At 39.6% G+C, this 229,480-nt stretch overlaps 1 protein-coding gene and 2 long non-coding RNA genes across 9 annotated transcripts in view; 1 reads left to right on the top strand and 2 right to left on the bottom strand.

The window, feature by feature from the left end:
• The window catches only part of FAT1 (FAT atypical cadherin 1), a 135,849-nt gene extending 128,396 nt beyond the window's left edge, over nt 1-7,453 (bottom strand). The window contains exon 1 of one of the 3 annotated variants that reach the window (XM_042983010.1): nt 7,110-7,453. The gene's annotated coding sequence lies outside the window, so the exon portion shown is untranslated. Of the gene's footprint in view, nt 1-4,376; nt 4,494-7,109 lie in introns of those variants that run through there. The other 2 variants (XM_042983008.1, XM_042983011.1) reach the window with 2 other exon arrangements.
• Nucleotides 7,454-22,271: 14,818 nt separating this feature from the next.
• LOC122237846 lies at nt 22,272-144,533 on the bottom strand. Of its 4 annotated transcripts, XR_006216520.1 has the most exons (9): nt 144,336-144,533; nt 136,334-136,453; nt 134,401-134,527; nt 110,565-110,665; nt 28,854-28,992; nt 28,660-28,720; nt 25,572-25,616; nt 24,664-24,878; nt 22,272-22,298 (listed from the first exon to the last, which is right to left on the bottom strand). It is a non-coding gene; the product is annotated as an uncharacterized LOC122237846 (long non-coding RNA). The 4 variants fall into 4 exon arrangements; XR_006216517.1 differs by lacking the exons at nt 22,272-22,298; nt 24,664-24,878; nt 25,572-25,616; nt 28,660-28,720; nt 28,854-28,992 and adding exons at nt 66,462-66,734; nt 107,506-107,553 and having other exon boundaries at nt 144,336-144,516; XR_006216519.1 differs by lacking the exons at nt 22,272-22,298; nt 24,664-24,878; nt 25,572-25,616; nt 28,660-28,720; nt 28,854-28,992 and adding an exon at nt 66,462-66,734 and having other exon boundaries at nt 144,336-144,513.
• Nucleotides 69,196-108,407, top strand: LOC122237847. Of its 2 annotated transcripts, XR_006216522.1 has the most exons (7): nt 69,196-69,280; nt 72,037-72,215; nt 77,758-77,905; nt 79,843-80,014; nt 107,228-107,280; nt 107,485-107,546; nt 107,932-108,407. It is a non-coding gene; the product is annotated as an uncharacterized LOC122237847 (long non-coding RNA). The 2 variants fall into 2 exon arrangements; XR_006216521.1 differs by lacking the exon at nt 72,037-72,215 and having other exon boundaries at nt 69,199-69,280.
• Nucleotides 144,534-229,480: the final 84,947 nt, after the last annotated feature.

Here is a 229,480-nt window from a genome sequence, read left to right on the forward strand (position 1 = left end):
GGCTACTTCTACCCTCAACTGCTCTACAGGACCTCACATCCATCCTGGCACCAGACACAGCTTCTCCTGGCATCACAAGTCAGTGTCAAATCAGAGGGCTTTTTCTCAGTACTCCCTGAATTAATGTCACATGTGACACCACTCACTACACCCTTGCGTCCTTTACAGGTCACAGACTGCCTAAAGCATGGTCAATCCACAACACATAAAGGATAAATGACACTGTTTTCCTGATTTTCCTCAACACTCTTTTACACTCTACACTCTCTCGCCTTAAAGTTCGCCATCACAAACTTCTGTCTTCTGACTCTTCTTACATATGCACGTAGTATCGTGCTTCGAGGTCTCATCCACTCATCCACTCAGTCGTACTCAATCGGCCAGGGGCACTTTGGAATCCCACATTCCAGCCTTAACTTCCCCCAGGTGTGGGAACACGCCTCCTGAGATGCCATCACACCTGCCACACAGCCTTTCACCAGCTCCCAACCACAACATGCAGCCATTCCACTCTACTATCCTACTGCACCTCTCCAGCAACGGAACAGTTTCACCGCTTCCCAAATCACTCAGGCTTGCAACCTAACAAATCGATTAAGAAAGAAGGGGCTGGCAGGCATAAAACCTGTGATCTAGCCTTGGCTTTGTCCCTAAATCAATTGTGTGAATTCATGGATGTTACCTAATGCTTGGATTCCATCTCTTTATTTGAAAAACTGTACTAAAATCTTGATAGCCTCCTGCCCTCCAGAGAGACACTTCTCTCCTTCCCCCACCACTTTCCTCTCTCTCTCACACTTGTACAGACACCGATCTTTTATTTCTAACTACCAAACCTCCATATCTGAAGTTATTGAGACTGTGGACAATTTTTTCCTCTCAATTTCTGAAAACTGTTCCCTTTCCATTTCTGTCACCTAGTTCCTATCTGTATTTACTCAGGCACAGGATCTCATAGCTTTCAAAGCAGTATTCCTGTGTTCTTACCGCCCCCCCCCCCCATTTAGCCCATCTACCACAGTCAAATTAATCTCATTAAAACTTCTTTGCAATATTAGTCTAGTTTGAAAATATTCCGTGTTTCCCCTTAGCCTGCTGATTAAGTATATTCTTCTTATAACATGGTATGCTTTCAGCATACCGCAAATCATGTCATAACTAAGGTTTCTACAATTTGCTTTATATGTGTCATTTCCTCTCCTTAAATTATTCCCTCCTGATTCACTCTTCCCTCAGAACTCACCCTATCCTACCTAATATCCACCTACCTGCCATGCCCAGCTCAATGAAGTGCTAGGATGAACTCCCCTGCTCTTATCACACTGGATATAACAATTTTTTGTCCTCCTCCCGCTCTGTGCTGTAAGCTCCCTGAGGGAAGGAAATGTGATTTGCTCACCGTGTATCCTGTGTCTAGCCCAATGTCTGGCAAAGAGGAGACCCACAGTCGCTGAGTTCATGAATGGACAGATGGCTGAGGGTGGAGAATGGAAGGCAGGACTCTAGGAGAGGAGGGGTAACAGGGGAAAATACACATCCATTCTTCTGAAATTAACAGAAAATCCAGGTGCAACCACCAGGCCAGTAACAACAGTGCAGATGGCTCTGATTTCTAGCAGCTGAGCAACAGGGTCACCACCCACCTCAAAATGCTTCCAAATTGGCTGGAAGAGATGCCAGATCAGTTTCTGTGATGCAGAGCTTATTTTGAAGCTCTGTGCTTGGATATTCTACGAAGGATTAAATACCACTTGGTTTTCCTAGTTTGTAAAAAGACTACAGGTTCATCTCCACACATATAATAAACCTTTGGAATTAAGAATTTTGGCAATAGATTTAAATCTGGGACCTAAAGGTTAAGTTTCTAAAAACTTTAAAACATGAAATATACAGATTCATCATCTGACTGAATACGTTTTAAAGTCAGCAAAGAAAATGACAACTCTCTGATCTTAAATGAATTACCTGAATCACTGATTTCAAAAACTTCTTTCCAGTGCCTAAGGATAAACTAACACTTGCAAATTGACCAATTAAGTGAGAAAAAAAAAAAATAGTTTGGCGTCATCGTCTATATAATTTGGTCAAAAGAAAGCTTACCTACTGCAATTTCCCACTCATAAAAGATTAAACAGACACCTAGCCTTATGGCTTCCTGCTATTAAATCAGGTCCTTTAGGCCACAAATTAGGCCACTGAGACAACATTTTATGCAACAATAATGCACTAATTTGATTCAGTTTACTGAGTCTATGTAAAATCAGCCAAACTTGGGTGGAAAGCAGGTGGTGGTAGACTTGATAAGGGAGGTTAAATAATCTGTAAGATCCCTTTCACCTCTAACATTCAAAGAAATAACTGCTTCCAAGGTGGCTCATGAACTAAGTCTAAAGATACACATGAGAGGGGCAGGGTTGCTGGTAAACCAAAACAGTTGTTAGTCTGCACATAATTTTCAGATTCCCATCTTGGCACTTGTCCACAAAGTGGATTAAATGATCTATTAACATGATGAGAACTCACTGGGGGTAACTTCTAGTGACTAATCAAAAGATACAAGTAAAATACAGGTGGCCTAAATGCTTTTATTAAGTCCTCTAACAATCTTACCTTCCTTTCAGAGTGACAAAGAATTTGGCTCATTTAAGACATTCTTTTTCAAGAAATGGGTACACAAATGCACACTTTATTCAAATCAAACCTTACACTGAACCTGTTAAATGCCATGTTTGGCTTAGAGTTAGATCAATTGTTTTTTAAAAATTATGTAGTGTTTTAAGTATTTTTAAATCCATCTTGAAGTTTAATGATGACAGACAATTCCAACTGTGGAACCAAAGCTGTCCTTTTAAAACTCAAAAGATAAAGCCACAACTGACCTATATAACTTGCAGAAAAAACACATTTTCATGAATAACTATCAACTGGATATGTTGGGTTAACCACTCCATCTCCAAGAATGGCACGGGAAAACATCACTAAAACCTAGTTTTAACACGTGCAGAGATCAACTACTGAACCCTATACGTCGCAACCCACAAAGCCTCAAGAGGCTGCCTTTCTAAAAGACAAATAAATGAAGATCATCTGCCTTTTAAATGGTTCCCAATTTTAAGAGTCAGTGTAAATATCCAGGAAAGAAAGAAAGAAAGAAAGAAAGAAAGAAAGAAAGAAAGAAAGAAAGAAAGAAAGAAAGAAAAAGAAAAGAAAGAAAATTTACTCTACCAAGCACAGAGTTAACAAAAGCCACTTAATGAAACTGTAGTTCAAACACATGCCCCCCCCCAAAAAAACTTACATGCATAAAAAATATTTGAGTTTACTCTTCTAAAGCATACAATTGTGTCCCTGTTTTCAAAGCTCTGCAATTCACATCAATGGGAACAAAAAAATCTCAAAGAGACAACAGAAAGTTAGCTTCCTGGAAGAAAGCACTCTAAGTAAGAAAAAGCACTGAAGAATGAGGATCCCTCATTTAAAAAAAAAAAAAAAAAAAAAAAAAGACCTTACAAGTTTCTCCTCCAGGGGAAAAAAAAAAACTAATAAACAGCACATTTTGCAAATGTTTAGCCCCGCAATTTATCAATCGCACCTCGTCTACCTACATTCAACCAGTTAGTACTTAACCCTCAGAGCAGTGCTCCCTCGGGGCACAAAACATCTAAGAGAAACTGCGACTCCATTTCAAAGATCCCATCTCCTTGGCTACTGGCCTCGCCTTTCATCTCCCCAACGCTGGGACTCTCATAAATTGGAAGAATTAACCTAGGGCGAGATCGGTTAAGTCATTAGCGGGCTCGAGAATTACCGGGGAAGAGGAGCGGAGCGCGGCGGCGAAGTTTCCGAGCTCCGGGGCGCAGCGGAAGTCCTCGCCTCGCCCTCCGGCCGCCCGGTAGCCCCGCGCCGCGGCCGCCGCTCTGATTTCCAGCAATGGCTCCAGGACCAGACCCGTGCAGCCCCGGCCGCCGCCGCAGCCTGCAGCCCGCGCGCGGCGGCACTCGGCTCGGCAATTACCATTCGGTTCACGTTGCAAACTGTCCCCCTCCCACCTCTCCACCCCCGCATCCTCCGCCGGCCGCCCTAATCCTGAGCGGGTCCTGAACTTTCCAAGTGGGCAGGCGCCACGGCACTACCAACCTTCCAGCCGGGCTTGCTTTCATCCCTTGTCCCAGAGCACCGGCAGGAGCGCGCTCCTGGGCCGGACGGTGCGGGGAAAGCACCCAAAGAGCCGAAAAGTCCGCCACCCAGAAGCAGCAAGTTGCATGCCTACCGAGCGCAGACGGCTCCGGCCCGGCCGCGCACGGGCAAACGCGGCGCGGCGCTGCGCCCCTTGCCCACCCGCCCTGCAGCCCCAGCTTCGTTTCTAGCAAACTTACAGCAAAGTTGGCCCCAAGTGGCAGCGGCGCTCTCGGGGACGCGCGCCTCGCCGCCTCAGCGCGCGCCCGAGCGGGGGCCAGGTCCTCCGGGGGCCTCACTGGGCCCACGGGTCCGCATGATGTCGGCGGCCCTGCCTCCCTCTCCGTGCGCCCCGCTCGGAGGCCACTGCTCGCCGCCCGCGCGCCCCACTCCGCGGCCGCCGGGCTAAGCACCGGCGCCTCACGCGCTGGACGCGGAATATATCCCTCCGCCCGCAGCCACGCCTGCGAGCGCCGGCGCTCGTTTCTCCCGCGCGGAAACTCGATCTGACTTTCCCTGGCGGCCAGACTCTGAGCTTGCGGGTCTCGGGCAACAACGCCCCGCCACGGGTCAGGGATCCCTTGCCGCCAGAGCCGCCAGCTCCTTCCGAGGAGACGAGCGAGTGCCCAGGGTGATCTTGCGACACTCCGAGGAACAGTGTGCGGCTTGCTCTAGTGCGGATGTTGGTTACGGCTAGCACACAGATCTGTGCAGGGAATTAATATGGAATGTTTCCTGCTAGGAAAGGGGAAACAGTTTAGCCTAAAAAAAAAAAAAAAAAAAAAAGTGAGCTTCCCCCGTCTCCCTTTAGATTGCCTAGCACCTTCAGGGAATTCTTAAATCTGCATTTGAAAGCCTCGGTTCTGGGTCTGCAATTGCTCGGTGGAATAGAATCTTCCAAAAGGTCTCAAAAGGAATGCAGTTAGATCGGATCTACTTCCTTCTGCAGTGTGCACGAAGATCCAGGGAAAATGAAAGCGCTTCCTCTGCCACCTCTTTATGCAGAGCTGGTTAAATCCCATAACCTCCCCGACCCTGGTTACGAACCCCAACGCCGGCCTCTTCCGGCGGACACCCCCGACTCCCACGTCTGCGGGACAAAAGGCTGCTCTGCCGCCTCGTGCGCTTTCCCAGCCGGCAAGTCAGCGGCACAAAGTGTGAACCCAGTCTAATGTTAAACTACAAGTTCCCTAGGGACAAGGGGAAGCCCCCGAGCGTCTAGCTGCCCCACTCGGGGAAGCCCGCCCCCCGCCCCACGCCCGAGCGCGCAGTCCCGGTCCTGGGGCTGTGAGACCATCCTCGGCCCGGGCAAATCAGACGCGGGCTCCGCACAGCTGAGACTCAGCCGAAGCCCGGAGTGGTCCCGGGCATTGGAAAACAGCCCACAAAAGAGGGCGGACATGATCTCGGAAAGTTTGTGGGACTCGAACATTTAACACTGTGAGGACAAAGAGATCCGATTTCCCCGGAACCGGTGGAGGGGACTTCAGGGAGAACTGCGAAGCACATGCGAGCGAGGGTGTCTAGGCTTAAAGAGAGACATTCCTTGGTTCAAAGTTAATGCAGTCTCTTCCTAAACCATATAAAAGAAGGCGTTTGACAAAATGAAGGTGTCTAGCAGGTTATGGCTGGGAAGGAAAAATAACGCCTGCAGAATGAATGTACTGATTCGCAGCACTAAGAGTATCTGGTGTACTCCCTGCGCAGTATTTAGACTACACACATATTCATTCACACACCCAGCAAACACCATCATCCAAACGCTTGGCCATCGTCATAAATGCGCAAAGTGCTCCTGGAGTTACAGGTCAATTTTATACTTGGAACACCTCGAAAATAGACGACCTGATCTCCAAGCTCTACCGGTATGCGCCCCTTGCCGAATTCTAACTCTCACGAAATCACAGTCACGCAAGAACGCCAACAGTGTGCTGGGGGAGTGAGGTAGAGTTGGAGGACAAGGAAGAACACTGAAAAGTAAAAAGACACCATCCCGTAACATAAAATCACAAGATGCTATAAACGCCACGAAAGAATTCCTGAACAAAATTACCATTCATTAATAAATAAAAACGCCTATCGGAGCTAAAACATCTGTTTGGGAATCCCGATTTTCCAGGCTCACTGCGAAACCTAATTGCCTGAAGAAGTTGCACTTTTTCGCCACAGGAACAGCCGAGAGCCAGAGATGGAGATTCCAGACTCGCGACGACACGTTTTTCTGATCCTTTAGCCTAAACGAAACGAAATAGAGATGGCTCTTTGCTACCATCGAATTACCCTCACAAGAAAGAGTAATGTAGTTGAAGCTCTACGTTCGTCCTTTCAATAGTCGGCCCTCCCTAACCTTGTCCCCAAAGGCTTTTGGAAATAAGGGGAATAGGGGACGGTTCCTGAAAACAAAAACGCTTTCCTCCAGCCCTGCCTTTCTATCCAGTCCACCCAAGCCAGTATTTGGAAATTAGAGAATGGGCCGTAATGGGTGGTAAGTGAAGGCTGGGAGCTCACGCCCACGTCCCAGGAGCGCCCAGCAGGTCCAAGTTCTCGGTCCGCGCGGAACCCAGCAGGGATCGCGCGCCTTGCCGGGTGTCCGGACTAGAGGGCGCTGCGCCACTGCAGATCACGCGGCCCCCGTTGCGCCCTCCCTGGGCACCATTTCTATAATAAGTTACATTCAAAATAATGCACAAACAGCATAGCTTTTCAAGTTCTTTTGAACACTGCTATGTACGTATTTTATGAATTCCAAAACCTGTGCAGACTGATCTTTCATTCCCGAGGCATGTACAACCAGAGGGGTGTGCAGCTCGCCAAGAAGAGAGCCTGTAGGATGCACACGCTTCCCTGCACTAGCTCAGAGCCAAACAGCCCCACGTAATTTCATTTACGTTTAAACTTAAATACAAAAGGCTTGCGCTAAACAAAGAACTTACCAGTTCAGCCGAGTCCTTGGATGCAGGCTTTAAAGTCCTCGGTAGCTCCGTAATCCCCACGCAATTTGGATATTTATTAAAAAGCCGTATCTGAAGTACCAACTTTGACTCCCTCGGATCTTCAGCATGTCCCCAACGAGAGCGCGATCCGCCGCCGGCGCTGCCCGGACCCAGGTGGCCACATCTCCGGAGGCTCCCGTCCTGGGTGGAAAGTTGAACACCAAAAGGAGGCGAAATGAGAGTGCGCGAGGGCTACGGAGAGGGCCGAGGAGAAGCCAAGTTTGTCAGGACATGTCCAGGCAGCGAGCCGCTGAGTTTGGGAGTTGCGGCCGGGAACTGCGGCGGATCGCTGCCTCTTTCCCCACTCCCTCCCTCTTGGAGGAGGTGGGGGAGGGGAGGTGACGTCAGCGCCCCGCCTCGCCCCCCGCCCCGCCGCGAGGATGGGATTCTCCTGCGGGGTCCGCCTCCCCGACAGTAGCACCGAGCGAGCTGGGGGCCGGAGCGGTCTCCGCTGCCGCAGCGCTCTTTTCCCGGAGGCTTGTGTCCCTCTCCACCGTGCGACGTCTCCCCGGCTCTACCGCGCGCCGGCGTTCCTCGCACTCAGCACCGGAACGGCCCCGGAGCCCCGCGGCGCGCACCCCTCTGCTTTTCCTTTTGGGCAAGCCCCCTCCCGCAGCGTTTCCCACGCGTCGAACTGCAGGTGATGCTCTCCCTCTTCTGCAGCCGAAATTCGTCGCGACGTGTCGCTTGCCGGGTTTTTGCAGGGCGGAAGCGAGGACAGTCTCTGCAGACTGGCCTGGACGACTTGTACTTTGTAGCCCTCCAACTTCTGGATGTGATGTATTTTAAATAGCTCTTGTCCTCTAGCGCTGTTTGTGGTCTTTGTATTGAAAATCACAGAGCCATATTTTAATTTTCAAATCCTTTGCAACATCGCCTACGTTTTGACACGGTACTCCGAAGCGTATAAGGTTCCGAGGGGTGTGGGGGAAGTGATGGAGGAGAAGCCAATTTTTAACGTTTCTTACAAATCGTCCTTAGGGATAGGGGCCAATACACAGATCAGTCGTCTACTCGTAATGTAGAGCCAGATAAACGCAAACACTATTGAAATTTAATTTATAAATGAATGTGTCGTTTTTATGTAAGCGTCCAGACTCCTGGAAAATATCTACTGTGGAACGTGTGTTGGTTGTGGTTGGGTGTTTTGTTGTTGTTGTTTTTGTTGTTTTTTGTTTTGTTTTTTTTTTTTCCCTAATGCCGCTGATGTACCAAAATAAAATCTATCCTGAACAGCGTGAAATTCCCAGGGTGCCATTTCTGGGAGTTGACACTGTCCACGGAAGGTTGTCATTAAAATAAAGAGGACCCTGAAAAGGGCGGGGACGCTGGGAGCAGGATCTATCAGTACATTTGCAGCCATTGATGTAAATCTGCCTGTCTGTTTAGCTGGTCTTTCTCTTTGAAAGGTAAAGAGCAAAAACCCTGAGGACCCTGGAAACAAGGCAAGGAGTTGAACAGAAGGAAGATTAAATGTTGGAGCATTGTATATGCTTAGCCTTGAGGGAAATCCTGTAACTTCTCTAAATTTCAGTTTTCTCATCTGTGGTAAGGGGATAATATCTGTTTCACTCTGAAAAATGTATTCGTGTATTTATTCATTCAAAAAATATATATTGAATGCCATTTCTTTGCCAGAGAGATAACATTCATTCACGTGGGCCACACTTCCACTGAGCATCATATAAAGTGACGAGAAAGCACACAGTAGTAAATCAATAGCAGTTTTCTTACCCTCTCTATTTTCGCAGCGTGTCAGCTTTCACATCCCTAAAATTAGGAAGAGATAAAGGGAGGTTATCACAAATGATTCGAGATACATTTTGATTTAGAAGGGAGGAGAGGGCAGGGAGAAGCTAGGAGACAGAGAATTTGGGGAAAGGACCTTAGAGGCCTCAGCAGACCAGAGGGCAGTGGAAGGTGCCAGATTCCTGAGGAGGGAGGAGACAATCAAAAGAAAGACTGGCTTGGGAGGCCAGCCTGTCCCTGCAGAGGACAGACTTCTCATGCTTCACTATTTCAAATACACAGGCCCACTCCTTTTATGTCAACAGCTGAAATTAGAAATTGACCACATATTACAAGTTCTCATAAATGAGGCACATCAATTTTTCCCAGATGCTGCTGTGCAAGTCAATTCAGTGTGCTCTACAAGTCTTTAGAGTTATCCTGTAAATCAAAGTTTCCCCATGTAAAAAAAAAAAAAAATCATAAACAAAAGAAACTTATCTATAATTGATGGTATTAATCAAAATAGCTGTTTTTAAAAACACAGCGCGAGACTGGGGCACCTGGCTGGCTCAGTCCATAGAGCATGTGACTCTTGATCTCAGGGTTGTGAGTTTGAGCCCTATGTTGGGTATAGAGATTACTAAAAAAAAAAAAAAAAAAAGAAAAAGAGAGAGAGAGAAAAGAAAGAAAAGAAAAAGAAAGAAAGAAAGAAAGAAAAACTGAAAAAAAATTAACAAAGTAAGAGGAGAGAAAACTTTTAACAGCCTCCAGACCTGCATGGTCCAATACCATAAGTAGACACTAGCCACAAGTGGCTGTTTAAATTTATGTACAATTCAGTTATTTTGGTCTCACTGGCTACAATTCAAGTACACAATATCAGCTTGCGACTAGTGGCTACCTGTTGTTCGGGGTCAATTAAAGAATATTTTCGTCATGACAGAATTCTATTGGACAGCATTGTTATGGACTTTGCTATTGTTTTTGGAGAGCTACACCAGGTATTATAGTTTTTCATGCACCCAATATTGAGTCACTTGCAAAGTAAAACAAAAACACAACCAGAATCACAGCAGATTCACTCATTCCACAAATATTGATCAAGTACCAGCGATATGCTATGTGACATTATAAAGGACTCGAATTTTAAGGAGTTATATCTGTTTGGTGATTAAGAAAGATTAACATGGCCTAACATAGGCTTTTAATTGTTTTCTTTCATTGCTGAATACTAAAACCAGGGGGAAATCACTACATTTAAAGCAGAAAAGAATTCTAAGACATGTTTAGGCCTTGCCCTAAGATTAAATAATTCTAAGTAGTCTGGCCTCTGGTATCCCACCCTCTGTGATCCTTCTCACTGCTTTCTCCTCCGCCTGCACTCCCTTTCTGCCTACACTTCCTGGAGGTAACACCCTCTTCTGCCCTCTCCACTTCCCCAGCTTTGGAATTATTTTACTCTTTGCATTCAAATACAGCTCTCCTGCGGGATCTGCTTGTACTCTCCAAGGGGGCCATTAGAGCAGACAACTACTCAATCTAAGAATCAGTAGCAGTTAACTAGGGGTATGAATATGTTAATATTTCTAGTCCCTTCCAAGGGCATTATAACAAGGGCTTTCTTAAACCTAAATCTTACTGATGAAATTTTATTCTAATGGTGAAATTCCAGATGCCATGGCCAATTAGGCAAATATTTGGAGGTATTACAATTCACCTACTGGATGACTATTAAAAAAAAAAAAAAAGGTAACCTTCATTTTAGAGATAAACACATAGTAGAATAGGCTGGTTGTGGATATTCTGTCATGACAAATAGAAGATCTTCACCCCCGGCTGGTTTGGGAACAGATCTTGCTGGATAGATGTAATTCTTAGGATGTTTTTCTCAGCTCAGTGATTGAATGATCTCAAGCCTACCTTTTTGACCAGTAAGCAATGAATCATTCAGAATCTGTTAAAGCCCTTTTCCAACAGAGGTAGTAGAAAGAACATCACACTCGAGGTCAGGAGATCTGGTTTGAGTCTTGTCTTTGCCACATAAAATCTAATGCATTTGCTTATTACTGAATTTGGGGAGTCTCACTTTCCTTAATAAAGGAATCTCTAAGAAAACAAACAAAAATGTGCCCCGACAGTTGGGAGATACCAACTATATAATTGTTTGATACAATTTGATAATTACTACAGTATCATTATTCTCGATTTACACACAATTTTTCACCTTACCACTACATCCCAGCTATGAGGCTTTGTAGAACCAAGAGTAAAAAGTAACTTTGATTTGATGCCAATTATGCCCCAGACTCTGCTCCCACCTCTTTGTATGCATCATTTCATGTAATTCTTACAAAATCCTATAAGGTATTAGCAATTAATACCCTACCACCTTGTTCCAGATGAGAAACTAAAGTTAGGTAGATTAGGTAACACTCTTATCGGTATAATGCACTAACTCCAATACCCTGTACCTCATTTGAACCCTTTATGAACTAAGGTGGCTGTTGTCAGCAATGTTGTGGTTCAAGAAGCAACCTAAGAGAATAAAAATCTATCAAATGATGGCTGGAAGAAGGTGTTCCTTTGTAGCAGCTACACCGAGTATGGAGAAGGAACTGTCTTAAAGTGGGTCATTTAATCACAGAATGAGAGCATCACTGATTGTGTTTAGGAATATATGTGTAATACACATTATTTGTTTGGCTTTCCTATTTTTCTAGGCAGATATACATACTCTTAAACTCATTTTGATTCAAAATCATTGTCTGACTTCTAACTTCTTTAATCTGAACAGCAGGAAAAATGCACACCAATTGTTCTCAATGAATTCTGACAAGGACCATCTCACTGGATTTCATGATCAGTGTTTCATTTTCCACTTCACTTTTCCTTTTCCTGGTCTGCAACCACTAGTGTTTCTATCTCTCTCCAATTCTCCTTTCTTTCTTTCTTTTATACTTTCCCATATGACTATGTGGGAAATTCCCTCTACCAATACTTTTTGACTACTAAGATCCCATCCCTTTTCTTGGTAGAATTGTTTTGGACATCAAAGCTAATATGATACAGAGATGAAAAGAATCCCATTTCGGAAATGAGACTTGTAATAGTCCCCCAAAGACCTTTCTCTAAAAGATGATCTATCCAAGCCCAAAGGATAATTCTGTATCATTTGTCATGAGCATATGGGCCAACTATAGCCAATGACATGTCAGAGAAAGTTTCCTGAAGGCTCCTGGAAAAAGAAAATGTTCTTCCTCCTAAGAGAGATCCACAAGAGACAGTATGTGTCTCTGTGGACATTGTCAGATTAGGATGTCATGCCTGGGACTATTACAGTTTTCTTACTTGCTGAGGATGAGGCCTAAACCAGGGAAAGCAGATAAGGGTTCTCAGTGACATTGAATCAACTGTCTCTGAAGGCCGTCTTAACTCAAGACTACTTTTTATAGGAGATCGTAAGTTTCCATCCTATTTAAGCTGGATTGTGTCAGATCTGGGGTGCTTGTAACTGACATCATCTCCTACAGCTAGATAATCCTTTTTCAAATATAGTAGGAATTATTTGAAAGAAAAAACAAATAGATGTACCTCTCAACATCATGGGTCAATAGGAATTGAGCCTGACTCTAACAATAAGATAGAACGATACGTGGAACTTTTCCTTAATGGTTAGAAGGAAGTTTTTAGATACATAATGATTCAGTCTCGCACACTGCCCGTTCTCCTACCATAATGAAGATGAAAATAAGGATAGAAAATTTTATTTGTTCAACTAAAAGATTTTCCTTCATTCCTACTGTTCCTTCCTCTCAAGGGCCAAAGCATTTTTTGCATATTTCCCAATATCTTTGTACGGAATTCCCAGAAGTAATTTCTTAGAATCTGCAGTGATTGTTAACCAAACCGTGCTTTCAGATAATTACCAGAGGATAAAGCAGTCAGCTGTCATGCCCACTGGCAATACATGCATGACGTTTGGGATATGTATCTATTTGTTCTTCCGATTCTCAGTATCTCATGCCAAACCAAAAAGTGAAATCGGTTTATATTCACCATGGCCCACTTTGCCCACACTCCGCCCTCCATTGAAATAGAATCATTCAAGCAAAAACAAAAACAAAAAACTTTTTTCCAATTAAGATGGGCTATGGTTGAAGATAAGGTTATCTTTGAGTCAGCTTTATTGTTTTGCAGCTTTAAGAAGGAAGATAGTCTACCTCTGCCCCTTTTTAAAGCAACGATGAGTAAAAAGCCTCTTCTCCTATGTGGGCAGATGTATGGGAGACAAAGAACAAAGCAATCTTTGTAGGGGAAGGTGGGTGAGAGGGGATTCTGGCCAAACTGACCTGACGGGATTCTTGCTGAAGGCAGCCAAGGTGACCCAATATTACCTGGGAGATGGCGGGACAAGGACATTTGATCAGATAGCCAGGGTGGGGGATTGTAACTTAGCCAACTCAACAGGATTCTTGCTACAGCTGGGTGATTCAGGCCTAACAAGGACAGACACCAAGGTCGAGGCCGAGAGTTTGGTCCAGGGGAGAGTGTTGTCAGTAGCTGGCTCCTTCGCTTGCTTCTACTCCCCTGTAATTGTTTTTCCTGAAAAAAAAAAAAACAAAAACCAAAAAGAGAGGGACAACTGTTATTAATCAAGCTTCTAAGACCTTTTGAACCTTGGCTGTAATGTTTGCAGGTTAACATTATTAGTCTGTGTCATTGGTTTATAAAAAAGCCAAACTGTTTAATTGAGGCAGGATCCAAATGGGTGAAGGCAGAGTTTGTAGAAGAGAGAGAAAGGAGTTAGAAGTCTGAGAATTTAAGTGAGTTTTGCTTCTAACATTTACTGGCAAGTTACTCAGCTTTTTAAATAGTGATGTGATTTGCTGGCCTCTAAGATGGGCCCCAGTGATCCTCACTTCTGACATTCATACCTTTGGGTAATCTCCTCCCACATTTTACCAACCAGGGTCTGTGACAGTAGAATAAACCCAAAGTGATGATATGTCATTTCTGAGATTAGGTTATAAAAAACACCAAGCATGTATGCTCTCTCTCTCTCTCTCTTTCTGTCTCTCTTATTATTTGCTCTGGGACAAGCCAAAGACCCCCATAGTGAAGAACCGAAGGCTTCTTCCAACAGCCATGGTTCCAACCAACTTGGAACCAACCAATTTGAAACTCCAAGCCTGAAGTAGATCTACCAGCCCCAGTCAAGCCTTCAGATGCATGCAGCCCCCAGAGACAGCTTGACTGCAAACTCATGAGGGACCCTGAGTCAGATCACCCAGCTAAGCTGCTCCCAGATTCCTGCCCCTCAGAAACTATGTGAGATAATAAATGTTTGCTATTTTAAACTGCTAAATTTTGGGGGGAATTTGTTGCTCAGCAATAGATAAAAAATTTGGAATAACGGCTTCCTTCCAATAACATACCGAGGACTCAGAATAAGCATGGATTAGAAAATATTTGGTAAACCTTAAAGTATTAAGTGACTGTTGGAACCATACAAATAGATTGGAAGATAATATCTAGAACACCACTACCCCAAAGAACTTTGTGTGCGGATGGAAATGCTCAGTCCACGTTGTCCTGTATGGTACTACTGAACACTTGACATGCGGTGAGCACAAAATGAGGAACTGAAATTTTTATTTAATTTTGAATCACTTAAATTGAGACGGTCATAGGTGGCTAATGGCTACCATTTTGGACAGAGTGGGTCTAAGGGTTTCTACCCACAAATGACTTTTCCAAAACAGAGTCAAAAAGAATGCAACATTTAAAAATCATGATCATGCTATCTTTACCAGTTACGAATTTCTGAAAGAGGATTTGTGTTTTTTATGAAGTCCAGAAATGACAGATTGAGTGGAAGTAATTATGTCTTTCCTTGTGTGAAAAAGAACCACGCATTTTATAAAACCGGGGTTTTCTGGAGACCTCAGAGAGATTTCCTCTTGTGTGTATGTGTGCAATTTATTGAACATGAAATTATGGACTCAACTGACTGTCTCACACGATGGCTAATTTGCACGATTGACTGAACAAGCATGCAGTGAACCAAGTGCGCCCACGGTTACCTTAGCCACACGGGGCACTGCTGACTCATCCACCTGACGGGTGCGAGAGACTTAATAACTGAGTGGTTCTTGGCACCACCTTATTTAGTGATGTCATTTGGTAAATATGCCACCCCAGATGCTAACACAACTGCCCTAAGTTACTTGTAATGATAGTTAAGCCTAACTAGACATAGACTTAAGAGATCGTACTAGTTAAGGCTTGTAGGATGCCAGGCATGTCATGATGTTGGTAGAGCATACACGTTCATCTCGATGTTCTTACTACGCACAAAAATATCCCACTGCTGAATTAAAGACCTAAGGCTCTAAGTCCAATTGTAAAAATAGTTAGAAGAAAATATAAGAAAATAATTTATTTGGGGCCATGGAAGGATTCGCTAGATAAGCCATACAACGTTCTAATTGCGAAAAAAGATTGGGCAATTCGATTACATAAAAATCAAGAACCTCTGTTTATCAAAAAACAGCATTTTAAAAAGTGAAAATGTGGGGCGCCTAGGTGGCTCAGTAGGGTAAGCATCCGACTCTTGACTTCGGCTCAGGTCATGATTCCGCGGTTCATAGGTTGGAGCCCCATGTTGAGCTCTGTGCTGACAGCGTGGAGCCTGCTTGAGATTCTCTCCCCGCCCCCCCCTCTAGCCCTCCTCAGCTCACTTGCTTGCTCTCTCGCTCTCTCTCTCTCAAGATAAGTAAACTTAAACACAAATAAATAAACTGAAAATGCAGGCCAAGGGCTGGGAGAATGTTCATTTAACAAATATAATTGACAAAAAACGTAGTATCTTTAATATAAAGAAGTCCTGCATATCAAAAAGAAAAAGACTCAACAGAAAAACAGGAAAGATTCAATAGAATAATGGGAAAAGTCACAAACCTGTAACTTGGAAGAGGAAATGAAGAGTGATCGTACACATCATGGGGTAAACTGTGGCCCCCAAAATGTGCCTCCCTAATCCCTAAAACCTGTGAATGTGACCTTTTTGGGAAAGGGGTCTTTGCAGATGCGATTACATTAAGAATCTGGATCATTTTAATCATCCTTAATTATTCGAGTGAGCCTAAATCCAATGGCAAGAGAATTTAGAGGACATTCAGGAGAGAGACACCCAGACCAGTAAGGCCACGGGAAGGCAAAGGCTCTCTAGTCACGAGCCAAGGAATGCCTGGCACCACCAGAAACTGGGAGATGCAAAGAAGGATTCTTCCCGAGAGCCATCAGAAGGAGCACAACCATACCGACACCTTGATTTTGCCCTTCTGGCCTCCAGAACTGTGGGAAAATACATTTTTGTTGTTTCAAGCCACCCAGTGCGGGGTAACAGGTGAAGGCAGCCCTAACAAACGAATGAGGTGCATAAGAAGAGAAACCTTTATTAGTAGAGAAATAAAAGTGAAGTCGTCAGTGTAATACCCTTATATACAAATCATACTGGCAAGGGGCGCCTGGGTGGCTCAGTCAGTTAAGCACCTGACTGCGGCTCAGGTCATGATCTCACAGCTTGTGAGTTCGATCCCCATGTCGGGCTCTGTGCTGACAGCTCGGAGACCGGAGCCTAGTTTGGATTCTGTGTCTCCCTCTCTCTCTCTGCCCCTCTCCCGCTCCTACTCTGTCTCTCTCTCTCTCTCTCTCAAAAAAAATGAACATTAAAAAAATTAAAAAAAACCAAATCATACTGGCAGAAATTAAGATGTCTGATCATATCAGAGGTGGCTCAACTTGAACTCTTACACTGCACTGGTAGGATGCAACTGTTATACTGATGCACGTATGTGGGAGAACAATCGTGAAGATGAATCTGCATATCCCCTCAAAATCCAGCAATTTCCACCAGGCTTAGTACACCCAAGAGGCACATACCCGAGTGATACGTATAAGAAAATTTATAGCAGTTTTTTTTTTTTTAAGATTTTATTTTTAAGTAATCTCTACATCCCACATGGGGCTTGAACTCATGACCCTAAAATCAAGAGTCTCATGCTTCACTGACTGAGCTAGTCAGGCGCCCTGAAATTTTATAGAAGCTTTGTTCATAATAACAAAAAACTGGAAACACACACACACACAAGAGAATGAAAAAATAAATTACACCATCTTCACATTGTGAAATTTTCATGGGGAAAATGAAATGTACTGTTGTTACACGTAACAATATGAATGCTTTTTAGGAATAGAATATGGGGTAAGAAATAGAAATTCTAGAAAATTTGTTCAAAATCCAGCAAAACGAAACAATATGTTGTGCGGGAAAATATGCATAAGGTATAAGCCTATTTGCTTTTAAAAAGGATCATGGCTACTTGAGGAGAGAAGGGTGATGGATGGGATCGCGAGATACATTCCGGCATAGGAATATTCTAGTTCTGAAATAGGGAATGGGTGCCTCGTCTGTTGTATTCATTCTGTGCTTATTAATTTAAAAATATCTTATGTAAGTTCTTCTTTTAATATGTTATTATTAAAAATATATATGGGGCGCCTGGGTGGCTCAGTCGGTTGAGCGTCCGACTTCAGCTCAGGTCACGATCTCACGGTTCGTGAGTTCGAGCCCCGCGTCAGGCTCTGGGCTGATGGTTCAGAGCCTGGAGCCTGCTTCCAATTCTGTGTCTCCCTCTCTCTCTGCCCCTCCCCCATTCATGCTCTGTCTCTCTCTGTCTCAAAAATAAATAAACATTAAAAAAAAATTTTTTTTAATTAAAAAAAAATATGTAATACCAAAATGATACAACAGGAAAAAGAGAACGTTGTAGTAATTAGGGCGACCTAAAGCTATCGATGTGTCTGTTGAATACCTTTTGACAGGTATTTGGAGAAATGGAAGGTAGCAAGAATGGATATAACCTCAAATTCAGGAACGGAAAGAAATAAAATGACCCCGGGCACATGTGTTGAAGTGAGGCTAGCTGGTTCAGTAGTTGGTAGAGAAATGGGTCAGCTCAGAGGAAGGGAGATAGATAAAAGTCTGCCACATCACAAAAGGCTTTCCTAGACACCTAACTCCTAAGTGTCATGCTTTGAGGAAAGATAAATTAGTGAGATCAAGAGGTCAACGGGAACAGGTGCTCTCTGGAAAAAAAAAAAACATGTCAGAGTACCCAGCTAGGATACCTACTTGGGCCTCTTGGCCAGGGGACAGACGGATATAACCTCGTAACTTGGCCTTATGTCAGCTGTTTGAAATGACTGTGTGTGGAGATGGGCAGAGCTCAGGTGGTTTGTTTGTGTGTGTGTGTGTGTTTTGTTTTGTTTTGTTTTTACCTGTATGCTTAGGTCTTTGGTACAAAACCCCAGGGCTTTGCACATTCACTTACTGGCTGTAGGGAATTACCCTATTTGAAATGTGCCATCTGTTTCCAGTTGGGACCCCAACGGACACAAGCGGGCCTATTAATTACCTCTCTCGAACCAGCTGTTGGCAACGCTGGGCGTGGTTTCCTGGCAGCTATTACTGCACACTATTTGCCTATATTCTTTGTAAACAGAGGCGTCAGTACAGAGCGGTGATTCTCAAAGCGTGGTCTCACACAGAGCAGCACCAGCACCTGGGAACTCGTTAGAAATGCCAAGTTTGGCTGTACCCAAGACCCCCTGAATCCAAAACCCTTGCGGGGGGCTAAGCAATCTGCTTTAATGAACCGTTCAGGTGATTCCAGCAGGAGACCCATCAGCCTACAGAAATCCCAATAGATAGTGCAGCATCCTGAAGCCCAGAGCAGTCGAACTTTTATTTTTTTTTAGTAAAAACTGTATCTTGTGTACAACGTGACGCTTTGATCTACATACGCGGAGTAAAGTTATTACTAGAGTCAAACTAATCAACATAGTCATCTCCTCACATAATTACCTTTCGCGTGTGTGTGGTAAGGGTAGCTCCTGAGATCAACTTTCTGAGCAGATCTCCAATCTACAATACTAATGCCTATAATCATCATGGTGCACATCAGATCGCTAGAATTTATTCATCCCACATAACGGAAACTCTGGACCCTTTGACCAGTATCTCCCCATTTTCCTCATCTATCTCTCTGTAACTATCATTCTACTCTCTGCTTCTATGATTTTTGACTTTTTCTAGATTCTACACGTATGTGAAATCATGCAGTATTTTTCTTTCTGTGTCTGGCTTATTTCGCTTAGCATCATGTCCTCCAGTCTCATCCATGTTGTTGCACGTAGCAGGATCTCCTTCTTTTTAAAGGCTGAATGACACTCCTTATGTATATATATATACCACCATTTCTTTATCCGTTTATCCATCAATGGAGACTGAAGTTGTTTCCATACCGTGGCTATTGCAAATAATGCTGCAAAAAACGTGGGAGTGCAGATATCCCTTCGAAGTATTGTTTTAATTTGCTTTGGCTATATGCCTAGAAGAGAGATTGTTGGATCATATGGTAGTTCTATTTTTAATTTTTTATGGAGGAAAACCTCCATACTGTTTTCCATAGTGACTATACCAATTTACATTCCCACCAACAGTGCACAAGGATTCCTCTCTTTCTCCACATCCTTACCAACATTTGTTATCTTTTGTCTTTTTGATAATGACCATCCTAACAAGTGTGAGTTGATATCTCGCTGTGGTTTTGATTTGCATTCCCCTGGTGATTAGTTACGTAGACCATCTTTTCATGTGTCTGTTGGCCATGTGGATGTCTTCTTTGGAAAAATGTCTATTCGTGTTTTCTGCCCATTTTTCAACCATGTTATTATTATCATTGCTATTCTTTCCATTAAGTTGTATGAGTTCCTTATATATTTTGTACACTAACCAGATATATAGCTGACAAATATTTTCTCCCATTCTGTAGGTTGCCTTTTCATTTTGTTTTCTTTCATGTGCAGATGCTTTGTATTTTTTTTATGTTTATTTTGAGGAAGAGAGAGAGAGAGAGAGAGTGAGAGGAACAGGGGCAAAGAGAGAGAGGGAGAGAGAGAGTCCCAAGTGGGCATTGTACTGTCAGCACAGAGCCCAACATGAGCTAGGCTCAAACTCTGCGATCATGACCTGAGCCTAAATCACATGTCAGATGCTTAACCAGCTGAGCTACCCAGATGCCCCGGAAGCTTTAAAAAAAAAATTATTTATTTAGAGAGAGGAAGGGAGTGCACAGTGGGGGAGGGGCAGAGAGAGGGAGAGAGAGAATCCTAAGCAGGCTCTGCGCTGACAGTGCAGCGTGGGGCTCGATCCCACAAACCACGAGAGCACGACCTGTGCTGTGATCAAGAATCGGTTGCTTAACTGACTGAGCCACTCAGGCGCCCCAGCTCCCATAAGCTTTTTAGTTTGATCTAGCCTTTGTTTATTTTTGCTTTTGTTGCTTGTGCTTTTCATGTCATATCCAAAAAATCATAGCCAAGATCGATGTCAAGAAGCGTTCCCCCGTATTTTCTTCAAGGAGTTTTACCCATCCCAGGTATTTTGTCTAAGTCTTCGACCCATTTTGAGTAGATGTTTGTTTACAGTGTAAGGGTCTTAATTTCATCTTTTGCATGTAGATAATCTAGTTCTCCCAGCACCATTTATTGAAGAGGCTCTCTTTAACCCACTGTGTATTCTAGGTGCCCATGGTGGAAATTAGTTAACACTGGGGCACCTGGCTGGCTCAGTTGGTGGAGTGTAGGACTCTTGATCTCAGGGTTGTGGGTTCGAGCCCCACATTAGGTATGGAGATGACTTAAAAGTAAAATCTTAAAAAAAAAAGTTAACGCTGTATGCTTGGGTTTATTTCTGAGCTTTCTATTCTGTTCCATTGGTCTATTTTTATGCCAGTATCAGTGTTTTAAGAACTATTACTTTGTAATATGATATAGCCCGAAGGGAGGAGGAAAGGGAGGGGTTACTAAGAACCAGGAAGAAAAGAGTCAGGTTTGGCCACCTTGAGAAAGAAGGGGCTTGCCAGTGCAAGGAAGGTCAGTGATATCATCTGCAAGGCCCCATCTCCGGGGCACAGAGTTGAGTGCAAAAGGGGAGCAGGTGAAAGATGTTAGGTACCTGCCAACTCACGTCTTTCACTTAGCAGCCCTAACTGCAGATGAAAGTTGACAATGAGACGACGGTTCCAGCCACAAGCAACACACGTTCTGAGTTCTTGTCCCATTTTCTGCCATCATGTGAGGAACCAGCACAGTCTGAGTCTGGCTGACGGAGATTTGTGGGATTCTCCAACGCTACAGAAATAGAAGAGGTTAGGAGGGAAGCTCAGAGACAAGGGGAAAAACATTTCCTCCACATGAATTTAATGTGGGGTGCGTCTCAGGGGATCCTCATGCCATCATGCAGAGTGACCCAAGGCCATTTCAACAATGTCCTAAATAGATTACTTTATTGGAGATTAATGACCCGAAGGCTCCTATTGAAGAGATTTGTGTTAATGGCATCATCATCTGATTGTACAGCTCACACCCTTCCCAAACCTCAGAGTGAGGGGAGAAAAACAAAGCAAGACAAATTTCAGCCTGCGATAATGACTCTCGTCAGTTGCGATACCAGGGCAGAGGCAGGCCAGGGTGTAGCAGCTCCAGCTCCATAGCTTATTGGACGTTCACCGTGTTGATTTTGTGGGTTGGCTATGCCCCAATCCGAAGCCGTGACAGTGGGGAGAAAAATGCTTTTAATCTTCCTGCAGGATTTACCATCGGAGAGGGGGCTTCAGGGGATCTCCGCCACCACGTCTACCTTTCAGTGCATTGTGACAAGCAACGGTGTAAGTGGGTGACACCATTGTGCTTGGGAGGACATTATGAGAGCTTAAGGAATGGTTCTCTGATGCCCTATCCGTCTTAGATAATGACTAAAAATGATCCTATGAAAAACTAGAGTTTTGTCATGACCTCGTAAATCATCGATAGCCTAATATTCCAAGATCGCCACCTGGTCAGCTCCTAGGATGGACGATCTTCCAGGGGGTCAATATTTAACGCCTACTGCACGGGGCAGGGCACCTGTGCGGAAAACCCAACAAAAAGCTCATTGTTCAATGTTTAGTTTGACAGAAGTTACTAGTTCTTCATTTTTAACACGTTCTGATTATTACTATTAATTTTTTTGGAAAGCCTCCTGAATCATGTCTCTTAATGATTCTCTGAGGCAAAGTGCATTTTGATGAAATAGCCATAAAGCGCGTTTCCATTGTGCTTCATTTGGCACTGACTCCCTGAGATCATATTTCGGATGTGAAACGAAAGATTCTGGAGGTGAATTGAGTACCTTGACTACAGACGCCAGAGTAACTGGCTTACCTCTGTTTGGTTTTTTGATTTTTCTTTTTGGAACTTGTACATTTGTCTTCTTTGGTTTGTTTATTTTCACTGTGAAGAGACAACAGAGAGGTTTCAAAATTTTGTCTGAACTAAAGAAGAGATATATAATATAATAAATACAAATGTACATAAAGATATATAGAATATGCTACATATATTATGTATATACACATACATATATACGTATATATGTATGTATATCTACATATATTATATATATATACATACATATATATATATGTATGTATATATACATATTTATGTATGTATATATACATATTTATGTATGTATGTATATATGTGTATATATATACATATGTATGTATATATACATATTTATGTATGTATGTATATATATGTATATATATATACATATGTATGTATATATATACATATTTATGTATGTATGTATATATATGTGTGTATATATATATATGAAGATAACCATTTCCCCAGAAATATCTTAGTTCTGAGATGTCCTGTTTAAGTAAAAAATGTATATAATTTGCCTTTAGACAATGTGTATGCATTTTAGACAGGTTTAGTAATGGGAATGTATTCTCGACTACCTTTAGCACCAGAAACTTCCTGTTGAATAATAATTTTTGAATAGTGTTTTTATTTCAGTGCATGTTTTAAATACAGTAAGTGCTTCTTCGAAGAGGGCTAACTTCTTGGTAGACCTTAGCCTTCCAGTTCAAGTAAACTCATTTCTGAAAATCTTCAGGATGCCCTAAACTCTTTCTCTGTTAAGTTTAATGTTCTTCTGGGGCACCTGGGTGGCTCAGTCAGTTGAGTGTCCGACTTCAGCTCAGGTCATGATCTCACGGTTTGTGGGTTCAAGCCCTGCATCGGGCTCTGTGCTGACAGGGGGAGCCTGGATGCTTTGGATGCTGTGTCTCCCTCTCTGCCCCTCCCCTGCCCATGTTCTCTCTCTCTCTCTCTCTCTCTCTCTTAAAGATAAACATTTAAAAATTAAAAAAAAAGTTTAACGTTCTTCTGAAATGGATGCAAAGTTGGTTTTTTAACTCTACTGTACAGACAACTCCTATTTGGTATTGCATTTTATTTCAACCCTTTATTCTGTCAAACTTCAGTTTCACAACCAGCTATGGGAAAGCAAGAGTCTTATGAACACTGCAGCGTGTTGATGGCTGAGTTTCACCTTCACTTGTGCTGCCTCCGACAGGCTGCATACAAGAGGACACAGCGGCTCTGATTCTGATACTTCTTGAGAAGGAACAAGGCAGACACAGCATCCAGGAGAGCGGCCACGAATCCTTGGCTGTTTTCATCAGGCAACTTTTTCGTAACCACCTGTGCCATTGTGATCAGTATCTTGGCAGACTGCATCAATTCATTTTTGGATAAGATTGCATAGCCAAATGTAGATAGCTAATTTGAAACACCCACTTCAAAAAGTGGTAAATGTTTTTATGCATTCTATGAAACTACCAACCAGTTAACTTTAGTTTAGGCTCAGATTCTGACCCCTTAGTTGGCTAAATTTATACTGCACTTTCCAAGTGCACAGACGCCTTTTTCAATGCATCTACCCAGTAATTATGCATGGAACCTTCATGGAAATATCGTTTTGCTGAAGTATACAAGTGATACAGGGGAAGGAGCATGAGATTTGTAGTCAGACGTGGGATGAGTTACTTCACAGCTCAGAGCCCTAGTTTTCTTATCTGAACAGATACGTGATAATATTTAGCCAGCAGATTGTTGAAGTATCACGTGTAAGTACCTGAAAAAGTATGAAATGTAGCATGTCCTCAAATACAGGTTTCCACTTTCTCCCTTTTAAGATACATTTGTTATCTATTAGCTGTTGTAAAGTGTATTCAAATTCTACTTATTTGAGCAATAACCTAAAAGTCTGTTTTATATCTTTAAAAGGCATAGATTAGGAAATTGTTATATAGGAAATTTTATCTCCTAGCATAATACAACTCTTCATGCTGAACTCTAATACGCTTTCTTCCAAAGATTTGGGTCTTTAAACTATCTTTAGCCCTGTTATCAGTGTTTCAGATAGGGCCATTTGGATGCAAATTAGCCAGAAAATGAACTCCCGTAGAAGTATTCATTTAGAGACTAATATTGTAGTACTCTGATCAAAGAACTCCCTCACAAAATGGGATCACACAAAGGTCAGTTGTAATAAAACAAAAGCATAAATCAAAGTAGAATCTTCCCATAAATCAACAGCAATACACACAGTAATCACATCCATCAAGATTATTTATAAATATGTCGATAAATAGTGTAGCATCTCTTGGTTTCTCTTCATGTTTCCTATTTATACAATTTCAATACTTTATAATGCGACCTGTAATGTAAAAAGAATCCCACTGTTTAATAAATATCTATCCATTCACTTCCCTTAAGGACATTAAAGAGAACTTACCCTAGGATGTTACTTATGGTTGTTAGTCCTTTATTCTTTGGTGTGGGTGGTTCTCAAACTTTATCAGGCATCGGAGCGAGCCACCATGCGCTTGTTGAAACACAGATTGCTGGACTCCACTCTCAGAGCTTCTGATTCAGTAGGTCTGGGCTGGGGCCTGAGAATCTGCATTTCTAACAAGTTCCCTGGAGGTGCAGAGGCTGCTCTTGCTCTGGCTGGGAGGGCAGGAAAGGGAGTGCGCATGCTCAGAGAGAAGAGAGCAGCCCGCCCCTTTTTTTCCTCCTCCTTCGCTCTGCTCTCTCCCGCCCCAGTCTTAGGATGGAGCTGTAGCCGAACCACCGACCCGTGGACAGAAAAATAAATGTTTTGTGTTGTAAGCCTCTGAGATTTGGGGGTTGTTTGTTATCCCAGCCAAAGCTGACCAATGCGTATCAGTTCCCTGTTGCATTGTTTAAATAGCAACATTTGGAAACGATCTAAGTATTCATTAAAAAGAATAAATAAATTGTAAAATATTCGGAGGGTGGAATAAAAGTTAAATGGAGTGAGCAACCGCCATCGATGTGAATATATAAATCTTCAAAACAAGGTTGAAAAAAAACCTCGCTGCAAAAGACTATGTGCAGCATAATATAATGTATAGAAATTTCAGAAAACACCAAATACTGTTCTATATTCCTTACGGATATATATGTAGTGAAACTATTAAAATGTGACTAGAATAATAAATTCTAAACTCAGAAAAGTGTTACATCTCACACAAGAGTGAAGAGAATGAGATTGATGAGTAGAGAATAGAAAGCTTCTGTATCTAAAAGTTCCGTTTCTTAAAAAGAAAAATAGGACTAGATGTCAAGATGTGACAAAGGTAGACGATGGGTACAAAGCTAGTGGACGTGCTCTTCTACCTGTGTTCCTTCACGGTCCGAGTTGTTCTAGCACGATAAACATACCTGTTAAAGAAAAGAGCCTCCCTTAATACTGTTTCATTGACGACTCATTATGTCCAGGAGCTTTTGGTGTGTGGCAGATGAGTGAGGCTGGGATTTTGAGATTCTCAGATTATAATAAAACCAAAACAATAGAAATAAGCGGTACAAACACCTTGTGGATTGGCCTTGTGTGTTAAACATGGACAGATATCAAGCCGTGTGGTGTTAATGGTGTGCAATACCGGTTATTTTCTGTTTCTAGAGTGCTGTTTCACTTCCTTGGCTGGACAATTTGATTTGATTTGAATTCAGTAGAAAAGCTTGGATAGGCTTTGAGAGATTACATGTGAACCCCAATTTCCCCTCCTTTTGTTTTAAGCGAAGACAAGAAAAGAGAATAACTGGGGTGGGTGTGATTCTGTCCAAACTTCACCCACTCCTACCCTTCCCTTCAGGAGGAAGGCAAGGGTATAGTGTTGCCTTCAATATATAGCTTGTCAGAATAATCTGGAGAGCTTTGGGGAAGCATAGTTTTCCAGGCCCCACCTCAGATCCTACCAAACCTGAATTTTTCCAGGTGGAAGGCAGAAGATCTTTATTTTTATTCCTTTACTTTTTAAACTTTTTTACAATTATTATTATATTCAAGGGCCACAATCCCCCAAATCTCTACCACCTGAGCGTTTCTCTTCTGGATTTGCTCCTCACTGCTAGATATTGTCCATTTTATCTATTGTATAAAGCAGGAAGCAGGCGCTAAAGACAAAGCAAACCAAGAAATGCAAAAAGTGATCACATTATATAAAAATTGATTTGCACAAGTATTAAAAACTTCTATGGGTCTGTCAGGAGAGCAAGCCAGTTACAGAATGAACCCTACTGAGCCCTCGATTTTGAGTTTTATTTACAAGTTGGCATTTGTAAAAGATTTCCTTGTAGCTGTGCTAAGAGTATTTTGTGTTCCGTGGCTGTATATGCCTTTTATCCAAAGTACGTACCATGACTCCTATTCAAGGTGCAGGATATGGAACTGCAAGGTACACGGTATGGAGAACATTGTTTTGGCAGCTGGGATCTTTCCAACTGAAATTGTTGTAATGATAACCTCTTACAGGTTTTCTTTCAAAGACCTCTGTGTGTTCTTAGTTGACAGTGTTTTGCTAGCATTTATTAAAATATTAATATATTTTTATCACTAAAACTTACACGCTAACTAACTCTTCACTGATGTGTGTGTGTGTGTGTGTGTGTGTGTGTGTTACAACCCCGGGAAGCAAGAAGAAAAGCCAAACAGAAAAGAAGGAGAAAAGGAGGGAAGCAAATCCAAGATAGCGGATCACCAGTTAGCTGCAGTTCTACGCCACGAGGGACATCTTCTGAGAGGCCATATGGAACAACTGCGTGTTGGAACAATGTCAATGGGAAGGAAGGGTAAAGAACTTGCCAGCTCCTTCCCTTCTCCCTTCTTGCATTGGTCAGAGTTGGCCTGAGTTCCTGGTTCTCTTACTGAGCCCTCCAGGCAGCCTGGGAGACAGAGCCACGGTAGGGAAGTTATGGCACCACCATCTACAGGCTGCAGCCTTGAGCAGGTGCACTTTGGTGATGACGTAAAAAGCGCAGGTGGGGGGGGCGGAGGCACGCAGCCCGAGGCGTACGATGAAGGGCTATGGGGCTGTGCCATGGGTGACTTGGAACACTGGGAGCAGTGGAGGCAGTGTGCCCACAGAGGGAGTTAGGACGTAGCCTGTCCTAACAGGAGCCTCTCCGTGCCTGGATGCCAGCCTGGCCTGTTGGAGGTTCTTCAGTAGCACCAAGCCAAAAATCCAAGGCCAAGCACGTCCTGGGAGGCATATGAACCGGGTCTGCTACGCCAGGTCTACAGGGCAGGCAGTCAAGAACACGATTCTGGCGCATCTTGTGTCAGAAAGTAAGGAAGCTGCCAACCTTGGGTCTTGTCAAAAGGACACAAGTGCCAGCTTGAGAACGCCTGCTGGCCGAAGACATGGTCATTTCAGCAGCAAAAAGGACCAGGGCAATGGATTGCGACACATCGAATATATAATACAAAAATGCCCAAGTTAATAGGGATACTCCAAAAAATTAGTTGCGCTCACCGGAGGCAGGGATGGGGGTGGCGGAATTGGGTGAAGGTGGTCAAAAGGTCCAGCGTCAGCTCTGAGATAAAGAAGTACCGGGGATAGAAGGTACAACATGATGACCACAGTTAACGCCGCTAGGTGGTACACTTGAAGGCTGCTGAGCGGGTAGACCCTCTAAGTTCTCATCACAAGGAAAAAAAAAATGTACGAATATACGAGGTAATGAGTTTCGACTAAACGTACTGTGGCGATCATTTTGCGATATCCGCATGTCACTTCAGATGTGTTCAGAGTGGTATGTCAATTCTATCTCAGCGGAACTGACAACGAATGAGTAAATTAATTAATTAATCCACAACTAAATAAGATGCAGAAGGAACAGTAGAATTTGAGAATGTTCATCTTGCACCTTTTCGTTGAATAATGGATCTAGGCGGTAATAAACCAAGGCTAGAGAAAACGAAAGTGGGCAAGGGAGACAGTACCTCTTTAAAGAGGTTTGGAAAACAGGTCAGCCAAATACATTTTTGGGATCTTGTTTGGATTTTGATTCAAACAAACCAGCCTAAAAACACATCTGAAAGAAAACCTGGGAAAACTGAACACACGCTGGGTGTTAGACGATAGTATGGATTCACCACTAACTTGTCGAGTATGAGCATGACGTTGTGACTGCGGTTGTCGTTGTTTTTTTGAGTCCTTTCCTGTTCGCTATATATACTGTCTCCGTGCATGAGATGATGTGGTGAGTGCAGTTGGCTTTCAAGAAATCCAGAAGAGGGCAAAAAATTGGGTAAGAATAGATGAGAAAATATGGACAGAGGGTGGCTGGTTTGTTGGGGCAAGGTGGGAATACGTGGCATTCATTATACCGTGATGTCGACTTTTGGGTTTGTTTGACAATGTCTATAATAAAAGGCTAAAAAATTAAAATACATGAACCAGTTCTTTTTAAACAAACATACAAGCTCCCCAGGCGGTTCCGACGAGTCGGCCAGCTTTGGGAATCATTCAGGTAGAGAGGACCTTGGAAGAAAGGAGAGGCAAGGGTAGAGAAGCTGAGACAGCTTCCGCCTCCCTGCCACCCCCAACCCCAGCCCCACGGCTTCCTGTGACAGCTCTCCCAGAGCGGGTCAGCAGGTTATTCTCAAGGACTCACCATCTCAGTGATGGGAAGACAATGCGGAAGAACTCAGGATGCCTGATGTGATAGCTGGCAGTTCTATTAAAATTTCTTCTCCGATAGAAGAAAAAGATTAATGAGTGTTCATATTTAGCTCCTATTTCCATGAGAAAGCCTGTAGAAAAAGCATTTGGAAAAGCATCTATGGGAACTAATCTGGAAAATAAATCAAATTAGTCACTGTTGAGGCTTGCATTACAATCCAAACTAGGATACATTTTGTTGTTGCTGTTGTTGTCATTGAGTGGCTAGCTGGAGGGAAGAACTTTATGGGGGGTTTTATGACACAACACTTACTATTAATTATTTCAGAGTTAGTTTAGCTCAGAGTGTAGTGTAATTCTGTGGAAATAGCACTGGACTGGGTGTCTTGAGATCCAGGTTTGATTCTGGATCGTCCCCTGACAAGCTGTGTGACTTTCTTCACTTTACCCTCTCTGAGGCTTAATTTTCTCATTTCTCAACCAAAGAAGTCTGGGGTCCTTCCCGCTTTCAGACTCAATTTGTGAATACAAATGCACTCATTCCTTTGCATGCACTGTTTCATTTACTCCTAACAACTAACTTATGCCACAGGGTAGTTTTATTATTTGCACCAGACAGATGAAGAAACAGAATTAAAGGGAATGAAAATCTGACGAAGCAGATTCTCAATAGGTGTTGAACAATGAAAGTTTAGGTGAGCTCCAATTTTCATTCTCATAGAAATATCCAGTCACTGACTGTGTGTGGGTGGTAGTGTTCATTTTTAGTAGTTGAGACTCAAAGGATTTAGACATTTGAAGTCTTTTGAAGCTCGGAAACGTTAGAGAAATTGGATTTCTCTAACCATTATGAAAATTTTGCATCTCAATAGAAACCATCATTTGTAAGGTCCAACAAGAGCATTTCTACAAAATAGATTCTTTTCCACCTGGATTTGTGTGGGGGGGTATGTGCGTGCATGTGGGTAAATTTCTTAAAATTTCAAGGGAATTAAGTGAATCAATAGCATGCATTAACTCTAAGGTGTCTTATAAAATAAGTGAAAGTCCTCTAAATTTAAAAGGATGAAATTCTGGGGCACCGGGGTGGCTCAGACGGTTGAGTGCCTGACTCAGTTCACGTCATGATCCCAGCATCATTGAGCCCACTCATGCTGCACGTAGAACCCGCCTGGGATTCTCTTTTTTCTCTCCCTCTGACCCTCTCTTCCGCTTGCCCGCTCTCTCTCTCTCTCAAATAAAAAAAAATTTTTTTTTAATTAAAAAAAGGTGAAATTCATTTATTTAACAAGTATTTAGTAAGCATTTACTACAGACTCCTTTGTTCGAAGTGCATCTGAACCTTTAGTGTGGTTCAGGAACTGCCTGGACAGGAGTGGGATCAGCTCTTATCCAGGCACCCTGGGATAGAGCCTGGTGTTACCTGCCTGATTTCCAGGGCCGTTGGCCTTTAGACCACCCACAATGCATTGCGGCCCTGTGATCAACATCCCGACATCCACGAGGAAGTTCAAAACGCCAAACCACTTGTGGTAGTCAACAGAGCCTTGCATATAATACAGGACTTAGTGAGGGAACACGGAATTAAAGCTAACATGAAGATTGGCTTCTCGAGGAAAAAGGCTGCCAAATCCACAAATCCAGACCATTTCAGCGGGGGGGGGGGGGGGGGGGGGGGGTTTCAGATGGCCATAAATCGTGTTATCGTAAGGGTTTCTCTTGTGCCAAACCAAACTTGCACTGTTGGAAAGATCTGATTTCCTCAACGACATTCAGAGTAAAGATATCTGTTTTTCACTTCTTTTTTTTTTTTTTTTTTTTTGGTTTTTGCTAACGTTGACAGGTGAGCATTGACTGTTACTTTGAAGAAAAATTATAAGTGACCAGCTGAAGGAACCGATTACCAGAGATGATTACTCTCAAGGCAGCTGTCACACAGCAGCCACCGTAGCCCCAAGTGTGCACGGAGCACCTGTCACCGGGGCTTCTCTCAGGGACCTGAAGAGTAAAAGAAACACAGAGAATCTCTGACCTTGAGGAAGTCCCCACCTCACCCGCATCCAGTGCCATGTGGATGAGCCCCAGCGAAAAGAGGCTGTTTAAAACTTTTTATTTGATGCTTACAAAAAAAAAAAAAAAAAAAAAAAAGTATTCATTTGGAGAGAGAGCGAGGGAGAGAATCCCAAGCAGGCTCTACACTGTCAGCACAGAGCCTGATGTGGGGCTCAAACCCAGGAACTGCGAGATCCTGACCTGAGTCGAAATCAAGAGTCGGACACTTAACCAACTGAGCCACCCAGATGCCCCTTTTACCTTCCATTTTTTAAAAACGCTTTGGTTGTTATTTCATTTGATTTTTAAACACATTTTTTTAATGTTTTATTTATTTTTGAGAGAAAGAGACAGAGTACGAGCAGAGGAGAGGCAGAGAGAGAGAGCGAGACACAGAATCTGAAGCAGGCTCCAGGCTCTGGGCTGTCCGCACAGAGCCCAAAGTGGGGCTCGAACCCACAAGCTATGAGATCATGACGTGAGCCAAAGTCAAGAGTCGGACACTTAACCGAGTGAGCCAGCCAGGTGCTCCTCATTTCATTTTTAATGTCAATTCTTGAATGACACTTTCAGGCAAGCATTGGCTGAAATCTAACCTGGAAGATGGTCAGACCTCATTTTTTGGTGATGGTGTCTTCCTGCTGAAAATAACGTAACAAAAGGAGTACATTCTGAAGGCGGCCCTCACTTCTCCGTTATGTGAACCGTGTATAGTTACGACGCTGACGTTGGCTAAAAAAATCCGATATTCTTTGGGGGCAATTTCTTTGATGCTAATGCCACCCATGTAGCTCTGTAGGCTCTGGTGAGATGGAGGGGAACTTTGAGGGCTGTTAAACTGACAGGCATGTTACTCTGTCTTAAGTTGTATGACCATGGAAATTGTAAGCCTTTACAAAACCGTTTTTCTAATTTACAGTGCATTTTAATAAGCATAATTCGGTTATGAATCCCCAGTAGCACAGAACAGAAAGCAACACTGTAGGTGGCTGATTAATAATTTATGTTTATCTTTAGCAACTAACCATGTCAATATGTGAAGATGTTTTGAAAGAAACAACAGACTTCCTTTGCTATGTAATTTCTTTGGGATATTTCATTTTTTAAGTGTTTATATCAAAATGTATCTAAAAATGCACTGCTTATCCAAATAGTATTTGTAACTCACATTTAATGCAACTTATATAAATGTTGAAGGGTGGAATATTATTGGCTCAACAACTGTTGAAGGAAATTTCTTTCCTGTGATCACCTGCTATGTTAAAAATATCTTTTTTTTTTTTTTTTTAACATTGTTCACATCTCTAGTCTTTAATATACTTTGGGATAAACCAAAGAGGCCCAGGTCATTTCCTCTTAAACTTCTCAAAGTTTTTCCAGACTGTCCTCCGTGTTAGCAATAATTGTATTATTATTTTTGTCTTGTGCCATTACTTACCGCTAATTTATGTTTTCTCAACTCCTCACAAATTGCTTGGTGCATCAAATCTTTATTTCTCTGGTGATATATAGTATTTGGTGGAAGGTTGGATCTTTCTTAAAGGAAGTAATTTCAGTCAATATCATCATTGAGATGAATTAGTAAACTTATTGATGAGTATTTTATAAATATTTATAAAATATTCCCAATATTTAACAACTGATAAGGCGAGGACATGGACCAAGCAGAAGAGACCCGAGCCACAAAGCTGAACAAAGTCCTGCAGGCTCCTTTAAGGGCAGATGTCAACCCTTCAGTTGCTGGATCCTGAGAAGGTAGGAGGAGAGGAGAGCCAAGGGAGAGGCCGAGGAAGGATGGAAAGCCTTCAGGGAGCTCATAACAGTGACTACACGCCAGGGGTCTCAACTCTTGACATTTTGCAACCACTAATTCTTTGTCGTTGGGAGCCGTGCTATGCATTGTGGAAGGTGTAACTGCATCTCTGGTTCTATGCCCTAGGTCCCGTTATGACTTCCCCCTCAGTTGTGACAACTGGAAATATCTCCAGATATTGTCAAGTGTCTCCCGCGAGGAAAATCACCCTAGCTGAAAACTGCTGCTATATCCTGTCTGCTACAGAGATATTTCAATATAACCATTGCATTCATACCATCACCCAGTGTCTTGAACTGTTACCTTCCTTGTAGTGCTTAATAAAGATTTATTCAAGAAAGGATTTGTTCAAGTAATCAACACTAGCAGTAACCTCTTAGGAAAGGGTAACTTACTACTTTGTAAAAAACTTTTAAAGTTTATTTATTTTTGAGAGAGACAGAGACAGCATGAGCAGGGGAGGAGCAGAGAGAGAGGGAGAGAGGGAGAGAGAATCTCAAGCAGGTTCTGCACTGCCAGGAAAGAGCCCAATGTGGGGCTCAAACTCACTAAACTGTGAGATCATGACCTGAGCCGAAATCAAGAATCAGATGCTCAACTGACTGAGCCACCCAGGCACCCCAGGGTGACTTATAAATTGTCTATTGTACTTTGAGTGCAGGTATGTTTTGATGTACGACTAGACAGGTGTTTAGTGAGACCCTTCAACATGTTGACCACAATATTCGACCCTGTGGAGGCTTCTGGAACATGAGCCCAGGGCTTGCTGTCTGTAATTCTTCTCACTCTACACTCTGGATCGTTTCCCCCACTGTCAAGGTTTTCACTTACGTGCAGATAGACTCTACACCTGCACCTCTATCCCTCTCCCTCTTTTTTTTTTTTTTTTTAATTTTATTTATTTGTTTTGAGAGAGAGTGAGAGAGCCGGGGAGGGGCAGAGAGAAAGGGAGAGAGAATTCCAAGCGGGGCTCAAGCCTATGAACTGTGAGATCTTGACCTGAGCCAAAACTAAGACCCAGATGCTGAACCAACTGAGCCACCCAGGTGCCCCCTCGCCCGCTTTTTGAACTTAAGCTTCATTTTTTCTGGCCTTGTGTATATTATACCTTAAATATGAAATCTAGAGAAGTGAACTCAGTTTTGCCTCACCTCCCTGAATCAAGACGAACTCCATGTCCTGCTTTGTCTAAAGGAATTAGATCATGATCACCCCACTCACGGTGGTAATCTAGAGATAACACTTTCCCTTGCAACTTTTACATGCAAACAATAATCACTAAGTCCATTCAGCCACCAAATGGTCTGGACTCCATTCCTTTCACTTTCTTTTCTGCCCACTTGGATTAATTCTCATCTCCTGACTGGTCTTCCAGACTCGGGCGTGTCCTCTCTCAAATCCAAACTTCATACTCTGCTCCTGGTATCATCTCTCAAAATGGCAATGTGATGCCATATTAAAATGCTTTTGTTCTCTAAAAGATTAAATCTAAGCTCTCTAGCACAGCTTTCTAGACCTGGCCTCCGCTGGGTCTTGGAGCCTCCAACTTGGCCTTTCCTGCTCTAGCAATGCTGAATAACTGTCAATTGGCCCTTACACTAGGACCAACTTCTTCCTTTGATCTGGAATGCCCTCTTGACCCTTTGTCACCACACCCACTCCAAATTTTAGTTCAGGTGATACTTCTTCTGGGAAGTCTTTCTTGAATTGTTTATCCTGGGCTCAATGGCTCTTTCATTTATGGTAACCTGGGCCCTCCTAAATTGTAGCATTGTCACCCTAGGTTGAAAAGATCTGTTTAACGATTAATTGGTTTATCACTGGGGCTGAGACTATGTCTTATGCATCTTTGATTTCTTAGTTGCTGGTATAGGGGTTTAATAAATGCTTCCGGTAGGGGTGTCTGTGTGGCTCAGTCCAGTAAGCATCCCACTTCTGTTCAGGCTGTGATCCCATGGTTCATGAGTTCAAGCCCTGCATCGGGCTCTCTGCTGTCAGCACAGAACCCATTTCAGATCCTCTGTCCTCCCCTCCCTCTGCCCTCCCCCCTAGTTCTCTCTCTCTCTCAAAATAAATAAATAAACTTAAAAAATGCTTCTGGTATGATCTCAATTCTGGAAGAAAGAAAAAAGCTAGATATATGGAAAAAAAGGCTGGAAGGATACCCATGTAACATAGCTAGATTCTATGCTTTTGACATTTTATTGGAACTTTCTCCCACCTTGGTCACAAGAAGTTATCAGTGTGAGGCTTATCCACCTTACTACATGACATATGGAAAACACAGTTGCAACCCTGAGGGAAGGCTGGAAAGAGATGAAGAGGGGAGAAAGAGAAGAAGGAAACAGAAATAACAAAAGCATAACTTTGCTAATTGTATCACATTAAATCCTGTTCTCCCAACCTATAACTCTACTTCTACTGAGAAAAATGAAACAATTTTAAAACAGAATGAAAGCCCAATTATAACAGCGCTGCTTGCTTCCTTTGTAAATTGTGAACAATGCCCACCCCTCCTTCCTCACCATCCTGCACCCACCCCACCCCCAGAAATAAACCTTACTGCAATACAAATTAAGTTTTGTGATTTTTTTTTTTATTCCTGCTGTTTTCAAGGACTCTAGCTCAATTGAGGACATAAGGCTAGCAGATGGCATAGTTTTAAAGAAGTTATAATATTTGGGTTGAAATTCCCTACTCTGTTAATTATGGCCCTGAAGACTTCTTGTCACAAAAGCAAAATTGTACAACCCCTTGACATTAAGAATGTTGATACTCAGGCCCTAATGCAGCTGCCTGTGCATGAGGCCAACAGATGGGCACAGTGTTTTTAAAAGCAGTAAAAGCCTGCATTGCTGAGGTTTAAATTCTCTAACCCGGTCACCAAGGCTCTGCAAGCTCGCTGCTTGAAAAGGAGGGCTGGGTGCTGCTTCCTCATCTGAAGAACCTGCTGGCTCTTCGGTACCCTCACTCTCCCAGCCCAGGCTCCTAGAGCCACTGGGAGAAGGATGCTAGAAGACATGACCAACCCAATGAGTGTGTCACAGAAGATACTCCTGTGCTCGGCTCGTCGTCATGAGCCTGGCCCTCACCTGGTTCTGTTCTAGAGGAACACTTCAGAATAGGGCTAAAGGATAAAGGCGACAAGATGGAAAACCAAAAGAATTATGCTATTTGCATATTGTTTCTAGAACATGGCATTACATTTGCAAATCGACAAGGATCTATGTGTAGTCTGTCAACAAACAAGGGAAACGTTACAGACCTTTTTTATCTACAACAGCCTCTTTAAAAGAAACATTCCCATGCAATCCGTGTGCACGTTTCCTAAGCTTGATAAATATCGTAAAATGTGGGGTGATGAACATAGAAATGGAATGTCTGTGAATGGAAGCTGAATTTAATCACCAGAGAAGCCAAATTTGAGCAACACGGCATCGTGGGAAAAGCCTAACTTTTCCACCAGTCCGGCCTAACTAAGCTCAGATCTTGTTTCTGGCACTTATGGGCTGTGTGACTTTAAGGAAATCACTCCATCCACCGGCCCCCAGTTTATTCAGATGTAAAACTGGAGACATAATAACCTCTTGACAGATCTTGGTGAGTTCTGGTGAAACTTGGTGCAAGTCTGAGTTTAAGGTATCACTGCTCATTAAGTGATACTTCTTCCTAATGGAGATTCAGTTTGTTTGCCAAAGGTTCACCCCTTGTCTTTCAAAGGCCCTGTCCATGGCCCTGAGGCCTGACCTGGACTTTTGCTTCAGTCTTCTCTCCTGTGATCTTGGCCCAGACATGTGGTCATTTTCCTGTTCTGCTTCACCTCCAGGTCTGTAGGCTGGGGTATGGTCTTCTGTACTATACAGGTGCTTTAGAGGGACCATTCATTTTATTTTCTGTTGTGAAGGAAGTGACAACTAAGGTTTGGATGTTGCTTATTGATAAGAAGATAAGTTTCGTTGCGCAACGCACCGACATTAAATTGTTATGGGAGGAAACAATAGGTGTTGGTGAGGATGTGGAGAAAAAGGAACCCTCGTGCATTTTGGGAATGCAAGCTGGTGCGGCCACTGTGGAAGACGGAATGGAGGTTCCTCCAAAAATTAAAAATAGAACTACCCTACAATCCAGGAATTGCATTACTGGATATTTACCCAAAGGAAATAAAAACACAAATTCGAAGGGACATATGCGTGCCTATGTTTATGGCAACATTATTTATAGTGGCCAAATTATGGAAGCAGCCGAAGTGTCCATCGATGGATGAGTGAATAAAGAGAAAGTGTATATATATATATACAATGAAATATTTAGCCATAAAAAAGAATGAAATCTTGCTATTTGCAACAATGTGGATGGAGCTAGAGACTATCATACGAAGCAAGATAAATCAGAGAAAGACAAATACTCTATGATTTCATTCCTATGTGGAAATTAAGAAACAAAACAAGCAAAAAGGGAGTGTCGAACCAAAAAGCAGACTTTTTTTTTTTTAATTTTAGAGAGAGCACATGTGCACGCACAGTGGTGGGGAGGGGTGAAGGGACAGAGAGAGAGAGAGAGAGAGAGAGAGAGAGAGAGAGAATCTTAAGCAGACTCCATGCTCAGTGTGGAGCTCAACTCAGGACTTGATCCCATGACCCTGGGATCATGATCTGAGCCGAAATCAAGAGTCGGACGTTTGACAACTGAGCCACCCAGGTGTCCCCAAAGAGCAGACTCTTAACTACAGGGAACAAACGGATGGTTACCAGAGGGGAGGTGGGGAGGGGGCATGGGCGAAATAGGTGATGGGGATTGGGGAGGGCACTTGTCGTAATGAGTACTGGGTATTGTATGGAATTGTTGAACCACTATATTGTACACCTGACACACAGTATGTTAACTACACTGGAATTAAATTTTTTCAAAAAATGTGTAACTTTTATGGAGTGAAGAAACTAGCTATGAAGAAAGTCTGAAAACACCAAAAATCACAGATATTCTTGGGATCAGTATCAAAACATTAATTGAACATTGACTGGATATTAACTGGCACTCTGAAACATATTGACAGAAGAAACCCCTTGTGTCATACATACTAATGCTGGACTGCCTGCCAAGTGGTTCCAACATTCGTGAGAGGCTGAATGCAGTTTGCTTTAGTTAATGAGGTGGAGTACGGCGTGGGGGGAGGGGGGAGAATTTAGGGAAATCCCGTGTTCTTGCTGATTCTGGAAGAACAAGCAGCAGCAAGCCCCACTTGTCTTTTCCAGCAGTAAGTTTACACTTGACTAGGGCAGAGAATCGCCTCAAAATAAATCAATTTCTATTAGTCACACACTCAGGGGAGGCTGTGGGATTGGCTCAGGGGGTTGGCTTAAGGAAGGGGGTTCAGAAGCCTCATTTCTGTTGACCCTTGTGGACCGATTGCCAGCAAGATCTGCTCTCAGGACAATTGCCCTCTCCCTGCGGAACTGGTGGACCTCCTCCCTCTTTTACCCACTCTGTCCCTAGAGGATGGACAAGCAGATAATTATTTATGCACAAACCTAACTCAATCCTTGTTTTATACCTTAAGCACCTTCTCGCTCCTATTCAGCCAACGCTTCTGTCCAGGTCTAATGTTTGGGCCCCCTTGACGACTGAACACTTTCTTCGGGCCCCTTAGTCTTTATTATTATTATTATTTGGTCACCCACTACCCCTCCTCTGTTGCATTTTTCCCTCCTCAGTCATCTATTAGCCCCAGTGTTCCTGTTCTTTCCACTGCTGGTTCCTAGAAACAATCTGAACCCAGCAGTGCATAATTTAATTTGAGTTTTAAAGTCAAAGGGCATCTGAGCACTTGAATATCATGCACGGGGCCTAACTGTGAAATGGAAGGTTCTCGCTTCAATTAATGGCATGTTAGGGATTAGCAAGCTGTATGGAAAGGTATTTCATATCAGGGTAGGCAAGCCTGGATGAGAAAATGGGGATCTCCTGAGCAATGAAGTGTCTGAACTCAGATTTAGTAAACATTGGAATACGTGGTTTGATGAACAAAATTATTTTGAGAAGACAGCAGAATCGAACTTAGAATTCACAAACGATTTGCTTGGAAATTTTAGAATGGTGAATGAACGGCATGTGATGGCGTTGCCCTATCAAAAATTGGAAATTTTCGATGGCGTTGCCCTATCGAAAAGATACCACCACAAATCATATGATTCCGCCTTCCCCAAATTTACATCTGTTCTTTCTCCCCATCTTTCCCTACAACTTCCTCCACCAGCTTCCAGCCACACACTCATTGGGCACTTAAACACCACCAGCCCTGAAATATTCTTTCCTGGTTGTACAGAGAAAAGTTTGTTTTGAATTTGATGCAGTGACCTCTGTGTGTGCTACCCTTATTCTATCGTATACCGTGTGTTATAAGAAAAAGCTTTCTTTGAGATCTCTCCGTGAAATCAATTGCAAAAATAATCAAGTGTTCCATTTAAGGGCCTTCCCCTTGGGTGTGCCCCTGCCATACAGGACCTGGCCAGTTTCAGCAGGTGCCAAAGGTAAATAAAGATCTGCTTCCCTAATTGTCCTTTTGTGGGTTGACGCAATCATGGAAGCAGCAACAATATCAACTGAATCGTAACCATCACTTGCCGCGTGCTTCCCAGGCGCCAGGCATTGTTCTAAGCACTTTGTGAATAAACTCATTTAATCGGCATGACGGCATGACGTTTCATCTGCATGACAATCCTACAGGAAGTTACTAATCGTCTACTCCCAAGGGACAGGCAAGGGCCTGTGCCAGTCTTCCACTTGTCTAAGAAGGCACCAGGTTCCGTGTTGTGCCTTTGGCCCAGCTCAAGAACACTTCCCTGGCGAACAAGTGCCAACGTCGATCCCTAGAGGGATCCCTACCAAAGTGTGACCCAGAGGCCTGAGGCCAAATGGATTTGCAGAAAAGTTAATTTAATCCTATTCCTGGGCACTGAACACATCTTTTTTTCTTATTAAGAACAGTGGATTAAAGGAACTAAACAAGGGAAGTTAAATCGGATCCAAAAGCCTCATAAAATAATTAAATACTGAACATGACCTATTGAAGGCCAAATGTGTCCATAATTAATACTAAATGAATGTCTGCAACACATTTCTAAAGTATGCTTTGTTTTACTAGCCACCGTAATTGGATGCAATTCAGCAATTCACTTAACTTTTTTCTGAAAGAATGGAATTCATGTGTTGAGGAATTGATGTGTGTTCTAATGATTGTTTTTGCTTAGTTTGTTGCTGATGAGAACCAAGTCACGGAACAAAATTTTTAGGAAAGAGCACGAACTGCAGATTTTATCATAAAAGGAACCAACTCAATTTCCCTATGCACGGGTACCCTGTCCTGCTGCTATATAAACTCTGTGTTTTGACCTTGGAAAATGGGGCCTCCCCTTGCATAACGTTGCTCAGTAGGAGGATGTGGCCTTGGTTAGTGAGGATTTAAGGAACCGCATGCAGACCGACGCGGATGAATGAGCGGGTACAGGTGGAATTTGGAATTACGGGTTGAAGTGAGCAAGGATTTGTTAAAGACTTTAAAGCTTTGAAGCTGAGGACTGGTCTTGCTCTCATCACGGCTAAAGAATGAAATTCTCCGAGCAAAAATATATTGAGTGATAAGATAATTTGGGTTGATCTTTCCCACCAGCCTCACCTTCTACCTTTGAAGTGTGTGAGGTACAAAAGCAAAGAGAAACCAGCCAATTGTGAATCACTACTTAATTATTCATGAGGTATATGGTATATGTTAGAGAAAGGGATTGAAAATGTTTGATGTGTTCTGCCTGAGAGACAGATATTGTCGTGGGGTATATTTATCTCGGGAAGAGAATATAAAACATGCAGCCGTTATATGTGATAGGGCAGGAAGAGCAAAGGATAGAAGTTTTGTCTCTTACAGACAGAGCAATGCTCTGGGACAGGCACTCGTACATCTACGCCAAGCAGAGGGCTACCAAATGTTGTATGAAACCTGAAGACGATGGTGCATTCCTCACGTTTGCCCTTTCTGATTCTTCCCCAATATCTGGAACATTTGCTAGGCTGCCGCTTCTACTTGCCGGTGAACTTGAAATTCTCGCTGTTCAAGTTTTGGCCAATACGGATAAAACAGAGCCTACTTCAAGAAAATAGGAATATGGCACAAAATACCAATCCTGATGGCACCCACTGATAGGGCTGCCTAGATTCTGACTATGACATCAGTGGTTGGGATCCCTGTACCCAGTGCCTCAGGGAGGGACCTCTCAGAGAGAGTTGGGCTCAGGCCCGAGAGGCCCAAGGGGCAGGGCATCTGGCCCCATACTGCCTCAGCATCACTGTGGGGTCGTGCTTTCACTCCAGGGGGCCTAGAGGGCAAACCATTGAATCAAAGATGATTATTTGTCAGCCTTAAGATATTTAAAAAAAAAATTTTTTTAACGTTTATTCATTTTTGAGAGACAGAGTGTGAGGGGGGAGGGGCAGAGAGAGAGAGACAGACAGACAGAATCTGAAGCAGGCTCCAGGCTCTGAGCTGTCAGCACAGAGCCCAATGCGGGGCTCGAACCCACGAATTGTAAGACCAGGACCCGAAGTCGGACGCTTAACTGACTGTCAGCCTTAAGATCTAATGGAATTTATCTTGCTTGGGATAGGTCTCTCCTGGTTTTGTTTCTCCCTTGAAGTGGGAATGTCTATCCTATGCTTACTCCATCACTGTGTTTTGGAGGCTCATAAACTCATCTGGTTTCACACGTTCACAGCTGGAGAGGAATTCTGCCTCTGGATCGGGATCATATCTCAAGTCTCCTCCATATGTGATTCAGATGATATTTAGATGAGACTTGGGACCCTAGGCTTAAAGTTGATGCTGGAAATAAGTTAAGGCTTCTGGGGCTGTTAGGATGGAAAGAGTACATTTCACATGTGAGGACATGAATTTGGGGGCGGGGGCAGGGGCTGAATTCTGTATACTGAAATGTGTCTCCTCCCACTCCAATATTCATGTGTTGATACCCTAACCCCCAATGGGATGGTATTTGGAGATGGGGCCTTTGGAAGGGAATTAAGTTCAGATGAGGTCATGAGGATAAAGCCCCCGAGAAGGGATTAGCATCCAGACACGAAGAGACCCCAGAGAAATTGCTTCCTGTCGTTCTCTCTCTGCCACATGAGGAGGACCCAGGGAGATAGCCGTGTCTCTGCAACCAGGAAGGGGACCCTTACTAGCAATCGCATCTGCCAGTACATTGGTCCTGTACTTCCCAGCCTCCAGAGCTGTGAGAAATAAGTATCTATTGCTTAAGCCACTCAGTCTAGAGCATTTAGTTGTGGTAGCCAGTAGGCTAAGACAGTAGGCTTCCTAGCTTTAGGCCTCAAACATATGGGATAGTGTCAGCATTTTAATCTTAATAATTACGACTATACTAGTAATGGCCAACATTAATTGGGTGCTTTCTACCTTCCAGGTGGGGATGGAGCTGTGGGACAGTCTACAGACCTGGGCTTGGTGGAGCCTTCCTCCAAGGGGTCTGGGAGATACGGAAATGGGGCGGACTGTAGGAAGCAAGGAGTTTAACCACGATTTCAGCTGTGCCACAATTTCCACAGGGCATGTACAGATTAGAATGTGTTTCAAAAGAAAAGAAAAAGTTTTGAAATCCAAAATAATTACATGTTGACTTAATCACTAATCTTGATGAAAACTTCATTTAAACTATGTGATTTCCATTTCAGTTCTGATAAAAATGAAGTGCTCTCTCTGCATGACTTGTGAATAATATGCTTTTGAGTACCAATAATTTGACAACAACGGGCTGAACAAACTAAGCATTTTGAGCTCTAATCAGAGAAATGAACACCTGGGAGAATAAGAATAGAAAGTCGTTGTACGATACACATTTCTAGAGAACGTTAACTGTTTAGGAGGGAAAAAAAAACCACTTAAAAATTGCTACAAATCAATGTTTGCCTGGTAGGTTCAGAATTGTTTTAGAATTCTTAAGTCTTTAATTTTCTATTTGAGTGAGTGTTCTTTTTAAAGCAAACAATGGAAAAAAGAGAAAAGCTTGAAAACTTTCAACCCAGGTGGAGGAGAAGGGTCCTTCATTTTCCTGCCATGTGTTAAGAACAACTAGATGTATTCTCCAAATAAAGTAGAAGGAGAAAGGGTGATATGAGAAAAGCATAAATCAACCCTGAAGAGTGTAATTATTATGAAGTATGACTCTCCCTTACAACTTTGCAGAAAAATATAAGAAATAGTAAACGCTTCTAAAGTATTCATGGTGTCCTAATACGCTCTGACTTCTCATTTCTGCTTTTAGAAACTCTGACTTTATAATCTGTGTATTCTTATTTACTGAGTTACGTTATAACGGGTAATATCGTTGCGGCACAAGTGACTTAGACTGTTATAAGCTCTCCTTTGGTTGCTGTGGCATGCTTCAACATTTTGGCGAAGGGCTCCGTGCAGAAAGCCGTAAGTGCTGAGCGTCCCGCTATTAACCTAGTACTTCAACAACCCCAAGTATGTCTTGCTTCCAACCCGGGGTGGATTCCTGCAGGCTTCTTAGCAGGGGCTGACGGTCGCTGTTGCATTTCAAACTCTGTGAATTCGTGTGTGTGGCTGGTGCGGCCACAGCGCTGCCTCCCACCTCCAGGCATGCACGAAGGGGGTGGGCGGGGACCTCCGGGAAGGACTGGGAAGGGTTGTGCTGGTTGGCGTTTGTGACTAGTTAGCTGAACACTCTATGTCATCACATGCAAGTTAACAGGGCTAGTCATTTTCCATTCTTTTGTTAAGTTTTGTTTGTCTCAGGAAGAGAACGTGTTTTTGAGCTTTTATGTAGCTGGTGCAGTTTTCTATTCTTTTCTTTTTTTTAAATGTAGAGCCCGAGACGTAGTCATCTTATCCTGTTATTAATGATTAGTGTGAATTGCTAGGTGATTGACAGCACTCCATGGCCTGTTTATTCATCCTGGGAGCATCAGGGCTAACCCGGACTAATCATGTTTGTTTTCTGCAGCATCACGGTCTGGTTGGCCCTTTGTCCCCTCAAGTTCCGTCTTCTTTTTGATGTGCTGGGCGTGCTTGGGGCGGGCTGTCAGACTCAGGGCTGCGCTCCCTCCCTGCATTCTCTGCGTCCTTGTGCCGGGCGGAATGACAGGCCTTCATTTGCGCCCTCCGCGTGCCCTTGCGCTCTTTGCCCCTGCCGGGAGTCCTAATGGGAAATGGCCTCAAATCCCTGCATTCAAGTTCATTAAAAGCCCTGCTTCTCTTACAAAATCAAAGCATTCAGTCTCTCATTGATCAGTCTACGGACCAACCAAGCGATTGAGAAAAAAATTCATCTTTGTGCTCAAAGGTTCCCAGTGTTTGGAAATTATTGAACAGGTGGCAGATATTTTCTCTGTTTTCACAAACAGAAGGCAGAGCACCTCCCTAGGGGGGGTGTGTGTGTGTGATACAGATCTGTTAAGTAAGGCCACCCCAGGCCACCTCTGTGGCTGCAGAGAAGCCGGGAAACACACAGACCCCTGATAAGTAAATGATGGGGAACGCTCGCATTTGCCTTCACAGGGACCAGATGGAGTTAGGGAGCACTTGATAAGATCCCTTCTTATCTCTTCTGAACTGGTCACTGACTTCTCATTCCTGCCCCCTCCCCTGTGGGGAGAGACTGCCCAGGGGGTTAACTGAGAACGATCTGAAAGAGGTCCTTTCACCTAGATGGGAAGAGGCTGTTAAAAGAAGTCGATGGAAACACTGGTGTCAGAAAAATCAGGGATGTAGTCCACTCTGGGACACAGGAAATTTTGACCTTGGAAAGTATCCTATTGCTCCCCTAATTATTTCAGGATGTTTTAAAGACTAGCTCCTATCGTGCAGTGTGCTACTAACCGGAGATAATTCACTACCTGTAGCTTTGGCCCTTAACCTGGAAAATCACTTATTCACCTGGTGATCTCCACCACATTTTTTTTTTTTAAAGGACCCCTTGGGAAGTGGATCACACAGGTTTTCTCATTTAATCTCTCCCAATATTATCGTGAGGTGGATACCACTTATCACCATCTTCAAATGCAGCATCTGAGAGAAAAACTTAGCCTTCCTCTTCCGTAAAGCCCATGCTTCTTCCACTACTGCAGAGGCTCCTGTCTTGAATGAGAGGAGAGGATAAGAAACAGCATGACGTCTTATCTTTCCTCTTTAAAATTACTCTGAAGTTGATGTCAGTCTGGTCCCATCTGCGGAACAATGTGCTCTGCTACCCGCATTATTTTCTTCTTCCCCCCCCCCCCCCCCACCCAGAGCCACGGCTCAGAGCTACTCCTAGCTCTAAGAATGCCTCAATTGTATTAATATTACTATTTTCAATCTCATATTTGCACCTTTTTTTTTTTAATGTCTATCTATTTTTGAGAGAAAGAGAGAGGGAGGGGCACAGAGGGAGGAGGACAGAGGATCTATCCGCAGAGCCTAAATACAGGGCTCGAATTCAGGAACCATGAGATCATGACCTGAGCCAAAGTCAGATGCTTAACCGACTGGGCCACCCAGGAGCCCCTCCTATTTGCACCATTTTAATGGACGTTTCCCAGCAGAGCTCGACTCTTAAAATGAACTACGTAGAAAACCTATGGTCCTTTTAAAAATGTACATACCTAAAATAAATATGCAGGGAGCTAATTATATGGCAACTTAAACAATATCGTTTGATGAGATTCACTTAGCAGAAAGTTCCTGGTTCCCTAAACGTTTGTTCTCTCCTTTTTAAAAAAATATTTTTTTTAATGTTTATTTATTTTTGAGAGAGAGACAGAGACAGAGTATGAGTTGGGGAGGGGCAGAGGGTGAGGGAGACACAGAATACAAAGCAGCCTCCGGGCTCTGATCTGTCAGCACAGAGCCTGACGGGGGCTGGAACTCACCAACCGTGTGGTCCTGACCTGAGCCCAAGTCGGAGGCTTAACTGACTGAGCCACCCCGGCACCGCACGTTTGTTCTCTCCTTAATCTCAATCCAGTTTTTGTTAAACACAGGGTTGCAGAGCTGGAGGCCACATTTCACATCATCCACAGCAGCTAGGTTTGGGCACGTGACTAAGTTCTCACTAATGGAACGTGAGCGGAAGTCACACGGACACCTGCTCCAACCCTTCTCCAAAAAGAAATTGCTCGCCCTCCGAGTACGCTCTCCTTCCTCCCTGAAAGCTGGATTGTGGATGCGGCATTGACTCAAAGGCAGGCAAAGGAATGCCCCGTTCTCAATTTGTTGTCCTTAGACCTCTAGGGGTTCCTGAGACATTTTCTGTGGGTCTACGTGGTCAAAACGGTTTCGATGATAATACTAAGATGAAGTCTGCCTCACCCACTGAGTTGACATTGGCCCTGACGGTACAAAAACAGTGGCCGGTGGGGCTTCTAGTGCCTTAGCGTGAATCCAGGTGCTGGTAGGAAGCAGTCCTTGCATTCTTTGCTGCCACACGCAGAAGAAAAATGGTGGTTTGCTTAAAAAAAAAAAAATCACTGATGAAGCTGTCACAATGATCAATATTGTTAAATCTAGAATCTTACGTTCACGGCTGTTTAATAGCATGTGCGAAGAAACGAAAAGTAGGCAGGATACACCTGTGCGTGTTGGAGTAGGGCCGTCTTGAGGCAAAACACCCGTACAACTTTTGAGTTCAAAACTGAATAATTCACTTTCTTTTTTAACGTCGCACCATTTTTACTTGGAAAAAAAAAAAAAAACCGACAGACAAATGCAAACCATGGTTCTTCAGACTTGGGGACTTGGCAGACATTTTCTTGAAAAGGAGTAAAGGAAGCCTGTTGCTTCCAGAAAAACAACGGTGTTTGTTGCCAGAGAGAAGGTTCAAGATTGAAAGAAAAAAATTAGAATTGGAAAAGTTGTATCTGCCATTGTGAACTTGATAGCTTCCCAATGTTTAGAGGATTTTCTAACGAGATTGGTCGTGATATTCATAAATGCTGTTTCATGTTGCATAATAACATGTTCTAGTAGTCAAAAGATATGCAGAATTCAGTGGACCGATACTTTCCAAACGATGAACATACGATATCACAAAATCATGCGTGGAAAGATACCAAAGTGAAAGCTGGAACAGTGGACTTTCACGTGACAGAGTCTGAAAACTACATTGATATTATTTCAGATTCCACGTGGTGGTCAACCTTTAATACAATGGCACTTGTCAAGTTGAGGTGTAGTATTAAATAAGCAGATCCACAATTATTTGAGAAGTCTTTAAAAATACTCCTTCTTTTTACAGTTATACGACTGTGTGAAAATGGATTTTCTTCCTATACTTCAACCAACAGAACACATTACAACAGATTGAGAACAGAAGGAGGTCTGAGAATCCAGCAGGCTTCTGCTAAGCCAGTCGTTGAAGAGATTGGCAAAATGTAAAACGATGTCATTCTTCTCACTAAACTTTAGTTTGAGTTTTGGAAAATACAGTTATTTTTCATGAAATCTATTTTATTTATGTTAAAATGAATGGCTTTCCTGTTTGGGGTAGGCTGAATAATGGCCCTTGAAGACATCCACACCGTAATCGCCGGAACCTGTACATATGTCATTTTATAGAGGACTTTGCAGGAGCGCCTGGGTGGCTCAGTTGGTTAAGCGGCCGATTTCAGCTCAAGTCATGATCTCAAAGTTTGTGAGTTCGAGCCCCGCATCAGGCTCTGTGCTGACAGCTCAGAGCCTGGAGCCTGCCTCAGATTCCGTGTCTCCCTCTCTCTCTGCCCCTGCCTTACTCACACTCTGTCTCTCTCTCTCTCAAAAATAAACAAGTATTAAAAAAATTTATAGCAGACTTGGCAGATGAGATTAAATTAAGGATCTTGAGATTGGGAGACACTGTGGGGTTAGATGATTGGGCACAATGTGATCACTAGAGTATTTACAAGATGAAGACAGGAGAGGCAGGAGCAGGAAAAGGAGATGTGATGAACGAACTGGAGATTGGAGTGATGAGCCTTGAAGACAGAGGAAGAGGCCATCAACCAAGTAATGCAGGAAGTATCTGAAGCTACAAAAGGCACGGGATGGATTCTCCTTTGAAGCTTGCAGAACTAATGCTGCCCAGCCAAGACCTCGATTATAGATACATGACCTCCGGAACTATAAAAAAAAATACCGTTGTATTGTTTTAAGCCCCTACACTGGGGTATTTCTTTTGCAACAGAAACAGGAAACTAATATAATGTTATTTTTAAAAGAATTAAATAAATACTTCAAACATTTCTTCGTTTTCGTTTTGCATATGATACATACTGATAGATACAATACATACAAACAAAAGCTTTTTGGAATCCCGGTAATTTTCAAAAGTGTAAAGCAAGTCTGAGGGCAAAAAGTTTGAGAATCGCTGTCCTAAGAGATGGCAGAGAAAGACAGAAGAAATATGAATCCCTGAATGAATTTATAAGCTCAGCTGTCTGGCCAGGCTGGACTGTCTGCCCACACGTGGACTGCTATTTATATTAAGTGATAAACTATCTTATTTAAACTACTGCATTTGGGGTCTCTGTGTTACAGCAACCCAGCCTGTACCTACACAGCTAATGTTAGCATTATGTTTCCTTCTAAGTGCAGAATCCCCTCTAAAAACCAGTTTGAACTGATTTCATGAAGATTTTAAATTCCTGGCTGATATTTAATAACAAAAAGGCCAAAATAAAATTAGAGACCGTTTTAGAAAAATTTATCCTTTCTCTATTAAACTCTCTAATATGGAGACACTATTTTCCCTGCTTTAGAGAAAAAAAAATCTTTAATATGATTTTCCTAATCCCTAGATTCATTCGGATGAGAACTTCTATCAGCAAATTACTGATATGACCACTTGCTGTTGGCTCTTTTGTTAATTCTTGCGATTCTTTGGGTCTATCCGCAAACTGAAATCATTTTGAGAAATGAAAGTAATGATGCTTATAAGTTTGCCTCTGAAAGTATCTTGATTTTTTTTTTGTCGTTGTTGTTGTTAAATTTATAATCACCTGACGAGATAGGTGGGAAAGATGCTATCACCGCTGGACAAGTGAGGTTGTAATAGGAATGCAGAGAAAGTAACAGACTTGATGCAAATGATAAGTATCTCATGGCAGGGTTAACCAAAAACCAATTTTATGCAGGTGTGCTAAAAGAGCACAGTTTTGTTGATAACATACAATTGGTTATTTTCAGAATATTTGGTAGGTTATTAACCGGCAACTGTTTGAATTAGAAATAACTGGTTTCCAAATAGCTTTTTAAATGTGTAACCTCATCCTATCAAAACTCCATAGGCAGTGAATATAGGTAATAATCATTAAAATGACAATTTAAGCCCAGAAACAAATATTACCACAATACCCTCAATTGTGCTATTTACGTAAGAAAAGACTCAAGGTCCAGAAGCTTTTAGTGAATAATGAGAAGGCGGAAAATTACATCAATAGAGTAAAAATAAGCTAGAAGACTTAAATAGTTAGAAAGACCACCAAGTCTGTATGTATAAAAGGAAGCAGTGAGAGCAGACAAGATGTCACATCACAGAACACAGTCTTTGTGAGAAAAAGCTCAGATATTCAAAACAACAATGTCAGAACAAACTTGCATATATTCACATGGCACATGACATTATGATTATTTTCTGCTGACAGAAATAAATTATATAAATAGGACATCAAAAGGAGTATGTGGCTTTGATCTCATTTTTAATTAATTGCACCCAGAGAATTTTCAGATCACATAAGTGTGGGATAGTAAGTGTTACTTATGTAAATAATTAATAAGCATCTATGATCTATTGGGCTTTTATCTGTCCTTCCAAAGAGGGGAAAGTTATCTACAGTTCAGCCAGTAAGAAATAAACTCATCCTTTAACTCTCTTCTCTAGGCTTATTTCTTTACAGCTTGGAGAAATGTCCTCAGAAGCAAAGCCACTTCTATAATCTTGTTTAGAAGAGGATATTCTAGAGCACGAGCTACAATTAAGAGTTCTTTTTTAAACATACGAGAGGCAAGGAGTTTTGGTTTCGTTTGTTGGCACCAACATCTCTTCTCTCCTTTCCCCTTAAAAATAGAGTCGTAGCTAGTTTGCAATTACCCAGCAAGGGACTTCATTTTCTAAGCCCCCAGCAGTGAGGTGTGTCCATAGGACGTAGCAAAGCAATGCGAATGGAAGTGAGGTCTTTACTTCCAACTAACGTCCCTGAGAGGAAATTTTTGTCCCTCAACAGCTGGTGATGCCCAGAGCCACCTTGAAAGTCACGTGTTAAAGATGGCGAGGCTGTGGACACCTTGGGTCCCTGAAAGACTTCATGGAACAGAACCTCCCTCCGACCAAGAACACTCACCTCAGACTAAGGAGAAAGAGAAATGCACAACTTTGTCACTTAAACCACTTGCTAATACACTGCTGGGTGATTTGCCACTCTGTTCCACCTAGATTGTTTGGTGGGGGGTGGGGGTGGGGGCAGAATAAAAATTGGAGCCATTCTTTATGAGCTCCTCAAATGATCTCCACCTCCAAATCTCTCTCTCAATATACCCCCTCTTTCTAGAGCCTTTCTAGAGTCTTTCATGCAAAATCTTTACCTAATGTCCTTCAGGCACTGGCTGTATGATTTTCTCCCTCTGTCTTGGACAATGTATTCTTTTCTTTGGTCTTTTCCTCAAGGCGCTGAAGTATGCTTGGGTTTTCCATGTATTATGAAGCATTTTCTTATAGTCGTAACTCCATTTCAAGTTACCACCTTATCTTTTTCTGTTCCTTAGCTTTCTCCTCTTTTCTCCCACTAGGTCTTTCTCAAAATTCTTGAAGGAATGGTTAACCCTTCCTGCCCCAGTTTCATAGGACTTGTTTTCCAACCCCATCCTTCTACAAAGACTTCTTTCTTTCCTCACGAAGCATGAATCCAGTTACGTCTTTGTGAGTGTTATTCTTTCTAAAGACTTGCACAGTTCTGATGGATACTATTTTTTTGTTCTTCTTTGATCATTCTTCCGAAATCACGACTTCATCTCATCTCCACCTGGTTCAACAAATGCATGTAACTCCTAAGCCCTGTCCTTTAACCGTCCTTCTCTTTCTGTCTCTTGACTATTCTATCTACCACCATGGATTGTCTCATGGGGGTGAACTCCCATACATGGATGTCTTACCAGCAACTCAAGCTCAACATTCCTCAGAGAGATTATATTTCTCTCATCCAAATTACCTCTTACTCCTGATTTCTACATTTCTGATCATGGTTACTTTGCTTTTCCCACATGCAGGCTGGAAATTTCACAATAAAATTTTAACCGGTCTCTCCCTTTTGCTTCCCAGCATTGAGCTATCTGCTGTGTCTTTAGTCTTGTCTTTTTGTCTCTACCTTTGAAATAATCCTCCTGTCCATTCCTATGTTGACCTTCCTCCCACTAACACTCTAATGCAGGTTCAAACCCTTGTTTTTCCTAGGCTTTTGCAATATCCTCCTCATCTCGAAATCTTTCTTCCTGCAATCCCGTTCATATGCTACTGACATCGTAATTTTCCTATTGTGCAAAACTCAGCATATCATTTTTCGCAATAAAACACCCCTCCAGCAGCTCCCGTTGCTTATTAAATAAAGTGCTTTTGCTGATTTACAAGACCCACTGAAGTCTGATTTTAAGATGCTTTCTCACCCTGTTTTGTACAAGGTGTAATTCATAAGCCAGCCATATGGACCCCTTGATCTCTTCCTGATATGTCCTGCCCTTTCCCACCTCTGTGGCTTCCCTTGTGTAATTCTATTTCCAGGAATGTTGTTGTCCTAGTCTCCATTGGATGAATTCTTACTCCATCTTTAGGTTTAGCTTTAATGCCACCTCTTTCATCAGATGAAACAGTATCCCTGTCCAAACACTATAGCAAATTATCTCAATCACTCTTCTGTCACCCTTCAATGCCATCTGAGTTACTGTCCTTTGGGGCAGGAGAAACAAGACGATATTTGAAGTCTAACGCTGACTCCAGTCATGGCTCTACCACTAGGTGAGCGGGCTATTTTGCCTCCCGAGTCTTCATCTCCCTATCTGCGAAACAGAGATAATAATATCTCTTCTCCCTCAGGGGTTCTCCAAGGATCATATTAGACGATGGGTGTGATAGGAGTTTGGTAAATTATTAAACACTCTATAAACATTACTTGTTATTGGGGCGCCTGGGTGGCTCAGTCGGTTAAGTGTCTGACTTTGGCTCAGGTCGTGATCTCACAGTTCGGGGGGCTCTCGGCTGACAGCGCAGAGCCTGGAGCCTGCTTCCGATTCTGAGTCTCCCTCACGCGCTGTCTCTCTCGTTCTCAAAAATAAATAAAAACACTAAAAAACATTATTTGTCATTATGATTATTTATTATTAGAAACTTATTTCTCCAAATACTTTAAGCTTCTCAGAAGTAGGAATCGTGCGTTGTCTTTTTCTTCTGTCCTAAAATAATTACCAGAGTGAACTTGTGCATAGAATTTGCTTAATAGGTATTTGTTGCACAACAACAAAAACAAACCTAGAATTAAAAGAATAACCAAAAATTAAGATAAAACATTCAAGTGGTCTGCCTACATAATACTATATACCTCATTGTGATGGAACAAAGTTATAAGACATTTCATTTGTTTCTTTGATACTCGTGTTATTGATATTGCTTATGATTCAAAATGTCTGCCCGTTAGTCTACAGAATAAGGAAAAGAAGTAGACACAAGTGAGTTATCTCTCAAATGCTAAAATACCCCCCAATACTTTAGGTACCCACATAGAATGAGTGATTTTCCTCATCTCTAAAGGACACAAAACCCAAAAAACAAAACCCAAAGATTTAACGCAGGTGGAAATGCCACGAATGAACATGCCAATTTCTTTAGAACATTAAATGGATGGTATTCATTATTTCCAGACAAATCTGCGCGAGTGAAATCATCAGGCAAGCATTTGTTGATATCACACAGTGATTTGTATAAATCAAAACAAGAAAATCTCTGTTCAGACAATAAATTCCTCTGGAGGTTGATTAGAATAAGACAATTTTTAAAGAGGATTAGAACATAATTTTCAGCAGGAGGCCAATAACATATAAAAACATAGTCATTAGCATTCTCCAGGGATGAATGAGAGGTAGACAAACCAGAAGAAACAAGGCCTTCTGATCTCTGCTGAGGGGCTTCAAAATTAAGTGCCAGAACCCACCTTATTGGAGACTGAGTGCCTGATGTATAATTGTCTCACCAATAGGTCCCCCCCCCCCAAACAAAACGATGAGTAGATTCATATATCCCCAAATGAGAAAAAAAATGTATTTTGGTCCACACGAGGATACGTTATTACAAGAACCTTAGCATTCTAACTACTTTGTTCTAACAAAAAGAATTGTATTTAACACTGGAAACTCAGGCCGGATGGACGACTGTTGAGGTATAGTCAAGTCTTTCAAATGGCAATAGGAGCCACATTCTCCCACACTTCTCGCACGCCCTCACCCCTCCGCCTTCCTTCCCCGATGGGCAAAAGGTGGTTGAAGGAGACACCCACCCACTGTCCTTGGTGCGCCCATCAGGACGGTTAAACCTCCATAGATGTTCTGGTTCTCTGCAGCAGGCTTGGCGTTCTCTGCCATCTCCTCTGTGAGTTGCCGGTAGGAAGGTCCCTGCATCGCTCCCCTCTGCCGTCCTCTCATTTTATCCTTCAGATCGGCAGCGCCAAACACACAGCCGGAAAAGAGCGGCTGGGCGCTTGCTTTCCTTCGCCAGTGGTTCCAAAAGACGTGACTCCTCGCAACGGAATTGTAAGGTAAAACGTCGCCGCACGTTGACGCGACAGTTGCTGAAGTGGAAGGAGGCTAGAGGAAACCAGGCGAACACGACTCCGCGCTCCACACGGGGCTTTGCAGGCCCAGGCCATCCCTGCGGCACCCGGAGGCGGCTCAGGCTCACGGCACCCACCCCACCCCCAGCTCCCCGGGCGCGTGCCCCCCTGCTGGGGGATTCTGACCTCTCTGTGCAACACCGCCTGTCCCTCCTGTTTCTCCAGGCCCCCGGGCCCCAGAGGTGTGGGTGCACCTGATGTTCGGAGGGCCGGGCCGAGGGATGGCAGTTTCCTCCAGCAACGAACGCTGAGCGAAATTCTCATGTTCCAGGCGCAGTGAATGATGGCGCCAGTGGGTCCTTCCTCTTTCCCTTTTTAGACTCGTTTGAGAACTTCTTTTTTGGGGGTGGGGCGGGTGGCAGGGGCGTGGGGTGGGGGGGAAGGCTTTGTTTCTGTCGTTTGCTCCCGAGCTGGACTTCCTGCATCCCGGATCTCCGACTCGGTGCTCGCTCCTGGTCCGGACCTCCCCTTACACGCTCATTTTGTAGTGTATTAATCTACTCACATATTCAGCGGAACATTATTTCACTTTGTGAAATAATATCGTATTTCATTTTGTCCAGAAGAGTGCTATTGGCATGTTTAGACTCAAAATAACATTATACTTGGAGAAAAATGCATACATATATACACACACACCCCTGAAATGTTTCATATATATTTTTTAATACAAGTTCCTTTATTTTCTGGCTTTGAAGTTAACATATTCCAATACTTGGGGGATCAAAACTGCAACAGGGTCATTTCTGATGTTCTATTTGGAAACTTTTCTCCACTTTACGTTCTGGCTCGGATCTGCAAGTGACTCATTTATTTGTTCAACAAGTGAATGTTTTTCTATAGCCGGGTACCAGCCGGACAAGTACTAGGCACTTACAAGTTTGGGGACAAGGGGGGCCCCTGGGAGAGAGAATGTCTATATCAGCTCTGCTGTGGGGGACTCACAATTTCACAGGCCATAGGAAAGCAAAGAGATGGACACGTAAATAATTAATTGTACCTCAACTCATTAAGTGTTGCAATAAAAGTAGATATAAAGTCCCGAGGCAGTAATTACCACGGAGTGACCAACTGTGGCTCAAGGAAGCAGGAAATGCCTCGAGACGAGCCTAATAATTATGATGCTGCTGCTGTACTTTGTACCATTGTTTGAGATTTATGCCCAATCTAAAACCGTATGACCTATTCTTTCTATTTGCTTGTGGCTCTCCTTGGGGAAGATGGTGAAGGGAAGGAAGTAGAAATTACTTCGGCTACCTTTCTGCCCCAGGATTGTGGCCCTGACTTCTTTTTGTTAACTTCCTGACCATGCTCACTACAGAAGGGGAACTTTATGTCTGGGGAGGCAAGGCCCAGGGCTCAACGTGGGGATCCCGGAATGCCCCCTGTGTGCCAAGTATAGTCCTGGGGAGATGCTCGAGGAAGTGGAGAATACAGCCTGTTCCTCCAGGCAGAAAACATTCCTCTGGTAAATCCTTCTTGCTTCCGTTAGATGCCTGGATGTTTGTGCACTGCCTGTCTCAGGAGACTGACTCAGAGTGACAACAGGTGGGCCTGTATTCTTGCTAGAATTGGAAGCTTGCAAATACACATCATGCATCTTTCACTGGAGTTTCTGTTTCTTTTCTTTCCTTTTTTTTCTTAAAGCATTTCTTGGGCTATGATGTTTCCTGAATTAGTCTTTTCAAAATATTATGCCCATCCAGATAAATCTTACACGAGGCCTAAGGCACTGCAATTCATATGAAGGCAATTTGTCAACTGGTGAATCCTGACTGATTCAATCAATCAGTATTATCTTTTGCTTAAGAGATTCCCCTTTGATGTCAGTATGAACCACGCATATTTAAGGTGATAAGATAGAAATATCATTTTGCAAACAAATTTTAGAAAGACTATTTCTTCTCTTGTCTTTGTGGTGATGAGACTGTGGTCACACATCTGCTAGCCAGGCCCCAGGGCTTTTTGTTCACTTTCTTTGAGGGCTTTCAGAGCAAAGCTCAGGAACAAGGTTTCCGGGAGTTCGCTTCTCAGCAAGGTCAACACCTACCCCGACTTGCTGGGGCTGCGTTCTGAGCTGCGTTTTACCCTACGAAAGATGTAAAGTTTGCCTTCCCATACAAAGGACTAGTGTTTATCACTTTTTTTAAAGTTGGCCTTCCATCTGTCTTTCAATACATTTTCAATCTCTTCCCTCCATCATTCCAAACTGTTTACTTCCCCCCCAAAATAAGAGAAATGCCATTCCTGGCTTGTCTTGTCTAAGCCTGTCCCTTTTCCTACTAACACTACCTCAATTGTTAGGCGAGGTTTGCGTTCGGACATGTCTTTTTTGAGTCACAGGCCGCAGGGTTTAACGTGGGGAGATCATTGCTATAGCTGCTCAGGAAATGAAGAACATTAGTGAAATTCCTTTCATTAAAAAGAGCAAATAAAAACGAGATAGCATATCATTTGCAGTTAATTATCTGAATACAGAGATTCGTCACTTATTAACGCCAAACAGAAGTCCTTTCAAAAAACTACAGTCCCAATGCACCTATATTTTATTTACTTTGGCTCATGCGTGACCACTAAAGAGAGAATACGTCAACTGGCAACCTGCTGATTTATTTTGCATTATCTTGGTAATTTTGAGCCATTGGATCAAAATATTCTTTACATATTTTGAAAGTTTTTAAAGTAGACTTAGCATCAAAATACCAGAAAACCCTGTATCTGTTTCTCTTCTCCGTAGTCCGTCTCTTTGTTATTTGTCTGCTGTTTCAGTGATGTTCCAAAGGAGGTGCAATGAGCATTTAATTTCTTGTCTCAGACGTTCAGGACTAACTCTATGATAATTAATTTTGGTCTTTTCTTCTCTTAATTAAAGTAACCTGCTAAGTAACATCCTCCAGAAGATACTAGCTTATTATTTTTACCCTCTCCTCTCTCTACTCGCGGTGATACACATGAAACCTGGTGATAGATGAAGTCGCTATTTGGCCGTCAGGCATCGCCCTTTCCATGGACGGTACACGAGGTTGGTATTTCCATGGATGGTGCGCCACAAAGAGGGAATTTCCTTTCCCCCACCAACTCTGAATCACTGTCCTATAGCAGTTTTTAATGTCGTCGTAGAGCGGTCTTGCAGTTAGTGAAAATGGTATCACTCCTCTGCAAACTTGCAAATGTTTCAAATGTAAAGGAGGTGAAAACTTACACTTCGATCCCTGCAGAGCTGTTTCGTGTGAAAGAAAGGAGATCTCTCTGTTTATGGTCAACACGGATACTGGTACAGAAGCACTTCCTAAGATTCCAGACCGTGTTTAGACCAGCCCCTTCTCATTGTCTCCAATTTGCTTCCTTTTTCCCATGAACTTTTTAAAAAAAATTTTTTTTAACGTTTATTTATTTTTGAGACAGAGAGAGACAGATCATGAATGTGGGAGGGGCAGAGAGAGAGGGAGACACAGAATCGGAAGCAGGCTCCAGGCTCTGAGCTATCAGCCCAGAGCCCGACGCGGGGCTCGAACTCACAGACCGTGAGATCATGACCTGAGCTGAAGTCAGATGCTTAACCGACTGAGCCACCCAGGCGCCCCTCCCATGAACTTTTATCTGGGGTCTTGTCCTATTCTCCCAAGGTCCAGGTAAGCATATTATGAGTAGATTACCTGATAAACTAACTTCATCATTAATATTAATGTTTCAGCTTATTTCCCTAACTATACAATGCCTGCCTTTTAACCTACGTTTCAGGGTTTCAAATCAGAGGAATGATCAATAAGAGATATTAGACCCTCCTATCTAGACATTTGTATTTAAATATTCACAGAACTTTTAAAACTTTAAGCCTTTAAAAAGGAACAAGTGACTTAGTGTTGGAAGAAACTCCTTCCCACTGCTCCTAGGGACTGCCGCACCCTCCTTTCATTCACTTATTCATCCCAGCTCTTTTGTTTCTACTTCGTGTCTAGTACAGGATGAGACATATAGCAACGGATAAGGCAGTAAGCTTAAAAAAGTGCGGGTTCCCACCCGAATATGTCAGAGCCCACAGATATCATTAGGTACTCAAGTTCCTTTTACCTTCCTGTTCCATCATCATAATGTGAGTTTTTTTCCTCATGATTCTAAAAAGTTGGTTTGTTTTACATCTAGACATCACTCATGGGTCAAGCAGAGGGAAGGGAGAGGGAAAGACAAAGGCAGAGTGCAAAAGGCAAAGGTGCATGCCAAGTGAGTCTTTCTCTTTAAAATATTCTTGTAAGCCCCCCTAGGACACTTCCAGTGAGCTCTTATTGGCCAGAGCTGGGTCACATGACCTCTCCTGCACAGAAGGTGAGCGTTTTGGCTGGTCACCTTGTGGCATGAACACCACCCAGGTTGTTATTGTGAAAGATGAGGAGAGTCAATTTGGCATAGGAAAGCAGCCAGGCTGTCTCAGGGATCTAACCGGCTTGAGAGCTGGGGAAGGCCAGTCTTCAGAAGTCATATTATTGGGGTGCCTGGGTGGCTCAGTCGGTTAAGCGGCCGGCTTCAGCTCAGGTCACGATCTCACAGTTTGTGGGTTCAAACCCCCATCAGGCTCTGAGCTGTTAACTCAGAGCCTGGAGCCTGCTTGGGAATCTGTGTCTCCCTCTCTACCCCTCCCTTACTTGTGTCCCCCCTCCCCACCCCCCCCCAAATATAAATAAATAAAGATTAAAAAAGAAAAAGTCATATTATCACAAGTACCATGAAGAAGTGGCCAGGCCAAAGCAAGGGTGGAGTTCAAGCTGAAAGAACAATCTGGAATGAAGGTAAGTACTGAGATGGCTTGGAGCTTTGTATCTCAAATTGCATAAAGAAAAACAAGTTAAAGATAATGCCCGTGGCAAGAGAGGAGCATAACGGTCTATTAAGGCTAGAAGGATAAAGCAGCAGCATTAGAACTTTTAGATTTGAATCCATGAACACAGAAAAGTACTGACATAGTCCAGAGAAGAATTGGCTTCATGAGTTTTGCATTTTAGAACGCGTTGGATTTTTCCAATTGGGACTAATGAGGACAGACGGGAATATGAAACACCATTTTTCCTCAACAGAGGAAAGAGCCGTTAGCCTGGACGAGGCTAGACGCAGGGGAATGGAGAGTGGTAGAATCCTTTAGGACAACAGGATTTGGTGACTGTCTCAATGTGCGGTGTGGCAGGGAGAGGGGACTCGTGTGAAAGAATAAAGAGCCCAGGGCAATGCCCAGGTTGCCGACCGAGGGACAGAGTGATGGCGTCCTGTGCCCAGCTGGGGAACGCAGCCTCTGGGGGACGGTAAACAGTGATGAGTTCCTTCTTAGATGCTGGTGCTTGAAGTGCCTGCAGGATATTCAGGGGGAGTTGTTTAATGTGAACTTGGATGTTAGATCTAGAACTCCCCACTCAGGGTAGAATATTGTGGATGTAAAGATCATAGCCGAAGCCACAGGAATGGATGAGATTGCCCTGGAAGAGTAGGTAGAGTGAGAAGCCCAAGACAGGACCTGTGTTTGGACGGAGGAAACGTTCAAGAAGGTGGCTGGAGGGACGGCGGTAAGTAGAGAAGGCAACTCCAAAGGGAGGGCAGAGGTGCGAGAGAGAATTTCCAAATGGATAATGTAACAGCATCTTGTTCTGTCGCTGTAGGAGTTTCATGAATAGTAGGCACTACCGACCTGCCGAGTAGAGAAGTCTGCCACACCCAGGCAAAGTCGGGCAGCATTCAGGCCAACGCACTTTGTGCCCAGCCAAGGAGAACATTAAATACCAAAAGTGCATCTACATTATCTCCGGTTTCCATCACTGAGGAGACGGGCAGGTCCTCGGGAAAGCTATGAAGTCGCAGAGTGAAGATCGGGTCAGATGCCTTTGGTCTGCCCTTCCTGTTTCCTTTCCTCCCGTGGCCTCCCTGCTCCTATTCCAGCTCCAGTGTTGTGTTTAGCTACAGAAATTTCTCTCAGTTGAAATAAGACAGGCTCTAACTGTAGTTATTTACTCTTTGCAGAAAATGTGTTTATGCCAAAGTGTCATTTTCTAGGCTTTAAAGAAACCTTACATTCTAATTGAACAGTAAGATTCATATTCTTTTAAATTTGTAAATGAGAACTGCAGGTTATTGGGACAGTGGAGGCTTAGAAAACAATCTTTCAAAGAACGCTCAGGGGGTTGGGTAAGAACATTTGATAAATGTCCCTCTCTAGACTCCCCCACTTGCCTAAAGAGAGCGATCTGTGGATACAGGTGCTGGGGGTCTAATGCTAAAGGCTCGGGACCTGTCTGCCAGCTTTGGCTGTATTTGAAAGCTATGCCTATCGACTGTCCCCTCCTTGCTTCCCCACTCTGGTCTTCACACCCTACCTCCATCCCGCTGCCTCAAGAGTCCCAGATGCCAGGAGAACATGCTCTTGAGGTCCTTCTCCTCTTTCTGCCCTGTTGGCCCTTGGCCAGGATTTCTCACTCCCCAGGCCAGGAGACTGGACTAGTGCCCAAAGGGTGCCTCAGCTGTGTGTGAGAGGGATGGACATTGGATGGGAACTTACAGCCCTTTCTAAAACACAAGGGATCTCAGACTGGGGCATTTAGGTATGACACCTTACTGTGGAGATTTGTAATTTCCGTTATTGAGAAATCACATCGGAAGATTTTGTCTGTTTCCGTGTGGATAACTTGTGTGCGTATGTGTGCGAGTGGGGAAAATGGGAGCTAGGATAGAGTGGATGGGACTGGTTGGTGCCAGGGCCACCATGTTCAATCACAAATACATGGTATCAGATTTTACATAGTAGACTCAGATTTTGGATATTGGAATATGGGGGGAAACACCTAAAACTCCAGCCTGCATTAAAGTAAATTTTAATTTTGTCATTAATGTGAACCCTTTTTATGCCTAATAATTATATAATAGGTAGGCATAGCCTACTGTATAGACAAAGATACATATGCATATTTGACATATATAAATTGAATGTACACAGATACATAAATCTTTGACCAATTAAGAAATTCCACATCAGTTGAAACAGCTACCCCTTTCTCTTTAGTTCATCAGCAATTTCCTTGAGCCACTGTCATGTTTAAACATCTTAAACTTTTATGGCATTATGTATGGAAGGTTCCAAAGCAAAGGTCTACCATAGAGTCTGGGTTACTAAAATGCTGCTCTTACTTTTTTAAAAACTGAATTGCTTGAAAAAGTGATATACAAGTTAAAAATGGATTATCAAGTTTTTCATTGTCACCTCACACAACCTAAGTGAGAAACGACTCACAACGTCAAAAGGATGCAGAGGGAACTCGTTCTGTTCTACAGAATGGTTGCCATTGAGTGGACCATGTTGACCTTTTGAAAGCCAATCTTTCAACTGCATTCATCTGTGACGATAAATTTAAGGCTTATACCAACAAAGAGAGTGGAGAGAGAAAAATGAGACCCTTTGCTAGAGCTAGGCTCTGGGCAGCTGTTATTTTTTCTTAGGGGTGTAAGAGTTTATAAGCAAGTGCCCCTTAAGGAATGGAATGCTTATAGGTACATTCTTTACAGATGAAACGCCTAAGGAAAAACGTACTGAATACAATCCTGGAAATATACATATACAGAAGCAGATGAGGACACAAATGGTCGTATTTAAAATGATCTAATACATTTTCACAAGCCAGCAAAATGCAAAATAACCCTGCATTCTTCCCTTTTCCTTTAAAAAGTCATTTCTTTCTATGTTTGTCTTTTCAAATAATGCATGAGAGGTCCCGACCTTGAATCTCTCAACTTGAGAAGATCTGCAATTGCTCTCCTGGGTGGGCGAGCGTTCTTCCATCCCCATGGGGACCGGAACCAAAACTTCAGCCTGTTTAACCTCTGGGTGCTTTTAGAATGTACAGATTTCCAACCCCCTGTCCAGGATTCTGATTTAGCAGGCCTGAGATGAACATGGGAATCTGTATGTTTAACAAACAAACCAGTGAATTTTAATACAGGGGGTTTAGGGAATCACACCAAGTAAATACTGCCCCGGGGCTAATCTTGTTATTAATTAGTTATTGTCAGCTAAAAGCATTTCTTCACTAGAGATGAGAAACAAAACCCAAACTTAAAGCTTCAGGGAAAGTCTCAAATTGACAATTATTTTCTAAAGTGTGTTTTTCACCCTAAACTTCAAGACCATTATTCCAGATAGCATTATTCTGGTACAATAATCAGAATTTTAAATTCTTTATTTCACTTCGAAAGTATTCCAGAAAGGCTATTTACCAGCAAGTAAGACCTGGAGTTACTATCATCTCACTTTCTATCTTTTTGTTCTAGCTCCAAACCCAACACATACGAGGGATATTCAGAATTATGATTCTGAAATTCCACGGTGTCCTGGCAGCTAAATCATTGTGGGTGCCCTTAATTATTTACTAAGGCTGAATTCCTAAAAGTGGAATTTCTGGCTCAGAAGCTAATGTTTAACCTACAGGCTTTGTGTATATTGCCAAATTACAATCTTAAGAAGTGATAATCATAATGGAACCAAACACAGGAATGCTTATGGCGTGCTAGGCACTGTATTTTAATCTGCATTATGACATTAAAATTTGATTTTATCATTATACCCATTTTAAAGATGGTAAAAAAAAAAAAAAAAAAAGGCGGGGGGTGGGGGGCTAAAGGACTTAAAAAATGGCCAATTTCACATGTCCGGGAAGTAAGAAAACCAGAACTGAGACGAAGGTCTTCCTGACTCCAAACTCCTGTCACTAACCACTAGCCAATGCTGCCTTTTGAAAGCCTGTATTAATGGACACTCTCATCTGAAGTGTATGAGAATTCCTGTGTCCCTGTACCCTACCCAATCCTGGATATTGCTTTTCTTTTTCTTTTTTTCCTTTTTTAAGTTTATTTATTTTGAGAGACAGAGAGAGTGGAGGAGGGGCAAAGAGAGAGGGAGAGAGAGAATCCCAGGCAGGCTCTGTGCTGTCAGCGTGCAGAGCTCGACGCGAGGCTTGAACTCACGAACCGTGAGATCGTGACCGAAGCCGAAATCAAGAGTCAGACACAACCAGCTGAGACACCCAGGCACCCCAAGTACTTTTCTTTTTAAGTTGCCAGTTCAGTGGGAACAATCATTGGTTTAAGGAAGGACTATTCTTTTGCCGGTAGTTCTAGAATTCAAGTTAGGCCCGTACACAGAGACTGATTCCTTCCCCAAAGGCGTCCTACTGTGTAGCTGCTCAAGGAGGCCAGATCACAGATTTTATACACTTGCTGGTAAAACGGTTCTCAGACGCTTTCTAATGCCACGTTTATAGCTGAACAAGGTGCCATGGCGAAGCTAGGAGTGATGCTGAAGTGCCTGTCGCTGATTATGTGATGTCTTTTTGTTTTGTTTTGTTTTAATTTTTTTTATTTTTTATTTATTTATTTATTTTAATATATGAAACGGAATGGGAAAAGATATTTGCAAATGACATATCGGACAAAGGGCTAGTATCCAAAATCTATAAAGAGCTCACCAAACTCCACACCCGAAAAACAAATAACCCAGTGAAGAAATGGGCAGATTATGTGATTTCAATTGGAAATTTTTAATTGGTTTTACTAGAATCTATTTATGTATGACTTCTGAGCTCAATTTCTTCTCACATGGATTTTATATTGTTTTGAATCTTCAAATACATAATAAACAGGACAGTTAAAAAATTTTTTAATGTTTATTCATCTCTGAGAGAGAGAAAGAGAGAGACAGAGCTAGAGTCAGGGAAGGGCAGAGAGAGAGGGACACAGGATCTGAAACAGGCTCCAGGCTCTGAGCCGTCAGCACAGAGCCTGACGAGGGGCTCACACTCATGAACCAAAAAATCATGACCTGAGCCGAAGTCGGATGCTTAACTGATTGAGCCACCCAGGTGCCCTTACACAGGACAATTTAAAAGAAAACAAAAGAGGGGCGCCTGGGTGGCTCAGTCGGTCAAGCATCCGACTTCGGTTCAGGTCATGATCTCACAGTTCATGGGTTCGAGCCCCACATCAGGCTCTGTGCTGGCAGCTCAGAGCCTGAAGCCTGCTTCCGATCCTGTGTCTCCCTCTCTCTCTGCCCCTCCCTGGCTCATGCTCTCTCTCTGTCTCTCAAAGGTAATAAATATTAAAGAAAAAAGAAAAAAGGGGAAAAAAAGAAAAAAACAGAGTTGGTCACTTAATCTACTGAGCTGCCCAGTGCCCCTGAAACCTGTCTTAATATGGGGCCATTCGTGCTTCAAAACATATTAATTCTTGAAGCTTTTAAGTGTACCTAAATGGTGAAAATCGATGGCTTCTTCTCTAATCACAAGTTCATAACTTCTGCATGGAATCCACCCTCCAAAAAAGGCTTTGCCATGAAGAGCTGTTCTTTGAGTACAATATAACTGAAATCTATTATATTAGCAGAGGTCTAAGGTTATTTATATTTTTGCAAATAAATATAAAAAAATATTTATATTTTTGCAAATAAATTTATTAACACAGTCAGAAATTAGAGTGCTGGCCATCATCATTTTAGCTACTTTCCAAAGAGGTTTATCCACAACTATTTTGAAGAATCAGGCATCTATTCCTTAAAATATAATGTTGGCAACTTTTGACCCAGGATTTCTACTTTTGGATATTCATGCTAAAAAAAAGTATTCAAAATGTAGGCAAAAATTTTGATCTTTAGTAGTGCTATATGGAACGTGAGACATTACGAGCCCTGAATGCCTGATTGTATGGAAACATTTTAATATGGTACCCTGGAGTATTTAGCTATTGATTATGGTTCACGGAATACTCAGAATATAAGCTCCTTGAGGAAGGTAATTTTGTGTGTTTTGTTCTTTCCCATATCCCCAGTATCAGAAGTTCTCATTATGCTTTTATGTGCACTCAATAAATATTTGTGGGATGAATGTGTATTTAGTCATTTATTAACTAAGTTTTACTCAGCTAACCTTAAGCAAGTACCTGGCATTGTTCTAAGTACTTTAGACATTAACTCTTTTAATTCTCACAACACCATGAGGTGGTTACAAGTATTGTCTTTATTTTACAAATAAGCTAGATAGAGAAAGAGCTCAGTGTTTTAGCTGGCACTTGACTGAACTCATGCAAATTGTTTCCACTGTCCATGTTCTTAACAATTATTGCCTGGTTTGATAATATATATAAAATGGTAGCTTGAAAGAATGGATTCTAATCTTTACATTTGGCTTGTTGGGTGCACTGTAAAATAGTCATCCTCTCTCCCTCTCTCTCTGCCCCTACCCCACTCACACGCTCTCTCAAAAATAAGGAAAACATTCATTAAAAAAAAAAAAAATAGTCCTCCTTATCAGAACAAATGAGAAGTTTCCTTCTCTATGTCCAACTATGGTTTATCATGAAGGACCAGCATATGGTTTTAAAGAGCTGAGTTGATTGGCCAAAAACTGTTTGAAATTAAGTCTAGTTAATTTATCAAGTCATGTTCATGCCCTGATTTTATATACTTGTATCTATCAATAAACACTGTGATACTGGAAAAAAAGAAAAACAGAAAAAAAAAAAGCTGGGTTGATTAGCTGAAACTGTTTGAAATAATATGTTAATGTAATCTATTTACACAGTTCCTCTTTCACAATGACCTGGATGTAAAAACAAAGTTACTAGAGCAGAAAGAAAACAGAGTTTTGCTGACTCCCTAGCCTTCCTCCATGGAGATCCCAAGCAGCTTAAATTCTAGCCCCAAGGAATTTTGAGATCACTTTGGGGATGCTTTGTGGAGAAATACCACGAGTGGCTTTAATTTTTCTTTCTGGATGGACCTTTCCCTTTGTTGTGATTAATTCTGCTAAGGGGATATGCCTGAGGGCCCTAAGGGGCCTCATGGAACTCTCCTGGATTTCCTGGCACTGGTAGGTCCAGCTGTCTCCCTCAGTTCACTGAGTTCTTGCTTCTGATGCTCAAAGTTGAGCAACATTTTTGCAGAAATGATAAGACGGTTAGCCTAGTAGTGCTTTTGTTCTTGGTGGGATTGTAATATATGGCTCTTTTGGGTCTTCTTCCCGGTTTTAATTCAGCTCCTTTTCCTAGAACTTAAGCATAGTGGACACATACTCAAGAACATGTCAGTGACAGAAACGATCTTGTGCTCAGAATCGCCTCTGCAAGGCACTCTGCCGTCCTTTCACTAAACGTGTGTATCTTGAGTAAAGCCTCCCTCGAGATAGATATATTTCAAGGAACCTTCCCACCTGTCATTTAAACAGAGTCTTGCCAGGTTGACCTGACTCGTCTTCCAGATATGCCCAGACATGTCAGATCCTAGGTTTAACACAACCTAGAGTCAAACTGGATTTCATACTACACGAAGATAAAAAAAAAAAAATGACTGCATTTTGCAGATGTTCTTGATTATTCTTGGTGGTGTCCCATTCGACTTGGAATAGAGGTGAAGTTTGTCCTTCAGAAAATTAAACCGTAAGATCAGTTCCTTAACTGATCATCTCAGATCACAAGGAGAAGGAAGAATGACTTGTGGGTCTGTAAGACTGTAACTGGGTTGAGCGTGTTAGCATATCCAAGGGAAGAATCGCAAGGATATGATCAAGAGAGGTTGGGCAATATTGGAAGCCTGGAAAAATGGAATTTAAACAAGCAAGGTGTGGCAGAGCCAGGCGACCACTCTCAAAGGAAGAAGCAGCTTTGGCCAACAGGCTTCAATTCTTTCTATCCTAGTAGTAAGGACATTCCTAATAAGAACGGGCTGCAAGATCTCCTTCTGCACGGACTATTCAAATTCCATCGGCAACACCATCCTACTTGAGAATGATGAATCAGATTATCATGCCTAATGCCATGAAATATTTAATTCAGTTCTTTTCCCTTGTTCTAATTCATGTACTTTAATATTACAACTTTTCCTAATGCTACTACTGCTGGTTCTTTTGAATGCTTAATATGTGATAGCATTCAAATACATTTTCTCATTGAATCTGCTGATTAACCACATGAGGCAGGTGAGGACCATTGTCCTAATGATTTGGGTGAAGAGACAGGTTTAAAGATGTGAGTCTCGATTTGTCCGACTAAATTCAGTCTTCAGCCTGAGATTTGACTTCAACGGGTGTCTGTCTGTAGGAAAATAAGGGAGGACCAATGAGTCATTAATTGGTCTTACACCATAACTAAATTCTCTTTTGAGGGCTAAGTGAATTCTAAGCATGAAGTATGGAACACCATACGTTCATTGGGGCTAAATAGTTGCCTGCGCTTTTAAAGCATAAGATTTTATCTCCTTTTAGTGAAATTGGGTTTTTTTAGTCACAAGTTTTGCTTCTCGGATGTTATTTATTGTTTTAATAATGGCAGAAAAGTGTATAGAGTATAAAATAATCAAAAACTGATTTACTATTGAAATTGGACCAATGTATCTAGGATTTATTGTTTTCACCACCGAAAGTCCACATTTTTCTATTCTTTGGCTTATGGTTCCTTTCTGTCTCCACACACTTCATGATTATTTTGCTTTTAGTTCCTGTACAAGGTTAAAATTGATTTTTCAGAACTTCCAATAACAATTTATAAAGGATATAACTCCAAAGGTGGCATTTCCAGCTGAAGTGCTTAGCTTATATCTGTTAATTTAATATCACAAACTCCTTTCTTTAGCACAATAATTTATTTCTTAACAGAGGATGTGTGAAGGACAAAAAGTGGGCTAAGTTAAATGGTACTATTTCTGCCAAAGTGTTCTCGAGACATTGACATTATATATGGAATGTAATAGCCACTATCATTAACTCAGAAAGGCTTTGATGTGAAGGCAGATCTCTCACTAACACACATTTAACATTTATACCACGATCATTCTCCAAAATTCAGATTTATTGAGTTAGATATCAACAATTTACTAACAACGGTTTTTAGATTTGCTCTTTCGTATGCAATATGTGACTACGTGTGCATGACCTGTAAATTATTAGTGTCTCTTTGGTCATATTATTCTTTGAGGTCATTGGGGTGTGTTCACTGTCCTTATGTTAACATCTTGAAAGGCTCCATATACACCATACTACTTTTCTAAACCTGTACGTTGCTAAACACTGGCAGAGCTGGAAGGAGAGCCGGAAACTTAAAAGTTAGAAAAACACCATGCAAGAAGAGGCTTATCTATGTAGTCCCAATGTTTTTCAATCATGCCATAGCCTCAACATTTTTTTTTCCTTTTGGCATGTTGCTTTTTATATAGGGTAATAGTTGTTGTTTTTATGATCAGCTAATATCATGGCTTAGAAACATCACAACAATGACCAACACTGAAGTAGTTTTTGGACTTAAATCCCAAGGTAAGTTTCCGAACTAGTTTGCAGTGCTGTTAACGAACATTCATAATCACGCCTTCCTTCTTAAAAAGTCACTCTGAGTCTCTATTGCCTCGGTGTGCATATCTGGTTTTAAGTCATTTGTAGGTCAGGACTCATGTTGGTACTGACAGTGCCCTAGGACCTGGCCCTTGCCTGCATGTGACATTGCAGATGTTGAAAGAATATGGGCTGTAGGTAGATGTGGGCTCAGCTGAGAACAAGATTACTGATTTCTGGGGTCAAGTATTATGTGCCAGCAGTTTTCATCTTGAAAAGATCTTAGGAAGGCCATTTTCCAAGTCTTGATTAGAAGCCTTTCAAAGAAGCCTACAGCATTATTAAGCCCCAAATATGTTAGGTCCTGTTTTATTACTTGCCAAGAATATGAGCAACGTTCTAAAATAAATACTACAATACGCTCAGAAATTTCTGCGGTTCTTTAAAACTTGAAGCTAAGTGTGAGAGTTTCATGAGAGCCCAGTGAGTTGGCCGCACTGGCTATGTCGCCTGGAGCAAAGGGGAGACATGGAAATAAAAAACGAACGCTTACTTCTAGGAAATAAGCCTTTTCACAAATAAGATATTCTTTCCCCACTTCTGTACTCTTATTAAGTTTTCGTTGAATCCTTTTGGTCTTCCCTCCCTTCCTCTGGTGGTTCCTAGTTACTAAATGAGCTAAAAGCATCACCAGTCCATTCTGAAGTGAGAAAAATTAGTATAATATAGTGGCCCTTACAATCATTTTTTCTTCCTGAAATATTGTTCTCTATTCTGATATTGTACCCTTCCCACTATTTTGGTATTAGAACATTCTTTTGAAATATGGTCACTGTTACAATGATTTTTTTCTTTTCTTTTAAAAAGTGTTCTTACTGGGGGCACCCGGGTGGCTCAGTCAGTTACATGTCTGACTCTTGATTTCGGTTCAGGTCATGATCTCACGGTTGGTGAGTTCGAGCCCCTCAGTGGGCTCTCCACTGGCAGCAGGGAGCCTGCTTGGGTCTCTCTCTCTCTCTATCTCTCTCTCTCTCTGCCCCTCCCTCATTTTCTTTCTCTCAAAATAAATAAATAAACTTAAAAAAATATTCTTACTGGACAAGAGCTTTAAAGGTTGATGACTCTATGTTAATCCCCAAATTTATATTTGAAATTCTGTCAATTTATGAAGTTGAAAGTTGGCAGCCACAACTGTAGACAAACCTATAACTGAACTGTAGTATTTATTTCCAGATTTCTCTGAAAGGGGACACACTTAGCAACAGATACTGGAAAATACTCTCAAGAATATGACAGATGATTTTTCATATCAAATAGGTAAGTAAGTCACTTCCTTTCTGGTGTCCACTTGACTATTATCTTTTTTTTTAAATTTTTTAACGTTTATTTATTTTTGAGACAGGGAGAGACAGAGCATGAACGGGGGAGGGTCAGAGAGAGGGAGACACAGAATCTGAAACAGGCTCCAGGCTCTGAGCGGTCAGCACAGAGCCCAATGCGGGGCTCGAACTCACGGACCGCGAGATCATGACCTGAGCCGAAGTCGGCCGCTTAACCGACTGAGCCACCCAGGCGCCCCTTGACTATTATCTTTATCCAACATTTACCCTCTCTACACCTCTAATAATCAGCTTTATTTGCCAACATCAACTATACCAGTTTGTATGATATAAAATCATATGTTATTTTCTGTCCATATGGATTTATCATTTGCCAAATGCTTCAAAGTCCATAGAGAAACAAAGAAAACATTACATACCATCCATATTTCAAATAACTTTGAAGTTATTTTATTGCCAGAGTTAAGTTATATATAATTTTGTATTCATCTTAATTTTTATCCATAAATAGTCCTTAAAAGAAAGCAATACAGAAAAGCAAATTTTGAAATGAGTTTACAATAAACCTATACAGCGTAGACATGAGCAAAACGTTGTCTTTCAATTTTTTTTTTTCCAAACACATTTTAGGGTCTGTGTCTACAGTTACCACAAATCAAATAGCAATAGACAGAATTAAGTTTTAAAATCTGGGGCAGTTTGTCACTGTGTTAAGAGTTATAGAATGGGAGAGAGAAGCCCTGAGATCTACTTCTGCTTTTTTCTTTAGAAAATAAGACAGCTGGATTCTAACATCTTTAGTATTTCTGCAGCTTTATACTTCTAAGCTATAAGAAAGACGTTTCAAACGTTAGCTGAAAGCCTAGTAAAACAAAGGTTCATTCAAAAATATGAATGTTATTCAACAGCTTTGGAACAATTTGTTTTGATTAAATGCTTTCCATCTCATTAAAAAGTTTGGCACCTCCTCCCTATTCCTTGTCTAATTTGCACAAAAATTCACTTACGCTCTTTTATGGAACGTGTAGCGTTTTGTGTTTTGTGTTTTGAATACAGTGACACGTGTACATTAGCTATCTTCCCTCCAGCAGCCCAGGTACCGTACCACACTGCTCAGCTTTGTAAACCACAACAACGGTGGGCATTGTGTCTTACACAAAATGCTAAGCAAACATTTATTAAATAATTGATGGAACTATTACAGAAGATCTTAGCCAGGGATTTGCTAGGTAAGCTACGGCATTCAAATTATTCATTTATTCATTCAACAAACACTTGCTGAAGGTGTAATGTGCACCCGACGCTGGGCTGGAGGCTAAAGACATAAAGGTAAACACAGTGGCTGGAAGTAAAGGATCTCATAAAATAGCAGGCTGACACTTAACGAAAAAATTCCCATACAGTGTGATGTACCAGCAGCGTAGGAAGCGATGGCCTACGGATGACAATAAAGGGTCCGTGGACCAGAGATTGTTACTTCCGAGAAGGGTATTGAAGGAATGCTACGTGTCTGTGAAGCAGACCCATGTGCTTGCAGTGTGTGTGTGGGTGTGTGTATCGATTCCAGGCAAAGAGAGTGATCTGGGCTTTTGGAGAGGTGAGAAGCAGCATGGCATGTCTGGGGCAGGCTTGGTGGAGGAGGAGATGATACACAGCACAGAGGCGGGGAAGAGGGTGGTGACAGATGAGTCTGAGTAGTTGTGGGCAGAGCTACAACTGTAAGTCACGGGGCGACAATGACAGGTTTTTGTTTTTTTTTAATTTTTTTTTAACGTTTATTTATTTTTGAGACAGAGAGAGACAGAGCATGAACGGGGGAGGGTCAGAGAGAGAGGGAGACACAGAATCTGAAACAGGCTCCAGGCTCTGAGCCATCAGCACAGAGCCCGACGCGGGGCTGGAACTCACAGACTGCGAGATCGTGACCTGAGCCGAAGTCGGACGCTTAACCGACTGAGCCACCCAGGCGCCCCGACAATGACAGGTTTTAATCAGGGCAAGTGCCCATCACTCCACTGGCTCTGTAGAGGATGGTGTGGAGACAAGAGATTCCAGAAGAAGGAAGACCCGCTTCTAAGTCCGGGTGAGGTCCCGAGCACCAGGGCTCCGCTGGGGTCCGAGGTGCCCGGACTCAGCAGCTGGCCCTCCAGCCGCTTACCGCTCTGCCACAGAAAACGTTAGGTTTTCACGTGCATTAACTTGGCTGGATTTTTTTCTAGAAGAACATTTGAAACTTAAACAGTAAAAATTATGACCATGAAGCTGTGGAGAAGTCCACAAGTGATGGTCACAGGAGAGAAAAAAACTGGAAAAAGAAAGACATGCGTACTCTATCCTTGCTAATGAGTAAAACCTGTAGGATGCGGTGAAAAGATTTTCATGTCCCTACATGTCAAGTCTGTCATAAGAGAACATTTCTGAAAGAATTCAAAATGTACCCCTTCAGCTTAGTTGACTTGATTAGATATGAACTGAATTACCGACGTCCACATATCCCTTTGTGTGCATGTGGTCATTTTAGACTTATTTTACCCTGCAAATGCAGTCTGTAGCATTCCCCAGAACCTGTACTTGGGAGACGGCAGTGAGCTTCGCGCAGTAGGTAAGCTTTACCCAGCAGCCTGAAAGGGGCGCGGGGATAAATGTTTGGTGCATTTGAAGACAGACGTGAGTGAGGGGCATAGAGCTGTGCGGGTGCTCTCTGTTTGTGTTTCCTGCATAAATCTCCCACAGAGAAATCCGACCCCTCCTGGGGAAGAAACGGAGAAGAAAGAGCCTGAGTTCAGCACTGCCCAACTTCAGCTAGCCTGCCTGATGCGCGGTGGACCCAGAAGAAGCGTGATTTGAATACAATTTAGGTAGAAGTGTGTGAAGGATTCCGTCTTAAGAACAAACTACAAATCATATTGCAAGTGAGCCGAAAAACACAAATCCTATATTTCCTGAATTTTGTTAAACAAACCTAAACAGATGTATTTTTTTTAAAAATAACTGTTTATTACGGCTAACCAGAGAGTGAATTCTTTTTTGTTTAAGCAAGTACCAGAACTAATTTCATGCCCAAATAAATTACTTATATCTATTCCTTTACTTATCGCTAATCATTAGTAAAACTAGTCATAAAGAGGCATCTTACTTTATATGGTATCCTACATATATTTTTACCTTTTTATTATGGAAATTTTAAATAGCTACAAAAGTAGACACAGCACAGTAAGCCCAATGTACTTATCACCCAGTGTCCACATTCATGTTCTCTCGCAATCTGGTTTCATTTTACCCTCTTAACCCTTTCTCTTATTATTTTTTAAATTATTTACTTATTTGTTCTAAATTTATTTATTTATTTTGAGAGAGAGAGAGAGAGAGAGAGAGAGCAAGCAGAGGAGGGGCAGAGAGAGGGAGAGAGAGAATCCCAAGCAGGCTCTGTGCTGTCAGTACAGAGCCCAACATGGGGTCTATCTCACGAACCATGAAATCATGACCTGAGCTGAAATCAAGAGTTAGAGGCTTAACTAACTGGGCCACCCAGGCACCCCTAAAATTTTACTTTTAATTAATTTTTCTCCCTTTATCATTTTAAAACAAATCTTAAACATTTTCTTTTTAACTTCAAGATTTTAGCATGCATCCCTGTAGATAAGCCTTCTTATTTAAACAAATATTTATTTATTTTTGAGAGAGAGAGAGAGAGAAGAGCGTGAGAGAGTGGGAGAGGGGCAGAGAGAGGGGGAGACACAGGATCCAAAGCAGGCTCCAGGCTCTGAGCTGTCAGCACAGAGCCTGATGCGGGGCTCAGACCCACGAACCGTGAGACCATGACCTGAGCTGAAGCCGAATGCTCAACAGACTGAGCCACACAGGCACCCCTAAAGATGAGGATTCTTAAAAACAAAACAAAACAAAAAACCCCACATAACTACAGTAAACTTATAGCTAACTCTTAAAAACTGACAGTAATTCCTTCCCTATATATATTTAGCCAGGGCCCAAATTTGTAGTTATCTCTTAAATGTCATAAACTGATTTTTAATTGTTTGAGTCAGGACCCAAATAAGGTAAACACATGCAATTGTGTTTAAGATTTTATGATGTTTAAGATTTTATGATATTTAAGATTTTATTAATCTGTAGGTTCCATTACACCTCACTATTTTTCCTTGACAGTTATTTGGTTAGGGCACTAGGAGGCCATTATCCTATAGTTTTTCCCAGTCTGGATTTTGGGAGTTGTAGCCTCATAGTGTGATTTAGCATGTTTCTTTGCTCTCTGTATTTTCTGTTAATTGGTAATTGTATCTAGAGTTTAGATCAGATTTAGGTTCTATCATTATTAGGAGGAGGAGGAGGAGGAGGAGTATTTTTGGCTAGACTTCTTAATGGATAAAGCTGTGTTTTTTCATTAGGAGGCTCATAACTTCCAGTGTGTTGTCTTATTATAATGTTAACAACTGCTGATACACAACACCTAGATCTTCACATACACATTTAAATTTTAAAAGTTTTGATGTAAAAGCTATTCAGATGGATTTTCTGAACAACCAAGATTTGTTGAGAAGAGGTAAGTGCCACCTGAGATTAACAATCACAAAAAAAAAAAAAAAACACTTCTAAAAAAACCATGAATGCAAATAATTCCTAATGATCCCATCAAAGGTTTGTTTCATTTATCCAAATTATATGCCATGGATCAGCAAGCACCTTGACAAGGAAACTTCTTTATGTGTGATATAAATCACCAATTGCTTCCTTATTTAAAACCTGGATGATGATCACAGCTCTGTGACTCCATAAATTTGGGTTTCTAATATTATGCAGAAGAACATAAAACCTGTTTATGCATTATAATGCAGCAATAATGTATCTTTTCGCAATCATTGGCATAACTAAATCTACTAACTTGCCTATAGCATGCATAATGACAAGTTTGCAAAATGATCGGAATTTTAAATTTTAATACACCTTCAATCCAAATCCCTGCAGCAATTAAAGAGAAAACCACACATATCAAACCAACAAACGCCTTTAACTAAGTAAGCTGCAGTTTACAGGGAGAGTTTCCATATGCCCTTTGAGGCTACAGCAAAACTAGAGTCCAACAGATATAATTGCCTATTAAAATAAGTCCTGATCGAAATGGTTTGCTTCCTCATCTTCTTTAAAATAAAGATTTACAGAAACTCAACATAAAACATAATGTTAGTTTAGGCTGCCCAAAGGGTTATTCTCCCATGTTTTGGGCTCCTTCTATGGAGGCAAGATTGACGTGGAGAGCTGAGATATTTATCTGGCTCAGGATTTGGCAAATTTCTTTCTGCAAATGTCCAAACAGTAAATATTTTAGGCTTTATGTGCCATTTGATCTCTGTCACAACTATTCAACTATGCTACCACAGCAACCTTGGACAACGCATAAATAAATGAACACACCGTGTTCCAATAAAACTTTATTTATAAAAAAAAAACAAACCAGGCAGCGGGCCTTGTTTGGCCTGTGAGTCATAGTCTGCTGACCCCTAATCTGGATGGTTCAAGCCAATTCTTACTTGTGTGAAGAAAATATTTTTTTCTTCCTCTAAATAATTGAGCTTGGCAGTCCACACTAATTGAGTTCAACAAAAGGGAGCTTAACTTTCCCCTTCATTTGATATGTGTAGACACAGGTTTTGTTATATTTTTAAAGCAAGTCCTTTGAGAAGGCCAGCCACCTGTCTGAGTTTATTAGAATTAATGAGGGAAAAGAATGGATTGTCCTATGTAGAACAAAAGAAATCTGTCAGAAGGAGGTTCAATACTTAATGGAGGCATTGTGCATTTTTACTTGGTTTTATAAAGCAACCACTTCAAAGCTGAAGACCAAAGAAAACTTGAGCACCAGAGAAAAAAGAGAGAGAGAGAGAGAGACAGAGAAAAGGATTTTAGTTGTCAGGGTCAGAAATCAATCATTAACTGTAACATTAAACATGAACTTTGTATTCCTGTTACTTCAAACAACAACAACAACAACAAAAACCTCACAATTCATTTAAAGTTGGCAACTCACTTTAAAGAAACGGGATGAATTGTTCCATTGTCTGAAATTAAAAATGTTCACTCTATCTTTAATTTGTTTCCAATTAACTTTTGTTACAACACTGATTATTCAATTGTATAAAATAATCATTCCTTGTAAGGAGGGCCTGTAATCTTCAGGGTTTTAAATTACTACATGTCTGATATGCTTTATATGCCCACATGAATGTATTCCAGAGAGAAATGACCGTTTATTTTAGTCTGAAATTAAAAAAAAAAAAAATGTATCTATGCTTTGTCTTGAATTTTCCAAGATTAATTTTTGGATGAATCTGGCAGAGGCTAGATCAAGATTATAGTTTACTTTATCTTTTATTTTATCTTTTAAAATATATAGAGGAGCCTAATGCAGACTCTATCGTGGACACAGAAGAAAAGTGCACTTGAAGTTATGACCGATTCAGATGCACTAAAAACCTAGAGATCTAGAAGGAATTTTATTTCTTAGGGTGAAGTGTTTATTTTCTTTGCGGGGGAGCAAAAATCCTTTTTTTTTTTTTTTTTTTTTTTTTTTGTGCTTAGACTTATCTCCAAAGGACATTTTCTGGAGGTCGTCCAACTTGTTTTGTTAATGTTAAAAAGATAACTTGCAAACATTCAACAAATTATCTAACTCTTGCCATTTGCACTTTCCTTAATTCTCTGAAGTGTCGGGTATTGAAGACTGCTCCAAGGTCCACAGGCCTAATGTTCTGGCTCAAGGGAAAATTAAATTTTTGAGACATAAGGAAGGATTTTTTACAATATATGTCTTTTCTGTCAAATGAGGCTTGACATTTGAAAACTTTAAGATTGAGGACACAGATAAATGATCTTTTTACATACATTAGGAAGAAAAGGAATTGGCAAACAAGTTTATAACTGCTGTTTATAAAATCTGCTGATGATCCTGCTAATGGGAGACAGATTAAAGAATGTATTTTCCATGGATTTATCCCTGTAGTGGCTACAGAGAAGAACTATGATTTTGGCATTCAGTTCCCAAGACAGATTTTATAATGGGAAAAAAAAAAAAAAGACAACACAGATTACACAGTGATGGACACTGTTTGTTAATTATATTTACATAATCATGGACATGGTCTTTAAACTATGTGAGCCTAAACTTGAATTTGGATATAAAAAAGTGTTTTCATCTAATGATGAAACTAGAAATATGGAACATGTCCTCAGTATTTGTTCTTGCTTGTGCTTCTGATCTCATCATAGCGATGCTTGTTTTGAGGGCATTTCTGGCAGCACTATGCTCATTTGTACAGTCTTAGATCTGATGACCTTTAAATTTATGACCTACTAAATAATCTTCTTCAGCTTTGGAGGAAAAAGAGATGGGTCAATAGAGTTTTAATTACGAAACGCCTGGCAGGGACCCTGCTAATAGAATACAGATCCCGCAGTACATAATGCAACCTAGTCATCCTTTACACTGTTACATTTTGTTCTAGCCTAGGATGTGACAAACTTAAGAAATAAGGTTTTTAGAGCACTGTAAAGAAAAATGGCTCCTATGCTCACTAAGTCTGAGAATATCCTCGTGTGACTGCTTTTTGTGGAAGCACATTTTCCATTGAAGCTACACTGCAGTGTTTTGAGATGCGTAGTGTTTTCTGGAAAAACACGTATATGGTCATAGCTATAGGACAGCTATTGCACGAATACATTTTTCTGTGAATATCTTTTTAGTTTGCCAGCATTTCCAGCTTTAACGATAGTGTCATACACAAGTAAGTAAGTTTTGTCCCTGTTGAGTGAGTAAGTAAGTTTTGTTCCCTGAAAGGAAGGGATGTACAGAATTCTGACAGGGCGTCAACAAGTTCTCGCAGATCCAGACCAAGCCAACTACAAGGGGATAACAGCATCCTTTCATGATGTGACGAATGGATGACTTTTAGTTAGAGGCTTTTAGTTGAGGATTACAGTGCCAGGCAAGATGACTAAGTTGAAATGCTTTGGAGAAAAACTCATCTCTGTGTTGCCATTTGCCTTCGAGACATTCTCCAACACATTTGGCCATGGGCTGGGATTTCCTGTAGAACTCGAAGAGTTTTAAAGGAGTGTTTTACTACTAAATAATAAGAACACCCCGCACAAGAAAACATCTTTGGGAAGGGAATTACTAGAGATTTTTATCAAATAATAAGAACTAAGAGGGAGGTGTGACATGTGGTTTGGAGAAATGATTGGCTTTGGTAGAAAAAAACCTCACAATGTTGCCTTTGGAAAAAGTTGTTCCCGATGAATTCTTTTTCCCCCCATGTAATAGGTTGTAAGTCAATTCTCTGGGTAATGAGGTTGTGCCTACATAGTCAGTTTGGGAATTTTTGTAGAATGTAAGTCAATTTAATTATGTATTTTTTAGTTTTTGAAAACTCTTTATTGTAGCCCACAGAGAAAAGTGCACATAATCTAAGTGTAAACAGCTTGACAAATTTTCACTGTGGTATCCAGCATCCCCATCAAGAGACATAACATTACCAGCATCTGGAAGCTCTGCTTATGTTTCTTTCCAGATGCTTCTCCCACTTCTAAGGTACGACTATTCCTTATTTCTCCATTATGGATTATTTGTGATTTTTCCTAACTTGGTATAAATTGAATCATAGAGAATGTATTCTTTTGGGTCTGGGCACTGTATTTGTTAGATTTATCTATATGACTAGAAGTAGTTTTAGATTATCTATTTTCATTGCTGCATGTATTTTATTATATGAATATACCACAATTTATTTTTCCATTCAACCATTTTGCGGGTAGTTCCCAGTTTTAATGATTATGAATAGTGCTGCTATTAGACATTAATGTACGTGGTTTTTGGTAAATATGTCTATGCATTTCTATTGTATACATTTTTGTCTTTAAAAAGCACACTTTGTTATAGTTATTTAAAAGTATTTGTCCACTCCAGTACTGAAATCTGTGGTTCTGCATCTAATGATTTATTTTTTCCTCTTGATTATTGGTCATATTATCTTGGCTCCTATATACTTAGTAATTTCTTATTTTATGCTCTAAACTATCATGAAAAGACTCCTAGAAGTCCCAGATGCCTTTGTCTTCCACCGAAGGGCAGGCAGACAGAGACAGACTAAGGGGAGCATCACTTGAATCCAGAGATTGCACTGGACTGGGGCTGAATGGGTTGCAATGCCAATAAAATTTAATGACATCCTGCTTGCTGCCATTCCTTGAATGTAGTTGTGCGGTATTTTTGATTGAAAGGCCGTTAATTTCCCTTCTCTTCCGTCTTTCCTTAAAGACTGTAAGAGATCCAGCTCTGTGTTTTAGAAATTCCCAGTCCGGCTCTCAAGCCACCTTTCCCGGGCCACTTGGAGAGACCGCAGCAATCTTAAGGACAGGACTGGTCATGTACGTGAGGCAGCTCTCTCCCCTGGCCCGTGTGTTTCCTAAGCCCTATGAAACCGCGGGGAATCTCATTCCGTCTTTTAGGAGTTTGGGCCCTGGCTCTACACCCTCCTGCCAAACCTCAGAACTCAGCAAAGGCCCTAGGATGTAAAACAGCAGTGTATCTGCAGCTCCCCCAAGTTTCCATGTTGTCCTCTGGCACCATACAACTGCTAAATGCTCTTCTGGTTTCTCTTCCCTGTGCTAAACATCTCTGATCGGACCCTCGGCTATCCTCAGCCTGAGCCTAGAAGCAGCAAATGCCCTGGTCACCAGATATCCCTTATAATATTTCTGGAATTTTAGTCAGTTTACTCTTTGTCGTTTCCACAGCTCTCTGATGTCTTTACACATCTCTTATCTTTGAGGATATCTTTCTTTTTCTACTTTGGCACCACAGAAGCATTGGTCCCTCACAACCTACTACATCTCAGAAACAGGGGTCGAGTAAATTAATTTTAATTACAGGTTGTTGTATATAATTCTTTGTATTTTGCAGGGTAAGTTCAATATCTCAATTTGCATTCTCGCAGCAATCCCATGACTTCCAATTCCAATTGGAATTTGCCTTCTCACTTCCAATTCCAAGCAGATGTGCATCAGTCTTTCTATTTTATGGATTAGGGACTAGGGTCCAAAAAATTCAATCTCTTGCGGAAGATCAATCTGCCAAGGGGCAGAGAAGGACCTTGTATCTTTTAATTCCCTCAAGGCCGGCACTATTTACTGCACACCACAACTATTTTTCACAAATAAATACAAACATGGTCACAGACAGTTTGGCAGATATTTACATATCAATCACAGATTTGGGATTAGTGCGATAATTTTATATGTTTGTTTTTTTTAATTTGATACCAGTGTGTGTGGGGAAACATAACTGGAAAGCTAACACATGAAGGGGGTTTATAGGACACGAAAACTATAACCCTGATCCTCAAAATTCATCCTGCCCACTGTCGTGGGTAATGCCTAGAATGTCATCTTTCTGACTTTAAACCTTTGGGTAAATGGAATCTTCCTGAGACTGTCAAAACACAGATATTCCTGTTTTATACATCATAGTGACAACGAAACTTCCGGAGGATGGAAACCATATGCCCTAAGAGCCAAAGTGCTGGAGTGCGCAAAAGCGAAAAGAATGGGTAATGCACAGACGGACAACGCACACATCTCAGAAAGCCAACGCAGGTGCAGGTGAACTGTGAATAGCGGATGGTCAGAGGAGACCAGTATGGTGAGGGGTCAGTTAACCATAAAACTGTAGATGTTATAGGTGAAAGAAACATGAGCGATAGGTTGAAAAGTCGGTCAGCTAGTACAAGGTAGAGAAGGGCAGGCTCAAGGTCAGATGGTGTGGATGTGCCTGTTTGGACTCACAGTAGAACAACTTTTAAATTGGATATGAATGTCATTAGAGGGCAGTAGTTTTCAGTTGAACACCATCGCCAAACCTTCCTATTATCTTGTGTTCATTGATGTTTCATCTCTGCCTCTTGAAAACATTTGTGCTTATAACCCTTGACTAGTTAAATCATTTTATTTTATAGATGAGATCCTGAGCCTGGAAAGTGGCACGTCCAGCTTAATGAAGCATGTCCTTCTTGTCATCATTCTCAGAAAGCACCTCCTCATATTAGTTCATAACCTATTCATCATTAGTTTACTGCACAACATGCTTTATAAAACAAAACAAAACTTTTCTTTCCACTAGACTGTCTCTTTCTTTCCCCACCCACAAAAGACTAGACATTTTTGTTTTAGGCGATTGATAGAAGGCCAACGGGCAGAAAACACGAAGCAGATTTCAACCTAACTATAGTAATTAACAATCTATAAATTTCAGCTGTCTCGGAAAGGGTTTTGGAATAACACACGCTCGGGCATGGGAAGTGTTCAAGCCAAGATTAGGGAGACTGAAGAAGGAAATCCTATATTTAATGGGAGTTTGACTCTGAGATCTCTAAATTGCCATCTGAGTTAAGAAACATATAGAAGTCTTGATCTGGATCTGTAGAATCTGTAAATTTAGCGTCCGTATGCCTACCTCAGAATCGATCTCCATTCCCAAACCCACACCTTTCCTATTATAGCTCTGTGTCTCTCTGTGTATCATAAAACATATACACTCATATGTGCACATATTTGTTTCATATAAATGTATCTCATATTTATTGAGAACAACACAGCATTTTTGTGCTGTTGAGGATATAACAGTGGACCAAGATGTTGTTGCCAGAAAATAGCCATGTTCAGTGAGATTCTTTAGGATTAAAGGACACAATTTTGGAATAAGCTAAAAGTGAAAGACGTTGAGGATTCTGTTAGTCATCTTTGATTTAAACTGTGAGTTGATGAAACATTCCCATGTAATCTTTCCTAGGGTTTAGATCTCTATCCAAAGCAGTCAGAGGCCTTGTATTACAGGACATCGTGCTAATGTAAGCAAAACATTGCTGTGTCTGGGCAGAGATTGCAACCCTAGAAATGGCTGACAAAGAGTCCTTTTGAGAGATTTTGTATCTGTGTAAGTAAAGAACTGCAAAGGAGTTCAACCTTTTGTTTTAATTTTCTTTCTTTTTCTTTGTGAAAGAGAAACAAAACAAGTTTTGTTCCATTACAAAATTTGCAACTAATGAAATGTTTGGAGATCCATAAGGCTAGACAATATGGCCATGTGGAGTTTTTAGAAAATTTCATTTCTTTAAATAAAATGTGCAAACACATGGAATAGTTTGCAAACTTCTTATAATTTGGAAGCAACTACTTTCTTGGCTCAAAATTTCAATAGTTTGTTTTCCTACAACTAATGTGACAGATTGGAATGGAGAGAAGGAAAGTAGAAAAGGACGGTATTAATCCTCTAGTTTGAAACCTTCAGGAGCTCAAAGGTCATGGACTATAGTACAAAGTTCTGGATTGTTTTACTAATTTCTTTTAGGAAAACCATTTTGTAGGGAAAGAAAACGACTTTTTTACCTCATGACACATCATTCCTTTTCCAAATACTACCTGTAAATATGAGCAAATTTCTTTCTAACATCTTGCCTCATGTAGGACCTTTTGATTGTAATAAATATTTCTATGAGGTAGGCTTAAGTCATTGTATCTAATAATCCATTGCCAAATCTGAGGTTATGAATATTTAACCCCTATGATTTCTTTAAGAGGTTTATAGTTTTAGCTTTTACATTGAGATTTTATCTATTTTGAGTTAATTTTTACATATGATATGAGGTAAGGGTCCAACTTCATTATTTTGGGTACGGATATCCACTTGTGTTCTCCTTAGTATCTTACTGAGAAAGAAAACTAACTTGCTGACCCATAGGAAAACCATCCCATTTCTTTAAAAAAAAATTTTTAATGTTTATTTATTTTTGAGAGAGAGAGAGAGAGTCAGAGCGCAAGCAGGGGAGGGGCAGAGAGAGGGAGACACAGAATCTGAATCAGGCTCCAGACTCTGAGCTGTCAGCACAGAGCCCAATGCAGGGCTCAAACTCATGAACTGTGAGATCATGACCTGAGCTGAAGCTGGGCACTCAACCAACTGAGCCACCCAGGAACCCCATTAAAAGCATCCCATTTCTAAATCGCTGTAATTATTAGCAAATTTATTTCTAACATGCTGCTACATGGGAGACTTTTTATACCATGATAAATTTCTAAAAAGTATGCTTGAGTTATAAATGTTGAAATTTGAACTTGCCTTCTATCAGTTGAGAGGCTAGTGCATTTCAAGACGTGTAGTAAGTTAGTATTATTTAATAATTATTTGTTGAGGAGGAATTGTTGGTAGAGTGAAATGTACTGAGAGAATATCTTTGGCTTTTGACTTCAAAACCAAACTGCTACTACCCATTTCTATGACAATGAGGAAGTTACCCAACCGTTCTGAGCTTTGTTTTCTTATCTACCAGATGAGGACAGCAGTATCTTTTTCCTATGATGTGTTATGACAATTAAATGTGATAATGTATTGTAAAACTGCCTTGAAAAAAATAAGAACTCAATAAATATTAATTAGGATTGACTTGGCTCTAACACAAATTTATTTTTAGGATGTAGATCTTCATATATTCTTTTTTTAGAGCAGCTTTGAGGTACAATTGCTATTATAAGCGCACCCATTGACATCAAATTGCACATATTTAAAGTGTGCAGTTTGAAACATTATGCTGTTTGCATCCATCCATGAAAGCACCACCACAGTCAACAAATAATGTCTTCTTGCCTCCTTGTAGTCACTCTTTCCTGCCCCTGCACCCCCAGCCCCCAGTCCTTCCTTCCCCAGGTACCCACTGATTTCTGGCTTGTCATTGTAGATTAATGTGCATTTTCCAGAGTTTTCTGTAAATGGAATTATGCAATTTGTATTGTCTAGTTCCTCTCACATATTAGTATAATGACGCTGAGATTCATGCTTACTGTTGAGTGTATCAGTAGCTCATTTATTTTTATTGCTGCTTGTATTTCACTGCATGGATATGCCAGTTTGTTTATTTATTGACCTGTTGAGGAATATTTGGTTTGTTTCCATTTGGGGGATCTTTTAAATATAAAAGATGTGGGAAAGAGGGATGAGCAGGTGAAGCACAGAGGATTTTTAGGGCAGCAAAACTACTCTATATGATTCTATAATGGTGGACGCATGTCAGAATAATTTGTCCAAACCCAGAGAATGTATAACACCAAGAGTGAAAGCTGATGTAAATTATGGACTCTAGGTGATGATGATGATGTCAGTGTAGGTTTATTAATTGTAACAAATATATCACTCTGGTAGCGGATGTTGTTAATGGGGGACGTTATGTATGTGTAGGGGAAGGGCGTAAATGGGAAATCTCTGAACCTTTCACTCAACACCTAAACCTAAGCCTAAAACGACTCTAATATATTAAGTCTGCTAAAATTTTTTTTAAACATCCATACGCAAGTTTTTGTGTGAACATCTGATTTCAGTTCTTTTGGGTAAATGCTTAGGAATACAATGGTTGGAACATATGGCATGTGTATGCTTAACTTTTTAGAAGACTACAAGACTGTTTTCTGAAGTTGCTGTGCCATTTTTTTTATTTCCACCACTCATGTATAAATTCCCAGTCGCTTCTTTCCTCACCGTCACTTGGTATGGTCAGTCTTTTCAATTTTATTCATTCTAATTGGTGAGAAGTAGTCTCTCTTTGTGGTTTTAATGCACACTGCCCTAATGATCTACCATATTGAGTTTTTACTTACGGGCTTCTTTGTCATTTGTACAAATTTGGTGAAGTGTCTGTTAAAACATTTCACCCAATTTTTGTTTGGTTGTTTTGTTTTCCTGCTGAGTTTTGCAAATTCATCTTGGAGTCCGGATAGAAGTTCTTTATCAGGTATATATTTTGCAAATATTTTTTTTGCTAGTTTGTGGCTCATTTTTTCATTCTCTCAGCGGTCCTATTAAAGAACAGAAGTTTTTAATACTGACGTAGTTAAATTTGCCAATTTGGTTTTTTTGTTTTTGTCTTTTTTCTTTTTGGTGTTGCGTCTAAGCAATTTTTGCCTAGCCTAGGTCACAAATATTTTCTCTTAAGTTTCTTAAAGAAGTTTTACAGTTTTAGGTTTTACATTTAGGTCTATGATGTGTTTTAGTTTTTGTATATGATACAACATATGTATCAACATTTATTTTGTTGCATATTTATATCCCAATTATTCTGGTACCATTTGTTGAAAAGATTTCTTTCCCTACTGTGTGATCTTTGCATCTTTCACAAAAATTAGTTGTTTATATAAGAGTCTATTTCTGGACTCTACTCTGTTCTACCGATCTGTCTGTCTACTTTGATGTCAATAACACAGTGCCTTGATAACTATGGCTTTTAATAAGTCTTGAAATTAGGTAGTATAAATCTTCCAGTTTTGTTCTTCTTTTTACAAAGTTTTTAAAAAAATTATTATTTTTAATAAAAAAATAATTTTTATTCTAGGTCTTTTGAATTTCTTTATAAATTTTTGCATCCGCTTGTGAATTTCTAGACACACAAAAAAAACCTATTGGATTTTTTTTGTAAGCTCATTTGGTTGTTTTTCTCATATTATGTTGAATCTATACCTGTATTTATTAAGAGTCAAATCTTAGTATTGAGTCTTCTCACCCATAGAACAGTACATTTCTACTGTTGTTCAGGTTTTATTTATTTTTCTCATCAGTCTTTTGTGGTTTTCATTATACAGGTATTTGTCCCTAGGTAGTTCATATTTTTGATGCTATTCTTAATTGTAGTCCTTGTTAAATTTCAGTTTCCAATTGTTCATCACTATAGATATAACATTGACTTTTCTATATTGATCGTATATCCTACAAACTTGCTAAAATCATGTATTAGTTCTAGTAGCGTTTTTGTAGATCCCAATGAATTTTCTACATAGATCATTTTGTCATTTGTAAATAAAGGCAGTTTTATTTCTTTCTTTCCAATCTGGATGCATTTTATTTCTTTTTCTGTGTGTTACTGCACTGGCTAAAACCTCTAGTTCAATGTTGAATAGAAATAGTGAGAACAGATGACCTTGGTATAGTGTTCTTGTGTTTCTTGAACTTTGTGTTTGTTGAACTTCTTCAATCTGTGGTTTTATAGTTTTAATCAAATCCGGAAATATTTTGCCATTATTTCTTCAAATATTTCTTTGTTTCCCCCTTTTCTCTCCTTTCCTTCAAGGATGCCAAAGAAATATGTGTTAGGCTTTTTGATGTTGTCTCACAGTTCACTGATGCATTTTCACTTAATTGCTTTTTTTGTGGGGGGAAGGGTATTTTCAATGCTTTTTTTTCCTTCAAGGTCACTAATATTTTCTTCTGCAATGTCTAGTCTGTTATTCTCAGTCAGTGTATTTTTTAGTCCCTTCCCCTTGCCTTCCCCACTAAGGCAATACCCTTCTGAGTATTCTCCCCAGTGCTTTGGAATTATGATGTTTTCCAGTATGACTAGTAGCGCAGGAACTACCTCTTTCTCTGTGTGAGACCCTGGCAGTTTCCTTTTACTCTTCTAATGGTTATTCCCCTTATCTTGGGTGGTTTGGTCACTGATCGGTACTCTTCTGGATACTCAAGGGGCTCTCCACAGATCTCCATAATCCTCTCTCTGTGAAGTAGATGGGCTTCTGTGGAAAGGACACACCTCGTAGAATTATTCACACTTTATAAACCTAGGGTCAAAAACTTCTTCTGTAAAGGGCCAGATGGCAAATATTTTAGGGTTTGCAGGCCATATGGTCTCTGTTGCAACTATTGATTCTGTCATTATAACATTAAAGCACTTATCATATGTAAATCAACGGGCATGGCTTTGCTCCAATAAAGTTTCATATACAAAAGCGTGTGGCAGGCCAGATTTGGCTTATGGGCCTTAGCTTATTGACTACTGACTGTCTTTTGGATTTTGTTTTATTTTGCTTTTATAGTTACTTGCTCCTGGATACAATTTAAGCAGAAAACCTTATTCCAAATTCAAAGCAGAAAGAAGAGTATACTGCTATTGAAAATGTTCAGGCTGGTATATACTGACGCTCGGATTCGTTATTTTTGTCTTCTGTTGCTGGAATGCTAAGTAGTGAATCATTTAAGGCTGACATTTAAGCTAATTGCTCTTTAATGTACATTTGACATACGAAGCAACATATTGCAATCTAAAAATAATTAAGATAAATCATTTGCTTCTATTGCTGTGGAAAAGACAAACTATTTTCCAGCTCCCTCCCTCCTACTGTCTGAACCAGAGTGTGCTGCAGTCAAGATAGAGAATTGGGACTCGCTGCTCACGCTGCACCTTGGTGTCTCCCTGAAATAACCGGGAACAGCACATGCAGCGCGAGTGGCAGCCTCCTGGATGCGAGCTCTGTCATCAGACAACCTCCCCAGATGGGACTGCGTTCCAGGGGCTGCGCTCCGGAATTCCTCTGGAGCGCTTTGGCAGGCAGCCAGCGTGCTGTGAAGGATTAGACTCTGCTCCCTCCCTCCTACATAAACCCCCAGAGGAGTTCCCTCTTTAAGTTTAAAAGACTGGCTGCAACCAGCAGGTCCAATAAGTGGACCTATTTGTAAGTTGGATATCTTGGGAATTATGCTGCACAAATAGGTCAGAGGTGAATAACTAGTATGTGCAAATTGACTTTTCTCTTAGGGGCGGGTGGTGGGAAACCCTCAGAGTTTTCTCTAGGGGGATTATACCATCATACAACAACTGTCACAGGGGCGCAAGACATGTTTGAGTAGAATGGATCATTTGTTTCTGTAGGCATCTCGCTTTTAGTTATAAACTTAACTGATCATATTTCAAAAGCATGTTGTAATGTATGTTCTTTAAAGGAAACCTTTTCTCCATTTATGCTAAGCAAGTAAAGGTTTCCAACTTTATTCTATGTGGTTACATATTATGAAATCAAAAGGCTGCTATTCCTCTACAAAGCCAATGCTAATTCCTTGTAAATACAGATTTTTGGTGAGCTTTAAAATAAAATGCATGGGCCATTTTTCTATATTGTAATTTTTCTTGAAAAGAGGTCAATTCTATGAACAAATTTACCATATTTGATTGAATATATATTTATCACATATTATGTATGATGTGTCTTTGCTACAAAGCAAGCTCTGTGACAGCTAAAATTGTGTACCTTTTCCATTGCCGTGTCCCTAATGGCTAGAGGAACCGGACGCGTAGTTGTATCATTAAATATTGGTGCAGTAAATGAATGCATGGATATAATTGACCTCACCGGGTTGGGTGACTGAATAACTATTGAAACATGTCTACAGAAAATAGTAACTTCATTTTTATAGGGTTTAAAGGTGGGAGTCTCCTCTATTGAGCAGAAATTAACTATGCAGTGTGATCTTCCAAGAAGGTCTTTGGTGGCAAGACACTTTATAGAGAATATCGGCGAAAAGAGTCTTACTTCTAGGAATAATCCTTTTTGTTGTTTTTGTTACTCATTTCTGTCCATCTTGAATTGTGGTCAGAAAATGTGGCTTGTATTATAGCGGTTCTTTGCAATTTGTCTTATGAATCAATTTTTGTCTGCCTCTGCGAAGTGGTTTTCTAACCTCCACTCCCCGCCCCCATTTTACCCTATCACTGATGCTTATAGCCTTTCTGGGTTCTGGGTTTTGGCAGTGATCTCAGACCCTATACAGACACGAAACCAAAGTTCAAGGCCACCCAAAACTGGTAGATGCTTAACTGCGTAGGACTGTTTTCACTTCATTTCTGATCTTATAGATGCTTCCTTATTTTCTTCCCCAAGCTCACCTATTCATCTGTAAGGCAATATGAATATTTCACATAGCACTCTTACAGGATTCACAGTGAATGTCCAGATATCTTGCTGAAATATCGTGAGACATAGAAATCTTTTCTCAAGGTTCAAGGTTCTTTCTCCCCCTGTCTTTAGGGCCATGAAGGAGGGGTAAAAAGTGAGAAAGTGAGTCACAAGTATTCAGTTTTCGCATTACTGTCTACTCAATTGGAACAAGGTTTGATCATGGTAGAGGTGGTTAATGCAGCAAGCTGCAAGATAGAAATTTGGTTTGGAAAATGTGGCTTATTTTTAAACTAATTAAAACTTCTTGATTGTGTACTACTGGTCAGCCATCTCCTGTGCAAAATGGGAGTAAGGGTAGAGCTGCTAGTTTCTAATTCGGTTTGCAATATTTGACACGAGCAAAGTGCCTTTTTAAAAATAATCTTAGAGTTCCATAGAATTTTATCGCCTTTATGCCTTGTTGGAACTAATAATAAATTGTTTATTATAACATGTTATAACTGTTACTTTTATTCATGTAAAATAATATAGTCTATTACCATGATTTAGCATTTTACTTAGGGCCATTACCTTGCAGTGACTATAAAAAGATACTGCTCTTGTCTTCCAGAAGGGGGGATAGTGTAAGCTGAGCGGCAATGGAACCATTATCACTAAAGAACAGGCTATATTGGTTGTATACTTTGTGTGTAGTAACATACTTACGCCCTTTATTTGCAAAATTTTATACACTTTTCTCAGTGTGTGTGTGTGTGTGTGTGTGTGTGTACCTATTTTCCAAGTTGATACATGAATAATAAATAAGGACTACAGTAACACAATGATAGAGAATGGAATATCTTAGGAATTTAAGGGAAAAAATATTTTTCTTACATTTTACTACTAAAGGTGTAAATAACAAATACTGGAAAACCCATATAACAGGAGTTAATAAAACCAAATTTTAGTAATTCAGCAACGACCTCTCCTATACAACACACATTGTACGCTTGCAGATCTAGTGGCTTAAATTTCACTATTCACTTGTTACTTAGTTGTTATTCCAATGAGAGTGAGTCATGAAATTGCTGTTTCCATCGTACTTAAACTCAGAATTTTGTGTCGTTTTATGTAACCTACATACTTTCAAGATATTTTGTTTTACCTCCTTTTTCCTTACTGTTTAACTTGGCAACTGTATAAAGCTTCTTAACTTACTACAGAGTAATCAAGTTCATCTTAAGGCTGAGGCAGGTAACAAGTTGCCAACCATATTATTTTTAAGTGCTTTATAGAAATGATCTGCCCATTATAGCATTAAAAAAAATCACACAGACTAAGAATCCAGGCACTGGAGTATGAGGGGAAGAGCTCAGGATTGGCGTCCTAGCTTTTGCTTGCTAACCACATGAAGATGTAGGTCAGAAAAGGTGAAATACCAATTACACACACTTCTGCCTAATCCCATCTACATATTACCAGCACATTTCTTAACGTCATGAGCTGTGGTGTTGTCCACTGAAAAATGATGATACTGTTCGACACAGAGGATGGATGTCAGGCATAAACCAAGTGTTATATTTTATTACCTTTTAAACCGTGAAGCACTATAAATATATGTTGCAATCATTATGAATTAGTATCATGGATTCTAACTTACATTCTCACTTTAATCCCTATGATTTTAATTCTATCTGGAAATTACATTTGTATGGATTGGAGCTAAAGAAATGTGACAATATTGGAGGAGCAGAGGTTAGGATCACACACAACCAAGGGAAATGAAAAGGTCATGTTTTAGGAAAGAAAAAAACTGTGAGATTTTAGTTTATTTTTTTAAGATTGTCAAATAAGTTTTAGAAGTGATTGGGCTGCTCATTTAGGCAACTGGCTGTCTTCATTGTCTTCATCATCACATCCTTATCCTCACCCTCATTCATAGATAAAAACAATAAAATGGACCCTCTCGTTAACGGTGTAAATTCTTGACTTGGTGGAATGAAGGGAGTCTCCAAAAAGGTGTACAAAGGAGTGATAGTGTTTTCTAGAACTCACTTGTGGGGGGAATTGCTAGAGAGGCCTTGTTTTCCTCCTGCAAGGGGAGGTCTCTGCCCAACACCTGGCAACAGGCTACGATAAAACTGTTCACACCCAGGTTCTGAAATACTTACGGATGACTACTAAGAGATTTTTAATATTGTTACAAGAACTAAGGAAAAAATAGAAATTCATTAATTGCAGGGAGGTAAGCATTTGAAAAAATAGATCTCTCCACATACACAGGCACGTGGCAACACTGCTCGCTTCCAAATTTACCAAGATGAAGCAAGCTACAATCTGGTAAAGGTATTGGACCCTATGCGTTTCCCATACATTAGCAAGTCTGGAACAATTCCTCTGTGTTAAACCAAAAAATGTCTGTCAGGAAGGCAGGCAAGTATCTGCCCCTAACAGGGCTGGAAGAAAAGGACACATGAGCACAGAAGCTGATGGGGTTGTTTACAAAGTCTCAGACTGGTGGGCATCTCCCAGGGAGAGAAGGGCCAGTGAGTGGAATGGCAACAGACCATAAGGTAGAGCACTGCCCGCCATGATGGACGCCAGCTGGCAGGTGCACTGAGGGACGAACGAAAGCTGCTCGCATGCATGGCTGCTGTCTTAAATTGTGATGTCACAGCTGGCTTGGGCGTCACAAATTCCCAATTTCATGCTTTCTATGAATAGTTGCTCAGTGGTTAGTACCCAGCCAGAGGAATTCAGAATAAAAGAAGTTTTGCTACTTGTGACACTTCTTAGGATGAGCACAGAAAGCAGAATTTCATGTACCTCCAGTCAATGTATTGTCTACCAATATACCTCACAGAGAAAAAAAAAATTCAGATGGTTTTCAGAACAGAGATCTGAGAGTCTTGAATATGTCAAGTTGACATTTCTAATTGTTTCCAAACAAAGCCTCTAAGGAGACCACAAAATACATAAGGATTTGAAATGATACTCAATTATTTCACCTTGTTTATAGTCATTATAAACATATCCTTGTTTATAATGTGTGTACATAACATATTATATGTAATTACACATATAATTACATACAATATATAAAAAATGTGTATATGTGTGTATATATTCATATACAATGGAGTATTGTCGAGCACACAAAATTTTAACGAGTCCCTCTGATATTATCAGTAACATATTGATTTTTCTATCACCCTTCAAAGATTTTGTTAAAAAAAGACGAACAGAGAGGAATAGTATAATAAATATGAAATGAGTTTCATGACTCGTTTATCCTTAACTTAAAGGTAGCGTGGGTGAGAAACAGCCTCTGGAGTAACACCTGGGTTTGAATTCTAGCACTACCATTTTATAATAATAATGAAAATAAATTGAGCTAGTATTTATAGAATGCTTACTGTGTGCAAGGTGCTATGTACAAGGCATTATCTATTATCATTATCTATTATCCACAGAATATTGTCTATAATCCTTATAGTAATCCTAGGAAGTGGATGATTAGAAAATTTATGGGCTCTTATGGCTACAATTTTTAGCTCCTCAAAGATTTCCCAACTTATACCTCTAGGCCCCATCACTCTCCCAGTCTCCAAACCTCCATCTCTGCTTGGCTGACAGGTGTCCCAACATTCTCTCAAATACAACATGCCAAACACTGAATTTATCAACTCCCTTTGCCCCCACCAAATTAGTGCCCCCATGCTTCCAACTTCCTTATTTATAGCACACGTACCTGACTTTAATGAAATGTTACCCATCCCCTAGATAGGATTTCTTCTTTTCCCTTTCCTAAATATTTATCCAGTCCAACTTTGCAATATCTCTTTTCATCTTTATTTTCTCCTTTCAATTCCTACCGCTTTTAGGCTTAATAACCACTGGGCTGACGGGCCCCTTTATATTCTTGGATGTGGACATCAGTTAAATGTTTCATTTTGCCTGGGAATGATACCACATCCAGAGCACTCACTCATTTCATACTTTCTCTCTTCTCAAACCTTCGGCACCTATAGCCCTAGCTTTACACTTACGTGATGATGAAAACGGGAGTAGTCACAGAGGATTTCCAGCCTATGTTGTCCCCCTTGCCACCTGTACAATACACCTGTATATTCTGCTCTGCTTCCTATCAGAAATGTTCCCATGGTAGATAAAGTAGCCCTCACAAAGCTATCTATCTCCTAATCACCAGGACCTGTGAATATGTTAGGTTAAATGGCAAAACGTGATTTTTCAGATGGAATTATGGTTATAGACCTCAATGGAGGGAGATTATCTTGCACCTGAGCCCTTAAAAGCAGAGCACTTTCTCTGGCTGAAAGCAGGAGAGATGTGGCAGAAAAGGTGGTGGAATTCGATGCCTAAGAAGGACTCCATGTGATATTGCTGGTTAGCACAGAGGAGGCAACATGACAAGGAATGCTGGTGACTTTAAGGAGCTGAGAGAGTCTCCTGGCTGTCAGCCAGCAAGGAAATGGGGACCTTGGTCATACAACCACAAGGAACTTAGTTCTGCCAACAACTTGAATGAGCTTGGAAGTAGACTCTCTCCCACAGTCTCCACATTAAAGTCCTCAGTGGCCAACACTTTGATTTTGACCTTGTGATACTGTGAGCAGAGGAATCAGCGAAATCTTCCCAATCCTTGCACACTCTGACCTACAGAGCCTTGCAGATGATCAATTTGTTTTTTTTAAGCTGAAAACCTATGATAATTTGCTGTAATAGTTGGAGAAAACCAATACAGGTTCCATTTCTGTTCATTTATTCAATGACCTTGAATGCCACAGCCTTCCTTTTTCTCTTTAGCATCATCAGCTTTTCCTCTGGGGAATCATTTTCATCAGCATATGAAATGATATTATTTCTTCCATCTTAAAACAAAAAAAATCTCTCTTGGCTCTACTTTCCCCTGCAACTACTGTTTTATTCCTCTATTCTACCTCTTCTTCCCTATTTTTCTTCCCTACCTCATCTTAAGTTAAAACTCTGAAAGAGTTGTCTCTTTTAGTACTTGTGTCTGTGCTTCCCCTCTTTCCGTTTTTCTCTTCCCACTAGAATCAGGCATTTGCCTCTCTCACCATTACACTTAAAAACCACTTGGAAGAGTCACCAGTGGCCTACATGTTGCTAAATCCAAATGTTTAATCACTGTTCTCATATGACTTGACCTATACCCAGCATCTGACACAAGTAACCCCTTCCTCTTCTTTGAAACACTTTTTCGATTCATCTTCCAGAACCCCACAATTTGATTTTCTTCCTAACTCACCACTTCTCCTTTTCAATTTCCTTCTTTGGTCTCTCCTCATTTTCCTGCAGTCTTAATATTGTGTTGTCACAAGACTTAGGTCCTTAGACTTCTTCTCTATCTACACTCATTCCTTTGCTGACCTCATCTAGTCTTTAAATGCCATATATATGGTCAACTCCCAAATTTCTCTCTCTAGCCTGGACCTCTATTCTCAAGTTCAGACTTGTCTATCTAATACTCACCGAGTATCTACACTTGGGTGTCTAATAGTCATCTCAAGTGTAATAATGTCTAAGACTGAGCTCCTGGGGTGTTAGGGGGAAAAATAGGCAAAGGGGATTAAGAGGTGCAATCTTCCAGTTATAAAATAAATAAGACATCAGCATGTAAAGTATAGCATAGGAAATAGAGTCAATCATATTGTAATTATTTTGTAGGATGACAGTAAATAGACATACTGTGGTGACCATTTCATACTGTATCTAAATACTGAATGGAATCACTATGTTGTACACCTGCAACTAATGCAATATTGCATGTCAGTTATTCTTCAATTTAAAAAAGTTGAAGGTGATTTTGGTCCAAGATAGCCACATAGAAAGCCCGTAAACTCACCTCTTCCATACACATAACAAATCTACTTCTATTTATAGAGTAATTTCTCCTGGAGAACTGAGGCCTGACTGAACAGCTTCTGCACAACAAAAAAAGCGAGATCAAATAGTGAATGGCAAGAAAGATGAAAATATAGTAATGAAAGGAACCTGCACACCTGACCCTGTGAACTGCAGTGGGGAGGGATAGTACTAAAGGACCATGAACACATTCATGTGCCCTGGGACATAGGAAAAAAGCTGTGGCTTAAGAGGGCAGTCAGAATATAAAGGAACCAGTCCTAGAACCCTACCAAATGATAGGAGAGCTGCTGGAATTCTCTCTAGCTCAGAGGGGCTGGTGAGCACTATGGTTTACATTTCCCATCCGCCTTGATAGCATGGATAGAAGCAGGGTCTGGGTGCCCTCACTGTGAGTCCCTAAGCCACACCACCTCCCTAGCCCGCCCACCAAGGTGGCATCAGTGTGACACACACTGCGACACACCTGGTTGGTATTCACTACAGCTACAGCTGTCTCACCAAGGTAACGCAGTCACAAAGTATCCTAGAACACTCCAAGCCTGTACCAATTCAGTTCCTGTTGACTTGCTGGGGCACCCAGTAGTGCACAGCGCTCTGGCATCTCTGAGCTCATGCCTGTTAAGTTCCATCTGTCCCACATGCTCCCCTGCACAAAGCACCCCAGGACACCCTGATCCATGCCTTGCCTTTACTCCAGATGCCCCACCAGTTTGCCCCCTGTGTAGAGAGCCCCAAGACTGTCCAGCCCTTCACCTACTTTAGCTTCAGCTGTCCTGCCATGGTGCTGTATGTGTGGAGAGCCTCAGGACACCCTCACTGGCACCTGCCTCAGTTCCAGCCATCCTACCAGGCTGTCCTCTGCATGGAAAGCCCTGGGACCACCCTGGCCCATGCCCATTTCATCTACAGCCATCCCAGCAGGCAGTCCAGCATGAAGTATCCTAGGACACACAGCCCATGTCAGCCACAGCGCCAGTCAGTCAAACAAAGTCATCAGGAATACACAGTCTATACAGGGGATGACCATACACAAGATCATTCTTTCAAAGTTAGGGGAAATGGCTGTTCTGTCTAAGTCATGGAAACAAAAACAGAGATAGAGGAGATAGAGGTATTTTTTAAATTGTTTGTTTGTTTGTTTGTTTAGATAAGGGGCAGAGAGAGAGAGAGAGAGAGAGAGAGAGAGAGAATCTCAAGCAGTCTCTGCACTGTCAGCAGAAAGCCTGACACGGGGCTTGATCTCATGAATCACAAGATCATGACTTGAGCCAAAATCAAGAATCAGATGCTTAAACAACTAAGGCACCCAGGTGTCCTGAGGAGATAGAGGAATATACTCCAAACAAAAGAACAAGACAAAACCTCAGAACAAAATTAAATGCAATGGAGGTAATGAATCTATTTGACAAAGAGTTCAAAGTAGTGGTCATAAAATTGTTCACTGGGCTGGAAAGAAGAGTGGATGAACTCAGTGGTAACTTCAACAAAAAGAAAATACAGAAAAGAACCAATTAGAGTTGAAGAATACAATAACTGAAAATATACCAGAGTGAATCAATTGGAGATTAGAGGATGAAGAAGAATGGATCAGTGATCTGGAAGAGAGGGTAATGGAAAACACTCAAATTGAACAGCAACAATATAAAAGAATTTAAAAAACGAAGATATATTAAGGATTCTCTTAGATAATGTCACGTGAATAAACATTTGCATTACAGGGGCCCCAGAAAGACAAGAGAGAAAAGGGCAGAAAACTTATTTGAAGAAATAATAGCTGAAAAATTTTCTCACCTGGAAAAGGAAACAGACATCCAGTTGCAGGAAGCACAAAGAGTTTCAAACAAGATGAACTCAAGGAGGTTTACATCATGATACATAAAATGTCAAAGATTAAATATAAAGAGGGAATTTTAAAAGCAGTGAGAAACAATTAGTAACATACAAGGGAAACCACATAAGATTGTCACCTTATTTTTCAAGAGAAACTCTGTAGGCCAGAAAGGAGTAGTATTAATAGATTCAAAGTGCTAAAAGGAAGAAAACCTACAACCAAGACTACTCTACTCAGCACGAGTAGGTGAGTATCAAGACTATCAATCAGAATTGAAAAAGAGACAAAAGTTTCCTAGACAAACAAAAATTAGAGGAGTTCATGACCACTAAATCAGCCTTAAAGAAATGTTAAAGGGATTTCTTTAGTGGAAAAGAAAAGGCCATAATTAAAAGTAAGAAAATTATGAAAGAAAAAAATTTCATGAATAAAAGCAAACATACTGTAAAAGTAGTAGACCAATCACATTTAAGCTAATATGAGAGTTAAAAGAAAAAGGTAAAATCAATTAAATCCAAAAAATTAGCTAAAGGGGGTCACAAAATAAAAATGTAAAATACGACAACATATAGATAAAACATGGAGGGGGTGGTAAAAATGAAGTTCTTTCAGAATGTGTTCAAACTTGAGTAACCAACTTAATATAGAGTGTTATATTCTTAGGATGTTATATATGAACCTCATGGTAACCACAAACCAAAAACATATAATAGATATACAAAAAATATAGAGAAATAAAGCTAAGCATAACACTAAAGAAAGTCATAAAACACAAGCAAAGAGAGCAAGAAAAGAAACAGAGAAGAACTACAAAAATAACCAGAAAAAAATTAACAAAATGGAAATAAATACATACCCATCAATAATTACTTTAGTTGTAAATGGTCTAAATGCTTCAACAAAAGGCATAAAGTAATGGAATGGATACAAAAAAAAGATTCTATATGCTGCCTACAGTAGGCTTCAGACCTAAAGACACATACAAAACAGACTAAAAGTGAAGATATAGAAATACATTCCATGCCAATAAAAGCCAAAAAAAAAAAAAAAAAAAAAAGCCAGGGTAGCAATACTTATCTCAAATGAAATAGACTTTAAAACAAAGACTATAACAAGAGACAAAGAAGTGCTTACATAATGATAAAGTATCAATCCAACAAGAGGATATAACATTTATAAATACCTATCCACCCAACTTGGAGCACCTAAATACATAAAGCAAATTCTAGCAGACACAAAGGAAAAAATCAACTGTAATATAACAATAGTAGGGGACTTTAACACCTCCACTTACATTATTACACTTAAATTATAGATCATTCAGACAGAAAACCAACAAGGAAACAGTGGCTTTGAATGACACATTAGACCAGATGGACTTAACAGATTTATACAGAACATTCCATCCCAAAACAACAGAATACATATTATTTTGAAGTGCACATGGAACATTTTTCAGAACAGATCACATTAGGCCACAAAACCAATCTTAATAAATTTGAGAAGACTGAAATCATATCAAGCATCTTTTCCAACAACAGTATGAAATTGGAAATCAAATTTAAAAGAAAAACTTGAAAAAAACCCCAAACACATGGAGGCTAAACAACATACTGCTAAACAACCAATGGGTTAATGAAGAAATGAAAGAAGAAATATAAAAATACATGGAGACAAATGAAAAGGAGAACACAACAGACCCAAATCTTTGAGATATGGTGAAAGCAATTCTAAGAGGAAAATTTAATTTGATACAAGCCTACCTAAAGAAACAAGAAAAGTCACAAATAAATAATCTACTTTTACACCTAAAGGAACTAGAAGAAAAAGAACAAAGAAAGCCCAAAGTTAGTAGAAGTAAGGAAATAAAAAAGAGAGCAGTGATAAATGAAACAGAGACTTTAAAAAAAAGAAAAAAAAGAAAAATGAAACCACGATGTGGTTCTTTGTAAAAATAAAAAAAAAAGTGATATATCTTTAGCTAGACTCATCAAGATAAAAAGAGAGAGGACCCAAATAAATAAAATCAGAAATGAAAGAGAAGTAACAACTGTTATCACACAAGGACAAAGAATTATAAGAGACTACTAAAATATGATATGCCAACAAATTAGACAACTCAAAAGAAATGGATAGATTCCTAGAACCATACAATCTTCCAAAACTGGATGAAGAAGAAATAGAAGATCTGAACAGACTGATTCCTAGTAATAAAATTGAATAGATAATCAAAAAATGCTCAACAAACAAAAGTCTAAGACCAGATGTCTTCACAGGTTAATCCTATCACACATTTGAAGAAGGGTTAATATCATCACAAAGGCCACATATGAAAGACCCACAGCTAATATCATCCTCAATGGGGAAAAACTGAGAGCTTGTCCCCCAAGGTCAGGAAAATTACAGGGATGTCCACTCTCACCACTGTTTTTCAACAGAGTAGTGGAAGTTCTGGCCTCAGCAATCAGACAACAAAAAGAAATAAAAGGCAACCAAATCAGTGAGGAAGAAGTCAAACTTTCACTCTGCAGATGACATGATACTTTATGCAAAAAACCCAAAAGACTACCAAAAAACTGCTAGAATTGATACATGAATTTAGCAAAGTCGCAGGATATAATATCAATGTACAGAAATTCTGTTGCATTTCTATACACCCATAATGAAGCAGCAGAAAGAGAAGTCAAGGAATTGATCCCATTTACAATTGTACCAAAAACCATAGGATACTTAAGAATAAACCTAACCAAAGAGGTAAAAGATCTGTACTCTGAAAACTACAGAATACTTATGAAAGAAATTGAAGAAGACACAAAGAAATGGAAAAACATTCCATGCTCATGGATTGGAAGAGCAAATATTGTTAAAATGTCTATACTACCCAAAGCAATCTACACATTCAAAGCAATCCCTGTTAACATAAAGCCAACATTTTTCACAGAGCTAGGACAAACAATTCTAAAATTTGGATGGAACCAGAAAAGACCTCGAATAGCCAAAGTAATGTTGAAAAGGAAAAGCAAAGCAGGAAGCATCACAATTCCAAACTTAAGCTGTATTACAAAGCAGTTCATCAAGACAGTATGGTACTGGCACAAAAACAGACACAAAGATCAATGGAACTGAATAGAGAATCCAGAAATGGCTCCATGTCTATATGGTCAACTAATCTTTGGCTAAGCAGGAAAGAATATCCAATGGAAAAAAGACAGTCGCTTCAACAAATGGTGTTGGGAAAACTGGATAGCAACATGGAGAAAAATGAAACTAGACCACTTTCTTATACCATACACAAAAATAAATTCAAACTGGATGAAAGACCTCAATGTGAAAGAGGAAACCATCAGAATCCTAGGGGAGAATTCAGGCAGCAACCTCTATGACCTTGGCCGGAGCAACTGTTTACTAGATAAGTTGCCGAAGGCAAGGAAAACAAAGGAAACTGAACTGTTGGGACTTTATCAAGATAAAAAATTTCCGCAGAGTGAAGGAAACAATCAACAAAACTAAAAGACAACCTACAGAATGGGAGAAGATATTTGCAAATGACATATTGGATAAAAGGCTAGTATCCAAAATATAAATAATCCAGTTAAGAAATGGGCAGAAGATATGAACAGACATTTCTCCAAAGAAGACATACAAATGGCTAACAAACACATGAAAACAATTCTCAACATCACTCATCCTCAGGGAAATACAAATCAAAACTATGATGAGATATCACTTCACACCTGTCAGAATGGCTAAAATTAACAACTCAGGAAACAATAGATGTTGGTGAGGATATGGAGAAAGGGGAACCCTTTAACATTGTTAGTGGAAATGCAAACTGGAGCAGCTAGTCTGGAAAACAGTATGAAGATTCCTCAAAAAGTTAAAAATAGAACTATCCTACTACCGAACAACTGTACTACTAGGTATTTATGCAAAGGACACAAAAATGCTGTTTGCAGGGGCACATGCATTCCAATGTTTATAGCAGCACTATCAACAATACCCAAATTATGAAAAAAGCCCAAATGTCCATCAATTGATGAATGGATACAGCAGATGTGGGGTGTGCATGTAAGTGTGTGTGTGTGTGTGTGTGTGTGTGTGTGTGTGTGTATAATACATACATTACTCAGCTATCAAAAAGAATGAAACCTTGCCATTTGCAATGATGTGGCTGGAAGAGTGTATTATGATACTCAGCAAAATAAGCCAGAGAAATACAAATACCATATGATTTCACTCATATGTGGAATTTAAGAAACAAAACAGAGGAACATAGGAGAAGGGAAGGAAAAATAAAATAAGATAAAAACATAAAGGGAAACAAACTGTAAGAGACTCTTAAATACAGAGAACAAACTGAGTGTTGCTGGAGGGGAGGAGGGTGGGAGGATGGGCTAGATGGGTCATGGGCATTAAGGGAGGGTATTTGTGATGAACACTGGATGTCATAAGTAAATGATGAATCACTAAATTCTATTCCTGAAACCCATACTATATTATATGTTAACTAACTTGAATTTAAATAAAATCTTGGAAGAAAAAAACATAAAGAAGAGTTAATATCTATTCTCTTGAAACTATTCAAAAGATAAGAGAGGAAGTAAAGTTTCAAAATACTTAAATGAGGCCAGCATTACCCTGATATCAAAATCAGACAAAGACACTACAAGAAAACTACAAGCCAATATCCCTGATAAATATAGATGCAAAAATCCTCAACATAATATTAGTAAACCACATTTAATACGCTAAAAGCATCACTCATCATAATGAAGTGGGATTTATCTCGTGGATGCAAGGATTGTGCAATATTCACAAACCAATCAATGTGATAAAACACATTAACAAAATGAAAGATAAAAATCATTTGATCATTTCAGTTGATAGAGAAAAAGCATTTGATAGAACTCAACATCCATTCATGATAAAATATCTTAATGAAGTGGGTTTAGAGGAAAATACCTGAACACATAAAATCCCACAACTAATATCATACTCAATGGCACAAAACCGAGACGTTTTTCTCTAAGGTCAGGCACAAGACAAGGATGTCCACTCTCCCCACTTCTATTCGACATAGTACTGGGAGTCTAGTCACAGTAATCAGGCATCCAAACTGGTAAGGAAGAAGAAACACTGACACCATTTAAAGATGACATAATACTATACATAGAAAAACCTAGACTCCACCAAAAACCAGCAGAACTAATAGAGGAATTCAGTGAAGTTGCAGGATACAAAATTATATACAGAAATCTGTTGTATTTTTATACACTAATAATGAAGTAAAGAAACAGAAAATAAGAAAATAATTCCATTTATAATTGTGCTAAAAAGAATAAAATACCTAAGAATAAACTTAGTCAAGAAGGTGAAAGACCTGTACTTTGAAAAGTATGAAGTGTTGATGAAAGAAATTGAAGATGATGTAAAAGAGTAGAAAGATATACCAGTTCATAGATTGAAAGAATTAGTATTATTAAAATATCTATTCTACCTTAAAGAATCAACAGATTCAATGCAATCTCTATGCATATATCAATAGCATTTTTCACAGAATTAGAACAAATAATCCTAAAATTTCTATGGAACTACAAAAGACCCCGATTGCCAAAGCAATCTTGAGAAAGAACATAGCTGGAGGTATCATAATCCCAGATTTCAAGATATATTACAAAGCTAGAGTAATCAAAATTGTATGATATAGGTACAAAAACAGATGCAGAGGTCAATGGAACTGATAGAAAGCCCAGAAATAAACCCGTGCACATATGGTCAATTAACTTATGATGAAGGAGGCAAGAATATACAATTAGGAAAAACCAGGCTCTTCAATAAATGGTGTTATGAAAACTGTACAGCTACATGCAAAAGAATGAAACTGGACCACTTTCTAACACCATACACAAAAATAAACTCAAGATGGATTAAAGACCTAAATGTGAGACTTGAAACCATAAAAATCCTGGAAGAAACCATAGGCGTTAATCTCTTTGACATCAGTCTGAATAGTATTTATCTAGATATGTCTCCTCAGACAAGGGGTTGAAGGGGTTACCATTCAAAATCTATAAAGAATTTTTACAATTCAATCCACAGAAAACACAGAATCAGATTTTAAAATGGGCAGAGACCCTGAGTAGACATTTTTGCAAAGAAGGCATACAGATGGCCAACAGACAAGTGAAAAGGTGCTCAACATCACTAATTATCGGGAAATTGTAACTCAAAGCCATAAGGACATATCACCTTACATTTGTCAGAACGGCTAGAATCAAAAAGTCAAGAAATAACAAGTGTTGGCCAGGTTGTGGAGAAAAGGTAACCCTTGTGCACTGTTGGTGGGAATGTAAATTGATGCAGCCATTGTGGAAAACAGTGTGCAGGTTTATAAAAAAATTAAAAATAGAAATACCATACAATTCCATAATTCCACTACTGGGTATTTACCCAAGGAAAATGAAAACACTAATTCAAAAAGATATATGCTTATGTTTACTGAAGCATTATTTATAATATCCAAGACTTGGAAGCAATCGATGTGTCCATAAATAGATGCATGGATAAAGAATATATAAAATATATATACAGTGGAATATTAGTCACAGAAGAGAGTGAAATTATGCCATTTGCAGCAACATGGATGGATCTGGAGGGTATTATGCTAATAAAATAAATCAGACAGAGAAACATAAATACCATATGTTTTTAATTACATGTAGGATCTAAAAAACAAATCAAATGAACAAACAAACAAGTAGAAACAGACCTATAAATATGGACAATCAATGGCTGCCGGAGAGGAAGGGGGATGGGCAAAATGTGTAAAGGGGAGAAGGAGGTACAGGCTTCTAGTTATCGAATCAATAACTCACAGGGATGAAAGGTACAGCACGGGGCATAGAGTCAATGGCACAGTAATAGTGTTGTATGGTGACAGATGGTAGTTACACTTGTGGTGAGCATAGCATATGGTATAGAGTTCTTCAATCATTATATTGTACACCTGAAACTAACGTAACATTGTGTGTCTACTATATTTCAATAAAAACATTAAAAAGGTGAAGGCTATATATGAGAATCAGAAAAATACTGAATCAAGTTTTATTTTTGACCATTTAACTCCAAATATTAAATTTAATGAATTAAGAAATAATTCAATGATTACTTCATTGAATCAATCAATTCGATCCAGTTTTCTTAGCATCTTGCGTACAAAATCCTATTCCCCATTCAGTTCTTAATTTCAAAAATTATATGTCAAAGAGGATAACTGAGTTAATAATATGGAAATTCTTATCAACTATCCTAGTCAATTTAGATGAAAGAAGCGTTTTCTTTAATTTTCCAAAGAATGATCTTTTTTAGTTTCTTGCATGAGTGAACGAGCCTGAAGAATTTTGACCTTTTGATAGATTTTATAAGGTTACTCTTTAACCTTATACACCTATACACTGTGGTGCCAAAAGACAGTGAACATGTTACTTGTGGAAAGAGCTCAGAGCCAGAACTTGCTTCACATTCTAACTTAGCCACATTCAATATGAGCTTCGTGGTAAGTTACTTAATTTGTAAGCCTGTTTCATCTTCTGTAACAGGAAAATCATAAAAACAGCTAATACTCAGAAATAAAACAGCTACCCGTAGAAATCTGAAAACAATATGTGAAAAGCCCTTAGTAGAATGGTTAGGGTTTGTGCAAATACTTATTTTAACTTTTCATTGTCGTTGTTAGCCCACTTATGTTCACCACCGTTGAATACAAGAAAAACCCCAATTATCACAAAATTTGTAATATGTATGTCCCAGCAATATAACTTAATAAACTATTTAAATATTTTTCTTTGAAATTTTTTCAAATGACTAAATATTTGGTCGCTTATTCTATATTAAAAAAACAAATGCTGATAGTGTTATAATCATGTCTACACTGATTTTTCTTTTTATTCAAAATTACTACCTAGCTAATGTGCATATTTTCAGATAATTGCACAACAGATAATTGTGGGAATTGTACAATTCAGATTGTGCATCTGTAAAAGCACCTGTATACAAAAAGTATTTATCAGAAAACCAATTTTTTGAAATGCATTAAGTGTCCTGTGGCTTATTTTCAGACATTAAAAATTTAGTTTTAGGATATTAAAAATATAATTAATTCATCACTATCTATAAAAATGAAGCATTTCTTTTGTTCTTTTACTGGTAATTTTAAGAGTTGCTTTTAATTCTTAGCAGCACAATGTTTGAAGAAATGTTAAATTGGCAAATGAAGACAAGTTTAGAGACTTTATAAGTAAAAATTTAGAGAAATTATAGATTTAAGTGAATTGAATTGATCACATTTTAAAATGAACAAATAAAAATAGATCAAGGTTGCAAGAAGCAAAATATATCACAAAAGTATTATCACCAAAGTCCTAGATAATATATGAATGTAGCATACGCTTGATTGTATAATTCTAAACATAAATGATACTAAATTATCTTAGTCCTTTATCTTCCTTGAATTCTTCAGGCTTTTTTTTAAATATTGATTTATTACACTCTATACCACAAAGCAGAAATAAATCAATGGGTAAACTTTGGGAAACTAATTTTGTTCTAGAGCTGATGATTTATATAAACAATAGGTTATAAGCAGAACAATTTTGGGTATCTGCTCTTAGAGTTTACTAAAGAACATATTCTAGATAAGGGTATATAAAAAGAGGTCATGGGTATATGTTGTAAGATTTCCTTACAATCACAAATTAAAAACAATTTTCAATAATACAATGAAACTATTATGTCCTTGAAGAACAGAATCCTTATAATAATATTAGCATCTCTTTGCTCCCTCCCTCCTTTTTTTCCCTTTCTTCTCTTCCTTCTTCTATCTCATTCCAAAAATATTCAAGTTGCTTACCTCTATACTAAATGCTCTTGGAAAAAGTGAACTTTTGCTATTAATTCCGTTGGATCCGTATCTTTGTTAAAGTGATTTGAAGAGACTTTATATATAGCAATTAATAAATACTGGTTTACCATGTGACGGAAAGAATCAAACGTATTCAAATAAACTAATTTTATTGTAATTATTAATGGAATTGTCTTAGTTGAATTCACTCAATTCCTCACTGTGAAATGCTGAAGAAATAAAATATACTGGGAAAACATGAATCCGGATAAAAATTAGAATAGAGGGTTCAAAGGGACAGGTTGAAACATTAGCAAAACCTAGTTTCTCACCCTATGATGTTATCTACGTGGATGACTTGGGGCAGGTCACCTACCTTGTCTGGACTCGGGTGTTAACACCTGTAAAGTTTGGAGGTAGGAATTCATGATCTGTAAGGATGTTTCCAGCTGACATAAGGTGTCACAGATAGCTAATCTAAGTATTGAAAGGAGGATATTTTACTTTGATTCATGCCATCTAATGTAATGCATTGTATTGTCTCTTGTCTCTGATGAAAGCCCCATGAGAACTGCTAATGAGGAGTCAAAGGGCCTCATTGAGCTCTAGCTCAGAACTCTGTTCTTTGGGCCTTTGATCTTCACATGTTAGTGAACAGGTACATGGCTAAAGGGAGAGAAGCCCGAAGCATAAAATGAGAAAATGGTAGAAGGGGAGTATGGTTAATCTCTAACCTGAAAAGTCTGTTGTTGGACAATTGGGAATGGACCACCCACTGTAGCTAATTGCATTCTAATTGGTTGTAGCTATGTTTTTAAACTTTTCATAAACTCGGTTTATAGGAACTATATTATCAGGACATCAGAAACGGATTGTTATGTGCCTTATACATTTTTTGTACTAGAATCCATAGTACATAAGGATTATTTGGGGGTTATTTTTTCCTCCCCTTTATTTTTTTATACTTGTTCCTTCAGTTTGGATGAAATCTTCTCAGAGGAAGTGCAAGACTTTTTATATGCTTCAGAAAATGCATTTTGGTGTGTAACTGTGCATAAATAAGTTATAAATTAGTAACAAAGAGCAAAGTGGGACAGTGAATTAAGTAAAAGATTTGCGATTTCAGAGGATATACTCAGGAATCTAAAAATACATCTTGTATTTAATGAGTATAACGACAGGTATTATAAGTACACTGTCGTTTCAGAAAAACACTACATTTGAATTTGTGAAAATAGCCTACTTTATAGTATGTGGCATGCAGTTGGAGAATGAATGAATGCATGAATGAATGATTGGGAGAAAAGAGAGAATGACGGGAAGGTTACTTTATTTATATCAGAGCCATTCTAGGGAGGAAATTAATGACAGACCATAGAATGTGTACCATTTCCCTTTATAGAGCAATGATTACCAACCATTTTACCACCATGGATCTTAAGGTTTGAAGAGTTTTATCTGCTAAACACAGTAAATTTATTTGGTGGAAGTTTGGTTTTTTTCCTTTCTAATAACAATGACGTAGAATCATAGTATTGACAGAACGATTGCATGTTAGATTCATTACCTATTCAGGTAATAGAGCACAGTGTTGACAGCATGGATTTGTAATGGACAGCCATGGACTCTTAAGCCCAGTGCCTTGGTTGAGACCCCAGTTCATTAGCGGTGTGGTTTTAAATGAGTTTTTAAAAACTGTTTCGTGTCTTAATTTCCTCATCCTAAAGAGTGGGACAATAACTGTTATCCCATGCAAATTCATGTTGTTTTGAATTAACCCATGAAAAGCACCCAGAACAGTGTCTAGAACACAGCGAGCACTCCTCATTACATAATCTGAGTGCTTACAAAGATTATTCCCAGTATTTGTAGGAGCATGCCACAGTCAGCATTATGCCCAATTTACAGATGAGAAAACAGACCTGTTGAGATTAAAAATCACCCAGGTTACCAGAGACTGTTCAGGTCTAGACCTAAATCCTGTTTCTTTGCTCTTGTCTCTCTTCTTCCTCCCTTACTTTTCCTTTTCTCTATAACAGAAATTCTGATCCGCAAGAGATGACGAGTGCTGCCACATGACATCAATTTAATTCCCGGCAGAATCAAAGGTGCCCTACATTTCAATTAGCCTGTGCAACTCTTTTGAAAGTGAACTTGCAATTTCTGTTTAACTCTCAGAAATACTGGAAATAGCTTAAGGGACTCCTCCATTTCTTTCGGATCAGGGATCCCTTTATAAGCGGTTTATGTAAAAGAGAGCATCCAGTTGGCTATTTCATAATTCCTGGCACTTCAGTTTTAGTTAAGTCATTTAAATATCGCCATAAATAAGATTATAGGGGAAGGTAAAAAGTCTTGTTTATTTTTTTAAATGTAGAATTCTTGGTTTTATAATGTGCCAAGTATTAAGATCACGGACGTTTTCAAAAGTCTGTATCACAACTGCCTTGAGGTACAACGAAAACATTCTGCAAATGATGACTTACTCCATACAAAGCCCAGGACACACATTCTTTCTGTTTCTGTTTCAGAAGAAAAAAGCACGAGCGCCATGGCCACCGCTAGTCCTAACATTAACACTGAGGTTTGTAATCCATTTTCTGGCTTTTCTGGCTGCTGCTGTTATTATTAAGGCGCAGGCTGGGCGGGCCCCAGGGCCACACACAGACAGCGTTCGTGTGTGACAGTATCTTTTATGGAGCAAAGAGAGACACACCCTCACAAAGGGAGGGAGGCCAGAAATGAAGCAAAGCCACAGAATACCCCTCATTATCCTAACCACCCACAGAACCGGGAAATGGAAACTCACGTCTTGGCTGGAGCCGGAGGAAGGCAAAGGCTGAATAATGGGTAAGTCCTGTGAAGTTAAAATATGGTGACTTGAAGAATCCAAATACTCCTTTTTCTAAAGTAGGACCTACTTATTCACGTCTCTGACTTTGGGGAATGGGACTTCATCGACCCTACCCCTACAGCTCACCACTGGTTCTGTGCTGTAAGAAAATACCCTCTGCCTTGAGGCACTTACTGGGTCTGAACTCCCGCCCCTTCCGCCAGGCCCAGGAGGCGCTTTTCTTTCCACCTTTCTTTTCCTGAGACTCTTCCGCCTCATACTGCTGTCCTGAGTGGTGGTGTTTCCCTGTGCCCCTCCCTCCCTCTTCTCTGCCCTCCCCTTGGTGTGCCGCCTGCTTTCCCCGTAGTTTGGCCGAACACTTCCACTTCTGTCTTTGAAAAGTCTTCAGGTTCCACGTCGTCCTTTGGGATTTCTGGTCACTCAGTGAAGCAACCTGTCCATCCCCACTGCTTATGGATCTCACTCCTGCCTTCCTGAGGAGCAGCTGGCCTTGCCCCTGGCCTCACCCGGTGGCTGCCTTTGTGATAAGCAGCCCTTTTCCCCATGTGGCTCCTGCTAAGAGACACTGGTCTTGGAAGATGCCCCAGGAGAACTTTCCTGTCTCTGAGTGATGTGTTAAAGCACAGGTCACCGGTAAGGATGAAACCACAAATTAATTTATACCACCAAAGCTGTTGGTGCTTCTCAAATCCCAAAGAATGCAGAGTCTAATACAATCCTGCTGCTTATTTGAGTGAATACGTGAACTGGTGATCAAGGTCAGCGGCACGAGAGGTTGGAAGGATACTGCGGACGGTTCACATTCTGTACGGTTTCACCCAGGGCAGGTGCTACTGGCCAGAAAATAAATTCTTAACCCCCGATGTTGACGCCAGTTGTATTCATTAAAGGGCTTGATTTTGGCTGCCACTTTCCCAATGTTTTTGCTGCTGTCATTTTCTGGCTATAAAAATTTTTTTTCTGATTTTTTTTTTTTTTTTTTTTTTTTTTTTTTTAACAGAGCCTTAAGCTCTTCGGAGTAAATGTACTATGTGAAGCTGTGAAATCAGTCAAAATGGCAACACAGCTTTATGGAGTATTTTTATTAGTTATATAGTTCATTTTCCCCAAGTTTCTATATGAGTTCTGAGGTTAGCCTGGAAAATTTTTCCTTTTTTTAAAAAAAAAAATATAACTTATAGGGGCGCCTGGCTGGCGGAGTCAGTAGAGCATGTGACTCTGAATCTCAAGGTCGTGAGTTCAAGCCCCACGACATAGGGCATGAAGACAACTTAAAAAAAATAAAAATTAAAAACGTAAAAAATAAAAATTTAACTCATAAAAATAGTACATGTTCGTGGTAAAGTCAAACAAACAAAAATAAACCCAATAGTTCAGCAGAAGATGAAACATAAAACCTTCCCTCCAGCTTCATTCTGCAGAGCCGTGGTCCCTGACTGGGGACTGTTTTGCCTTCCAGGGGACATTGGGCACTTTCTAGAGACATTTCTGGTTGTCATAATGGAGAGGGGGTGCTCCTGCTACTGGCATGTAGCAGGGGGGTACAGAGTTGCTGCCAACCATCCTACAGTGCCCAGGACAGTCTCCACAGCAAAGATTATCCAGCCTGACCTGTCATCAGTGCCTCTACGGAGGTGCCCTGCCCTAGACTGACGACTATTAGCTGTGGTTTACACATTCTTCCAGAAAGTGTAAAATATATATGTATATTTTTTCATTTTTTTTTTAAACAAACAGATTGAGTGTATCCCCAATAATCTGCAACTCGCTTTTTGCACTCGACAATGTCTCGGTTATTTTTCCATATTGAGACGTACAATTTACCTCATTATTTTAAACGGTCGAATGGTTTTCAATTGGCTCATTATCCCATAAAGTATTTAACCCGCTCTCAAAAGTAGATAATTTGGTTGTCTTTCATTTTTCCTCACTATAAACGAATCTGCCAGGAAGGGTTTGAAAGAGAAAGAGAATTGGACAAAGGGCTGGATTCTCCACGGTGCTTTTGCTTTACTTTTGCTCAAAGTCTGACTTAGCGGTGACATTCACAATGAGAGGGGTGAATCAGTCTCTGCTTTCCAAACCCCAGTTTTCTCTTGACTGTATCACACAGGAGTGTGGGAGGAGGAAATAAGAGCAATTTTTTTTTTTTTTTAACCACACCATGGTGGAGTATCTCCAATAGACGTTTTTAATGTCTCGCTTACAAGCCAGCAAATGAAGGCAGCTGTGGAAATGTTAGGCTTAGGGGGCTCGCCGTATCTGAATCACATCCAAAACTTTTTAAAGAACCCGGATTAGGTTTAAAATATGCTAGAGATTTAGGTTATCCCTTAGGTTACTAAAGCAGCAACCACTTCAAAGGCAGCCCCTCACTAAGTTTGTCTTCTTTCCCCCCCCCCCTTGAATGAGGTCAGTCCAGGAGTTCAGTCAGCTGACATCTTCTGCTGCTTTCTTGCGTCTACTCTCATTCTGGATTACAAAACTGGGGCTTATACATGTTACATCGTTGGTTATGAAAGGAACATCTGATTCCAAACTACACAGTGTTGCTATTGTTTGGATAGGGATGCTCACATTGATCATTTAAGGTAAATGTTACTTTCATGACCCCAAAGAGGAGGCTCCCACAAGGAAAATACTATGTAATGATTTCCACTTTGCAAGAACGTAACTGACCCCAAGTGCAGTGTGTTTTAACTCTTTTTTTTTTAATGATTTTATCCTTTATTTTTTTTAAGTTTATTTATTTTGAGAGAGGAGAGAGAGTGTGGGGAAGGGGCAGAGAGAGAGAGAGAATCCCAAGCAGGCTCTGCACTAACAGGAAGGGGCAGAGAGAGAGAGAGAATCCCAAGCAGGCTCTGCACTAACAGCACGGAGCCCCGCTTGGGGCTCAACTACATGAAACTCACAAACCATGAGATCATGACCTGAGTGGCAATCAAGAGTCAGACTCTTAAGGAAGGAGCCCACCCAGGTGCCCCTGCTTTAACTCTTAAACCATGTGGACTTACCTCTTTCCTCCCACTTCAAGCAGCATGGAATGTGCTTTTCTGTCAAATTTGTTTGTGCTTCTCGTGCCAAAACTGGTCAAAGTTCATAACTGAAGGAATTGCTTTAAAAGAAGAAATCATTGTTTTAAGAAACTCTTGCTTCCCACCTATAGGGGTTGCAACATTTCTCTGTTAAAATGCAAAAACAAAATGGGAAAACTGCTTTCCATTGTCCCCCCCCTTTAAATATATTTATATCAGTTGTTACGTCTTAACCTGTTACACTCTTTCTTTAGACTTGCTGCATTTTACCCAAGGCAACGGGCCGCCATCCCCATAAAAACAGCTTCCTGTTTTTTCCACAGAGATAAAAATAAAAGAGTAAAAGTGACCAACTGTCTTGTAAGGCCTCAAATATAAACAGGATTATTTTTAAGGGCTCTCAGAAATGTCTGGAAGTCGCTGTAGGTTGTGAAGGGCTGGTACTGAACTCCTTGGCTCCCTGTTTATGATTTTGCTGTGCATTCCCTAAGGGCTCTCTCGTGGATGAAATGAAAGGCCACACATGAAGGGCAAGCAGGGTCCAAAAGTCAGTTATTGCTTCCCCTGCCAATGATTCACTAAGTGAATAATTCACTCATTTCTTCCATCTGATAAAGTGAGTTGACATGAAGGAGTGGCAAAGTTGTCTTATCTTCTCGGGAGCAGGAAGCTGTCACGACAGGGCCGTAGCCAAGTCTACTTGCAATGGTTTCTCCTTAAATCCTTCGTGAGGGCGCACTTACCAGGGCTCCGTGGTTGGAAGACAAGCAGATGGGAAAGGCCTAACTGTGCAGGTAGCAGTGAACGGGCAAAAGGGACTTAACACAAGAAGACCGGTTAGGAGAGAACAGGAATGGGTCAAAAGTTTTCATTTGGACTATGAACTTTCCTTACCTTTGAACAACGACATGTTTTAGACGTCATGGCAGAAGTTTAAAAGGGTGTTTAATGATGTCTAAGAAAGAAGTATTCTTCTTTTTTAAATTCCTTTCCCTGGGGATTAAAAGTCCGGGAAGATTCTCAATGAGGGACCCACACAAAGCTCAGCCAACCGGTCTCTACTTCTGCTCTTCTTCTAGGCCGTTTTCCCACATCTTTCTCAGCTGACTTTCCTCACAGTAATTGGTGAATTGTCAGAACATTGTATAGCAACATTATCCAAAAATGATTTGTATTTGTTATATCTCACCATCCCTAGGTGGTATTAAATAGCTCAAGAGATAAGACATTCTCTTCCTAAACTTCTATACCATAGTTTAAAATGGTGCCTTGCACATGAGTTAGCCTCTTTCCAGTTAATGTCTTTAGGTTTTGGAGAGTGATAAGAATGAAGAACAAAAAGTGTAATTTCCATGTCCTGCTTTGTGCCATCACAGCATTATTAAAAAATAAAAAAATTAAAAAAAAAAAGAATCTCTTCATTGTCAACTTCAGTGCTAAGTGAACTGAGTTCTTACCAAACCAAAACAGAAAATAACTTATTTGCACAGTTCAGGTTTTTAAGTTTGCTTGCCTAGAGAGTTGCATAAAAATAGTACAGGGCTGAACCTTCCAGGGAAGTTATTTTTTTCTAACAGAACAATTACTGAAAATTGGGACTGAAATTCTAGTTTGCACATTTGTAATGCACTGAAATTCCCTTCTGCTTGACTCCGAAAAGCATTGTACTATATCCAGTTGTGGGGATGGTATACAATTACCACAGATTTCTGGTATCATTCTTAAACCAAAATGCTGCCTGTTACACATGCAAACTCCATGAATGGGGAAAGGTAGCAAAGCAAGGTGACATTAGTTGAATTAATGCTTTGTGAATTATGTCCTTTCTTAATGGAAAGGAACAAATTTTCCACTTTTTGTACGTGTTAAAAAGATACGTATATGTCCTATTATGCATATGTACACATACGAATCCACATATTGTATTTTTGAGTTTACTCTCACATATTATAATTTGGTACTAAAAGCTGTGTCATGAGGACATATTCCTACAACTTTTTAACATAAAAAACTTTTGAATCAAAAGGGACTTAAAAAGAAATCACTTTTTTCCCCCCAGAGATAGACCAAATTTTCCATGATCATACGCCAGTTATTTATAAATAGTAAATAGCAATGCCCTGGGAAGGGGATCTCAGGGAAGTCAAATTAGTTTTTAAAAAATGACTCCTGATTTATTGTATATTTCATGAAACTATTAGCAACTTGCTTTTCCTTAATAGGCAAATGTCCCTGCTCCCAGATTTTCCCGTAGCCCTATCTCTTTGGTTCTGATAGCTCACTTATTGTCTCATTTGTCAAAATGGGCTGTTAGTATATGTGACCTCTCTGAATGTTATCCATTTCTTACGTTTGGTTCATTTCTTGTAAGCTTTTATAAAAGCCCATGTGTATGTGTATTACTCACTTCATTTACTGATGTGGTTCAATATACACTTGTGTGGCATTTCTGCCCAAAGTACCTATCTTGAATCTAATCATGAAGAAACATTGGACAAACCCAATCTGAAGGACACTGTACAACATGGATGACCTATAGGCTTTGAAAACAATGGCAAAACACACAGCAAGGCCAAGTGACTAAAGAGACAGGAGCATTAGATGTCATGGGTGATCCTGGCTCACATCCTAGACTTGGAGGGGCAAAAAAGCTATAATGGGTATTATTGAGACAATCGGCAACATTTGGAGATGGACTATAGACAATTACATTAATGTTAAATTTTGCTTTTTTTTAAAAAAAAAAAAAAGTGTTTATTTTCGAGAGAGAGAGCCTGAGGTGGGGGAGACACAGAGAAAGAAAGAGACAGAGGATCTGAAGTGGGCTCCGAGCTGACAGCAGCAAGCCTGATGTAGGGCTCAAACTCACAAACTGTGAGATCATGACCTGAGCTGAAGTTGGATGCTCAACTGACTGAGTCACCCAGGCACCCCTAAATTTTCTGTTTTTCATAATTGCACTATGGTTAAAGAAGGGAGCACCTCTGTTGTTAGAAATTATATGCTGAAGTGTTTAAGTGTAAAGGGGCATGATGCCTATAACGTGCTCTCATATGATTTGTAAAAAATTATATATATATATATATATATATATATATATATATATATATATATATATGTTTTATTTAATGAGGGACAAAGAGAAATTCAGCAGAGGGGGTAAATGTAACAAACAGTAAGCCTGTGTAAAGTGTATTCTGAACTTCATGATATTTTTGCAACTTTTGTAAGTTTGGAATTACATGAAAATAAAAACTTAGTGAAATGAGTAATAAATATTTAATTTATTGTATTATATTATTCACCTTTCTTAGGACATAACTTAGGGCTTACTATTGTGGGGAATAATAGTCCTTATGTTCATATATATATTTTTTCTAAATCTGTTCTTGGGGTCCACATCACGCACCACAAGAGCACCAGCTTTTACAAAACCTTCTGCTAAAATTAATGAGGAATCTGGTGCAGTGTTAATTTTGAATAAAAAAGATGTGGGTTGAATGACAGCACCAGCTGATGGGAGGCATTAATACTGTTTGATTCCATGCTGGCAGAACACATCCAGCTGTGGGGGCCTGGGAGGCCTGGAGGAGAAAAATGTGAAAAGAAGAAGTTTTGTAAAATGCATGTAGTCTGGAAAATAAGGAATGCTAATTATTTTTCAAGAATTTTGGAAGGAAAATTAAAGCCTAGTAGAAGCATGGAAATCAGAGCAGAAAGAGAAATATGAAAAATGTTAAACTCGTTTCTTTTAGCTGTGGTCTTTTGTGCTATTATTTAGCCTTTTCTGTCTTTTACTTTCAATTAAATGCAGGTCTCTCTAGGTTTCGTTTTTATGATCAGAGAACAAAGTCCAGCCTTTCTGACACATTAGGGTGTAATAACTGGGAATATATATACTAGATGATATGTAATATATATATCATTCAAAAAACATTTGTTGAACATACTGAACTATATACTAGCCATTGAACTAGATCCTAACAGACTCTAAAGATACAAAGACTAATAATAACCTAAAGTCTGTATTTTGTAGGAACAAACAGTGTGAAGTTCAGAGTGGAGGGGACAGTTACACGGATTATGAGAAGATTAAAATTCTGTGTAGTAGACTAAACGTTGTGATGGGCGTGCAGTGTTCCGCGAACTGACGTTAGGGGCATTTGGGAAGGAGTGGTTATCAGGGAAAATTCCAAGAAGAGTCTTAGGTCCAGGGAATAGCAAAGATAAGTCCAAGAAGTGAGCGCGAGGATGGTAAGCATTTCTCCACTTTCCACTTTTCTGACCCCTTGGAAGGTATAATCAAGTGATTTTAGATTGCTGTGTCTGTAATTTGAGTTCAAGCCTTTAGCAGTCAAATTGTAGACGTTCTGCATCTTCGTGTCCTTTCTGAGGCCTTGGCAGACTTACTCTAGTGTTTTTCTGGGTCTGCGACTTGGCATTGGTGTGACCTCCGAAGCCACTAGACTGAAGCTTTTCTGTCTCGTGGCATCCACATCTGCTGCCCTGCTGGGGTTCCTGGGACAAGTTTGGGGACCAGTCCAGCCACTGATTAAGGAGTCACCCCTTTTAAATTACAGGTAGCTTTTAATGAGCATGGCCTTCATTGTCCTGGGGCTATCTGAAGCATCCCTGTCTAAGATGCCATAGTGCATTCTGCCCACAGGACTCACCATTTAGAAGGCGCTCTGTCATTATCTCTTTAATATCACCCCTTCAGCTTTTTTTTGTTAAACTGTTTGAAAATATGGTAGATCTTGCTTGCTTTATTCTTAAAGTCTCTTAAACTCTTTTTGATATTTTTCTTTTTCACTCCATTAGCGGAATTTAGGATAGTTTCTTTGGAGATTTCTTCCAGTTTACCAATTTTCTCTTCAGTTGTATCTATTCCCTTTACTCTGTCCATGGAGTTTTTAATTTTTAAGACTTCTATTTGATTCTTTTAAAAATTCTTTTTTCCCTCTATAATCTCATGTTCCTGGCTATTTTCAAATTCTTATTTTATTACTTTATGATTACAAGCATAGTTACACTATATTCTGTACCTAAAAATTCTAATATTTGAAGTTATTGTGGTTATTTTCTGCTGTCTTTTGTTTTGGTTGACTTTATCTTGTATCATTTCCTTGGATGTTTGTGACTCTTGTTACAGGAACTTACATTCTTTTTAATCATGGAATTTCATTAAATTCTAGATTAAAATAATGTTCCTTCAAAGAGAGTTTGTATTTGCTTTTTTTCCAGCCATCCTGGACACACATACTCTTTAACTGACCCACTTTAAATAAAATTTCTCTCCTAAAAGATCTGAATCACATAGGTAGGTGAATTTGAACTTAAATGACATAAATTCTCAATATATCTTCCTCTTTAACTTCTCCTTCTTCTTTTGCGTTGCTCCAGGGTTGAGTTAGGAAAATTTTTGTGCCGTCCACTTCTATGAAGGGGGTTTATTTTTCATTTGTCCTAAGGCAGAGCATGTGTAGCTCTTTAATGTCTCAGCACGACGTGGACATAGCTTCCCATTTACTTTCCCATCGTGGCACGTATTTATCTCCTGTCCTCTACACTCCGTGCAGCTGTCATGGTGGAAAGTCAAGGTTTTCAGTGCTTAGCTCAACCCCTCAGAGGGAAAGCTGGCTTTGGCTCTTGCTTAATTCCTGGGTTTCTTCTTTCATTTTAATTTTGGCCTCTGTGGATTCTGTTCATTTGTGCCAGCTTAGCAATGCAATTAAAGATGTATTTTTTTTCTTAATTCAACATTTTAGTCATTTTCATTGGCAAGGTCTTTCAAAATATCTGATCTATAAGAGCGCCAGAAACAGAAGTTGGCTCTAAGCTTTCTAGCAGGCACTGAGAAGAGGGAAATCTAATCAATTACATGGTCACAAGGGCCAGGAGAAAAATGATTCTCAGTTGCTTTGGAGAGATACAACAATTTTTGGCACTGAGGCCAGACTGGGATTTTTCTCCGCAGCCATTCTAACAGGCACCCTCGTCTTTCTTGTTGCTTGGATGATCCAGGAAGCCGTTCCATCAGTCTTTAGAACTGATGTCCTTTAGAGTGCCAAAGCTAGGTGGTATGTGGCAGTGAAGAAGATCCTGGAAGATAAATTGCACTTTCCACTTAGTGTTATACTCGGTAAAATGGGTCCCAAAGTGATGCGGCTTTCCCAAGAGGCTTCTGAATCATCCTGCCTATTCTTACAGTTTCTTAGACATGCTTAAGACAGACTGGAATCTCTTACAGCCCAGGCACAGAAGGTAATTTTTTACTTAAGCAGCACAGAGTTGGCCTCTAAATGACATGGGTGGAATGGGTCTACATCCATGTAGTAAAACTGAGTCATAGCACCTTTTACAGCCTTCTTTATGGTATAGTTCAACCACCTAAAGACATGTCTCTAGATAAGCTGAAATCAAAGATCAAAATGTTTTGCAATTAATGCTTTCTGTAATTGTGGGGCGCCTGGGTGGCTCAGTCGGTTAAGCATCCAACTCTGGGTTTTGGCTCGGGTCATGATCTCACGTTCTTGAGTTTCAGCCCCACGTTGGGCTCTGTGCTGACAGCGCAGAGCCTGGAGCCTATTCGAATTCTGTGTCTCCCTCTCTCTCTCTCTCTGCCCCTCACATGCTCACACTCTGTCTCTCTCTCTCAAAAATAAACATTAAAAAAAAAAAAGAGAATACTTTCTGTAATTGTTAGCTATTATATGTTTTATATCCTGTTCTAGTTATATTTGAGTGCAGTTTGCTGGTAATTAAAAGTGTATAAGGTGAAAGAATACTTACTTGATGTGATGGGACTGCTAAGAAGATTAAAGAAGTGAACAATTACTAATTACATCAAAATTGGGACAGTTGTGAATGATATTTGGCTAAACTTGCTTTCTAGACTAGTGAATAGATTATATGGCAAATGGAATTCTAGATTTATATTTCAATTTAAATGAAAATATGTGGAAATATTAAAAAAAAAAAAACTATTGGCAAGGCAAGCCAGGTGAATCTTATTCTGAGAACAGCACTAAAAACACAGTTATTTAAAGCTTTTCTACCTGGGAGAATTCAGAAGGAAAAAAGTTTATGTTATAAAGTTAAGAAAAGTTCAGTGAATTGGTGATAGCAATTATCAAGAAGGGATTTTTGGGGTGGGAATAAACTTCAGTCAAGGGAGAAATGACTGCTTTGCAATTTCAGCTGGATTTTAGGAAAGAAACAAAGGGTTGAAAGCAATTGTGTGAGTTCCCTTATCCTGTACAGTGAAAACAGAACTAACACTCTTGTCATATCTCAGAAATAATAAAAATGTTGTAAGGTTTCCATGAAGAGAGTTTGAAAATCTGTGAAATAAACCATTCCTTATTGGATCGGACCCCTGCTGAAGAAAAGCCTTTCATAACAGATGGTGATTCTGGCCACGTTGTGAGTTTAACAAAAGCTCTTACCTATTTCTGAAACTGTTGGCTTCAGTGAACTTACTAAATGATACTCTTCGTCTTAATTTTTAACGCAGCTATTGTTTTCTCTCTCTTATAGCATGGGTGATAAAAGGAACTTAAAATTTATAGTCAAGTCTTCTGTTTTTCAGGGTTTCTGTGGTGGTTCTTTTGGTTTCTAACCATTTTTCCCCATCTTAGACAAGTTCTCCACAATGGCATAGAGGTGACCCAGCAGGTACAATATATAGATTCCCACCTTTGCTTCATAAGCAGGAAATTACTGTTCTTAGCTTCAGGGAATCCCCCACCCCCACCCCAGCCCCAAGAATAAGAAATCGTGTTTTGCCAGCTTGAAGAGCTCTATTCCTAAGCACCAGACTTCACTGTGAATGTTCAAGCCCGTGAGTAAATTCTACGTCTACAATTTTGTCAAAATTTAGAGAAAGAGCTTGAAGAATAACCATTTCCTTTCTCATCTCCACTCGACTGGAGCTCAATCAGTTCCAATAATGTTACCACATTGGTTTCCCACTGACCATTTTCACACGAATTTGGAAAGCACATAAAGAAATAATTGTTTTCAAGGGTGTGTCCTTGTGAAAAATGCACGAGCTGTATACTTACTATTTGTATGCTTATGGTCATATATTACACAATTAAAATGTTTAATGCAAAAAAAAAGAAATAATTGTTTAATCCAAAGATGCTTGAAACTATGATAGGACAATAATCACCCACTTTAAGGGTAGGAATGGCTTTTAGTTTTGAACTTAAGCTGTTATGTTGTTTTAAGGGAGGGGAAGCAGGGGCGACCATACTGATACTCAAAAGCATGTCTGTAAATTTGGAAATCAAATGGAAATACTCTTTTAGGTTTATGAAGTAAAACAATGCGGAATTCCTCATTCACTTATTCATGCAAATGATGAGATTTCTTTGGGTGGTGGTTTTCTTTCCCCACAGTATAAAATCTAATTTAAGTGAATTTCCTCCTCAAGATTTGGGTATAAAACATCAAGACTTACCTGATTTCTCTTCTTTTTTTTAATGTTTATTCATTTTTGAGAGAGTGAGCGAGTGAGCACAAGTGGGGGAGGGGCAGAGAGAGAGGGAGACACAGAATCCAAAGCAGGCTCCAGGCTCTGAGCTGTCAGCACCGAGTCTGATGTGAGGCTTGAACTCGTGAGCTGTGAGATCATGACCTGGGCCGAAGTTGGAGACTTAACCAGCTGAGCCACCCAGGTGCCCTGTTTTATTTTCTATTTAAGTATTATATTTTCCAAACTCATGACTTCATATTAGTCACATTTTAGGATTTTCAGAAAATTTCAAAAGGTCCTCACCCACATAAGGAAATATGATTTACAAATGACCACTCATGCATTGGTTCAGGTATAAATGATCTTTCAGTGCTGATTGGTTTAAAAGTCTTCACAAATGAAAACGCATAAAGAACCTCTAGGATCAATGCTCTTTACTGGGATAATCCTTCCCACATTGTAGAAATCCGTTCTCTAGGGTCTGTAGGTTGATCAGGAGGGTAGAAGGTATGCAGTGATTGGTGGAAGCTGTAGTTTTTGTCTGCTTAGCATCATTCCCCATCCCCTTCCTTCTACGCCTTCCCCATTCTTAGTGCTCCAGGTGGTGATGTCAATCAGAATGGCCAATCCCCATTTAGTGGGCGAGTGGGTAACCAAGGCTAGCTATTAGAGTGCCAAGGATTAATTCAAGAATGTGCATGTGACTCAAGAAAGATAAATTAGTGTCTTTTCTGAGATTGATATAGGGTTTTAATGGGTGGGGAACATATAATTCCACCGTGACTGGTAAGCAGGGCCAATGTGCATCTGGGGCTGATGAACGCCATCATGTCTGACACACACAGGAAAAGCCTGCTTGCGATACAAGTGGAGATAAGCATACTGAAAGGTGAAGAAGGAGAGAGGCAGGACTCTAAGCACACTGTTTACCTGTGGATCCACCCATAATTAAAGACACATTGACTTCTGACTTCCCGATCACAGAGACGTTACATTCTCCCATTTTGGAAGCCAGTTTGAGTTGGGTTTCTAACATGTCTGACCAAAAAGGGTCTTAGCTAATGTAGTCCCTATTGCAGAACTTCTGTTAAGATTTGACTGCAATTCTGCTAACATCTTTCTGTCACTCTCTCTCCTTTTGTCCTATGGTCTGACCAACAGCCACATGAGATACTTTGAATTTTTTGTGCTAATCTGAACAAATTCACCACAACACACAGAATGATTTCGCAGTGCAATTCAAACATAAATTCCCCATTGAGAAAACACGGAGATGTTTGTAGTTACCATGGCCTTGTGCAATAACTTTGGGTGTAGTGCTTTTATTTACAGTTACTGTTGTGTAGAGCTGCAAGCACCCTAGGAGTTAACCTATGCAAAGAGGAGCATATATTCTTTCAAGGCACTTGTAGCTGTCATTTTATTTTTTGAGCGTTATGAATGGAGGTATTGTTGCAAACAGCTGTACTGTGAAGGCATTTAAGCCAGTTATTACTGCCTGTGGTGTCTGCACTCAAAATGTTGCAAACACTGAAATTATGATTTACAGAGGTGAAAAATGTAACTTTTATAAGATCTGGCATGCCTGGCTCTGTCTCTTTCTATTATTGGACAGATTCTTTTGCAGTGATGATTCTTAAGCTCAGTGTTTGTAATCCTAATTAATTCAAAAGGGATGGCCAGAATATATCACAGAACATGTAATAACATGTTAATTTGGAAAGCAATATGGTAACACTGATGTTATTTTTAATGTATTTAATTATTTCTCAGTATGTTATATTACATGGAACATAATCTGAAGACTTAGAATATAGTAAAATAATTTTTAAATGTTACGTATCTTAGATGATGATGAATTTGGCTGAATTGAAGTGACAAACATATTTAGGAATTGGAAAAAACTAACTTGATGTTTCCTGGAGGAAGTCTTTGATATATTGTCTGACAATTCACTTCCTTCCAGTAAAAATGACCATCCTTAATAACTTTAGATCTGCTGTCACACCCACTTCAGTTGACTAATCTCTGCTAAAGTTCCTTCTTTTCTTATTTGGCCCAAATCATGATGTAACCCTTCACCTAGATCAAACTGTCCCTTTGGTTGAGATCAATATGGGAATTCAGTATTTGGGTTCCCTCAGTGTTTCATGGCTTAGCACAGCAAATCCCACACCAGTTTACATCTTTTGGTTCTTGGACCAGTTAAGAGTTCTCTCCAGAATATCTGCCAAAGAGTAGCCAATAGAAAATTTCTCAGTTAGTTTACAAGTTAACAGAAGATAAGATCTCTCTTCAATTTGTATGCAGGGCATTGTCCAGATACTATTGTGCTAATCTAATTCTTTAACTTAAAAGATTTTAAAGGTCACTGATTTTTTTTTTTTTTTTTTTTGAAGGGAAGGCATCTTCTAGTTCATCTAGGAAAATATTCTCTCTTCACAAATGTCTTGGTTAGGATGCTTTGGGTTGCATGTAACACAAAACTGATTCAAACTACCGTTAGTAAAAATGGGAATTCTGGGGCTCATAGCACTGGATGTTCTAGGTGACAGAAGAGGCTTTACCCAGAGCTCAGGCTCTGACCAGGCCCCGGTGTCTCCCCAGTTTGTCGTACAGTACAGACCACAAAACGGGGATAACGGCTCCTTAGCCACATGCTTCCTCACACTTCCACTAGGAAAGAGTCTGCCTTCCTGGTAATTCAAACCAAATCCCCCAAGTGAGTTTTCCTGGCCCTGATTGGCTTGATTTGGGTCATGTGCCACTCTTTCTTTTGAATTAACCTCTGTGATTGATGGGGTTGGATTTGCCGAGTGGGCTAAGGGAAACAACTTCCAGTCCTGGAGGTGAAGCCAGGATCAACGCCATACTAACCACATTTTAGGGACCTTCAGGTTGTTGTCTTGGGTCATGGATGCTAGAGAGGTAATAACAAACCGCAAGAGCGTAAGTATGAAAGAATCCAAGGGTGTTGGCTTCGTCACATACTAAGCAGCATGGCTGCATCTAGAACCTGATTCCATATCATTTGTCAATAAAGGTACATCAACTGCATATAGTCATACACTAAGCACTCTGTCTTGGTAGATTTGTGGAAGCACTGCAGTTGCCTAGCACAGTCTTTATCAACGCGTGTTCTGAGATTCATTTTATAAAAGACATGGGGTGCCTGGGAAGAATGCAGATTCTGGGGCCCCAGCCCTGATTTGCTGAATCAGAATTTGGGTGGGACTCAGGGATTTGTATCTTAAATATGTTTCCTTAGCAAATCTCTTGCATACTAACACATGCACCGCCTACGTTGGTGGGTAACCCACAAACTGTTAGCGATTAACAAACACTCCACCACATCTTGGACTGTATTTGGAAATGTCTTCTCTAACATTTCTTTATGTCGATATTCTGGTTAAGATTCTAACTGTTGCTCACCAATAATCCAGTCACCTCCTAACCCTGTTAGGAGGATTGTAAGGACGTGCTAAATTTATCAGGTGAGGAGGAAACTCTGCGGAAGACTGACAGGCACAGCGGAAAACCATCTCTGTGCTACGCTCTCAGGGAGTGTCCGCAAGTGTAAAAATCGTGGCATTAGGACCAGCAGGAAAAATATAAATATATTTGCTATGACAAATACATCAAAGAAAGCATGCGATTACCTAATTATATATATTATTTACTTTTCAGAACTCTTCTCAGTTGTCTTCAGGATATGATTGATACCTTAACAATTTGCTCAATGTGTGCTACTTAGATAGTAAAAGTAGGGTGTTGACAGTAACTATTAAAAATCATATGAATGCTGACTGTGACTTAAAATAAAAAATACAACACTCACTGTGCTTTGTCACATCCCTGTTTTTGTCTGACGGCACAGATCCCAGGACAAATTTTCCACCAGTTTTCCTGGAAATGACCTAGATAGAACCTGCCATCTCCCAGGTAGCTTCCATGGAAAGCCCAAGATGACTTTTGCCATCTAATAAGCAGTGTTTCTTGGATATCTATTGGGGCCTGATTCTTAGTATTGCTTTTAGAGAGTAAAGGGTGCTTGTAGCGCAACAGGAAAATTAAGATTATCATGAGAGTAAATCTGATTATTTTCCCTGCATTTCTTACAATGCTATAGATTGTGAGATGTGATATTGAACTATTGGCTGTTTAGGAAGAAGTTGGCATAATTTTTACGTGCTGCATGAGGAGAAAATAATGTAAACAGAGTGGAGAAATAAAATTCCATAAACAACAGTGATTTGAAATAAAATATCAGGGGTGCCTGGCTGGCTCAGTTGGTAGAGTGTGAGACTCTTGATCTTGGGGTTGTAAATTCAAGCCCCATGTTGAGTGTGGAGATTCCTTAAAAATAAAATCTTAAAGAAAAGAAATAAAATATCAGTGGAATATAGTCTCTCAAAAGAACAATAATTACTGAGTATTTACAAATACCGAGTCCTTAGTCTTACTGAGTATACCAAACTGTATTCTAAGCAATTTACATTGCAGTAACTTACTTAATCATTAGGACAACCCTATGAGGTAGTTTTTGCTATATACCCATTTTACAGTTTTTTCTATATACCCATTTTTGCTATATACCCATTTTACTGGGGCAGAGGGAAGTTAATAAATTTGCCTAAGTTCATACACCTAGTAAGTTAAGAAATTGGAACTTAAATCCAGGCACTGTGGGTCCAGATTCGTGCTCTTAACCACCAACCCATAGAATGGTTACATATAATTTTAATGTGTCATAATAAATCAAGAATTATATTAAAATTTCCTGATAGCTTTTAACAATGAGTTCAGGGGAGCAAAGGGGATAGAAAAACATAGCAACTAAGAGTAGTATATAGCAGTATGAAGATTTTATGGCTATGATTTCAGGCCATGTTCAATCGCTGACAAATACAAGATTTAGTTTAAGAAAGGCCTCTGGCGTGTGCAACAAGAACTAGATGTAAAAATATGGACCACCGTCCTCTATGATGACAATGTCATTAATCTACCATTAGCTGGCTAGTCCCTCTGAGCTGGTTTCAGAGACGTGCCTGCAGATTTGTTTAAACCGTGCAGAGTTTTTCATCTGATTAAGTGCGGTCAGTGTAGCCCATGTGTGTTGCAAATTCGTGTATGGTTAGGAAACTACACATGATCACCCTAGAATTTCCTCAGTACCTAAAACCTCTGCCTTGTTTTTCTAGCAATTTTCCTAACCAAAAGGCAGATGCTGTGTGATGACAGCAATGCTATAGAGCTATGAATGTTTAAAGTTTGTGTTACTTCTCAAGTAAACTTTTAATACTAGTGATGAAAATAATATAATAAACTTGAAATCTCACCCATCATGGCAAACAATTATTTGCACTTTTTATGTATCCCCCTTCAGCCTTTGTCTTTCTACGAACAGAATTTTATGTTTATAATCTTGCTGAATATATAGTTTTAGATCCTGGTTTTTGTTTTTGTTTTTGTTTTTGTTTTACCCAACATTTCCCAGGCTCCTACAATTTTTTTTAATGTTTATTTTTGAGAGAGAGAAAGACAGAGTGTGATTGGGGGAGGGGCAAAGAGACAGGGAGACACAGCATCTGAAGCAGGCTCTAGGCTCTGAGCTGTCCGCACAGAGCCCGATGCGGGGCTCGAACTTGCAAACTGTGAGATCATGACCTGAGCCGAAGTCTGACGCTTAACCAACTGAGCCACCCAGGCGCCCCCCCAGGCGCCCCCCAGGCTCCTACAATTTTTATAGTTGTTATCACAATGGCTACACAATCAACCATTGAGTTGATTATCCTATTTTATAAAACTATGTTCCAATTGTTGACACCGTTGTTTACATTTTTCCACTCATTTACCATCAATAACACTGTGAAGCTGGGTTTAGGCCACAGGCCAAATCCTGTCCACTACATATTTTTATAAATAAAGTTTCACTGGAACACAGCCACACGTACTCATTTGCATACCATCAATGCTGCTTTCTTACCACGATGGCCCACAAATCCTAAAATACTTATTATCTGGCCCTGGACAGAAAAACACTGCCAACTCCAAATGATTATCGTAGTACCCACATTTCTTCTGCATTTTGGTTAATTTCATAAAGGTAAGTTGCTGGGACTGGATTTACTTGGCCCCAGTGTAGGAATGTCATATGGTCTCAAAAAGATGTTTGCTCCTCTTTAGTATGAAAAAAGCTGTTTCCCTGTATATTTATTAGGTGTTTTTTCTTTGATGAAATGTCTGATCATATTTCTTATATGCTAATCTATTAGAGTCCTATTGCTGTACCCACATGTTAATTTGTATGAGCCTGTGGATGATTTTCTGACTTACATTAAAAGAGCCAGCAATAAGATGTGTTGGTTGATAACCAACTGTACATAGATACATATAATTCATGCAGGCATTCATTAAAGCAGATAGAGAAGTCAGCTCATAATAATTATGAATACCACCTTTTAAAGCTAGAATATCTGTGTTGCTGATGTAAATAATACCAGTAGTTCTTTTATGACTCTCTAAATCTGTAAGCTGAACTCCTGTAAGGAAAATATGTCTTCTTTACGTAATGAAAATATTTGCTTATGTAGTATTAAATTTCTCATTTGTGTAGGACTCATTAAAGTAGACACCCGACTCAGTTCTGGTCCTAAATAAAAGAACCTGTTACAATAATCTTTTTCCTCAAGATGCAAAATGTTGACAAGCTTGAGTCTCTCCCACTCTGGCTGCAAAAATTAAAGAGGGCTGTGATAAAATTACAGACGGCAAATCTCTGGCCAAATACAGGACGAATTCCCCAGACTGAAATGCAGAATAGCCCCAAGGAGAGGGAAGTAAGAAGAATGTACTTACAGTTGTTTATAACCCTAAGGAAGGTTTTTAGGCACGTATCTGTTGGTAATATCTTGAAGATATTAAATCAATGCACTTTAATTTCCCCTTTAATAACATGTTCCCTGCCAGCTTCCTATGTCTACAGATGGGCCTTGAGGCTCAGTGCCCCACAGAATAAGAGGACAATTCTGCCTAGAACAAAGATAGGACTGATCAGCTTTGGTCACAGAGCTGAATTTCTCGAGTATGTAGCTGAGGCAAGAATTTTGAAATCCAGGCTTTGGTGCGAAGGAGATTCCTTTTCTAAGTTTCTTTAGGTCCCATTAACATAACAATGTGGTTGATTATCGTATGCAAAGTGTAACTGGCAATCAGAATTGGAGACGGAGAGAAATGAGAAATACTTCCCCTTTGACCTGAGAGACGAACTAGCTGAGTACAGAAGACAGAGGGCGGTGCGATAGGTATTACCGTTGTAACTCCTCATCCCTGGGAAATACATTCCCAGACTCCTCCTAGTGGATGCCTGAAACCACAGATCGTACCAAACCCTACAGATACTATGTTTTTTCCCTAAACATACACACCCCAGATCAGGTTTAATTTATAAATTAGGCCCAGAAAGAAAAGAACAGTAGCAATGAAATGGAACGACTATAACAATATGCTGTAGTAACCGTTTGGTGAATGTGGTCTCTTTCTCAAAATATCTCATCGTCCTGTACTCACCCTTCTTCCTGTGATGCTGTGAGATGATAAAATGCCACGTGAGGAGAGCGAGTGGAGGGAATGACGCAGGCATGTGACGTAGCAGTAGGCGACTGTTGACCTGCTGATGCTACGTCAGAAGGAGGAGCACCTGCTTCTGGACCTCTTTGAGGTGATTGCATGTAACCAAAACCGCAGATAAAGGGACTCCCGGATGGGGCAGGACGCAGCCAGTGGCCGTGTTGAGCGCAGTGTAAAGGAAACAGTGCCTAGTGACCGTAGGAGGATGTGTCTGAGGCAGAGGTGCTGGTTCTCGTGCCTTTAAGGGCCACGTGGGACACCCAGGTGTTCTTCCATACTTCGAGAGAAGCTGGGAGGGCCTACACGGAGCTCAAAAGGGCCACAGTCTGTGGAGACAGGAGTGCCCAAACGCCACGGTTAGGGCCACGGAACCTAGTAGCCCTTGCAGCTTGACGGTCAGAGGGGATCCACTGCCCCCCCCCCCCCCCAGCATTCAGAAGCCTAGGGCGCAGGTGGAACCATCAGATGATTAGAGATTGTAAGGACCCGAGGGACTCATTTTTCTCAGTCCTCTACACACCCAACTTCTTGGTGTCAGCCAAATGTCGTGGCTAAGAGCACGGGCTCTCAGGTCAGGCTGCCCAAGCTTGAACCCTGGTTCCAAAATTTATTAGATGCCCAATCCTGGTAAAAGTATTCATTTTCCTCAATTCTCAAGTAAAGATAGGGTTGTTATGACAGTTTAAATATTTTTTATAAAATGCTTGAAAAGGTGCCTCACACAGGTTAACCCCTCAACTGTCTCATTGATTTAGGTGTTCTTGGGGGAGGAGCTGGGCGTTAATTTGAAAGAGTCTGACTCACCAAAAGAGACCATATAAGCTAAAGAGAACGAGCCCATTTATAATAATTATGTTGATTCCACTCTGCCCAGTGTAAGATTAAAATAGTTACAGGAAAATAAAGAAGTTGCATTTTGTTTGTGTACCTGGGTGCGGTACTTGAGAATTTGTGATTTCGGCACAGAAACATAGAGCCAAGAACCGCCTCTCATCCCTTTTGTGCCTCTCACCACTGTTGCTTCTGGACCATAACCAACCTTCTAGACCAAGTTATGTTCAGTCAAAATTTCCCTTTCCACACCTCCTCAACTCCTTCTCCTGACTTCTCACCTTCACAACCTGAAATCTATGATTCCATCTAAACGGCTCCCCAGCATCGCCAATGCTGCTTCATAAACCCAGCGAAGAATTTATAAACAAGTTTCTACTCTTTATCCTCCTGCTGTGGACATTGTTGTTGTTGTTGGGCTCTGTGACATGGCTGTTTGTGGTTTTAGTTCTTCCCCTCTAGATGCTTCCTTTAACCTCTTGTAGCCACTCCTCCTCTCTTGGTTCTTGAAATGGTTTTCGGGTGCCATAGTTGGCTCTCAGTTCTTCTTACTCTCTATTTTTCCTAGTGTCCAACTTATGACATCAGTTGCTACTTGGGAAGGCAAACACATCTAAATCTGAAATCTGGACTTTGTTTTTGAGTGCAAATACCACATATTTAATTGCCTATGTAATGAATGTTTCTTCTTACTTGGGCGTCCTCAAAGTCAACCTGTCTCCAGCTGAATTCACTCTTCATTCCCTACTCCCATTTTCAAAGTTCTCCAACTGTATGGTAAATGACATTCAACCCAGAACCTGGTGAGTTATCCTACCTTTCCTCCATCTCCATCAACCCTATCAGCAGCCAATTCTGTGGAGTCTGCCTCTTTGATCCCTTTCCTATCAGACTTTTCCCCTCCAGATCCTATCCTCGGCTTCTGCCTGCTTTGCTGCCCTCATTGAGTCTTGCCTAGAACACTGCAAAACCTCTATATGTTACACCTGTCTTGAGGCAGCCCACCTCCATTCCCGCATCAGAGAGATCTTTGAAAATCTAAACCAGAGCATTTCAGTTTCTTATTTAAACTCCTTTAATGAATCTCCATGCCTTCCAGCAATAGTTGTGAGTTGTAAGTCTGAATTTGTCATACAAAATTCTTGTTGGGGCCAATGCCTCATCCTCTAATCTTGCCCCATGGCCACACCAATCCAGAGATTCGGCTCTATCCTGCTACTGAAATTTATGCAATTTTACACATCCGGCCCTTTGGACCTGTTGTTCCATTTTCTTAAATGCTTCCCCTTAGGTAACCACCATACATCTTTCAAAATTCAAATCAGTGTCACCCTGAGTGACCTTTTAAACTGCCCTTAGTTCCATACCTGCTTCTCTACCTGCCCCCTGCTCATTATTCACTCATTGATTAGCTGCCTAGTGTCCTGTATGAAAAACCTGAACTTCTTTAGCTATAGTGTTTGTTTTGTTTTGATGCCTTCCGTAATGAACTTTAGTCTTGAGGGCAGAGATTCCTAACTACTTCTTTAGTGCCTGGTAAATGGTAGGCACAGAGTTAGTGTTTATTGAATAAGTTAATGTATGAGTGAATGAGTGTGGCTTAATGCAGGTGAATGGATCTCTGGGAGATGCACTTGTGTGAGATCAAAGACTAATGAACATCTTTACTCTTCATAACCATGGGAAATGGGCAGTAGCTTAAATAGCAGAATAGGTGAATACAAATGCTCTTAACTTATACAAATCTCTTGCATCTTATTTATATTTACTATATCCTCCACATATTATTTTATTGTATATTTATCATATCATTATAGTATATGTCATAATTTATTATATTATGGTGCATAAAAAGTATATGTTATTTAACTTATTTTATGTTTAGTCTATAGGCCTTTTTGTAAGAAAAACCCTCTTCCATGTTCCTGTGAATTTATTCTTTATTGATAGATACTCTTTTAGCTTTTAGCCATGTTTCCTCTGGTATCATTCAGTGAATATATAATCATCCTACAAGAGTTTACATGAACCACATATCATTGTGCAACAAATAATAATTGCACAAGTTAACCTATAAATTAGATTTAGACACTAACTAGGATAGTGTCTGGGCATGTTAAGTGATGTCTCTATATCCACTGTTTGGGACAGCCATTTGGCTGTCCTACAATTTCAAATGCCCTTTTCATTTTTCTTAAGCCCCAGGAATTTGGCGTGATTTCATTTTTGGGAGTTGACACTTTATTACTTCCTCCTGGGTTTCTTTCTGTCATGAAATGGAACACTTTTTTTTTTCCCTCAATAATCCCTCCCTCAATGGCCCAATAAATAAATTGAGAAACTCAACTCTTACAACTTGATGTTCTTTCTTAGGTGTTTTTGGAAATTTTCTTGTTTTTTGTCCAGAGAATCATCCAATGAAAGTGCCTTCACCATCTGGTTCTTATCCTTTTCTCTGGATAGGATATCCAGGTTGGCCCCTGAGTCCCCAGGAATGAAAATAAAACTTCTTCATTGGGCTTCCCCCCAAATTTTTCCCAAAGCTTCAGACAGACCTTCAAGCTGTGGAAATTTGTGGAAGTCACCTCCTTCATTCTTAGAAAACTTCTCTTTCACTCCAAGCTTGGAAGCTTAGACCTTAAATATGGTTTAGTGTTTTCACCTTATGGTATATTTTGGTTAACAGCTACTCTTAGCATTAATTTAGTTTATTTTATCAATTACTTTTCCTTCATAGTTTTGTGTAAGAAACTCTTCTCCTCCCAAAGAGACTAACAATATTGTCCTCTATCTACTACTAAAAGATCTAGAAATTGGCCTTTTGCAGTTAAGTCTTTAATAAATGAGAATTGATTACCAATTACCCAGGCATCATTTATTAATCTCTCCCCAAGTAGTCTACAGGATGTCTGATATCAGTCAAATATCAAGTTTCCACATGTGTGATAGGCTTCTGGCATCTGTTTTCCTTTCCATTGGTCAATCTGTCTGTTTGCGTGCCAGAGTCACATTATCTTTATAACGTCACATTTATAAGTCTGGATACCTGGTAAGGCAAGTACCCCTTATGTATTCTTCTTTAGAAATGTCTAGTCTATTGTAGACCCTTTGGTCTTCCATATAATTTTTAGAATGGGCTTGCAAAGTTTATAGGAAAAAAAGTTTCAGATGTTGATCTGAAACGGTGTGGAAAGAATTGACATATTTACAATATTAAGTCTTCCTGTCCATGAGCATGGTATTTATCCGTCTCTGTCTTGGATACTTCTTGTACACCTCTGCAAGTTCTCTCATTCTAGACACGGCTGCAGTGACCAATTCCATGCCAACTTCAACTAGCTTCACATATGTGGATAGGACAGTGCCTCACCTCGCCCTAAACTTCTGTCAAGTCTTTTTGCTTTCTAGGCAGGGTCTTTTTTATTGTAAGATGTTTGCGGGAAACCACTCAGAACATACATGTCACATCCTGGAAGATGGGGTGGTTCATACCCTGTTAGGCAACCCTTGATCGCTGGAGAATGGGAATCAATAGATGCAACTGCCTTCATTCACAAGGAAGGGAGTTATGAGACCCTTTTCATAAAGCTTTTCAGATGACTACATGGCAGTAAATATCCAGTTGCCTATAGCAACAGCCAACTCAGTAATTCAGTAATGCAAACTTGCATTGATTCTCTCTCCTTCCCTGTTTAACTTCCTTTATCCCTCATTCCCTCCTGTAAAATCAGACTAATAAACGACTTTTACAAAAGGCTTTTTCTCAGGTTTCTACCTTTAGGGGGTGGAGAGACCCAGACTGAATCAAACTTCTTTTAATTATGTTTTCTTGAGTGACTTTTAATACAGATTAATAACATTCTGTATACATCTCTGTGTATCTTTTGTTAGACCTTTTTTTAGGTTATCATATTTTCTTTTAAACGGTTTTCTCTTTTTTTTAAATATTTTTTTTAATGTTTATTTGTTTTTGAGAGAGAGAGAGAGAGAGAGAGAGAGACAGAGCATGAGTGTGGGAGGGGCAGAAAGATAGGGAGACAGAATCCTAGGCAGGGTCCTGGCTCTGAGCTGTCAGTGCAGAGCCCCATGTGGGGCTCCAACCCATGGACCACGAGATTATGACCTGAGCCGAAGTCAGATGCTTAACTGACTGAGCCACCCAGGCGCCGCTAGGTTATCATATTTTTATTGCTATTGCAGATAGTGTCTTTTTTTCACAATATTTTCTAATAATTACATTAATTGCTAATGTACAGAGATGAGTTTAATTATGCATATTGATCTCATATCCAGTCTCTTTGCTAAACTCTCTCATCCAATTAAACCTATCTGTATGTCTTTTGGGGATTTTCATGTAGACAAACACATTTTTTCTGTAAATAGTGACTCTTCTTTATGCATTTTATCTGCCTTTATATCTTTTATTTCTTTATTTGTCTTACTTCTCTAGCTCCAGTATTGAATAAGAGTGGTGAAATTAGGCACCTGCTTTTTCCTAAGTTTTAAAAGTAGGTTTCTAATATTTTTACTATTAAATATGATGTTTTCTGTAGGATTTTGATAGATACTCTGTTTTTAGGTTGATAATGTGCACTTTTGTTGCATCTTAAAATTTTTTAAAGTCATGATTTAATATTAATTTATATCTAATGCTTTTTCTGTTTCTCTTGATACGATCTTAATTTAACAAGATAATGATGTTTATACATTTACTACTTTGAAATGAACCTTGCATTTCTGAAATAAGCCCAGTTTGGTCATGGTGTATTATTATTATTATTATTATATATAACTGGGTTTGATTTGCTATGATTTTGAATAGGCTAATTGCATCTACATTCATGAAAGAAATTGGCTTGTAATTTCCTTTCTCTTTCTCTTACAGTTATTGTGTGATTTTGTTGTCAAAGCTATATGGACTTTGCAGAATGAGTTGGTTGGTAATTCCTTCCTTGCTATAATGTGAAAGATATTTTTTAAGATTGGAAAGACCTTGAGGACTTGGTAGATTTTGACTGTTAAAGCATTTGGACTCAGTGTTGTTAAAGAATTATTATTATTTTTTTAGCCACTGATTCAATTTCTTTAATTGTTAGAGAAGTCTTTGGGTATTGTAGATCTCCCCGAGTCTGATTTGTTAGGAAAAATTCTCTAGACATGTATTCATTTCATCAAAGTTTCCAAATTTTTTGGCATATTTTTTTTTTTCATATTCTCCTGGAACTTTTGCTATCTTCTTACTTTTATTCCAAACATTTTTTGTGCCTTCTCACCTTTTCCTTATAGTTGTGTTGGAAGTTTATTAGTTTTTGCAAAGTCCAACTTTTGGCTTTGTTGATCTTCTTTTTTTTTAAAGTAATCTCTACATGCATTGTGGGGCTCAGACTCACAACTCCAAGATCAAGAGTCGCATGCTATACCGACTCAGCCAGCCAGGTGCCCCATATTTTATCTTTTAGTAATTTTGTTGATTTATTATTTTCTAACTCCAAACTCTTTCCAATATTTTGCTAATTTGGGCATGTGGCTCATTAATTTTTAGCTTTTCTTCTTTTTTTAAATATAATGTAAGCTGGGGCGCCTGGGTGGCTCAGTCGGTTGGGCGTCCGACTTCGGCTCAGGTCACGATCTCGTGGTCCGCGGGTTCGAGCCCCACGTCGGGCTCTGGGCTGATGGCTCGGAGCCTGGAGCCTGCTTCCGATTCTGTGTCTCCCTCTCTCTCTGCCCCTCTCCCGTTCATGCTCTGTCTCTCCCTGTCTCAAAAATAAAAATAAAACGTTAAAAAAATTAAAAAAAAAATAAATATAATGTAAGCTGTTATTTTTCAAAGTACCATTTCTGCTATATTCCACAATACATCTCAGTTTTGAGCCTTTTAAGTATCTATTCTGATTTCACCTTTGACAACTGAGTTCTTTGGTAGTGTGTTTGACAAACTGGCTTTTTTTTTTCTTTATATTTTGTTAATGACACCTAGTTAATTTGCATTGTCTAAAGTGAATGAGCCCATAACATAAACCAATATTTCAAAATTTTTGAGATATTATTTATGGTCAGTTATGCAGTGAATTTTGCATTGTGCATGAGAAAAATACTTATTTTCCAGTTTGGGGGTGGAGGTTCGGTTAACTGTGTCGTACATTCTTTTCCATCTTAATTTTTTTCTCTCGACCCAAGTGAAAGAAGTGTGTTGAAACCTCCCATCCGATGATGGCATTACCAGTTTCATCCTATAGTTCTATTAAATTTCACCTGCTATATTAGTAGATGTGTATAAATTTATAATTATCATTCTGGGTGAACTGAGACTTTTATGATCACATAATGACCTTCTCTATCCCTGAAATGTTTTTTATCTTAATCTATTTTTTTCTGATAATGTCTTCTTTAGTTTAGAATTTAAACGGTCATCTTTTTCTTCATTTATAAACTTTACATGTCATTAGGTTATAGGTATTTTTTTTTCCAAGCAATCTGGCAATCTCTTTCAACTGCCATGTCAAATTTATTTACATTAATTTTCAGTATATGTGCTGTCGAAGCGAGCACTACATTCGTTTTCATTATGGATATTTTAAAATTGCTTTACTCTTTTTTTAGGATTTCTAGATTCCCTGCTTCTTCTATATTTCTTGTTTGTTAAATCAGTTAAGTGAGTTATTTTTGAAAATTAAACACCTTATTTCTATTATTTTCATAATTACTTCTCAAATATTGCCATGCATAATAAAATAATCCCATTCTCAGGGGATTAGAACAATTTAACAATTTAACTCAAATTACTTCATTGCAGCTTTTATTCTATTTTGTCAAAATTTTAATTCTCTTTTTTAAAACCCCATAAACTTGCAACATGTTTTATAGAGACAATACCTCTTTGTATTTATTCACATATTGACTTCTCTTTTGCTTCCCATTACTTCTTTGATATCAGACCATCCTTTTGGAGTAATCTTTCTCTCTCTTCAACTTTCACTCTCCTTTCTTTTTCAGCATAGATCTGTTTGAGGTTTAAAAAATTTCTCATTTTTTAAAATCTGAAAATGCTTTCATTTCACCTACGGTAACTTAAAAAATTTATTGATGTATAAGTCATATGTAGTTAGGCATATAAATTTTATATATACAGCTAAATAAATTTTGCACATATAAATATATCCATTAAAATTTTGCATGTACACATGCACACGCACACACGCACACGCACACACACACACACACACACACATTTAACCACCCTCCAAATCAAGATATAGAATATTTCCAACCACCTGGCAGGCTCATTCTTCTTGTTTCCATTTAGTATACTCCAAAAGTACTGTTTTGACATTTATTATTGTAGATTAGTTTTAAAACTTCACATTAAGATAATTTTATAATGTATATTCTTTTTTTTTTTAGTATGGCTTATTTTATTCAAAATTTTGTCTATGTGATTCATTCCTATCATTCCATGTAGCTGTAACTCATCCCTTTTCACTGTTGTACAGAATTGCATTATATGCAATTGTCATACTTTATTCATTCTATTGTTGATTGATATTTGATTTGTTTGAACTTCTTTGGCTATTATGAATTAAGTTGCTGAAAACTTTTTCTATATATCTTTAGGGACCATAAGCCCTTATTTCTTTTATGTATATATTTAGGAATGGAATTGCTGGGTAATAGATATAATAGGAAAGGAGTTCTTAGTTAATATATTTAAATATATATAAATATTTTATATATATGTTTACTTTTAGTAGGTATTGCCACAGAGTGTGCTAAAATTATTATACTAACTCATATCATAGAAGCAGTAATAAGAGTTTAAGTTGGGGGCGCCTGGGTGGCTCAGTTGGTTGAGTGTCTGACTTCGGCTCAGGTCATGGTCTCGCAGTTCGTGAGTTCGAGCCCCGCGTTGGGCTCTGTGCTAACAAACAGCTCGGAACCTGGAGCCTGCTTCGGATTCTGTGTCTCCCTCTTTCTCTCTCCCCCTCCCCTGCTCACGCTCTGTCTCTCAAAAATAAAAAAAATTAAAAATAAATAAATAAGTTTAAGTCATCTTCTTACTCTTGCCAACACTTGGCACTGTTTATCTTTTTAATATGCCGTTCTGATATGGATGTGGTGGGATTTCGGTGTAGTTTTAATTTGCATTCTCCTAGTAACAAAAGATTGATGAACATCTTTTGTATTCTTAACGGCCATTTGGAAATTCTTTTGTGAACTGCCTGCTCACATGTTTTGCTCACTTTTAATTTTTTTCTTATTAATTTATAAGTTTTTTTTAATATATCACCTTTGTTCTTAAAAAGCAATTTTGCTGAGTACACAATTCTCACTTGAAATTTCTTCATGTTTTTATCCTTGATGGTTCATGGTCTCTAGGTGCTGGCTTCTTTTTAATTTACTTTGGTAGGCAAACACTGTGTTCTGTTTTGTGAATTGCGAGCTTCCATGATATTTATCTTACACATTGTTCTTTTCCATCCTTTTTAGTTCCTCATTCAAACGATCCAGTTAGACACATACAGACTTCCTTCTACGCTTCCTATGTCTTAACCTCTTTTTGTGTCTTCCATCTCTGAGACTCACTTGTCTGCATTCTTCTTGATTCATAAGCTTTTTTCACCCCTAGTCCACTGATCTCAACTCATCTATATCTGTTTTCTATTTAATCTGTCAAATGAGCTTTTAATCTGATATTTTTTAATTTTTTTATTTCTATAATTCCTTCCGGAGCACTTTTCCAACATGCCTGGTAATTTTGGTCTTGCTCAATAATTCAAAACAAGTAGAAAGAATTCTAATACTCCCATACCTGAAGACTTTAAAGGTCTAAATTGGCTGTTTCTGCTGACTTCAAGGTGATTTTTTTCCCCACGTGCGTATGCTGATCTTTCATTGTAAATTCATGCTGTCGATTTTACTCCAGGGTAACCTGGGAGTTAAGAGAATTTAACTGACAGTTAAACTTGCTGTAAGACATATGGAGAAGCTTGCTGCGATTATAGAACATGTTCTTTTGCAAAATCTGAAACTCACTAACGTATCATGTAACTTTTTTTTTTTTGGCCTGTTTACTAAGTGCCAGATGCATTATCTAAAGTTTTTCCTGAGAGGATTTGCATTTGCTGTTAGTAAGATTCAGGGGGCACTATACATTCTAACTTCTTTAGAAAACACATTCTCAAAATGTACAAGGTATGTTTCCCTCTCTCTCTCTCTCTCCCCCCCTCTCTCTCTCTCTCTCTCTCTCTCTCTCTCTCTTTCTCAGTTTAATATTATCTAGACCCTGCCAAGTCCCGTGGTTCCATCAGTCCGGGCTTCAGCCTCCCTACCGCTGCCATGCCGGTCTAAGCCTCTTCCTGGCCACAGAGATGAACCGGGCACCTGCAGGCAGGTTAACACTGCTCTTCTCTCGGCCCCTCACTGACCACTCCAGTTTCCTTTCACTTTGAGGGGTTTGGGGAACCTCTTGGAGATTTCTTTTACCTCTTGTGAGCTCAGCAATTACTCTTTATGCAGAATTCTTTCTGCTGCCAGAAAACAGAAGTCATCCTTTTCCCAGACAGATTATAAAGAGGCCATTTTCACAGTGATCTACAGTTTCGAATGGTGCTCTGTGGAACCCTCAGCGCCACCTTGGTGGGGACCGTGGTAGTTGATGGGGAAGGAGATGAATATGAATGAGGTGGGAACAGAGAGACAAGAGTCCAGGCCCTTTAGCCCTGGCTTTATGTAGCATTTTTCAATGTGGCCTGCAAATGGGATTTTAATGACAGAAGGGTTCCAAATCTTTAACATTTACCCAAATCAAATGAATGATTTCATTATTCCCAGTTAAGTTTATCCATTCCACACAGCCCTAACAGATTTGGGGATGATTTAATGTCCTTTAGGAAGTACAGGTTTTTAATGTCAAAATAGTGTAAACACACAGAAGCAAAAGAAGAAAAATCTAGCATAGGAAGAAAGAAGTCACTGCCTCAGGAGAGAAGATCATACTTTAAGGGAAGATTGGACAGAGAATTGATCAGAGTGGGTAGATTTTAAGAGACAATAGTAACAATAATCACATTAAACATGTCATAAACCATGATCTTTCTCTGTTTAACTTTGATTCATAGGAAACTCTTCATGCCATCAGATTCATTTACTCGTGATATTACAAATATATATTGAGAATTGCAGTTTGTTCAAACATAGTCTTCTTGGAGATCTGCCTCCAGGTAAATTGTTTTGCCTGATTTTCATTCAATCCATTTTTATGAGTCTGTACTAAGTCAAAACACATACTGGAAAAACAATTATATTAAAGTCAAGATTTGTATCAAAATATCACCACATCTCTGAGAGTGCTAAGCTTGCTGTAAGACATGTGGAGAAGCTGGCTGCAATCACAGAACAAGTGCTTTTGAAGGATCCTGAAAGTTACTAACATATAAGTCTTCTTCCGTGTTTTGTCTTTTTTTTTTCCAGATTGTTTAGGAAAACAGTGTGTTTACTACGTGCCAGATGCATTATCTAAAGTTTCTCATCCAGTTGTATTTAACACTTACAACTATTAAATTGTATACACTTCATTTAAAAAGAAAACTGGGTGAAAGAAGTTCAACAACTTGATTAACGTCCTGTAGATTGTAAGTGGTGGAACTAAGTTTGAAACTCATGTCTGGTTCCAAAGTTCCTGTGTGTGCGTGTGTACATATATGTATATGTGTATATATATGTATAAAATTTATGTGTACATATGTGTGTGAGGGTGTACATATAAGTCCATACTGCTTATTCTGGAAAAACCATTCTCAAAATGTAGAGGATGCAGGTTTCTCTCTCGCTTTTCCTTAGTTAAATACTGTTTCTTTGGTCATCGTCACCCATGAATGTGGTTGTCATGATTCAAATTTCACAGTTAAATAGCATTCTTTTGCATCTTATTTTATAAGATTTCTGCTACCGTAATAGTTTTTTGTTCATAGAAATCTTGTGAGATTAGTTAATATTGCTCTTTATTTTTTTTTTAAGTTTTTTTTTTTTTTAACGTTTATTTATTTTTGAGACAGAGAGAGACAGAGCATGAATGGGGGAGGGTCAGAGAGAAAGGGAGACACAGAATCTGAAGCAGGCTCCAGACTCTGAGCTGGCAGCACAGAGCCTGACGCGGGGCTCGAACTCACGGACCACGAGATCATGACCTGAGCCCAAGTCGGACGCTCAACCGACTGAGCCACCCAGGCGCCCCAATATTGCTCTTTAAATAAAGAAAACAGAAAAAAATGGTTTGTGTGAAGTCACAACAGAGACCTGACTGAAGTCGAATCACATTAATATCCTTGGGGAACTTCACAGCCATCTTCTTACTGTAAGTTTCTTACGTTAAAATGTCAAGGAAAACCGACTCTTGAAATTATTTATGTTAGATAAGCCTATCCTTTTAGATAGAAGAGCGGGATTTCTGATCCTTTTTTGGTGCTATCTTTAACAGCTCCAAAAAACCTTCTTAAGCGCATATCATAAATACTTGCCCTTTCTTAGGACTGTCAAATATATTTTATTAACTGACTCCAGGAGCATGTGGATAAACTCTGCATAATGGCCAAAGAAGCACAGTAAATTGTTTTGAAAAGTAGAATGAAACCTTGCTGTTTTTGCATAGCATCTTTTCTTTGTCCTGTATTTCATAGTTTTCTGTTCTGTATATTAAATGAGAGAAAGGCATTGTAATTTTGGTGAGGTCAACACTAGGATACATAACTATGCCTTTTTAGTTCCTATGGTTCATATTGATAGTTTTAGGTGCGTAAGGGAAGTGACAAAGAGCTCTCTGGTTATGTCATAAAACTAAAACTGCCTCTATTTATGAATTAACTACTTAAATACTTAAAGTAACTTTAAATTAAAAAAAAAAAAACCTAATGGTCCTGTATTTTATAAACAAGTAAGAAGAATACAAGAAGAAAGCAAGGTGAGTGAAGACGTTATTTGACCAAGAGACGGAAAACCAATGCCTTGGTTAAACCACTTAAGCCATTTGGCACTTCTTATCTTTTCGGAACAATGAGGAGACTGTACCCCAATAATCAGATCTTTTATGCTGATGCCTACAGCTGGCGAACCATTTATACAGATGTTATAGGTAAAAACCCAGCAGCAGCAGACTGCTCTACTTGAAGTCAGAGTGTGTGTGTGACGTATGTGTGTGGAGAGTGTGTGTGAGTGTGCCATATGTGTGTATGCGTGCACACGGATGCACATGCACAGTGTGTGTGTGTGTGTGTGTGTGTGTGTCTGCGCCTGAGCCCTGGTCTGAGCCCTTTCCTGCAGAGAAACTGCCACAGCATTCCTTGTACTTGCAGGACTTTAATTTGAAAATCATTATTTAGAGAATTTCTAAAATCCAGCTCTGTTATTTTATGAATTCTTCTTGGTTGGTTAAAGAAGACTCATGTACTTGTCTACAGTTAACATAAATCTCGAGTTGCCGAAAATATTTTGCTTAGAAACTAGCCATTGTGATTCCTCGAGTATAATGTGAGGCAGTTTTTGATATTCATGTATGCGATATATTCAACTATAAATCAGAGAATACATTAAAGAATTTTACATTTTCCTATGGGAAGAACTTTAAAATCATAGCTGAAAGGCCAGGAAAATAGGAGTGGCTTTAGGAGTATAAATGAGGCTCACCGTAATTATCACAATCAATTACACAGTTCACGTAACTAAGGAAAAGCATGTGGGGAAAGAATACATCTTACGTGGGGAGGAAAAGGAGAAAAGAAGAATGCATTTCCCCAGAAGAGAGAAGGGAATAATAATGAGTAGTTTGGGAAAGTTATTTGTTATAGAATCAAGGCTAATATGCCAAGAAAGTAGAACCACAAAGATTATGCTCTCTGGCGTCAGGCAAGCTGGCTTCGCAGCACACTGTGAAAGGGTGCTGTGGTGAACATCTGCTTTCAACAAAAAAAAGACAAACGTCATGGTACCAACAATTCCAGGCATCTTACCAAGAAGTCTCTTTGCTCAAGCCAATTTATGTGAGATGCGCATTTCCAGTTTCTGCCGGAATTCGAGGCAGTTTGTTGGTTTGGTCAGCGAGCCGGTGGCATTGGCAGATCAGATGTAATCAAACGGGTTGCTGTCCTCCCTGAGTGCACGGGAAGGCCGGCTCCTCTGAAGGCCTCCAGGGAAGCTCGTGGGTACATTGCAGAACGACACCCAACAGAGAGAAGGGCTGCAAGACCGAGCACAAAACCTGCAGGCCTGGGCTTTAGAGATGGTTTAGATATTTTAAAAACACACTCAAGGCTTTTTCAGTCTATTCAGCTTGCATTATGCAAGGAGGCAATTAGGAACCTGGTAGCCGATTTCAAACTGTACTTCCTCTACTCCTAGAAGAAGCTCTTCTCACACAAAGCCGCATTCTCAGACATCCTCGACAGTCATTCGGTTGGCAGTAAGGGCCACATTCAGACGCTACAGAAACGCATTTAGAAAACTGCGTGAGAGAAATTGTGCCATTTTGCAAGGTTAACACGGTACTGAGACACGAGTATCAGATAAAATCTTTAGCACACTTAAGGCTTTTGTTGCTAATGCACCTGTCTCAATTCTGCTGCCTAATGACACATGCTCAGACGGTCCGCTAAAAAGACTGCAATGACGATATTAGTAATCAGTCAGCACAACTATCAGGATGCTCTTAGACACTGAATAGCAATGCAATCAACTTGCAACTAAGTCTACAGAACTATCTACAGATAGTTGATCTAGAACTGACAGTAAGAAGTCAAACCCATCACAAATGAGAATCCCCAAATTCAAAAATGCTGTATTAATATTACCAACAGGTCCTAGAAGGTAAGAATATAGATGAAAGAACATTTTTCTAAGCGGCTCTGGAGCAGTGACCTGACACGGAGACAGGGGATTAACTGCATTTCGTGCAGCATCGCTGAGTACAGTTTGTGAAATGCAAAGAAACAGTAGCAGAGGAACCACCAGGATGCATGATAGTAAGAAACAGAATTTCCAAATGACTCACGATAGAGAAAACTAAGTAAGTTAACAGGCTAATTGTTTTTTACTTATAAAATTTGCCATTTGTTTGAATCAACAGAGATATTTTACTCATTATTCTAGATAGTCCAAGATACCTGTGGAACTTATAGTTGATGCCCTCCTGCTTTCAGGAGCCCATATAAAAACCCTTACCCCTAGCTGCTCCTGGGGCTATGCTCTGTAGGATACTCCCACCTGCCAGCAGAATATGTCTTTCTCCCTTTAATCTATCTATTGCCAGTTCCCCCACCCACCCCAAGTCAGACCTAGATTGGTGGAGAAGTTTTTCCTTCTCCCAGCTGCCGCTGCTAGGCACGAACACCGTGGCTCGCACTGCCAAGATCGACATCACAGGACACCGGACAAAGCTGTTGCCTTTGAAAGCAGGTGTAGCCGCAGCGACTACTTGCCCCTCACGGGCTGGCCGCCTGTGCCTAGCTCCTGCCCTTTCATGTCCTCAACTGCTGCTTGAAAGGCAGTGGGTCTGTCTGGTGGGTGGAGCCCCCACCGTGCAGGGTGACCGCTGGATGCCAACCCCCCCGCCGCCAGGGCAAGGTTTGGGCATTTTGTTTCAATATTAGTAACTGGACCCTCTCTCAAAAGGTTCTGGATACCTCTTAAAGAAAGAGAGTTTTTTGTTTTTTGGTTTTTTTTTTTTTTTTTTTTTACCTTAAAAGAATAAAACAACTCTCTGAAAACACCGTATAGCCTTTGAAATCTGCCAGGCTTCTTTACCTGGATTCTAGGGAAGAGCAATTTTTTTTTTTTTTTTTTTTGTCTTTTGGCCAAACATTTAGGAATGCTCGTTTCCGATCGTAGACCGGACACAATTTGAGGCATTAAATCTGCGACGTGGCATTTAGCCCTACACATAATTCATGTGTTAAATACCTTACCTATTAAGTGCAAAGTTTACACGTCACGACAAGATTGCTCTAACTGCCAAATTAGAAGCTCAGGGTGCTATGCTCAAACAATTTTGCCTTAAACATCATTACCAGTAATAATCTGTGGGATCGGAGTCTGGCTGGATGTTTGGCTGGTGATGTGCGAGGTGGAAAGGAATACAGCTGACCGCTCATCAGCTCAGTGAGCTAAGCATGGCTAAGCAGCAGAGACTTGCTTTTATGAGCTTGTCCAGTATAGGTCTATATAATTTTTATTTAGCCATTTATGAGTCAGGAGACGCAAGGCTGTCTAATTAAAAATGCCCTTCTGTACAGGCTCTTTTCAGACCCAAACCACACTTTCATACAAAGGAATGCATAAATATACATGATAATTGACTCTAATGACAGGAAAAGAATGTGATGAAACATTTCCTGATAAAATCTGGTCTCAGGCATGCAAAGGGGATGAGGACTCCTCTTCAGTCACTGTGATTTACAACATAAAGGGAGAAATTCTAAAGGGTGAGGTAACTTTCCTCTAAATGCAGAATATATGTATGAAGAAAAGCAGAGGGCCTTTGTGTTATCTGGACAAGGAAAAATTATAAATGTTCCCTAGATGGAAAAAGGGAAATCCCATTTGACAAGCCAGCCTTCCTTCATGGCCTTTTTAGTTTCTAGGTACCCAGTCAATGTTTCAATTCCTCTTACAAGTTCGCCGTGCTCCTGATTACAGAGCAGTTAGGCTTTGTAAGCAACGTGAAAAGGACATTGTTTCTGGGCTTTCTTCCATTGTTGTTTTAGAGCATGCCTCGAGACACACGTCCCCTATTCTATTATGAATCTGGCATTCTTCAGAGATATGGAATGCAATTATAATGACCAAAGATCTTAGTGTTTGAAAATGAATCTTTAAAACTAGACACAGTTGTTAGAACACAATGGCAAGGCCTTCAGTAAACATTCCATGCATCTTGGAGGTAGTGGAATTTACAGAGACCTCCTTGCACACATGCTATATATTAATAAAGCCCAATGTGACAGTTAGCAGAAAGATAGTTTATCTGATTTCTTATCTTATAGGCATTCACTGTTGAGCTTCTCACAGAAATAGCTTTAGTTCTCTTAGGAATAGAAATTGAGAAAACACACAAACAAATAAAACTCTAAAGCAATAAACAAATATTTCATCTGATTCAAAAGAAAGGATTTTCGCAATCAAAAGAATCGTCAACAGAGTAGCTTGCTACCTGCATGAATAGCGAGCACCTGACAGATTTAGTGTTTACAATGCACATTATATAAGAAAAACAGGCAAAATCACGTTTTACACATGGATGTGCTTCCTTTGTAACAATGGAAGTGGGTTTAGTAAAGGATATGGAAATACTCTTAGCTGATTTAAAGGATATGTTTTCAAAGAGTCCGAATTATTTACTGAAACAGTTCTTAAACTAAGTGATGGGACTAGTGGCTCACAACTGCACCAAAATAATGGATAATCTTTTACAAATATCCATGCAAGTTAAATATTTATTCTGTTACAAATTTAAGAACCAGATAGTTATGAGTTTTTACTTTTTATTTTTTAAAAAAGTGTACTTATTTATTTTGAAAGAGAGAGCACAAGTGGGGGAGGGGCAGAGAGTGAAGGAGAGAGACCATCCCAAGCAGGCTCCATACCATCAGCCCAGAGCCCACTGTGGGGCCTGAACCCACGAACCTGTGAGATCATGACCTGAGGCAGAACCAAGAGTCTGACACTCAACCGAATGAGCCACCCAGGTGCCTCCGATAGGACTTTTTAAATAATGGCCATCTACAGCCTCAGAGACTCTGTCTTACACTTTAACCTGCTTTTCTCACCTTTTTCATCTTAAAGGACTCTGACAACTGAACCCTTGGCTTTCTGGTTGACACAGCAGGCTCCTGGAACGTGGCAAACAGGGTCCACTGAGCTCGGAACACTAGCACAATGGTCAATCTGTTGCCTCACAGAATTACAGTGGGAAGCTAGAGGTAGAGAATGTCTGTTACCTCCCTTCCTCCTCCCTGTCTCTCCTACTCCACCGCCCTCTCTTTCGATTTCCACCGGTCCTCACTTTTTTCCCCTTGACTTGAGGAAAGCCTTACGCGTCAGAAAAACCTTTGTGTGACAGCATACCTCAGTCCTCGTGGAGGACAGCTTGCATCTAAATAAGATTTTAGGGAGGGGGGGAACCTTTTAAAGAAGGTTTCGCTAAAGGAATCTTTCTTGGCATTTTTGACTCCCTAGCCCGTCACAACACGTTTCTTTCCTCGTTTGCGTTCATTTACTGAATTGGGCTTCCTCTGTCACCGTTTGGGGGCTCCTCTGCCCACATGTTATACGTTGGCATCCCTAGTGTTCTTTCACTTCCTACTGCCTGCTCTTCTCCTTCCAACACTCTCCCTAGTGACCCCATCCATGTTCATGGTTCCAGACACCCACCTGCCCTCCAGCCAACACCTTTCTCCTGAGCTTCAGATTAATATCCAACTCCTTTCTGGAAATCTTCATGCCATGAACTGAATGTTTATGTCTCTTTAAAATTCAGATGTTGAAATCTTAATCCACAGGGTGATGCTATTAGAAGGTGGGGCCTTTGAGAGGCTAAACCCTCATGAATGGAATTAGTTCCTTTATAAAGGAGGCCCTACAGAGATCCCTCTTTTGTGCTATGGGAGGTCAGGGTGAAAAGACATGGTCTATGAACCAGGAAATGGGCTCTTACCAGACACTGAATCTGTCAACATCTGGATTTTGGATTTCCTCGTCTCCAGAACTCTGAGAAATAAACTTCTCTTGTTTATAATCCACCCGGTTTATGGTATTTGTTATAGCAGCCCGGAAGGACTAAGACACTTCACCTTGCTATCCTTAAATCATCTTAAATGCAACTTTCTCCAAACAGAATGCTTTGTCTTCTGGACACCCTTGCTCTCCTTCTGCTGTCAGTTGGTGGCATCTACATGGTCGCACAAGACAGAAAACTGATTGACAGCAAAACCTAAACCCAATTTTCAACTGAGCGAGGGCTCCTGGCCAAAGGGAGACATGGGAAGGCCACGAGGGAGTAGAGAATCCCACCTCTTTGTTTTTGAATTTGGGTTTCTCGTTCCAAGTTCTGCTTGACTGCCATGGAGGATGGCCTTGAGTCCAACTAGCTCCCTACAACGAATAGAGACCTGGAGTGGTAGAGAGAATGGGAGTTTAGTTTTTGTGGCGAAGTGAGGCATATCACTTAGTGGCAGTTGCCAGCAATAGAACAGTCAGGGCCTGTGTGATGGTGCCACGATGACATCAGTGTCCCAGGCTATTGTATTTTTAACTCCTCCATCCTTAGCAATTAGTGCTTATCCTCAAGGTGCACAGAAAAGGCTGCTGAAGCTCCAGCCATCATACCCATGTTCTCTTTAGAAAAGAAGGGAGAGGAACAAAGGAACTTTCCAGCAGCTGTGTCCAATGCATTTTTCTAGCTTTTCATTGGCTACTTCTAGAAGGAAAAGTGGCTGGAATCTTTTTCTGTACCTAATAATGTGCGTGTTCTATTCAGTAAGAAGATGACTGCATGGATAGTAGGTAGGAAACTAGCAGTATCTGGTACTGGGGATTCTAAAAAGAGCTTGAGCTTTTAAAAACATGCAAATGTTTGTGTCCCCTAGATTCATGTCACTGGCCAAAGCCCCTCCAGAGTTCTCTGGAAGTTTCAATTCCGGCATCTCTTCACCCACCACACGTAATCGGTTGCCAAGACCTGCCCATTTTAATTCCTTGAACATAACTTGAATTCATATCTTCATCTTATGTTCCTTCCACCACTCCCCTAGTTCAGGCCCTTGCCCTTCCCAGTTCAATTACCGCAACCACCTCCTGACTGGGTCCTTCTAGTCAGGGCAGGGTAATGTGTCCATGGTGCCAACTCTGGAACCGGAATCCTGGCTTTTCTGGGAGATTTAAGAAGATGATATGTATAAAGCACTTGCACGGCACCTGGCTCCCAGTAAGCAGTCAATGTATGTTAGCATTTATTACTATCTTGTTTTAAAAAATAGAGTTTGTATGTTGTATCCGAGCAATTTGTTTAAATAACGGATTCTTTCTCTACTAGGCGCCTAAAGGCAGGGACCTTCCTTGCTTATCTTTTCTTCTCCCACACCTAACACAACCGGAAGCACACCCCAGGCTCTAGAATGAATGAGTATCAGTACTCATCAGAAGTACTCATCAGAAGTATTGATACTTCTGAGGACTGATACGCTGCAGGCAGCCGAGCCGACTTCATGAACTCCACAGATCAGACATACGGGTCTGTTATTTCTCTTTATTAGGCTTGTGTCGGCAGCAGTCCACGTGTCCCCAGTTCTCCGATCTTTTTCTTCAAGCTCTGTCTTTATTCCCATTTCAGGCTCCTGATACTTCCCCTTTGAATATTTTTCTAATCCTCTAGCAATCTATCTATCTATCTATCTACCTATCTATCTATCTGTTATAGTCTGTAAGATATATATTATATATTTTCCAGGAGAGGCATTTTTATATAAGAATATATATAAATTACATGATATAATATAGATTCATATTTCTTAGCGTAATTACATATTTTTATGCAAAAACAACACACCTAGCAAACAGTGGTAATAATGATGATAACAGTGAATATTTTCAGCCCTTGCATCGTGCTAGAGAATTCTCACAATAAATCTGTGAGGCAGTCCAGTTTTCAATCTCCATTTTCCAGAAGCACAGAGGTGTTCGATAATCTGCCCAAGGTCTCCGGCTAGTAGGTGGGAGAATAGATGTTCAGTGGATACTGTTTGAATCTCAGTCTCCCCATTTTTCTTCCTCATGACTTTGATCCCCACCGACCCCGTATTTCTACATGTTTTAAAGTCTCAGTCATACAGTGTGTCTTAATTTATAAATCCCTCTCACATACATTTATTTTATTTGATCTTCATAACAACTATCTGAGGTGGGTAAGGAAGATTCTGTTACTTCTACCTGACAAATGAGGAAAACGGCGCTCACTGACATCGTTACTTGGATATTTGGGTATTAATTCAGGAAGTGCCATAGAGAATATCTAGCTCAGTCCACTCATTAGGAGGAAATGGAGCCTCAGAGACTCTTTCCCTGGTTTCCCCAGCTAGTTGCTGAGCCAAGAGCTTGTCTTTGAGTTCACTGTCAGCCATGGAAGTTACATTGACTTTGGAGCCAGGGATTCAATCTCTCTGAGCTACAGTTTTGCTCGTTTGTAAAATGGGGGCTATTATTTACCTCATGAGACTGTTGCAAAAAATAAATGTGATTAATAGGGAACATCAATCCAGGGACCTGGTAAGTATTCACCAGATGTCTGTTTGCTTCCTCCTTTCTTTCTAAGGTTGTTGCGCGGATCTAATAGAGAAACGTTCTTTTCCGTGTGGTGGATTTCCTCCCATACCGTGGAGCTATGGAACCGGGACCCCCCCCCCCCATCCTCTCTGACGTCCCGTCTGAACTCGGGGACCCTTCCCTCTTGTTCACCGCACCGCTTCCTCCCTGTAATCCTCGTTGGCCACAAGCAAACTTCCAGGCTCCATCCATCAGGTCACTTCTTCCTTTGCCAGGTTCCATTTCCAGCGAAACTCTCCAGTCCATCATGTCAATTGCTCTCTTGCCACTGTTTTTTAACTCCCTTGCCGGCTTTGCTCAGCAAAGCTCCGAGCCCCCATCAATCCCGACACTGGAGGGCCCTGCCCACCCCGCCGCAGGCATTGCGCCCTCAGAGGCGCAGGTGCAGCGGGTGGCCGTGCATTCCAGGTCCCACGGCTGCCCCCGATTCCACGCAGCAGTGCTTGTCAGTTCTAGTCCAGAGCCTTCGACTGCCTTCCGTGTTCACCTCATTCCTCAAACTCCTGACCCACCCCCTCCCCCCCATCCCTTTCCGCAAAACACCCTCCTTTGCATTCTGCGGAGAAAATCAAGCTGATCCTGATGAATACACTGCTAACATCAACTGAGCGCTGCTTGTATGCCAGGCACGGTGCCAGGTCCTTTATTCACATCACCTCATCTAACCTTCAGTGGATACGGTTATGAAGTCTCCACTTTGGGGCGGAGGCCCCCGGAAGCTGGGAGAAGCTGGCTCATTTACCCAGGGTGGACCAGCTGGGGGTGGCGGACACGAACCCCTGCGGGGTTCTCCAGAACGGACCTTTCAAGCATCAGACAAGAAGTTCTTCAACTTTCTCTCCTGTAGACTACAAACTTACCTTCTTTAATTTTTAAAAATTAGGTTTGAAAAAATTTCTCAGAGCTATTCATGCACTTAATTTAAAGAGACAAATAGGTCAGGAAAAAAAAAAAAAAAATAAATAAAACAGCAGCCCCTGATCTTCCTATCCTCAATTTTCTCTTCCCCAGAAGCACCCACTTTTAGCTGACTCTCTGAGCACTTATATCCATAGTCCTAAATATCACGCATATGTTGCCATTCACCGATCTGTCCACTTCAGCCGCTTTCTATTGCCTTCCCCAAGGAAGCATGAGGAATTAGCTAATCACCATGGCAAAACCTCGGCCCCATGAACACGTGACCGTATTGTCCTTCCCCATGCTGCTACAGGTTATATTCATTTATGTGTTTTAAAATGTGAATGCCAATCACGACTGAGCCACAGGTATATTACAATGACTTTTCCTTTCCTGAATGCTGTGGTGTAAGGCCTACAATTAAAGCACAATATTATGTGCTGCCTTGACATCTGGTGAAACCCGGAGGGCCTCAGATGGTTTCTCTACAAGTTTCCCTTCCCCACTCTGCTCTCATGGGGAAGGTCCCCTAGCCAAACAACTGTCCGTATCAAGGGGACCAGGTGTACTTCCTGCTTATCCCTTGGTAATGAATTTCAGTGCCCTGCTAGTACTTGGAATTATTTTATTTTTTTTATTTTCTCTGTTTATTTTTTGAGAGACAAAGACAGAGTGAGAGAGAGAGAAAGAGAGAGAGAGTGAGAGAATCCCAAGCAGGGTCTCTGCTGTCAGAGCAGAGCCTAATGTGGGGCTTGAACTCACAAACGGTGAGATCATGGCCTGATCCAAAATCAAGAGTTGGATGCTTAACCGACTCAGTCACCCAGGCGCCCCGCACTTGGAATTATTAAGAAGGCCAATCACATTCTAGGGGCACCTGGGTGGCTCAGTCGGGTAAGGATCTGACTTTGGCTCAGGTCATGATCTCATGCTTCAAGAGTTCCAGCCCCACGTCGGGCTCTGTGCTGACGGCTTGGAGCCTGGAGCCTCCTTCGGATTCTGTCTCCGTCTCTCTGCCCTCCCCTGTTCATGCTCAATCCCTCTCTCTCTCAAATATAAAATAAAACATATTAAAAAAAAAAGCCAATCACATTCTCGTGTGGGGAGGGAGGGGTCACCTCCCCCTTTTCACACTGCAAAGACTGCCTCTCACAGTCCCTGAGTGCAACCTGGCGGTGGTGCCCTCCTCCCCGGGGTCTATTTGTGATTAATCAACTGTTGTCAATCTCACGTGCCCGGTGCTGTGTTCAGCCATCCCACAACCCTAGGATGGGAATTCATCCCTCACCAAAGCCATGAATGGGAGGCAGTGAAAACACACATCCCTCTGAGTTTTTAGGATTGATAATAATCAACTTGGCTTCCCCTATCCTCTTCCTAGTCAATCCCTTCAACCTCTAATGTTAATTTCCTCTTCTTGGGAAAGTCTCTTGGTGGAGCCCCTGACCTGTTCCAGTCTGGCCTGGCTGACTGCTATGTCTGCTTTGCAGCCATCACCTTTCTGAGATTTTGCATGTCTGAAAATGTTGTATTCTCACATTTACTTGATAGTTTGGCCAGGTTTCGAATTCTTGGCCGGAAATTGTTTTTCCTCAGAATTCCGAAGCCATTTTCCATGGCTTTCAGTTTCCAACATTGCTGTTGAGAAGTCCAAACCGCTCAAATCCCTAATCCTTCTTATGTGACCTGTTTTTCCTTTGCTCTGTGGAAAACAAAAAAAAGAACCTTTTTCTCACCCATCTCCCCCTCCTTCGAATGTACCAATGAAATGTACTGGTGTGGTTCTATTTTCATTCATTCAACTTGGCACTTGCTGGGTCTTTCTAATCTGGAAACTCATATCCTTCAGCTCTGGGGAAATGTTCTTGTCTTATTCGCTTAATGATTTTCTCCATTCCATTTGCCTTACTTACTCTCTCTTTCTGGAACTCTTATTATATAGATTTTGGCTCTCTTAAATAGTTCTCTAACTTCTTTTTTCTTTTCCTCCCTGTTTTCTCTGTTTTTCTAGATTTCTACTGATTTCTAGACTTCTTCACCTTCTCTTCCAATCTTTCTATTGAGTTTTCCATTGTTATTGGTATATTTTATTTTATTTTAAGTTTATTTATTTATTTTGAGAGAGAGAAAGAGTGAGGTAGGGGCAGAGAGAGGAGACAGAGAATCCCAAGCAGGCTCTACACTGTCAGCTCAGAGCCCAACGTGGGGCTCAAACTCATGAACTGTGAGATCATGACCTGAGCCAAAGTCAGACATTTAACTGACTGAGCCACCCAGATGCCCCTTATTTTAAATCTCAAGTTTGTTTGTCAGTGTTCTTTTTGGGCATCTCTATGTTGCTGGTTGGATTTTCTTGATAGTGGGTTTCACTGTATGGTGATTTGGCTGGCTATTTTCTTGTAGAATCCCCAATGTCAGTAATTTTTTTTTCCCCCTTGTAGGTGGGCCAGATTCCCCAGGGAAGGCTCTTCCAGACTCTTGCCTGGAGGAATGCCCTATGCTGCCAGCATTCTGTAAGAGGATCCCTCCAATTCTTGGGTCTTCCGCAGGTGGGAGATGTAAATTGGGTTATTTTTTAGCTTTCTCTACTTTACGAGGTCTGCTAAGTCAATTACCACTCACTCATCTACTTTTCAGTTTCCAAAATTGTACTGCTGATGTTTACATTCCTTTTGGATTTTTATACTTGCCATGTATTAATTAGCTTTACTGCTATCTAAATAGGATTTGGGAAAGAGTTCGAGGCTAACGCAAATGTTTAACGTTTGTTCCTTTATTTCTATTTCTACCCATGCTTTCCTCATTTCCTCTTAACTGAAGTCTTTTCTAGTCTAAGGCTCTTACTTCACCTGATATTGGAATTCAATGTCTTAACGTCTCTTCAGAGTTACTGTTCCAATAGTCATCCCTTCCCTGTCTTGTACTTTTGAATCTATATTGGCTCTTTCCTGTCAGCTGTAAACACACGGAGATAATTCTATCTTCAGATATTCCTTTGAACTGATATCTTCCTCATGTTCACATCCATATTTCTGCTTCCTTTTACAGTCAACCTCTTTGAAAGCATCCTCCGTGCTTTCTATCTCTTTTTCCTCTGAGTCCATTTACAACTCCACCCATGGAATGAGACGTCTAGTAAAATTGCCAAATGACTTCTATATTGCCAAACAAATAGACGCTTCCTTCCCTTAGGTCTACTGCTCTATGGTCCTCTTGACCACATTGACCTTTCTTTCTTTCTTATTAGTTTTTGTTTTATTATTAAAAGTAATACATATTCATTATGTAAAAGTTAGAATATAGAAAAAATACAAGGAAAAAGGAAATCCAATCCCTAAATCTGCCAAATGTTAATAGGAGATAACCCTTATTAAACTTAGGATGTATTCTCCTCCCAACTTTTTGCTCAGAATATATTATTTATATAACTGTGTGTGTAGATATAAGCCTCAAACTTAACATTTTCAAACAATTTTCTAGAAAATTGGTTACTTTTAAATTTCCTATCTCAGTCAATGACTAGTATCACTACTCAACCAACTGATAAAGCCTGAATCCCATTTGACACCTTCACCTTTTCCCTCTCCCCCACCTCTTGCAGTTAATGAGTCATGGAGTCATGAATTCAACGTCTTCAAACAGGTTAGCCACCTACCTCTTCTATCCCAGCATCCTCACTTTAAGTTAGGATTTCACCCTGCGTGCCTGAATTATTGCATCAGCCACCTAATTACAATCCTCGCCTGTCTTTTCAACTATTATTCAGAATGCTGTCAGAACAATTGCTATAAAATATTTGTCCAGTGATGTCATTCACTTACATAAAAATCCTTTGACGTTTCTCCAGAGCCTGATGGATAACAAATTCCTTAGCCTAGGACTGGTGGCTTTTGTGTGTCTTTCAGAAGTGTCCTCTCTCTTTCCCTCGCTTTATTTGTTCCTTTTTCCCAAATACCTCTGGTATGGAAACAATGGGTCACACTGTTTCTTTCCTTTAAAACTTTCTTCATGCTCTTCTCTTTTCCTCCCTTCTTATTTAGCTAACTTCTACAAAACGCTTCAAAAGTTTGAGCATCACTTCTTCAAAGAGACCGCTTTTATCTCCTAATCTAATTGAGAAGTTTCTCCTCGGTGCTTCCATATTACCCTCTAAAGTCAGTTATCCTACACTGAAATGACGATTTGCTTTGCTGCTGCTTCTACTAAAGTAGACACATTTTCAGAGTTGAGACTATATATTGTTTGACTTTGTATTCCGAATGGCTTAGCCAGCGCTTGACAAAAGATGGGCTGGCAATGTTAATCAATGGAGTCGTTTTCCATTCTGATTTTTATACAGATGCACTGTTTTCAAGGCTAGCCCTTTTTACTTTACAATTTCTCTAAGAGTATGTGAGGAGAGGTTGTGGTGTGGGTATCCAGGAAGAGAAGAAAGGAGAGAGAAGTTCACATAGATCATCACAAAGCATTACTCTAAATCATCCTATGGGTTTGCCATTCTGGTTTTTAGGATAGAGCTAGAACTCAACCAAAGTGTAGAAGCAGGAAGAGATGGGAAGTTACCTCATTTGCAAGTCTAATGCAATGTATTGTGTGTTTTCAAAGGGAAATCACCTCCGAGTCCGCATCATTCAAGTACTTTAATAGGTAATTGTTTGTGTTTGTGTGTGTGTGTGTGTGTGTTTTCTTGACAAATTACATGTTATGACAATGAGAAAAGCCCTACCTCGTAAAACTGCACACTTAAAAAATACTGAATTTCAAAAATCACAAACAAACTGTCCTTCTCGCAGTTGAGTTGCAGAACCAAGCAGGCCTAAGGACAACCACAACATCCCTCTAGCTGGCAAACTGTCCTGATCCCCTACTGACCAGTGGGAGTGGTAAGCGCCATTCCGACCCTGGGCTGTGTGGCCTTTGTTTCTCCACAGGAGGTGAGGGGCACATAAGTGCAGAGAAATGTGCTGGGGAGAGCCTGGCCTCGAGAGAGGGGAAGACAGGAAGGATGTGGAAGCTAAGCGGTCAGACTACACGGAGCCTGGGATAAAAGGCAGGTATGACAAGCTTGCTCAAGTGCCTAAAACAAAAGACAACTCTAGAGTCGGTAGGGGGGGTGGGGCGGGCCGGGCTGGAAGACAGCAGCTGCGTTTAATGCCATGACTGGAGAAATTAGGATTCAAACCTCACACTGGACACCTCCCCCTGGACCCCAACCGATAGTCACTAATCCGTACGCACACCACCGACGATGTCTTTACGTTGGGCTAAAAATTAATAAAGCAGTAAGTGACTGCAGAGAGGGGTAAGTTCTAGAGTGGGCTCCAGCGATCCAGGAAAACAACAGATCGTTCGAAGTTTGCTTATCCTGCTTACAAACCACATGAAGTAGGGTGGCAAAGCTGTCAGCTGATTTTTAGGAGTTTGTTTGGAACAACTGGGATTCAATTCAAACAGAGTTTCAAGTTGTGTGGATCTGCAAGTATATTACTGGACTTTTTCTCATTATTTTAGCATCGGGATAGGGAGCTTTTCAATTCAGATCACATCTGAAATTATGTAGCAGAACAGACTGAGGCGACACATGTTGGCCTTTCCTCACATGCTATCTTCCTCCACCTCCCAGGTTTAATCCAGTCCCACTGGTTTTTTTTTTTTTTCCTTGGTGACGACTTCCGATTTTCTCCTTCACTATCACTCTGCCGGCATGCCATTTCCCAAACTTGCTGCCTAAAAAGAAGAGTGGCCTGGGACCACCTCTTTTCCCTCCAATTTAACCTTATATTCAGATCATTCTGAGCTTTCCAGAGAGCAAATCTTTTCTGTACTCAAAAGCCTTCAAATGACTCCCCTTTATTTGTATAATAAAATCACCTCAGACCTGTCAGATGGCTACAATCAACAAAACAACATAAGAAACAAAAAGTATTGAGGATGTGGCAAAAAAGGAACCCTCTTGCACTGTCGGTGGGGTCGCAAACTGGTGCAGCCACTTGGGAAAACAGTAGGGAGATTCCTCAGAAGGTTAAAGATAGAACTGCCCTACGATGCAGTAATCATACCACTGGGTATTTACCCGAAGAATACAAAAACACTAATTCAGAGGAATACATGCACCTCTATGTTTTTTACAACATTATTTACAATAGCCAAACTATGGAAGTAGCCCAAGTGCCCAGGGATTAATGAATGGACAAAGAAGATATGGTGTATATATACACAATGGAATACTATTTAGCCACAAAGAAGAATGAAATCTTGCCATTTGCAACAACATGGAAAGAGTAGAGAGTATAATGCTAAGTGAAATAAGTCAGAGAAAGACAAATACCATATGATCTCACTCATGTATGGAATTTAAGAAACAAGACAAATACACAATGGAAAAAAGAAAAGAGAGACAAACCAAGAAGCAGACCCCTCCTTTTTTTTTTTTAATGTTTATTTTTGAGGGCGAGAGTAAGCACAAGTGGGGTTGGGGCAGAGAGAGAGGGAGACACAGAATCCGAAGTAGGATCCAGGCTCTGAGCTGTCAGCACAGAGCCTGACACGGGGTTTGAACCCGTGAACTGTGAGATCATGACCCGAGCTGAGACGCTTACCTGACTGAGCCACCCAGCTGGGACTTAACTACCCTGAAACAGACTCTTAACTATAGAGAACGGACTAATGGTTACCAGAGGGGAGGTAGAGTGAGGGGCTGGAGGAGACAGGTGATGAGGATTAAGGAGCATTTATGATGAGATAAAATAACAAGCAAAAAAAAGAAAAAAATCCAAATGTGATCCATCTGATCCAGACTCTGTCCCTACCTCTACACTGTGAGCTATTTGGATAGGGCAGGGAGGGAGGGATATTATGAAAGGACAATGGAGAAAAGTAGCATTAAGATTAGGAGCAGACAAGATTACAGTAAAGCCAAGAGATCTTCATATGCCAGGGCTTTGATATCTACTGGTGATTAGAATTCATTTTATATACAAAATCCAATATTCATAAGGCTTACACGTTTGCCAAAACTAAGATTATATCTGCGACCAAATGTTCCCATAACATGTGTCAATAGGTAATGCTCAGCTATGAGTAGGGTACGACCATGAAATATCATATATTATCTGAAACAGAGATATAAAAATTTAAATCTGTTTAAAAAAAAAAAACAAAACAGAAAACCCTCCAAAGGATTCTGTGCAATCACTAACTTTTAATATTTGGAGAAAGTGTGAAAGAAAATAAAATATGATCAAACTTAGTGCCGTGGCTTTAGCTTTTGGATAGTCAGGATGTCTTGTTACCTGCTTAAATTCCTTAAGTAAAAAGAAAGAGAAATTTTTAACTTGCCACTTCTCAATATTTATTTATGCAGATGAGACATGAGTCACAAGGATTTGGAGATGAACTCTGATTTATGACAACATCAGGAAAATGGCTAAAAATAAGTGTGTCTCAGGATGATTCAAAGTGCAATAAGGGAATTTCCAATGATTTGGTAACAAATGTAGCAGCCCAAGTCCATTTATTTCTCTAGCAAATATTCCCAAGGAGCATGAAAAATGACAGCTGCATAATCTGAACAGTTAATTTTTCCATGTTAGTCAATTCAAACTGTTGTGTCAAGAAAAGAAAGAGAGGAGAGGAAAAGAAAGAGAAGGTGTAAGTAATAGATCAAGTTTGTTTATGAACAACTTGGGAAATGAAATCTCCAATAATCTATCAGTAGCCAAATATTAACATTGGAGCCATTAAGCCTAACTGCATAGAAATGACAGACTAAGGAACAGGATGAGGCTATGATTTGCTGAGCTGCTTATGTGAAAGTCAGAAGTGCAGAACCCCAGGGGCGGGGCGCCTGGGTGGCTCAGTCTGTTAAGCATCAGACTCTGATTTCAGCTCAGGTCATGATCTTACCGTTCTTGAGGTCGAGAACCCGTATCAGGTTCTGATACGTATCAGGCTCTGCTCTGACAGCATGGAGCCTGCTTGGGATTCTCTCTCTCCCTGTCTGTCTGCCCCTCCCCACCCTACCTCCCTCAAAATAAATAAACTTAAAAAAAAAAAAAGAAGTCTTTGGGGCGCCTGGGTGGCTCAGTCGGTTAAGGGGCCGACTTCGGCTCAGGTCACGATCTCGCGGTCCGTGAGTTCGAGCCCCACGTCGGGCTCTGTGCCGACAGCTCAGAGCCTGAAGCCTGCTTCAGATTCTGTGTCTCCCTCTCTCTGACCCTCCCCTGTTCATGCTCTGTCTCTCCCTGTCTCAAAAATAAATAAACGTTAATTTAAAAAAAAAAAACAAAAAACCCAGAATCCTAGAATTGAAAATAATGTGCAATATCAGATATCACTAAATCCAACCTCTGGCCCTGAGCAAGAATTATCTCCAAACCACTGATCTCAGAAGTAGAATTCAGCCTGTTAAATACTTACAGCAATGGGAGGCTCACCACCTGTACCTTAGTGACTCAAAAACCACAAATTTATCATCTCATAGTTCTGGAGACTAGAAACTTGAAGATGTTCAGCAGGAACACACTCTCTACAGAGACTTAGGGAAGATGACATTTCTTGCCTTTGCTAGTTTCTGGTGGTTGCTGGCTTCCTTGGCTTGTGGCCACATCACCCTAATCTCTGCTTAAGTTTTCACATCATTTGTCCTGTGTGTCTCTTAAAAGGACACCTGTAATATATTCAGGAATCACTCATATAATCCAGAATGAACTCCTCATCTCAAGAGCTCCAACTTAATGACATATTCAAAGACCCTCTTCCCATATAAGGTAATATTCACAGGTGCTGGTGATTCAGGACATGGCCCTATCTTTTGAGGGACCATCATTCAGCCTACTGTATAGCCTCCAAAAGAAATCCACTTATTTTTTGACAGATCTTATCAGCGTGCACTTCTGTTGTTTTGAACAGTACCTACCCATTTTTACTACTCGGAAGTAATTCCAACATAGGTGAGAGGTAAGGCTCTGTCTCCTACTCTTGAGCTGAAATGGGGAGTTTCTTCTCCTCTTAGACCCCGGACCCTAGGGCAAGGGCACATGCATAAGCAGAGCCAGTCAGATGCCCATGTTCTATCCCTGCCTAGCTCTCTTTCTGTCTCCATCCATGACCCCAACCTTCACTCACGCCCTGATTACCCTACTCCAGGTCTCATCTCTTTTGAGACACTTCCTCAAGAATACCCTTCTCTCTTCTTTAGATCCATAAATTATGTATTATTATGTCACCCACTGCTTCCCAATTACTGACCTTTCTTTTTGAACAACCATAATGATCACTTTTCGCATTTTGGCCATACGCATTTGATTCCAGTCAACCTAGAACTTTATAGTAGGCTGTCTCAGTTTTTTTCCTAACGATTTATTTGCATGCCTATCTCCCCAACAAAATTGTAGACTCTTAGAGGGCAGGCATGTTCTTATTTCTTTAGCATAATGATCCAGAGGTGCTTAATGGGCATAATCGATATTTACTTTTTCCTGTTTATGAGCAACCTCATAGTAGAGGACTTATAAACATTTTTAATTTTGCTGAAGCAGGACTTTTATAATTATAAAACTTAAATAAGCTCTTTAAAAATAAAAGTTCCTTGAATTATTCCATCTTTTAGTCCTACTTGATTTTAATTTTGCCAAATTAAGGGTTTCATGTATAATCTTCCAGAAGTTTTCTTTTCAAACACAAGCATAGTGTCTCTTTAAATACCAAAAAATTATGCCCCTTAAGATATTTTTATAAGTATTGCCAAATTGTGTCTTGAAAAGTCTGTAGAAAGTAAGAATTTGAATTTTTAACGGCTGTAAGTTTGGTGGGCAAGGACGAGTCGCTTAACCGATGAGCAGAAGCAGCCCAGTTTTCATATCTGAATGAGGCCTGGGGCTCTCTGCACCTTTATGATGGCAGACCATGTGGTCTGCAGTTTAGTTCACTCTCTGGGGAGCGTTTCTCAGAAAAGAAGACAGTGCTGCTGCTGCTGACAGCAATGGAGGAAAAGAAAAAGATGTCTAAAAAAGTGCCGTTTGGGTCAGAAAATAAAGTTGGGTTTTTTTTCTTTTTGTTTGTGAGAAAGACACATAGCATGCGGCAATGTGTTCACAAATCCCAAAACCTCCTGCTGGGGACGTTAAGGGTCTTCTGATTTCAAGGGAATGGAATTTAATTTAATGATGAAGGAGAAGCATGGACGCGGCATGTCGTGCCATGGGTCACGGATAGAGTATTGACTAGCGGTGGGAATCTACCCCCCAAACCGAGAGCACACCGTATACACTGTATGTTAGCCAATTTGACAATAAGTTGTATTAAAAAAAATAAATGTATACATGCATATAAAGTGTATTTTTCCCCATGATTCAGGTGTGCCATGAAGTATAGAAATTTACAACTATACCACACAACTTCTAATATCCTGACTATTCTGAACCCATTTATTATTTTGAAACTTATCTACTGCTTGCATGATATTTGTTGTTAAAAATCACACAAAGTTGAAGCATGTCTCAAATAATTTTAAAGTCCTCTGATATTTCACACAACTGAGAAAATGAATACTAACATTTTTGGTGCCTCTATATTTTGTGCCATGCTTTTAAGGCCACAGAATATTTACTTAGTTTTTAAATCTGTAACTTTTATGAAGTACTTTTGTAGGTTTAAAATTCTGATGAATCAGGAAATCACTTGTTCATCTGAGACTAAGAAACGGTTACTTGGTTAAATTTCTTTTCCAATGGATAACTGTGCTACTTGCTGAATTTTCTTCCTATTATTTTGCAATGTCATCATTACCGTATTCTGAATTCCATATATGATCCATAAAACTCTGGGCTTTATTTTTCTATTCCTAAGCTGGATCAAATTTTATAATTACTATAATTTAACAGTTTTTAATATCAAGAAATACTTGCTGATTTACGAAAAAAAAGGTTATAAAGGTGAATAAAGCAGAAAGTGAATGTTTGCCATGTAATCCTACTTCCCAAAGATCAACACTGCTCACAGGTGCATACTCTGGAATTTTTTTCACACAATATGCATAATGTAAATGGAATCATATTATATCCTGATGTATAACTTTTTTCACTTAGCAATTTATTGTGGGAAGTTTTCTTTTTTCTTTTAAAGATTTTATTTTTTTAAAGTAATCTCTACACCTAACATTTGAACTCACAACCCTGAGATCAAGAGTTGTGTGCTCCACTGAGTCAGGCAGGCACCCCTACTGTGGGTATTTTTCAAGCCAACACAGATAGGCACATCATACACTTTTAACTGAATATGGTTGGTTTAAAAAAATTTTTTTTCAATGTTTTATTTTATTTTTGAGAGAGAGAAAGACAAAGCACAAGTGGGGAAGGGAAGAGAAAGAGGGAGACACAGAATCTGAGCTGTCAACACAGAGCCTGACATGGGGAACGAACCCAGAAACCTGGAAATCATGACCTGATCCAAAGTCAGATATTTAACTAAGCCACCCAGGCGCCCCAACTGAATATGTTGTTGTGTGACTATAGCATCATTTATTTATTCAATTTCTTATTGAATGCTTTTATGGTTTTTTTCCTAATATTTTTTTTTTTTTTACTAATACCAAGACTGCTCAAAACTTTTCTTTCATATAGCTTTGTGTGCTTTATTTCTAAAGGGTAAATTTATTAAAAAAAAAAAAAAATGTTTGTTTACATTGACAGAGGGAGCATGAGTGGGGGAGGGGCAGAGACAGAGGGGGAGAGAGAGAGTACCGAGCAGGCTCTGAGCTGTCAGTACAGAACCCCATGCGGGGCTCCATCTCACAAACCATGAGATCAAGACCTGAGTCAGGAAATCAGATGCTTAACCGACTGAGCCACCCAGGCGCGCCTCTAGAAGTAAGGTTGTGTGGTACAATTTTAAATTGTGGCAGTTACTTCCCAATTATCTTCCCAAAAGGTTAATTTGTACTGGTAGAGCAGTGAGGAGGAACTCGCTTAACTCTCCAATGTTCTGGACACTTTTAGAGGGCACAGAGATACAAACGGAGATATAAAGACTAAAAGCAGAGCTGAGAAGAAGGTGGGTTGAAAGTTACAGCTTTCTCTTGGTTTGTGTAAAAAAAAAAGATGGTGTCGGGAATAAAGGTAGGTTGGATAAGAAAATAATCGATTTAACTCTGTCTTTCCAGAGAAAACCTACTTCAGAGTCATTCAAGTGAGCATAGACAGAATAGTTACAATATTTATTGAGGGAGAACTTCTCTAAAAAAAATGGACATAATAATTATCTGTTAAGAACCTTTTGATTTTTTCCTGTAATTGTGGAGGTTTTGGTATCTTTAAAAGAGAATTAATAAAAATTAAACTGAAAATGATAAATACCTCAAAGGAAAAAATGACGTCTTTCAAGGTAAAGGTAAAATATTGTATTCAATGTGTTTTAATTTAATAGTGTTAAATGCTAGACTTAAAAGGGGAAAAACCCCATCTCTTTTCGGCCTTTGGCTAAGATCAAGTGTAAAAGGGTAAAAACCTTATTATAAAATTCATCAGAAGTTTTATTTTATTTTCTGGTGAGCTAATGACCATTCAACATTGTGAAATTAAGAGAAATATTTGAATTAAGACCCAGTCATTCAAAGTTGTGTTCAGCAATGACAGATTTCCTCTTTCTTTTCTTTTTTCTTTCTGGCAAGCGGGGGCGGGCAGGGGTTGGCTGTTATAATGCGCGCTATCTCCAAGGAACCTTAATCCAGATGTCCATGATGTTAGGATTGTACTTCTTACAAACAAAAAGATTGTGAGGGACTCAGGGGCTTGTTTTGTAAATTGTTCCATGTAGAAATTTGCCTGTCCTGGCATCAAGTCCTGGATAGAATTCAGAGAGAGGGTTACAGAAAGAGATTAAGGTGTCAGTACTAAAGGCAGGAAAAGAATACTGGCCAACGCATTCGCCTGGTTGTACCACACTTCTCATTTCCACCCTGACTACGAAAATCTTAAAATGGGTAAAATGCCAATAGCTGCTCCACTAAGGTGGTAGGTTTTTGAGTGATTTAACTCCTATATTTTAAAAATTTTATGTAATGTCTTACTGTTTTTATAACAAATATTTTTGAATTTTTTTCTGTAAAATATATGCGGGTGCTAATAGCATAAATTATGTAATACATAGAATAGGATAAAATTTCATACATACTGACACATTATTTTTTGAGATTAAATACTACCGCTATGAGAAGTAAGGGAGATGATTCATTTTCAGATATACTAAAAGAAGCTGTCCTGTCTAGTTAACGATGGGTTTACAACCTATTGGAAATATGTAGGAACCACCACCCCCACCCCCACCCACACACCCAGTGGAGTCCCAAGCCCTTAGACACTTCACTTCCTGGTTCTTCTTCCCCTCTCTGTTTCCTGGGCTTATTTTCGCTGGCTTCGCAATGAGCATGCACCAAAGAACAAAGGGAGGAGGGACTGAAAGTCTCTGCCTCACCTTAGGGAATGTACATTTGTTCCAATCAGACTACTCTTTGCCTTACGTGGGCATAGGTGATGTCTGGGTAAGGCTGTAACCTCTCTAGTCCTCAGCCAATGAGGAGCCGGGGGAGGGACCTGCACGCTAAGAAATAAATTGTCTGCTGTAACTGCCCCCAGTGTGCCCGACCTTCAGAAACCTGCTCTTGCAAGAACAATGATTAAAGCGTCACTTCACTGTGCTCTGAATCTCCATGTCTCTCCTTTGATTGACTTGGTGAGCTTATTCCTCACAACACCAAAACTAGATAGTAATGTCATTGATAGTTAGAAATTATCTTCACAATACAAATATTTAGAAATGTACCCAAATCTCTATGTATAGCATAATCAATATATTCTAAATAATACCTATAATACAATTAATTTTACTGGAAAGATGGATTCAGTGTTAAGGAATATAGTTTCTTGGGGCAACTGGGTCACTCAGTCGGTTAAGCATCAGACTTCGGCTGGGGTCATGATTCATGGATTCAAGCCCTGCGTTGGGCTCTCTGCTGATCTGTTAGCACAGAGCCCACTTGGGATCCTCTGTTCTCCTCCCTCTGTCCCTCTCCCACTCATTCTCTCTCTCTCTCTCAAAAATAAACATTAAAAAAAAGCAAATACAGTTTCTTTAAGTTATTTCTAATTCCCTACACATTATGCAATGCTATGTAAAAAGGCAGAATTTTCTAATTAAGAGTATTATTTAATTTCTAATTAAGAGTAATTATTAAATATTATTTAGCAGAAGGCAAACTTTTCCTTCAAGTTTACTCTGATAGTTCATTTTATGCGTGCTTTAACAAAATTATTAAAGAACTAAGATTTAAAAGTTTTTGGTATCACATATTTTAACTTTTTTTTTAATTTATTTTTTTAACATTTATTTATTTTTGAGACAGAGACAGACAGAGCATGAATGGGGGAGGGGCAGAGAGAGAGGGAGACACAGAATTGGAAGCAGGCTCCAGGCTCTGAGCCATCAGCCCAGAGCCTGACGCGGGGCTCGAACTCACGGACCGTGAGATCGTGACCTGAGCTGAAGTCGGACGCTCAACCGACGGAGCCACCCAGGCGCCCCATCACATATTTTAACTCTTGACTTATTTTTTAGGATTAAAATTCATCTTTAGAAAGGTAATAAATATTAATAAGTAAACCTTGGCCAATTAATGAAGAATAAATGGGAAAGTCAAGGCATTTTAAGTGTATGCTTTGTAGATTATGAGGACCTCATGGAACTGATAGGAATCTGTGGTTGCAGAAAAACAAAGCAGGGAACCCGACTCTCCATTTCGCTGCTTTAGAGCTAAGAGGTCCCCTACCTCCTTCCTCTTCTTTCCTTTTCTTTCTACCTCCATCCCTCTCTTCCTTTCGTCCCTCTTCTTCTGCAACATTCTTCTCTGTCCAGCCCACCACCCCTTCATCAGCTCCTTAGGTTAGCTACTATTCATCTTTCAGATTACATTCAAAAGTCTGTACCTCTGGAAAGAGTTTGCTGGTAGCTTATGTCTGGTTTACTGGGCTGCTTCCTTTCCTACACATTTCCGCCAAATGAGGCCTATTACATTATGCTGTTATTGCCTTTCCTGTTATCTGTCCCCCTCCCTGCAATGCTTGTGTCCACCATGTTCACTTCATATGGTCCAGTATGGTATTTATGACTAGTGGGAGCTGAACATTTTCTTTTTTCTTTTTTAAGCTTATTTATTTATTTTGAGAGAGGCACAGACAGCTTGAGTGGGACTGGGCCAAAGAGAGAGGGAGACAGAGAATCCCAAGCAGACTCTGCCCTGTCAGTGCAGAGTCCGACCGTGGGGCTCAAACTCACGAAACCGCGAGATCATGACCTGAGCCAAAACCAAGAGTTGGACACTTAACCGACTGAGCCGCCTAGGCACCCTGAACATTATTTTTCAAATGAACATCAAACAAATAATAAATAAGCAACCAAACATAACCTTTTTTTTACCTTCAGAAGGCAATGTAAGGGATTTGTTCATCTATTTACTCATTAGATATTTATTAATTGTGTTTGTTATTTACATATTTACATCAGGAAATGGATAAGATTCTACTGAAAAGAATGAAATCACATATTTAGATTTTTGTGTATTTTTTTCCTCTATCACAACTTAATCCACTTTTCCCCCCTCAAACCCTTACTATAAAATGCAGAGTATTTTAAATTATTCTTTTAAGCTTTTGAAAAAAAGACTCCACTCTCTTTTCTTCATTCTATGACATAATATTTTTGTTTGACCACTGAGAATGGGTGGTGACTGGCATTTTTAAAAGAGCTTATGGTCTTATCTAAGCCGAGTATATCCTGGGGTGAGCGGTTATAATTTATATGTCCAAAGAGAAGTGACTCATATTTACATGGGTGGTAACTGGGGCTAAGAAATGTGGGAGGTAGGCAGAAAGGAAAACAATGCTGTAGGTATTTTCTTCTTAATGTGTGAGTATGAAAGCTTTTACTGCCAAGATCCTGATGATTAGTGAGTTTAAAGGGAAATGTACAAAGTTGTAAAAACACTGTGCTAAAAAAAAGTCAGCGGTTTTTCTTTACTGTCTTTACTCAGCCTCATGACAGCCGAACTACTGTAGCTGGTAAAGTATAGCATTTTCATATTAGTGAGAGGTTTGCAGACAATAAATACGTTCAATAGAAGAAGGAAAATGTTAAAGACTTTCCTCTTTAGTTGGTAAATAAAGCCAGAAGTATGACCTGGGTGCTCTGTTTTACCACTCAGATTTCTGCACAGTTTATAGCATAGTTAGCGTGACTAAAAGCAATTTACAAGCGGTTTTCTATACAGTGCTCAAGCCAGAGAAAGGCGCGTGAGACGCTTTGAAATGAATTATTCAGTGCTTGTGTCTTAAATGGTGGACGACTTCAGGAACAGATACCTGAGGGAGAGTTAGAAATAGCAGTACCACGAAATGTCTGCAGAGCCCTCATCTATGAGACTAAGGCAGTCGAGGACAAGGTGTAAATTCCTCTCAAGAAATGATTTCGTGCACTACACTGCTTAGAGTACTATGCTTTTATCAGCTAGATTGGACCAAACAAAAATCTCGAAATCAAAATATCACCACATCACTCATCTGATGTTTTCTTCCAAATTTAATACAAAGAAATGATAAAATAGTTTGTTTTTTATCTATGGAAGAAGGATGGGAACACTGAAGTAATTATCTGCAATACAGACCTCAAAACTCCTTTCTACCAGAAATACTCATATGCTAAAGCGTTTTCTTTAAGGAATATCCTGGGAACTTCCATCGGTGATCAAGTTCATGTGCTCTGTGTAAGACCTTACACAAACAGCACCACGTGGAAGGAGACAGATTGGGAGCTTCATGTGAGACGAAACATATGTTATAGCCACAGACAACCATCACTTGTCACACTGCCCACTCTCCATTGTCTTCATCTTGTCTACTGCCTTCCTCGGGTCATGTTCTTCAGTCAATGCTCCGCGGTATTGACATGTGCTTCCAGAGAAGCCCAGTGTCATCTTTTGTAAAAGTGCTGATAAATTATTCCCTTAAAAGTTTTGTTGTTGTTATCTTTTCTCTAATACATACCCTAACTAGGTTTGCCTGTGTTTTCAGAAAGTGGAGATACTGGAGGGCTTTTTCTCTCTCCTGGTAGTGGAGGAAAACATGTGGGCAGAGAAAAATAGGACACAAGGGGCAAGCGGAGGACAGGGAGTACGTCATATGTCATATATCAAATACTGTGAAGTGGGGGAGGGGTTGGCCGAAAGGGTCTGAATTTAATCGGCACAAGATGGAAGTTATGGCTATAAATGAGGATGCCTGTTCTGCAATGGATAATGTAGCATGTAATTTAGCATCCACTAGTATCTAAGAGTGGAAACTGACAGGTTGACTGAATCTTTCTATTCTGTAAATTGAGAAAAATGACAGTGACCTAAGAGCATCACTGTGAGAAATCAATGAGCTATCAGACATAAACATCTATTAAAGCAGGTGATAGTTTATACTTTCTAGATGACAGTTATTACAAAAATAAATATTTCTATCAAGTTCTCTAAATTAACTAACTTGGCTTTTCAGACCCATTTCCTTGACATCGAAGGGATTTGGAAAGTGGTTCAAAAGTTAGATGCTCAATTTTGGGAGATTTAGAGGATAATATTTCTCAGCCAGGTCTATTCACTATTGGTCTATTAGTCTGAGGCAGATGTGAGGTCCTCTTGGTAGGTGGGACGGACGTGTTACCAGGATTTTCTTCTGCACATGCTGGGCCTGCCTGCCATAGATTATCCCCTTGCTGCCTTTAGTTCTGCTGGTAGAAACTGGTGTTTCCTCTAATTTCTAATTTGTTGCCATGTTGATCACTAAAAGAATCTTTGCTCTGGACCTTTACCGGACAGGAATGACTCAGTGTGTTTCTCCTTTGTGCTTACATTCCTGGCCATCATCAGGCCCCTTGAACTTCATGGTTATATGACATGTCGTTGCAGGTGACTCTGATCTGTCTTGTGCACTGCATTACTCAGGAAAATCTGGCATTTTTATTTTCATGTGCTATGGCAGTGACCTTGTTGCAAACATCTGCCTATTGATTTGAAGAGTCTAGGAACTTGATTTAAGTAGGTCTCTAGGAACTGAAGAAAGTGTCCAGTCCTCTAACTCAGTGGTCTCAAAATGGGATTTCTGGATCTTGCTCAGATGTGTTCTTTAGGATCTGTGAGCTCTCCTTCAATATTTTTAAGCAGTGCTTGTTCCTTTGTTTTGTTTTGTTTTGTTTCGATGATAGGCTAAGAAATTAATCAGCTGAAGCATGTTCTGAATTATCTTGATGGCCTCTTTATAATTAAATCCCGTTTCCAAGCCTGCTCCTAGCTTTGTTTACTGGCTTGCTAGAGCTGTGATAACAAAGTACCATAGCCTGGGGGCTTAAACAACAGAAGTTGATCCTCTCACAGTTCTGGGGGCTAGAGGTCCAGAATCAAGGTGTTGGCAGGACTGGTTCTTTCTGAACCAGGGAATGGTGGTTACACCAAATGAAAGCCTAATAAATATTACAGCATGTGAAGTTTTCCAATTGAAGAGAAAAGTGTAAGCAATGGTAAAGAAAACCTGATTCATGCTCAATTGATATGAATGAATGATACCTCACATTTATTCATTTCCATCAGTGGTTTGGCAGTAAAGTTTATGCTGAACTAGAAATTCTTTTCAGGGGTGCCTAGTCGGTTAAGCATCCAAATTTGGCTCAGGTCATGATCTCACGGTTGGTGAGTTCGAGCCCTGTGCTGACAGCACAGAGCCCACTTTGGAACCTCTGTCTCTTCTCTGCTCCGCCCCCCTCCTGCCCCCTCATTTTCATTCTCTCTCTCTCTCTCTCTCACACACACACACACACCAAAAAAACATTTAAAAAGTTTTTAAAAATTTAAAAAACAATTTTTAATGTTTATTTTTGAGAGAGAGAGAGAGAGCAAGCGAGAGAGAACTCAAGTCAGGGAGGGGCATAGAGAGAGGTGGACACAGAATATGAAACAGGCTTCAGGCTCTGAGCTGTCAGCAAAGAGCCCTAAGTGGGTCTCAAACTCAGGAACTCAAACTCAGGTAAGATCATGAACCTGAGGTGAAGTAGGATGCTTAACTGACAGAGCCACCTAGACACCCCTAAAAATTTTTTTAAAAAGAAATTCTTCTGTCTGCAAGCACTGAAAACTAATTTCAGATATTATTTTCTTGATTGATTCCAACAATAACTGGATTGGGTTCACATTTCACGCTCATTTTAATAATTTCACCATGTTTTTCTTTTTAAAAAAGAAAGTTTAAATTAATCTGGCGGAGAACTTTTTTTTTCTTTAGAAGTCTGTAGCACACAGTTTAAATTTGCGAACCACTGCTTGATAGGAATAAGCCAGCCATTTGAGGGGACCCTCCTCTCTCTTACCTAATTTTGTAGTCCTAAAACAGCCAGACCTTTGAAAAGCTCTCCTCTAGATGTCGTATCTTTATTGCACTGAATCATTTCTGTGATATAAATTTACTTTCCTAAAATAAAGACTTCCACAAGGGGGAAGGAAAGAGAGGATCGCTCCTATGCTTTAGAGGAGGGATTTAGAGGATTAAACTCAGACATCTGGGGATAAATCAGATATCAGACCTCAGACTGAGACCTATTTCCTAACAACGTGATGACCTAGGAAGAAGCCCATCAGAGATCTTCTCACCTCCTGAAATAGCCAATGATCAGAGACACCCACCTGTGGCTTGATGTCATAATATAATAACCTGCTGAGAGCAAAGCTTGAATTAGGCCTGTCTGCAATTTAGTCACAACTATCAGATTTTCTCCCAATGTTGTTAATTTCATTGTTATTTTGTGTTGTCATTTACTCCAGAAGTAATTTATGTGTAATGGCATAATTTTATTTATTTTTATTTATTTGTGTATAGCATATTTTATTTTTTTTAATGTTTATTTATTTACTTTGAGAGAGAGAGAGAGTGAGCGAGCAAGGTGGGGGCAGAGAGAGAGGGAGGGAGAGAGTCTGAAGCAGGCTTCATGTTCAGCTCAGTGCGGGAGCCCGATGAAGGGCTCAGTTTCACAAAAGTGAGATCATGACCTGAGCCCAAATCAAGAGTCAGATGGTTAACCAATTAAGCCACCCAGGCTCCCCATGTAATAGCATAATTTTAATGTAATTAATTGCATGGGAATTCTTAAACTCATAGCAAAGCAACTTACAGTAGTTTTAACAACCTATGACAATGTTCATACCTTTATATATGTATATATATATATTACAGTAAGTCAAGTATTATACACATGTCTATGAGCATATACATATGTTTATGAGAAAAATGATCTTTTTCTTTGTGTCATGATAGAATTCTTAAAAGCTTTGTTTATACAAAAAATTCAGAACTGTATTGTAGTAGCTATCCATGATTTGGTTGGATCATAGTTCTGTAAATTTTAATCTTAGAATCTTAATCTTGCTAATGATTAAGATTCTAAGTGGTGGTGCAGACTTGCCCAGGAAGAAGAAAGTAACTTTATGTCATAACAAGTTATGTTTGTTGATAAAGTATGGCAGAGCTCAAAGGAAAGGCTTTTATGGAATTCTGGCTCTGGCACTTTTTGTCAAAATAAATCAACTAACACAGAAAAGTTGAAGGGTCTCCCTGTGTAGTACACTTTCCTGAATCATTTCATTTGCTTTTGTATTTTCCCTTCCTCCAACCCCTCTATGGGTGTTGCAGTCCATAAGTGCCATATTTCAGCTACATTTTAGAATAGTTAAGCCTTTTTCTATAGAAGTTAGAAGACGTCCATGCATTCAAAATATATTTATTCGGTACTTATTGCATAAAACATGCATGTTAGAGGCTAGAGATATCAAGTGAAGAATCCATAGTTCATAGTCCCTACCTTCAAGAAACAGTGTATGGTGAGAAAGGGAGCATAAACATAAACTCAGAGCCCCACCTACCTTATTACGGGGGCACCAAGGACACTACTCCTCACTGTGCCTTGGGAAACCAGGCAAAGCTAAACAGTGGATATTGCATTTCACCTACTCTCTGGGATAAATAGGAACTCAGCAAACAACAAAAGAGGAGAGGGAGTAAAACTCCATTCAGGAAAAGGTGAGAACAAGAGCAAGATCATGGAGTTTTGCAAACCTATGATGTGTCCAGGGACTCAAAATAGCACAACAGTTATTTTGTCCTTCCTTTGCCATATGAGAAAGAGAGATGAAACCTAGAAGGAAGATACGAATAAACATGGAGGTATAGAACGCATTTTTAAACAAAAATAATTCAGAGAGAAAAGGAGGAGGTTAACAGTTCAAAAATAAGTGAGCAAAATATCTCATTTCAATCAACTGTAAGTTTTAGCCTGTATTGACACACAGAAGTAGTTAAAAAGAAGAATCACATTTAGGGAGGTAATATAAATAGAAAGAGGCAAAGTGAAAAAGGTGACTGATGTTGGGTACGGCAGAAACAAATAAACAAAAGTCTTTTATTATTGCATGGTAATAATTACTAGCATTTATTGAACACTTACCATATAACAAACACTGGGTAAGCACTTTATTATCTCATTGACTTCTCACTGTCTCTTAATAAGTACCACTCAGTTAATAGGGATTGTTATTATAGCCACTTTATAGAAAGAAAACTGAGGATTAAGGAGATTAAATAACTCGCCCAAGTTTATATATTGATGAACAGCTAGATGCAGGCTATGAGCCAGTCTCTCACTCCAGAGTCCTGAGGGCTTAACCACAACATAAACTGCTTCCTCACGTGCTGAACTAAAATAACCCCACTAAGTGGCAGACTCGAAGTTTCTGTGGCCATGTGGATGCTACAGGGAGGCAAATCTTGACATACAGAACAAATGCAAAATAAAACAGGACACAATAACGAGAGTAAACCTTTCACAGCACAATTTGGACATGTTGGTTCAAATGAGAGCTGGTTGGAGTAGTCGTAAAGTGGTATGATGAGGGCAAAATACAACAAGTTGTTCTACCCTTGAGATTTTGGTCAGAGAGGGATAAAAGCATCCAAGCTTCATAGTGATATATGCTCAATGGAAAACGGTCCTGGGGGGGTGATGTCAATAATGACCTGTGGTAAGGATCCTTGAAGGGAATAAAAGAAAATGTGTGCACAGGTCCATGCATTGTTCTTATTTGGACATTGCTAGTTTTTCTCATCTGCTTAGCATACTTTATCCTAAAAAAAATGATTATTTCTTTCAACCATGTGTAGATGTCCTTGTTATTCTCTCTCTAGGCCTTCTTTTCTTTTGTATATTTTTCCTGGGTAAGCAGTATATATAAATAAGACCATACTCCTTTAGCCACACATCTGAAGTCTGTAGCTTTATGGAATGCTGTGGGAGCTGTGTGCAGGACAAAAAGAACATTCCTACTCCTGGATGATGGAAGTGGCCAGGGAAGGGATGTGAGGTGAGTGGTTTGTTCTCTGCTGGAGAGGAGAACAGAGAGGTAGCCAGAACACTAGAAACCGCGGGTGGCTATCTCTCCTTCGTGTTAAGACTTACACTTAGTTTCAAATGTATTTCCTGTATATTTAGACAAAATTTATTGCCTCTCGTGTTGGTTGGAAAGCCCAATTATCACTCAAAATACAGGTTTGCTGATACAACTCAACACCGAAAAAACAAATAATCCAATGAAAAGTGGGTAGAAGACATGGACAGACATTTCTCCAAAGAAGACATCCAGATGGCCAGCAAATACATGAAAAAATTCTCATCATCACTTACCATCAGGGAAATCCAAATCAAAACCATAATGAGATATCACCTCACATTGGTCAGAATGGCTAAAATCAACAACACAAGAAACAAGAAGAGTTGGCAAGGATGTGGAGAAAAAGGAACCCTTGTGCATTATTGGCAAAGCAAACTGGTGCAGCCACTGTGGAAATTACTGAAGCCCAAGTATGGAAGTAGCCCGAGTGTTCATCGATAGATGAATGGATAAAGAAGATGTGAGATATATATATATATAAATAAATAAAATGGAATATTAATATACATATTATAATATATAATATATAATAATATATAATAATATTAATATATAATGGAATATTATTCAGCCATGAAAAGAATGAACTTGTTGAGGCACCCAGGTGGCTCAGTTGGTTAAGCATCTGACTCTTGGTTTTGGCTCAGGTCATGATCTCATGGCTTATGGAACTGAGCCCCAAGTTGGGCTCTGTGCTGACAGCATGGAGACTGCTTGGGATTCTCTCTCGCCCTCTCTCTCTGCCCCTCCCCTACTCTCTCTCTCTCTCTCTCTCTCGCAAAATAAATAAATAAACTTTAAAAAAAGAACTTGCCTTTTGCAACAACATGGATGAAGCTAGAGAGTATAATACTAAGCAAAATAAGTCAATCAGAGAAAGACAAACATCATATGACTTCACTCATACGTGTAATTTAAGAAACAAAACAAACAATGGGAAAAAAAAGGAGAAAGAGACAAACCAAGGAAGAGACTCTTAAGTATAGAGAACCAACTGATGGTTACCAGAGTGGAGGTGGGTAGGGGGATGGGTGAAATAGGCGAAGGAGATTAATAGTACACGTCTCATGATGAGCCCCAGGTGCTGTATGGAAGTGTTTAATCACTATATAGTACACCTGAAACTGACATAACACTCTATGCTAATGATACTGTAATTAAAGTGAAAAACTTAATAAAATTCTAAGAAATGAAAGATACAGGTTTGGGGGTGTCATATACCCAGAGGGAAAGAGTGTGAACAAGGCCTTTGTGGGCATGTGCTGTGCAGCTTTCAAGACTCGGGGCCTCCAGAGAGTCAATAAGAGGAAATGGCAGTGAGGACTGCTCTGCCTGGTTCCTTCCCATTACTGCATCTGATTTAGACTGCCCTGGGGTGAGGCAGGGGTAGACGCAACGTAGAAACTGGTCTTAATAACAAATAAATACTCTCTTTCCCAAAAAAACACCACGTGTAGAAATCAAATGGGGCTTTGGGCATCTGACAGGGATCATGGGGAGGGTGGGGAAGAGGAAGAGAGGGATTAGCAAATACAAAAGAGGAAGTTCAGATCCCATGAAGAATACAGCAAGAGTACAGCCGAGTGATACAGATCGCGTGCCATGGTGATCTTAGACATTCATAAAGAACTTCTCAGTTCCAAACAAAAAGTTTAAACAGACAACTTACACGATTTTTACTATTATAAAGCAGAAACACACTAAGGTGTCAAATGTTAAAACCACTATTCATCACAGTTCAATCGAAACAAAGCAGGGAGAGGTGCAGAAATTGCTCAGAGAGAAGTATTAATTAGCATAGGAGCTTAATGACACCTTTCGTTTACTGGTGTTTTAGCAAGAAATCCTCAAAAGTTATTTTTCTCAGAGTTTAAAAACAATACTATATTCCCAAGAGTTCTAACAAATCAACTTGAAAAATATTCAGAAATGTTTAAAAGTTTCCCAACAACTGTATTCTGTATATACAGTCAGGTCTGATTTTATTAGACTTTGACATTTTGGTTACATAAAGGATTCATCCACACTAAAAATATACTGCAGATAATAGATTTATAACCACATGGTTTCTATTTGTTAGTATTAGTGGACTGAACAAGTGCAGAACAGAAAGAAAATATACTTTTGTGGGGGGGGGGGAGAATTCTTTTCACATGGCCTGTCACATTCTGACACCGAAGGTAGTTAATTTCTCCTTCTCAGTTCAGTGAGTTTATTTTCTTAGAATCTATTCTCTGAGTTAGTTTCAGGAACTGGGTTCAATTAAGTGCCATATTGGAAATACCTCAATATATAGCTGTGGCCAAAATAAGGAGAAATTATATCCAGAGAAGAAATTCAAATCTGAGAATTAAAAAAGAAGAACAACAATAAAGTGCTATATATCACTGAGAAAATGAGGATTCATTATTGTTTAATGATTAAATGAGCTAATGGAGGAAGAGTGTTCAGAGGGCATGCCCGGGCAAAGGATTTTTCCTTTTATAATTCACACAGAAAGAGCTATCATGAGATTCTCAAAGGCAGCTCTGGTTTCTGGGCTGAAATGTAGTGAATGCTACTATTATATTGCTCTTTGTAGTGAAATGCAAAATAAAAGGAATATTTTATTGGTTTTTGAAAACAGTTTTCATATGGATGTTCATTGGAAGGTTTCAAAACCTAGAAGATTTCAATGCTTTTCTTTTGAGATGTAATAGAAATCTGATGGCAAAATTAACCCAGATTTGTGTCGATTTACTTCATCCCATCAAGTAGTCATAGGGATTATTTACAATTTGAAATAGAAAATAATGGAAATAGACAAAACAATATATCCATTCTTATTGTTCAGTATGACTTGCCTACATAAAAGTCAATGCATTGAAATATCAATCAATCCAGAAATTGCTTTTTTGTTACATGCTGCTGTGTGGGTCGTCGGGGACTGAAGACTTTCTGAGCGACTAAGAGGAAATAAGATCAGGTGTGTTATATAAACCATTGATCTGTCCCTGATGAATTCAAGTGAAATTGCACAATTAAAATCACACAAACTACTTTTAAACCATTTAAAAAAAGCTAATCTGCCTGGGTTTGTTTATTTCAAAGTATCCACCTATGTGCACATGTACACAGATAAAGCAGATTAAATGTCTTACTGCTGCTAGGAACTTGATAAGAACACCATCAAGCTTCCCAAGCCATGGTTTTCCTACATGAGAAGAAATCCTAAAATGTCAAGTCAATATAAATATAAGGATTAATCTTTTTAGAAAGATTCATGCTAAGTTTGTTTTCTTTTGTTTATAAGATCAAGGAAAAAATGGCATGCATCACAAATATTGCCAGCAAGAGACACATTTTGGGGTTGAATGGAATAAATAACTTCATTTGAAAAATAAATAGAACTGCATTGCTTTGTAGATTTTGAATCTTGGATTGTTTTAAATTTTTTATTTAAAAAAATGTTTATTTATTTTGAGAGAGCGAGAGAGAGCGCACACTCACATGAGTGGGGGAAGGGCAGAGAGGGAGAGGGAGAGAGAGAATCCCAAGCTGGCTCTGCACTGTCAGCGTAGAGCCTGACATGACACGGGGCTTGAACTCATGAACTGTGAGATCGTGACCTGAACCAAAACCAAAAGTGGGTTGCTTAACTGACTGAGCCACTGAGGCACCCCTGGATTTTTTTTTTTTTAATTGGTAAAACCATATATATAATTTGATTCCAAGGTACTGTGTATAGGCTAACAAGACTGACCACTAATATGGAAAGTTTTTCTTGCCATATTTTCGTACACTTGCAAAGAAATTGGTTATTTTCTCTGTTAGTACTTCTAAAAGCAGAAAAGTAGTAGAACATCCTAGGAGTTTCTGATCACTATGAACTTCTCTCGCATATTTGTTCATGCTTTGGTATCATAATGATTTCAGGTCACATTGTTAGTTTTTATGTTTTTTTAATTTTTTAAAAATATGTATTTGTTTTTGAGAGAGAGAACAAGTGTATGTGTGTGTGGGCGGGGGAGGGGCAGAGAGAAAGGGAGACAGAGGATGCTAAGCAGGCTCTGGGCTGTTGCAGGGCTCAAACTCATGAACTCATGAGATCATGACCTGAACCTAAGTCGGATGCTTAACCAACTGTGAGCCACCCAGGCACCCCAAGTTTTTATTTTTACAAAATGGTTCTTGGGACAATCCTTTAATTTGAAGATCCTAAATTTTATTCTTACTAATTCAGTTTTGGTTTTTGTTTCCCCTCCCCCACAAGGAGTTTAGTTTTCACATACATTTCACAGTTTGGTTTGGACTGGGACAAATGGCAAGCTCTAATGAAATTTCCAGTTGCGTTTGCTCTCTTTCCCCTGGTCACATTTTACACTCTGCACGCAGCCTCGGCAGGCATTACAGGTCTTGGTGGCCCAAATGCCAGTTTTCACAGAGCACATGACAATCAATTCCCTGTACTGAGGAGGATGGAACTCGGCCAGAAATCATTCAATCCCCAAGGGGCTTCAAGATGGAATGATGTGACGTCGGCCGGGTCCCAGGGTGCGGTACAAAGCTGCAGCGGAAAGGACAAATCAAGCTGCTCACGCTTTCACGTTGATCTTAGTCCTCACGAGTGTTCATCTGATCCCAAGAGCAGAGGGAAAAAACATTCAAACTACCCCATGTCTATTGCAACGTGTTCTAAGAGAAAATTCCCTTCTGATTTCAAATTTTGGCAGACTGTTAAATGTAGGAACATGATTCACCAGAATAAAGCATATAATTCCATTTATAGTCTGAAATCTCAAGTGGGTAATAAAGGAAGTCACATATTTGAAAATTATGTCCCATTGTTTCCTGAGAGTGAGGTGGTAGACTTCAGAATGAAAAATCAGTTTTAAGAATCAATTACTTAATATTTTACCCTGTATTATACTTCTAGACTTGATGGTGCCACATAATAAACTCCAGCAATTCTTTATTTAACTTTGCTTTCCAAGTAAAATCTAAGAAATAATTTCTTTGGAGGCAAGATGTTGGCTTTATGAACATGGAATTTAAAAATTCCCTGTAAAAACATACTATAGGCTGAGCAGTTTTTATATATTTTTATGATTGCTAGCATAAAATATGCAAAGATAATGTGATTCTTTTCCATATTAAATACACCAAAGTTTATGTAGAAAGTGTACAAAACATAGTCAACTTATATTCTTATTAAGATTAACCTTTGGGGGCGCCTGGGTGGCTCAGTCGGTTAAGTGTCTGACAGGCTCAGGTCATGATCTCGCGGTTTGTGAGTTCGAGCCCCTCATCAGGCTCTGTGCTGACAGCTCAGAGCCTGAAGCCTGCTTCGTATTCTGTCTCCCTCTCTCTCTACCCCTTCCCCATTCTCACTCTGTCTCTGTCTCTCTCTCTCAAAATAAATAAACATTAAGAGAATTTTAAGATTAACCTTTGGTTCCATTAGCACTATAGTTTATACTGGTATGTTACTAAACATGATAAGCATTTTATATTATTGAGTTGGAAGTGTTAAGTTCGTTGAATTTATCAAAGATGATAAAGACAAAGCTGAGGACGAAGATGAAAAATGGAAATGAAAATTCAAGTCCTCAATATATGGATGTTTTTGGCAAATTTCTACTTCCTAAATAATTGTTTCCATTATCAGCTTAAAACTGTAAAAACATTATTTCTGAGAACTCACTGAGGTAAATAAACTTGTTTGCCCTAATCTATGCTTTTTACCCAACTATTCTCATTATATGTAAAAATTTAAGCGTGTCGTCCAAAAACTTGAAATTCTCCATTGTTTCTCATATTATCACTCTCAAAAATGATTACATTTATCAAAGTGTTTATTTGCAGTTTATATTTGTAGACTTGTGCTTACAAAATACCATGAGAAATGTGATAAGCCTATTTTTCTATATATGAGAAAAACCTTGTTACTACAATTTATCTGAGATAAATTACAAAAAGCAAAATGGTTTTATGAGGACAGTAGAATATTATCATTTAGTAGTTGCTGATCTGTCTTTATACTTAACATTACCTTTTCTTTAAGTTTGTGGCTTGGCAGAGAGTTATCCCTGGACATAGATTAGACAATAGGTTCCACCTGAACATTTATTTCAGTCTACAAATGTTCAATCAGGCTTTTTCATAAATGTTTGTTTCATTTTGATGAAACCTCTGATAAAGATAAAAGTTCAATGCTATCATTATAAAGAATTTCAATTTCTATTAAAACTACTGATTTCAGGAGTACAACTTTTTACATAGTCAACTAATCTTTCACAAAGCAGGAAAGAATACCCAATGGAAAAAAGACAGTCTCTTCAAGAAATGGTGTGGGGGAAAACTTGACAACGACATGTAGAAGAATGAAACTGGACCACTTTCTTACACCATACACAAAAATAAATTCAAAATGGATGAAAGACCTAACTGTGAGACAGGAAACCATCAAAATCCTAGAGGAGAACATAGGCAGCAATCTCTTTGACCTTGGCTGGAGCAACTTCTTACTAGACACGTCAGTGGAGCCAAGGAAAACAAAAGCAAAAATGAACTATTGGGATTTCATCAAGATAAAAAGTTCTGTACCATGAGGGAAACAAGCAACAAAAAAGGCAGTCTACAGAATGGAAGACGATATTTGCAAACGACATATCTGACAAAGGGTTAGTATTCAAAATCGACAAAGAACTTAGCAAACTCAACACCCAGAAAACAAATAATCCAGTGAAGAAATGGGCAGAAGACATGAATGGACATTTTCCCAAAGAAGACATCCAGATGGCTAACAGTCACATAAAAAGATGCTCAACATCACTCATCATCAGGGGAATATAAATCCAAACCATGATGAGATACCACCTCACACTTGTCTGAATGGTTAAAATTAACAATACAAGAAACAAAAGGTGTTGGAGAAGATGCAGAGAAAGGGAAACTCATTTGCACTCTTGGTGGGAATGCAAACTGGTGCAGCCACTCTGGAAAACAGTATGGACGTTCCTCAAAAAGTTAAAAATAGAACCACCCATCGATCTAGCAATTGCACTACTAGGATACAAAAATACCCACTGGATACAAAAATACACATTTGAAGGGGTAATGCACCCTGATGTTTATAGCAGCATTATCAATAATAGCCAAACTATGGAAAAAGCCCAAGTGTCCGCCGACTGATGAATGGATAAAGATGTGGTATATATACAATGGAATATTACTCAGCCATCAAGAATAATGAAACCTTGCAATTTGCAATGACATGAATGAAGCTAGAATGTATTATGCTAAGTGAATAAGTCATCAGAGAAAGACAAATACCATATAATTTCACCCATATGTGGAATTTAAGAAACAAAACAGATGGACATATGGGAGGGGGAGAAAAAGAGAGAGGGAAAAATCATAAGAGACTCTTAAATATAGAGAACAAACTTAGGGTGGATGGTGATGGGCTAGATGGGACATTAAGGGGGCATTAAGGAGGACACCTGTTGTGATGAGCACTGGGTTTTATATGTAAGTGATGAATCACTGGTTCTACACCTGAAACCAGCATTGCACCGTATGTATGTTAACTAACCAGAATTTAAATAAAATTTTGAAAAAAGAAGATAGAAAAAAAAAGAAAAAAGAATAGAACTTTTGTTAAAAGAAAGCTATATAGTAGTTAGAATAAACTTTGGTGTGAATTTTTATTGGGATGATTTAGAATGTGATTTTTAATTCTCTAAAAGACTTTGAGCTGAATCATACATATTCTTTTCAATGTCTCATTTGAACAGAAACTAAGATTGGTCTTCACTGACCCATTATTAAAGAAAGTTTGTGTGTGTGTGTGCATGTGTGTGTATTTTAGGCACTTGGCGAGGCTTTATTTAGAAGCCTCCAGAACTGGAAAGTGCACTTTCTCTATTCTAAATGAGTGATTCAGTCCCTATCCATAGAGGTGGAATATGATCTTCATATTTGTTTTTTGAAAGAAAATACTATGTATTATAGAAGATGGAATTTTTGGATATTACTCAAATCTAGTGTTCAAGTCCCTGAGGATGCCTGGGTGGCTTAGTTAGCTAAGCATCCAACTTCAGCTCAGGCCATGATCTTGCCATTTGTGGGTCCAAGCCCCCTGTCGGGCTCTGTGCTGACAGTTCGGAGCCTGGAGCCTGGAGCCTGCTTCGGATTCTGTGTCTCCCTCTCTCTCTGCCCCTCTCCCACTCGTGCTTTACCTCTCTCTCTCTCTCTCTCTCTCTCTCTCTCAAAAGTAAACATTAAAAACATTTAAAAAAAAAGAATAGATTGAACTGTCTTCAGTAGTCTGTTATAATACACACCGACTCATGCATTTATGAATTATATTTATTTCAAGGCATAAAATAGGTCTCTGTTTTTTCTCAGTGTTATGAGGAGCCAACACACTAACTAAGATTTTAATTTTAGGGGAAAACCATGTCTGACATAATAAAGCCAGTTTTGAAGCTTAATTCTTTCCACATTATGTAGCTGAAAAAAGAGGTTTTATTTAATAGTATTTTAGTTCATTAAAGGCAAGTGACTTTAGTCACTGAAGTCTGATGATGATTGAATTCTCAATGTCTTGAGAATTTAATTCTCTCTCAGTTCTCTACAAGAAGATACTTACCTATTTATTGGTTAAAGGAAGGAGCAAAGTGGAGAGAAAGTTACTGCAAATTGAGACTGACAAAACAGAACGAAACCAAAAAATTCCTGAGTTAAAACATCATTATTGAATTTTATTAAAATAAAAAATTGAAAATTGAGAATAACATCTGCAGACAATAAAAAAGTTTATCTTTTATTATGTATTTTAATAAAGCATTGAGAATTTAAAAATCCAATTTCAAGTTTTAAATTTACCTTTCATATTCCTTTCTTGAGGTGTATCCTATCCAGCAGTGCCGTGCAGGAGTTAGACTACACCTGGCAGAACAGGACATCTAAATAATATCACTTAGCTGTGGCTCTACCTGTAAGAGTTGCCACAATCTGAGCCTGTCTGTGCCGGTGGCTAGGGTCCCAGGAGCTCATATGGACCAATAATGTTGGTACGTAATTGTTGTCTAGTTAGTGGGAAGAAATGGAATCATGGTTGGGAACTGGGAAGGGAAACAAAAGTTGAAGCAGCACCAAGGCTTGATGGAAAAACCATGATTCATGAGGCCAGAAGATAGGGTGATTTGAAACAGGATAGAGAGAAAATACAAGATGAGTCAAGAGGGTGGTTCAGAACTAAGTCAGAACGTGTCAAAGGTCGAAATGTTGTAGAAGCAAATGGATGAGACAAAGTTATCTGTAAGTTTCGAAGGGAGGCTTATCCCTAAGTAGTTTCCCTGCCGGGGTGACCAACTGTCCTAAAATGAGAGAACATTATAGCCAAGTGGGGTCCCATTTCACATTAAACATGTTTCCCACTTAAAAAGTTTATTTTTGAGAGAGAGAGAGAGAGAGAGAGAGAGAGAGAGAGAACAAGCAGAGGAGGGGCAGAGAGAGAGGGAGACAGAGGATCTGAAGTGATAGCACAGAGCCCGATGTGGGGCTCAAACTCCCGAACCTTGAGATCATGACCTGAGCTCGGACACTTAATGAATTGAGCCACCGAGGCGCGCCGCTCCCCTGCCCCCGCCCCAACTTCCGTTTTTTAAAGTAGTCTTCATGCGTGCTCAGAGCCCAATGCGGGTCTTGAACTCAAGACCCTGCGATCAAGACCTGAGCTGAGATCAAGAGTTGGACACTTGTGGGGTGCTGACAGCACAGAGCCTGCTTCAGCTCTTCTCTCTCCCTCTCTCTCTGCTTCTCTCTCTCAAAAATAAATAAAAAAACTTAAAAGAAGTCAGACACTTAACCGACCGAGCCACTCAGGTGTCCCAGTCCCCACTTTTCAAATAAAGAAAATGAAATGTAAATTTGTCAAAAACCAGTTGTAATATTATTCTCTTTTTTTCAAGGTTAATTATAATCCGTGCTATTATTATTAGTGTGGTTAATATAAATAGCCAATATTTTCCAAGCACCACTGTGAATAGAATATATGGTGTGCAGACAGTTGACATGATTTAAGAGAAGGCTTTGAACTGCGTTGTGCAGCATATGGAGTAGCTTTGGGTCTTTAAAGTAGAGTAAAACAGGGGCGCCTGGGTGGCTCAGTCGGTTAAGCAGCTGACTTCGGCTCAGGTCATGATCTCGCGGTCCGTGAGTTCGAGCCCCGCATCGGGCTCTGTGCTGACAGCTCAGAGCCTGGAGCCTGTTTCAGATTCTGTGTCTCCCTCTCTCTGACCCTCCCCCGTTCATGCTCTGTCTCTCTCTGTCTCAAAAATAAATAAGTGTTAAAAAAAAATTTAAAAAAAAATAGAAAAAAAAAATAAAGTAGAGTAAAACATAAGAGCATTGGAAGAGAGGGATAGAACATTCTGGTGAGGGGGAAACTGAAGGAAGGGCCACAGGTGGGAGCATACTCCTAGGAATCTACTCTCAAGGTGGAGGATTAACTGGTGGGTAAGCCTGGCTTATCTGGTTGACTCATTTCCAACTCGAAAGATGGAGTAACTTCGTGTCTGCCCAGCTGGACCTGGCGATTTAGTTCAACCCAGGTTCTGGCATCATTCTGGTTGTCAGAATTGAGGGCATTTAATTAGAATTTGACCACAATAAATCAGTTGCAGTTTGCTGCTGGTTTCAATATTTCCTCATTCTGTTTCATGGGGTGTCCAGCCTGTGACTTCCCGGGGGGTAACTGTGTGTGTGTGTGTGTGTGTGTGTGTGTGGTTCCCAGGTCTGTGAACTGTTGCTCCTAAGCCCTACCTTACTTCTGGAGTTGTGGGCTGAGCCTCAGTATCTCCAGTTTGAGTTTTAGATACTTGTTTTAAAGAGACAGATGATAACCACAGGCTGTTGGCTGAACATCGAGGGTACTTTGACCCAGATACAAGAAAGAAGCTGCTGGAACTTGTTGTGTCATCTCCTGAAATAGTTCAAAAGTTTCAGCAATCCTGCACAGTCAAGATAAGGCTTTAAATAAGTGAATGCCTGTTAGAATTCTTCTTAACAAACAATACTCTATAAATAAAATTGTAATAATTATAGCTGGAAAATATCTCCCAGTGCCCCACTATCTTAATAAATCAACTTTATTCATTTTCTCCATTCTCCTTTTTAGTTTTTACTCAATGAACATACAGTTTTTACTTAGTCGTAACCATAGCTGAGATGCAAATGAGGATGTCAAATCTAGTCCACAGAGAAAAGGTAAAGTCTTGTCTTTTACTACCTGCTATGCCCTGAATGATCGTGTCTTCCTAAAATTCACTTGTTAAAATCCTAAGCCCCAAAAGTCATGGTATTAGGAGGTAGGACCTTCAGGAAGCACTTAAGGCCTGAGGGTGGAACTCTCATAAATGGGATTAATGCCTTATGAGAGGCTTCAGGGAGATTCCCCACACCCCTTCCACCATTAAAGATACAATGACAAGTATGTGACCCATAAGAGAGCTGTCACCTGACTACAGTGGCACTCTGATCTCAGACTTCCTGCCCCTAGAATGATCAGTCATGTATCTCTGTCCTTTACAAGCTACCCAGTCAATGGTATTTTGGTATAGCAGCCTGAACAAATGGATTAAGATACTACCCAAGATGCTGAAACAAAAATAACTTATCAAAGAATATGCTATCACCTGCTGAGCAAGCTGGTGGGTACTGTGGCTCCTAGAATGCCTATTTTGGTAAGTGGAGCTGGACTTCCTTTGTGGGAAAAAGATGATTTCACTGCCACTGGTAGGAACATCCTTGAGAAGTGCGGAAACTCTTTGTTCTACGCATTGCAAACATACTGTCAATTTTATCTGCTACTTTGGTCCTAAACTTTACCTACACTCGTCTTAAAAATCAACTTCCTGAGGTTTTATTCACCATCATACTCTCCTTCCAGGCATGGTTTTGAGAGACTATGGAACAGTCTTTCAGTAAGGAAAATGCGGCAGTGATGAACACAGCCTGGGCTATTAGGAAAGGGCTACTAAGCCCTGGAGAGAGGCACTGTTGCTGCTGTCATTTCTCGGGGTATTTCTGGATGATGTTGCATTACTTGAATTTTTAAGTTTTTATTTCAATTCCAATTAGTTAACACACAGTGTAACATTAGTTTCAGGTGTACAATATAGTGATTCAATACTTCCATACCACACCCAGCGCTCATCACAAGCACCCTCCTTAATCGCCATCACCTATTTCACTCATTCCTCTTTGGTAACTGTCAGTTTGTTGTCTATAGTTGAGGCTGTTTCTTGGTTTGCCCCTGTCTCTTTTTTTCCCTTTGCTCCTTTGTTTTGTTTCTTAAATTCCATATATAAGTGAGATGACATGGTATTTGCCTTTTCTCTGACTGACTTACTTTGTTTAGCATAATACACTCTAGCTTCACCCATGCCATTGCAAATGGCAAGATTCCATTCTTGATATCTGAGTAATATTCCATTGGACATATACATAGTAAAACCTTGGATTATGAGTAACTTGTTCTGTGAGTATTCTGCAAGACAAGCAAACTTCTAATAAATTTGAACTTGATAAACGAGCAATGTCTTGCAATATGAGTAGTATGTGACACTGAATATCACATGATCACAACTGAGCCAATGGTTCTTACAGTTTGCTTTGATATACAAGTGCTTTGGATTGTAAGCATGTTTCTGGAATGAATTATGTTCACAAACCAAGGTTTTACTGTACTGTATTTTCTTTATCCACTCATCAGTTGACGGACACTTGGGCTGTTTCCAGAATTTGCCTATTGTAGATAATGCTGCATGTGCATTATTTGCATTTGATGACCAGGTAACACAACTTTCAAAGGTGCACATAAAAATTGTTCTAAAATATAGAAGAAAAACAGAATTTTGGTGATGGAGATCCCAGTCTGGAGGATAGGAAATGAAGCTAGTTTTAGGCAAGTTGGTTGATGTAAAATTTGTCTTTGAATTATTTTATCCCTTCTTTTTCTACTCTTTCTCCTTCCTGTTCTACTCACTGATCTCATGTATTCCCAAACTATACAGAGTTCTTCTTGACGGATTAATTAACACAGAGGTTTTAGTGGCTTAATTACCAGCCGTCTGGAAGGATATAAATTTTATAAGGAGAACCTCAGGGGACAATATTTAACCAAGTGAGTAGTTCTCCAATAGCAGAATTTCAAGAGCTGCGTTCCTGGAAGGGGAGGCTTTGCTGGACTTCCTGACCTGCAATTATATCATATTAGAGTAGAACTGCTCAGTATGTATAAGGACACCTTGAAGATATTCAGGATCTTTGGAGAGGCAGTGGGGTAGATAATTTCAAGACTTAGAGAAAAATTGGAAACAAGAAATTGCAAATCATCTTTACCGAAAGAAAGTGTAGTTGTGTCTGCTATGTGATTGCTATATGCCTATCATCTCTCCTACGGAATGACAAGGTCAATTCCGTGATTTTCCGTATCCATCAAGGCAAATATTTCCCTCCAGGGATTTAGTAAGCGATTAAGTGAAACCACTTCTTTGAACACTCTTGGAATATCAGGACTTCTTGGTTTTCTTAACGTTATATTTTTCTTTAGCACTTGGTTCAGGAGTCCTAAAGTTCCTCCCTTAAGGAACATTCAAAATTCTTTTCTGGTAACTAAGGCTAAGAGTAGATGGAATCATTGCCACATCCCTCAGAAGTCCCAAACTCTGCTGGGGTACAGAAGCATGGCTAGGTTGGTTCTTTGTCCTCTGGGGTCTTTGGGTCATGAGACATGTTAGGGGACAAGGTGATTTGGGGCATATAAAGAAACAAAAATCTGCAGTTGGTTTCTTGATTGCTTTGTAGTTGCTAAAATAGTACATATCCACTCAAATAAAATTCAGAGATATGTTGAAAGAAAAATGACAAAAATAGTAATATTTATTTGGTTTTATAAATACATTTACCAGTCTGCATTCATTGGAATTACATATAAACATCACTACACCCCTTAAGCCAATTCATGGAGGTTTTCTTCATTTCCTTTCCTAAGAAATATATTGACACAAATAAAACAATACTGTTTAGAAAAAGTACTTATGGATTCAATTAATTAGAACCTTTTTCTCACACTAATTTGGTTTTAAGAAGGCAGCTCATTTATGTGTTCCTATAGCAGTTCACGTCACAAGCAAATTAAAGTAAGAAATGTCTACTTTTAGAAATTTTTCTTTTAACCATAACCACAATCTGCCATAACCACAATCGAGAGAAATATTGCTATAAAAATTCATACCATTGCATTTAGCCAAATACAAAAAATTGCCTTGGGTTATTGGGTATCTAATAGTTAGCTAAACTTATATTCATTGGTATCTAATGCTTCATTGTTATATGTGTATGGCTTTATTTGGCCTCACAGGTTAAACTGGCCTCACTGTGTTCTTCCTAAGGCTTTCAAACACAGAACAAATCAGGTATTAGCTTTCTGTCGGTTCATTAGTGGCAAACTGATGAGATTTACATCAAAGCATTCTTGACAGAATTCACGGTTGCTCATCATTCGCTCAAATGATTTTTATTCCTTTCTATATGCTGCAATTATATTCTTGGCCAAAGACATTTTTCTCCACTTGGGAAATAATCATTAGTTTATTTATCTTCAAGGGTTAGAACCCCACAAAATTATGATTAAGGATGGGAAAATTAAATACATACACCAGGTAATGCTGCCTTTTGCGTGACACTTCATGGCGAAGGAGTGTTTGTATGCTCTTTGTTCAGACAGTCATGTCAGCTGTAATGCATCAGTGTGGTGAGTTGACAATTGCCTGACCTGAGTGAGCCGTCTGGTTTAGAAATTCTTTGTTCTTTGTGGCTCTGTCCTGTGACACTCTGCTATTTCCTTTTAAGTGGAGGCTGGCATAATGGACTGTAGAGAGGATGACCTGGCATAACCCAACCTACACAAATGGACTGGCCTTTATTCAGTTGGACCCTTTGACGTGCCTTTCAACATGTTACTATCTCAGTATTATTTTGGAATGGAAGAATTTAATTACTTTGGTAATCAATAGCCACTCCAGACATTTTGAAACAAGTTGAGCAAGATAAACTTGCTACTTTTTCCTCCCTCCATTTTTAGACACATGACTCTTTAAGGGAAATTTAATCCGTATGTTTCTGATTCCTTTACACTTAACTCATCAAAATGTTGTTTTGTAAGAGCCTTTGAAGTCAAGGAAGCCTTTTAAGTCATTTTTTATGAGACTTTTTCAAGCCTCTTTTCTTAGGAACAGGAAGTGGCATTTAGCCAACAGTTAACAAACTCAAACACCAAAAGGTTCAACTTGGGTTTGAATCCCTGAACCCACAAGTGTTTGGATGGACTTGTGACATGACCCATCTTTGCTGTATATGTAGTGCCAACAGACATCATAACAGTTCTAATTACCAAGATGACTCCAGGATCCTAACTGCCTGCCAACTTGCAAGTGTTTCTCTAATCAATCTACTTCATGCTAAATTATGACTCATTTAACTTTAAAGGAACTACTTTATTACCCAATCGGCCTAGCGTTTTCGTGACTTCTGGTGAGAGCTATTTAAATTGTCACTCTCACAAAGCTAGCTAGCTAGAACTTTAAAATCTGATCACCAGTAAAATCACACAAGAGTTCAAGTTCACAGGACAAGTGGGCGTTGATTGACCATGAAGCGTTCTACCCGACACAGACATTATTTCAGCCACTCAGTTTCTGAGTAAAGAAGATAACATGGATCCTGCAATCCTTTAGAAAATACAATGTACATTAAAATAACAAATGAAGCATCTGGCTTCAGAAGTTCTCGCTTGATTTATACTCAACAGTTGTTGTAAGTAGAAACTAGCCTCCATTTCTCAGGAAATTTATGGCCCAAACAAGCACAGTACTGCCATGGTAGTTCCCTCTGCCTACTGCATTTGAAGTGATTCTGTCCGGTACTATTTGAAATCACCCCAGTAAGTACTCATTCCACAACTTGCAAATTATGCAGCAATGAACATGCCACACAGCAACAGCAGATCTACGTGGTTAAAAGCTTTAAAATAGTCTCAAAGATAGCCCAGAAAGGAGTAGTGAGAATTCTAGAAACAAGAGAGTTTTAATAGTTAACTTTAATGTGAAGAGAGCTCAGACAGAATGCTATGCCTCTTTTTCAGGGGTGATGTAACTCAGTGCTCTTTCGACCGTGTTTATTATCCAGGCTAAGGAGCCTGGGACAGCCCAGACTACCTTCTTACAGAATATCGGGAGAGCATTGTAGCTAAACGCCCAGGGGCTCAGGATTCAGACCATCTAGTTCACAACCTGACACCATCCATCATTGCAACTGTGATCTTGGGAAAAGGGGATAATAATAGGACCTATCTCACTGGGCCATTGTGAAGATTCCACAAGATGATACAGGTGGAGTGCCTTGCGGACATTCAATACGCTGTGATGTTGAAGCTATGATGATGATGATGATGATGATGGTGGTGGTGATGATAATGTTGCACAAGACCAGGAATGGTATAACAGGAAAGCAGTCAGTTAGGTATAAGTCGCACACTAGAAATTATGAGCTCTTCGTGTACTTGAAGTCTTCCTTGTAATTCTTGTCCATGTCCATTGCTTTCAGTGACACTCATTTCTTGAGGATTCTCAAGTCAATGTTCTTCCTCTAGGCCTCTCTCAGACAAGGCTTACAAGCCACTAACAGCCTCATCTTCAGCTCTTCTTGCTGAACTACAGGCCTTTTGTCCAACTTGCTTGTGTTTTTCATATTCCATAATTTGGAACAAGATGCGCCCACTATTTTTAATGACCCCAGTCCTTGACTGTCTGGCAAAGTCCTGCTCATCCATCAGTGCTCATGCACCATGTTCTCCATAAAAGCCGTGAACTCCTCTTTTGCTGATTTAGGTGCCTGCACCCCCTTAAATGCTTTTTTTTTTGCACCTCACTCCTACTTCGTTATAGCATTCATCCTATCGTGCTGGAAGTCACTTGTATATTTATCTGCACGCTCCCTTGTGTGCTGTGAGGTCAGGGACTGCATGTTACATCTTTGGATGCCTGTACCCAACATAGCACTCTTGTGCAGAGATTCTATGACTAGGTTGTTCTCTTCAACCATTTCACAACCTTCCTGTTTAGCTATTGTGGTTCCAAGGGTTTTTATAAAAACCAGAAATCATAGCTTATTAATTGGTCATGAAGTTAATTTAAAAATCAAAGAGAATAGAACACGCCAGTATACTTTATATAGTGAGAGTAAGTATGTTCCATGAAACTTCTGTGTTATTTAAAAATTTATGCCTTGGAGCACCTGGGTGGCTCATGTGGTTAAGCGCCTGGCTTCAGCTCAGGTCATGATCTCACCGTTCATGGGTTTGAGCCTCACATCGGGCTCTGTGCTGACAGCTCAAAGCCTGCTTGGGATTCTCACTCTTTCTCCCTCTCTCTCTGCCCCTCCCCGACTCGTGCTTTCTCTCTCTTTCAAAATAAATAAATAAACTTTAAAAAATAAAATACACCTGTGTGTATCAGTTGTGGGGGATGGGTGGTAGGCATGATGTGTGTATGATGTGTGTATGATGTGTTTGCTGGGTCTTGATGTAATATTTATTTCTCACTCTGGGTTGCAGTAAGAATAGTTTGAAAGCCGCTGTCTTAGAAACTCTGAAGCAACCTGGGTTTTGGATGTTGATCAAGGAATCATAACCACCCTGTAACACCAAACAACTAAACTGGAATATGGCTGGGCACAAATTGATGTATGTCACGTGGCTTTTACCAGTGCCAACTCTCAATTATTCACAGAAATGGAAGACCTGAAATTTACACATTTCAGGTTTCTCGGTTATAATTTTACTCATTTTTTCCTTACTTTGAGAAATATCTATTGCATATAATACTGTCAAGGGCTATTCTAGACGCTAGGGAGATAACAACATAAAAGTCAGTCACTGAATTCATGGAACTTAGGACACTTGCAAATAAAATGTCTTATAATTCTGAGTTACAAATTGTATTACTTTTTAAATCTCCTTTTCTCTAGCTGTCAATGTTTTCTGATAAAAAGGCTAATGAACAGAGATTGGTCAAGTAGGTGAACAAATGAAAGAAAAAAAAGGAGAAAAATTTAAGCCTGGAAAACACAAAATGAGCTCCTTGGTACTCGAGGTAATAAGGGAAGTAATAATGCCATCACAAGTTTGACTTCTAAAGTTGGCCCCAAACCCCGTATTGTTAGTTCTATGTGTGAGTCCAGAATCTCTGAGGGTTGTTGTGGCTATTGTCACGGACATCCTGGGTTTTGCTGGTAGGAAGCAAATGAGAAGACCCACCATTCAATTCTGATGCAGACTTCGAATTCTCTGGGACTAAAGCTAATATTGCAAATTATTTTCCCCCCGGGCTATTTATTTTTCCCTATTTCTAGTTGCTCTGTGCTGGATTGTAACATTTAAGGATCACTGTGTAAAATTCCTTCAGTATAACCAGTCATAAACATTCCATGTTTTCTTAACTATAAAAATAAGGAAACAACATACTTGCTTTTGAAGGAGGAAAACAGTATATGCCATGGCCTCTAAAGGCCTCTAAAATGGCTTTTCCATGTTTTGTTTACATTGGAATTTCAAAAGCTGACAATATCTTCCCTTCCTTCCTGCTCCTTGATGTAGTGAAAAGCTTCCCATGTTAAGTCTGATCTTTCCAGTTGAACAGATTTATACAGTCTCTCATGTACGTAAATACTCTTCTGCAACAGAATTCTACAGTGTAAGGGCTTGAGAGTTTCTAAACTGTTATTTTTTTCCCTCAATAAACTTAACTTGTCTTAACTATCATATAATTTAACTTTATGATCCATTCCACATTCCTGCAGGAAATCTTCTTTTAAACATGATTATACACTTCGAGAATGGAGCTGCTAATTTTTCCCTGAGTTGCATTTTTTATGGTTGCTCCCCTACTTCCTGGTAGCATATTTTGGATGACACATCCATAGCAACAGTAGTTTTGTTTATAAGTAAACTGAAGGAGAAACATGGACTTTGGTTTGCCTGGGCATACAAATCACATCCAGACTGCAATTGTAATTATGTCCACTGGTGGTGATGTGGGCCAGAGTTTATCAGGATTTCCACAGAAACCTGTTCTATGGGAGGAAATCTATCAGCCGTCAAAACACAAAATGAAACAAGCTGGTGTGGAAATTTCCATTCTTTTAAAACATATTTTAAACTTAGTGTTTAAAGATAAATGTAAGTTGAAGAGGCATCCATGTGGGTAAGGAAGTTAAGCTGTCACTATTTGCAGATAACTTAGAAAATCCTAAAGACCACCACAAAAAATACCACAAAAAACAAAAAAAAAAAACCCTATTAGACGTAATAAAAAATTTCAGTAAAGTGGTAGGATATAAAATTAATACCCAAAAATTGGTGGCATTTCTATACGTTAACAACAAAGTCACAGAAAGAGAAATTAAAAAACAACACCATTTATAATTGTACCAAAAAGAATAAAGTGCCTAGGATTAAACTTAACCAAAGAAGTGAAAGACCTATAAACTACTGATGAAAGAAGCTGAAGATACACAAGGAAATGAAGTTATTCTATGCTCATGGATTAGAAGAACACATATTGCTAAAACATCCACACTATCCAAAGCCCGTTATAGATACAATGCAATCCCTATCAAAATACCAACAGCATTTTTCATAGAACTAGAACAAATAATACTAAAATTTGCTGGAACCATAGAAGAGCCAGAATAACCAAGGCAATCCTGAGAAAGAACAAAGCTGGAGGTATCACAATTCCAGATTTCAATATATACTACAAAACTATAGTAATCAAAATAGTATGGTACTGGCACAAAAACAGACACACAGATCAATGGAACACAATAGAAAACCCAGAAATAAATCCATAATTATACAGACAATTAACTTACGACAAAGGAGAATGAAGAGAATTCCATATTGAGTAAGTAGGGGAATAAATGCTGATTTTCCATTTTGACTTGAGAGTGCAGAGAGAACATCCAGCAGGCAGACGGGGGCTCAATTTTGATGGTCTTGAATGTTATGGCACAGAGTTTACACTTTACAGTGTGTAGAAAAGGAAAGTTCATGAAGACTTTTGGTTTTATTTTTTGTTATTTGTTTTCATGGTCTTAAATTTTTTTTGTTGTTATTTTGGGTTTTTTAATTTTTATATTTATTTATTTATTTATTTATTTTTTGCTTGTTTTCTTTTGTTTTAGAACAGTGAGCAGTAAGTAGCTGGGAGTAAGTGGTAATGCATTATAAGAAAGGCTGGAGGGAAGGTGTCCAGTTTGGACGTGATCCTAATGGTCTACGGGAAAAGGAAATTCAATATGTAAGTAAGAGGACAATGCAGGAGAAGGACAGACCTTGGTAGTCAAATGGCCCAGACTTGGCAAGTGATGGACTGGTAGTTGAGGGTGGGTAAGGAGAAGTACAGGTACAATCTAGATTCCAAAGCTTTTGGCTATTTTGACCTGGTAGATAGTAAAATCATAATGGACTAATGGCTCACTGCAAAAGGAAGAGTATGTTTTGTGGTAGTTGTGGGGAAGGGAGGGATGACTATTTTTGCTTTGGCTGAGATAGATGGAAACACATATTTAGAGCAGTGATTCTCAGATTTTCATACAAATACAGATCACTGGGAGGCTTGTTAAAATACAGATTCTGACTCAATAGTCTGAATGGAGCCTGAAATTCTGTTTTTCCTCTTAGCTCCCAGGAGATGCCAATTCGGTTCATGTGACACAAATCTAGAGCCTGGGAAAGAAATGAGTTTTGGAAGATTTGGAGCCATTTTAATAGAGGTCATGATTAAAGTCATGGGACCAGAAGGCATGAACATTATAGAATAGTGAATAAAAAGAGATGTAGGAGGGGGATGGACAGCAGATGTGCCCAAACAAGAGGGTCAGGTGGGAAAGGTGAGCCAGTGAAACTATGAGGAATAGCCAGAGGTGTTTTAAGAAAACAAGGGATACTTATAATCATGGAAGCCAGTGGAAGAGTTTGAAAAAAATACAGTGGTGACCAGAGTCAAATGCTAATTTGCTAATTTGCTAATGAGCAAATTTTAAGTGACTTTCAAGATACTGCTCTCTGTGGAAAGATAAGGGCATAAACTGGGTGACAGAACTAAATGGAAGGTAAGGATGAAGCAAAAATGGGTATATATTTTACTGTTGTCAGACAATGGCTTGTGTATGGAAGCATATGCATTGACAGTTTCTTGGATGTATTATTGTTTCAAAAGGGGCTTTTTTGTTTGTTTGTGTTGGATGATAAGACTGCAAGACCATGGCACATCATAAGTGAAAGGAGGCTGTCGAGAAACAAAGTGTTGACTTCTAAGAAAGATGAAGAGAGATCTCAGCACAGAAGTTAGCTCTGGAAGAGAGGGACTTTTAGATCTGTGTCAGTCATGTATGGCTGTCTAACAAACCACCTCAAAGCTGGTTTAGAGGCATAAAGCTATACCATTTTATTACTTGTCCCTCCAGACGGCTCCTCTCCGCTCCAGTCATCTCAGCTGGCCCATCAGACACGGCCCCAGTTTGTATGAGGGTCCAAATTATCAGACTCCTTTGCCTCCCTGCCTTGGCTTGGATGCTGAAATGCTGAGGCCTCTCTTTTCTCCTCCTGGGTCTCTTTTTCCCTTGATCTTTCCAGCAGCATAGCCCAGGCTTTTTTACATGGTGGCTCAGAGAAGAGACCGTTGTAAGGTCTTTGCGGGTCTAGGCCCTGAAATTGACACAGCATCGCTGACGTCAGATTCTTTAGGTCAAAGCAAAGGATTCCATAGGTCACAGGCAGCTGAGGTCCATTGTGAGAGAGGACAACACAAGGGCACAAATATCGATGCACAATAGCTTAGGGCCATTTTATAATAGCTTACCACTCTGCTTCTAAGACAAAAAGGAAAGAGAGAAGACTGGTGAAGATAAGAAATATTTTGAAATGCAGAGGGGAGCTGAGGTAGTTAAGGCTGAAAGGCTTTATTCAGAAAGAATAAAAATGAAGTGAATGAAAGAAGCTCATCTCTTCAAGAAGTTAGTCATGAAAGCATTTTTATGAGTCAGAGTGTGATTCCTTTTTTCTTATAAAATTTCTTATGAACTCTGGAATTCTGAAATAAAGCTGATGTTAGAGGCTGTAACATGATACTAAACTTGGTTTTAACAGGAATTTCAAATTTTTGAGTCAAGTATTTTTGAAATGCATTTGCACCTTCATATCAAATGTGTGATACTAGTAAAAATAATGTCAAGGACTGTGAAGGGTCTGAGATTTTACTCAAATTGCAAGCTAAGAAGTTAGATTGCCACGATTTCATGGATGCAGGCAGAAGACACGAGCCTCCAGTGTCAGAGACAAAGGACTTTCTTATTCACAGCAATAGCAGTTTGCAGAATATTTGCAATCTCTTGGGCTGCTTCCCTCAGCCCTAAGCCTCACAGGGTAAGGCAAAGAAGGCCAGGTGACATCTGAACACATGGGCGTTGTGTTAGAGGAGAGAAGTCTGACTTTAGGAAGCCTGATATTTTATAATTGGCAGTAGGCATGCTTGCTATTTTTCGGAGGGAAATACCATTTTCATTATAGTGTACATGAAGCATGTCTGTCCTCTCTCATGACAGGAGATGCTATTGTTATCTTCCATGGCTGTAAGTAAGTCTATCCTTTGCTCCAGAGAGAGATGCTATCTCTATCTTCTCAACAGTATTTATTATACAAGGAATCCTTGAAAAGACAGCCCAGAGCAAAGACAGCCATTGCCTATTTGCAAGACATGTGGATGTGGGAGACACATGGAGAGTTGTCTCCCAACAATTAATTTTGCAACATTACTTCATTGTGCAACAAATGAACAAAATAAAATCCAAATAAATTTCTACCATGAAAAAATATCTCATAGGAACCTTCAGTAAACTATTACTTAAAAATATTCTTTAAATGTATGACATGTTTATTTATATATCAAATTTAATCTCAACAGACTTTTTATGTAGTCAGTGAAAGTACAAATAAGCCTCTCTTATTATGATTCATATTGGAGCCTGGGTGATCTATTGGGATTTTTTAAATGGGAGCTTTAAAATATGGTTAGGTATACATCAATTATCACTATGGTAGGCCTTCTGTAGAACACATTAATAGAAAATACGGAATAATCTTTAACATATTTTGAGATGTCTGGGTGGTTCAGTCAGTTAAGCTTCCGACTTCAGCTCAGGTCATGACCTCGCAGTCCCTGAGTTTGAGCCCCACGTCGGGCTCTGTGCTGACAGCTCAGAGCCTGGAGCCTGCTTCGGATTCTGTGTCTCCCTCTCTCTCTCTGCCCCTCCCCATCCATGCTCTGTCTCTCTCTGTCTCTCAAAAATGAATAAAAGTTAAAAAAAAAATTTTAAATAAAAAAACATATTTGAAGCTGTGCTGTATTGAAGACTGAATGAGTGAATTCATCATGCACATTTAAATAAGATATATAACGATGAGAGTGTCATAATAGAAGTTGTAAGCAATTTAGGACACTGATTTCAATGTTTAGCAGCTTGATTGAGTCTTTGGGGAAATCACAATCACCAGGGTACTGGTGGGTCTATTGGGCATCTGTCACCAATGCCCGCCCCCCCCTCCCCCACCAGGATGGTCCTGTGCAGGTGTCCCTGACTTTATCTGGACTCCAGCTCATCTCTGGGGCTTCCCTATGCCTCTTACGGAACACCTGGAACAACCTGCCAGTTAGGATTTAGGTCATGTCCAAGTCTACAAATGCTCCAAGGGGTTTGTTCCAGCCCAACGTATGGGGTGAACACACAGGGATATGATATGGATTCACATTTCAAATCCACCACGGGACAGTATGGGTGCGATGAAATCCGAGGAGTAATGGGACCCAGAGATCTCTTTAAAGCAAGGATCTGAAATTTAGAGTGCCCATAGAATGCTTTCACTTATTGGTGAAGTTTGTAGACAGTATTTATTAATCATCATGGAGTTAGATTTTTCTAAAAGCTTTAAAGACACCAAATATATTTTATCTATAAACAGATACTTACCCTTTTGCATATTTAATTTTGCTCAAGAGGTCATTATGGCGGAGGGTTGTTAATTCTGAAACACGGGTAAATAAGTAAGCATAGAAAGAAGCGACACTTAGCAAGGAAGGAAGGACATGAAATGGAATTCAAAATGTTCAATTTCTTACTTCAGGCTTGCAACACAAACAATAATTAAATTTCCTGTTGTTGTTTTCTCCTAAATTTGTGTTTGCATTTCTTTTCATTGGTTCAGTTCAGTTGAAAATACAATTTTATATTAAGGGGCAACAATAAATCAATTATTTATCTTCCTAATGTTCCAGTAGTGTCTGGTAAGTTGATGAAATACTGAAGTGGTTTGGAATATTGCATTAGTCAATATAGCAAAAAAGAATAAGGAAAGAAACCAGTGGAAAAAATACATACATCAATATTCACTTTTTTTTCCAGCACACAACCTGCTTACTTTTTCTCTTGCGACCACATTAACCCCTTGCTAAATATTGGCTGTCTGGACATGAGACTATTTTCATATTACTTTACTTATTTAAACATTTATTTTCTTATTATTTACTACCTTTCCTTTTCTATCTACTGTCATCTTCTCTCCTTTTTTTCCCCTCATTTAATATTTTTCGAATACCTACGTTCACTACCCCGTGGCAGGTGAAATTGGGTAGTTTTAACCTTTTTAAGAGTCGAGGCATTGCTACTCGAATGAGAAAGAAATGGGTTTGGAGACATTAATTAATACATCAGTTGTTAGTTCTGTGAAAAACATTAGTTCCCTGGAAAGTAATAAACGTCGGTCTATGGAAAACCTCATACTTCATGTTAGGAGATTTCGGTTTCCAGATGGGGACCTTTATCATCTGACTGCTCTGCAGCTCTCCTTGCTAACTTTTAAGATTGAGAACGCTGCCCAGACTCACTGCGGAGCATGATCATTGAAAGGCACACTGGTTCACAGACCCAAACTCTCACACCCCATACAAGGGACAATGGTGACATAAAAGTGAGAAATAAGACCCTTCTGCAAAACTTTAGGCTTCTTAACCAGTGTTATCAGGCTCTTCTACAGAGCACAGAAATTATTCACAAAGAGGGCCTGGCATTTGGCCACACTGACAAACATCAGAGGGCATGATTTCTGCTGGGCTAGTGATGCCAAGAGGAGCAGGCAGGGTCAGTAGAGGGAGCTGGAAGAGTAGGACTATGAGCAGAGGAAAAGCTTCAGGGAAGAACCAAACACAATTCAGATGTTGCCATTGTACAGTGAATTGGGGGGAAATGGCTGTTGTTAGAGTCCTTCCCAGGAGCATGAAAATCAAATGTGGCTTTTTGAACCAGGAGCACCTCCTGACTGCTGGTGTCACAACGTAACTATTCCAAGAAGTTATCACTCTGCTACCTTTTTCTCAGGTTGAAAGGACCTTGGGGTCATGCAATCCTCTTTCCTTGAACCCCTGTGCCTGCAGACCGCCGGACAGAGACAGAACACCGTAATGTGGTTGGCAGCAATGGGTAGGAGGGCAGGAAGAAGGCACGGAACCTGTCGGTCTGGATGAAATTGGGCAAGTCATAAAGAACAGATGTCATCATTTGATTGACTGCTAAGGGTCAGGCTCAGGGCTAGGATGTGGAGAACTGAGTCAAGATGAATTGAATCTCTGCCCTCAAGTTTATAGTGTGATGCAGATTAGCCAGAAAACAGGGAATTCACAGGCGCTGATGGTGAGCCCACGGCTTCAAGATGCCAGACGAGACGAGACAAAATGTCAGAAACACGAGCAGCAGATGCTTTAGGACAGAGATCTTGAAAGAAAAGCTGTTTCTTCTTCAGCCAAGAAGTCCTGTTCGGTATGTGGAGGGGCAGGAACCTGTCAATGGATGTAATGAACCAAGGTCTTGTGGAAGGGAGCAAAGAGGCCAGGCAAGGGCAGGGAAGCAGGCTGAGCTGGGGGAAACAAGGAGAAAAAAATCCAGCTCTACTCCTTCTTAATCGTCTTCATTTTTCTTCCCATCCCTACTTCCCACTGATACTTGAGGCTCATTATGTCTCAGGAAACTTGCTTTTGGCTAGGGCAGTTTGAACTTGGACTTCACCAGGTAAGAGGGTCAGTCTCCGTTAAGGGAGGTGGGAACAAAGGATGACAACACTATGCACTTAAGTGCTAAGGGAGGCATGTCCAAAGTATAACCCCGAAGGTGGAATCTCTAATTCAAGGGGAGGAATTTTAAGGGAACTTCCAAAGAGGAGGTGACATTTATGAAGCATTCTGAAAGACAACTATCATTTGTCAGGTGCATGGTTCTAGGGGTTTGGAGAGAGGAAAAGATATTCTAGGCAGACACCGCCCACGTGAACATAAAAAGAGGTGAGAACAAACAAGGAATTCAGGATATTACAGGACTGCTGTTGTATCAGAAGAGTTAGAGAAGGGAATGAGGCTTATAAGGCAGGCAAGGGGCAGATAAGAAAAGGCTTTGTTTGTTGCAGTGTACCTTAACTGGGGGCACCTGCCCAGACCATGCCTTTCTATGGGGCCTGCTCATCATTCACAACCTTGCTTAAGATGTAAGTCAACCTAACATGTTTGCCTCTGGCTGCCCCTGGCCACAGCTGATTGGATGGAAGGTGGTTACATGACCCCAGAGGAACCAAACCATCGAGGAGACCGAACCCATTAAATACTTCTCGCCAAAAATATGAACTGAGAGTCATACTGGCCGGTGATGGAGATGTGTGCAGAGGTCGCCTGGAGCTGGGGCTGAGGCAGCCCTTCTCCCCTGTGTGCCTCCCAAAGTAGAGCTGGTGGGTCTACAGAGAGAAATAAGCTTATTGAACAGGTGCTCAGAGAGAAGCAGAGACATGATACCATGGGACTCAGGGGAGAGGTTCTTGAGGTGACTTCCCACCTTTGTGTGCCATGAGATACCACTGTAACTTTTAATAAAGACACCTTTTGGGGGAAGGCGAGTTATGTTCTTTGCAAACAAACAACCTTAAAATGCAAACTCTCTAAAGAGTTTGGATTTATCTCGTAGGTATGGAGAAACTACACAAAGACTTAAGCAAGGGGTAACATAATCAGAATTTATTTTGTTGTCATAAAATAACTTGGCTGCAACATGGTGAGTGCTCAGAGAGGATTCAAATAAGAAGGAGAGAAAAATTCTAGGAATCCATGGGAATAATCTGGGCGAGAGCCGAGGAATTAGTGAACTAAGGAAAGGACATGAGGAAGATGATACAGAGCCAGGAGGTATTTGGAAAGTCCAGAAAAAAGGACCCAGTGAATGACTGTTGTCAAGGATAAAGGATAGAAAGATGGGTGATGAATTAGCTTGTGCGAATAAAAAGCTGGTAATGATGATAAGGACTTTAGAAGGGGAGATAGATTTGCAAGTAAAAAAAAAAAAAATGAGATTAGTTTCAGAGACCTTGAGGAATGCATGGGACACTTCCAAGGAGTGAGAGCTCTGAGGAAAGTTCTGAGCTTCCACAGACATAGGGTCGTTGAAATGATGGGTATGAAAGTGATTGCCGATAGGAAGTAATGTGGAATAGGAGTATAAAGGTATAAAACCGAACTCCGAAAAACAGCGCTTAAGGCACAGGCAGAGAAATAAACTGAGAAAAAGACTGAGAAGGGATGAATAAGAGGTAGAAGAAAAGCCAGGAGAGCAATGGTCAGAGAAAAAAAAAAGATACTTTAATGTAGACAGTTTAAGGGCCATGATAGAATAAGGCAGGCTGAGATCTAAGGAACAGACTGATAGTTTGGGGAGCCACCGGGCAGAGGTTAACCTGCAGGAGTAAGCAGGTGTCCTCAGGCCTGGGTCAGATGCAGGCTTGATGTCCAGGAAAGCAGGAAAGGCTGTTAAGAATTTGTTGAACACCATTTGCAAGTCTAGAGACTTTTTTTTTTTTTTTAACCACAGGCTTCCTTTACTCCGAAATTTAACAACCTAGCTATCTAAGAGAGTTTAAGAACTGCATTTTTTCCCAGGCTTATGAAATGCAAAAGGGCAAACCTCCCATTTTGCTAATGAGAGAATACAATTACTGTCTAACCGAAATAATTTAAAGGGCTAAGTAAGATAATTTAAAGAATCTGGAAGAGTCATAAATGCAAATGAAGAATTTTATATAATGTTTACCTACCCCTCCCAGCTGAAGTCACTGATCCCAGGATCTATACATCCAGCTCTGTTCAGTCCTGATGGGACTGTGCCCAAGGCTTCAGGGCTCAGTCAGCTGTGGGGTGAGCCGGAGGCACCCAGAACTGCAGCCTCCTGCAGGTAGATCCTGGGGCTTTTCTGTCTCTCCTTTCCTATCTAGACTCAAGAGCACTTGCCGCCTATACTCCCACCGCTTTCTTATGTGGTCTGATAAGAACTCCATGGACCCTGACATTACCCTGACCCGGACGTGAATTAAGTCAGAGTTTCCCCCATTACTCTGCGACCTCAGCATTGACCCCACAATGTGTGTTTCCCACAGTTTTTCTCCAGCTGCCTCCACCTCTTGCTTTGGCTGTGTTCCTGAGGGCTCAGCCTGCTGGCCCCCATTCATTAAAGGGCATGATTTTTAATCACAGATAAATGGCTACTTTCACAGAAAAAGCATTCAGTTTGTTTCGTATTTTTCCAGAGACCAGCTGAAGAAAAGGAATGAAGTATCTATCACATTCAACCTAAAATGGGGACTTCCTTCAAAAACTTTGCCCAGATGTCCCTATTTTTTCAGAGACAGGAATAAATGAAGGAGAGGATGTGAACATTTTTCAGGGGAGTTTTGCTGCTCAGCCGTGAACAAAGAATACTGAGGATATTTATGAAATTCTTACTTCAGGATGAAGAGTCCAAACTAGTGTTTGTTTAAAAAAAAAAAACAAAAAAAACGTTAAAGGGAAACTTCAGCTGTGACTGATAGTCTGTTGTAATTTGGTTGGGAAAGAATCCCGTCTATACATTTTCTTTGAAAACTTGGCATTTTTCCTGTTGTAAAAACTGATATATCAAATTAAAGAAAGACAAATTTTATTGTTTTCTGAAGCTATTTTTACATTTAAGATTAGAGCTATCAGAGGAAAATATATTATGGTAAAAAAAATGTGTGAATTTTTAAAATATATCATTGCAATTCAGCTGATTCTGTCTGGGGATAATCTGTTCTTTTACCTCCTCCAAGCTTAAAAAAAAAACAAGAAAAAAAAAAAAAAACTCCTAAATTGTGCATACTTTAATTGGCCTTGGGAACATTTTTGGCTTCAAAAGTTAAAGATTAGTGTTTTGTTTTTTTTTTTTTTTTTAATAATGATTATTGATCATTTCCAGTTTGGAAATGTTTTAAGATTTTTTTTTTAACATTAACTGATTTTACTATGCCTTAAAAAAAAAAAAAAAAAAAACCTCCCTGTGACACCAATATCTTAGAATTGCAGGTATATCTTCTGTGCTGATGAACTATTTGGGTGGTTTCTGGCCAGAAGGGATGAATAGAATAGGGGTGCCAATATATATTTGTCAACATACTGAGATACTTTTTATTCCCAGAACACAAATGTACAGGGGAGGGGAGAGCATTGCTTTTAAGGAAAGAGTCCTCAACCACTAAAATTAGCTCATAGAATGTGAAGTCACTAAAAAGACACCACGAGCTTCTCGTGGGAAAACGACAGCCCTGTGATTGGCCTTCTGTGATAAGAAAATTTCAAAGTACATTAGGGACTGGGCTGGGACATCAGACTGGCTCTCATTCCTTCCCCCAGAGGGGTTCTTTTGGAAATGCTTACAGATGACAGAAACATGTTTGCACACAAAACACTCAGAAGAAAACACACTGTACTGGCTGGGCTAGTGACAGTGAAGGCAGCATTGCTCTCCCAGCATTCAGATCAGGAGAAATCAGATTAGGAACTTCATTAGCTTCTCAAATGCCTGGCGGTGAAGCCTGGCTAAGTGAGGTGAAGGGAAGCCAGAGAGAAAACCAACAGCCGCCGGAATTAGTGTAGATCTGTGGAGTGTGCCTTGCGGGTGACCTGAGCCATTCGGAAGACCTCAGAACATACTTTCTCCTTTTCCTGTCTCCCATTAATCCCTGGGCTCGCCTGTGTCTTATACTTCTTACAACAGAAGTGTCCACTTGGAAATGATCTTCAGGTTCAGTGCTCTCCGGGGGTATTTGGCTCTTGTCATGTTTCTGTGGCTTCCCCGTCCAAAGGGACATCGTCCTTTCCTATGGAATCTCCAAGCACCTATTCCCTCCAGCCATAGAGTCAGCGGCGGTCAGGCTGGCATCCAGGAGGGGTGGCAAACTGGGAGCATCGAGGGGCTCGCTCTGGACTCCCTGGCCTCCCGTCTCAGGCCCCACGTTGGCAGCAGTGCCCAGCATAAGGTGGGGAGTGATGGGGGTGGACGAGAGGAGGCTGGGCTTCTTCAGCCTCAAGCATCATGTCTGTCAGGATGTCCTTAACGACACCGGCTTCCCTGCTCACTCACCGCCCTAAACAGACTGGACCCGTCACATGACTCTGAGCTCGGGGCACTGAAAGCTCTGGGTGTTGCTGTGCTTGTTAGGTCACAACAGAATCAGACGTCCAGTGAGTGCCAGGAATGGAAGACAGACTTCCAACCTTGCTAATCGGACAACCAGAAACTCCATCGGAAGTAATGTCGGGGAGAGCTAGAGAGTGTATTCAACACGAATGTCGATTTTTCTGGAAACATCATAGTCACTTGTTTCCCGTCCCCTGTAGGGGTAGCCTTTAGAAAATCGGAGCATGGGCTCATTCAATTCTTACAGCTCTCAGAGAGAACAGTTGTAGCAAGGAAAGAATTCTCTGCAGACACCTCTGGGCTTTCATGTATTAAAGCTACCTTGTGGCCCCTTAGGACATACATAAACATCAGTATAGCCTTGTGTCATCCCTAACAGCAACCGTATGATCTGATAGCGTACATCTTTATAGAAAGAGTAGTTCAGCCTTGGTTTGAGATCCTGCCTCTCCTCCTTAGTTACTAGAATTATGTCCACAGGCAGGCACTGAAAAGCTCGGAACTTCACTGTCCCCACCTGTACAAATAGGGGTAGTAACACTGTTCAGGAATTTTATTAGAAATAACGTACCGTGCTTATTTCATCTACCACGTGGCAGTTATTCAGTAAGCCAGTAGTATGCATAATTATTATTAATTGAAATCTCAGGTACTCCTGTATTCATACTCCTGGTAATCATTATAGAGGCATTGCCTCTACTTCCCAATCTTTTTATATCCTCTCTCAGGCTACCTTATAGACAACTGAATTTGAACCTCCAAGCTTGTGGGTTTAATCTTTTACTGCTGAAGAATCACGGAACATTTGCTAAAATACAGGTTCCCTGGCCCCACTTATAGAGGTTCTAATTCTGTAGGTTTGCAACGCGGCCCACCGTTGCATTGTTAAAAGCACCCCAGGGTCTTTGGCCAGGTAATCAGACTGATCACAGTTTGAAAAACCGGACCCTGTGTCTGAAATGCAGTGCACTCATCTGAGCCTCTGGTATCTCAGGATGTTGCTACTTGGCTACAGTTTACCGAGTAGCCAACTGCGTTCAAGGCAGTATGCTAGGATCTTGCACACGTTATGCTATTTCATCTCGATAATAATCCTATGCTATGGTGATTAGCGTCCTGGCTTTATGTTGAGAAGACAGAACTGGAATATCCCTGGAGCTCCTTCGTTCACATGTCTGGCTGCTGGGCGGAGATGACTGCAGGTGCTGCCTGTTTCTCACTCTTTATTTTGTGCCAATCCTTCTTTTACATACACACACACAAACAATATGCGTACGCTTTGTACACGCGCACACACATATAGATACATGTATGTATTCCTAAGCAATATGTTATTACGTTTGTAAGGTAGATTTCCTATTGGCATATGTTCTACAGCTCATTCATTTACACTGCTATTTAATACACAAGCGAGTGAACATAATGCATATTGAAGAATAACCAAGGATTAAGAGCAGTATGTGATGAGTGTGAATTTAATTTTTAGAACGGCATTATTCTTGTGTGAGTTTAGTGAGTCTTTCTGAAAACTCCTTCCAAATAAGTTAGGGTTCTGAAAGGCACTTTTTAATGGAATACAGAAGGGAATTGAGAAGCCTTTCTTGGCATGGGTTATTATCATGGCCTGATGGATTTGGGGAAGGCATTAGATCTGGTCCAGTTCTCTGCAAGGTTGGGGATGAGTCACAGAAGGCTCACGTAGGCTTAGGGTCAGGCAGCAGTCAAGTATGTTAGCACACGTACAAGATTGGGCAGAGATTTCTTTTAACATGCAGTTGAATTAGCCATTCCCTTTGTCAGTGGATGGTTGTGTTGTTCTCTGATTCTTTGTTTTCCATTAAAAATATTGCTGCTGTGAGCATTTTGGACATGTGTCCTGATGCACATGGGGAACTTTCTCAAGGAACTATACCCTGGAGGGGAAGATTTGGGTCACAGTGTATGTGTGTTTTCAAGTTTATTAGATAATGCTAGATTGTTTTTGCAAAGAATTTGTGCTAGTTTATACTCCCATAGCAGTGTATCATACCTGCTGCTGTACATTCTAACAACACCTTGTTCCTTCTGGCTTGCGATGAATGAATAGATCCCTTCCAAGTCAATTTGAGAAGTGATAGGAGAGCTGAATACATGCAACATTGTGAAATCTACACAGAAACAGCATTAGAGATCTTCAGGGAAGAGCTTAGTTTATCTTTTGTTTGTATCCAATGCGTTGCAGAGTGCTGGCACTTACAGGCTTAACAAATTCATATTTACTTGCTTGTAAAATTCTAGTCCCTGAATTGCCTTTCTACCTGGTCGGTTACATTAAAAATCCTTAAAAGGCTTGCTTGCGTTATAGATGCTCTGAAATAGGCATAATTCCAATCTATCATACAAGATTTTTGTGTGTGGGGGGGTTTATAAAAATGGGCTTAATGGCTAAAGAGCATACATAATGTTTATATAAATAATGAGTTTGGTACCTCAAAACAAAAGTGAGCGATGCGTAGAGGCCAAGTTAATGAGAGAAGACAACACACACACGTGAAATCTTTGAATGCCTTGAAGTACAGTAAAATTTCAGATGCGTACTTATTTAGGGTGAGCCAGGACGCAGGACAGCTGTGTCTGCCTAGCTTAGCAGGTGCCGGGTCCTCAGCCAATCTCTACAGTGGTAGCAAATTAAGGTCACTGGGAAAGGCAGCTCTTGCTGTTCCTGTCACTTTCTAACCATATGAAAAATGATGCAACGTTGTTCTGCAGGAAGGCTAATAAGCCTTCAAGGAATCATACAAGGATATGGAGAACTCGCAATGTCCAAGGGGCATGGGAACCCTAGGAAGAAAAACGTGGAATTTATCCTCTTCGCTGTTAACTTTCCGGAATGCTTCCTGCTCAGGCTGATCATGACTCCGAGTTAACATCTCTGTGCCCGGCAGCAGCCTGTGAAATGATGTGACTCAGCGCTGTCTTTGAGAGACAGGTGTCCACTTTAGAAAATCACCAACCCACTCAGCAGCCCTCATGACAAAGGCAATCAGTGACTGAGTAGTCAGCATCTGAGTCGACTGCAGGAAGGCATCTCTGGGAGAGGGAGAACAGAAGCAGCTAGCCTTCTGTTAAAAATAAAATTCAGTTCAATCCAAGAAATTCATACTACATTTTTATTATGTTCACAGCAGTGAATTGGGCATTGCAGGGGAGACAGAGTAGGAAGACAAGGCGTTTGCTTCAGGGAGCTTGCGATCAATGTTCTTCGCTTGAAGAGGGCAGAGAGGCAAGAAGAAAAAGAAGTTACATTTGTGATCAAACTGAAGCCTTCACCCTACCTTGCTGGCAAAATTATAATTTACCAACTTAACATCAGTGATGTTCAGAAAAAGATGGGCAGCATAAGTAAGGAAATTGGAACTTTCTTAGATGTATTTTTCCCGCGAAAGAGGGGGAAAGTATAGAACAGAAGTCTTCTCTGAAAACGGACAGCTGGGGGAAAGTAAGGACTCTCATATCAAAGAGATAACTCTCTTTGGAAAAGTGTTGCTTGCTTCTGTGTGTTTGACACTACAGTGGGGGTGAACTGGACCAATGTCAACCCAGAAAAATTGGAACAGCCTGAGTATATCTGGAAGCAAATACTCCACAGATGGAGAGAGATGTGGGAGGTTAGCTCAGACCACTTGATTTTAATTAAACGGCTTTCAATTTTGTGAATGTGGAAAAGAAAAGGCAAAAGCAGAACTGATAAGGTCCATGTGACATTGACTCTCTTTCTTTAACACCTCGATACAACACAAGAGCAAAGTCTATTAGTGCTAACTGCTGCAGTTCCCTTTTCTAGGAAGGGTAGTGTTCATGTTGCTGGGGTGAAGTGTGAAGCATTTGAGAAGCACAGAATCATAGAAGGAGGCTTGAACCATCGTTGGCATGTATCTGAAGGAAGGATGGACGTACCCGCGGTATTTGCTATTTAGGGATGTTTGACAGAACACCTCTGAGGGAGGGAACACGGCTTCATGGTTAGTAGAACAGATGGACCGAAGGGCAGCTCCAGCCCTGCTTCGAAAATTGACTCCAGGACTCTTGGGTAAAATTGAGAATGCAGCCATTTGGAAACATTGTGAGGCCAGATGCAGGAAGCTTGCCAGGGTCCAGGCGTACACAGGTTGGGGGTGAACTAGTTTTTTGCTTACAACTTAAGCTGGCTCAGGTTCTCTTTCCGCTGAAGGCGTTTTAAGACCCCAGTGAAAAAGGGAGAAGGAGACACAGTCTACGGTAGCCCCCACCATCTTCATTCCCATCCCTAACATTAATGCCAACATTTTCTTCAGCATCCCATATTCTTATTTGAACATGACTAGCCAGGAAATACAAGTGCAGCCATTATAGACATTCTAACATTGAATGTATGAGGTTTTGGGTGGTTGTCCTCAACTAGGGGTGATTTCCCCCCACACGGGGACATCTGGCAATATCCAGAGGTGTTTTGGGCTATCACAGCTGGGAAGGGCAGGCCACTGGCATGGAGTAGGTAGAGGCCAGTGATACAGGTAAACATCCTACCATGCAAAGGCCGGCTCCCCACAATTAAGGATTAGTGGGCCTCGAATAACAATAGCACCAAGATTAAGAAACCCTGGGCTAGGTGATGATATGATTTTTTGCTGAAAACATCTTGGAAAGGTTGAGTGGGGCTGGATGAAGTTGTGTTGACTGTGACCTAATTTTATAAGGTTGATTTTAGGCTTTATTTTATTGGCCATGATGTATTAGCAGGCAGTTTTCATGATGTTTTTGTCACAAGGTTCTTCTTATTGCCTCAATCATTAATCTTTTTGAGAAATGTTTCAGATCACACTTGTGAACTTCATCTGGGCTCTACTGATTGCTGACTTTGACGTACAAGTGAGACTTCCTACCTAGCCTTCAAATCTAGATTCTCTTATTTTAGGTAAGTGGGAAGAATCTCCCTGTCAGTGATCTTTTTTTGCTCCTGAGGAACTGATATGCTCAGCAAGAATCAACATATTTTGGATGGCCACTGCTTAAATATTTCCTGTCTTTTCTTTTATTTAAATTTAATTGAAATATTTTTTATTTATAGCCACGTTATTAATATTGCAAATACATTTTTTCAGTAAGGTAAATCAAAGGGTTTTCCTGGGAAGCCTGCAGAAAGGTCCTACACCTGTGTTTATTCTTCCTTCATGATCACTCGGAGTTACTGCTGCTTCTAGGGCAGATGGCACGAAGGCTCATTTTGCTGGGCTGAACGCCATTACTTGGTATATGGCAGAGATTTGGAGATTTCGTGCAGATGCCCAAATATCTGTTGCCCTTGAATACAAAGCATTCTTTGATCCTTGAGTTGTTTGTTTGTTTGTTTGTTTGTTTTCTACCCTGAACAAATGAACATTTGGGGATGTAGGTAAACTAATCAACTATGGAACTAAAAATATATAATAAATCTAGTTCTCTGTATGTATTTAAAATCCTATTATTACCTAATATAATAAATGAGCAGTATTTTTTCCACTTCTAACTTTTGTAAAATAATTTAGTCTCACTTGTCATGCAGATTTTTAAATGGTAGATTTTCACCATCACCAGAGCTACCCTTTGAGCTTTCTCCTCTCATATTTTCTGTGTTGTATTCCATCCATTTTTGAGAAGTGGGAGTTTTGAATTAGATATGATGTTATCATTGGAAATTTTATTCCACACCACAGATGTCCATTCACATAACATTAAGAATTATTATTTTCCATTGTATATATATATACCACATTTTCTTGATCCACTCATCTAACACTGGACACTGTGGTTGCTTCCATATCTTGGCTACTGTAAATTATGCTGCAATAAACATAGGGGTGCACATATCTTTTTGAATTAGTGGTTTCATTTTCTCCTGCCATTTGCAACACATGGATGGATCTAGAAGGCATAATGCTAAGTGAAATAAGTCAGAGAAAGCAAAATACCATATGATTTCACTCACATGTAGAATTTAAGAAGCAAAACAATGAACAAAGAGGAAAAAAAGAGACCGACAAAAAACATAGACTCGTAACTATAGAGAACCAACAAGTGGTTACAAGAGGGGAGGCGGGTAGAGGGATGGGTGAAACAGGTGATGGAAATGAAGAGTTCATTTACTGTATAGAATTATTGAATCACTACTTCGCACACCTAAAACTAATATAACATTGTATATTAACTGTACTGGAATTTAAAAAAAAAAGAAATTTTTTCATTTATTTTTTAAAATCTATATTTACAATATTCACTTGTAATTGGTCATACATTTCCAGGAATAATGATGATATCGATTCAAAAAGATTTCTTTAACCAATTCTGAAAGTTGACTTCCATAAACATCAACAACTAGCACGACAGAGGTCGTATCAGGAAAATTTGTCTGCCATAAACCGTATTTTGTTGTTCGTAATAAAGTAATAGATATGGCATCCTGTAAGTTGTATGATTTGCTATTTTCTGAAGTACAATTTTTTTAGGGAAAAATCTCTGACCTTAATGTTTGGATGTACAAAGTAAGTAATTGTATATTTATTTAATTTGGTTCATTAGGTGTTATTATGAGACTGACATTTGGCTCTAGTCTGCGAAACTCAGAGGTACCTGGCTATGAATTGGATACACTGAGAAGAATCTAGTGTTACAGTTGGAAACTGTCACTGGCTGAAGAATATACATAATTTTAAATATATATTTTAAATATTTTTACATATTTTTAAATATATGTTTTTAAATTCTAAACTCAGTCAAATGGTACTTAAACAATTCCTTGAAAAGCTACTACCTATATTCATCCTAGACTCTGTTCCCATCCCTAAACTGTAAAGAAGACTCTTACTTATTGCTTAAATAAGAGCTCCCTGAATAATACCCACATGGGGGAAACCACAGAGCCCAGGTGCTACGTTTGTATGACTTCATCCTGAAACTACCACATGTGCACCCCAGAGAGGTAGCAATATGTTTTTAAAATAATATGTAGATTAAAAGAAAGCGTTAAGGTAAAAAAAAAGAAAAAAAAAAAAAGAATAAAATATCAAGCCAAAGTACATGGGTTCCAGGTGCACATCTACGATGGCTTTTTGACAGATATAAATATTTCCTGAGAAATTGCCCTTATTGTGATATGTATCTTAAGGTCATTTGCGCAACCTAAGTGCTGGTAAGTAAGGCAGTAAAAAAGAGAATTCCACCTGGAGTTTAGCCTCAGCTGCAACATTTATTACCTGGGTGACTTTGGACAAGTCACATGTCTGTTCGACTTTCTTTATCTCTGAGACTGCTTCTTGAGGTAGTTACCAAAACCTGAGAGATAATATATTTGGAAATGCCTGGCACATAAATATCAGTTAAAACTTGTTAATAAAACTATAAAACTTTATTGGTAGTTCAGTATTAGTTACATCTTTGCTTGCCAATAGTTTATTTCTACCATTCTGACTGTAAGGATATGGAGGGTTTTTTTGAGGGGCTGCAATAATATTCTGCATTTATAATTTGGGGAAGAAATATAAATAGTTTTGCTTTCAAAATCTGTAATAACAGCAGCTAAGAATTTTTAGGTCATTTCAGGCTTTTTCCAGTGGCGTTTTTCCCTGGTTCAGTTTTCAATGAATATGGGGATATATAAATTTCCTCCCAGGTTGTGGAGTGTTTTATTTCCTGGAAACTTTTTACATTAAGGCATCACTTGTTCTGTGTTCACTTGGGCCTATGGCCATGTCTGAATCTGGTTGGAGTATAAACTTTTTGGCCAACATACTAAGACTTCTGGACAAGACACCAAACTATTATGCAAGCTGGCTCTTCTCTAAGCTCAACCAGGAAACACTACACAAGTAACAAGAAGAATGATTGAAAACAGAATCGGGGGCACCTGGGTGGCTCAGTCGGTTAAGCATCTGACTCTTGATTTTGGCTCAGGTCATGATCCCAGGGTCTTGAGATTAAGACCCATGTCGGGCTGAGTGTGTAGCCTTCTTGCGATCTCTCTCTCCCTATGTCCCCCCTCCCCCCCCCACTCACGCTCTATCTCTCTAAGAAAAACGATAGGAAAAAAAAGAAGAAGAAAAGAGAGCGGAACCAGTTGAATTCTAGTCATAACAAAACCTATCAGGGCCTTTTTCTGAGAAGAGAATAGCAATCCAAATCTGAAGAGAACCAGATGCCACTACCTAAGGGCTGCTGAGAAGGAGTGTTCTAATTGTCCTTATCTCTTTATTCTACACTGCCCTCGATAAATCATTGTTTTCCCCAATGCCCTATAGGGAGGGGACACAGCAGCCTCATGCCAACACCAATGGATGAGGCAGTTAATATGAGAGTGGAGGAAGGAACACTGACAGCTTCTATCTCAAGTGGAGAGGCAAGCTCCTTCTCCTTGTTTAATGGACAAGATAGTTACAACAGAGGGAAGCAGACCCCAGGAAAAGCAGTCTGTATGCAGAAGAAATGGGGAGCTCCGCGAAGGGCAGGATTGGGGCTTGTATGGAAACAAAGGCTTCCAGATTTGCAATAGTAGAGGCTCTTGTAAGTCATTTCTATACCTCCTAAATGTACCTGGAAGAGAGCACACACTAGGTCTAAGGTTTCATCAGTATTCCTACTACTACTAGCTAAGGTGATCAATAGTCCTAAAAGAATTTGAGTGATAGTGGAAGGAGCAGAAAGATAACTGAGGAGGAATACTAGCTCTTTATTTACTTATTTCTTTCTTTTTAACTTTTAAAGGGTTTATTTTTGAGTGAGAGAGAGAGAGAGAAAGGGAGAGAGACAGCATGAGCAGGAGAGAGGCAGAGAGAGAGGGAGACACAGAATCTGGAGCAGGATCCAGGTTCTGAGCTGTCAGCAGGGCTCAAACTCACGAACTGAGAGATCATCATCTGAGCTGAAGGCAGGTGCTTAACTGACTGAGCCAACCAGGCGTCCCAGGAACATGAGCCCTTTAAAAAACAAATAGGTACTGAAGGACCTTATAAGAGGGAGTTGAATTAATGTCCCACCCCCAAACAAGAATGTAAAATCAATACCATAAATATCTTCAGAGAGGAGGGGGAGGAGATACTACAAATATGAAGCAGAAACAATCAGTGAAAAAAAAAGGATCGAATGGAGTTAAGAAACATATAATAGCAGAACAGATATAGCCAAAGAATAAATCAGTGAGATCAATGATCTAGTAAGAGAATTTTCCTGGAACATGCAATAAAAGGACAGAGAGATGGAAACTAACTAAGAGAATCTAAAACACAGGGAGAGGATAGAAATAGGTCAACTTTGACCTATTAGATAAAATGAAATGATGCAGAGAATTGTCATTGTTATTGAAATCATGATTGAGAATTAGAGATAGAAGAGTCTGATCAGAAGGACCCATAAAGCAATAGACAACACTGATGAGGAAAACTCTAAATCTTGACCCATTATACTATCTTAGAATATAAAAGACAACTTTCTAGAATCATCTAGAAAAAAAAAAAAAAACATTTCACTCTAAATTAATTGACATCAAAATTCTCACTGTAGAACAGTAAAGTAACATTTTAATATTGAAGGAAAATAATCTCAAACCTAGAATTTTATATGACTCAGCTATTATTTAAACACTAGACTGAATAAAATGAAGACATTCTGAGCTACACATACACAAAGATGCATAAGACCTTAGAGAAAACTTTGTATAGGAGGTTCTCTATAGATAGAGAAAACACATGACTTCAGAAAGAAATAAGCAATGGCCAAAAAAGTGTGTGTGATTATTTGTACATATCTACAACAGTGCTGTCCAAAAGAATTTTTAGTTTTGATGAGAGCATTCCATTTGCACGTGCAATATGATAATCTACGATCATATGTGGCTATTAAGATGTTGGTGAGTGTGGCCAAGGAACTGTTTTGTTTTACTTAATTTTAATGAATTCAAATTTGAGTGGCCATAAGTGGTTAATGGTAACTGCACTGTATAATGTAGCTCTGTAACAACCTAGATATAAAGTTCTAGATCATACCAATATATGTTAAGGGGTAGGGAACAAGCAGAGATTAGAAGATGGATAGCAGCCTATGGTCCTTGTCTTGTTCAAGGGGAAAAAAGAGAGAAGAAAAGAATGAAGTGTAAGACTGAACACATTAGCAGAAACCAACCAAAAGACAGACCATTTTCATTTTCATACCAAAAGGAAAAGTCTAATGAATGGCAGAAAGGAAAAAAAGAAAAAAAAAAAAGAAGGGATGGTACATAGGATGTATGAAATAGACTCACCATAATAAATCATAATATGACAATAATTAAAGTAATGTAAACAGATTAAACATGCACATCAAATCTCAGAGACTCTCAGGGAAAATAAGATGCCGTAAGACATTGTCAGCAGGAGATAATTAAAATGAAATAGATTGAAAAGAATTAGTTAAAAATGTATGAAGCTATCATTAACTTTAGTAACGGACAAAACACAACTTAAGCTGTCAAACTATGTAAGTAAAAAATGAATATTGTTTATATTAGAAAAAGAAATAGGAGATAAAAAAAAGTGACAGGAAAATATATATATCTCCCGGTATTATGAAGAAAGATACATTAGGAGGGAAAAGCAGCAAAATCAGCAATTGCAGTTGGAGCTGGTAACACACTTTTGATCAGCTGATCAAGAAGATAAAAAATAAAAAGAAAGATTTAGAAGATCTGGAAAAACTCTGTGATCAATAAACCTAAACCAACAGATGTATACAGAATTTTATACTCCAAAAACATAGAATGTACATTCTTGCTGCACATACATGGATATTTATAAATGCAGTATCATGCTCTATAAAGTCAAAATCATAAAATAAGGGATCGATAACCAAAACATAACTTTAAAATACCTTCAGATAACCGTATGTAATAGAGGTCAAAGTATGACAAAAATAGATCATGAACAACAGAATGGCTAAAAATTTGAAAACTAAGATGAAATGGGTGAATTTCTCAAATTACATACACTACCAAAATTATTACAGGATTAAATAAAAACTTGAATAAGAATTATCAGGGAAGAAATTAAAATGTAATCAAATAACTCTTCCCTCGCAAAAGAGCTCAAGACCAAATAGTTTGAAAAGTGTATTCTAAGCAGAAGTTAAGTAACTCTCAAGGAAAAGATCTCTATCTTATATGACAAAAAGCTTCCAAACTCAATTACATTTAATAATATGTTAAAAATACATAATAATTGAATGTATTTCTTTCCCCAAGAATATAATGATATTTCAATATCAGACATTCTATTAAAGTAAATAACCTTCAGCAGTGATCATACCTATTGGAAAAGCTTTAGTTTTATAGTCTTTAAAAATGGAAAAAGGAAAAAAAAAAGATTTCCCCTATTATTGCAAATGTTTAACATAATATCAGAGGTGTTTGGTAAGGCAAGAAAATAAGAAAAACAAGTAAAATAAAGAGTCAGAAGGAAAGCAACAATAGTCTCATTTATTTGCAGATGATAGGACTGTCTAAATAGAAAACCACACAAAAACAATAGAGAAATCTAGAAGTGATCAAACCGAGCAAAATTGTTGTAACACAGGATAGACATGTCAAATCAACAGCATTTGTTAATGCCAAACTTGAAAATACAATAACAAAGATGATACACAGTAACAACATTTCTAAAAGTATTCAAGACTTAGCATAATTAAGATCGCAATCTTTTCTATAGTTTAGGAACTGGAGCAAGGACTAGAGTGAAGACTTACTTAAGCAAAATTTAACTGAGCTTAGAATTTAAGAAAATATGTTCTTAAGTCCGTTTCCAACTGAAATACCAGATTCTTCTCAGTGCATCCAATTTATAGCCAGGTAATATAGAAGTTACTCAGAGTAGCACCCAAGTATAAGTGTCATAAAATACCCAAATGATTGCCAAATTATACAGGCAGTGTGGTAGGCAACCTCTAACAAGGCTCTCCAAGAAACCCTGCCTCCAGGTATTCATTGCTTCACGTAATTCTCTCACACTGGGTGTGGACTGAACCTACTGCCTGTCTTCTAACACAGAATATGCAAAGGCTATGGAATATCACTCCAAGATGAGCTTACAAAGAAACTGTGGTTTCTATCTCGCTTCCCTTCTCTCTCATTCTCTTGCTGGCTTCCTCTGAGGGAATCCAGGCGTCATGCCATCAGCAGCACTATGAAAAAAAGGCCCATGCGGGGAGGAACCAAAGGAAGCCTTTTGCGACACGCAGAGGGAAAGAGAATCCTGCCGGCGATCATGTGAATGAGACTGAAAGCCAATCATCCCTGAGTTGAGCCTTTAGACGAGGCTGTGGTCACTGCTGACGGGCACTGACTGCAGCCTTGTGAGAGAGACCTTGAGGAAGAGAGTCAGCTGGGCCACACCTGGATTCCTGATTCACAGAAACCATGAGATAATACATGTTTGCTGTTTTGAGTTGCTAACTTTGGTGTAATTTGCTATGTAGCAATAGATAACTAATGCAGACAATTATCTATAATAAAATAAACAATTAGCTACAGAAGAATGTTGATCATTATCCACTTCAAAATGAAAACTATGATTTACTTTGGGAACTTATGGGCTAACTAAATAACAACAAAAACAAACCCAAAATGTGGTCACATTTCCATTAAGGCCTTAGAATCATTGGGTCCACGTGGCACAAAAGTGTGTCATGAGACCTGACGGATACTGCAGATTGACTCATTTAACACTCATTTGAACGCCTTCATTTCTTGCCTTATACCGTGGAGCTGAAAGAAAATACTGAATTTCCAGCTTTCCTTGCAGCTAAAAGTGATCACGACCACAGTCCTGGGCAATAACACAATGGCAGACGTTCCCCGGAAGATTTTCATTTTTCATATGAAAAAAATAAATCCTTCCCAGGGAGTGGATTTTGCCTTACCCCCTGCATGTTCTCCCTGCTTTGAACATGAAAGTGATATTGAGAAATACAGGGCATCTTGCAACCATGGCCACTGGGAGAAAAACCCATGTGCTAAGAATGTGGAACAGGAAGTTGGAAGGCTCCTGGTTCCTAACAGCATTGTTGAGGTGAAGGACTAGTTTAGACTCTTTATTGCTGTATCTAATATACGACTTATTGTTGAAGCCACTGTGGTGGGGTTTTCTGCTCTTCACAGTTGACTGTATTCTTTTTTTTTTTTTTTTAAGTTTATTTATTTTGAGGGGGGAGAGGGGAAAGAGAGAGGGATAAAGAGAATCCCAAGCGGACTCCATGCTCACAGCTGAGTGTATTCTTAACTGAAACAGGAGAATGATTTTAGATTTTTGTATCAAAATTTCCTGTGGCATATAAACATAATTTAAATTGGATACTTTGAGAGAGGCATCAATTCTCTCAGTTTATGTTAGTCAGTAATAGGTTAAATGAGAATATCTGAATGTTCATTCCAGGTGTCATTTTTGCTTTAGCAGAAATTAACCAAGAAGAAAGCCATGAAAACCTAGTTGGAGCACCAAAGACCTAAATCTTCACTTGGTGTTGGTTTGCTTGTGGAAGACCCAGTGAATCTGGACTGAACTGTACCCAATTCCAGGAAGTTTCAAACTCAACCCAGGTACATAATAGCTGAAAAGGGCTCCTCTTTTATTACTGTATTTAACTTCAGGGATTATTCCAGGCTTATTAAATGGAATTCCTGTGACAAGCTGAAATCCGGTGTTAGAATGAGACCAATCTATTCAATATAATGAATCTAGCTCTATTCTACCAGTTTCTTTTGGTTCCTAAGAAATATATGTAAGTTATAAATTTAATGCACCATCCAGGAAATAATACACTAATGGCTTAAGAGCCCAATAAATCTCCCTATTTTACTCTGGATACTTTGTGGCTAGAAACAGAAGCCAACTTGGGCTGGTTTAAACAGAAAGCATTTTATTAAAAGGATCTTGGATAATTCACAGAATTGCCAGAAAGGATGGAGAATCAGACATGAGAAATGGGTAGGCACCAAGGGAGGTGGCCGATGACAACCACAGCCAAACTTCCATCTGGGACAGTCTGGCAGGAATACTTCTCTCCTTGTGAAGGGACGATGGATGTCAGGGCTGGTCCTGGATAGTGCAAACAATCCTTGCCTCTCTTGTCTTGGAAAGAGCAAAGTGCTACTACTGCTTTTGGAACAGAATTCTCCTTTGACCTAGCTTCTTTGCTCACTTACTCCAAACTCATGGTTATCAGTGTCTGTCTGAATTTAGCAATGAGATTAAGGAAAACTTTTAAGGAAGTGAAAGGTGGACAAAAGTTAGTACTTGCTATGTCCCAAAGGATTGATTTTTAACTTATTCCCTTATCCCCAGATTATTTTATTAAAGAAGGGATGGTGTAAGAATGGGGCAAAGTAATTTTTAAAAATTATGAAAAATGATTGGTTGTCGAATAATTAAATGAGATAATCAAAGATTGCCAGAGACCTTCGTGTATTACACACATATAGCAAGAGTCTAAAATGAGACTCTGGTGCATAAATTGGAGTAATTTGGCTTTGGGTGTAGGGCTGACACAGGAAAAGTAAATAAATATGTATCTAAGCTTTCTCCTTTTTCTTGTTTCAGGCAACTCAGTCAGATGACTTTCAAAAATTCCACGGTGATTGGGCATTCAGACCTTCTCCTTCTCCTTCTCCTTCTTCTCCTTCTCCTTCTCCTCCTTCTCCTTCTCCTCCCCCTCCTCCCCCTCCCCCTCCCCTTTCTTTTTAATACAATTTAGAATACTGAATACCTCTGCATGGCCATTTATACAGTTCAGTGTCTTTGGCAAATCACTTGTACTTTTAGATTTACTTCCTCAAGACCTTTCCCTTTCTTTTTTGTTAATTTTGATTTATTTCTTTCTGTTCCCATCACCTCATTTAACTTAGTTCACATGATATTCTGAGTAATAACTCACTGTTGTAATTGTCATCCGGGATTAATCCTGTTTGTACTGGAGAGTTACGAAAGTTCCTACCAGAGGAGATGCTTTAGCAAGTTTGCATTATTCATGTGTAAAGCAAACACACAAATGTTGAGTTGGAAGGAAAGAAAACCAAGAATTTGGTCTAAAGTTCTTTCTGTAGAACTGAGGAAGACAAATGGCCTGGAAGATTTTTGGTGTCAGATCTGAACTCTAATCAGTCAAGGAGAGATAGCTGCAGAGCTGGGTGGTCAAAATGGCATCTCAAGAATTTTCAGATTTCGTTCTTGAAAAAAAGAGCCTAAAAGTCAATTCAAAGAAATGCTCACCCTCAAGCATTTTTATGCAAAATGACGAACTTTAGAGGAAAATTAGAAACAGCCAAATTCTGAAAATTATACACAATGAATAACTGTGGCGTGGTCATGATATGTGTTAGTGCCGTTAAATGTTTTGGGGAATTTTGTTTGACCCAAACCAGGATTTTTTCTTTTCCCAAATGACTAGATCAGGTATTACTGATATACATTCCCATGGTGCTCCTTCGCTGTGCTAATAACATATGTAATTTCTTTATTGTTTGTCCTTCCCACTAGTTTGTAAGTTTCACAGGATAGGAATTGGGTCTACTTTGTTGTCTGTATTCCTGTCACCTAACAAATACGTGCATTGGCATATAGCAAGTCGTTCATTATTTGTTGACTGATTGGCAAATAGGAACATGGAGGCAAATGAGTTATATTCAGAAATTTCATCCTGAAGATACTCACAGAGAGTAGAAGGCAGAGGGTAAATATTCTGTTGAATTCTGTCTCATATCCTCATTCCTTAAAGCTCTTGCTAGCCTTGACTCAGGTCCAAGATTCTGTGTCTGGCTTGTGATTGTCCTCTGCAAGTATTTGGAAAGGACTAATCCTTGTGTTCAATAGACTTTCCGCAAATATTTATTTTTGGATATTGTTTATTGTTGACCAATCTGACAGTCTTGGCTGCAAAGTTTCAAATTGAGTTTTGTATGCATTTAATTGACTACGGAATCTGGACTTATCTTGAGCAGCTGTTAAGCCTAGAATTGATTCTAACATATATGATATAGAAAGACATACAATTGGTTCTAGCATATTTATATATATTTGTTACATATATAATTGGAATCCACTAGATTTGAGATAATCTATCTGAAGCTGGAGCAAAACATCCCAAATATTCCACGTACGTTACCTTTTTCCATCGGGTGTTTTGTTTTGTTTTGTTTTGTTTTGCTTTTTTGCCTAGTGGTTTGCAGAAGCTTTTATTTTTTAACATTTATTATTTATCTGTTATATTCATTCCAGATTTTTGCTGATCTTTCACTTAGGATTTAACATTTCTGAATGATGTCAATTTTCTTTATTTATCAAAATAATTTAATTTTTTACTGTATAATTTATCAGTGATTTTCTCTTTTGTCATGATTTCTAGGTTTTGGTTCTAACTTCCAAAGACATTTTTTAGCTCAAGATTATAATTTTTCTGTTTTTTTCTTATACTATGATAGTTTTGCTCTATAACATTTAACTTTTAAAACAATGAGACTTTTATAGGAGTATGGTGTAAATTAGAGGTATTCTTATTTTCCAGATGAAATGTTAAATATTTCATTACAATTTGTCAAGTTAGTCCAGACTTTTTTCTCCTTATGTACCACCTTTATCATCATCTAAATCTATATATTCACTTGGGTTTATTGTTCACCTGTCTACCTGGATCTATTGATCCATTTATTAATTATTGGAACTTTACTTAGATATGTGGTAGGTCATGTCTTCACTCACTGTACTTACTTTCAACATTTCTTTTACTATATTGTTTTTCTATTACAGATAAACCTGTGAATAACTGTCAAGCAGCTTAGAAACATTCTGTTTGGGATTTAAGATTGCCTAAAACTTATGAATTAAATTGGGAGAACTGACTTCTGTATAATATTGAGTTTTCTCAACCATGATATTTGTACCCATTTCTATTTTTCACATCTTTTCAGATGTATACAACACAATTTTACAGGCTTTGTGTATAGAACTCCTTTTCTCATTAAGACTATTTCTCATTTTCTAAAAAAAAAAAAAAAAAAGACTATTTCTCATTTTCTGTTTTTTATTGCTATTGTGAATAGGATTTTTTTCCTTTTATATTTTCTAGTTGATAGTAGACTGTTGGAAAACTACTGTTTGTTTGTTTTTTAAATTGTGTATGCTTACTTTTGAGAAAGAGAGAGAGAGACAGTGCAGGGGGGAGGAGGGAAGGGCAGAGAGAGGAGGAGACAGAGGATCCAAAGTAGGCTTCATGCTGACAGCAGAGAGCTCAATGTGGGGTTCGAACTCACAAACTGTGAAATCATGACCTGAGGTGAAATTGGACACTTAACCAACTGAGCCACCCAGGCACCCCAGAAAACTACTGATTTTTATATGATGATATTGAATCTGGCCACTTTAAGGAGTGCTGGTACCTTTTTATAAAACTTTACCTTCTTGGATTGAACCTCTAGACAAATAATGAAATAATATAAATAGTGAATATAGTGAATATAAATAGTGAATATCTAGAAAGATAATGTTATCTCTTTTACAATATTTATGCCTTACTCTTTATTCTGTTCCTACAGAATACATTGATGATGAGGGGGAGGAGGAGGAGGATGATATGTGTGAGGGGTGGGTGTATGTGTTTCATGGTCTCTTATACAAAATTGGACTTGACAATCTGAAAAGAGACTTGCATTAAAAATAGAACAAAAATACAAGGACAGTGAAAAGTTAGGTCACTGTGATACTAATTGGTGCCTGTAAGACAAAATTGAAAACAAACATATGGCTGTTTGCCAAATTTTGAATATAAGAACATAATGTGCTTTACATACTTAAAAATAGCCACAAATAATAATAAAACAATAATACATGCCAAAAGACACTGTTTCATAATCTCTCCAATTATTCATTATACTGACAACATTGCTAAAGGAATTCCAAACATAGACTCTTTCTCCAAAAATATATAGCAATGAAATGTATTAGTCATTGGACATGAATGGCCTAGTCCAGGAAAAGACAATAAAAAGACAAATATGTAACGAGAATACTAGTCAAGAGTGTCAGGACAAACCATGATAGTTTAAATTAACTAATACACTTTAAAAATCCAGAAAGAATAGAGATGAGATTAACTAAGTAAACCAATTTCTGCTTGGTTGGATGTTTTCAGTAGATAAAAATGAAATGATAGGATTTTCATGCTGCCCTGAGTGTATCACTAAGGGTGAAGGGCTCATCCTTTTGACTTTTAATACGAAGGTGTGTCTTCTGTAACCTACTCATCATTCAATGATCAGTTGTTATGACCTTCCTTCCTCCCTTTTTAATTTTCTTGGGACAATACATGTATTTTTAAATATAATTTATTATCAGGTTAGCTAACATACAGTGTATACAGTGTGCTCTTGGCTTCGGGAACTATCTGTAGGTTCCTTTAGGATAATACTCTAGAGGCTATTGTGATCAATCATCTACAACCTGTAATAGTCCTTGTTGAATCAATTTCAGTGAGACCTTTAGAAATAGCTGAAGAATTGTTATTAGGATAAAGCTTTAAATTCACAAAGAGAGATCATAAAGACCCACACTGAAAGATTCAAGTCGACAGTTTATACCTAACAGAATTGGAATAATATTGTCAAGTATAAAGAAAAAATGCAACTGAGCTTAGCATGTTATACATTTATATATATAAATATGGTACTACTTAATATGTTAAATATGTATGTTTAATGCTAGACATATATGAGGTTCTATAAGTTAGTTTTCATTCTCAAATTATATTGTAGTGTACAAAAAAGACATTTATGAATAATTTTAGATTCAAAATTTTTTATCCTGTAAAAGATAACTACTTTAAGAAAAATTAATCTTTATTTGAATCAATTCAAAAGTGACACTGTTCTCCCACTTTTCTTAACATATATAAAAAGACTGGATCATAAAAAACCAAAAACAAAAGACCCTCAAACTAAGGTGAGCTTTCCCTGGACCTGTCAGTTAGATAAACATGAGGAATTCTGGGGATAAAAAGTTAAGGATTATTTAACACCATTTATGAAGCAACTTTTTCTCTTAAGTTCTTCAATAAGTTAGTGTGCAGAACACAAGGGCTTGTTTAATAACAGAAAGCATAACCCTTAAATCTCAAGACTTCTGCTTAAACTTGGCTATGCAAAATATTCTTCTTTACCAATATTGTAATATTGTCTACATACGATAGTAAACGATTTAGCACATTATCATTATAATTTAGCATTCTTCAATTTAATTTCACATAGAATTCATTAATTGTAGATTCACGAGTCTTTCTCATTATTTGGCTTCGCATAAATCCTCAATCTGAGGCTTTGCCTGCAAAATCACTTTAAGATACAATCCAGCTCACAAATGTTACAAATCCTGGTATAGTAGTTTGCCCGAGGTTCTGCACACATTTTTCCGGTGTGCTATGAAGCAAAGATAACTGAAATACTATATAGTGGATGGATTTGGCATGACATTCAACTGAAAGACCTACTAGGGTATAGCAAGGCATCAGACTAGGTCAAATAGGAACTCACAATATTTCAAAAAGATGAATTCCACACAGACAGTTTTCCCCCTCTCTCTATAGTAAAAGTTTAGTGAAAATCTCTGGAATGATTGTATTGGCAGTACGTAGAATATCAAATAGTCTACTGGGGATTAATTGTTCCTAAATGTGATATGAAGAAATTTCCTTAGAGCTCCTTCTGTTTTCTATAGATAGCTGTAATATGTGCTATGCTTGATTAAAAAAGGATGCAAAATGACTTTTCCATATTCAACTGTTTCTCAGACACTACTCAAATTTTAACCAGTAATGAATTCCAGTGATGAGAAAGGTGGCTGTCGATGAAATGGACTGCAGTACGTATTTCCACTGCTTACAATCAGGGAGTAGTAGAAGGGAAAGTGATCACAGAAGTAATTTGATTGGTTAATTAATTCTTTACTTAGCCAAGTTATTTGAGATATTAAATAAAAAGCTTTGCATAGTAACTCCTAACTTCACTGTGTCCAACTACCCTACAAATCCCCTCTAGATACTCTGTTTCTCATCTTCTCTCTTCCCAGCCAGAGCCTGGATTTGCACCATTTGAAATCAGTTCTCCATAAACACATGTGAGATTGAGAGGAAGAGATAAGAAAGTGGGGGTTCCTGAGATTATGGTCCTGATGGTTTGAGATGAAAATGTTACCCATGTGAATTTTCCTCAATTCCATTGTCCAACTCTTTGTTGGAGTGGCCCTTAGGCAGAAAGCCAATATATGGAAATGCAAGGGAATCACGGAAGAATGTCTCTGAAGGTTTCTTCATCCATTATAATGGTTCTGAAAGTGTGATCTACGGTCCTTTGAGGGTTTCTGTCAGTACCTCTCAGAGGATCTTTGAGTCAAAACTATTTTCATGGTTCTACTAAGACACTATTTGGCTCTTTCACTAATATTTATACTAGTGACAAAAAAACAATGGTGGATAAAACTGCTGGCACCTTAGCAGAGATGAAGGTTGTGGCCCCAAACTGTTGTGGCTAATACACTTGCATTAAACACACGCGCGCACACACACACACACACACACACACATGCTATTTTGGCTTAAAAATACTCTTGGTGAGAAGATGCTCAGCATCAGTCATCATCAGGTAAATAAAAGTCAAAACCACAATGAGATACCACCTCACACCTTTAAGAATGGCTAAAATGAACAACTCAGACAACAACAGATGTTGGCGAAGATGCAGAGAAACGCAAACACTTTTGCACCGCTGGTGGGAATGCAAACCGATGCAATAGTCTGGAAAGCAGTATGGAAGTTCCTCAAAAAATTAAAAATAGAACTTCCCTATGACCCAGCAATCGCACTACTAGGTATTTATCCAAAGGATACAAAAATGGTGATGTGAAGGGGCACATGCTCCCCAATGTTTACAGCAGTGCTATTAATAATAGCCAAATTATGGAAAGAGCCCAAATGTCCATCAACTGATGAACAAATAAAGAAGATATGTTTTACACATACAATGGAATACTACTTGGTGACAAAAAAGAATGCAAAATTGCCATTTGCAACAACATGGATGGAACTAGAATGGTTCCAGTACATAGAATAAGTGTACTTTTCACTTATGCTAAGTGAAATAAGTCAGAGAGAGAAAGACAGATATCATATGATTTCACTCATATGTGGAATTTGAGAAACTCAACAGATGAACATATGGAAGGGGAAGGAAAAATAAGATAAAAACAGAGAGGGAGGGAAACCATAAGAGATTCTTAAATACAGAGAACAAACTGCAGGCTGCTAGAAGGGAAGTGGGTTGGGGAGAGGTGGGCTAAATGGATAATTGGCATTAAGGAGGGCACTTGCTTGGATGAGCTCTGGGTGTCATTTGTAAGAGATGAATCACTGGGTTCTACTGAAGCCAACACTACACTCTATGTTAACCAACTTGAATTAAAAAAAAATTCTTGGTGAAGCAGTAAAAAATTATTAATTTTATTAACCTCGATCTTTGAATACGTTTTTTTATTTCTGCGTGAAGAAATGGGAATATACATGAAGCACTTTCACTGCTGACTGAATTATAATGGCTGTCTTTAGAAAAGTCCTCAAGCAATTGTTCAAGTTGCAATCTGGCCTAGCCACTTCTTTTATGGGACACCATTTTTACTTAAAAGAATGACTGCCAAACTATGACTAATCAGCCTTGTGTATTTGGTAGATGTTTCTTGAAAATTAATGAAGTGAGTGTGTCACCTCAAGGGAAGAAAAATCATAATGTTTGTTGCTGGTGAAAATTTAACTTTTGGAAAACTTGTGTCTGCCCCTGTGAATTTGACTACTTCCTGTACTTACAGACTTTTCCAATGAGATCAGTGATGATACTTAATTAAGGGACTTCTGGGGAAGATGGCAGAGTAGGAGGACCCTAAGCTCACCCGTCCCATGGATGACACCCACATTAGTGTAAATAACCCAGTAAAAGTCCCAAAGATTGGCAGAACAGACTCTCCACAGCTAAATGCAGGTAAGAGGCCACATTGAAAAAGGTAAGCAGGGTGGAGATGTAGTCAAGAAACAAACTGACCCATGAGACTGTCAGCAGGAGGGAGGGACATTTTAAGCACAGAAAAGGGAGAGGAGCGGACCCCACATAAGGCACATAACATTTGGCTTTGAAAACCAGAGAGGCTTAACTTTGCAAGTTTTTACAATCAGTGGGGTTTAAACCTGGAACTTTAAAAATCAGCTGCTGGGCTCTGAGGGAGTCAGACGGCAATAGGAAATGGAGTCCCTGCCTTTAAAGACACAACATAACAAACAATCCCACTGAGATACAACATAGAAGCAGCAGTTTGAAACGTGCCTGGGGCATATGGAAGTTTTATTTGCTGATCTCAGAGCATGTGATGGGGGGATGTAGGGATCTTCTGCTGCAGCGTAAAGATTTTGGACCATTGTGTTTTCATTTTCATTTGTCTCTATGTATTTTTTTATTTTCTCTTTGATTTCTTGGTTGACCCCTTCATTGTTTAGTAACATGTGATTTAGACTCCGTGTATTTGTGCTCTTTTCAGATTTTTTCCTTTGGTTTATTTCCAATTTCATAGCATTGTGGTTGGAAAAGATGTATGGTATGACTTCAATGCTTTTGAATTTGTTGAGACTTGTTTGGGGGCATATTATGTGATCTCTTCTGGAGAATGTTCCATGTGCACTTGAAAAGAATCTATATTCTGGTGTATTTGCATGGAATGTTCTGAATATAGCTATTAGAACCATCTGGTCCAATATGCCATTCAAAGCCACTGTTGCCTTGTTCATTTTCTACCTGGATGGTCTATCCATTGATATAAGTGAGATGTTAAAGTCTCCCAGTTTTATTATATTACTATCAGTTTCTTCCTTTATGTCTTTTAGTAGTTGTTTTATGTATTTTGGTGTTCCCATGTAGGTGCATACATTACATGAACAAGAGAAGGGATAAAAACCATATGATTATTTTAATAGATGCAGAAAAAGTATTTGACAAAGTACAACATCCGTTTATGATGAAAACTCTCTACAAAGCAGGTTTAGAGGGAACATACCTCAACATAATATAGACCACATATGAAAAACCCACAACTAACATCATACTCAATGGTAAAAAACTGAGAGATTTCCCCCTAAGATCAGTAATAAGATAAGGATGTCCACTCTCATCACTTTTATTCAACACAGTACTGGAAGTCCTAGCCACAGCAATCAGACAAGAAAAAGAAATAGAATGCATCCAAATTAGTAAGGAAGAAGTAACACTGTCATTATTTACTGATGACATGACACCAAATATAGAAAACCCTAAAGATTCCATCAAAAACTATTAGAACTGATAAATGAATTCAGTAATTGCAGGAGACAAAATCAATGTACAGAAATCTGTTGCATTTCTATACAGTAATAATGAAGTGGCAGATAAAGGAATTAAGAAAACAATGCTATTTACAATTGTACTAAAATAATAAAATGCCTCAGAATAAACTTAACAAAGGAGGTGAAAGACCTGTACCCTGAAAACTATAAAAATTGATGAAAGAAATTGAATATGACACACAGAAAAATGGTAAGATAATCTATGCTTTTGGATTGGGAGAACAAATATTGTTAAAATGTCTATACTACCCAAAACAAAACAATCTACAGATTTAATGCAATCCCTATCAGGGGACCAACAGCATTTTTCACCAAACTAGAAAAATCCTAAAATTTGTATGAAATCACACAATATCCCAAGTAACCTAAGCAATTTTAAAGAGAAGGAAATAAAACTGGAGGTAGGACCACCCCAGATTTCAAGATATACCACAAAACTGTAGTGATCAAAACAGTATGGAACTGGCACAAAGATAGATACATATAACAATGGAACAGATGCTCAACATCACTATCAGGGAAATGCAAATTAAAACCACGATGTGATATCACCTCACACCTGCCGTAATTGTTAAAATAAAAAACACGAGAAACATCAAATATTGGTGAGAATGTGGAAGAAAAAGGAACCCTCTTGCACTGTTGGTGGGAATGCAAACTAGTATAGGCACTGTGGAAAATAGTATAAAGTTTCTTCAAAAAATTACAATAAGGTTACCATATGATCTAGTATTCTGCTACTGAGTATTTACCCAGTACAATAACACTAATTTGAAAAGATATTTGCATCCCTCTGTTGCAGCTTTAGTTATAATAGCCATATTACGAAAGCAGCCCAAGTGTCCCTTGATAGATGAATGGATGAATAAGTGGCATTATATATATAAATACAAATATTTAGTTGACACAAAGAGGGGAGGGTACTGCTGCCTCTGTTGGGTAGGGGCAGGGATTCTGGTAAGTATCCTAAAGTGAACAGAACAGCACCCCCCTCCCAAAACAAAGAATCCCCTGGCCCATAATGTCAATAGTGCTGAAGCTGAAAGACCTGATTAAAAGTAAAAAAATTTCCTAATACAGTGTTCGCTAATGGAGTATGGCCGTTCCCAAAGGCTATTTGTATGACTCAAATTGCAGAAGTAGAGATTTACTTTATATTTACCTTCCTTAGGAGAAGGTATGATTATGTCTGTTTATTTCTTCTTGGCACAGCTTACAGGAAGTCATGGAAGAAAATAATCAATTTCATTGATTTGCCCCCAGAAATTAACAAAAGTAATGAAGGGAGAAATTCTATTTGTTAGTTTCAGAGTTCTGGTTTATATCAAATTAATTTGACTGAAATGACTAAACCAAACCTTTAAACAAGTTCTATACCCCATGTTTTTATTTACAATACAGCTCTGGATAAAATGTTGAACAGGCAAAAGTTTTTATTCCCCGAATTTTACGGAGCTGCTCTCAGCACTGAGTATATTTGCACCTTTTAGCACAAAGCCAATGTGTTTATGAGTGGTTCACAAGATAATTGCATTAGAGAACTTTATGTTCTGGTTCAAATAAACACTGATACTTTGTTACGATATACTTAAATTTCAAAGAATAAAACATTACTATAAATCAATTAATTAATTAGCCTTGACTTTGACCTGGAATGGCTCATGCTGAGTGCCATGTATTCATGGAAATTAGGGACTTTTCATTTCTTATAAGTGTTAGTAGGGCTACTGGTTGCATTATGATATTTTTTTTCTCTCTAAATTGTCTTGTCAGAGTGATAGTTCCACTACGTGTTATGCCCTGTGGACTAAAAGCATTTTCAAATTCTTTGCAAAGAAAGAAGCTGCTTCTGCTGCTGCTTCTTTTTTTTTTTTTTTTTCTCCATACAAGCTCTTCTACTTTTATTCATTTGTCTTCACTCCATTCTAACCCCAAAACTGGGAGCAAGAATTCTTTTTGGTTTTCCTGTTCATGAACGTGCTTATATATAAAATGTCTCACTTTCACAATAAAAGATTAATTGGCAATAGGCCTTTTGGCTCAATAGCTTGTCTTTTGTTCTCCAGCTCTATTATCATTCCTGGCCCAAGTTCAAGCATCTCCTTTAGCATCTCCTTCTGTGATGTGTCCTGTCTTTGCAGGTAAGAACTCTAGGTGTCTGGTCTTAAGCCAAATATTCTCACCGTAAGTAGAACTGGCCCCGTAAATTCCTTTGATTCTGCCCTTAAAGAAGCTCACCTTCAGCTGCTCCGGCTTACTGTGGATTACATATTGCACGGGTTTAGGTAATGGATAAAGCACGAATATGTTCCAGGCATTTTGAAAGGAAATATACTCTGAGAATTGAATGGCAGGTATGCTTTTCTTTTTCTCTAGCAGAAATCACAAGAAATTTCTCGGTCGTCCTTTTGGTGAATTTGAAAAGTGAACACAATAAATACAAATGGAGTCATGGTCTATTTCATTGCTTTGAGATGTCTTTTTTTTTTTTTAACACAGATTTGAGGCTTGAACTGTTGACAATCTAATATTTCCTCCTTTAATCTCTAAATATAATGGGTTTTTGTAGCACTTTTCCAGTTCACAACTCAGAAATAGTTTAAAACTGGATTACAGACCATTACATTTCCTTATTATTTAAAATGTGCATTGGTGATACAAATTTTACCTGTAATGGCCATACTTCTAACTATGGTTTGTGTAGTAATATATTGATTACAGGTGTTTGCTGGAATTAGAATAAGATTTCTGAGATTAGAAAAGCTTTTGTAACTCAAACAGTCTGTCATTATGGGTATCATTAATAAGCTGTATTAGAAATTATGTGTCACAGTGATGATTAGCTAATGACATTTGAAGCAAAGACTGTCTTCTGCATATTGTGCATTCTTTTGTTTTTCATAATCCCTAGTGAAAAATAAAATTTACTATGTAAAGATTGGTTGATGCTTTCCTTTTTTTTTTTTTTTTTTTGGTTGATGCTTTCCATTTAGTTTTTTTCAGAAAAATTTTTTTTTTTTTTTTTGCCCCAGTAGCTTATTGGTTTGGATACTGCTTATTTTGAAGTTTCTTCTTTCGCCCACCTGCCCCAACCCCAGTTTGGTGTAGTTGTTACCTAAGTGTCAGAGGCAAATGATGGATGGTTGCTCAGCTTCTTACAAATGCAGCATGTTCTAGTGCCTTTTCATACTTGACTTTCATCGCTAGTGTTGATTGATGATGTGTTATTTACCAGACATTGAGGGGCTACTAGTTTATAACATTCAAGGTACAATGTTTGAAGCAGTATGCAATGCAGAAATTTTCTTCCACTGGGGCAGGTTAATGGCTTATCAAAAGAGGAAAGATCCATGCGTGCTGGGAATGGTTCACATCTTCTGAAGCCAAGATCTACTTGTGGGGTATCCTTTTGATAACTGAAGTAGTAGATTCTCATCTGTTAATTTCCCTCAATTGCTTTAGAATGGAAATATGGGAGGATTGGTCATTAATGGTCTACTTGCTGAAAATATCTATACAAAACTTGTGTTTAGGAACCAGATTACTTCTTTTCTTTCTCTATTTTGACAATGTTGTTGCACATAACACCTACTCACTGTTTGTACAGGGGATACATTTTTATTGCTTGCACTAGGGAGGCAGAAGACACACCTTCTATTTCACTTTTATTACCCAGACTATTTAATACAATATGGGTTATGTGACAGAGAGCACAATTCCTAAATGTTAGTGGCTTAGTGAATGACTGACAATGAGTGATCTAAATCCTAATTTGTCAGTCTCACTTTATCTTTCTATTTTGAGAAAATAAAAAATGTCATCAAGCATCTTGTTAAAATATGATTTTTGGATTCTGGATTGAGCATCATAAATTGTTTTTGGCTATTCCATGGGTATACAATAGATGACAGAAAGGCGATTGTGAATCAAAGTGGGGAAAAATAGAAAATATATGTATGTAGGCTGAAGTAATTT

This window comes from Panthera tigris, chromosome B1, assembly GCF_018350195.1.
Source record: "Panthera tigris isolate Pti1 chromosome B1, P.tigris_Pti1_mat1.1, whole genome shotgun sequence".
NCBI classification, from domain to species: Eukaryota; Metazoa; Chordata; class Mammalia; order Carnivora; family Felidae; genus Panthera; species Panthera tigris.